The following is a 232,239-nucleotide window of genomic DNA, read 5'->3' on the forward strand; positions in this document are numbered from 1 at the left end:
AGGTCAAGTCATTGTCATTATCTCCTCCTCACACACTCAGTCTGTCTCTCTCTCTTTTTATGTCCCAGATTGCAGATTCGTCTGACTCGGCACTTCCCTCCTCACCTTGTTTCCCCCCATTATTTCCACTCGGCTGATGTTGATAGAGAGTGTATATCAATGATTATTGTGTCGGTGATCAATGAGAAAATAGATAATCTAACAACTGGACGATCATTTATGTAATATACTACATAGACTAATGACTCACCTACAGTGTTTGCCTTATGGAAATGATACATAAAATCACAATATTATGGTGGATATTTATGGAAATTATAGTTATAATGTGGTACTGGCGGTCATGTGACCTGTTGAAAATTGTCCAATTGGTGGCCATGTGACGTGTCACCCTTTGATCACACACACACACCTACACACACACGTATGGATTTTTGATTTTAACTGTGTAGCAGTGAAGCTGCTATGAATGATGTCAAAATGTATAAAAAAAAAGGGTGGGTGGTGACGGCGTCGGTCTTAACTACCCCTTTATGTAATTTGGGGGGTTTATACCAAGGTTTCGCATGTAGACACCCTCACTACCCAGACCTTTTTAGCCCCCCTCCTCCACCCCCACCCCCACCCCTGGCCCCTCTGTTCAACGTGCTCTGTCTAGTCGCCCTTTGCATCGCTATAGTGTTCTCTGCTCCGTGTCACCTCCCTCCGTCTTCCCTCCCAGTGTAAATATATGCAGTACAGAGGCCACGCCGGCGACCACAAGTCGCCTGGCGCCAAACGACACCCCCCACCAGCCTCGACTACGCTCCAGTTTTCCGAAGCAGTGAGAGACTGTCAAGTGACAACAATTATCTTCTGTTTTGAAGCTGCGGCGCCATCCTCTTTGTCGCTTGTTGATAGCATGTACCGGTTAGAGATGTTCCTGTCGTGAGTCCATACTCCCTCCCCTCCCTCCCTGCACTGTGTCTGTTTTACTCTGCAAGGTTACCTGCTTTTACTTTTTTGGTGTTAATAATAGTACAGATGATGATGATGTTAATAAGTATTTGAATAACTATGAATAGTAATTCCATGTGAGAAAAAAAAATGAACAAAATCTGATGGTAATGAGCCGTGCGTGGGAAAAATAATTTTTGTACTTTATTCTGAGAAGTCACACACATTGAACGACTACAATGAAAAAAACAGACAAAAAAAAAGATGTAAAGTTTTCGAAGTGATGTGCTCTATTTTGCCATGACAAGCTTTTTAAAAACGCATTTGAAACAGTCTGAGGGATTATTTCATCCGAGTCCAGAAGCAGTGAATGACAATGTAATTTATAATTTGTAACAGTCTATGTACTGGACTCTTTTTTTTTCTCATGCTGTTAACCACATCACACACACATTTGCAGCATATTTGTCCACTTATCATAGCGTGTCTCTCTCCAACCAGCTAGATAAACGATTTGGATCCATGTCAGTCTCTGGTCGTGGCCGTAAGTCGGTTCTTGTTCAGCCAGACCGCAGGGAGATAAAGATGTAATTAGCCATTACCTGTGGTTTGCTAAGTGAAGGAGCCTGGGCTCCACCTGTCCCTGCTGCCAGCCAGTGATGGCCCCCATAAATCAAGCTCAATCCTGCTACTGACAGGAATCCTCTTCAAGGACAGCCTCGCCTTGGTGCACCAGTACTCCCTCCAATGTGTACCTGTGACATGCAGGCATGGGCACTACAAAACCCCCATGGCACAATTATCCATCCAGTTCCCCTGCACAGCACAAACAGTGGGAGGTAAGCCCATATTTCAATACGGTGGCACTCATTTCTCCACTGAAACACTGTTCCACTCACATGCAGCGACTATATGCAAATTTGCCATAACGAGCCTGCACGGAGAGATGAGTTTTCTCCGGCTGAACCCTGACTACTGCGACCTTAAAGGGGAACAACTCAGTGCTGAATCAAGTGTCTGAATGTGTTTTGTTTGATTTTGTTTCAAACCAGCAATAACCCCTAACTCTACTGTGCAAGAGGTATCAGACATGGTTAAAGCTGTGGTGTAATATCTGAAAAATTTCCATTAACAAGGTATATCAAACGAGTCTGTTGTTGTACTTTTACTGTGTACAGTACTATGAAATGATTGTGAAGCTCTGTTTAAATGGCCCTTAATCTAAAATGCTACATGTCGTACTGAAAAAGTCTTGCCCTCTGCGGTGGAGTCGGGTTGCCCGTGTGACCGGACAAACACTCTTTGTGCATCTTGTTGCTCCAGAAATAATGTCGGATTCCATTTCAAGCACAAGAGCAGGTCATCTGGTCGGCGCTTCTTTTCTCGCTCTCAATCCCTTTTTCATCCTCTCGGTATCTCCATCCTTCACACTGTGGTTTTTTTTTTCTCCTGTTTTTCACTCACACTGTATACTGTTCCATGTCAGCGTCCCACTGGGTTTGTCAGTGGCATATAACATCTGTATGTACATAATCTGTCCTTGATGAAGAAAAAGAACAAAAAAAAACAGAAGAAAACATCCCAAAAAAAAAAAAAAAACATGGACAAAAAAATAACATACTGTCATGTTTCTCAATGTGGGTTTGAAAAAAGCACGTCAATGTTCGTGTGTGGGTGGATTTTGAAAAAAAAAAAAAAAAACAAGCAAACATTGTATGTTGTGTTCAGGTTTATGGGTAAAGGGTCCAGATAGAGGGGAACTCTGGCAACATGACTTGAAATCGTGGAGATGGTGATTGACAAAATGTGGACATTTGTACAAACAAACAGCGAAAGAACATGTTTTTATGAGTCACGATGGATGCAAATGAGTCACACTGCTGGTGCGAGAGTGGAGGACTGGAGAGGGAGTGGGCAAGGAGGCAGCAGATCCCCCGGGTGCACAGTTGGAGGGTAGATGAGGATGCTGTTGAGGGAGCACCCGGTCCGACGGGCCTGTTGGGAGGATACCCTGACAATGCAAATCCAAAAGCTGAGAGCCAGAGGGAGATGGGATGACACTAACCAGACAGTGAACTCTCCATTTAGGGAGGAAGACAGACAGGCGCTCATATTGCATTTCCAAACTTCGGCGCTCCCAGGGGAAGGTGTACCACACACTATTTATGGTTGCACTATGTAATATGAATAGCATTAACATAGCCTTGATCACAAACACAGTCTGGCCTACTTCAAGTGTATAAATAACACCCCAACTGGGGTTCAATGAGTTTACAGTGATATAAACAAGACGTTTGCTCGGCCCCTAATTACATTCGGCGTACCCTGATGAGAAAGTGTTGATTGGCTCCTGCAGCTGAAGGTTATGATGATCTGTTTACAGAATATTTGTTAATAAGGTGCCATGAAGTTCACGTTTAGAGCTCACAGAACTAGCACGTAGTTTACATTACAAAGCATTGTATTGCACTTTAATAGCTGTACTTTTCCTTGGTTTTCTTTTGCATATGGGAAGATTAAATTAGTGGCTTTACACAGGTGATAGAAGGAAAAAGAGGGGAATTTATATAATTGTAAATGCACTTTTTTTTTAAATTCTCCTTAACATATCAGTGCAGTGTTGTGATATGGGTTTTAGGATTAGGGTCTGTAAAATACTTTGAATGCATTTAGCAGTTTTGGAGCACTGTGCCTTTGCTGAGAAGAGTCAGGTAATGAAGCTCTGTAGTTTGAAAGGACAGATACTGCACGTTGTTCCTGAAATGACGACTGATACAGTAAAATTATGGTGCTTTAAAGGAAAGACGGTAGAATAGCAAAACAAGTGTACAGTGAGGTCGGAGAAGGTTTGAATGTACTGCTTTCTTCGCTTTATATGTGGCAGAATCAGGCTGTAGTCTTTCCTGCAACACCCTCCCTACATAGAACAGACTTTCAATTCAGAATGCAATGGTTAATCAATACATTCGACTGAATGGCTTTGGAATAGAGCAATTGCTCCCCGGCCTGCCTTACCAGGTCCCCAGAAGCTGGATTGATCAAGTGTCTATAGACCAGCCTTAGAACAGAGAGCATAATTCATCATGCCTGATACAAGACACCCCTAATTGCGCATCGATTTTAAGCCCCTCTCTGAAACTATTTGGGCAAGCTGTAATGTCAGCCCAGTAAACTATGTGTTCAGAGCTACAGTCCAGATCCAGCGAATGAAGAATTAATCACTTGTTTTTCTTTCCAAGTCAGTCCAGGTTGGTGTTTGTTGTTTGTTTAGCTGCGAAATGTAGTGTTGACCACACACGCTCCCTGGGTCTACAATTCGATGGGTGCTGTAGCGTTATATTAGCAATGATTATATTTTATTGGTAATGACAGAGGTGTAACCTGGATCATTTTGCTGTTGCCAGTGTCAGCAGCAGTTGACACTGTGCATCTACAGGCTTATGTCTGGGTGTAAAAGTACGCAAAGATAAGGTGTGAGTGTGCAGTACAATGTTATATGAAATTATATGTAACAGATTAAAATTGAATAGCTTGAGATCCAGATGTTGTGGCCATAGAGTCAGTATACCAAGAGGATATGCGACACAGAGTGACAATTATATATGAATGATTATCATTGTTCTAAATCCCCTGCTCACGTCCTTTACAGCAAAGCACGCCTAATTCCCATATATTATCCTAATTATCCATTGTTTACCAACTATCTACAGGCTCATTCAGTTCTCTTGGGCAAAGTCAATGTTGCAAGTCTATTAAGGCCCAATAGTTTCCCATTACCACAGCTAATGAGTGCATTAGTATACAGCATGCTGGACAGGATTGTGACGAGGAAAGTCCTCATAACAGTGAGCGCGAGCAGGCTTCAGGTGTTTGAAATGGCGTGAAATGTTGACTGAAAAGTCACCTGACAGTTGCAAGGTGTAGTGTGCGTGTAGGTCTAGATCAAGAGTAGTGTTCATGAATTGCTGTCATTAGATAGATAGATAGATAGATAGATAGATAGATAGATAGATAGATAGATAGATAGATAGATAGATAGATAGATAGATAGATAGATAGATAGATAGATAGATAGATAGATAGATAGATAGATAGATAGATAGATAGATAGATAGATAGATAGATAATGCTGTGTTTAGTGTTAGTAATTAGCTAAAAGTAGTTAAATAAATTCCTTATGCACATCATTCAGTTCAGGTGTCGTGTTTATATTTAAAACCTCAGCTTGCAGCAAAGATGTTGGGCCACAGAGTCGCCAGCCTCGGCCTCTCCCTCGCTGCGACCACAGATGGCGCCTTGTCAATCACTCACCTCTCCAAGAGACGGAGCGTCTGGCTAATTAACAGCGTGCTGCACTCCACCAGTTGAGCAACGGCAACGGACCGGGCGACACAATGGAGGCATCTCGCCCACCACGTCTCCCCTAGTCATTAAGTCGCCCACCTCACATCTTCAACATAGAATGAGTCCCATTACTTGGCCTCTCTGAATCACCAGCCCACGCCTGGCATTTTCCTTGTCAATCAACCAAAGGGTAAATATTGGTTGTGGTGTTGAGAACTGACAGGAGAAACTTGGATTTCTTTCACAAGTGACAGCGCCAACTGGTGTTTTTGCGCTGATTTATGCAGCAGTCATGAGACGGCAGGGGCGCCGGGCTGCAGCGGAGTCGCAGATGTAGGATACAAGTGTCTCATGACCGCGTACGGTGCGCTGGAGGCTGGGATACATGACAGGCTGTATGATAGGGGCTGGTCATGTGATGTGCGCCTCAAGAGGGCAATAAGAGCAAACAGGCTGCAGGAACCGCCGCTGCAGACTAATGGAAAATGTCTCATTTGGAAACTAATAACAAATTTTACCAGAAGAGAACCCACCGTGTATAATTGAGGGAATGAGTTGGCTTAGGTTAGTGTCGAATGTGGAACCCATCTCTCTCCCTCTCCCTCTTCTTCTTTCTCTCTTGCTCTGTCCCTCCCTTCTCTCTCTCTCTCCCTCTCTCCCTCTCTCTCTCTCTTCACACACACACACACACACACACTAGTTTCCATCATTCTTCCTGTCCTCCATTTCTTTTTGTGTGGAGAAAAAAATTCTGCCCTCCCACCCCTCAGTACCCCTAGGTTTGCCCACTCTGCCACTGCTGATATAAATGGTGTGTGTGCATGTGTATGTGTGTGTATGTGTGTGTGTTCGTGCAAGTGTGTTTTGAGCTCCACAGTGAGCATGAGTAATTCAAGGGGCTTCACATTCTAGCATTCAACAGCATCTCTGTGTGTGTGTGTGTGTGTGTGTGTGTGTGTGTGTGTGTGTTGCCTGAGCTGCACAGGGCAGGCATGTTTTGGGTCGTTCAGAACAAAGACATGAATTACAGGTGATTGCTACATTTCTCTAGATCTAATCAATGTAAACACACACGATGAAGAACCCCCCCCCCCAAGAAAGGACCGGAACGTTCGTCCCCCACCCTGACAGAAGCTCAGTGCTGTGAAGCGATGATTGTACTTCTTTTCTGATCTGTTTCGTTGCTGAACTTGTCTTCTCTGACTTTCACTTCAGAGTGTGTCTTTTTCTTTTCTTTTCTTTTTTTTTTTTCAAAATCCATTAAGTGGAGTTAAAAATCATATCAAGTGGAGGGAGACAAAAAATAAAAGTCAGTTTTGTTTTTAACAGAGCTCACTGTGTGTGGTTTGTTGCTGGAAGCGGGGCTCCTCATTGGCCCCTGTGGTTGGAGTGGCGGCGAGGTCGGCCGAGTCGCCTCAGCGTGCTTTTTGCCTCCTGCTGAGTAAAGACACTCGCGCCTTTGTTGTGTTTGCAGGTTTGTCTCAGAGGTTATTTTTTATTAAGACGTCTGAATGTTTGGTTGATGAGACCCTGTCGGAGTAAATGGCTCATATCAAATCACTCGCTAACAAACGATATAAATGTTATCAGTGGGTGATAACTTCATAATAGAAATTATCTGCAGTCGTTACCGATCATTTATGTGAAAATTTGTCATTTTTAACTAGTTTGTCAGGGTTCATTTTTGATTCATCTCTAGCTGTGTTGTAGCTAGAAATTAAGAGACTAGAGAAGGGATCACCAACACAGTGCCTACGGGCACCAAGTTGCCCCTAAGGACCACATGAGTCGCCCGCCTGCCTGTTCTGAAAAAAAGCTCAATTAGCACCACTTAGCAGTAATTTTTTTTTAGTTGCTATTCTTGTTTAAATCGCACTTACATGTAAACTGGAAATGACAATAGATTAAAAAAAAGAAAATCTTTATTATAAATGAATTATGACCTAGTATAGTTCAAAGGTCAGTATTGTGCGCATGAGCAAAACGTAGTATGTGATGGAGATCATACATACAAATGTTGGAAACAAGCTAGCAGGCGTAGCAAAAATGAGGAGATGGCTGACCCCCCAAAAGATCTTCACAGCGATAAATATTATTAATTATTAATAAAAACAAATAGTTAAAGGGAAATTGAGCAAATGACTAACATCTGTGTCTTCTCATCCTCAGGTTCATCACAGCTTCACATGTTAAGTTGTTCGTTGTCAAATAATGGATTTTACTTTGTGATAACCAAACTGTATTCCATTTGTTTAAATCTGTGCGGAGAGGATGAAGTTATTTAGTCTAGATAGGAAAAACAGGTTGTTGTCTATTCCAATTTGTGTGAAACAACACAAATAAATTAAATAATAGCAAGAACCCCAAAATAAGCAATTGGGGAATAACATTAATATTAGATAGTTAAACGACACTTTAGGCTTTGGGTTCAATCACCACTAGGCTTTGCATTAGCCTGTGCAGGTGCTTTAAATGTCTTACTTAATAAGTACATAAGGCTGCTAGACAACAGAGGGGAGTGTATTTACCAAGATTTGAAAGGGTGACACTGACCTTTACTAACACCGTGACCAAAAAATAAAGACTTATGGCCATTTTATTGGACAATGTGAAACTGGAAAGCAAAAGGTTGCTGTAACGTAATGATCACTTCACCAAGGTCTGACATTTTGGGCTCTCCTACGTGCCACAAACAAAAACAAAAATCAAACTGACTTCATCATTTAAAGTTGGGTCACATCTGCCTTTTTTAAAGCTGCGTGAATGTCAAAAAGCAGAGTAATGATTACGCAGTGCCCCTTTAAGTCTTTGCAATCAGTGTTTTACAGAGTTTTCGGTTCAGAGTGACAAGTTCCAGGCAGACTTTTTCACCTCAAGCTGAACTTTTTAGACTTGTGCGTCTCTTTGTATTTATTTAAATGTTAAGAAATGTAATATTTTACATGAATATTCACTTCACAAACCTTCAGTGGCTTAAGGCTCTGTGCAAAAACATTGCATTCACTTCTTTAGTAATATGCAATTATTTAAAATGGAAATACGAATGTTACAAATCATCAACTGTTCTGACTTGATTGAAACCTGTGGATGAATGGCAGCAGCGCTGGCTCACTGTTGCACTGTGGCTTCTGTCAGCATGCAGACAGACTGCCTTTTTGTCTACCAAGACACTGACACATGTAGTTTCTTCACCCCAACAGTCTCTGAGATTCAGGTTTCTGTTGAGGAACAACCTATTAATGAACCATCACCTCTAACCGTAGAGTGCAACAAAGAGAAGAAGCTGACACCGTCACATTTTAAAGCACAGCAAGCTTCAGATTTAAGAGCGTCTGAGAAATGATTTCACCACTCGAGCTTGGAGTGGGGAACAACAGCAGCATGGCGAAACCGCCTCAACTCGGTTTGCTTCTTTTGTTTGCAGGCCAGCCAGGTCAGTCTGAATCTGACAGCATCCATTTCAAATGTCTGATATGTCATTTTAGAATGAAACTATATTTTCATATATATATACACTACACAAGTCATTATTAATCCTCGCTTCCAAGGATGAAAAAGTGTTTTAATTAGTGCAAAAGCATTGTTTCCTCTCCTTCCTTTATTGTTGAAGGTAGAGAGATGCAACCTGCTGGTGGACCAGAATTTGTTGTGTCTGCCGGCCTTCTTCATCATCTGCACCCCGATCGTGCTCGGCCGAGTGTTTTCCTTATCTCATCTGCAGCGTTTCATCATCACACTTAATAATCGCTTCATCACACTTAGCCAGACGGGCAGCAGCTAAAATCAAACAGCGATTCCAAAGCTTTTTGAAATCTTTTGTGCTCGTGCATGTCTGGATTAGTGTTTGCAGCGTTTTTAAAAACAGCACTTGTTGTGCGGTGAAGTTAATCACACTGGGAGAGATTCAATAAAGGTTTGGTGCATTGTAAAATTATATTAAATCGATTTTCCAATTATGTTCTTCTGGTTTTTTGAGTTTTCTGTCTGATCGTCTTTGTCTGGTAAGCCCTGCTCCCAGCCGACACCCGGGCATACTAAACACACGTTTAAAGTATCTGTAGCCGATCCGCAGGTCTGCTCTGCACTTTTTGAAAGTTACTTGTTTGACACATCGTATTAATGGCTCTGTCTTTAGCCCTGACAGCGACCCCGGAGGGACTGAGGGTGAGACAGTGCCCTCCCTCTCTCAATGTGATGCGGGGTGAAACGGCAACCCTCTGCTGTCATTTCAAAGTTGAATCCCTGAAGTGTGGGGTTCAGTGGTTCAAAATTAAGTCGGAAAAGCAGCTCATCCCAAAGTCATCCAGGCAGAACGCTGAGGAGAAGAATCAAACCTCGTCCCTGGCGATCGCCGAGGTAGCACAGGAGGATTCTGGGTGGTATTACCGCGAGGTGAACGTCCTGCACAAAGACCCAGGGTGGGGCAACGGCACCGAGCTGGTGGCCTCAGGTGAGAGACAAATTGCTTGTTTCTGAAATTCATGCTCGGGTGATTTTGCCATGCTTGTAATTATGTCTCATTTGTATCTTTTGTGCACCACAGCCACAGCATTTAGTGCGAGGCGGCTCGATACAGGCAGCGGCGTGGACCATGCATCACCATAAAAGAAAGGGCCAGGACCAATCTATAAAAATTCAAGTCATGTGAAATTCCCTCAGAGTTCATCTTTTTGCCTGAACAGTTTCATGACAGATCTAGAAATAATCACCCCGGCACCATGCGCACTGCCTTGTATCGATCCTGCCCAGGGAATTGAAACTCACCAGAAAACAAGGCAGGGAGGGATGGCCAAATTATTATGTGGAAATCTTTCATGCGGAAGAAAAGCTTCCTTTTGATTTTCTCTGGATGCAAAGTTGCCTCCACAAAATAGCAATTGATATTGCATGTTTTTACCCAACTGTTTCATTCCAGATTTGCTCTTTTTTTTCCTACCGTTTTAATTATTTATGTACAAATGATGTTATTTCTTTATTTGCTGTGGGCAAAACTTTTTGGAACGTTTGTCTTAAATGATACTCAGTGCAAATGGTAATTATAGATATTAGTAACAGGAGGAGAAGCAGGAGGAGAAAAACTAGCAGTGATTGCATGATAATTCAGACTAGCAATTTAGGAAAAGATGCATCAGTTATGCAGCTTTGTTGGTGCACCACACGTACTTCGATTTGTGTATTCTCATGCTTTTTATTAACATTTCCTCTTAATTTGTCCACGGTTGCATTATGATGATCATCATCACCACGACCACCAGATTGTCCATGTTGTTTATTATCTTTTGCTGCTGCAGTGACCCAGTTTAGTCTGAATTGTCTCATCTGATGTGTTTGTTTCAAACTCTTTTTCCACTGCAGGCACCACCTGCACTCCCAAACTTTACCTCCAGACTCCCCCGGACCCACAGACCGGTCAGTGGGCTTTCCTCTGTCTCACCGGGGGATTCCACCCCCGCGAGCTAACCATCACCTGGACCTACCAGGGCACAGCATCCAATATCGATCACCTGTCAGTCACCAATTGCACCCTTCCCGCAATCAGCCCTCACCGTAACCTTTCCGAACACCCATCTGAGGAAGCCCTGCTGTCGTCAGATTGGTTGGTGAATTCCATGCCTCCAAGCCAGCCAAAGCCTTTCCAGGTGATGGACAACCACAGCAAGGACGCATGCCTCTTCAGCGTGTTCGTACTCCCACTGAAACAGTCTTCGCACACAGCAATCACTTTCACATGAGGGGTGCAGGACCACCCTGCCATGAGCACAGCTCTGACTGCCTCCTTCACTTGGGGTAAATAAATACTGGGATTCAATTCCTTTTCCAAACATTATGATTTTATAGAAATTTGTCTTGGAGGCACCAGAGCCACTGGTTAGGGAATTTTTTTTTTTTCAATTTCCCATTTGGAAGTTTGCTTTTAATCATCCTCTAGATGTTCCTCATCATGAAAAATGGACTTAATACTATACCCGGCAGTTTTAATTATTTAACTTTGCTTCTGAGAAATCGTGTTTTTTCCTCAGTCAGTTGGGTATGACAGATGGCTTTAAATATTATGATACCCACTGTTTGCTTTGCAGAAGGAGCCTGTCAGAGGTATAAATCACCGCGGTGATAAATGTGCAGCACGTGTCGTTGCAACTCGGAGAAAAAAAACAACACTGCACTTGGTTGCTGAATTCATGAGACACTGACCCAGAATCTGAAAACGCACTGAATGTATGCGATTTTATCACGTTTTTATCACACAGGCAGATTGTATTATGTCTCTATTAATGAGCATGGCTGATATAGATGGTGTATAAACTGGTCAAATTTGGCTGTGAGATTAAAGACCAGGTTTCTGCTTATGGTTGAAGGGCTTCACTACAACCTGTACCACATGGACAGGTAGTTGTTTTTTGCTGAAAACAGCTGCATGCCAAAGTCTGGTAAATGAAAACCGCAGAGTTTTTGATAATTCTGTGTGGGTTTGTCCTTACAAGCGACTCCTCTCACATTACACAGTCATTTGGTTCATTATTAATCAAAAATATATTGATCAGAGAAGCACAGGCTTGTACCTTTGACTTTTTATCAAACAGTCTAATATTTCTAATGCAGTGGCTCAACTCTTGCACTGATGATTCAACCAGCAGATTTTCATCTCTAAGCCTTGGAAGTGCACCAAGTCCAATGCACCTGACCTTGTTTATGCAGAAAATTCTGGACACCTAAAACAACTTCTTTACTCCGTGCTAGCCTAAAAGAAACTTATTTCCAAATATTACCATCTGTACTGACAGAGTTCAGGGACAACAGGGCCTCACATACCACTAGCCTCTTGTTCGGTGTTTGCCCTACTTGACTGTTAATGTGGGTCAGACATCGATCATTCCGAGGCAACAGATTGCCTGCAATACTGCATACTTGAACAAATTAATGATTTTCCACAATCAATGTTTAAACACCTCTCCTCCCAGGAAGGAGGCGAATGTCCATCAACCAAAGCCAGTTCAACCTTCCTGATTTAATTCTGTCGTGCTCAATAACATGATAAGTCAGTGCTAATCAGTGTTTGCCTAATTTTTCCCAGATGCCTCCCCTAACGAGCTGATTGTGCACTCGAATATTCTCGAGATGTGTTTTCTCTCTGCAGTGACAGTCGTGTTTTTATTGGAAGGTGAGTGAGTAAACCTCTTAGAATTACAGGAAGCTGTTAAAAAAAAGATATTTAATTCATGTGATCTTGCACTCCTGCAGCAGTCAAACATTTCTGCCTGCAGGGAAAATGATGTCAGCCATGTGAGTACATTATTTTCCTCTTCCTTTGACAAACACATCATGTACACACACACACACAGGGCTGTTTTTCTTATTGCCTTATCCTTGTAACTTATCGCGCGTTGTTAGTAAAAAGTCAACACTGACGCAGCAACCAATTATTGTCTTCCAGGAAACACAGAATGAAATAGGAGAGAAAACAAAAAAAGGACCGGCGGGTGTTCAGTGTGGCTCAAAAGACCAACCTTTGACAAGCAACATCACATAAATCGAGACAGTCGCTGCTGAAAAATGAGAATTCACTCCGACTTAACAGTTGATTTTGCACTGAGTGAATGTATAACTCCCTCTACCTCTCACATGTCTGATATTTGAAAGTTTCTGCCATTTTTAAACCTCTTGCTCCACATTCTGCTTGGCTTTCACCTGCCGTGGATCCTCTGAACATCGATGCAGTGCCGATCTCTCTCTGCACATCAAAGCTGTTTATCTCTCTAACTCTTTATCGCTGTGGCGTGCTGACGAGCGTGTTTTTTGGATTTGCTCATTGTGTCGGTGGCTGGTAGTCCGCACATCTTAGTCATTCACTCAGGCCCGCGTGTCAGAATGAATGCTTCATGCATGATCCACCTGTCAAACAGATACAGTGATCATCTCAACCTCCGCGCAGGCCTAATCCTCACAAAACAGGATTACCGCCGGTGCCAGCGCTCGCTTGTGTGATAGCTTTGCCTCTGTGTGCAGTGTGTGGGCTGAGATCTTGATTCACGTGTTGGAGGAAGTGCATTTTAAATTTAGGCCTGCCCACACTGCAAAGAGTGCCAAATGCTGCCGGTAATAATGACCATTAAATTTAGAGCAAGATGATGAATCTACAGTATAACCAGATTAGTGATGTCAAAAACCTGCTCAATAAACTTGCTGTTGCTCACACTTAATCCGCATTTTTATTTTAAATGAATGCTTACCTACATACATACACATACGGTACAAATTTCACATGATCTGGTGATCTCATCTAAATGCATGTAACACATTCATCAGTCTCTTTCAAAAACAAAGTCTTAGTCCTTATCTCTCCTCTTTGACACACACACACACAATCACCTTCTACCTGAATGCTGATAATACAACGCAGTGTTTGAGTCATAAATGACGTAAATGTATTATTACATGATTTGCGTATCAGGGTCACTCTCTTTCCTTCCTCTCTCATGTATGCTCACACGTGTGTGGGCGCAAACGCACACACACACACATTTCATATTTTGCTTATGTAAGGGCAATATTTTTATACTCTTGTGTATAAGATGTACACAGCCTCTGTAGTTCATTTTATTTTGCATGTTTTTATTGTCTATTTCTATTAGACTTTGATATTTATATCTTATCTTGCACACACACAAACAAAATTACCTTATACCTGACCTTCCGTCTTCTATAGTTGCAACCCCTGTCATACAGCCTTTTCACATGTATTTTATGCATTATACATACATTCATACATATATGCTACTTTAGTACCATGTACAGCATGTATAAGTAAATGCTACTAATGAAAAAATAATGAGTAAACAATTGTGCAAACTAGAATCTGCATGAGAATGGTCGTAGCCGTGCGAGGGAAAAATACAAGATACAAGTGCATGAAAGCAAACTGTTTAGTAAGGGCGTACAAAGCCCAACACAAGGTCATTTCAACACACTTGAACATAATTGCATATCTCACACTTCAGTTTTTTTGTTGTTGTTTTTTTATCACAATATGTGACAACAAATCAGCATGTTGGTACAAACATCCTGTTTAAGCTGGCTGGAAAACTTCACCTCTTACTGGTTAGCGGTGACGTCTGATGCTGTTGCTTCGATATTTATTTTTTTCCCCGCGGCTGCATTAATGGAGATCTTATGAAATCCTTTTTTAATCTTTTAATTTGCATGTGACAGTTCAAAGTACCGCGTCTCTTTGGCGTCGCACGTTACACTGCATAAAAACTGCGGCCTGCTCAGACATACCGAGGTTTTCCTATCTTGTCTCGTTTCCGGAGAGGAGGTCCATCAGAGTCAAACAGACACACGCTGCACCGTGTACAGTAAGTCATTCTCCTGCGTGTAAAAACACAAACATGTCATTAATTTCCTGCTTCCAGGGATGAAGAAATAAATTAGTCAGAGCAGCTGCTCACAGCTTCCTTTCCGTCAGCTTAGATAGCATTGATCTCCTCTTGTTTGGGTTCCTTATCTTTTGCTGTCTTGTTAATTCCCCACAAGGCCCCGAACATGTGACAGGACATGCACCTGTTTAGGCGACTCTTAACCCCTTCCATCACACGACCCACGGTCCCTCTCACAGCAGCGGAGGAGAAGTAGAAAATCAGAGGGTCGAGACAAGCATTGAAGGTGCTGCAGAGCAGAGCCTTGTCTCTCCAGTCAGGACTCTTCCACGTAATAAAGCCGATGATGTGCGAGACGTTATAGGGGCCAAAACAGAAAGCGAACACCAGAAGTGTTCCCAAAGCCATGCCAATAGCCCGCAGGCGTCTGCGTCGGTCAATGTGCTGCAGCTTGGACAGGATCCTGATGAAGTTGATGTAGCAGAAACAGCAAATCAGGAAAGGGATGCAGAAAAGTACCACGCAGAGCTCCAGACGCACAGGCAGGAGGATTTTCAGCTGAGCCTCGGTGAAATTCTCATAGCACACCTCCGCATGGTCGCCAGTGGCAGAGCTGGCTGAAGCGTTGTGGCCAGAAGTGGTGTTCGGAGAGTTTTCATGGTTAAAGAAGGGCATGATGAACACAATGCTCAGGTTGATGAAGGAGAAAATCCAGAAGAAGATGCTGGCGGCGACAGCGTACACAGGCCGCCGCTTCAGGCTGTGCTGGATGGGATAAGCCACGCCCAGGTAGCGCTCTACGCTGACCGCAGTGAGGAAGAAGGTGCTGTTGTAGATGGTCATGTAGAAGATGAAGCCAGACAGAGGGCACAGGGGGTAGGGCATGTCCCAGAGCATGTCGTTCATCACCTCCTGCATCTTGAAGGGCAGGAAGAGGAGGAAGAGGAGGTCGGAGATGGTCAGGTTCAGGAGCAGGATGTCTATCGGCGTGGGTTTCTGCCTCACCTTCTTGCAGAACGTGTAGAAGGCGAGGACGTTGGCGGGGAAGCCCAGCACGAAGGTGATGACGTAGACAGACAGACACAGCCGGGTGTGGCACTCCTGCATGGTGGCCTCGGTATGTCAGTCACTCAGTCAGGGATCGAGATGTGTCGCATTATGTCCTTGACTCTGGAGGGAATGAATACACGGAGACGACGGCTTCTTATTGGGTCACAAACCCGGTGAGACGGCGCTGTTTTACTGTCCCCACCGATAGACCAACGTTCAGGGCTTTGAGCTCTGCTGATAAGAGAGAATGGAAAGAGATTACCACACTGCACAGCGCAGTACTTCGACCTAGTGTCCATTTGACACTTGGTTTAAGCGTGCACTGCTTTACTTTTTCTACAATAAATTTTAGCCTACAAGCTAAAAGACGACTGGAAGGCGCCAAAGATAAACTCTCATTCCTTTTTTCTATATTCCCTCTTAATTTCTTTCTATATTCCTACTTCAAAGTTTATGGTGGAGCTGAATTATCTCTAAATGAGAAGCCACTGTTGTGGTCTGGCACATGGTTTTATATACAAACCATAATACTGTGTTATTGCTCCTTCCTGCGTGTCATAAATACGGTACAGTGATGCTTTTATCATTAACTCGCAGCCCGTGCTCTTAGTCCGTGCACAAATACTGGACATGTTGTGAAAATGATGACCCTCATAAACATAATGACTTAACTACACCAGGGGAAATGACTCTCAGAGCTTCAGCCGGCAAAGCTTCACAACACGCTCTGGTCATCAAAACAATGTCTCTATCTAATTCCTGCATCTTATTATGAAGGAAATGCAAAATAAAGACTGGGGGAAATTGGTAGAATGTAAAAGAGCAGCTACAAAGAGGAAATCATTTTTTGCCTTACCCCGCACGCCATGAGCTGCATCGCATAAAAAGTAAACGGGTGTGACAGAAGCTCGACTCTTATAGTGCGGCGACAGAGCAGGGGGGACTTTCTTCTTTTACTACCCTGCAGAGGAATGTGACGAAACTCAAGAAGTGCTACCAGTTTAAGCAACTTGAAGACTTCCTCCTTGTCTGCGGCGGTGGTTTTGTCAGCTCACAAGTTTCCTATTTTAACATTTTAGAAAAGAAACTAGCTGTAAAAAAAAAAAAAAAGGAATAATTGTGGCTTACCTTGTTCCACTGCGTGTTCCTTGGCACACCCACATGTGGTGATTGCTCAACTGTTTTATTTGGTCTCCTCTATTCACCAGCCCTTCAGCTCCTACCTGCTGCCGCCTGGCACGTCCCCCTATTTACATGATAATCTAAACATCCAGCGCGGATAATGGAAATTATTATTAAGGAGATACTGCCGCAATTTATCTCCCACGCTTCCCAAACATGGTTTCTGTGGTAACAGCTGGCTGTTTTGCAATATGAGTGGCTGCAAGCCCGTCTGATTGTAGGTTATTAAATTGTATTTATTTATCCATGTCCACTGCATTTACATGGACGCCTCTTTATTATGAGAGGCAAAGAAAAGGCATTTGGCACAAAATAGATGACCCCCTGTCAAAGCAGCCCCTCCCTATCACAACATGTGAGGGCAGCAGGGCCACTTATATGGTTATCCAAACAGAGGCCTTTTGTTTGGAAAGGTATATACTGTGCGAAATAATAAAAAAAAACATGACATGTGCTTTATTCAGAGAAGATTGACGACAGGTCCCACATCATTCTGTACTGCTGCATCCCAGAGACGTGAGAGGTCAGCGCTCGTTTTGTAGATGACGCCTCATGTCGAGTTTCACTTCAACAGGCGAAACGGGTGAAAGTGCAGGTAGTCCTGGTTAATTTCACAAGCGAGCAAGTGAGAGAAACAAGCTTTTGAAGTAATAATGACTCAGAGGTGCACAGAAAGTCCTTTTGATGTCGCTTAATGTATGTAAATCACTCTGAGGCACTTTCACTTGAGCTTAGTGCTCCAACACTTGAATCTGGTGTGTCAGTTTTGGATATTTTGTTATCGCTGACATAACTTTATTAGATATTTGTCCCTTTCAGCATGTCAGTCACTTCTCACCGCTGCTGTTGATCTGATTTACAAACCTTCTTTCATGGCTCTGCAGCCCAGACTGGCGACCAAAGAGAAACTGTTTCAGGCATGTGCACGTGTCTGAAATCACCACTCTTGCTTTCCATGCGTACATTTTGGACGATCGCATCGTGTTAAGCAAGCTGGTTTGTTCCACTGTGACAGCAGGGATTTTCTAAGATGCTGTTTGAGCACAAACTTTACTGGAACGCTCTAAGATATTTCATCACTGCTGGACAACCCGCTTCAGTAATTAGCCAGAGACAATTCAACCTCTTGGCAAGACACGGAGGAGCAAATGAAAAGAGAAATGCAGACAGGGTCCCATTTTGCACTTTCACATTCCATATTTAACTTTTTCTTATCTGCTGAAATGATAGCAGAGGCAGAATATTATTTTTCACATTAGTCTATTAAAGTTGTCTCCACTGACAAAGTAAAATCTTTTACATGGGGCTGAATGTAAGTGTAAGGTTGGAACACTGAACATTAAGTTAATCACTTTAACTGCAAAAATTAGCAGTGCAAGGAAGGAAGGAAGAGGTGGAGCAGGGCTTTTGAAATATTAAAGTCCCCCCAACATGCAACCCAGAGCAAATTTGTAGTTTTGTACTGTTCAGTTACAGTTCCACTGGTGTGGAGGTGTACATCAAGGGGCAACCCCTGGAGCTTTAAATGAAGCGAAGACAGAAGGGCCAAAAACTGCAGTTCCTTGAATGGCCATTTGAGTCTGGCTCCAAATCCCCATAGACCTCCATATTAAAATGCCCAGATTTACAGCAGAAACACACATGTTCACAGCCTGGTACAAAAAACAGTTTTGGTCTTTATAGCTAATTTCTCTGTTCGTGACAACTGTATGTGGGTGGTGTAGAGTGGGGAAGCCTGACCAGAGCAGCTAGGAAGGCTGTAGGAGACAGACTCAAGAAACTATGGCCAGGTGCAACACATGGTGGTTTATTTACAAGAGAAAAGTGACACCGTGAGACAAACATGACGATACAGATGCAGTTAACTCAGTTTAACTAAACAAAACTCAATTCAACATCCAACCCCCGTAAAAGCCAACTGCTTAACTAGTCCCTCCCCCCTTCTGCAGGAGCCAATATGGGGTGCATCTCAATTATCCTAATTGTCGTGTCCTTGCTACTAGTATTTGTGGTCGTCCCAAAGCTCTTATTTCTGCTCCGAGGAGCGAGGAGGGATCTCGGAGTGAGCGAGGATACATGAGTGCATCCTTTCAACTGAACGGTATTAAGACTCAGCCCCCACACCAGGCACATTTGAACGAGATGGCGGAGAAACTGTTTAAGTGTAAGTATCCTGCAATGAATGGCTGCAATTCAGACATGCCTAACTTAACATTACGTTCTCCCCTCATGTTTCAGTCAAATTTAGTTAATTCACAACCTGTTTACAGTCTCCGAGAATGCGTGGAACATATTTGATTATATAGACAACAGCATTCTGTTATTAATCAAACTTCACGTGTCGGAAACTTTGACGTTATGATAACAAGCCTTCACGTGGCCACTTTATGTTTACAGAAGTGTCACTAATATATAAACCATATCAGCGAGGCTGATAAAGTTCACGTCAGAAAATGACCACCTGTTTACCAGAAGGAAGCATCAGGCCAAGAATAAACTCATTAATTCTCATTTGCGTTAATAAAAGTGTTACATACCTATTTGCTTGTGCTGGAGACGTTTTTCTAATATTGTAAATATAAGTGAATGTGTCTAAGCGGAGTATTAAGGGCGGGGGGTGGTGGGGTTGTGAATATAATGGTAAATGCAGCAGATCCATCTGTGCCGCGTCATCAGAAACAGACGTCGCTTCAACATATTCCCTCGTGTCTTCTCTCCTTGCGTGGTTTCCTTGCATCCTAGTCATTCCCTCTGGGGATGCATGGAGAGACGCAAGGAAAAGACGCAAGTGAGGGAAATGTGGATGCATTTAAGAGAATTGTAGCCAATGATTAACTTATTGAACACACAAGTGAACTAATAAACCATAAATGATCTTAACAATACTTCGTGCGTCATTTTCACCAGAAATGATGGCATGTCAACTGGAACCAAACATAATGCAAAACCCGGGATTGTATGCGTCTACAAATTACAGATGGAACCATGACGAAACAATTAACAAACACGGTTAAATTTAGAAGCAACATGGCAATAATGGTGAAAACTGAGGCAAACCCACCTAATCCCAACAAGGATGTATTTTCATAAACCTCACTTGTTTATATTAAGGCTTAAAGTTATGCGTATTTATGGGCAAGGCGTCTTTGATTGACAGCTAGCCGCTAGGTTTCTGCAACCAGGCTTCATTTGGCCCACCTCAGCTCCACCTACTCTCCACCTCTCCCATTGTTGGATTAGCTGAGAGTTTGGTGGAGTCAGGCTAAAAGTAGTCAAATGAAAATGTGAAATATCCACCATAATTCACTATCTTTTACATTTTATATAGAACATGTTCTCCCCCAGGTTGCTAAAACATCTATGATCTTAGTGTCCTCTGTGATTCGTACTACCCTGAGGAAGAGTAATAGGAGACGCCTCCCAAGAAAGGTTACAGTACTTTCATTTATTTTTTATTTTAATCTAGCTTTGACTTTTAGATTTAGTTTAGGCTTGGTTTAAGCATATATAAAGTACATATAACCCTCCTCCCAAGACAAACAACCGCATTTGTATGAGCAAATGGCCCGAAACATTTGTTTCCACTGAAGTGACAAAGCCCTCCAGCAGCTGTAATTATGGCAGGAGAAAAGGAGCAAGGGGACATCAACAACACATCAGACTGATGACCACAATCACCCACTAACTTTTCACAAAGCTGTCATTATTTTAACCATGATAATGAAGGCCCCCCAACCTAAACAAACTATTCATTTGAACCCAAACCGTGATCTCCCCCCTAAACCTACACACGCTGCCTTTGCACCTAAAGTAGTCGCAGTAGTAATAGTAGCAGAACACTGCAGGGGGCTCTTGAGGCAACAAACATGGCTAATTCATTCCTCCCTGTTATGTGCTTATGAATGCACAAAGGAGACAAAGATGGCGGTTCAAGGCAGGTGTTGTAGGTATGTCTGGAAAAGGGGATTTTCCCAGCAGCGCTAGACAGCATGAGTGGTGTGAAAACAGGTTGTGAATGGCAGCAACAGACCCACAACCTCGAGGCGCTTTTCAGAGTTTGGGACACGGGGAATGAAATCAGACACAGCTGATGCAACAGGATGATATTTGTGAAAGAGCACACAAAATAGAACAAGGACACGGCTCAGATGCACAGCGTTGAAGTGCAGAGAGAAGCCCGCAGAGCAGCCGCCTGTGTGGTTACAGCAGGAATAGAAGCAGACATTATAAGCGTGGAGTAGAAAGATTTATTGGCGTGCCAATGTATCAAACCCCAAATATCAGAAACCAAATTATGCCGGTTCCTCCCTCCACGTAGAAACAATCCATACAAGCATTGACAATTTTTTTTTAGTTAGTAATCTTTATTTTATTGTTTTTACAAAAAATATAAATCGTTTTTGTGTTTTTATTGCTCTCACTAACTCCTGTTAAGTATCCCAAAGGCTAAATAGAGATGGTGGGCAATAATGCTTAATGGAGCTGCTAAGTATTAACGAATTACATTAGTGAGTATTTTAAAGGAGTGTTGTGGTGTTCTGTGGAGTCTCTGTATATTTCAGCATGAATAAAATATGTGGGAAGCAGCTACTTGTTCTTGTATTAATTAACAACAAACTAATACTATTAATTAAAAACTATAAAAATGGACGTCAGCCTTCATAAACCTGCTTGAACCCTGACGCGAGCCGCCGCAGCCTCCTGCAGCGTGATACTACGGGGAAAATAAACTGGCCGTCGCCGCGTCCTTCTGCTTTGTGCTCGCTGGGAAAGGCCACTTTGAAGTTCAATTGACACGGCTGTTATGAACAAAGTGTCAGAGTGCTTGTGTTGTCAGGGAGCACAAACATGGGCAGCGGCGACAAGAGCTGCTCTGAATGTTGTCAACAGCCTTTTGAAGAGCAGGTATGGAGAGAAAGAGGAGGATGCAGATGATGGAGAGGCAGAATAAGTGGACATGACTGTGTGCTTTCCCTTCTTGATTTATCTTAAATGGCGTGAACACAAGTAAGTCTGAGGTTTTATGAGAAAGAGGAAGGAATTAAAAAGTTTCTGTTGAGGTAACTGACAACATACGCAACACCGTGCGCACCTCTTTTCTCTGAAGGAACAGACACTAAAGACACTTAAAAACACTCATTCTGCAGAGAATAATGTCTCATGTAACTGATATATGGTTATGTATTATATTATTAGCTTGTTAATGCTGATGCATCAGTGTGTAAGCAGTATTTTACTGTTGTAGCTGCTCGGGTGGAGCTAATTTTAACTTATGTAACAGTGAGGCGGTTTAATGCAGCAGTACCCAACCTCGGGGTCAGGCCCGCTCAGGGCCACAACGTAAATCTGATGATTAATGGGAGAGGAGAAACAGGGGGGGAAGTTCTGGAAGGCAAATTTGTATTCAGGTTTTCATGTTTACTTCTTTGGGCCTCAAACAGTTGAAGCCACCTGAGAAGTTTAGAGGAAAAATCTCTATTTTGTGGCATTGCTAACAAGTCATAGACATCTGAAACATGACTATTAAAAGGCCCGGGTTGACAGTTTTTATTAGAGGTCTGAAATCAAAAAGATTGGAAACCACTGATTTAATCTTTAACAAAGCGTTGTAATTTCTAAGAATATCAAATGTTTTTTTATGTAATATCTTCATCCAAAAAGGAACATTTGCCGCCAACTAGTTGTGGAGTAGAAGTACAGTAGGATAAATGGGAATACTCAGGTAAAGTACAAGCACACAGTATATTTCGCTTGTTGTCTTACTATTGCATTCAATTGATCTGAGGTCTAATGGGCTGTATCAATTACAGCATGTTGTTGACAATCAACTGTACACAAGCCACTCTATTTTCATTTAGTTGGACACGGTGGAAACAGAGAGCCTTGCTAGCTCATACAGTTAATTTGTCCAATTTCACAGTTTATCTGTGCGGCATCTTGCGGCGGCAGACTCAGCGGCCTGTTATCAGCACATTTGTTTTGGTCCACAACAGAAGAGACCAACCATTGTGCTCAGCCACAACAGGTTAGATGCGACGCATAAGAAATGATGCCACTGAAATCCGCCACCATCTCGCCTCTATAAGACCTCAGTGCATTTGAAATAAATAGTTAATTGTGTTACATCAAGTAGATATCTCAACAATGAGGAGATTGCGGCTCTGTGCTTCACGGACTTGAGCATCCCAGAAGCCTCCTCGCTAATCCCTCTGTTAATACCCAGAGCATGAACCTATAAGCTTCCTTATATTTGTGGCAGGGGGAAAAAAAATAACAACATAATTCTCCCGTCCCGACAGAAGAGTTCAGCGGCTGCTAAGCCACCATATTGCTATTTGAAGAGTGACTTTGCTTCCAACGCAGCTGGACTCATATTATTCCCAGTGACACATTCATAAAACAAAGCTTGCTATGTTGAAAAGATAATCTTGTACATTTGGCTGGCAGCCTTATCAAGTATGACCTGAGTCCAAAGAACTGTTAGAGGACAGAAATCTGTGAGAAAAATAGATGACAGTGTGAAAGCCACGGAGGCAAAATAGATTTTCAGGCCCTGGCTCCCCGCCCATACCGACTAATCAGTTTTATAATGATCACATCAATTCCTTTTATAGAGGCGTAGCAAAAAAGAAACTTTCCTGTATTCCCATTTCAAAGTGCTGTGCAGTTTACTCTCATTGCCAATATGTGAAATTAATATTTCAGCCAATGTGTGGTGATGCCCTGCTTTGTGCGAGTCTTGTAAACACGGAAATCAAGATTAATTTTCAGTGTTCAAAGCAATCTCCAGAGTAAATGTTGGCACTGTACGTTTCTGCAAGCCACGAATATGTTGAAACTTTATATTTCTTCACGTTTCAATTCCATGTTGTGCCAACGCTGCGGTTAAGGTCTGGTTAGGTTAAGGCACAAAAAAACCTTGGTTAGATTCGGTGTTAGGGTAAAGGTTTGGAGTTTGAGTTTGAGGGTTAGGTGTCAAAATTAGGGATTAGGGATTAGGGATTAGGAAAAGATCATGTTTTGATTTGAAATACCTGGCTTTGTCACCACACCCACGGCTGGAAAAAGTCGTCTTGTCTTGTTCTCCTCCTGATGAAAAACTCATAAACATGCATCAGTAATCTGAGCTGCATCACTTTGATAGCTGTTGCAGAAAATGCTGATAGGACACGTATAAAACATACAAATTTAACATGTTCATGGTTTGCATAAACATGCAATGCCAACCTTCTATTCTGGCATCTGTAGTGGTAACCTCATAAACTCGTGATCCATGTGCACATTTCTCAGACTTCTCCCACTACTGGGAACCGGGCCAAGTCACACACCTATACAATGAATTCCAGTCATGGGTGTTTACAGGGTTATCTGTTGTTGCTGGGAAGTCACAAAGTGGTTGTAAAAGAAGAGCTGATATCAAGGCTGCTGGATGTATGGAGATCACAGTCGCATGCAGCGTTCATGTTTAAGGTTCCGAAGCAATAATACTCTCGCGTCACCTGCTCTTGATTATGGGCCTGGAACTGATGAATATGCACAACAGGAAACGGCTTGTTGATTGTTTACAGGGCTTGTTGAACTGCGCTCTGCACTCACCCATCTATTATGTTGCCTTTATTTGAAAACCGGTGTCCGTTATTTGCTTGCTTTTCATTTACAGTACAATTAGATCCTTGATTACCAATATTTTCAGTTCTGGCTTTCACACAAAAACTGCCTCAGTTAATCAGCTATGATTCAAGCCCTTGAATACAAAATGCTTTTAGTCAGTTCAGAGCCAATAAAGAGAGTTTAGTTTTCATTATTCATCAGTACGAGTGCAGGGAACGATAAATACGCTGAACTGAACTGATAGGAAGCCTAGATGTTGAAAAGCTGCTGATCCTCAGACCAGGAGCTTGGATCATGGAGATAAAAATGTCTCGAAAGATCAAAAAGGAGAGTACTTAAAATGCATCTCATAATAGCGGCAAAAGAGAGTTGAATCAATGGTTTTGTCAAACAGTGGGTGATTGGTGAGATAAAAGGAGCCGCCGATTGGACTGGAGCCACGAGACGGAGGCGTCACACTCATTCTTGGAGGTCGATGAAACTTGAAAGTCACTACTCTTCTGATTAGAGTGTAAAATTGCTCAATGGATGTACAAAATGCACCTCTTTAATATCTTAGCAGTGTAATGGGAAAGAGAGCGGGGAAGCAGCTAGGCTTCCGTATTGAGGTGAGATGAAATTTTAATGATCGCCATGGGGAACATTTGCTAACGTTTGGGAGCATTCAGCTGCTGATGACCTCACATCAACACTCTCCTGTTAAATAAGTAGCTCTAATGCCAACAATTTCTCTTACAGACTTCATTTCGTACAAGAAATTACAAAAAGGTGAAAGTATAGGAAAAAGTCTTCATTACAGAATTTAGTGCATCGTTAGAATGAATGAAAGGAAAGCCTTCCTCACTTTCATTGTAGTGGCCCCACCTTAAACCGGGTCGATATGTTAGAATAATCAGAATCATAGTGTGTGTTTTGTTTACTCGAATGCAAATTTGTGCATAAACCACTTGCAAAAATCCATTCAAAATGTCAGAGGGAGAGATGTTGTTTTAGTGAAGCTGTAAGCATTCATTTTCATGGCAAACTTTGTTCTGTATATGAATGCTTCACCACTGAGTTACCGCCACTTTATCTTGCTTATTATTGCACTTTAATCTTGCAATAAACTGCAAGGCTGATATCAGTAAGATAAAAACAGCACTGGATTACGCAGGTATTTTATCCTGTGAATCCCCTTTTTTGTTTGAATCCAGCAGGGGGCTGGTGGAGTCCGCCACTAACAATGAAAACTATTATATTAAAAGGTAATTACAGAATTCAAATACTTTGAACAGCCATTGATTTGAGCAAAAAACAGGTTTGATTTGAGTTTTTTGATTATTATTAGTTTAAAGCCTCTGAAAACCTGGTTTCAAATTCCATGTATTACTTTAAAGCTATAGGCCAGGTAATGTACTTTAGAAGCATTTTTGTTTTAGTTGTTGAAATTCTCTTTACATCTCTTCATGAGTTTCCACATCAGGGTTTCCGTCATCTCTATGAATTATTCCAGACAAACTGTAGAAGTTTTACGTTGTCTGTTGTTAGCAGCTCCACAGCAGCAACAAGGCCCAACTTTACAAATTCTCCTTCTGAGTGAGGTTTCAACTTCTTAGCTATTAGCTCGCTCAGCACAAAGCTTACCTGCGTAAGACCTTCTCTGTCAGGATGTGGTCTTGTGAAAGCTGCTTGTTGGGCATCCAAACTCTGCTGAAGAGCGTTAGCTTTACCCAAGCGCACTTGTCCTCGCAGCTCATGCAGTTTGACATGTTCAGAGCCGTAATGATTCTTGAGATTAGCCTTTTTCATCACTGTGAGCTCGTTCCCGCGAACTAACATAGCCACAGTGGTTTGTCTTTTACTTCAACAAAAAAATAATGCTTTAACTATTTATTTTGTTAAGTGCATCACTCCACTCTGCTTATGTTGTGTTCATGTACAACTCGGGAGGATTGTTAATGTACTATTTCATGTTATTTTCTTTTATCGTTGAAAGTATATGATACATTTTGGGGAGTGTGGGGGGTGGGGGGTGGGTTATGAATTGGCTCGCAGGCCAGATCAAACGGTCTAGTGGGTCATAATTGGTCCGGCAGGCAGATGTTCCCCACCCCTGCTATCGTGCCTATAAAGATTCCAGCTTTGAGTCTTCTATTTTTAAGCTTTTAAATCCTTGCCACTGCAGAATATAAAGACTAATAAAAAATAATGTGTTTTACATTGAGTCAGGCTTTGAAGTGCTTTGCTTACTCAGCTTATTCTGTGAAGGCACGTTAAAGGCTGATAGGACAAACAGCACCTTTTTGGGTCAGCAGAAATGTCGCTTCCTGAACACCTTCAATGTCCTTTAGAAAATATTGTCCTTATCAAAAGCTATTCAAAAATATATGATAGTGAGCAATTTTAGATGGGTGAACCCTGCCAAAAAATGTTGTAAATGTCACCGTTAACTCCCCCAAAGGCATGCTTAATGTGAGGTCACATGGTACAGCAGTGGCATTTTGAAGGGCACAGATATTTGAAGGCTCTCTGGGCCACATTTTGCAACATAAAGTAAAATGTAAGCAGAAACATGTCGTCACTCAAAAGGTCTGCAACCAACCTTTGTTTTCATTATCAGTTTTTTTTTTTTTTTTGATTAATCATTGTTTTTGGCATTAAATCCCAAAAACAAATTAAAGCCCATCACAGAATGGCAGAGCCTAAAGTCATGTTAATAAATGACTTAGTGTGGAAATAAACTAATTAAGAATTTTGCAAATGAAATGAAAACCAGCAAAGGCTCGGTGGTCGTTTTTATGTGTGACTAAGCAGTGAATAGATGCTCAAAATTGAGCTTTTCAGCTTGTCAAGTAAAAATTTTCAACTACCACCGCCCCGCCTGAACTCGCAAATGTTTTATCGTACATTTTCGGGGACAATTTCAAAAGCAGCTCCCCTTTATAAGATGTGCTCATGGTGCATGATGCTGCAGCGACAAAGTGCCTCTGGATCCCACTGGGGTATAAATAAAGGTATAAATGTGCTCAAAACTGTCCTTCATCAGCGGATGGAGCTGTTTTCATGAAGAGTGAATACATGAATGAATTAATACTTCATTAATGAGACAAAAGTGTTTCTGTCCAGAAATATACATATAATTCAATGTACGTTTTCAATCATGGCGGGACACGTCAGTGTTTATACACAGCTTGTAAATGCTAAAACAGTGTCACCCTCTTGTTTTGTTTTTATGTTTTTTGAGGATATAACTTTGGAGAGTGTCATAATTAACATATATATATATTTCAATCCATTGTTTTTAAAGCTTTAAGTTTTTTCAGACTATAACTGAGACAATGCAAATAAATTTGAATATACTTGATAATGCAATCAGAAATGTTTAATGAGTTGCTAAAACGGAGATAAATTCATTACGGTTGACAAATCTTTCAATTAAATCCATTCTCAATTGTTCCTGTGGGTGTGAGAGATATATTTAGAATTTGAAAGTAGTCTGCTGAGCCCCAATAAGTAGGGCAACGCATCGGTATCAAAAAACACACATTCACACACACAGGCCAGACTGTATTTAACGAGGGTGCGGCGACGTACACGAGACGCTGACCAATATTATTAGCTGATAATGCGTTACTGGTTAATGTGTTGACATGGATGAGGGCTGAAAATGCACAGAGCACATGGTGCAGGAAGGGCACGAGGCAATAATAAAACAGTGGCATCGCTGTTTTTTATTAGACCCCGTAGTTTATAGTTCTCTGCAGCACGTGAGCTGGCAGAGCAGCATATCAGCAGCTGCAGCTGTGCAGATGGTTGTGCTATAAAACGCCCTGCCTTCAGTATATACGCTATATCTTTGTCATGACGCTTTGATAAGCAAATCCGAGGCATGCCTGCTCTTTCTGCATTGTCCGGGCTTTAACACACCTGCAGAGTGACAGGTTTTCCAAATGTATCCTTAATCTTGCATCTGGATTAGAGTGAAGAAGTTGAATGTGTGCGCTAAACCAGTCAAAGGGAATGAAATCTGTCCAGCGGTGTTACGTCAAATGCAAGTCAGGCTAATAGCAGAGAGTAGCCTGCGTCCTGCAGGGTATTTAAAGAACCGCTGATGGACTTGGGATAAAAGGCATGTGGTCCTCGCTGCAGGCGTGGACAGAAAGCAGTCTAGTCGGGGTCCTCCTGCCTCACCCTGACACTGATAGATAAGGCAACCTCAGTTCAGCCCCTCTCATAATTGCCTGCACAACTAACAGCACACATGACAGTTGATGGTCACTCATCTGAGCTGGTTGTACTTCTCCTGCGGCTGGTTCGCTACCCGATTCATCCGTTGACCTCTGTCACCTCTGGTTGGTATGTTGGGATATTTGAATCTGTTGTTCTTTCAGGTGTGTGGGTTGGTGAACTGGCCTGCAGTGATGTTTGGTGTAATGCAGAGTCTGGCCAAGGCTATGCAGTATACTGGAGTATGTTTTTTATTGCATGCAGAACTATTACTATAGATGAAATAACACTCTCGTCTTCTTACATATGAAAAATTGAATGCAGGAATCAGAAATAGAACACACTCTCAGGGGTTTTGCTGTTACAGCCTCACTTGGACCAGAGTGGTCACTATCTCATGTCAGCAGTCACACTGTTAGTGTTAGCAAACTCACTTCAGACTCAGTTCATTTACTTTACATCAGTATGTTTTAGCATTTACCTTTGCCAGGTAAAAGTCACTTATGGTGGCTGATAATTAGCAAAAGTTACATACAGATAGTCTCACTTTAGATGAAGATCAAACAGAAGTCTAACATCCATCACCCTGTTTTGAGACAGGAGTCTTCTATGTCCTCAGAGAATTGTTAAATGTCTTTATTGAATCTTCATAAGAGTCTGAGGAAGCAGGTGGATGGACAGAGCTGTGAGGACACAATCAGTAGACATAAAAACCCTAAATGCAGCATGAGATTTACCAACGGAAATGATGTACAACAAAAGTCATGAACCCCATTTTGTTAAGTATCCCTCCTCTGACTGTGAGGCTTTCTGTTCTGTTCTTGGCTCACATATATTTTTAATGACTCGTGCATCTGCTCCGTTTTGTACGATCATCTTTCTTTTTTCCTGCTGACTTTGGATTTCTGCTGTAACACACTGGCGTAATTATGAGAACTATCTGCAATGCAGTTCCGAAGACACAGCTCTTTCTTTGGACTTTTAACAGCAGATGTCTGTGCACTCATCTTCTGGCCACTTCTCGTCTGTGGCGTCTACGAACTTCTGTTTACTCTACAGTACTTTGTAGGTGTGAAGTTTAGCGTCGGTGTGACGTCTGTTGGTGCTGCGGTTTCATTTTCAGCCCTTTCACTGCAGTGCATTGTGTTCCTACACTACAGAATCAACGACAAATAGATTTTTTCATTGTTGAATTTTAATACCACAGGGGATATCAAAGATCTCTTGAAAAAGCAGAAAAGGCTTCTCAGGTTTGTATCTGATTTATTTTACTGAGGAATATCAGTGAAGGAGCCCGTCTTTATTTGAAAGAGAAAGCATGCTGGTGATGTGAAACACATCATGATACGCTCAATTGAATCAACAAACGATTACGATAAAACACAAAACTCTTTGAAGTTATTGTGTTTGATATGTATCCCCGAGGGCAGCAGTTCACCTTTAAGCATCTAAAAACAAGCCTGTGACAACTGAGGATTTCCTTGTTGCTGCACACGACTGTGTTTTTTTTTTTTTTCTGTCCTTCCTTTTTGTGTGCTGGTATACAGAGAGGAGTAACTTTGCCTATGGCTTGTTTTTTAATTTCAGCACTCACCATCAAAGTTGCACAGATGGCGAAGGCCTTGAGGAGGAAAAAATGGTGGAAAGTGATCAATAGATAACGTCAACAATGCTCTCACACGGCTCCCCCTTGTGGGACGACGAGGAACGGAGACCATGGCTGCCACAGCTTGAGTGCATGATTTACATTTGAGACACTCCCATGCAGAGCGATTTACAGTTAGTGAACTGTTGGGGATTCACTGTCCTGCTCAAGGACATTTCCTGGATAGATGGCTGTGGCACAGACTGGAGCTATAAATTCAGGGTCGTGCTGTCACGCTCCAAAATGTTGCGTATTTTTGCAGCTGCCCTGGTGTGCAAAGTTTAATCATAAAATTGTTTCATTTCATGTTCCTCTGAGACTCATATTCATGTGACATTTCACTAAAGGGGGTCAGTGCACGGTGGCAGTGGGTCCGTGTCTTGCTCAAGGACACTTTGACAAGGATGGACACATGGCTCTCAAAGGACTTACCGCTTCATTTTTAGTGATGATATAGACTCATGAGGACTATCATCCCTGACCTCTTTCTTTTCCCTGGTGACAGGGCAAAATCGCCATCACTTCCGTGAACAAAAGAAAGGCGGCATCATGACTTTTCATTCACTTGGAGGTGTTGGGTAATTGGACTCAATTCTGCCTGGGACTTATGGTTCCTCCTATGTTATTTCAAACTATAAAATGTCATCAAATCTGCAGAAATATGTGCGCCTGCTGAGCTAGACTGAATTAAAATTAAAATTGGATTAGGATTATATTGGCCATCTTGTGGTATTACGTTTTCCTGTGCAAATCTACCGCAGCCTCCTGAGTAAAATCAACACCGGCTCTCTACACCCTTGAGTCAGGAAAGCTCTCTGCTGCTGTTTGACACACACCAAAACGAGCATTCATCAATACAAAAAATGCCCTATTTGCACACACTGCACTTGAGTTATGTTTGCCTGTAATTTATGCCTCCAAAGGGATGCGTAAACAATTACAATTACTTGCGGCAGTCACAGTAAATCACGGTAAATCAGTGTACTAAAACAACACGAGCAGATTTACATGCAAATTGGCCCAGGGAAGGTGGCCACATCAGCGTTTGAGGTTTACTGTGTTGTGTGTTTCAAGACTACAGAGTGTCTTGTAATTCAGTTGTTTAGGCCATAAACAACACACTTCACTCCAAAGACAGCAGGGACAGTATAGTATACAAAGTACTGCATTTGTAAAAGTGCTCCAAACTTTTCATAAATCAAAGCTTTCATCTGGATCCGGTAGGCAATGCCGTAACCTTTTCTAGTAGCAGGTACTCAAATGCACTCCATCTCCACTCATTACAGTGCTAGACTACCGTGAAGTGTCTCCAATAGTGAGCAGCAGGACTGTTCATCAGAGGTGACGTACAAGTGGGAGCAGGGGATTGGGAGACTGATGAAGCTGTGATCCAAACACACGCTCCGCACCTCCACAACAAGCCGAAGGAACAGATTCATCTGAGGAGAATCAACAACAGTGCTCGGTGTACCCAGGCGCCATGCATAATTAGCACTATAGACACAGTGAGCAGAAATATGCTCACACTGCAAACGGCTCTGTGATCCAGAGGAACACCAGAGGAAACAGGTGCTTTTGTGGTCTGACTTACTGTCAACAGGCACGAGGAGCTATTTTGTACTGAAAATAAAAAGATCCTCCTCCTTTGAAAGTAGAGGCAAAATAAAGCCGTGATTGTGCGTTCTGCTGTGAATAGACTAGACAAGTGACTTCCACTGCGATGGAAACGAGACAAACAATGAGCAGAATTTGAAAGTTCTTTTGGTTTTGTTCAACAGTAGACTTCACCCAGGTTTTATGCAAACACACATAATGACAAAAAAAAAAACCTTTATTATTATTCACAAAGTAAGATCTTGGAACAATTCATAAACCACAAACAATGTACAAATTCTTCCTGAGGAGCAAAGATTAATACTGTGCTTGCAGCATCTCGTATATTCAACATCTGTATGAACTATTTACAAGCATTAATTTTCCCAAAACAACAACTATTTTTTAGTAAAGTAAATCTCTTTACTCCAGATGTTTGGTTGGAGCCAGAAGATCTGCTGTGAAATTTTTCAAGTTAATGTATTTTGAGATTGAGGAATAAGGTTTGTTCTTCTTAATGTCAGCAAGTGAAAAGACAAAAAAACGTGTCTCCATCGCTGAGCTGTTTGTGGTTCTCAGCCAGTTTCGACTGAAGCCATAAACCTTTAAAAACAGGTCGCAAATATATAGTTTCGTGTCAAACGAAGGTTAAGTAATTTCCTGCAACAGCTGGACACTGCAGCGTTTACCAAGTGTTACTCACGCAGAAATAAATAGTGCATTTGTCGGGGACTGTTTTCAGTGGGGGATTAACACACATTTGGGGCTCTAGTAAGAATTTACAGCAGCACAATAAATGTAAAGTAGACACCAATAAACTATAGTGCCCATGTTTGATATCAGTTGGTGCAACAAATAATCAATTTTACAAGCACTCCCCTGAGTTTAAAAAAGGACATTCTAAATCAATAAATACGTAATAACACATAAAAGTAATAATGACATCCCATTGTTTTTAATGTGCTGTCCATGACCCAGTGCCGACAGTGAATTGTTTCAGTGTGCCTTTTCAGCAGAAAGCGCGGCAGCTCGGGTCTTTGTGCTGACCTCGTTCGTGCACGGGTGTGATTATTTTCCGACTCATTTAAGTCGCATAAAATCATTTAATTAATAAGCGCCCACCCATTCGTGGGATCCCCTTCATAGTTAGCTGAGCATTACTTCTGAGCGCCACTGAGGCGAATCCCCTTAATTGAGAGGTGTCATGAGAGGCATCTGTAAACAGAAGACGCAAAATAAATAGTTCCTCGTACATCGACACCACCCCTACGGCTAATTTCGTCTTTCATAAATGTCACTGTTCCCGGGGGACAGGTCCGTCTTGTGCAGAGTCCCTTCTCATTTACTGTCTGTCACTATTAGATCTTTTAAAGTGTCAGATACCCACAGGCAGCCATGCAGGCACCTCAAAAGCATTTTGGCAAGGTGGCGTTGTTTAGTTTTGATGATGAATGGATGAGGGGATGTGAGCTTGGTCAAGAGCTATGGATCACTGAACCTGTCTACTCTGAGCAACCTCTTGGCAAAGCTTGATGCATGACCGGTGCTTCAGAAGTCAAAATAGTACAATACATGTGGGTGATGGTATCAGTGTGTGTGTGTGTGTGTGTGTGTGTGTGTGTGAGAGAGAGAGAGAGAGAGAGAGAGAGAGTGAGAGAGAGAGATGGAGTTGAATGAGGAGCATTTCATATAAAAATCCTTCAGTATAATTTAGCTTATCTAATTTAGTAAAATCTAAAAAGGGGCAGATCAAATCTCCTTCTTTGTGATAACATGTCGTTTCTTTCTAGGAAAGCAGGACTGTATTCTAAAAAGTTAAATTTCAACATCCCCATGGGAGACATGTTCATTTCCTTTATAAAAAAAAACTGATTTTAGGACTGAGAAACCGGGGTATGACAGCTTTTTTGAGTGCAGAACCTTGTGCAGTCAGTCTTGCTTGGTGGTATATTGGATCACATCTGTCAGCTGTTTGTTTGTGTCAGCGGATGCGGGACATTGTGGAGTGTAGTCTGCTGACATCTGTCATCATCTTGGTCTCCCTCTGTGAGCCTGTTGCTGGAAAGACACAACAAGCCCTTCATTGCCAACATGTCATGCAGAAGAAGAGGCAGAACCTCTGACACGCGATGCTACTTCTGAAAACTGCCACAGTGTCACAAACACTCAAGACTAAATACATTTTCATGGCACTGAGAAGGCTGTCAATCGTAAAAATCCAAGTGCTGTCAAGCACCCATCAAGAAGCCCGTACTACAGACAGAAGCACAAACTGTTGGGGAGACAGTGCAGGTAGAGGCAGGTCTATAATACTGCACACATGCAAGTGAACAGGAAGTGCGACATGATGTGACAGCTGTAATGTGCTGGAAATCTGTGATACCAATGAACATATGGCATCTGCTGGCTGCAGTTTCAAACTGTCATGCTGTGTCTCACTCACCTGCCGTGGGTGGGTGAAGTGGGCAGGTTGCCCGTGGCCGCGGGCGTGGGCCTGAGCATGCCTGTGTGCACTGACATGCATGTGGCCATTCCCAGGATGGTGAAGACGGTTGCCGGGCATCGTGGCAGGGTGGTGCTGCACGTTGGAACGCTGTTGCACTTGTAGGCGTCGTTGAGCCACCGGTATGTTAACAGGAGGCCTGGGCGGCTGAGGACCTCTAGTTGGGGATTTGTGCTGGGTTTCCTTCTTGGGGAGGGTCTGGAACTGTGCGAGGGGGATAACAGGAGGAGGAGTCGGTCGGTGCTGAGCCCCAGCAGCGGGAGCTTGCGCCTGCGGTCCGGGGTGGAGCAGGGCAGCACGGGTCTGTTGTTTCCGATTCTGAAATGTTTGAGCCCCCTCGGTGTGGGCTTTAAGTGCAGCCTGGGTTAGGTGACTGGGATTAGGCTGGGCAGAAGAGTTCGGGACTGGAGCAGAGCCTCCTTGGCGAGGTTGACTGGCACCCTGTATGACAGGCTGTGTCTGTGTGCCCGGACCTAGCGGTGGTTTTTGGATCGGTGCTGCTCTATGTTGCTGGGCCATGTGTGCCTGTGGAAGGTGATTAGGATCAGCCAAAGCTCTTGTATCTGCTCCCTGCAGAGCAGTCACTTCCTGTTGTGTCAGGGGTCCTTGTGACACAGCAGAGCGGCCTGCAGAGGCCTGCTGGCTCATGAGAGGCCTTGCCCGGGGGTTATTGCTGTGTGTGGTTTCCTGCCTGGGGGCGGTCTGGCTGACAGGCGAGCCTCTGATGTCTCGCTGAGCCCTCTCCCTTTGTGTGCGGGGGCTTCTCTGTGTGTGGTGTGTAGCCGCAAGCTGTGTTACATCGCCAGTGTTTGGGACTCGAAGATCAGCCGAACGACTCCGCGTCTGTCTGTCCACTGATGGTGCATCTTGCCTGGGTGGAGCTCTGCCTCGCGAAGCGGTTTGGCTCTGATGTGGAGGCCGAGATCTGTCTCGTGCTCTTTCCCCTCGCAGGGGGGGATGGGTAGTGTAGTCTGTAGAGTCAGAGGTGTACTCAGGTAATGTCTGTCCTCTTTGAAGCGTGCCCACAGGATACGCCGGCGTCCCTCTGAGGCGATCCCACGGCATCTGTCGACGGGAGGAGCTGACAGCGGTATCACGTCCACCTGAGTTTCTGTCAGACCTGCTACGAGGGTCTGGCTCCTGCTGGTACGTCTGCGTGTTGGCGTTTCGCTGAGAAGCGTTATTACTGTTATAGTGCGTGTGTCCAGTCGGGATAAGTGCAGGTTGATCTCGTTGACCTGCTTCCGTGTGACCGTTCAGCCGGGGGTCACTACGATAGGACTGCCCACTTTGCATTCTGGGATTTGAGTCCCCTGTGTGTACCAAGTCTTGTTGGGTTTGTGAGCCGTTATTATTGGCTGTATTAATAAGAGGAAATGAGCTGTGTTGCTGAGTCTGTTGGCCATTGGTCGCGTATGAGTTAAGGTTGACGTGAATGGTGGGCATTTGCGCATTGTTGTTTTGCTGGGCAGTCTGTGGCAGCGCGTTGAGGCTGAGGTGGACCGCCGGCGGCTGGGCGCCGCCCTGGGCAGTGCCGGCCTGTATGAGAATGTCCGGATTTCGCTGCTGTGTGTTTGGGAGCGTGTTTGCATTCTGTGCATCAGTGTGTGTGAAGGCCGGGTTGTCAATGCCATTGTGTGGGTATGAATTGGCGTTCTGAATAGAATTATGTAGGAGTCTATTTGTGTGGGCACGACCATTGTGCTGGTGTGTGTCGGAGTTATGCGGGCCGTTCGGCGGCAGTGTCTGTGGGTTGTCATGGTTTTCACGCGGGGCTGTGTATAAGCGGTCAGGGTGGCGCGTGTGTGTGTTCAAGTGATAGAGGGGGGGATGGGGACCTTGGCCCAAATCCCTTGGACCATTAGGTTGTGGATCTGGAGGCTTAATGGGAGCAGATGAAAAATGAGGGAAGGGAGAGAAGAGACAGCAAAAGAAAGATGGAATGAGGAGCTTAATTTGTGAAAAGCCCTTTAGCACCATCACATGGACAAGATAAACACAAAATCAATAGTGAATCGTATGTAAACTTGACTGTGGCTTACTATAGGCCTGGGATTTGGGTTGGTCTTCGGCACAGTATCCCTTTGTCTCTGCTGTGCTGTAATAATAGAATATATATATATATATCACTTGAGTGCAAGAAAACTATTGTTGCCTCAGCGATTGTATAGTACACACTGACATAAAGATCATGTCACAGTGTGTTTGTGTCAGTATTATACACAATGAAAAGTGGACAAACACAATGTCTATGATCGCACACACAGACTTACCCCTCCTCCTTCGCGTAAGGAAGACAATGAGCAAGATGAGGAGCACGATTATTATGATCAGCAGCAAACAGCCAATCACAATCCCCACCACTTCCCCTACATTAAGACACGTGTCTGAAACGGAAAGAATGGTGTCAAAGGGGGAGAATTAATAAAGATAATGAGTCTGGAGCTCAGACGGACAAGAGGAGGGAGCGAGGGGAAGAGGAGAGGAGGGGAAGGCTCTAAAAAAGGATGATGAAGTAATAGCAGGGAGAGAGAGACAGGGAGAGAAAGAAATGAAAATAAAGGGAGGAGGAAGTATGTGTGAAAGTCACTGAATGACTTTGACCACATTCTCACCAGATCAATCTCCCAGGATACTTTCTGTCCCTCTCCTGTCGCGAAGACAGATACAGGGACGGAGTCCAAAACCAACCGTCATCATTATCAGTCTCGGAGAGGTCAGCGTCCACCATAACTCACCTACGATGGCCAAGTCTGTCCCCTGCTCCGACGTGCCTCCAGTAATGCTGTTTCTGGCCGTGCAGACGTAGCGGCCGCTCTCATTGGTTGAGAAGGTCTGGAGGCTGAGCACCCCGCTGTCCGGCTGTCCGGATGCGACCGGCTGTCCGTCACGTTGCCATGAGAAGAGGGCAGGGGGCAGTGAGTCAGACATGCAGGTGAGACGCACCGTCTGTCCCACCAACACATCCCCTCCCCCGACACACTCTTTCGGGGCGTCCTTGGTCAGCACGGGGGTGTCAGGGCCATCTGGTTTGGTGATGATCAGAGGACATCGTTATCAGCATCAAAAACATTTGGTTCACAAGTAAAACAAGGAAAGAAGCTGACTCAAATGCACAGATTATATATTCTGCTTATAGGCTTATCGTTTTACCAGGTTTGGGTTTAAGTCCTCCTCTGGCTAGAACATTTTGATGAGCCCTCTTTGGCCTTGTTAGCATATTATTCAGCTAATGAAGGAGCTGTGCACTTTCTGCTTGGATGTTAAATCTGAAATCACGACGGCTGTCACCTCCCGAATCAACATGTCTCTCAACAAATCCCGTTCACAGTAGAATCTGATTGGCAGGCGAGGGGCATTGTGCATCTAAAATCCTGCACAGAGGCTGAAGACAGTCCTGCAGAATGAGGAGATGCTTCCCAGATAAGACTGCAGCCTGCAGCTCAACACAGTCTGGTGTTAAGTAACCATTGGACAAAGCCAAGCTAAATGTATGCCCCCACGCCCAGTCTTTATGCTAAGCTAAGATAACTGTCTGCAAGTTTCAGCTTCATATTTATATTTTTAGATATTTAATTATTCATTCAATTAATTTATTAAGCAAAAAGGCCAAGTATTTGCTGATTCTAGCTTCTCAGGTGCAGCTTTTTTCCATTTAAATCAAATGTCACCTTAGCCTCCGGGATAGTGTGAGGGGTACACTTCACTGTTTTCTGATCACATAGGCTGAGCAATTAATTGAAAAAAATATCTAAGAAATGAATCAATAATGAAAATAACTGTCAGTTGCACCTCCAGTTTTATGAGCCTCAATCAGAATGCAGGACTGCAACAGCCTCTGCGATTGTGTTATCACAGTCTTCACACTATATGAACAAATTAGAGTCTGGGACGAACACTTCTGTGGCCACAGGAAGTGGTGGCTGAAAATGAACAGGCCTTACATTTTTGGTATGCACAGCCCCCGTCTGATTATAACACCCATAATCTGATGTTTTTCATCTGGGTAAAGAAGCCTCTGTTTGATGTTGGAGGACAACGAGTCATTTTAGTATGCTGCTGGGATGATCCGGGGTGTTGCAATATTACTGCGAGACTGTCACAGAAATAAGGATATGATCAAGACAAAGCTAGATGCAGTGCAATAAGCTTACGGGTGAACGTCCTGCGCAATCCAAGTGCAATTCAGCACACTGTATGCAGCGCAGTGTGGATAACAGATAAGCCACAGCATATTAACTGCCATTTGTCTTGGTCATCGCAAACTCACAGTAGACGGTGAGCTTCTGTGTGGCTGTTTGGGCGCTGACGGGGTTGCTGACGGTACACGTGTACTCCCCGGCATCCCCCCGTCTGGCTGGGTTGATGACCAGAGAGCCACCGGAGATGGTGATCCTGGAGTCGGCGGTGATGGTTGCGCCTCCTTTGCCCCACTGGACTGTAATCTCTGTCCCAGCAGTCCACGTACACCTCAGAGACACATTTTTCCCCTCCATCGCTATCGTGGGAACAAACAGACTCACCCCGGCCACCGCATCTACGGGGAGAGAAAAATATATTTTACAACAGAGCTGCAAAAGCAAAATGACCCAGGAAAGGTTTCTAAAAGGCGCTATTACTATAGGTATGGAGCATTAGAGTACGAGAGAGCTCACTTCAAAAGTTGAAGTGACAGAACAATAGAGGGCAGTTTTATGTTTCTGTCGAGGATAATTTGCTGTAATCAAAGCAAGTGAGAGCTGAGAAGGGACAGGATTCAGACAGAGGCACAGATGGTGAATAAGGGGGCAGACGGTATGAGTGGTAGCCTAGATGCCTCTTGGCGGGCAGCCTAAGTTAAATAATTGGAGAGGGAAAAGAGGGGGCGTTCGGACTGAGGAGGTTGTGACTAAGAGAGAACCAGAGCAGCGGCAGCAAACAAACAAAAACATTCAGGCGACTACCAAACAGCTCTAATCACTTGCATTTTTGCACACTTTCCACTCGCCTGTGACTCAGGAGAAGCATTTTGTGCTTTTGGGGGGATTTTTAGCTGCCTCTCGTTTCCACAGTAAGCTATGCGAGAAAGTAGGAGGGTGTGAGTCGCCCTCAAGGACGCGAGATGTTCCCTGACATGAACGAGCTGTTGTGAGTTTGGCGGATGTGACCTTTCAGCAATGACAGACTAGCGCTTCTACCAGCTTGGTGACCCCACCACCCCATTAGCGCCGATGGTAGGAGGGGCGGGGAAGACGTCATCCCTCCGGCGTGGGCTGATGACTGAAAATAAAGAGAGACACTCAGCTGTTCAGGCTCCATTACTGTACTGAATATAAATGAATGCAAATGCTGTATGTGCTGTATGTAACAGTGACGCTACATTTAGACTGCTACAATATCAAACATCTAAGAGCATGAGCACTGCATATCAAATGAGTTTTAATTAGCATAAAGCCCTCAGCCACCAGCGCCATCCCCTCCTCCTTTTTCATTAATTTTACCTCGCCTACTACGGGTCACTAATTTCATTATACCTCCCAGACTAATTCTCTTACTCCCAAAATCCTCCCTCTTCTCTCTTAACTCCCTTCTGTTCCTCCTTAACATTATCGCTTCCCTCAAAAACCTCCCTCTCCTGCACACTTCACCACCCCTCCCACCTTCACTTCCCTACTCTTCTTCTTCCTTAAGTGAACTCACAGGTGCGCCTCTTTATCTCTTACCGAACACCCTCAGCTGTATTGATCTGGAGTTAGGGTCGAGGCCTGTTGTAGCCAGGGGGGTCACTTCCACCGTGTAGTTCCCCGCATCCCGGAGCTGGGCGCCCCCGATTCGGAGCTGGGTCGCAGAGATGGTGACCCTGCCCTGGAACTGGGGCAGCGGGTTAATCACTGGTGCTCCTCCGACCCACAGACCCAGAGTGGCTCCTTTGTACTGCCATGTCATGGACAGGACCTGGGACACCGTCAGCACCGTGAACACTATCTCGGTTCCAGTTTGAACCAGCACCGGGTCTGTCTGGAACTGGATCTGCACCTGGTCCTGAGCCAGCACACTGGCAGAGAGCAGGACTAAACAGAAAATAAAAGGAGAGTACATTTACTCAAGTGCAATTTGTAAAAGTACAATGTTGAGCCACTTGTATTTCCATTTTTTGTTTATACTTCTTCTTCACTTCAATTCAGAGGGAAATATTGCATTTTCTACTCTTCTTTGCAGTCAGGATTATTACTTATACTTTGAAGATTAAGATCTTACATTAAAAAAGTGATAAGTGTATAGTTATTGATGGTGGAAGGAGGGTCAAGGAAAAATATTTGTAGCTCTGGCGAGGGCCAAGGCACAGAAACGTCACAAAAGTGCAATTTCCCCTTTAAACTTCTCAGATTTTTCATTGAAATAACGATTCAAGGCCCAAAAGGTAAAATTAGCAGCTACTCCATAACAATATTATGAGTCTGCAGCAATGCTAGCAGTTCATTGGCTGTTTGAGCTAAATGTTAATATCAGCATGCTAACATACTCAAAGTGAAAATGCTAGCATGCTGGAAGGAAGTAGGCATAATGTTTACCACATTTTGTATGTAGATTGTATGAGATTGTGGCCCTCGCTAAAAAGCTAAGAGTACACTGAAGTGATCAGAAATGCAATCCATCCAACAGATGTTGAAATCCGTATTTCAGTCTGCACCAAAGTGGTGGACAAACCCAACGACCAACAGACCAGCAGTGCCATCACAAGAGAGATGCTGCCAGCATGGCCAAAAACATGTGATGAGCTTATGAAGTATGATATACTGTTAAAGATCAAACTCGTTCCCAACCTTTTTAGATGGTGGCCCCTCACAAAAAGCAGTGGCAAGCTGGGGCTGTGTTTGACATTTCTCTGCTAAATCAGATGGTTGCATATAAATAACTGAGACCCAGAGAGATCAAATTCCCTCATTTCACACGAGGAAGTGTACAAATTGGTGTATTAATTAATGATTTTGCAATCAATACATGCATGATCACAACACCCAGATTTATTTTGTGACCTGTTGGAGGGGGACTTGCAAATGTATATAAAGCAGTTAAAAGTGGCTACACATGGCTAAAACTCAGTTCTTTTTTACGATTTAAGTACATTTTGCTGATAATACAATTTTATAATAATAGTACACACATACATTTTAAAACTAATGTATTTGTACTTTAACTTAAGCAAAAGATGTGATCACCTCTTACACCACTGCAGAGAACAAAATCTATAGATACACACAGGCTGGGCTCGGGGGGGTAAAAACCCATTAGCAAGGTACACACTCTTTTCTCCCTCATAGATTTCACGCCATGTTTTTTGGATTGTAAGTGATCCTAAGCTAAACATCTATTTTGTGTTTTTGTTAGCCTGACTTAACGTAAGCCCAAAGTCAAAATCATATTTGCTGTCTCTCTTCTCAAGAATCAGTGGTGCATGGGCAATTTTTCAAAAAACAACGTTGTAAAGAAGCATTGATTTTACACATTCAGGCGTTTAAGCGTTGTAGGCCGTTTGTTCATTTGTGAGTGAGGATGGAAAAAAGTCTGTGTTTTTGTGTGTGGCTGCCGGTCCTCCCTCTTGTTTGTGTTCATACTACAGACTCAGACAGGGAAACTCAGGCTGAATTTCCAATGCCCTTTTACTGGCATATAAAGCTACCACGCAAGAGCGATCTGGCCAATGAATTATGGTGAATCAAATCAATATGGTCTTGATCAGTCTCGCTGGACTGCCTTTACATGGTTTTCAAAGGGGAGCAGAGCATAAAACGACAGGAGCCAACAGCGAGCTGGATCCCAGGTTCCCACACTTTATTCTTAAAGACAACAAAAGTGCTTCAGTGCCCGATTAAAATTATCAGTGGCCGTGTTGTACTTTTTTTAGTTGCTTTTTCAGTAGAGACGGAAAGATAAAGAGTTATGAGTCAGAGGTGAGAAACACCCATGAGTGACGCAGCACAGTATCGATGATGGGTTGTGTTTACAAGGCAAGAACACAAGAGCAGTTCAAATAAGTATGACAGAGTCGTATTTAACCATTTAACTAATATGAAACTATGAAAGTGATTTAGTTGCTGAGACAATAAATGGCAGAGAGCCCAGAGGTCGTGCCAACAACCACAGACATTAACTGGCAGCCAGAAAAGTTTTTACTGTCTGTTGCTCAGCTTTGTGGGTCTATCACTGTTCTAGCAATCTATTTCTTCAATTTCTAACCACTGTTTCTGGAAATGTAAAATGAACCACTCCCTTTGCACACATCCACCAAACCGCAGGCATTAAAATAGAGAATGAAAAAGCTTTTATAAACTGTGTAGGTTGAATCGCTAATTCTTTATATCAATTGCCGATAGATAGCAGCAAAATTAATCTCTAATTACACGAGAGCGTCGCTGATTATTACTTTAATTATTATCTTTCATGCATGAACAACAACCCTTAGTGAACGAATTAAAATATCATTTACATTCTTCATGCTAATTTTCTGTGTTCACGTTGCTGCAGCAGCACAAATACCTAAAGTGGATCTTTTCTGCTTCATCTTATTCATTTTCACGCATCCAACACCGTGTTATACCAGGGCAAAGACGAACGACCGGTAAACCTGGGTGGGAAAGTTGATACCACACAGAGGCACAGAGGAAAAAGCCACATCAGGCTTTAGAGAACAGACAGCAGCTGCTGGTAGGATCAAATCATAGCTAGTTTTGGTCTTTTCATGGAATTTGTTGACAATAATGAAAATGTTGATTATTATCAGACTAATTTTGAGAACTGTGCATGATATACCTATTAGAAGATCAATTTTTATAGAATTATGAGGCCTGTTACACAAAAATCAAAGTGTAAAAACTTGTGTTATTATCTTGTTTGTATATTTATGTCATTTTGTTCATTTTCATCCTTTTATTACAAAGTTGTTATAGGTGAGCCCGGTGATTTTTGTCACTAAAAGCAGGCTAAACCAGGGTAAACAGTAACAATTCTTTTAAAGTCACACTTTCATGAACAACAGTTAAGCATCTGTATTGACAGTCAGGCAAAACAACCACGTAGCTTATATTGTATTCAAAAAAGAGCAGAATACGAAATAGCATAGCCTATAGAAACAATAACCTCCCAGTGACTATGAATCAGCTGGAGCTCAGATGTAGGAGCCTGGGAGGGGGGCCGTGAATGCACCACGTCACTCTGTCGTCAGGGCGCAGACGGAATGCAGCCGCGCAGGTTTAAGAGCAGTTATGGCGAACTTTCTGCTTGAAATGCAATTGTTTCATATACGTGCTTGGAATACCACACCTTCTCTGTCCTGACCTGGATTTTTTCCACACAATACAACTACCGATACTCTGTTTTCAGAGACATTTGTGAGCTGTTTGGACGGTACGTTGGAACAGGTGGAGAACTGTTTTACCTGCCAGCGACAGCCTGATAAGGAGCAAAGGTTGTCTCATGTCGTCAGTCAGGCCGCTCTGCAGAGAGATTACAGTCTTTAGTATTCAAAATTACTTTTGTATGACGCCTTTTAACATTTTTCACCATTTTTTAAACAGAATTTCTCCAATAAAGGCTGCGCATGAGCCCAGTTATTATTAAAAGTGCTGATTCAATTCAGATTATTCTGGACAAACACAAACATTCCGTCCTGAGCGGCGATAAGAGGAATTAGCTTTCTGAAACTCACCAAAGTACTTTCCCCTTGTTCTCATGTTCATTTTTGTGCTGGAATAAAGTTCCGTTTCGGTGTGTTTGCTATCAACTGAGTATACTTCCTGTTTCTCCTCTGTTACCTGTCAAGGACGCACCTGTTTTCTTAAAGAGCCCGCAGTCATTTATCCGCAGCAGACCAAACCAGTGGAGGAAAGTAACTAAGATCCACTCCAAGAAAGATTTGAGGTACATTTCAGAGGAAAATATTATGTTTTATTCCACTGCTTTCACTTATTTTACAAGTTGCTACAACAGTAAAATGCTGCTTACGCACTGATGCATCAGCCTAAAAATGTGATCTATATCAATATAGATGATAATACAAATGTAGGCTAATATATATCGGTCACAGGGCTCGTTTTTGTGCAGAGGGAGTACTATTACTTTGTTACTTCAGGTTGTATTTGCTGATATACTTTTACTGAATAAGGTTTTGAATGCAAGACTTTTACCTGTAATGGAGTATTTTTACATTATTGTGCTGGTACTTTTCCTCAAGTAAAGGCTCTGAATACTTATAATGCTAATACTTTACATAGTGTTGGTATTTTCATCAATAAAAGTACATCACATCACAAGATGATAATGTGGTTTGCATGATTTTTCATTTATGTGTAGAAATGTTGCTGAGTGAAAAGTATAAATAGTAAAGTAAAACCAAATAAAGTAGTAAAAGTACCTCAAAGCTGTATGTAAGCACAGTGCAGCACTTGAATAAATGTGCTTTGTTTCTTTCCACTGTTGTTTAATGATGACATCAAGTATTGAGGAGCAAATGCCAAAAAGTAAAGTATTAGATAATTTTACACTCCACATACTACAAAGACACGTTCAAAGAGCATCAGAGAATATAAAGGTTGTGCATTTTAACTTGCTTTTTCCTTTATATTTTTCAAAGGGCAGTGCTGGTAGTTAAGTAGACACCATATCACATTTCAGATGATATAATTATTTGGTTTTCTCAACCTGGTAATTGTTTTCCTTTTAACATTCATGACTGAAGGTCATTTTTATTTGTCCTGATTGCAGTATCACACGGCAGCTGAGATCTGAAGTGTTTGATGAAATTATACGAGGTAGCAACGTCTTTGTGCGTTCAATTCTTTGCTTAATTATGCAATGACATGGATTAATGTGAAGCAAAACCAGACATAAATGATTTTGCACATGGAACCGGAGGCATGGGACGACGTCTGCTGCAGAAAACGAGGCTGAAGCGAGGGCAAAGTGTTGCTGGTTTTCAGCTGATGTATCAGTGCCACCCACTGGTTAATTCCAGCTAACAGCACTATTCTGTAGACAAAGAACTGAGTGGGAGCCACAGCTGTGATTCCCATGATTATTCATAAACTCTCTGCAAATACAAATGGATTTATAATCAGTTTAAAATCACTCGTTAAATCTGTGCCCCAGGATGCATTTCATGAAGTGAGGAACTGCAGCGCTAAACCCTGAATAAGTGATGTCATTATGTTTCATTGCTCTAGTAGTGTAAAAGATGTGCGTAGCTGACAAAACAAGCTCATCTCGAGGTCTATTTAGTAGCTTTTCTGGAGCTTTTGATCAAACTACTGCGTCTAGCTTGTTTCAGAGAATTCTTACAACCAGCTGAGGTTTAAATTCTCATTTATATGTGTGAGAAAAGGCCAGAATACGACCTTAATTTTAATGTGACTCCACTAAATCTGCAACCGGTTTATTGTCTGTGAAGTCTGAATGTAAGGTTTTTTCCTCCAATTTCACAGACACTGCTGAACTTTCCCAGGGGAACGAGAAGAAAACCGCCGGCATTCCCCTTTATGTGCTGGAAGGTGTTTGTCAGTTGCATGTGGGAGGAAATTATTGAAAAAATAAATAAATAAGAATGGAGTAATTCATGTATTACCTCCTCTTTACAATGCAAAGCCAAGACAATGTATTGTGTCTGCAGGGCAAATAGTGTTTATGCTGGATAAGAAGCCTGCAGTACAAAGCCTATTTCATAAGACTGAGTTCCAACATTGTCACTGAGTTTCCCTTCAAAAGAATACCACCGCATTTTATCTGTGTTTGCAAACAGTGGCGTGAACATCCAAATCGAACATGTTTTGTTGTAGTGCAAGCGTGTCTTTTGTCACATGCCAGAGGAGGAGGGGGGGCGCTGGCAATAAGACAGGGTGCCTTTACAATGGAAAGTTCACTTATTTAAAGCACAATGTAGAGAGAAGTCTTTAGTGTACAGGAAAGAGGGGGAGTCAGGGGGAGGAAGCTGCTTGAAAACAAGGTGACGCCTACAGTACGTGATTCACTGACTGGACCTGACAAGCAGAGAAAAGGGAAAAGAAACGTTTAGCTTCTCATCCGTTTGACGGCGTTTGCAGAAACAGCTGTAGATCTAGGAACTGTCGTCTTTAAACAGAGTCATGCTCAGAATGAAATGGCAACTGCTTTGAAGATATTGTTTTATTCTGGGCCGTAAATCTGCTCGCAGAGTGCATTGCGCTGCACCTTAACCCCTGAGAAAGTGAACAGAAGCGTGGCTCGACTGCATTGTTTGTCTCAACTTTGGACAGGTAGGTGAATGCTACTCAAGGGGAGGGGGTGGGGGGGTGTTTGATGTGGGTAAAGTCGAGGTAAAAAGTGAGCTAATGGGGATTCCAGGTTATATTTAATGCATGCAGGTTGGGCTGTGTTGTTGCACTGCTATCAGCGTTTCCTCTCTGTGCTTTTGTTGTAGCAGCTGTGCTTGAGGGGGTTCATTTTTAGTTTTGGCATTAGACCCGACCCTGTTTTGTTCCAAGTTCTGAGTCTAGTGCAGTCTGCGGTGCCAATGCTGCTGTTCTTTGGATACTTCACAATTAAATCGAGAAAAAAAAGAATACCCTAAACATTTGGATTGCTTTTTTTTTTTTTTTAATAGAGGGACATGTTTCTTTAATTGGTTTTGCTCTCATTTTAATTTCACACATCCAGAGGTGGTGTTATTATTCTTGCTGTAGTGGCACCCCTGCTGCATAAGTGCAGAGGAAATGGTGTTCTGCTGCTGAGGTCACGGACAAATTCCCCTCTCTGCTCTCTGTCTGTATCAGCAGGTGTTATGGATCTCCACTGTTTCCCGTGCTGGGGAGTTGCCCTGCTGCTTCTTTCGAGTAAGGCTTTTTTTGTTGTTTTTTTTTGTTGTCACCACCATCCGAATGATTTCTGTTTAAAAACCGGCTTGAACATGCGGAAAGAAAACAAACAAGACGTCCTTATGTTTCCCTGTGTGCAAGATAAGACAGCACCGTTCTTTTATTCTCAGAGAACACAAAGAAAGATCACAGCAGCCGTTCGCTGCTCATCCCGACACAAACGCAAAAGAACGCTTGTAAACTGACTTTTGCATTAATGCCCACACTTGCATTATTTTCATCTCCTCCTTCCTTTGCCTATCAAGCTAAGAGGCATGATTAATACTCCTTGTGGTGAATGCATGGAGGCTTACCAGGTCCACTTCAGCTTTGACACAGATTTTAGGATACTGATGTGGTTTGATGGATATCACATTAGGCATGGCTGTCACGTGCCATAAATCATTGCTTGACATTGTTTGACAGGAAGCAGCTATACATATTCATAAAATACAGGCTGAGGATGGAGGTGAAGTATTATGTCATTGTTTGTTTCATTAGCTTCCCGTTCTGCCCAAACAATGCAAACCGTCCAAGAGCCAAGAGGTCAGCACTGATGAATATGAAACACTGCAGGTCATACTGGTCATCTGAATATGAATACAAACTATATGAGGCAAGTCGAAGTTGAAGCACCATTCTGATGAGCATGCACTAACAAATGGTCCAATCTCTCCCCAGTGCCATGCGGGCACCAGTGTTTGTCAGTGCACATCCTCAACATGGAGCCCGTGTACGTAATCCCCGGATCCAGCCTGGTTCTGAAAGCTCGGATCGAGCAGGGACCCCTGGAGGAGGTCTCCATGATAACCTGGGAACGGGAGTCCGAGACCGGAGTTGATCCTGAGAGAGTGACGCTGGCCACGTGCGTCGGCACGGGCCTCAAGTGCACCGGTGCGAGGCCGAATGTCCGCGTGAATGCGGAGCAGCCGGGGACGACCCTTCAGATTAATGAATACAGCACCGCCGACAGCGGCGTGTACGCTGTGACTCTGACGGATCACACAGGGGCCGAGACCACTGCACACTGCATCGTCAGGATATATGGTACAGTATGATATGTTAAATCTTTAGTTACAAATTGCTGGAACAATTGGTTGATCAATGGATTAAATAGCAGAGAATGTACTACACTCTCAGTCGATCCCGGGGCCGCTGTGTAGCGCCAACCCTGCCCGAGAAATTATGTTTATATACGACTCATTTGCATTTACAATTAGGTTGTGCTGACAAACAAAATCACTGCCTGGATTATATTCAGACTCAACGTTCGTCCGAGTGAATGAAGCTTTCTCTGACATTAATCAAGTGCTATCAGTGAATAAACATAACCATAAAAACTTGAATAATGCTGTAGTCACTACAAGCGGATAGAGATTTGCAAGTTTGCCTGTTCTGGCAGAGGACAAATGAAATGCACCGTCAGTAAATACACAGCATCAACATTTTTGCAACTTCCCCAGAAAGTTAATTAACAACATTTTCTCATTATGTTAATACAAAATGTAATTCAGTTGGCAATAGAAACTACTTTTCTGTTTCCAGTAATTCTGTCCTCTAGGCCCTAAAAAAACCTGCACAAATCCAAATCTAGAACCCCATTCCAAAAACAGTTGGGATGCTGCGTAAACTATATACTTTATACTCAATTGAAAATAGCACAAATACAATATATTTAATGTTTTCTTCATCAGCTTCATTGATTTTTGTAAATATCTCCTTATTCTGAATTTGATGCAGCAACACGTTTCAAACATGTTGGGACAGGAGCAACAAAAGACTGGGAAAATTGTGGAACGCTCCAAAAACACCTGTTTGGAACATTCCACAGGTAAACAGGTTGATTGGTAACAGGTGAAAGTATCATGATTGGGTATGAAAGGAGCATCCTGGATCGGCTCAGTCGCTCACAAGCGAGGATGGAGCGAGGTTCTCCACTTTGTGAACACATGATGGGATAAAGGATGTTACAACATGGACTTAGGAACACTTTGTAAATACAGTTTGTTTACAAATGATTCTGCCATTGACATTTTCCTCAGCTGGAGTTTACCCAGATGTTGTGGAATTGCAGATCTTCAATTTTCTGTTGTTCAGTTAAGATTCAGCGTTAATTTTTAACACTGGAAACAAGATCTATCAAATGCCTTGAATAGCTGTTTGACTTTTTTCAAAGTAACACTGAAGTGAGCTCAGTGAAATCAGTGATTTACATTTGTGCTTTTTCTCTGATAGGCTAAACAACTGAATAGTTGCAAAAAATAAGATGGTTGCGGGTAAAGGCTAATACAAATAACCATTAGTTGCAGCCCTGATAATAAATAATCATGTCTCCTAAATCTATAGGCAAGAAAAAGGTCACAAGGTTAGAAAGATCAGTGGATGTTTATGGCTGTTAGAGGCTTCCAGTGTGGAGACGTGAACATAACATTTTCTCACAGAGGCAGTTTATGTCGACATTTGGTCTTATATAAATCTCAGAGCAACGATATGAAAGCGAAATATTTCTGTGTCCTGGCCTTTCTAGTGTTAAGTCCAACAGCTCCCAACAGTGCAGCCTAATGAATGTGTTTTAATTTCACGCCAGTGTGCATTGTTTCTTCCTGATAGCGGATGTCTCATTTTAACAAAACGCTTTAAATTAAAATTTGCCTCGAGGCTTTGCTATCTGGGTCTCCCCTTTTGTTTTCAGCTCCTCTCCGGATGATTCCGGTCTCGTCGTAGCTTTCTGGTTTTGTGTCAAAGCTTCTTTGCGTTTTACTCTCATCCGTCTGCTCTAACAGTATCAATTCATCAGCTCCACTCTGCTCTACATCTGCTCTCGCGGCTTCCAGGGTTTTCCATCATCCCATTCCCCGACATTATGCCTCACTCGCCGGCCTCATTATTGTCTCTGAAACTGAGCCAGTTTCTCCTGACAGCATTAAACGTCTCATGATTCTTTGTGTTAGACCCTCTTGGACGGCCGTGTGCCATTATTCTTATTTTACAACAGATAGACGCCCACGGCTGAGCACCTCACGTCTCCTCCTTTCTATCCAGCTCCGAGCTTTCACCTCCATCCTTATCGCCGCTTCTCATTCGTATCCTCACAGAGGCGGTGCACCACGTCTCAGTCAGCATCAACGTGTCTCACTCCTCGCTGGTGTGTGGGGAGGCCTGGGGGACAGACCCACACTTCAGCTGGCTCTATGAGAGAGTCGCCATCACCAAGACTGTGGGAAGTGTCTCCAAAGACGGGACGACGTTGCTTGTGACCATGACTCCATTCTGTGGCCACTTCACCTGCGTGGTCAGCAACAAGCTGGGCTACAGTTCCGCCACCTACACCGCAGGTGCCTCGTCCTTCTATACCAAACGAATAACACTGTTCTTAGAGTACAGTTTGCAGTAATAAAGTAGATTTATTTGCCTTATTCAAAGCTGCACTAATCAGTGTTTTTATGCATATTTCAGCACATTGTTTTGGTTTTACAGCCCACACCTTCACTGTTTTGCTTTACTCTCACAGTTTCATAATCGTGTTGTTTGCAGCAGCAGGCAACACATTGTACGCTACCTTGCCAACACCAAACACCGACACAAAACGTTAGCGGCTAGCTGGTGAACACAGTGGAGCATTTAGCAGCTGAACAGCCACAGATTTCCCTCAGGAGCTGGTGGAGAACAAAACAGAGCTAGTTCACGTTCGCCAGGTGGCCAAAGATACGACTCTAAATGGATGCTGATGTTGCTCCGTGTTTGCTGGATGTGTGACAGCTTCTTCTATGTGAAAATCTTTTTGTTCTCATCTTGTATTCCAGAGTTAAATCTAGTGACAGTTTTTCCATACAAAAACATGATCAACCTACAAAATGCATGCAAGTCACATGTTGTTATGGATTAAACTAACCAACCACCCTTTGAAAGGGGACGTTCTGCAGTCATGCCTAATGAGATGGTAGATAGATAGAAGACATTCTTGACTTCAGTTAACAAATGCAAGCCTTTGACCTGTGAAGTCTCTCGCACTGCTCTGTTGCTATGTTTACTTACATAAAAAAAAGACCCGAATGCTTCCTTCACCAAGGAGAGATCATGAGACCATCTTAATGTTTAATCTTTACTGGTCTAATCTCGCTGTGCCTATTAACGTTTTATTTAAGCTCAGCTCACTGTGTCGTGTCATGGATATCCAGAAATCAGGCTCCCGTATACGGTGCCCTGTGTCTGTCGTGAGCTGTGTCCTGATTGCACTTTGTTCTGTGTATTGTATCACTGGTGGTGTTTCAGTGATAAAGGATTTTCCACAGTGCGATCAATAAATCACTACCGCCACTACTGCTACTGCTGCAGCTAAACAGGCGAGACAAATGTAATTCTTCGTATCTGCCAGGCGGCGTGATGATCCGAAGACAGGCAGGGTATTTTAGGATTCCTCCTGTTAGCTCTTGCTGTTCCAGTCCGTTTAGCAACTGCACAGATGTATTGCAGGGGACCTTTTTGGCCTTTTAGGGCAGCCATGTCAGATGACGTGTGTTTTTTTCCCCTCATTGGGTGTCTTTTTCCTCGTTGACAGCACCATGTGAGAAAGAGGGCAGAGGGACAACAGCTGCTGTGGTGTGTCTCGTCCTCCTCCTGCTGCTGTTTGGGGGAGTGCTGGCATTTCTGCTGTGGAGGTACAGTAATGCACATACACACTGGCAGGCGCAGGCACAAATCTCATTTCAGGCTATGCTCTGGTGATAAAGCCATAGACACTGGTAGTAGCTGCTTTAAAAGGACAAAAAAAGGGAACAAAATGAAAACAACAAAATGCAACGTAGTTAGTGTCCTCCCACATGAGAAGTGACGCACACAAGGCATGACAGGCCGGTGTGTGTCTGCTGACAACACAATTGTCACGTTAAGTCGAGCCAGTGCACGGTTTGTCGCTGCTGTTTGATCTGAGTTGGACACTTGGCTCTCTTTCCAGGAGACACAGGCACAGCAGCAGAGGAGAGAGGCTGCACGAACATTTGGATGACACCATCTAAAAAAGGTCTCAGATACACTTCTATTACTCAGAGGTCTCAGAGAGGAGAACAGGAAATGGACTGGAACTTCCTGTCCTGTGAGCAGTATGACCTTACGCTGCATTGGAACAATGTGAAGAGCGAACTGCTTGCTGGCGAAGAAAAATATATCTAAAAATGGATATACAGCCTGAAGTGCCAGCAATGTTTTACACTTCCTCCTGCTGGGCTGCACTTTACACTGTGTATTCAATAGAGTAATCGGTTTGTATCAGCTGTGTATTGTATGAAATGTAATGTACTGCCTTCATAATAAAAATACTCCACTGAATGTGACAAGACTCAGCGATTCAGCACTTTTGAAAGACAGTTTCAGTTTGAAAACTGTTTTGACAACGTGTTCATTTTTCATCAGGATTGTAATCCCGAATATCCTTTTTCTCATCTACTACCAGATGTTGGATTAGTCCGATGCGTCGCTATGAAACACTTTCGATAAATGCTGAAGTGGGAGTTTCGAATAGCAAATTCAACGGCACGGATGAGAAATCAGAAGAAGATGAAATGTGAGCGAGCTGGAGCATATTGCAAAAATGAATTAGTATAAAAATATAGAGCAGCTTTCAAACCAGTCGCGTTGTCCCTCATAATAGGAATATCCATGCATTCTTATAACATAGGAAGTACTAGTACTAGTAGTAGTTCACAGTACTTAGATGATTGTAGCAGGAACACATGAGCCTCAGACAGCTTGTATAATAACTGCCAGCTTTGTTAGCACTTAACTCTCAAGAAAACAGCTATAATAAAGAGAACCTATAGAATTTCAAAAAGGGCATCAGGAAATCAGAAAGGTGTCACAACTAGTCGTTGTTTCGTCACAGATCTGATGAAACTGTGGATTTACCAATTTCAGTTCAAAACCCTCCCTGCTTCTGTGTGTGTACAGCTTCCATTTATCAGCCACTCAAAGCTTCTCCAGGGCTTCAAGCTGCACATTTTCTTTTTCAGAATAACCGAGACTATTTTAAAATACTTGCATTAAAGATTTAGGGATTATATAAACATGTAGAATTTAGGGTCAACTGAAATGACAGAAACTACGAGGTTACAAAATCCTCACAACAACCGCAAACTGGTGAGTTGCCACTCACCAGTTTGACGCCACAGGAGTCGAGGGTCGACTCCTACAATGTCATTTATTCGCAAAAGCATCATAGCTAATAAATAGTTATTGAGTGAGCTCTTTACAGCCTCTTCTACCATTAAGTAGAATGAGACACAACAGAAAGTTGATGATCCCAATTTGATGCTATTACAGCACACAAGAATGGCTTACAGGCAGGCATGATGGCTCATTCTGCTTAGAAGGAGCAGGACTATTGATACATTGACAGTGAGAGGGACCAAATCGGTTTGTGTGCTAGTCTCACTTCGACAGTGAGCGGCATGCAGGCGTGGTGCTTTGTCCGTAGCGGTTGCTACTAGCAACTGAATGTTCAGATGAAACCAGCTACTCAGCAGAATAATTTTTTCATTACCTTTCCCCCCAAGGCATATTTATAATGTGTGAGTAGACATGTTAAATCCAACTGATGCAGTCCATGACACAATCTTTGACATTGCAAGTAATTTGCTATTACAGATCTTGATTTAGAGGGTGTTGTGTTATGGACTGTATGTTAAAAGGTCAGGGTTTATACCATATTTGTTGACTTGACAAGAGATCAAAGTGGCTAAACACGTCAATTCTCATAGAAATGTTCAGAAAAATAGCATTTCTTTTAATTTTCTGTATTTCTTTTTGTCTCTCTTGGGATGCCAGTGAACGTAACCAAGTCTGCATAATTCAGTAATGGACAAAAAATGCATATGGCACATAAAAGTATACATAACACCTACAAGAGCTGAAATTTAAAACTAAAATTATTTACTGGAGAACATTTCTTAATGTTTAGGTCTTTCATACACTATCATAATACTTTTGGTGAACTCAGGTGTCTGTTTGCATTGATCAGATGTGCCTAAAAATGAGCCTTGATATGTTCTGGTATAAGTTCATATGGTCCTGAATCACTGTGGAAGCAGCTTTGGTGATTTCAGGACCACATTTGATCTTCTGTTTTAATATCGGTTTTGTTTTGTTTGGGGTTTTTTTTCCCTTATTGTTGAAGTTTGTGTTAATCCAAAAAACTGCAAACTGTGTGAAAGATGAAAACTCTGGATGCATAATCGTTTATATTGGCGATGTTAACTTTCACAGTACACCCATCACGCTACATAGGAAATGAACCCTGTAACCCCCTGCAGTGTTACAGCTGTGCCCCATAGAGCTGCATGGGACCACATGGAGGAAACGGGACCTGAGAGCTAGAGGCCAAATGCAGGAGCAGTCATAGCGGGTGTGGGAGGAAAAAGCAAGTGACCATCTGTCATGAAAGTTTAGGTTTGTCTCTGGGAGTTGTAGCCAAAGATCGTTGCTGCTTTCTATGCCTTTAATTCAAAAAACATGAGGAAAAGAGGCTCCATTAGCAGCTAAAAATTCTTCAATATTGCCAGACCTTAAAACTGATACAAGAACAGAAAATACAGCTCCCTGAGGCTACATATATCCTGAGGTGGGAAAGACAATGATGAAATATTATGAAAATGGAATGAGAACTACAGTGATGGGCGTGGAATAAAAATCAGCCACTACTGAAGTCAGACTTTTCTACGTTTCTTTGCACCTTCTAAAGCTTTCCCAGCTTTGTGCGAGTTTGTAAAGCTGCAAATGTAGGAAATACATAAAATACACATCACCGTGTGGAGATTATCCCTCTCAAGAGCACTTTTGACAATACAAGCATAAAAAGGAGGGCAGAACATTCTCAAATGGCTTCCTCAAACAGGTTTGTGCCACAATCCCCCCACTGCTCCCGCTATATTGTTAGTCTGCCCTGTGGTACCTTTCATTCATGTGCCTCCCATCAGACTACAGAGGACAAGGGGGTGCAGAAGAGGCACATCCATCATGCTGAGCTGGACCTGCAAGCCACAGAGCCAACAACCAAACCAAACCAAGTACAAATAAAAGAAGGCAGTAGAACAGTCAAATACACAGTCACTGAGTAAAAATTAACAAATAACACAGCATTAAGTAGATAAAATTAGTAAGAAAAAGCCAAACTGTAAAGTAGGTCTTGGGAGATGATTTAAAAGAGGGAAGTGAATTTCCTAGTCTCAGTTCTTCAGATAAGCTACTGCAAAGGGTTCGAGGCCCCATCACCCCTGGTCTTCATTATTGACTGAGGAGCAGCTAACAAGGCCTTATCAGAGGACCTCATGCTGCGGGCTGGTGAGTAATGGTTTAGAAGCTCAGCCACGTAGCTCAGTGCCACACTATGCAAAGCCTTAAAAGTCAAGATTAAAAGTTTTGAAATCAGTTCTAAAAAGGGCAGACAGCCAGTGACGGGAAGCTAAAATAGGGGAGATATGATCATGCTTTGGTGATTTGGTTGAAAGTCTGGTAGCTGCGTTTTGGACACCCTGAAGCTGTGTAGTCATGTTTTGCCCAAGGCAGGTAAACACAGCATACCAGTAATCCAAACGAGAGGTGATAAAAGCATGAATAATTCTTTGAAGATTATTGAAAGTAAGAAAAGATTTTATTCTGGAGATATTTCTCAAGTGGAAAAAACATGACTGAACTGGCCTTTTAACGTCGGACCAGTGGGTACAACATGATGAGCTAGAGTGTCAAGAGCAGGCAGGACCTGGCCATTAGTGTGCTCAGGGCCATTATATGGATTTCCATTTTGGATGAGTTAAGATGAAAATTTTCTGCCATCCAATCTGTAACCGCAATTAAGCAACTAGACAGGGAGGATGGCTTAGCTAATTCAGAAGGCAAGCACAGCTGAATATCTGCATAGCAATGAAAAGAAATATCATGCTGTTTGATTATGTGGCCCAGGGGTAGTAAATAAATAGAAAATAAAATTGGTTCTAGAATGGAGCCCTGCGGTACACCATAATTATATAAAGCTTGAGGGGAGCTAAAGCCATCAACAAACACAGCAAATCTTCTGTTACAAAAATATGAAGAGAACCACTGGAGGGCAATCCCAGAGATACCAACCTATGTTCTCTACCTTTCATTAAAAATGCTGTGATCTACCATTTCAAAAGCAGCGCTAAGATCAAGCTGAACCAGGTCTGAGCATTCACCAGTATCAGCTTTCATCAAAATATAATTTTTGCTCTTATGAGGGTGGCCTCAGTGCTATGCTGCTGTCGGATACCTGATCTTAAATATCTCAACAATGCTATTCCTGATGAAGACTTCCAGCAATTGATTTAAACCAATCTCTGGATCTTTGAGACAAAGGTAAGCTTAGAGGTTGGTCTGTAATTGCTAAGATCAGAGGGATCAGAAACAGGATTTTTGAGAAGTAACTTGACTCTCAGTCTTGAAATCAATGAACCATCCAGAGGATAAAGTGCTATTGATGATTGAAACCAGGCAAGGAGCTATGCTATCCAGAACCTCTCATCACAATTTGGTAGGTATTATGTCCACTGGACTGGAAGACGGTGTCATGAGTGAGATAGCTTCTTCTTCTTAAAAATATGCAGAGTATCCATCTGAGGACAAGATACACCAGGTAAAGAAGTGGAGGAGTGAATCTTCGATCAAATGTCCTCAGTTTTGTCCATAAAAAGGCTGAAAACCTTTCACAGTCTGTGTTCGAGGCAATAAGGGTTTTTAGCAAATTAGAGCTGACTGAGCTCTGTAAAATATTTTGTTGTAGCATCTTTAATTTCACTGTTAATAATTTTTTTTCACATGCTCATAGTATACTGAGAGCTTTGATTTTTTCCCACAATCCCTCAGCCTTCCTTCACTCCTCTTTCATGCCACAGATTCTTTCAGTAAAAAGGTGATGTAGCACATTAATTGGATTTGGATCTATGTTTTCATGGGGCAACATAACCCGAAGCAGTTGTGCACATATCAATAAAGCAGTTCACAAAATCATTAGTGTTTGAAAACAGATCCAAGGATTCACCATACTTCACAAATAAAGTGGAAAACGCATTAAATATGCATGACCAAATTTCCCATTTATTAGGTTTTCTGTTCACATAAAGCACAGAGTTAAAAACGAGGCACGGATGGTCAAAGATAAAATTGTCTCTTGAAACCAAAGATGATAAATCCAGACCCAAAGTAAAAATCTTACAGCTCCCCCAAAGGGCATAGATCTAAAGGACCCAAAGGAGTGAAAGACATTATTTTAAAGGCTAAATCTGGTGATATTCTTTATTTGTATTAATGTCTACACATCCAAAGACATGACCAAAGCCAGCAATGAACTGATCCTACTAACAAGTATTGCCTGTGTAGCTACGGCCTGATATATCTTATTCTTCTTTGCTAAAACCACATTGATGAGTCACATCGTTGCACCGGGCAACATGTTCCTTCATTGTGAGGTCATTTATGATTGCACTTTATTTTGAGTCAATCCATCAGACACCACTCTGATGTCATGAAACAGAGCAAATATCTGCCTGAGAATTGAGTGTTAACTCCTGTTTGATGAGCAAAGCTAAAAAACCACTGTGACCAGCTCTTTCAGATAATCACAGTATATTCATGACCCATTTTTGAAGATTTTCATCTTCAATAAGAGCCAAGGGGCTCGGGGCTGAGTGCCACAGAGAGGGACGCCTGAAAGCATAGAGACAGACTCGTTTTTGGTCTGCACATGGGATTTGTTGGCAAAAACAAAAAATATAAGAACACAGACAGAAATGAAGAAGTTAAAGTCTACAATTGAGCTGTGCTTCTAAAAAAGGTTTGGTCAGTAGTTCCCCAAAAGTGGCTGAATTATTTTTTCTCTATAACAGATTGGAAAATAGTGACCCAGACAAGCTGTCTGCAGAGAAAAGATGAAGAATGTAGAACATCTCTGAAACTGAGAAATCACTCCATCAGTCTGTTGTTGTAAAATCAAGAAACTGCCACGTTAGCAGCTCCGCGAGGCTGCACTGAGACACAGTGGTGCTTTGAGCGAAATGCTAACAGCAGCGTGCTAACACGTTCACAGTGACAATACCAACATGCTAATGTTTAGCAGCTAATGTTTACCATGTTCACCATCTTAGTTTAGCACATTAGCACGTTAACATTGGCTAATTAGCCCTAAACACAAAGTACAGCTGAGGCTGGCGGGAATGTTGTTAATGTTCGTAGTTTTTCATCGTAAACTAAAGAATCAGACAGACTAAAGTTCTGACCTGATGGTGATTCATTCTCTGGACTTCATGAATGTCTGTATAAAATTTGATAGAAATCCAATCAATACTTCAGTCTGGATCAAAGACTGCCTATCAGACTGGTATTAGCCACGATGCTGGCATGGCTAAAAATAGTCATAATGTGATATTAGCTGACTGTCCTGGTTGAGAAAAGGCTGGAGTGGGCACATTCTATTCTGTTTTTATTATTATATATTAAATAATCTGTAAATAATCAGATTCATTATAGATACATAGCCAGACTCTGAGGACTGACAAGTGTACAATAACTGAAGAATGGCTGGCCACTAAGTGTTGGAATGGTCCGTCATAATTCATGCAGTCCATAAAACAGAAAAGACTGCCTGCTGATCCCTGACAGCTCAATATTATCTTATCACTGTGTCTGCTTCAGCGGCACACGCACACACTCAGGCACACACACACGTGTTGCCATCACTTATGAGGACATTACATAGACTTACAGTCATTTCCTGGAGACTTGCCAGAACAATAACACTACTTGCCTGACCCTAACCCTTAACCTCACCTTACCCGAACCGAAACCCAAGTCTTCACTCTAAAAATTAATGATTTATGTTATGAGGACTTGCTTTTGTCCCCATAAGGAAGGCAAGTCCCCACAATGTGACTGTGTAAGCAGACTGATGTCCCGCAATGTGAGTAATACACGTCCACACACACAATAGCTGAGTCATAGATTCAGGCTCTTGTTTGTGGCATGCACTGTTTTCTGGAGCTGCATGGAAAGAGCAGTGCACTGATTCATTAGAAGACGTCCATGAGAAACATCAGCGACCAGTTTTCCCTCAGTTGACCCCCAATTATTCAACGTCTCTCAGTGCATTCCATGCTTGTCTTATCACAGCTGGATTTCCTTCCCAGAACTATATGTATTCATGTTTATAGAGATGGGGACCAGTGAAGGTCTAACAAAAGGAGGAGAATGGGTGGTCTGGTGTGATTAGAGAAAAACGTGACCAGCTATTTATAGTCAGGGCCTCAGAGTTGCTAATTTCATAGCCTAAGCTTGTTATGAGCTTCTTGGCACTTTGCACAATGACATTTTGGGAAATGTGCTTATTTGCCAAGTTAGATTAGAAGATTGGTATCAATCTCATACCTATCTATATGGTTAACATGAAACTACAGCCAGTAGACAGCTAGCTTAGCATAGTATAGCATAGCATAGTGGCTGGCAATGGGGAAACAGCTAACCTGGCTCTGCACACAAGTCCATATAAAGCCACAGCTTGCTACATCATTCTTGTTTTTGTACAGATTAACACGTCAGATATGTTTTGTTGATTACCAGGATTTAGAGGTGCTGGAAGAGATGTATTTTGCTGCCTTCTCGACAGTTCCAGTCATTTTCTAGAACCCTTTAAAAGAGCCAAATATTCACTCAGCAGACAGTCAATCACAGAGTATGCTTACATGCATAAAGATTGTGATAGTACTAATTCAATATTTGCTGCTGACTGTGCCCAGCAGACGCCAAGTCCTGTGCTGGGATGGCCTTCTGGAGCTGGCGGATCCTCTTTTACAGGTTGACATCTGTGATAATTCCCTTTTGCTATGTAATTTCTCATCTATGGGACAGAAGAGATAGTGGTGTGCAGCCTGTGAGTCAAGTTGTTTTCCCTGTATATCATCATCCACCCTCCTGTCACAGCGGAGGTTAAAGTTAAAAAAAAAAACAAAAAAAACGCTCGCTCAAGATACAGCACTACTTTGGGAATCGTGCCATCAATCCTAATCTATGCCATAAGTCTCCATCTAACATGTCGACACATCCTTCCATTCTTCTGGTGCTGTAATATTTCCAATGCAGGCCTCTGTGTGACTGATCTCTGCTACCTGACCTCTGGCTTCACCTCCCAAAACACAGACACACCCTTCACATCTCACACGTGAGCCCTTTCACACAGCACACATTCCTTCCTCATCAGGCCATGCTTTTTCTTAGTGAACTGCTCCTTCTCCTGGTGAGAAGTGGAACTGCAGAGGATATGTTAACACAGGCCATAACTCAGAGTCAAGGAGACAGGCATTACTGCTAAAAAGTACAATCTGAAATGTAGTGGAGTAGAAGTAGAAGTAGAAGTAGCATAAATACGTTTAAATACTCAAGTGCAGGTACCTCAAAAATGCACTTAAGTAAATGTAAATTTCCACCACTGATTGTATAGTAGGTCTATATCTAAATTGTTTTCAGGTCTCTCTTGTAACTCTTGATCTCAATGAGATGTCATTGCATAATCAGACTGTGTTACTGGGTCCTCAGAGCCTTTTTGATAAATCCTCTTCACTGAATTCTGGTTTTCAGGTTCTGGTTTTGAAGCTTCAACATGTCACTCAAAGAGTTTTAAATGTTGGCAGCTGCTGCATTTAAAACTCTTTTTTTACCCAGACAATTACACAGATCATCGTGATGTTACAAGCTTCTGGAACACCTGTGAAGAGCAGATCTTGAGCTAATTTTGTCACTCATCCTGTTAAGCTGCAGCTTAGTTTCAGCTGAAATTTGTCTCATTGTGACGGAGCAACCAGGTCCAGGTGAGAAAGCAGCTCCATTCTACCCCCCTGCAAGTTCCAGTTTAGCTGACCCTGTTCTAAACCACAGGTGATGTACTGCTAGACATAATTTGTGTGCAATGGCTAATCTTTTTAAGATCATTTTGCCAAAGTATACATCATGTGTATCTTTATTTAAAACATGAACATCCTTGATGTTTTAAAAAACAGAAATCTCCAACAAAACTGCAGCAGCTAAGAAAGACACGCTCTCTTGAGCAGGGAGCTCCTACTCTTTTGCTCCAAATTCTTCCTTTTATAGCCACCAGGTCAAAGTGTTACACAGATAATCATCGTTAGCTAATCAGGGACACCTGCAGAGTTGACAGCAAGAAGCACGTGAGGAAGAGAACAAAGAGAGCAAATGAGGGCAGAAGGAACATTGTTTCTATTCATTTCAAAATGAAAGTTTTCAGGCAAAACAGTCTTTAATGAGATGTAAGATAAAATAGCAGATGGAAAGAATATGTAGCTGGAGCAGTGGCTATCAGACCTATTTGTACATTCAGATGCCTTGTAAACTCATTTATAAAAAGGATGATTCAGAGCTGTATTAAAGCTGACACACATTCAGTGGATATTTATTTTAATTAGAATCATTTATGTAGCTGCTGTGGAAATTATGATAAAGTGTTGGCTGCCTGAATTGCCAGTGCATCAGTAGTTGACTTTCCAAAATGATGTAATGTGGCGAGGGAGAAATTCTCAAAGCAACATGACAGATCCCACCTACACCGACTGAAAGACTTTTAAAGGGCTCTGCCAAACAATTCAACGAGCCTCAGAAATGACGAATTAACACATCTGACAGTCTCAAAATTAATAATGATAATAATTTCTGTCACAAAACAGCAGGGCTTGGCTGCGATTTTTATTTTCCTCGTCGTTTGGTGACTGTGGTTGATAATTTCCAGCCTGACTTTGTATCTTGTGTTGTTTTATAAGATAAAATGTTTGTGCAAGTTGTCAGAATCTGCCAAGAGAGACAGAACCAAATATTTACTGCCATTTTACTTAAAATCACTAATGTCCAACAGTGTTAAAGCTGCACTAAGCATGTTTTCCACATTACCAATGAAAGAAATTAGTGTGAGAAATGTGAAAGGGGCCTCACGTAGTGACGAATCCTCATAGAATTAACACCCGACTCTGCAGTTCCCCTCAGCTCTCAGGAGCATTTTAGCATCTTTCAGCTCTTTTTTTGCTTTGTAACCTGCACCCTAACGTTTTTGGTTCATTCCCTCCATTAAAAAGTTCTAAAAATCACCCGCACGCTACCCATCCAGCCCCAAATGGCAGACTAAGTTAGCAACTAGCTGGTGAACATGGTGGAGCATGTCGGTGGATGATTCTTGCTGTCTTCGTAGGGATAATTTGCACATGAAATGCACCCAAAAAAAACATTTGATTCAAAGAAGGCAGCAAACGAGAAAAGTGTTAACCCTAATTCTATTTGCAGTTTGTTAAAACTGTCTGAGGATAAGATCCAGTTGCATTTATAGGTTGTGCCTTCACTTACCTGGGGGGATAGAAGATGATTTTGGGCGTTTTTAGAAGATGGCAACCGTAGAGAAACCGTTACCTGGTGATGCAGCTGGATTCACGAGATCAAACCATCAAACGGGCCAGAGAGCCGAAGCCTTCAAAGAGGACAAGGTCTATTAAAAAAGTGTGTCCCAAACCAACAAACTATTGCAAACAGTACCTGGTTCAATGCAGGGCTGCTGTTGCTTTTCAAATGTCATCTGTGTTAACTTGACGATCCTGTGTAATCTGGGGACATCGCATGATCTCATGATCTCGCAAATCCATCTACCTTACAAGGTAAGGATAACAGCTGAAGAAGAACTTTTTTACTTTTCTCTTATGGTTTGCATGAGAAACGCTATGTAGCTGAAGTGCTGAAGTGATAACAAAGCTAAAAGGAGGGTGGATGTTGACATGCATTCACCAGGTAGAAATACTACACCAAATAAATGCTCATGCTGCTCAGTGTCTGCAGGATATGCAAATAGGCAACAGTTTTCACACGTTCACCATATTAACTTTTCAAGGTGACAATACGAAAGTTTTCCTTTTATAGCTTTGACCTAATCAAATGTCCGGCCTTGGTTCGTGTGTGTGCAACTTCTTGCTTTTTATTGGACAAAAATCTGAGTGCAGAACCTGATTTGACGGCAGTTAAGGCCAGGAGTGCAACATGTTTGCAATTACAGAGCTGCTTCGGTTTTACTTTTCTGTTCCATGTGATTAAGTGTTGATTGAACGGGGGTTCGGTCACAGTGCTACTGTACCAACATGAGCGAGAAACCGTGGCAGCTGTATTTAGGCCCACAGAGGGACGCCTGTTTGACTAAACAGTGGCTCTCAATGATGTACGGAAATTAACACCATCATTTTGTCAGTTGGACGTTGTTGGGCGCAGGGGGACCGAGCTGTTTATGACAGTTAGGATGTGAACATAATCAGTGTTGAGTCCCACCCTGCAGAGCATCTGGTTTCTCACGGAGCATCCATCTCTCTGTGTTTTTAATGATGGGAAGTGTTGCCGCTCAGCAGTTGGTTACGATTCTCTCATTACGCTGTGCTGCAGCTTAATGCATCCCTAGTTTCTTGCAAATTTCCAGAAACATGAAGAAACATTTTCACAAAAAAACAGAAACAAGACATAAAACAGGTTTAATTCAATTTAGACAATCAGTAAACATATACAATACAATACAATACGATATACATTCTTCTGCAAAGGAGTTGCTCAGTGTCCAGTGCCTGATGTCTGTGGAAATATATAAATAAGAGCACGTCTTAAAATGTTAAAGACCTATAAAATTACAGGACTGAGCCTTCCTCAAAGTGTGAATTTCAGAATTAGCATGGCACGAGGTCTATTCTTCCATCTTGATGGGAAACCTACTGTGAAATCAGGAAAAGAGCTTTTTTTGTACGGCCTCCATGTTAACACCGCAGGGCTGCGATTTCCTAAGCCTTTAACATTAACGTTAAGATTTTGCTCATAAAACCTGTGCACATACTAAATGGCATTCAATTATTTAAACGTTACTATTATTCGAGATTCCTCTCAAGGCAACTGCACACTTTAAAAGCCTCACTCGGCCACACGGGTGTTCTCGATTATCCTGGTTGATTAAAGCTCTGCTCACGCTGGCGTCGTGTGGAGATACGTTGGGAACTAAGTGAAATCCAACTTCATGCACTGGCAAAAATACTACAGATATAATTCATCCTAACACAGGTACCAACACATACAAAGAGGTCGAATCAGGCAAGATAAGCTGAAAAGCCTGTGGAAGTTAGAGAGGCTTTAAGAGCGATACAGCTAATAATTGCCTCTCACTACTTCTACTAACCCTGCTGACGTCTGCCTCACACCTGGAAACACTCTGGCTCGTCAGTGGAAACAGCTCTGCAGTGTCTGTTTGGTTGTTTTCAGGTGTTGATGAACCGTCGCAGACTACACTGGTTGCTTGCTTGGATGTGGTCTCCACTCTCACTTTTTGCATGCTGTGTGTGTGTGTGTGTGCGCACGTTAGTGTTAGTACAGTGAAACCTCCTCTGAAATTAAGACCTCTACACGTTCACTCAGTAAATTTTGAACCTTCTTGTTTCTTAGCTTCAGCTCAGTTATTCAGGGATTTAATAGACAAATGCAAGTTTCATATTTTCATCATTGTGCTCTTCATGTGGCTTTCTTTGGTTGTTAGCCTCGCTAGCAGCGGGGATGAAGGGATGGTAAGGTGAGTCGTGACCCAGACTTTTCCTCTAGCACTCCCGTGAGGTCCATTTTATTTAAATTAATGACCAAATTACCTGCAAAGCTAATGGCATTCCCATCAGATGTAAACTAAGATGATGCACATGGTCGCTGTGTCCCAAATCCATTCTACATACTGATTCTAAGCAGGTTTTATGTAGTGTGTTCACACTGGAAACCTGACAAAATGTAGTGTCCTCATGCATGCTAAACACTCCCACACTGCAATGCATAAAGGAAATGCAGGATCTGCTCACAGCTGTGGAAGAAAAATAAATGATGTGGTGGTGAAGTAGCTTGGGACACAGCGTATACCTGCTAAGCATCAGTGTGTTATTGCCATTGTGAGCTTGTTAGTATGCTGATGTTAGCATTTAGTTTAAAAACACAGCTGTGCCTAAGTGCAGCCTCGCAGAGCTGCTGTAGTGTGGGCTCAAAGAATGAGGTCAGATGAAAATTTAAGTTAGCAGAGTTGAAAATGTGCTTGTTATTGTGACAGAGCTGCATGTTCCTGCTGCTACTGAGTGCACTCCTACATATTTGGTTCCTCTATAACCTGAAATACTCCCAATTTCACTTTATACATACGAAATAGCATTTTACACTCCAAACACTTTCTCACCAACACAAGCAAAGGTAAAGCAAAGCATTTTATTGCAAGTATTAGTCAAAGATACACTTCAAACTGAAGCAAAGCAACACTAAAAGGCCAACAACCTATAAGAGAGTTACAAAAGAAAGACATTTAAAACTGAAAGGAATAGAGCTGTTGGTACAACAGAGCCTTTGCAACATACAGAGAGACTTGAGACATGGATCATCTGGTGGTGAAGGTTCACTGTTCAACGTGTACGTCCGTTTGCTGGTGCCTCCCTCAGAGGTATCGGAGCCCGAGATCGTTAGTTTGAAATAAAACTGACACAAGAGTGAGATGCTACATTGAAAAAAACAAATTATGACAATCTGAACAATCAGCGTACACAGAAAAAGTTTGAAATCCTTGGCCACTGTCAAATATCTGTCTTCAAAACCATCATGTGTATACAAGGGAAAAACAGCATCAGGAGCCTAATCTCTTGTGCAATATTTGGTTCAAAGTCATTATTGGAATGCTAATGGGATGAAAACAGGTTAAACTTCTGATAGCCGTGGGAGTAAACATTACAGTAAACATTTCTGAAACCAAAATGAGGGCCCATTTACTTTGGAACAGGATTGACAACACTCAAAAGCTCCATGTCTCTGATCCTCCGATGGGGTGAGGGACAACCAACGAAAACAGAAACAGAAAAAGTAGAAAGAAAAGAACAGCAATTCGTCACAACACAACTCATCCTTGGTTCATTGTACAGGCACAGGTCTCTGTAATCCAGCACTCTGGGGAACGTCCTGGTTCCTGTCGGGCCTGGGTCAAACTGCGCCTGAAAGCACCGTTCTCTGGATTTGCCATCAACAATGATAACCAGCAAGTTAGCACAAAGACAGGGAAGTGTATCAACGTCAAATTAGCAAATGATTTCATGTCATTCAGAATTTCTATGAAACCATGACTGTGCAGTACATATGGAGGATGGATGGATGGATGGATGGATGGGCGGGCTTTCTGAATTGTCCTGAGGCAGTAAGCACTGCTCATCTGGTTAAAACAAAATGCCAAGAACCGTTTCCAGACGCCGTTTGACCCAGACATTTCTGTTCAGACATCGGTACAAATGGGACAGAGCAATCTTTGAAAGCTTACACTTGTTCGTACATCAGAGTTCACTAAGTTCTGTAGAAATGTTAGTGGTTTACGTGAGAGATGAGAAGAGACGAGGATGCCGGTTGGGGAATCGGGGCAGATCAAGTACGTAGGCTTGTTTTCTTGGTAGGCCACCCAACACAGGCATTGCAAAGTCACATAGAAATCTGACGATTATGTAAAAACGCACTTAAGGCTGAGGCATGTCTTTTCTTGTGGAATGAGACCTGTTCCTGCTGTAAAATCTTCTGGCACAAGGAAAAAAAAAACTGACAGGAGAGGAGAAAAGCAACAGCTATGCTAAAATTTTCACCGCGATCCGAAGAATTCTGCCTTTCCGACATCTTTCCTTCCTTCCCCCCGCCGCTTTTTATCTTTACACTCTCACACCTGCCCTTCCCTGGCTGGCTCGGGGAATTTACGTGGATGACGTACCAATTAGCAGCTTGGGATGAACAAAAAAAAAAAAAAGTCAGCTATTCAACACTCAAGTCAGTGTGGTTCAGAAATGGTTCCCTTCGTCAGAGATGAGCTGCAACATGTGGGGGTTGACATTTGGCCTTCTCAGGTGGTAAAAGAAGAGTGGAGGGTAAAAAATATTAAGAAAAGGAGGAGGGAGTGTTGACCTGTAAGAATCAACCGGAGCCCGATACCCGGCTCTGTCTCGCCAGCTCAAATCCACCTCCTCTCTTTCCTCCACCTCGCACCCCCCTCCATATTGTTGTGCTTGCGTGTCGGAGAATAAGGCGTCAACATGGAGGGGGAGGGGCTAAAGGCCTCATCCTCCTGGCTCCGCCCCCACCATGCTGCAATATGATGCGGAGACTCCAGCCGCTTGAACGCACTCTCAATAAATACACCATAAAATATTCCGCATATATATATTTCATATATAAATTTAAAGAACGACACATTTAAATAGGACAACAAAATAAAAGTCGGCTCAAGAACAATTTTTCAAAATCGGATAAGTGTTTAGACAAAACAGAGAATATTTTTTACAGTTATACTTATTTTGACTCTAAAATAGTTACTGTATAAGAATATCGCAATCAGGCATTACTCAAGCATTATATGTCATAATAAAAGCAATTTGCAGTTTTCTTTCATGTAGTTTAACATATGCAGCATACCAAGGTAAGTGAGGTGCAGTGTTTTTAGAGATCTCTTGTAATAGAAAGATTTCACCCCCTGGACTGAAAAGGTACCCACAGAACGACAGACCACCCTTGGTTTTCAGTCCACACCCTACCGGCTCAAGACAGGGATGCTGCTGGGCACATATTCCCTCCATCGGGGACAAGACACATGGCAGGGCATTGCACTAAGATGAAAGAATACCGTGGGCTGCTACTAGGGCTGGGCATCGTGAGAAAAGCTTCAATACTGACACTGGTTCTGTTGACTGCATCTCTATACCTGCTGTAAAATGACACTCGATTGCTAGTATACTTCACTATGCAACAGACTACATTACTTTCTGTCAGTCATGCATTTTTCTGCCTTTTCGAGAACTTTTACATCCTACTTATGTTACTTTCCTTGGTAAAAAAAAAATGCCCTTCAAGAAGAAAAAACTTGATTTGCTTGAGTGCGAGAATCCACTATTGTAAAACCTTTTTGGGGATGCTTCAAAATTCTGATCTGGTAGGTACTGATATCGTGGTTTGACACCCAGCCCTAGCTGTAACAAAGTGTCGAGTGGCAGTTCCAGGAGGAAAACCACCACCCGAGGGCAGAGCCGCCAACAAAGTCACGAGAGCATGAGGCACACTTTTAATGACCGACTGCTTTGTTTGGTAACGCGCGTCCCTTCGACTCCTCGTTTACGCTGAGGTTTGGATCCTCTCCTCCTCCCTTCAGGAGGCAGAAGGGGACTGGAGGGACAGAGATCGAAACCTCTTGGCTATGTGTCTGAGTGAGAGTGGCAGTCTCTAAAGTGCTGTGCTATGTTTGTCATTCGTGGGCTGGGCTGTGTCACACCACGCTAGTGTCAGCTACGACGCCCCCCCCCGGCCACCCCACCGCCCCACCACCCTCCCACCCGAACGCACATTCCACTGTACCAACGACACCATTGGTCCAAGACACTAAATGCACTAGGAAGCGAAAGCTCAACCACAACCATATACTTGGCATATATTCTATTTCTATGTAGGCTTAATATCTAAATACATGAAACACAACTTTGCATTTGCTGTCTCTAAAAAACAAACGTGTACAGTGAGTGTGTGTAAATGCAGCCATTCCTGCGCTGCAATGTGTTCTTGAAAAGGAGATTCTGCTTGTTTGATTTTACATTTCATCTTTCAGTTGACAGCACCATCAAGAGGAAAGGCACTTTCTGTGGACTTTTTCTCACTCCGTTGCTACCTTCCACTGCAAATAGAGAGCAACCAAAATCAGGGATATTGATCGATTACTCGAAATGGAATACGCCTTTACTTCCATCTACAAAAGGGAGACACTGACCTTTTCTAAGTTAATTTGGCTGTTTCTCTTCACCAGACAGTTGTCACTTTGTGGGTAAGATGTTTGTTCTTCAGCTTCCATAAAGATTTGTTTGCATTGTTAGGCCATCTTAATTGAGGGCCAAAGGCCACAACTAGCTGCAAGCTGTGAGCTGAGTGTGCCCTTTAATTTCAGTCAAGTCAAACAAATCATTTTAATAGAACTGGAAGAGCAAACAAGGGCGACCCTGCTGTGCAATATGGATGTCTGCTGAGGAAAAATTGACCAAATAAATAACATCTTCGTATCCCGTCAAGCGTTCACTTCCACAGGCCCCAAATGGTCTTGCTCATGTTAGGTCACTTCTCTACTAGCTAATATTTGCAAAGCAGAGCTGATGACATTTCAGTTGTAAGCGAGGCAAACACATCTGCTATGTAAACATGTGTTCAACTGCCCTCAAGAGCGTAGTTTATACACGAACCGAACATCCATTACAGACAGCAGACATAGTGAGTTATAAATGGATTCTCGCCATCAACCTCCAGACTTGTTCAACTTCCAGCATGACCCGCCGCATAAAGTTAGCGTTGATCAGCTTTGACTCCTCCCGATTCACACATGCTTGAATGAATGACAGAGCCCACTGTATCTTACTGCCCAGACCCCACCTATTGTCCTTCAGCTCTAATCTTTCTTAGGCCTCCCAGGAGGATCGGGTGGGATTGTACGGCCATGGAACACAGTCCTCTGGCACAGGGGAGTAAACTGCCGGGAGCAAAGGGAAAAGAGGGCGACAATAAGATTACAGGCTTTGTCACACCGCAGATTTACCGGGAGGCTAACCCTTTGTATTCGTGAACACATGAAGTGGCTCGGGTAAGGAGGGGAGGCTGAGGAAAGCAACAGAGGTTGCAATCCGACGTAAACCCTCTGAGGCTTTAACACAAAGGGTTGGAGAGCTTCTACCCCTTTTCACAATATTATGTGATCACACATGTCCTTGAAATAGGTCGACAACACTCTCAAAACCACTTGCCCATTCCTTTTCGCTCTCCCTCTTCACAGGGAGCACGCATCAGCACCAGCTGAAGAAAACGATCGAGAGCAATACATCAACCGGCTCGTCTTCCATTCAACCGTTTGTCGTCCCAACGAGGATATACTGTCTAAATACAAAGCCTGTCGCAGCACAGTATGTAACATCCTCTCTCTGATTCTGTCAGCGACCAACCTCTGACTGTAGGAGCATCTACAAAAAAAGGAGAGAAATAAGCATTCAACATCTTGCAGCTTTTTTTCCAAACATCAATGCAAGAGACGGTTTAAGTCCACATCCCTATCAATAACAGTATGACAGTCCAAACACACGTCACTAGTTTTAACAACCCCACCACTGTTCACACATACACTATACGCAATAGTGACACACGAACAAGTCAACAGTCTATTGCAATAATAAAACTTTGTTATTTTCTTTTTAACCATTAATTATCATGATACATTTGTTACTAAGATTAATAATTAGACTACATTATTTTTCTGTTAGCAAAAATAAGTGGTGTGCATTACATAATTTAAAATGTACAAATATACTTTCGATCTGGCTTTTAAAAAGGCTTTCGGACATGAGTGAAATCATGAAGGCTCAAACCCACTGGCTTCCACACTGGAAGGCTAGCCTATGAAAGGCAGTCAAAAGCAACAGCGGATGCAGGACCCTACATTACACCTCACTGTCCAAGGGAACGTCTGCCATTGTACCGTTTCACAGGTTCTCAATGCTGATCACAACTACCGAGTGAAATCTAGAGCTCCCTGCACCTGCCACAGCAGTGGGACCTTCTCCTGTCCTAAGTGAGTGAGGTTGACCTTTTTTTCTTCTACCCTTCCCACCTGCCCATCGACAGTCTCATATAGAGGTTCAGCTTCAGCTTCTAATTCAGACAGAGTAGCACCACGCCTGTGTTCAGTCCCGAAACACAGCTTCTTTTAGTGCAGATAACTTTTTAAAAAACACCACCTGGACAAGCTTCAGGTCACAGAGGAGCTAAGCGGTGACTACCATCCAGATACACGTTTCATATCGACAGTCAGCAAACAGCTCACTAACTTAACTCCTCAGCATTGTTTTGAAGCCAGTCGCAACTTTGGGCCGGTTACACGGACAGGAAGTAAAACCTAGCACTGGACTCAGATTTCAACCGTAAGGAGCAGTTTATTGAAAGAATTAAGTTTATGATGAGGTTGACTCCATGCCCATGACCCCGGCCCTTTAGGTACAAACACACTGTAGCAGCTGGATCCATGTCTGGTGAAGATTAAGCAAAAAGACAACTCTGCTGCTCCGGAGCAAAGCCAACAGCTAACACTGCTGTATACGCAAACACAATTAATGTATTGTTCTTAGGATGATTTGAATGAGATGTATAGAAAAGTCAGTAGACAGTTGTTGAGAAGAATAAGAGGCATCGGGTGAAACTTTCTTGCTTTAAACCATCTTATGCTGTCCATTTGTTGGAATATGCCTTTTAATTTTTTACCCCAATGAAATGGGATCCTCATCATGAGTTATGCAGCTTTTGACCATTTAACACTGAACTTCCACCAGGCACTTGAATACTACCTCTTTATGGCCTTTATACTCCACTTGGCTGCGGTCAGGTGAAAAGCTTTATTAATCTTAGGAATTAAGAAAATCAGCCTCATTAGCAAACTGACGATCAGGAATTCTGGAATTATGCCCATTGACGATAAAGTATTCTCAAACCACAGAGGCGCACAACATCCTTCAATTCAAGTAAAAACATGAAAATCACCAAAACTGCAGTTGCACCATTTTTGCCCAACAGCAAGGGCAAACTCATAAAGCATGCTGATCAATCGTCTCACAGAGGAGCAATACATGAAAGTGCCAAGTAAGTGGCAAACTTTTCTCTTTTGAAGGACACTCACTTTCAAATGAAATGTGAAACTGTTCTTTTGAGTCATTTAAGTCCCCTAAAATCATCTTCCCTTCGCTTCAACTGATTATTGCACTAGAGGAAACCATCGACGTGATCTCTGTTTACCCCCCATCTCAAACTCAAGAGAGGAAATGTGAGATAAAGCACTGAGGGAAATGAATGCACAACGACTATTAAGATTAAAAACATAAGCGTACATGATTTAAATGATTTAAAAAAGTCAGAATCATAAAATGCTTCACATAATGTAGAAGAAAACTAACAACCAGAATTAAATAACAGTGTTATACTTTAAATGAAATCCATAGATGGCTGCAGTTGAGCAATTGATATATCAGCCAATATAAACTGCCCCTGTTTAAATGTGACAGCTGACTGCTAAAGATAAATATAAGCTGATCTGAAACCTATGAAGTCAACAACTCCTTGTTGTGGCTTTAAGGGGGCATTTATACCTCGTCGCCAACAGGTGGCAGTGTGCTCAAAAGAACATGTTGCTCCATGCAAGTAACTAGTGATTTCACCCACTAGTAAAAAGTGACAGAACAGAGGAAACAAGAGGAAAAAGGAAAAATAAAAGTGGCAAATGGGAGGACCTCTAGTCCCATTAAATAATTATGTTCCAAAATAAATCACCACTCCAGAGTCTGACCCTTCCTTATCTGCTCCCCCTTTTCCAACACTGGGGAGAATCAACAACAAACTACAGTAAAACTGACAGAATGTAAAAGTGCTGCTGCTCAAATTGACTTGAGGTACTGCAGGTGGCAAAGGAGCAGATTAGTAGACTATAAAGAGTGACTGTGCCAAAGGAAGGGGAAAAAAACAAAAACACCCACTAGGCCACAAGTAAAGGAGACAAACAGGGAAGAACAGATAGGAGGGGCAATGAAAAGGGGGCCTGATAAGGGTGAAGATAAACTAGTTGGCTGGTTTAATATTGCATAATAGTGCTGAGTTTCTCTCTTGTTTGTTTTTAAAGCAGCGTTGGCATCCTCAGTCCAGTGTGGGGGTGCCTCCTCCCCTCCCTCCTCCCTGCTTTCCTCTGCACAGTGTCAGGTCCGGATTGACTAGGCGTGTGGGGGGGGGGACTTGCACATATGAGGACTCCTTGACTGGCGAGCCAGGTGTGCATGGTTGTGTCTGTGTGTGTTTCTGTGTGTGTGTTAAGGGTGGCGATGGTTGGGGAGGGTTTGTGTAGCTCAGGCGAAGTACATGGTCCTCAGGGTGTCGTGGTGAATCTGAACAGCTTTGGCCAGCGCCTGGGGGTCCCGACCGTTACTCTGACCAGACACATGGCTGCCCTCAGCGCTGCAGAGTGGAGAGAAGAAGACCAGTTTTGATAGATAACAAACAATAATGACACGCATGCAGGAAAATTGGGTGCATTCTGCAAGTAATACAAGACAGCTGCGATCAAAACACACACTGAGTTCAGGACCTTTACATCCAGAGTCAAACAAGAAGAACCTCTTGTTTGACTCTCTCACTTCCTCACCTGTCATGTTCTTTGTCCACCAGATGGTAGCGGGCACGGAAGGCCACCAGGTGGGCGTAGTAGGCTGGCGCAGGGATGGAGACTGAGCGGGTACAGCGCACATAGGTGTGGCACAACTGGTAGGTGAGCAGCTGGAACTCGTCAGCAGTAAAACAATTGTCGTCCCACAGTACATGGTAGTGGGAGGGCCGACTGGTGCCCTGGGAGAAGGGAATTAAATGACACACTTTTATTATTATTATTATTATTGTAATCATCATCACAAACAATTAAACCTCACAATAAAAAAGAGAATAAATAAATACAACATGAGCTTGCATAGGGATGTTATCAGCACCACAAATCAACTATGATGTGTATCGCTACATACCATTACAGTGTCTTACAGACAAGAAGGACAATAATAGGAGTTAAAGCAAACAGGATCTTGGTAAGCGCTGTTGCAGTTCTCATGCTTTTCAATCATTTAAAAGAAGAGAGGAAGTTTAAAAAGATGATAAGCTTGAAGACAGGGGTCTTGTAGAATCTTACATCCCTTTTTTCTGCAGCCTAGTGGTGCAAATTTCAGATTTTTGATGCAGTTTGTACAACTCTGTCCATCCGTTTACCGTAGGTGGTGCCACTCCACCCAATTATCTTCTTGAAACGAAACTTGTCTTTTTAAGACAACTCCTTGGGGTGGGGGTGCAGTATTTCCTCTTTTCTCTTCTGGCCAATTAATTTAGGAATCCCCTTTGCTATCTATTTGCAACAATGTATCATCTTCAGATGTTAAGATTTGTAGTGAAGGACAGTGTGATTAAACGCTGCTGAAAAAGGCAGCAGGCTGGGCAAAGAAGACAAGAGTTCGGTCTCACCTGTATTCCAGCGTGACTGCAGAGGTAAAAGTCAAACTCGTAGGGATGCGTGATGTCCGTGTCCACGGTAGTACCAGCAGGAATGTTTCCACTGCGTCCAACCTGACAAAAGCAAAAACAATGTTGGTTAGTCCCTGCTAATGCTGTTTGCTTTTTTTTACCATGTTCCACCATGAAAGCAAAAACAACTAGAACAGAAATGGAAGATGCAGGAAAAGAGCAGCAGAAAACAAAGCTTTTAAGGCACTAAATGAAAAAAGAACTAGCTGATGGATCGTCGCAGGCAAATGTCTATCAAGAGCTTCCCAATCAACCAATTAAAAGCCTAATGCTCTGGAGAGCCTAATGCTCTGTATGGGAGTGACTGCACTGAAAATAAGGTTGTTACTCGCTGAGTCTTACGGTTGGGGCCTTGAGTGCCACTCCAGAGCGCTCAGTTTGCACTGAACCCTAATGCTTTAATCGAAGGTAATTACAGGGGTTAGGAGGGTGAACAGTCCAATTGACAACAAAAGGTAATTAAGGAGACCCATTTTGAGTACTTAACGTGCTGGCACAGAGGTTAAAAAAGAATATGGACTAGCACATAACACACTGTACTGACTTAATGGGTACCATCACCATGTTACACTCAAAAAGAGCATGTGTGTGCTTGTGTTTGTGTGTGAGTGGTGGGGACTCACTCTCTCGTTGCGGTCGGCACAGAAGAGGCGTGTATGGTGGCGTTTTTGCACAACAATGTAGGTGATGCCTGGCTGGTACTCCTTCTCCAGGCTTATACAGGCCTCACGAATGGCCAGCAGCTCATAATACAGCACCTGAGGACAAAGAAGAAGAAGAAAAAAAGGTTAAAATTGTTTATTAAAACCACCACTGAAGAAAACCCTGTCAAATATCTTCTTCATACATTCTACAATATACATCTTAACTCTCTGCAGGCCAACTGTGCAACCAATCATAATATTAACTTCTGAAATTGTTTCTCATTAAATCATCTGTGAGTGTTTTGGAATATGTTCATAAATTTTGATTTGAAGTAAACTACCAGTCCAAGCAAACACATCCTGACCAGTATCAGCTACAGAGCCAAAAACTCCCCAAACTCTCCCAATCCAACACATCTAAATTATGGCCCATAAAACAGAGAAAACAAAATGATGAAAGCCAAACTCAACAGAATTTTGGCTGGAGTCTGGTGTTCAACTAACACCCTGCCTCCGACCAATTGTTTTGCGAAAGAAAATGGGAGCTGACCTGTCTGAACTGGCCTTCTGAAACTCCATCCCTGTAGAAAATGATCCTGGTGGGCTTGTAGCGGGTCGACTTATAGAACTGTATGAGCAATTCCCGCACCATGGAGGCCAGGTCCTGGATGACCTCCTGCCTGGGCCTCTGGACTCGCACAGTGGCACAGTACCTGCTGGGGTGGGCGTCCATACTGCCTACCACCTGGAAGAGAGACAGGAGGACCGGAAGGGACATGAGAAGGGACATGAGTGAGGAGGGGATGATGATAGATTGCAAGGGGAGAGGAAGGAGTGCAGGAGACAGAAAGAGGAGACTCACTGCTGCAATCGAAGGCTTCTTCCCATCTCCAGCTGGTGGATGTGTTACATCTGCTCCCAAGAAGATAACTGGCTGCTGAAACACTGATGGTCTATTGATTTAGATACATAACAAAGACATTAATTTCCTCGCAAGGTACTATGTTTGTTACTATATGCATTTGTTTTCTTTGTTTACGTCAAACTTCTGTACATGTGACAAACTGAAAACAATCGTTGAACAGTTAGGGGAAGCCATTTAAAACCATCATCACTCGGGTAGAGCATCACCACATGTAGAAAAAGGAGGGGACTGACCGTTGGTGAGGCACCAGAATGTTGTTGATGCCTCCCAGCTTCACATTGATCTTGAGGCAGAGGTTAGAGAGGGTCTGAGGTGACGTCTTCACCACATTCTTCACCTGGACACACTGCGTGGCCATGCCCAAGAGGGTGTCTCCCACACGCTTCACCTCCGCTACGGGCGATTACCAAAAACGAAGCATAAAAAACAAAGGTTAACAGCTGTATCCTTTTTTCTAAATTTGTCATGCTCACAAAAGCATTATAATGTTGAAATCAGTTCTCAGAATTGCTCAAAATTATTTAGGGGAATGCCATGCCACTCATGATCAGTAGTCTAATTCAAAGCTCAATTTGAAGAAAAGAAATTCAAACGTAGTTAAGTATCAAAGCCACAACAGAGCAGTTATACATGGGATACTTTAGGATAAAAACAAAAACAAAAAACAGGCAGTCTGTATATTTCTCGTAAAGATAAAAAATATAGAATACAATAGAAAGAATATTCTGTGATTATACATTCTCCTCAACATGTTTTTTTCATTAACACACATTTGGGAAGTGGATGAGGAGAGAATACTGCACCAGCACTTAACCACAAGCATATCTCTGGACTCTACTATAATATTTAGTTTGAAGCAGTCTAACCATAGACAGGAGTCTTTCCCGGCAGGATGACGATGATGAGCTGCAGTCCGGCGTAGGTGTTCTTCAGGTGTCTGAACATGGGCTCCACGCTGTCCGCTCCCTGGGCGTATTTACAGAAACATGGCTGGCCCTGGATGGGCATCCCAGCATCCTTAGAGATCTTACGCAGCTGATCTGTGAAACCCCTATATATGGAAAGGGGCGGAGGGAAGGATGAAGAGTCATTAGAATGATTATGGTGATGATGATGATGGGAATTACAAGGAACCTGTAAAGATAGTGTTCCTTGTATTCCAAAAAAAATATGTGTTGACATTAATCTGTTATTTTAAGTAAATGATTCAGATTTTATGTTTGTTTAACCATGTTTTTATTATCTTACAAAGCCAATAATCAAATTTAACTGCATCATTGCATGCAGTTGTCAGAATTTTTCTTTTTGGTATGTCTGGAATGCATAATGCAGTTAGCAGTTTTTAAGGGTATGTTTTCTGGCCAGGCAACAGATGTAAAGTAGCCTTTCTTCTACCTTTGACATACTTAATCTTATTTTCTACGAATGTGCATTGTTCCTCTTGTATTAGCAAGTAAACAAAAAAATACAATTAAATCAAATTTTCAGGCTTGCTGTAGAAACACCATGGCCATCTGCAAACTGCTAAAATAAGAGATGCTACCCTTCTTTTAGTAAGCAATTCAAACAGAAATTATTAATTCATGCCAGATTACTATTAATGAAGACAGAAATCCACAAATAAAATCATTTCTAACATTGATACAGATAAACGATAAAGGCGAAATAGATAAGTGACTCGAATAATAAACATGTCTTTTAAACTATCATGACTATATTTATAACTTTACAGGAATAAAACATTTGTAAATAATCATACTTTAGGATTTCTTCCCGACACTGCCTCTGTGTGGCGAAGCAGGCGATGGCCCACATCTTGATCTCCACCCCGGTGTGGAACTGCTTCCCCCTCATGTCCCACACCCCGTGGCTGGGCGTGGCTACAGTGCGGTTCTGAAACAACATTGCAGTCTCACCACATGTACTCATGATCATGTGGGCAAACACTCGCATTCATACTGTTCACACAGACTCACGCTTGAGCAGCCGGGAACATAAGTGTGCACGCACTCGCATACGTACACACAAACACACGCACTTACTTTCTGAAAACCCATAGAATCCACACACACTTTTCATCCATACCAAAATGTATTAACACTAATTCTTGGACATAAATTCACACTCTAAAAAAAGTCAGGCAAAGAAACAAGCATTTGCACAAGAGAAACACTTAACTTTTAAATTGAATAACAACTGAACCCTAAATTTTATTGCAGAAGTAGTGCGATGCACTGTGATGGAATGGATAGTATTAAGATGCAATTTGGTGCATGTAACACACATAATGTGCACAATGATATCACAGTCCTCAGTAATAAACATCAAATGTACAACAGTAAAAGCATGCCTCCTCAGAGAAGGTAAAGAGACAGATGTTAATCGGCACTGTGGTTCAGTCTCAGTAAATTGCTTCTTTATCCAATTTTTGCATACATGTTCAACCCACCTCTTCTTGACTTTGCCAAAAAATTAACATTAGGCAAATGCTGGCAAAGTTTTTGGCAGTCATGATTTGGGTATTCCTTTGTTCAATCAAAAGGACCCTTCCGGCAGATGGAAAAAAAATGTTTGCTAACGTTTGCACTACTGAGACTCGACCACAAGAACATAAGCCGAAAAGACAGACACCATGAAGTACAAACAGAAGCCAGTGAGTTAGTTCCCCTTAAAGACAAGTGCAATTAAGGCTGAGGAAGGGGAGAGCGTGTCAGACAAACAGAGAGAATGGGCGTGATTTAAAGGAAGGGTACCATAAAGTGCTCTGTGCTCACCCTGCCGCCGTACTGCAGCATGGGGGCGGGTAGCACTCGCCCCGTCACATGGGCCATCTCGTCGCGCACTTTGAACTGGAACTCCTGCACAAAAGGGTCCGCCTCGTAGTTGGCACTGCGCACCTGCGTGAAAACAGGGTAGAAGAATTTGACACAGGGTCAGGGCACGGTAGATAATGACAGGATCATGTACAGACCACTACAGTGCTGAAATGTTATAGCATGCAGTCATGTTTTCTACTAAAACATGTTTTTTCACTTTGGTTGAAACAAACAAGAATTGACGTGCTATTTAGTGAACATTAGCAGGTGCTGACAGTCAGATTTTGTTACATTTGGACAAAACCAGGCTAGCTGTTTCCCTGTTTCCAGTCTGTATATTAGGCTAAGCTAACCAGCTGCTAGCTGTAAACTCATATTAACGGACAGCTATTAGAGTTGTGTTGTCCTTCACATGTAAATTTCCAAAGCAAATAAGCTTATTTCCCAATTTCCCCAAAACTATTCCATTAAGAGCATCAGATAAATTTAGAAGGGGCAGAGAACAACTACTTCTCGGATGTTGTACAGTAGAACAAAATTAGTGTATTAGGAGACAACTCTGATTCCTCTTACAAATGAAACCAAAATGCAGCAATAGTTCAGTTGGAATTATAAAGTTGAAAAATGTGATGTCAACAGTGCTTGCCTCTGTGTCAAGTGCCTGTGCCACCATTGTTTTAGATAGACCTTATACCTATGCTTGTGACCCTAATAATGGGATTGCTGCTGCACGAGCTGGCATACTGTATATTTGGGTATTAGTTTTTCCTTTATGCATTTTCTCTTTTACAGTTCTCATTTATATTGTTTTCATTCTTTTATAAGATGCTGGTGGATAGAAAAAATGGTGCAATGCCAAGAGATGTCAGGTGCTAGCACCCTAATCAAAAATGACTGCAAGCACAGTGTACAGTACATGATCAGTCCAGCTGGCACGATATCCAAATTTATTATGTAGCTCTGACAGACACAGCTTATCTGCTTGTTTCGGCCTTTTCTGTCTCTCAACCTCTGCTACTCCACCCACACAATCAGTTTCAAGCAACTGTGCATCTAAATGAAAACGCCACCACAGTGATGTCTACAGTGATTTCCTGTAAGCAAGTCCAGTCATTTTGCTCCTGAGTGAAGAGATAGGGACACATGGTTTAATAAAGCAACAACAGGTACTAAATGTTCATTGCTAATCTGATGGTGGCCAGAGGCAGTGCACAGTCTGTCAATCTTTCCATAAACAATATGCTGCAGACACTGTAGCAGCCTCACACACACATTAAAGCCATTATGACTCTGGCATTTTGTTGACCCTGGGTAGGCCAAATGCAACGGACAAGCATGCTGACATGCCTCTGTTAACAATATAAAATGAGAATCTGGGAGAGGTGACTACAAAACAAGCAATTTAATATCAAAATGAGCAGCATGGCAACCAAGCGCTCACAAGCTTAGCAACGGGGGCATTTCACGAAGCCATTGTATAAATCCAAATGGAACATGGTGAAATCATAAAATGCTGAAGGCTAAAATATTCTATACAATGAATCAGTGATTTTCGCATAGACCTCTCTAGGTACAGAGACTTTCTGTCCCTGAATTCAGCCATCCAGGCACCGATTTGTCTTTGGCTGTGTCCAGATGAACCCCTTTTCAAGTTACAGCCCCAACAATGGCTCTAACGTTCATGTACAGTGTAACCTAAACTGAACAACATGAATGACGGTACCTGCTTAGGGCAACAACACAACAAGATGTTCTGCCGACTAGACACATTTCAGTGCACAAGTACTATTTATTGTTGTTTTCTGTTCCTCCACCTTTCAGTGAGAAAATACATTACACTATGGTAATAATGTCAACCATTCTATTCAGCAGGCGGTCCCAACTCACCAGCCTGCTGATCTCCTCCTGCCTGTCAGGTGCAGAGCGAGCTGTGGCTTTGATCATAGTGGAGGTCTGATTATCTGTCAGCTTCTTGATGCACCGTTGACCAGCTACAATGTTACACACCTGCAAGAAAAAGAAAAGTCTGAACAAAGGTTGGAACATCTTTAATCTTTTTAGTTATCATTTTGCCAGTAAAAAAAAGTTTTGGGCATACTGCAGGTGCCCTGCTTCTTATTTATACAGTTGATACACAGGCACACCTGGGAGCTGCCTAGTATACCATACACTGCAGATTTCATCATACTTGCAGTTATGTTTAAACAGAAACCCAATTCAAATAAGAGGAACAGTAACTTATGTTCTCTCACCTCCAGGGGCAGATAGGTGTGCTTTTGCTCCTGGCCCACCTGTAGACAGGGCAAATGTGGGTACTTCAGCTGCAGGTTGTACTTCTCCCTGAAGTACTGGGCTACAGTACGCTCTACAGTCTGACCATTTTCCAGCTGTAGAGGGAACCTGCGAAAAAGAGAAATGTTAAAAACTAGCCACAGCATGCATTAAGAATGCTTAAAAAGTGTGAAGCCACCTTCCGTTAAACCTCACAATCATTTATCATTAAACAGCTTAACTGTTAGTATTGTGGCAGCATACTGCAAATGGACCATTGTCTTATATACGGACCATCCTTTCTGATGGCCATATGGTGATGTAAATGCCATGTAAACAATAACACACACTAAGGTTTCTGCTATGGATCCCAAACACTGAGTATCAGCAGCTGCACACAACGGCCACTTCACTAACGGATGACTAATGTTGACCGCATGGTTGTCAGATGAGTCAGCCATTATCTGGTTTGTTTGGTGGTGAATTGGTGATTGCATCCTCTGCACTCCATGTTCCCCACCCCCATCCTATCCACACACTCCGCCCAAAGTCTCCTCTTCCCTCGCCCGCCCAGAGGCTGACTCACGTTTGATGGCTGGCAGGCCGACGGGTCACGTTGCAGACGCGGTACTTCCTCCGCATGGTTCCACAGTGCGTCACCTCCACCTTCAAACCTGGTGAATAATATAAAGTGTCGGAGTGGCATTGAGAATGTGTCTGTGTGTGAATGGCCGCGACATGCGCTCTCCCTGCTCCTGCTCAAACTCTCTCTCTCACCCACGCACATAATGCACTTTTACTCATCTGATTTAGCTCTCTTTCTCACATGCGAGCACACATTACACTCCTGTCTTCACCTTTGATTTCTTTGGTGAATTTGACCCGGTGTGAGTCTGTGAGAGGGCGAGGCTGCTCGTCTATGTTGTGGATGTCCAGCACTTCACACATGAACTGGATGACTGGCTGGGCCTTGTAGAAGGCTGTGGCAGACACTGCAAGATAAAGCAAAGACAAGAGTCATTTCAAACGTAACGATGGCATAATATACTATCACATAACACTGAATGACAACAGCTTGATTCTGAAATCCACTGGCTGCAGCTACATCATAATTTGAATTGGATGGTATACATGTTGAGTGCCTGTCTGAAAAGAAAATACTGACCAGAAATATTTATGCAGTAAAAAAAATTCTGTCTGACATTGTAGGTTAGTGGACGCTTTGTTTGGCACTGCACAACACTCAGACTGTAGGGGGGAATTAAGGGCTGTCCGAATAACTCCTGTAATACTCCAGTAATACTTTTCGCCAACTCCTTCAGAAGACCCTATGTTCAAAATGGTATCTCAGTGACACTGGCTGAGGCACTGAGAAATTTAAAATATGATAGATTACATGGCAGAGCAAGACATGCAACATCAGAGAGAATTTAAAATCTAGGGCAAACAAGACCAGGTATGACAGAACACAAAGGGAGATAAAAAGAAATCCAAAAATGGACATAGAGAGATTTGAAAAGAGCTTGGTGTGAAGTGATGTAAGAAATCTCTCTCTGACGGTGCGTTGGATGAAAGCTCTGCAGGCGGCCATCCATGAGCGATGCCTAACGAGACTGCAGATGACTGCACTGTACACACACTCTCTTACACCTCTGGTTTGCCTTGTGAGACATGACAGCCTTTCACCAGTGCCATCACTCCTAACTGTCCTCTCCACGCATTTGATGTAATTTCTGTGTGGTCGGAAGGGTTTCTGAGTCATTAATGCGAAGGTAAAATTGAGCAGTCTTATTTGTCTGTGATTACAATTATTTGGTATATTTATTTCGGATCATTCATGAAACTGAAACAGTTTTGTTTGCCTTCATGCACATGCATTCAAATAGGCTTAATAGTTTGCTTTGTCAATAAATTATACCATACAGAGGAGTTTTAGTTTGTTTTGTTTGGAGAACAGACAAGAGACTTGAGCCGACCAATTGATTTCCAAGGACGAGAAGGCGGGAAAACGAGACAAAGAGAGAGAGAGAGAATCAGAGAGTAGAGTGGGAAAGGTTCAAATGCAGATAGAGGCTTCAAGCACTTGGAGCAAAACAAAGGCTGTCTCAAGGAATTGCTCCACACAGCTACCCTCCTGACCCCAGCAACACCCACCAGTCTCACTCGTGCGCACGCGCACGCGCACGCACACACACACACACACACACACACACACACACACACACACACACACACACACACACAAGCTGCCTTCTGTCTCCACAGCAACCAACTAGTCAGTTCCCATCCAGCCAAGAGCCCACCTTCCTCCAAGTTCCTTGGTCTCTCTCATCTCTCCAACAACCTCCTGCAGTGTGCATATGGCAAAACACATTCTCCACCACCTTCTCTGCCTCTTATTTTCCACAAATAATAACAAACTATTCCAGGCAGTCAAACAGAGCTTTTCTATGGACAAGGGAGCAGAGCTGAAGCCAATTATCAAACTACATCCTGAACCATTCCATTCATTTTCTGAGAAACTGGTTCACAGCCAAAAAAAACAAACAAGAGAAATTGGTGGACAACTCAATAACGAGTAATGTCATGTGAGTAGGAGTTATGTCACAGTGTAAAGCTTAATTCATTCAACAGCCGTTACAAGTAATGCAAGCAGCAAGTAGAGTTTCAAGTTTGATTTGATGAAAAATAACCAAATTAAAAAGAAACTGTGGAAGTTTCATTATCGAGCACATGGAAGGTGTGCTGCTCATAAAAAAAATGATTTGGTTCACCGGCACCGTTCACTTCAGCCTTCAAACTCCACAATGATGAAAAAGCCTTCAGAGTATCTTACAGACCTCATTCAACTCCAGTGAAATAGCTTTCTTGCGAGCGCAACACTGCAAGTTACATATATGGTAAATACAACATAAAATCACCGAAGGAAAACTGATCATGCAAAATAAATATCTAAAAAAAGCCAGTATCATGAAGGCTCCATGTCATACTAATCTATCTGTTCAATTATTAAAAATTAATTTCCCCCTGCTGGTAAAGAGGAACAGAAGACTTCTGTGTTGTTGTTTTTTTTAAATCAAGGATTGAAAACATTGTGAATCTTGCACATACTTGAAGATTTTGAAAAACGGCTGTATTAGCAAACATAGTTCTCACTGTGTTGGAGGCAGCAAGCAATAAAAAAAGCTTTTGCATTTATATTGTTGTAGCTAGAATGGATGCAGAAAGTAGGGGTGCTGATGATGGGATATTTCAAATATCCTCTATGAAATATCAGTATCCGGTGTTCAAGTTTGCTGTCTACTGAAGTGTAAAATATTCTCAAATTGTTGTAAATTGTTAAAAACTAATAGACATAATTTATCCTGGCTATTCAAATTAATAAGAGCTTCTCTTAGCACCCCCAACTGACTGACTGACCTCCAGCGTCCCTGGCTGTGAGGCCATATTGTAGCCCTGAGATGCCATCGCAGCAAAACAAATGCAAGGTAGCGCTTGGCTCTCACCATCAATGTTAAGCATCATCTTCCACATGGCAGGGCGCACAGATTGATGGAAACCGAACCAAACCTCTCTTCCACCTCCCAGGGGATGGTCGTAGCCCTCTGGAGCCGAGAAGAAGGATCGACCCACTGGAGTGTACCTAAATGGACGAAAAAACATTGCAATTATGAAAAGACCAAAGCGACTGAAAGAATGAAAGCTAATGCAGAGGTAAACACGATCAAAGGCTGTGAAAAAAAGGACAAGGTGAAAAGGAAAGGGCACACGAGATGACAGGAAGTGTAAGATAAGTTCACACGACCTGCATTGAGAATGTGGGTTAATATGTGTTTATATGGTGTCACATTCAGCTGCTCTCCAATTTGGCCTGAAACTACATCAGTGAAATGAGAGGGTGGTGACACTGCCTGGACCCATCAACCTCATATTACCCTGCCCAGGAGACACTCGGTGACTCCTGGACTGACAATGTGTCATGATGCCACTGCAATACCAGCCCCCCGGTGGCTGCAAACAGAGCTAAATGAAAAGTGTCGATATAACCACTTTTTAATAATGCTTTGAAAGAGATTTTCATTAAAGCAGCGGTGATATTGTACTCAACTGTGCTCTTGCTGGGGCTTAGGAAATAGATATGGAGTGGAAGATCGTATGAGGTCAAGCAGGGCTCTCCATGAGCCCACATAAGCTGTGTTTGATTTCCGGTGGGATCAGAGTGCTGATGTTGGTGCCACTATGACAAGACAAATATATAATATTTGCTATAAGTATCAGAGGGGTTATGTGTTCTCTATCTTTTGACTTTGTTTGCTGAATGAAGAGGACTGAGGCAGGTAATTAGGTAAGGATAAATGAACTGTTTCCTTAAAACTGGATCCGCTGTTCAAGGATCTTAAAGATCATTCTTTAACATTATCTCCCAAGTATCTAATAACAGCAATAAATGATCTATTTAGACATCCAGTTGCCATTTAAAGACTGAACACAGGAGTCTTTAACGTTTTTGAAATAACAGGCAACATAAAAACATCAGCAGCTCACTTCATGGAGGGCAGGTGTCGCAGCACCACATCCACTGCGTGGACGGGGTTGGTGCTGATGGGTTTGTCCAGCTCCAGGGGCTCAGGCATGCTGCGGCCGGTCAGCACCTCGTGGAGCATGTGCCAGCTGACCAGGGACACGAACTTAATGGAAACTTTGAAGGGGCGATCTTTCCCTCCCTCACCTGGTAGAGTGACATCCAGGTCCACCTGAGGGGGGAAAAGAAAGGAGGAAGGCGAGAAGGACAAACAAGTTCACATCAAAGCAGACTGCATTTGGTGAGGGTACGTTTCAAGTGGTAGTTGTCAAGATTGAGTGTATGTATGTATGCATGGGCGGTGTGTGATATACTGGAGGTATACAGAATGTCTTGCTTCAGGTAATGGTGAGTTGTTGAGATTGGGCGCCTGCATGTTATCCAGGTTACACTGAAGAGAAATGTTTGTGTGAATTTTAGTATGTGCCTTTGTCTTTTTTCCAGCTCACCCCTGTGGGTGCCACAGGCAGTGGGTTAGCAGTGTACAGGCTCTTCTTTCCATCATAGACTGGCCTGCGATCCCCGAAGATTGTCACCTTAAAGTGCTGCACCATTGAGTCAACCACCTCCCTGCACAACACACAAACAGATTTCAGTTACACCGTAGAAAGCATGTTTAAGACTCTGCAACGCGTACTCGTACACTTCCTCTCTGCAAGATGCCCTACAATAGATATCATGTTAAATGCCTATTTCTAAATGTAAGAGGTCAGTTTTAAAGATACTATTCAGATGGTCCAGCCTACCTGTTGACTCGCCGTGGGCACTTGTCAGGCTTGATATCCACCTCGTAGAGGTAGACATCCATCTTGGGGATCTCCACCTGGAAGCAGTTGGCCAGCAGCTTGATGGGCTTCCCCATGGTGCCATAGCCAGGCCGCCGAGGCATGGAGAACAGGGACTGGGCCCCAACGGCTCCTAAGACAAGAAAAAGGAGGGGAGGATAAATGTTCAATAACTTAGTCTACTGATCTGATTTAGGCGTGTTATATAAAATCAAAAACAGTAAAGCTCAGCTGATCCATCAGCATGCTGACATGGTCAGATACAGGTTTACCACAGACACTGTAATGGTCTGTGTGTTACTTTAAAAGTGCCTGATTTGAGGTAATATCTCGCCTCTGTAAATATCTTTGTCACATATCTAATATCTTTGCATATCTTATTTGTTTATGTAGGCAATGAACATGTGAATATTGAAAAACATATATTTGTTGGGGTGTAGAGACAAAAAAGGTAAACTATGAAAAGGTTAGAACGAAACAAAGCCAGCTGATTTAAAAGGTACTTTACTATTTCTGTCTTTAAAATACCCGGTCCACGGTTTGTCATACCAGCTGGCAAAAACACACCCTGTAACAAGGTAACGGAAAAAAAACATTAACAGTGAATTTCCAAATGTCGAGATAAGGAAGGGTGTAGGGGAAACACCAAAAATAAACACATCTCACTTCAACATGTTAAACATTATACAACACAAACGCACACCCACCCACTACACTCCCAATAAAACCATACTGTCCCACTTTAAATCTTATCTGACCTACAGAGAAACAGAGATGATATAGATGCATCAGTGGAATAAAACTACTTTCAAAATGAACAACACACGTCCACGACGAAAAAAAAACCACAGGATGGTAAACACTCGCCTGACACGTGCACGAGTGTGTCATGGGGCACCAACTCTAAAGCAAACAACGGCGCACGGGCCTTACACATGGACCGACATGTACACTGAAAACACACACGTGACTCGGGTGCAATGACCATATATGCAGAATCTAAACCAGGAAGTCCACTGATGAAGCACATTTCATGGGTTAAAAGAAATTCATGATGCAGGACAGATGCTCGCAATGTGGCCATATAGCAAAGCTGCCTTTTATATATATAAAAAAAAAACTACAAGGGCTGAATAATGCAACTTTGTCGGAAAGGATTTCCATTAAAACTATTTAATTAAGTTTTAAAAAATGTGGCTTTCTACGGTGACAGATGTGAAAATGACTCACATTTCAGATGATGTAACATCTTCAACTGTGTGTTGTATTTTATTTAGAATTTTTCACAATAAGATGTTACTACTAGCAGGCAAAAATCAATGCATAAAGATTAAACTAGAAAATAAACTGCTTCACACTTGCCCTTGGAATTGGTCTACAATAGACCAATACAGGGCAACATAAATGACTGTAGTGCTACTCACAACAGAGCATGTGTTTGACTTACTGGGTTACAGCTTTCACATATGTTCACACAGAGACCATGAGATGTCTCAGACATGAGTCACTTTGATCCAGAAACAGCGAGTTCTGCTCAACTTAATGTGCCACACTCATGTTAGTGCTATTTTTGGGTCTGCTGAGGCTTGCCTTCCACATCACACTTGACAAAACAAAAGGCTTTGCTGACGTGCCAGTGTAATGTTTGGGTTAAAGTTCTGTTATCATATGTTTTGTCATGCAATAGCCATTTTTACACTAAAACTCAGATGAGAGTCCTCCATTTGCCTGGCAAGTGTTACTTTGTTTATACCATCCTCCACCCCCATGGCCTTTTTTTTTTTTCAATGGCTGCCTCATTGTGTCTCCACAGCACTCTCCAATTTCTACCCAAAAAAAAAACCTGCCCCAAATGTGTCATTGATAAATGAGAGTCATAGCTGAGTGTGATTCATCACCGATTTGACTCATAGGCTCACATCTGTGGGTTGAGGGCCCTGCTGAGGGGAAGTTCATAAAAACCTCCCAACACCAGAACAGAAACCTTCTGTGAGGTAACAGCAGACAACATGAGCAACCTTGTTTGTTTACAGTCGGGCTTTGGAAGTATGCGCCTTGTGCCCGGCTCTCTTACTCTGTTTCTCCTTTGGTGGACTGCAGAGTTGGGGCTAACAGGGTTGACGGAGGGTGAAGGCCTGTTTGAAATAGCCTGCTGGGCTAAAATGATGAAAGGGAAGAAAGTCTGGAATTCCTGCCACGGCTGTCCCTCTCACACTAAACTATGTGCACACAAACTTTTGTCATGGTAATTCCCTTGGAGCCCTCAGTATTACTTGTGAGGTAAGTCCAATTTCACACACAAGCGTGACAAATAGAGAGAAGACATATATTCCAGTAAATCTTCATTAACGCTACATAAATTATCTACTAGGGCTGGATGAAAAAATAAAATAAAATAAAAATCGATTCACATTAGAATCTCAATTCTTTTCTCCTAAGATCTGGAACTGACTCACAAATGCCAAAAATTGATTTCCTTAATCTTAGTTAATAAGGTGATGTTAGATTACCCAGCACCTCAGTCCATTTAACCTCAAAAACTCTGTGACCGCTGTACAGAACAGGGGCTGCTCTCCACTGCCGGAGATGTAACGTAAATAACAGAGCATATTCACAAACAGGCAGGAGACTGTAAGATGCTGTCAGATTAATTAATCATTTAATGCTGTTAACTATCCTAAATGGAAAGTCTGTGGATCATTTATCTGCATTGCCAGTTATGTTTTATATTGTATTTCAGTGGACTACGGACACCAATGAATGGTTTGGTACACACTATACTGCAGGAAGAGGCTGAAGCTAGGTCTCCCTTTTCCATTCATTCAATCAAGAATTGGTTTTGGATCAAATTCAACACACAAGAATTTTAACCGAATGCAACTGTGATATTCCCAAAGATTCACACCCTGTCTAGCACAGATTGAGATCTGTCCTAATTCCATTTCAGGACAGACCTCATTCACGAAGTCCTTCATACAAACTTCAGGAGGGTTTTCTGTAACAGAGAGCACTTTTTTTCTGTCCTGCGATGGTCCTGGTGAAGTAGGCAAGTAGGAGGAGGATAGCAGGGAGTGGCAGGCTTAGAGAGTGGGCAGGGTTGGTGTTTTCCGGCTTTCATCTGCCTCTCGGAACTGGCTTCCATTCAGTATGAGTCACAGAGCCACCACAGGCAGAGAAACACACAGTGGAGCATCCTTGAATCCATGCTTCTGGATTCAGCAGTGGATGAACTATAGTAGCAATGACAGGGTCTTATGGTGAGAAATAAAAAAAAATTGAAGCAAACAAAAAACAAACCACACAGGCTTAAGTTTTGGTATTCCACCCACTTGCACACACACACACAAACGCATGCAGCCAGTTGGTTTAGTTTCAGTATGAAACCCACACACAGACGCACAGTAAGTAGCTGTGGTTTTGCACAGACACACTCATAGAATGGGTTTATATTTCCCATATTACATTGAGAGTTTTTGCACAATCCCTGATGGTTTTCCAAACAGATGCACAGACATTGACAAACTGCTATAAATTCTCACATTCACACAAATTATTCCTGACACAGCGCAATCGCCAAGGCCAAACCTCCAAAAAAAAAAAAAAGTGTCAGATCACACAGACTAACCCACCACCCACAGTCATGACTTGTGTTTGACTGGCGGTAATCTGACAAGATGCAAACAGGCATCAAAACAAACAAGTTGTGTGGGTCTAATCAAAAGCCTGGCCCCATCACCGCAATATTTGGCTGGCCTGCCTCTGCATTCTTCGGCTTCCTGTGATCATGACAGACCTCTGGGTGATTCTATCCTTTGCAGAAATGCTTTCAGAAATTCAGATGTTTTATATTTAGGTTCTCTCTGCAAGCAAAGAAACTGTTCATATTTCAAGGGCAAATGTATTTCCATGTGGTGAAACGTTATAGAAATGTAATTGGTTAAAATTGACTAATATGCGCCTTGTGCTTTCTTTACTGGTAAAAAACAGACCCAAACTTCCTGTGCGGGTTTGGAGGATTTTTTGTTTCATGTAGTACAGTTTGGCTCTCTTTATTAGTCCAGCATATAGCAACCAGTGGAGCAACCTGTTGTTAAAGAAAATTCATAATGGCCTCAGGATTCATCTGCGATGATTACTGCTGGCTGTGAACACAGATGGGACCTTACAACATCACGCACATGGCAGGCAACATGTTGTGATGTTAAAAAATCAATGACGCATGTCTTTTTGCAGGATTTTTTTCAATAGTCAACCTTATCCTGATCATTCAGCAACACATCAGATACCTCCCTCCTATCTGCCCTTCTTGGAAACTGTGTGTCTCTGTTCCCTCCACAAACAGACATAACAAACGTGCTTGTCCAGAACTGCAGCGAGGGGGTCAGAGAGGGAGGTTTAACTGAACAGAGTACTTCAGTCTCAAGCTTCAACAGATTTAAGTAGGTCTGTCCAATAGTTACCAACTGCCACCAGTAATAAAAGTGGTTCAAAGGCAACTTGAGTAGTAATTCTTGAAAACTGAATGTTCAGCAGTGTTATTGTTATGCAACTGAAACCTTGACTGTCAAAACGGCCGTTCTCGGGGGTTGGTAGAAATGCTGGAAGCTGTACAACCCCTAACACACAAATACGCTTGCATGAGTTTACCGGAACACCCAAATTCTGCACGACTAAATACAGAATACTAATCAAGAACACGTCAAGAATACAATGACCTCCGCTGTTGGAAGGTGACATGTTATATTTGGCAATGACAAATAGTGAAAACCACAAATCTACACAGACACATCAAAGGCTTTTCGGATCTTTGTACGCTGAGTGTAAGGGTTCAAGGAAACCGTACTGAGTGTGTGTGTGAGCTTTCAGATAATTACAGGAAGGACATGCTTTAACAAACAGAGATTTTATCCTCCCCTTGTCTATCAGTATGATTCTCATTTCCTGAGCATGTACATACAGATGATGAGCAATGACAAAGGAGGGCAAACCCTTCTTGAACATGAATAAAATAAGTGCGTTTTAGTGAAATTGCAAAAATTCGGTGTCATCGTGTGAATGGAAATTGCCACTCAAGCTCTGGGCCTATTGGATCCCGCTGAAACAGTATCTTAACCGTCCTTATTATCCTTTATTGTGGAAGCAGCAAGCCATTCATTCGATAACCCAAGTCTGGTGCTGGCTTATCATTATACACGCTGTTTTAATGAAGACATTCATTAGCATTTTAAGATTCTGTCAACAAGATACCCTTCAGAGGTTCTTTCTTTAAATGAACATTATGTATTCATAGTTCTTTTGACTTACTCCAACTGAAAAACAAACTTAGTAAAATAAATCTCACGCCTAAAAGCAGTGTGGGGTTTGCATTTAGACAGGATTATCACTTAATATGAGGGATGCACAATCACAGGTGAAGTAATCCATGTAAATCTGCATGAAACTGTGTTAGTTATGTTCTTTATTTAGTATTTAGCAGGATTAGAAGAATTTGGAAGCAGATAGTCATAATGTGATAAAATGAAATATCTTACTGCTACCAATATTCTACAAACTTTAAAGGGATGTGCCAACTAAAAAGCTTCGATATGTTTAAAGCCTGCAGGCTTGAAAGGGGGCTGTTAAACACTGGTGGTTTCCTCTTTCAGAGAACAGCTGCTACGTCAGCTTGATTTTATGTCACACACACCACTCCAATAGTAACATAGTTTCATAGCAGAAAAACAGTATCAAAACATTGATAGGAACGTCTCAAATTACTCCTACAAGTCCTGCAACATAATCTATTTTCCCACTGTCCAACAGCATGCCCAATATGCTCCAAACACAAGATTAGCAGGCAACCCTACTTATGTTACATTTTGTTGCCAGATAGGGTTTTACACAAGTCAACTGGCTAGGTGAAGAGTTGCTAGTGTCTTTTTCAGTTTAAGCAAGCCTCAAACCAAACATACACACACACATAACATACTTTTCAAGGTTGGAAATGCTTTTTTTGGCGGCGTTCTAACTCTGGCAATTTGTTCATTTTGATACACGTGTGGCTCTGATGTAACTTTCTAAACGCTAATATTAAAAGCAGTTGGAAAGTCTCATTCTCTTCCCTAAGATTGATATATTCCTCATTGTTCATATCAGGACCAAACAGTCACATAATTGACATGCAAATCCATCCTATGTGGAGCCAGTAACATTAGATAAGTTGCATTGGTGGTCTTTGTATCAATGGAACATGTGTGGCGAGCACAAGGGTTTAATTTAGTCAATTAATTGTAACCACAGCTGAGTGACACCATTCAGCAAGTGAGGCACCAGTGCTCCAATGCAATAGTGCACATGGAATAAATAAACCAACCACTATGTAAACACACCAATAATTGTAATGCCTTTCTTATCATGTGAATATTTTGAAGAAACATCTCAGAAAAAGTGAACTCATTCCACTCTCTAGTGAGAAGCTAGGCTGACATACAGTCCCTGCTAACCCCCTCCGCCACGTCCCTCCAGTATACAAACGCACACGCTGCCAAAGAGTGCACGTCCACACATATACAGGCCCGCTCACCAACACACACATACACACACAATACAGCTGTTGTGTTTCTAATCCAGAGAGGCCTGAGCTGTGGGAACAGGGCGAGTGCTCAGTGGCGAGGCACAATGGCGTCAGTCACAGCAGGCAGAACCTAGAAACACGCACGTGCGCACACACATGCACACTAACACACGCACACACACAGAAAGGCTGATCGCTGGCGAGGAAGGACTGATGCACATCACACACAGGCAGACTCCTCCCTCCTGTTCCCCGTCATCAGCCTCAAGAGTGTTGCATCTGGCACCCGTGGAACTCAATGCCGCTCTCTGCCACAGATAAACACCAACAGGCAGCCACACACTGACAGGCTGACGAGGGCAAAAGATGTTCAAATCCCCCTCACGACAAACCTGAGGCACAGTGATAGAGTGCATGTGTGAGAATGAAGAGAGTGAAGAAAAGTACATGGCAGAGAAATATTTTCAGAGAGCAGGAGTGAAGCGAGTGCGGGTTACGAATCAGCTGTAGTGAGATGCAAGTTATGACTCAAAGGCATGATGGAAGGCTTACCAGTCTTACTGACACAAGTAGGTGATGGATGGACACACACGTATATATTCACACACACAAAGTACCGGCTCTGTTAAACTGGCCGGGAGATTCTACTCGAGCAGGTTAAATGGAGCCCTCTGTCCTCACAGTCCTGCTAGTCCGGCCTGAGTGGAACAGTGGACAGGGGCCAGGGGTTGTTGACTTTTTATGTTGACTTGGGCAGGATGACTGCTCTGTTGCTCTGAGAGTTTACATGCGCCCTCATAAATTAATTACAACCAAAAACAAGTAATACTCAGATTATTGCAACTGTCATGTGAACGTCTTAACAGGACTATCTTACTTGCATTACCTTGCCCAAATCAGAAAAGGTGGAAATTAGCAATGACGATATATTTGCAGAGGCTTTGCTGACCTCTCTGTCGCCACCCTGATGCGATGGAGGCACCTTTTCATTTGTGATGCTCATAATACTGAAAATGAGCAGCAACACGTCTTTCCAGAGACAATGACCCTGTTTAGCTGGACAGTCCTCATCCCTGGCTGCATACAGTTTAATTGGGACAGAGGTCGACACAGTGCTGTGTAAAGCAAACTTACTTAAAACTTCATGGAAGTATGGTAGTAACTTCGTCTTTAGGTTAAACGGTTGATGGTCTTGACAAAATCAAGGTGTGTGCTCAGTGCTTAGTGAAGTGCACCTGTTTATTGGCAGCCTCTCATTTTGTCTGAGTAACGTATTGGTAGATGGATGGAGGGAAGACAATTGCTAGACCCTTAAATATTTTCCTTCTGTTTTTTTTGTTTGCTGCTGTTTAAACTTAACACAGGAGTAAAAATAGGGCGACACTTTTAACTACAATCAGAACACTTAAGTCAAACTATCTACAAACACACCTTTAATTCATCTGGTAGAAAAATGCTGATTGTCTCTTTTAAATGTGAGAAAATGTAGTTGCTATTGACTTCTCTTAACAATGCTCATTTCAAGACTGTACAGAATTATTAAGTAGCAATCAAGCAATATTTCTTTAGGACTGAATAACAGACAGACTTTTGTCTGTTCTCTAGTGAGCCCCCCAACAAAACACACAGACATCTCCTTCCAATTCTCTTTCTTCCTGTCCATAACCTCCCCCTAAAATGAGCCCCTTGCAGTTCCCCCAAAAAACAGATCTCAGGAAGGGGAAAAGCAGGAAGAGCAGGAGGAGGAGGAGGAGGAGGAGGAGGAGGAGGAGGAGGTGGTAGTGGTGGAAAAGAAGTGTGGTCTGGCTGCTCTGGCTTCTAATCTCTGTGACACATCACAACCTTCAGCCCTCCTACTCCTCCTCACACTCCCCCCACCACCACCACCACTACCACCTCCATACACACACTCCATCCCTTGATTTTCCCCTCTGTCTACCCAGCCCACTTGCAGGAGTTTGCTGTCTACCCCACACTCTAACAACAGCATGTGTCAGCCCGAAGAGTTGCCTCTCAGTCTACTTTACCAACACATGATTAAGACTTTCTAGTGAACATGAGAAAAACAAAAACATGCTACAAGGGGCCAGAGGATTCTAAAATCACAGAAAATGCATTTAGACAGCAAATTTGAAGCATGTACTTGTTGGTATTTTGAACCACTAGCCTGAAAGTACTGAGCTGAAACAATGCTTTTTCTTTTTATTTAGGTCAGAACGCAGAAAAAACAAGACTAATGATACATCAGTGTAGATTTAATGTCAAGCAGCACCTGCCCAGGTTAAATTCTGGCACCATTCTGCTTTTCAAATAAAAAAAGCAAACAAAAGGAAGCTTGATTATCTAAGCCATTTGTAAAGGCTGTCATAGCAAAGTCACATTTTGTGGTACAACTAGCAGATCTAGCTCAAAATCAGATGAACTGAGGATGGCAAACACAAGCACCCTGCTACTTTCTGCCCAAGAAAGTCTCTAATTATTCAGAAATGCATACAATTAAATACTTGAAGAAACACTGTCTTTGCTGTTCATCTTATGATACTGAATATCACGGGCAGTATTGTTGCATTGCAGCATTGTTCAACAAAAGTAAAAAAAAATGACCAAAATGTACAAAACACACCGTGTCATGTTGGAGAAGTGTTATACTTACAATAATAGCCTATGATTTACGCGATGCAGAAAACACAGGGGTGAACGGGGAATTTGATAATGAAAAGGGAATAAACTGTGAAGCACAGAATTTTGTGGAAACTGCCACACACAGTCATGTCGAGAAGAGCTTCTGAGAGAGAGAGAGATGCAGAGCTCATCATTTCGACACTCTCAGAAGTGCAACCACATCGGCAGACGCGAGACATGACCTTGTTGAAGACACTGTGGCTGCATGCACAGCGTCAGATATTCTGCAGGAAAACATCCATTTATGGTCAAGCATTGTAAACAAGGAGCAGCGTCGCCCGAACCTGAGAGTAGCCTCCGTCAGACCCACTTACTCCTTTGTTTGTTTGAGCTGCATATGGAGGCTAACCTGCAGAAGATCATAGTGATAAAAAAATAGTGCAATGTTGTGTTACATCAAATTAATTGATATTCATTACATTTTGAATATTTGTCTTATTGAATTATTGGAATATTATTTTTTTTAAACACAGAAATATTGGAAGAAATATTGGAAGAAATCATCAAAATTTGGAAAAAAAAATTAGAACGGGCCTACTTAAAATGATTGCAAATTGAGACTTGAGTATTGTATCAGCAGCCCCCCGTAGCTTCTGGTCCCTCATATTTTTGATTGATAAACTATAATAATAATAAACTATATTAAACATGAAAATCTAAACAATTATACACATGAAAAAATTCTAAATAGGAAGGGTTTTTAATTTTCTTACGTAAAATAAAAGCAAGGGTAAATCTTTCTAATACAATGTGCCTCAAGAGCAACGGAAAACTGCATTCTCCATAGAAACCTACAACAATATACCAATGGTTAGCCTTATGGGTGGCTGGGGTTGCGAATGGGGGTTGTCTATTGTCAGCGGGTTGCTTGAATGAACTGAGCATTATGGGGAGAGACTGCAAATCAAGCAAGCCCTCCCTCAAAGCCAACCCCACTGTCTGTACAAAATCCACAGAGAACCAACCTACAAGGAGAATGACAGGGAAGGCAGAGTTTCCCACTGAGGCACAGAGAGGGAAACAGAAGCAGTAACCAAGGAAGGGGGGGGGCTGTGTGACTGTCTGTGAATCAAAAAAGAGCGGGAAATACAGGAGTGTGAGAAAGAATGGGGGTATGAAAGAGAGGGGGACCGGCTAAAGAACATGAGTAAGACATCAACAGGACAAACAACAGAAAATAAGCTAATTTCAGATGTTCTCAAAAAAAAACCCACAGAGACTTAGACTTAGACTCAGTTTAACCAGCAGCAGTGTTGTGTTAGGCCTTCCATTCATACCAAGCTGAGTCATCTCTAGCCAACTCATATCCCACCTGGTTACAAAGTGTAGCATGACAGGTGGAGGGTAGGGGAAGACCCCCTGCTGTATTCTATCTGCCATCTCATTGTCTTCCAGTAAGCTGCATCTCTCAATATGCAAAACACAGCTCAGAACAGTCTGGACAGTTTCAATCATGATAAAAGAAAGAAAAATAGTTTGACAACTGCACATCGTGTTGCTTTCTTTCCAAGAGTTAGGTGAGAGGATCAACATCATTCTTTTGTCTGTGAGAATAAGAAGCTACAGCCAGCTGGTGGTCAGCTTATTGTATCATACAGAGTGGAGACAGGGGGAAACAGCAATTTTCAATATGATTTCAATCTGCTGATTTAATGACGTCACACCGTTACGCACAGCAACAACAAGCATGGCTGAGAGTTCTGGTAACATTAGCTAGCAGTTCCATGGCGGAGGAGTTAGTTCCCTTGGTTACGAGAGATCAGGGCCCGTATTCACAAGCATTCTGAGAATACTCTCACAGAGCTCCTAACTTAGCCTAAAAATTTCTGGCAAGGAGTCCTAGCTTAGGAGTGATTTAGGAAAATTCTTAGAGCAACTCTGAGCAAGGAAGGGACGGGTACTTAGTGAGGAGGTGTGGTTGACCCCATTGCTAAGTATGATGACACATTCTTTCAAAACGTGTGATTGGTTGATAAATGAAAATCCACCCTTAGTGATAATGGGCATAGAATGGGCAATGAACATCTCTATTGAATGAATTGCGAGCCGTCCTTTACAAGCAGCCAACAAAATGTTTGAAACACAGGCCTACTTGCACAGTAACCTATTCACAAACTGATAGTTGTTATATTTATTTGTTTATGTTCACTTGCAATGCTGTTAATTTTACTACTTAATCTATTTAATAGGCCGAGAAACAGTGAAAAAGTGGCTCAGCTTTCATCAGTTTCCACGAATGCTGGTGTTATAGCGTCACTCCGTTGGGTTGGAGATATGAGCGCATCACTAATCAAATCGACCACAAACATTATCACTGCACAATCTAATCTGTAGCATTTCATTAACTCACTGCCATTCAGCGTTTGGAGAATATTTCTCCGATCTCTTTGTCTTTCTGCCATTTTCTCCTCTGCTTCAGTAAATCTTAAGCCTCTTAAAAGTCCTCCTCCCAGCAGTTTTTCACCTTAAGAGCTCTCCAGAGGGCTAAGATGGTTTGTAGATAAATGTTGTCTTTGCCAGGATCTAGTCATAACCATAAGGGGAAATTCTTAGATAATCTCATATTTCTATCAATTTTCTTTGTACTAGGAAGCTTAATGAATACAGCCCCCGATGTACAACAAACCACGGTAAAATGTAATGAGTGCACGAAGACTGTATCAACAGAAGGGGCAAATACAATTAACTTATTTCACCACCTCAAGCAGAAGCACTGGGCTAAGTAAGAGGGAAGCCAAAAATCCCACAAGGAGTGCTCAACAAAGCAGAGGAACTACACTGGCTCAGCATGGCATCAACCAATCATTGTAAAGTTCTAGCCCCTCACCCTGTATTTTGTCATATAGTCAAGAGTACCATTATCAAAGAAATACACTGAAATATCAAGATATTATTTTGGGACTATATCACCCACCCCTACTCCAGAGGTAACAAAATCTTCTTACCGGCAGCTCAAAAACGTACTAATTAACATGTTATATCTTGTTTATCATCACCTTGAGATTGCCAGATACTGGCAGAGACTCTGGCCAAGCAATAGTGCACCACATAACCCCGCCTTAAAACCACAACTTGACATTTTCATATATTTGTACAGATTAAAGAAACAACCTATAAAATGTTAATTATTGAACATTAGAGGTGCCAGATTCTTTTACCTATAGTCAGAATCAGGCAAGCTGCTTTCCCCATTTTCAGTCTTTATGATAAGCTACGACAACTGGCTGCTGGTTTAATCTTAATACTAAACGGACAGATTTAAGAGCGATCGATCTTCTCATTTAACCTGCGGCAACAAAACAAATAAGCATATTTGTTTTGTCAAAGATTCCTTTAAAGGCTGGCCTGCCACTGAAACCAGCATTTTTTTATACATGTTAAAAATGTTATGTAGAATATTTATCTCTCCATTTGTGGTTATGTTTAATTACAAGGCCTCCAGTACAATTAACTAGGTTAAACCAATAATTTGACATTCCTGACTAGTTCTTGCTTTGCAACTCAGCCATAACGCAACATCACATCAATATCAAGTGACAGGCTGTTTGTGGGCATACCTCGGGGTTAGCACATCAAAATGGATTTGATTTGCTTAAGGCTCGAAAGCCTTGCACTCATTATATCCCAAGCGCTAAGCCCGCCAAAGCCATGGTTTCCATGCCACATGCTGATGCTTAGACTACTACCAGAGAGAAGGGTGAGTCAGTTTCTAAGTACGCTCTCCGGGCCACTGACTGACCGATGGAGAGCCCCCTTTTAATCACTCACCCAGGCATAGGACTCACTGGTTGGCCTGTAGTGGTTAGTGATATGTGACTGTGAACCAATATACACAATATCAAGAGCCTGCGGCAACCTACATGGACAAGCCACAAAATGAAACATTAAAATGTGCCTCTGTCTGACTATATTCATGTGTTAATGTCTTCCAAACTGAAAGCATCAACCACGCTCCTTAGCACACTCAATGCAGGGCTAGCTCGAAGTACATTCTGCATGAAACTGCATTTGCTGTGCTCTCAGCCTGCTGTGGAATACTGTGCTGCAAAGCAAACACCATTAAACTCATGGCAAGTCCCAAGGTCTGTTTTCTATGGTCAGTGCGTACTGAGGAGCTTATGGCAAAAGCAGACACAACTCATGTCCCTTGAAAGAAGTAGTAAACACAGAATTGCCAGAAAGCTAGAATACTGTAGCTATAGATGTAAAATCAACATAACTGATTGAATCTAATCCAGCCAGAGTGTTGGAGGGTCAGCAAACAAAGCTATGCCAAATGTTTGAGTTTCAGACATCTTTTTCACACTTGGAAATCGCAAACTTTGTCATTCTGTCTGAAAACACACCAAATTTAATGTTCATTCGATACTGGAAACTAAACTCACACACCTGCCCCAACTACAACACATAACTGTTTTAGTCTGTTTGACGTTACTCTGGGTGCTTGGTTCCTGGGAAAATACCTTGTGTTCCCTTATGATACCGAAGCTGGGAAGTGTCCCACCTGAGAGGAGCAGAGAGGCTAATGAGACAGTAGGCAGCAGAGAGGCATCTCCTCTTGAGAAGGAGGGGGTGGGTTAAGAACCAACTGCTGTATCGTGTGTCACGGGCTGATCAGGAGTACCTGGCATTCAGTTTATGGTCACATAAGTGGAAAGCTTCCGTTACAGCTGAGACAAAGCCAGGCAGTCCAGACAGTTTAACTGCCACTATGACCAAGAAAGAAGCAGTTTACTGGCCCTGGCCTAGGCTGACAATTTGTATCACCAAGACAAGACAGCAGTTTACAAGGTTACATGAGGTTACTGCTGGGGAAAAACATGCTCACAAGCAAGGTTTCACAGTTTTGTTTTTAACATAGACTGTGTGTAGGTGGAAAAACAAACATGTATGCTAAACGGTTAAACAGCTAAATTTATTCCAAAAACAACCAAATACCCTGTAAATGTTCTGCCTACCTCTGCCCGCCCCAAGGGAATTAGAAAACAGCATGGGCTAAATTTTCCATTCACATAGCATGTGCAGGGCAAAACTGGTTAAATCTCCAACTGGACATGCCACAGGAGAAGGCCATTGCTAAATATGTTAAGGTCAGTTTGGGGTCAGTGGGTGACCATGACCTGGGGGCCTCCAAAGGACAGAATATACCCACTGTCATAAGTTCTCAGGTGACTGGCCATGCAGGGTTTGAGTTGAACACATCTCACCCTGCACCATGACCACTAAAACCATGTAATAACTTAATATTGTGGGAACCTCACTGACAACGCAGTGGAATACCAAGCTCAACCTGAGCACCTGTTCGGTGAAGCCCACACACACCTGGCTGATGATGCTACCCAGTTTACAGTGAGTGGGACTGAACTAAATGCTCAATATCCTTGGAGGATGATTTATAAAATGATTACAACAGCCAAATACTTTACTTTTGAGTTCAAAGAAGTTTAATTCAGTCTCACATGACCGGGGTTAGTAATTGAAACTATTTCAGCTGGCACTAATGGCAAAATAACAGCAGAGGCTGCGAGACTGCCTGGTTACAGATAAACACCTTCAAGCTTAACCCGCGGCTCTCCCTCATCATCCCGGTGTTTCATCTCACTAGCTAATGCAATCCTCCAGGAATTACAACGTTAACTTCCACTGACACTTGTACTATAAGACGGTCAACAACTTGGTAAAGAGACGATAAGGAATGATTTACCTGTAGTTCCGATTTCCATTCATGAGGTCCCTGCCCGGTTCACTTCCCGGATCACAGTTGTCAAACGTTTGGACTCTTCCTCCGTTCAATCCGGTGTCTCCTTCAGCAGTGCACCGCCTCTGCAGCGCGGAATGGCCAAGTACCCTGGTCTCTGCTAGCTCCTCTCCCTGCGGACTGTCAAAGGGGCCCTTCGGTACGGTTGTGTCGCCGGCCGGGGGTCTCCGGCGTCCGCGCACACAGTCAACGTATCCAATAAGGTTTCACCAAAACGGCGAAAACTACTGGTTGCTCAACGCGACCCTGTGGCAGTGAAAACCTGCTAGTTAGCCAAGTTAGCTCGCTAGCCGGGCTTAGGAAAGTGGCTGGAACGGATGAGAGGAGCTGTCAGGATATCATCACAGCGGGGTCACCGAGTCCAAATGAATTCCTACCGATAGCTGAATATTAACAAAGACGACATAAAGTCGTATCTACGGCACAGCGAGCGTCGGGGTAGCCACAGTAATTAGCTAGCTGGCTAGCTCGTCTGTTGGATAGTTGGAATTCTGACAGACGACGACTACTTTTATCGCGTTAAAAACAGCCGCTGACACGGCCCCCGTTCCCAAGCGCCATATCCCCACGACGTCGTCTTCTGTAGTTTGTATCCCGGTGCTAAAATAAAGCTGTCATCGCCGGGCGGCATTCGCCGAGAAGTGTCAAGATTTTCAGCCTGCTTGACAGATCAACTCTGCGGGGCTTCGGCAAGCCAGCTAAATATGGTGAAGTTGCCGTTCTGACACCGACAGGAAGAGGTGGGCTCTGTGTCACCAGACGTCAGAAGAACCAACTCCGCCTTCACCCAAAGGTAACCTTACGTTCACAATACTATGAATAAATTAATGAATGAATTATGTATTTTTTAAGCCTGTCGTACATTAGATTATATGAATATTTGCCAACATGTGTGTTAAGACTGATCGCTCAGGCCTGGTACATGTTGCAATGTAAAAATGTGCAAAAGAAAAAGCTTCATTTTATCTTCTGCTCTGAGCTGATCAGTATAGTATCTAAGTGTAGATTAAACTAAAATCCATTCCAAGTAGGCAGTGCAGTATTACACACACACAAAGAATAAACAACAGGCATAATAAAAAACAATTTTATTTTCTTTAAAAAATAACCCGCCCCAACAGAGTTCCCATACTATCACATACAGAGCCAAAATAATATGCTTCCATGTCCTTTCATTCAAATCTATTGGGAAGTGCTATGACAAGGACTGTTCTTGATCAGTGGCTTCAATATTGCTTAGTCAGACAGTGAGGCTGTGTGGAGAGGAGTGAACTCTCCGGTGTCCACATGATGCATTTCCAGGGTGACTGCCATTTCGTCTCCCCCCTTTGCAAGGTGCTTTGTGGCTTCAGTGAGTGAAGAACTGCATCTGGTTTCAGTGGTGCCCCAAAATGCCCCCAGACTGATTTTTTTTTTGTTTGTTTGTTTTTGTTCTTTTTTTTTTTTTTTTGATGCACAGAATGAGGGATAGAACACTGACCCCAACTGTGAAAGGCCCGGCAACTGGTGAGCCAAAATACCTAACAGGTTAATATTATATATTTATATATACAAATCACCTTGGACACAATGAAGGATCAGTAAAACGGTGTACAAAGGCATACTGATTATGCAAGTTAATAAACATGATTTAAAAATCAAGCTCATCTGATCTCTTATCTTTTGATCCCTTTCAGTTCAAAGGGGCTCTGACCATCAGACAAGATTTGAGGCGCTTAAAGGGCAACTGAGGTGGAATTTTGAGACAGTCTCTACAGTGCCCTCTTGAGGATACACTCTGACACTAGTCACAATATTCATAATAATAATGACAAAGGAAAAAGCAGTCTTTATAACCATTACACAATCGAGGCAAAACGACTGACAGGCAGTGGTGAGCGCAAGGCTCCTACCGCTAAGGAAACCAAAATAAGGTGGCTCAGAATATCCAGTCATAAAAAATAATTACATGCATTTTTTTCATAAATCCAGAAAGTGACTAGATGTAAAGGCAGGGCATGTTTAGTAGAAGTAATAGTGGCCCACCCTGTCCAATGTAGCAATCCCCTATCTGTGCCGCCCATGCACACAGAGCACCAATGGGGATTGGCTAACACAAGCTAGGGGACTGGGGCAGGGGATGCTGCAGGTATGTGACATTAAAAGTGAGACAGCAAGGGTAGAAGGTGATGATGGAAAGGGTAATGTGTGACAGTTCGGCTTTGAGGGAAATAAGGGGACAAGTGCATTTGAAAAAGTTGGTCTCTGCATGCTAAGAAAGAGACTGAGAGGGCAGAGATGTGTGTGCTTCTGCTATCCAGGCTGAGTTGTAAATGCCTGCAGAGGGAAGAGCTTTGTGTAAAAATGGGGTTAGGTGTGTATAGGTACGCAAAGAAGTGCGTGGGTGGAAGTTAGAGTGCACTGTGTGGCGTCAACTCCACTGATACATGTTGGAATGTGCAGAACGATTGGAGCAAGGTCAATTGCTGAATGAGAGTTCAGCTTTGCAGCACTTGAGTGATCACAGACTTTATATTTGCCTGCATTCAAATCTACAGAGGAGTGTTGACCTTGCCTATTGCCTTAGTTACTTCTTGTTCTGAAAGCTATGTGAGTGCGGATGTGAAAACTTCAAAGTGGTCTGTGTCAAGCCTCAGGACAGACAAGTCTCACCATTCTGAAGTAAAATAAATCAATAAGTAAATAAAATAAAAAAGTGCCTCATATATCCTAAAAGAGCAATACAGAAATAAAAGATTATCTTCCTGTTTAAGTGCCCCTTTTCCATTGGTTGGCATCACTTTTGGCTGGTTAATAATGCTGGTTTAGGTGCATGGGGTGCAAGTATATTTGATACACTCTATGCAAATGGTCCCTCTATTGTTATGCTAAGCTTGCCTCTATAGGCTAAATCTCTAAGGGACTGGCCAACCAGCACAGAGAGTGCGGCAGGGCTTCTCTCCTGTATCTACGATATGCTACACCTGCTCTTCTGTCTGCTAATATAAAGACCAGAGGGCTAGCCTCATAAGTACTAACAAACTCTTATGTGCAGGACTGGTGGCACCTACATGCTATCACTAAGTGCTAATGTACCATACCTCAGACTCCTCAATGCTGTTTAGAAAAATAACATCATTCAAAAACATTAAAAACATGAATGTCGTTCATGACAACGTTAAAATGATACATGTAAGTGTGCGTGCCCAGTACCACCCCTCTGGAGGGTCCCCATACTAAGGGGCTTTGAACACTGGCATCCGGCATTCGGATGGGTAAAGAGGCAGCATCGTGGTGGCAGTTAAAAAAGTTTTTTGTGATTTTTTTTTCTTTTTATCGCCTATTTTCTTCCCATCCGTATTGCATACTTACATACACAGGAGTGTGAAGGTAGCGTACAATACAATAACATAATAATACCCAAGTTTTAAAAATTCAACATAAAAAGAGCAATAGTCCTGGTAAAGTAAAAACAATAACATGACAATAATAATAATAATATTCATAACCTTTTGAGTGCATGAGGCTGTAGAGTCTGCCTGTATTTTACAGGTGAAGGGCCTTATGTTTCTTGGATTTGGGTGAATGACTGGCAGGTCTGTGGCGTATGTGTGGTGGGCAGTCATTGGGAATAAGGGATGGGGATGAGGTGGTAGTGGTGGGCCGTGTGCCCACTCAGGTAGAAATGAGGTGGGAGGGATCGATGGTGGTGATGGTTGGTGTAGCTCAGGCGAAGTACATGGTCCTCAGGGTGTCATGGTGAATCTGAACAGCTTTAGCCAGTGCCTGGGGGTCCCGACCGTTACTCTGACCAGACACATGGCTGCCCTCTCCACTGCAGCGAGACGAAAGGGAGAGGAGTTGCAGAACAATGATCAGTGACACATCGTGTGTTATCATTACAATAAAGTCACAAATAAATAAAGAGTCATAAAGTCATAAAGTCATGAATAAAGACTGATGTACTTTATGTCCGATATATTTATAAAAAGGAAAATAAATGTGTTTTAAATATTTCACACCTTCTAAAAACAGAATTAAGAAGAAGGCCTAGGCCACACATAAATTTACGTTAGAAAAGAACATTTTCCAATTGCTGTGCTGGCAGTCCTAAGAGTCATGAACTATCAAAGTTTGAGTAACCCTGTATTAAATCTTTCATAACTACACTAACCTGTCATGTTCTTTGTCCACCAGATGGTAGCGGGCACGGAAGGCCACAAGACGAGCATAATAGGCTGGCGCAGGGATGGAGACTGAGCGGGTACAACGCACATAAGTGTGGCACAACTGGTAAGTTAGAATCTGCAACTCATCAGCCGTGAAACGATTGTCGTCCCACAAGACGTAGTAATGAGACGGTCGGCTGGTACCCTGGAGACACAGAGAAGGCGAAAACAACAAGATGAAACATGTGCGCAAAAAAAAAGACAATGTAAAACAACCAGATGCGATATGCAGGGTTTTGGGCTCAAAGGTATTCAATCAATAACTGAATTATAAACAAATTGTGTTGCTGTTATTATCACCTGTATGCCTGCATGGCTGCACAGGTAGAAGTCAAACTCAAAGGGATGAGTGATGCTGGTGTCCACTGTAGTCCCTGCAGGAATATTCCCACTCTTCCCAATCTGTGGAAAGAAAACACAAGATGATAATCATCAAACATATGAAAACAAGTAAGAATGAAAAGAGAACTTTAAAAAAACGTGTCAGAAAATAGAAAGCTCACCCTTTCAGACTTGTCAGCACAGAACAGGCGTGTGTGGTGGCGTTTCTGCACCACAATATAGGTGATGCCTGGCTGATAGTCTTTCTCCAACTTGATGCATGCATCTCTGATGGCCAGGAGCTCGTAGTGGAGAATCTACACACAAGAACAGTCTATATTAGCACACAAGCTGACAGTTTTTGTTTTACAGAAAAATGCTAAAATGCCAACATCACATCATTATGCAAATAAAGTAATGAGAAATAATTCATTTTTACATTATTTTGAACAATCCAGTGGAGTCTAGTATATCTACCATCAAAGAACTCCCATCATTTTCAACCACTATGACGCCATCTTACCTGCGGCAACTGTCCCTCAGGAACACCATCTCTGTAGAAAATTATCCTGGTGGGCTTGAACCGGGTCGATTTGTAGAACTGAATCAGCAGTTCGCGCACCATGTAAGACAAATCTTCAATGATCTCCTGTCTGGGCCTCTGGACTCGCACTGTGGCACAGTATCTGCTGGGATGAGCATCCATACTGCCTACCACCTGGAAGGCAGGGGAGGAAGAGAGTGACAGAGTTGAACAGGTGATTTGATTCCCACTGGCAACACATATGCAGACAAAAGTGTGTCACTGGGTATGATACTTTGCATATTGCATGTGTGATGGAGAAACAAAGAAAATCATGTTAATAGACTACATCTCAATCTACTTAGTGTCACAGTGGTTGTTAGTAGGGCTTCAAAAGGACTTTTCACTTGCTTGAAAATCTATGCACTAGATGTAGCGTTGTCTAATCAGACAAACTGAGCGATCCTTCAAAAAGTTCTGTTCTGTATGATTATTCTAAATGCAGCAAATGAACAATCAGTTTGCACAGACTGAAGAACATGAAAAGAGGCATAAGAAACAACAAAACATGCTGGAGAGAAAAAAATATAAAAATGCAAAATACTTATCTATTGTGCAATAACAGCATTCATAGTGCAACAGCTTCTTTGCCCACCACTGTTATCAGTGGTTTGTCCCAATGTGCATATTTGTACACACTATCCACACGGGCAGCCTCTAGAAGATGCCTCTAGCATCCCCTACAGGCTGCTACTGGGAATTGTGGGAGGCTCAACATCCACCTTTTATTTTCTCTTGCCTCAAATCTTTACCCTTCAATACAATCACAATTTTTCACCAGTTTTCTCCTCATTCAGGAAGATCAAGACAGACCCACTCTCCTCTCCCACCCTCTGTGTGTGTGTATGTGACTCAAGCGTTTGTCATAATTGCCAGGCAACACCGCAGCCAACCACAGCCGAGCTGAGGTCAAGGGCGGACGAGAGTTGACGTCATTTCCTGTTTGAGCGTGAGTCAGTGATGAGCCATTTGTTTCCCTTCATACCTCACTAACTCCTCTCTTACTACTCTTTTCTTTGTTCAGCCTCATTTAGTGTGTATCCGAGTCAAAAAGTCAGACTGACTGCAGACGTTTCTCATACAACTGACTTCGTGTAGGTGAAATGTTCTGATCACCCAAGACATCGCCAAAGTTCTTTAGATTAAATTGCTTGATAAGTGTTATGATTGGTCTGACAGTACGCAATACTTACTAAAGCCGTAAACAATCGTTGCAACTAATGATGGTTTTAATGGAAATGCCAGAATGAATTATAAATGCCTACCCCAAGTTACCAGAGCCCAAAGTGATAAATACATCTCATCTATCCAACAGAATTAATAGTCCAACATAAATAATTAAACATAAATAATACAGCATGTCATAATTTACTGATCCTTTTTGTCATATACTCAATTATAAACTAGACAAAGGGAATATACTTAATGTCTGACCTGATCAACTCCGGTGATTTTGGTAAACATCTTCTTTTTCTGAATTTAACGCCAGCAACATGTTTCAAACAAGTTGGGACAGGAGCAACCAAAGACTGGGAAAGTTGTGGAATGCTCCAAAAACACCTGTTTGGAACATTCCACAGGTAAACAGGTTGATTGGTAACAGGTGATAGCATCATGATTGGGTATAAAAAGGAGCATCCTGGAAAGGCTCAGCCATTCACAAGTAAGGATGGAGCGAGGTTCACCACTTTGTGAACACATGATTGTATAAAGGATGTTACCGCCTGAGCTCAGAAACACACTGTAAAACACAGTCTGTTTATTGCATGAACCCAATGTAATGACATGTGGTCTAAGGTGTTTTGATTCACGTTTTGCCTGTGTTAAAGATTAAAGATGTTAAAGTGCTTCTGCCTTAAACATACTATTTGTGGAGGGTGGATTCTTCTCTTACCAGCCTTGCTGTACGCAGTGACCCAGTGATGCTGTCGCCAAGAAACCGTGACCATGTGGCGTTTGCTTTTCTATGACATCTTGAGGTCATTCACAATATTTACATGCCCCTGTTGTTTTTGATCTGCCTATAAAAAGGAGCTCTCCTGCCAACTTAGCATCTGGACAACCACCGGAGAAGCCACACTATCACTGTGACAATTGAACTGCTTTCATATAACAAGCTAACAAAAAGTTTTTATGGCTTTCAAAGGGACTGAAAAAGAGAAACCTAGGTTGAAATGCCTGTGTAGGCCACCATCTGTTATTTTTTAAGGCGACCAGTCCCCAGATGTAGGTTTGATCCACTTTTAGCCATCTGTGCATCGGAGCTGACACAGAGCTGCTGTATTTGGTGCTGCTGTAGCCAACACAAACAACAGCAGTGAACAGAACCTGCCTTACATTCATGCTGATCAGTTCTGTGAACTGTATAACTGCATTGTTCTGTCTTGACATGGTACATCTGCTATATTTACTAAGCCAATTGCCTTTAGTTGCTGTTCCTCTACCAATGATCACTACTATAGATGATGATTTTAAGCAAACCCTGACTGTGTTGAAGTCAAAGAAAAATACTTCTCTTTTGAGCAATGTAATAAGAAATAACAAGAATTTAGGGTCTTAAAAGCTGATTTCTCTTCTTTTGATCTGTTTCTTGGTGGTAGATTTACAGTTATACTAAAACATAACAAGAAGTATGTCTGAAAATGTTTCTCTTAGACCAGGCATGGGCAAACTACGGCCCGGGGGCCATATGCGGCCCGTTACAAGTTTTAATCCGGCCCGCCGAACTTGGAAGAAATTATATCAATAAACCTTGTTAATGTTTTATTTTCCCTGCAATTCTGCCTTTTCCCCAATAGATGGCGCACTCTAGATACATTGAGCTGTGTTGAGGTGTGGCGTATTACTCCACGTTTGCGCTTTACTCTTCGACCCTCAGCCCTTCTGCAAAGATGAGCGCAACTAAGAAAAGAAAAGTGGACAGAGAATGTCCAGTTCTTAATAAGGAGTGGACAACTAAAAATTTTTACTGAACACAGATCAGCTGCTGTCTGCCCGACATGCCAAGAGACTGTGGCGGTGTTTAAAGACGATGATACAGCAAGAAAACTGACTCCAGGCTTTGATGCGCCGGATAAAAAGGGAGACCAACAACACTGTTCCCCCTGAAATTAAAAGGACGATTCTCTGTTGTGTTATGTAAAAAATGCATCTGAAAATAATTTCTTCAATCAGCCTGACATGTTACATGTCTGTCTGTTAAGGGATGCACATATGTGGCGCTCAGGTGTACGTGCACAAAACCAAGTGCGCAAATATAACGTGATCAAATATAACGCGCTCCACATACTGGCGTGTTGTCCCTGTTCGTCCTCGCGCTGCTCGTTGTTGAGTTTTGGCTTTAGGGATGATTGAATAGAAGGAGAGGACAGTTTGTTAAATAAAGACAGTCAGGAGGAGACTGATGAACTTTCAGTGCTTTAAAATAATGAAAAATATTTTATTCATTTAATTTTCAGTGTTTTAAGAGTCATTTCAATAAATCGCTCAGTTCTGTGGGACTTCAAAGACAGATATTTAGTTGTAATGCTTTTGTTCATTTATTTTCTCTTATGAGGTGGATTACCAAAACCCTCCATCCATCTGCTCCTGGTCCGGCCCCCCAGTCAAATTTTAGAACCCTTTGTGGCCCACAAGTGAAAAAGTTTGCCCACCCCTGTCTTAGACCAATTCTTAATTTTGTGGCAACCAGAAAACCAAACCCAGCCTTCAGAAGCATCCCTTCAGAAACCTCCAGGTACTGTCAACCCTGTTGTTTTTCTACAGCCTGTGATCTTTAAACAATGAATATGACAAGCAGCTAGACGGTTATGTACATACTCATAGAACTGGAGTTACATCCGCTTTCTGCTATATTCCTATTTTGCTGGTCAGCTTGTTGAATTTCATGTTAGCATGTTTAGTAGCAAGTTGGATGTGGGGAAGTCTTTTCAAGTTGCTTTTGTGCCTCAATACTGCCACGCAAGCTCAGCTGGTTTTTGCTGTTACAAGAAAGCCCCCTCTGCTGCATGCTGCATCAGGGTGTGTGTCTGTTGCTACTATATGCAAATATACTTGATAGACATGCCCCATAGTACACTGACTGTTGTATTCATATAATATACTTTGTTTTTTCTGCCAAATAAATGCTGTTGAGTTGCCTATTCCTACCCCTTGTCTAACTCTGAGAATGAATCACAATACATTCACTAATTAACCTACATTATAGGGATGCTGCTCCTTTCATGTGGATATAGGCCATTACCATTCCTATTTAGAGCTAATAAACACATCTTTTTTAAAATCTTTCTTAAGATATGTTCCCTTACTTTGCTAATAGAGTGAAAAGAGGTAGAATTGTGTTTCCATTATATATTTTTAATACTGATATAAACAATACTTTTTAAACCTAAGTTTGAGGCCATATCGTCAGTCCCTGTTTTTGATTAATAACCATTTGGTCTCTAAATAGCAAGTAACAATGAGAAATGCCCTTCACAATTCACCAGAGCCAAAAGCACTTTGTGTGACTCATAGCAGTTGTACATTCCCTTCCTTTTCCTGAGACTGTGGTCAAGGTCAACAAGTGTTGTCTAATGAAGGCGTTATTTTTGAGACTTACAGCAGTAATGGAGGGCTTCTTGCCATCTCCAGCAGGGGGGTGCGTGACATCTGCTCCCAGGAAGATAACCGGCTGCTGAAACACTGCTGACCTAAGAGAGCGAATGGAGGAGGAGATGCAAATTACACTTGCTCATAAAGGAAGAGCAAGTTTTAGGAGCTGTATCATTACAGGCTGAGGTGGGTCAATATACAGTATGTAATCCTGCAGGACTCAGCCGATTCATTAATACAATATGGAGGGTATAATTCCATGGTTTAACAGGGACATATATGGAAAAGTTGCAGTACCAAGTCTTTTATGGACAGCACTGTCTGGCATGAATGGGTTGCACAAGGATCAAACCCGTTTATATGTGACAGTGTTATTATTAAAACTCTTACTGTTGTCCTCCAAAATTGTGTACAACTAATTCAAAAGCAGCCCAAACAAAAGCTCACCGTTGGTGAGGCACCAGAATGTTGTTGATGCCTCCCAGCTTCACATTGATCTTGAGGCAGAGGTTAGAGAGGGTCTGAGGTGACGTCTTCACCACGTTCTTCACCTGGACACACTGCGTGGCCATGCCCAAGAGGGTGTCTCCCACACGCTTTACCTCCGCTACAGGAGACAGTTTGGAAATAGGACTTGAAGAACACCATGATGCTGAAGAACTGAGGTGGTATTTTGAGAAGCTTTTCACCTATTTTGATGCTTCTGGACGATGATGCTTTAACAGCAGAATATGTCTTTTTTTGGTTTTGTGGTTTGAAGACTATTGAAGATACTTTTTTTTCCTATTTATTTGTCTGTGCAAAAACAATAACAGACTTCCATCATGACTTCAATATGGCCTACCATAGACAGGAGTCTTTCCTGGCAGGATGACGATGATGAGCTGCAGTCCAGAGTAGGTGTTCTTCAGGTGTCTGAACATGGGCTCCACGCTGTCCGCTCCCTGGGCGTATTTACAGAAACATGGCTGGCCCTGGATGGGCATCCCAGCATCCTTAGAGATTTTGCGCAGTTGGTCTGTGAAATTCCTGCGAGAAAACCAGAGTAGCTGAGACAAGATTCAGCAGATTTCTCATACTTCATTGCTGTCTTGCACTGTATCCCTGCCCTGTCATTAAGAAATATTATTGATTCTATCGTAAAGAATGTAATCACTGGTTTTGAGACAGCAAATGTAGGCTAAATATGGCGTTGTGGTTGTACATTTTTCTCTTGCCAGCAGCTACATTAAAAGTGGATCTAATGACTTACCAATATAAAATGTGCAGCAGCCAAAGAGTGTTATGGGAAAATGATTTAATTCCCTGCAAAAACTACTCATTAGTACTTACTTGAGAACCTCTTCTCTGCACTGTTTCTGGGGGGCAAAGCAGGCAATCGCCCACACTTTGATCTCAATGCCGTTATAGAACTGCTTCCCTCTCATGTCCCACACTCCCTGGTTCGGAGTAGCTATGGCGCGGTTCTGTGGAAGAGAGGACCAGAGAAGATTGAACCAAATCAGGTCAGAAGTACAGCAAAAATGTGTACACTACTGAGCATGTTGGGAGTGTCCCTACTCATTAAAAAAAAATGTGTTACCCGTCCTCCATACTGCAGGATAGGGGCTGGAAGCACCCTGCCCGTCACCTCAGCCATGTCATCTTTCACCTTGATCCCAAACTCCTGAATGTACGGGTCCAGGTTGAAGTTAGCGTTCTTCATCTGTGGAGAGTAAAGAAATTTCCTCCTTTAGAAAAGACAATTCCTGTACACTGTTGCTCCATCAGTTGCATGGCCTCCACCCACCAGTTGTCTGCACAACTCACCAGCCGGCTGATCTCCTCTTGTCTGTCGGGTGCGGAGCGAGCTGTGGCTTTGATCATAGTGGAGGTCTGATTATCAGTCAGTTTCTTGATGCATCGTTGCCCTGCTACAATGTTACACACCTGGAATGAGCAAACCCAGAGTCATTAGGTCGTAAACATCGGTTATTCACATTCACAAATCCTGAACATTTATCAAAAAATAGTCAGTGTTCATGGTGCTGTGACATATGAACACTAATTTATCTTTAAACGGCAAACTGAGTTATAGTACCGCATTTAAATTATCCTTGAACCCTTCCTCACCTCCAGAGGCAGGTAGGTGTGCTTCTGCTCCTGCCCCACCTGTAGACAGGGTAGGTGGGGGTATTTTAGCTGCAGGTTGTACTTCTGCTTGAAGTACTGGGCCACTGTACATTCTACTGTCTGCCCACTTTCGAGCTGGAGGGGAAACCTGATTTAAAAGAAAAAAGACAACAAACGTGAACTATTACATGATCTGGTGAACTGTAGAAAGAGGCATTCTGTTTTCTTCTGAGTTCTCACTACCCTTTTCTCTCTGCATGTCTCCCTTTTATTTATTCATCCAATGATCAGAATCATGCAACAGTGATTCCGTGTTGTTTTTTCGTCAAAAAGAGGGACCAAGTGTGCGCACATCCTGGTAAAAATATTCAGGTGCGAAACAAAAAGACAACTGTAGGCACAAAGGACAAAGGTCTGGACACTCCAAATAAATAATTCATCTGTCTTTCAGAGACAGGTAATGTTTCGATCTGTAAGATTTTCCTCTGGCCTGTGTGCGTCTGTACAGCCTTAGAGATCATAACATTACCAGAGAGTACAGCACCTGTCTCTGAAAGAGAAAAAAATTATTTATTTGAAGCCTAACAGTGTCTGGATCTTTCTCCTGGGTGTCCTTGTGTGTGCTAAATGCATTTAAAATGCCACAATAGTTTTTTTAATCCAGACTGTTGTAATTGGTCTTATCTTCATGGTTCTTCAGACAGTGGAAATGCAAACAGTGCAAAGAGGGATTTCAAGTTCGCAGTTTAGTTCCTGAAATTAGTTTCAGTGGCTTCTTGTTATCTGGCACTATTTGGTTGAAACCAAATGACAACGACACACACTCAGTGGAAAGCGTAAATCATTCAGTTCCATACAGCCAATTTGGGGATCCGAATACTTGTAACAGGTATGAACAAAGATAAAAACTGAGTGTATTTGATCTCGTCAAAAGCAATCATTAATGTGTTTGTCTGCTCATTGTAAGTCGCTGACAAAAGCAGCTGCCAAATGATCATAATATTATGGAATTTACTGCTGTCTGCATACTTACGTCTGGTGGCTGGCAGGTCGTCGGGTGACATTGCATACACGATACTTCCTCTTCATTTGGCCACAGTGGGTCACCTCCACCTTCAGGCCTGGTTAACACAAACAGACACAGCAAGACAGACATGGTCATTAAAAGCAAAGTCATTAATAAATAACAAAACACAGTAAAAGTTAAAACGGAAATGTCTCTGATAACAAATGGCAGTAACTTATGTATAAGGTCCAGGAAGACTTTTGAAATGCATCTGCCTGGTGTACGTGAGCAAAGAATCTTTAGACAGGTGTGTTGTGGCGTGTTTGGAGAGCACTTTCCCACTGGCCAGTAGCCCACCTTTAATCTCCTTGGTGAAGCGGACCCTTTGCGAGTCAGTAAGAGTCTTGGGCTGCTCATCAATATTGCGAATGTCCAAAACCTCACACATGAACTCAATTACAGGCTGGGCTTTGTAGAAGGCCGTGGCGGACACTAGAGGGAGACAGAGAGCAGCAGTGAGTCCATGAGAGACAGAGAGGGGCAACGTAACAAAAGGCACATGGAAGGCCAACAACTTTTACGAGCCTGACACCATTTAAAGCATTTATCAGAGCTAAATTAATGTTAGAATAAAAGGTCAAATTAAAGCAGCCAACAGAAAGGACAGCAGCAGCCTACATTTATGATATCATGATTATAAATCACATAGACGGTGGTTCAAATCCTCTTTGAGCAAATTTTACTTTTCACCTTTTCTGTCTCATTGTTTTTGCCAAGTCATGCAATGTCGGTAAAAAACACTGAGCTCACTGACTGACTACACACTCTCTGGTGGGCATGTCTTCAGTGACTCACCGTCAATGTTAAGCATCATCTTCCACATGGCGGGGCGCACAGACTGGTGGAAGCCAAACCAGACTTCCCTCCCCCCACCCAGCGGGTGGTAGTATCCTTCAGGTGGGGAGAAAAATGAACGGCCCACTGGAGTGTACCTAATCACAGGAGGTGGGAAGACGAAAATGATGAATGTGCAAAATGACTTCACTGAACACAAAGCATGAACTCAGCATGACTTCATGTCCAGTAAAGTTGTCGTCTCATGTACGAGGTTTCAGAGTGACTCTGTTGCATGGACCTGAGTGGAAAAACACCTAAATGGGAGTTATGAGGAACAGTGCTGAGCTTTTTATCTAGAACAGACACAAAATGGGGAAAACATTATCACTGAACTGACTGCTTTTCCGCAAACATCTCTGGCTTAAAGACTTCCTTTTGGACCATTTTCAGGTCAAGTCCTCAAGCCAGTTATCATTATTCCCCTGCTCAGCATTGTTCAGTAGACACTTTCACACAGGTCTCAGCTAACAAGCATCTTTTGTTTAGTGACTCTGACCCCTGGAGCTATGGATGGCCTGGTGTAAGTGAACAGAACAACCTATTTAACCTTGCTAGGCTGCAGTTATAATGTCAGTAAGAATGAACCTGACTTTAAATCTGCTTTTAAGATGTAAACACATATAACTCTGATTATTTAACCAAACAGACAATTCAAAAGGAATGAGTGTGCTTCAGTATGTGTATGTATATGTCTTTTGGTCTCTACTGGCTAACAGAGAAAAGTTTCCTATGGTGTACCTCATAGAGGCCAGGTGGCGCATGGCCACGTCCAGGGCTTGAACCGAGTCGAGGGGGACCTGCAGCCGGCCGCTGACCAGAGTCTCCTGCAGCAGGCGCCATGACACTTTGGCCAGCCAACGGATGGACACCTTAAAGATTCGGTCCTTACCCTCACCTGGGATAGTTACCTCAAAATCCACCTGGAGAAAGAGAGCAGAAAGGACAGAAATGGAGAGGAGAGGTAAAGAACAAGGCTGCAGCAGAAGGAGAGCAATAACCAGAAGTTGAATGAAGATGGACCATTAGCAAGAAAAGCTAATTATCAGGTTGTACAGCATACGAGAAACCCTCCGTACAGGATTCATTATTAAGAAGGTATTTCACATTACAGATAGCAGCACCTTCTCGACTAAACGTAACTCGCAAGATGCTCGTTTATAGCCTGATTACTTGTAGATGACATTACAACAGCCTGGGAGTTTGCACAGTTTGGCTTTCCTAATGTTTTTGTTTGCATTGCTGTATGGGCCCCATACATGACAGTATGGAAGCAAATGGGTCTGAATCCTTAAAGAAAATGTTTAAAAACCACTGCAAACATCTACCTTCTCACTCCCAATCGGAAGTGCTAGCACCGTGTAGATGTTCTTCTTGCCGTCGTACACTGGCTTCCTGTCACCGAAGAGCTGGGGCTTGAAGTGTTGCACCATGTATTCCACCACCTCCCTGTAGGTAGTGACACAATATGGGATTAACATGCACCAGAAACGGAAAGAGACTCTGTTCTGCCAATTAAACGCATCGCCTCATCAGGATGCTCCACTGTGATCAGGAGGGGGAAGCAGGTCTCAAGATGATAGAATATTGATCAAGCAGGATACAGCTGGTGGGTGCAATATTTCATGGTCACAGTGTGAGAGGCAAGGACAAAAAGAGTGAGGGGGTGTTTTGGGGGGGCACCTTTCAATGCCTTGGCCTTCATATATGTGTGGGGGATGAGGATTTGTTCTGAAAAGAAAAGGTCAAAGGGCTTGGCCTTTGCATGCCTTCTTGGAACCTTTGTCTGAAACCCTAAAAGCAAAAGAGACTGATGCTCAAAGACCCTCTCTGGACGTTAGAGGCGGTGCGACGTACACACGCAATTTTCAAGGATTCTCCTTTAGAATTTCAAGTTTTCTGAGTAAACAGCTCTGTGTAATTACAATTAGATTGTGCTCATTTGCTTCTGTTTCTGTTCACATCCTTGGTAATTAGGAAGACAACAAAAAAGCTCAAGTACTGGAGTGGAGTGTTCCATGGATAACCTTCATCTTTCTGCTGAGGTCTTCCAGGATTTTAACAAAAGATTGTTTGTTTAATCAGAAACAGAATGCTGTGTGAGGACACTAGTATTGGGTCAGGGCTGTTTTAATAGACAAAAATCATGTTATTCCTTTTAGTTTAAGGGAACAGTAATTCATTGGTGTTGTGGAAACATGCAAAATTATAATTCATTAAAGCTGCACAAGTCCAATTAAAATTGTCAATAATAATGGCTACCTAATCATTGTATAGCAATTTTTGCAATTATAGGCATTTTTGTCCAGAAAAACAGAATATATATCATGGTTTTATGGATTGAAAAACAGATTCTCACCATTTTACACCCATATTTCTAAATGATTATTGACAATGACCCAAAGGCACACTGTTAGTACAACACGCTGGGACAGTGACACAGATTGGGCTCCTGCCAAGAAACTGCCAAAAAGTTAGCTTATATATATTGTATTACTGCTTCTAGCCTGTCCCTGACACATGACTCCACACAAAGGACAACTGTGCAACATGATAGCCAATCATATCGTCTTGTCACAGTCACAAGTGTGATGCTAAAATTTTATTCAGGAATTGGAAGCAGAGGAAGCTGAGTGAAAGAGAAACTGACATTCATGCCTTCATAGAAGGATAAATTCTCCTGGATCAAACATGACGAGACATATATTGTGTGGCGTGTTGCCATCTCCCCTCAAAGACAGACAAGACAGTCTTTTTTTCTTTTAAAGAAACTGGCTCTCTGAAGTGACATGACAAAGGTCGGCAAGGCAGACAGACAGCACATTTCCCCCCTGAATTTTGTAATTTATGTTTATGTGCTGTTTGCTGTTTGGATTAAAGTAATAAACATGACAAATCACAGTTGTGGCGGCTCTTTTTGTTTCTTATTTGTTACAGCTGAAAAGAATGTTTGGAGGGGGCCACGAAAAACTGTCTACAGACTAAAAGCTCCATTAAAAAAGTTGATATTGAATGAAGTTCATAGAAACCAACACAGCAATCCATGCTAACCTGTATGAATACTGAATGAACCAAAAGAAATCTTTTCACTCTCTTCACCATAAATAGAAAACTACTGATCAATGGGAGATTTTCAATATCTCGTCTGAAAACATAAGGGTTTTTTTTGTTGAACAAACAGTATTATAATTTCACAAAATATTATTTTTAATGGCTCTTTAATAACACTAATATATTGTAGAATCCAATACCACAGATAACCAACTGTACATAGCATGATAACTGTCAATTTTCATAGCACAACCAGTATACCCCTGCAACCCTACTGATCAATTACCTTTGCCGCACTAAACCTCTTTTTAATACAGGGAACAGATGCCTAATTCTGCTCCTGGGTTATATCACAAGGTTGCTTCATTATTATGTGATAATATTCTCAGGCTCCTCCCTCATATTAGTGACTTCATCTAGATTTTAAAAATTATTCGCATTTAACCTGAATTATACAGCCAGCGGTTCAAGTATCCAATGAAAGGGCTTCTTCAAGCATGCATAAACACCAGCCAAGGTGAAAGGGTTAGTTAAGTTAGATTCACTTTTGACTCCACCATCTGTCCGGTCTGGTCTCTCTGGCACAGCTACTGCAGGGAGAGAAGGCTTCCTACTGCTTAATGTGACCTGAATGTGTTTCATTTTTGCCTAATTCTGCACAGACGCAGGGACTTTTCTCAAATTGCTTTTTGCTCTTCAAGGCCTCATGAGGAGTCAGACTAGGTATGATTTTCACAGAGGCATTGCCTTCCATATAAAGCAAAGCAATAATTTAATCTTAGTTTGGGAAATGTGTTTCCTTTGCTGACAATATCAGAAGCAGGTCATAAGGTTGAGGATTTTTTGCACGCCATTTATGACTGAATATCTATTTATACTGCACCATACTCAAATATTCTTTCTCCTAGAGTGCATGGTGCAAACATAAAGCATGTTTAAGCTACCAAGACCAACCTAGGTAAGACATAACAGAGTTGAAGAGCTCTGCTTTAGCTACAAAAGATTGTTTTATTATTTTCCCCACTCTAAAACATGGTAATCAGCATGTTAAAATAAATAAATAGTTGTTACAAAGAACTACATTGAAATCTCAGTTGCATTGTTCATGTTGAAAGTAGCTCTTTTTGCTGCCTCCTGAAAGACTGACAACATAGTGATTACGAGTGACTGTTGGGCTTTCATTATCCAATTTCAAATGGTTCCACACTGCAGGCCTTTCAGCTGCTTGTTGACTTCTTAAAATGCACGCTGCCACAAATTTTTAACCGCTTATGACAAATTACAACTGACAAGTACAGACAGTACTTGCAGATTAGTGTGGGACATCACAGACAAGAACAATAAGAAACACTGACTGTGATCAGATGAAGGTGTAACCACAGTCTTCACATGTCTTACTACCTGTTGACTCTTCGTGGGCACTTGTCGGGCTTAATGTCCACCTCATAGTGATAGACATCCATCTTTGGGATCTCCACCTCGAAGTAGTTGGCCAGCAGCTTGATGGGCTTGCCCACTGTACCCATGCCTGGCCGGCGGGGGGCATGGAACACCTGCTGAAGGGGTGGGGGGAAGACCCCCATGGGCACTGGACAGACAAGGGGTAAGGAGCCATTGACGGGGACAGGTAACAGAGGGGAGGAGATTCGGAGCAAAGAGAGTAGGAATGAGGAAAGTGGATGTGCGCAAAACAACAGCGAGAACAGAAGAAGAACAAGTCAAAGCAAAGGAAGGGCATAAGCAAAGCAGGCAGACAAGAGATAAAGAACGGTCAAGTGAGGAGGAGGCAAAGGAAGCGTTTGTGAGCAGCAGGGTGAAGAGGGCAAGAAATGTGGCATAAGGCGGGAAGGAAGCGTAGGCAGAGGCCAAAAGGATATGATAGGTGGAAACCAGAGTGAGGGGCAGTAACAGGAAGACGGGAAAGGGGAAGATAGGAAAACAGGGAAACAATGAGAATGGAACAGTTAAGCGGCAAAATGTGCATTTGTGGGCAGGGAAAGGGAGGAAGGTATGTTATATAAGTGTTAAGACAAAGGACGATGGAGGAGGATATTGACAAGGCATAAAGAAGAGCAGGAGGAACAACCAGATTAGGTCAAATGAGGTGGGACAAGGGAGAGAAGGGGGAGGACAACAGAAAGAGAAATTATGGAGGAGGAAGAAAAAAATGCTTGTTTATTGAGCAAAGTGTGATTTTTTTCATAATTCAGCTCCATTTATTTATCACATGAACTTCTGTTTCGTTGTGCTTCCTTTCTGATCACACGCCTGCTACACAGATTTCTAACAACTACGGCAATCGATTGATTGTTGAAGCTATTTATCAACAAATCAACGAAAATGGCAAATGTCTGCTGGTTCCAGCTTATGAAATTCGAGGATGTTGCTGATCTGACAAAACAATTACTTTCAGGACGTCACAGATGGCTCTTGGATCATATGATGACGATTTCTTTCATCAGTTCACATTTTGTAGAACAACTGATCTACCAATTAATTGACAAAATAATTTACAGATTATGTTGATAATAAAAACAATCATAAGTTGCAGCCCTCAACACATTTTACACTTTCAAAATGAGTCGAACATCTGATCTTATTCCATCCAACATGCACTTCATACGTCAGTCATTACATCACATCAGTAGGCCACAGAAAACAACTGAAATCTCACTGATTAGTGACTATCTGTGTGCACACTAGCATCATGTCTTAAAAACAAGTCTGAGCCAGTCAGGATGTCTAATATAGAGGGGGTCCACGCCTGGGTGCTAGATGTGAGGCTAGCTGTGACTCCTGCCTGAGAGGGGCCCAGTGCCTTAACCTCTTGGTCCCCAGAGACCAGCCCTCCTCCACCACAACAAAGACCCCAGCTGCCCTGCTCCTCCGTCTCACACTCACACACAAATACACGGGTGTATGACAGAGGGAGCGCCCTTGCTACAGCGAACACACACACACACACACACACACACACACACACACACACACACACACACACACACACACACACACACAGGGGGCCCCCTCTACATTCCCAGCCTCACCATGGAGACACCACGGCAACACAGCATTGTCATGGATATCAGGGGACCAGTGTGTGTGTGTGTGCGTGTGTCAGGCTGTCGGAGAAGATGGGAGGAGGCAGGGTGCTTCTGTGGTCATGCCGAAGAGACCTTGGCCTTTTTGGTCCTGCACTGAGCATGTTCCCACATCGGGCCAAGGCGCCCGTGTATCCCAAACTGGAAAAGCCCTGCTTTAAATAGCTGCTGTGGAAATCCTTAGGTCAAACAAACCACTCGATCATATGTTCACTAAGCCTTCAGAAGATGCCAAACTGACAGGAAGAGTAACATTACCCATAAAACACACAAAAAGATGCTCTGCTCACAGTGCGTATTGTGTGTGTGTGTATCAATGTTTGAATCACACTTCACTACAACACATCTGACAAACACCATAAACACAGACATCAGACATGTGTTGACCGCACATACTCCATGTGCAAGAAAGCATGCATGTTTGTGAATATGCGGGCGTCTAGAGTGCGTTGCGATCGCTGCACACTCACACAATGACACACACTTCGCCCTTGTGCCAGTAAAGGCAGATGGTGAGAAGCGGAGCCAGCGCTCTCACATATCCCAAGACAATAGCAGTCTTTCCTGGGCGGTAAGACTTAAAGCAGAGCTTTGGTGCTGCATCACAACATGAAGACGCTCACTACTTACTGTCTTTACAATGACGTAACAAGCAATAAGCCCAAGTCACATGGGAATGACTACTTTAAAGTTATATCTAGGAGGACAAACATTTTGTACACACTTTTGGTTGATTAATGGCCTTGGTCATGGCCTAAATGCAAGCCTTTAAAATCTCAAAACAAGGAACAGTAGTGGATGTTTACTAGGAGACCCCTTCCCTCGTCAGGAGATCACATGAATGAGAAGGATCAGCCAATTACGCATCAATTGTTTTGGCCAAACTAGTTGGCTCTCTGAATAATTGGCTGTTGACCACGAGCTAAACATGGCAATCAGCTCAATCTTGGAAAATAGCACATTGAATAATCACACTTCAAACACAAAAGCAGACTTTGAGATGAGGGGCCCCAGGGGCCTTTCACCCATACTAAAAAAAAATCATATTCAACTGAATTCAAGGTTCAGTATCTAGACTGACAAGGTAACTTCAAATCTCAGGCCTACTTGTGCAAACAGCCTGAATATATCCAAAGATGATTAAGAAGTAGTTAACTGGGTGTATGAGTTCACAACCCCACCACCCTAAAAAAGACAGCATTCAATATATAAACCCTGGCTTCCACACGTACAGATTCAAGGTTGTTTATCAAAGCCAGGGTGCAAAATTTTCCGCAATAAGTGGACTTCAGACCCGGGCATAAAGTTAAACACCACCCAGTTTGTGTTCTAATTGGCTGCCTCTACACCTCAGTGTCATGCAAGAACACTGCCAAATAAAGATCATCACTGGCACTGATTAGCACACGCTGTAAATCTGAAGTGAAGCATGCAGAGCAAAAAAAAAAACAAAAAAAAAAACCCACATACAAATGCAATGCACTGCATATGCTCCTCACTCATTCCAAACCTGAAACAGATTCTGTCAACTCTAACTGCAGATTAGCAGATATCACAATCGAGGATTATTTTTGGCACCATGATAAATAATTCATCTGCAGATGTTAGGCCTGTGCCCGTCATGTGCGCATGTAACGTATTGGTGTTAAACACTCCTCAGACACCCTGAGCAGTGGGAGCAACCGTAACCTGTCAGTGAAAAGGGAGGCTTGTCTCTGTGTGGGGTGCAGCCAGCTGCTGTGCCGCTGCTGCTGCTGCTGCTAGAAGGCGGGCTTCACCTCGTCCCTCCTCACCGAGATTCCCACGACCTCCCTGCCCCCGCGCATGGTTGAAGATATTGTCAGCGCTCCAAACGACTTGTCTCTACCTATAAATCTGGATAAATACTAATGTTCTCTGCGAAGTGTTGTGGATGCAGACTGCAAGAGAGCCCCGTCCAGCTCCCACTCCCTCTTCTGTAAACGTTGCGATGCAACAGACGGGGTTGTCACCAAGCCTCCTTGTACATCCCCCTTACGCTAAGGCCAGGCTACGGTGCCCCGTTTCTGCAACTGCGGTCTATATCTGCAACCCACGACTCGGGTATCCGGACTGATAGCATGATAAACCACTATCGTTAAAGTAAAAATAAACCTACCAGCGCCAGACGGTCCCGGCTCCATCCCATTCACTTAGCCGCGCGGGTACAAGCTAGCTAGTCCGGGGTGCTGTGGCCAAACCGCCGGCCCCTTCAGGCTGGAAGCGTCTCAGACTTCCAGCCCCCTCCTCTCGGCGTGTAGTCTTCTCCTTTCTCGGTGTACCCCCGCCCCCTGCCCCTACCAGAACCCCCCAGACCCACAGAGGAGTTGAGGCTAACGGCGATAGCTGCCAGTTGCCTGTCTGCCCGTTGACCCTGGAGCTGGTAACGGCAGAGCTGGAGGGAGATAGCGTCTTATTTCTAGACACTCTTCCTTCGCGGGGCAGTGTGGTCCCTCCCGGCGCCGTGATCTCGCCGATTGTCCGCGGCGCTGTGATTTCTTGTCGGTCTGTTGTGTTCAAGCAGGATTCTCCAGCGGAACAAAAAAGGCCAGCCCCTCACCCCCGAAAAATCTGAAACTTCTTCTCTGCCATTAAAAAGTGCAAAAGGAAGTGTTGATGAACTTGCTGTCACACCCCAGAGGTTGAAGGCGGAACTACATTGCAGATATGCAAATATGGACAACTGTCAGGACAGGCTCATTGTCACGACCCTGTGTGTTCAAAACGTGATAAAGAAACAAGAGAATATGTAAGCATACGAAACAATTTAGAATATTTAAAAACTAGTTTAATAATATAATATTTAACTCATGTTTGTTGTTTATACAATTATTTAATGATGTTTCAGAATTATTTTATCGTTGTCTCCACGTTGATAAAATCAAATTTTAGTTGTTGTTGTTTTATTTCTCTTTTTGGTCAGATTTTAGATGACAACATTTCTTTATTTGTATGTTTTGTGGGGAAATTCTCACTAGCACAGTCCTTAGATCCTTTATTGCATAACATTTTTTCTGTTTTACTTGTGCAAATAAATAACTTATTAGTAGTAGTTATTTATTTACTTTTCATCCATGCGTGTTGTTCACTTTTGTGAAATCACAAAAGAAAACAAGCACATTCAAAATTAATTTGGAAAAAATAACATTGTGAAATAAATGCAAAAAACTATTTTATTGTAAAAAACAAAAACAAAAAACATGCAGAATGAAAAAGTAATTTATAATGATGAGCTGGCTTTTCTAAACATATTGGATTGTTTCACAATTTTATGGTTATGTTATTTATATCCTATATTCATATTTCTTTAGCTATTAATGATGTGATTATTTTCTGGATTAATCTATCCGTTGTTTGGCCTATGAAATGTCAGAGAACAGTAAAAAATATATATTTGATTAATCAAGTAATCATCTCAGTACTAGTTCAAATCATTTTTTATTTCATAATGTCTAATTTATTGAGTTAGTTTTGAACACTTTAAGTCACCATAGACTGTCAGTACTTACACTTTAAATCCATCTGCACACTTTACTCATATATAAACGTTATCCACCCATTAAAACCTCATGATATCCATCCATGAAAGCCATCCAAGTAGTTTAAAAAGTAATCTGCAGACCTAGTAGGGTATAGATATAGTAAATAGTATGGTAGTGGAAGTACATTTACTGAACCATTGTATATAAGTACATTTGTTAAAGTAGCATTTCTATTTTTATGCTACTTTACACTTCAACTTACATATCAGAGGTAAATATTGTACCTTTTTTTACATGGCCAGGTATGGCCAGTAGTCGGTTTACTGATTAAAAAACTAGACAAAAAAAACATATAATCACTTCTAAAATATGATTTGTTTTAATACATGACACTACCCAGCTAAATAGAAAGTTTAAATTGCTTCAACCTCAGCTAGCTAACAGCAAAATGTCACTTGCTTATTAGTGCATCAGTAATAATAATTCAATAATACCGAATGATATAACATTCACAGGAGTTTTTCTCACCATCAGCACTTTTACTTTCGATACTTGAAGTACATTTTGCTGATAATACTTCTTTTACTTAAGTAGGATTTTAAATTCAGCACTTTGACAGTAAGATGACATTTTCTTTAGGGCGTCAGTGTCGTTTTTGGTCAAATAACTGAAATCCATCTAGGTCGCGCCCATCCACGTGCTTTAAAAATCTGCCGACCTCTGACAGGAAGTCGTCACCACGCTGCTACGTCACTTTACCCAATGCGGAAGAGATCGTCATCGTAAGAGCTGTGAGTTGGAAGGTCTGTGAGATGTGATAAGATTACAGTGATTTTGACGTGTGGGTCAATATTTTGAATGAGTGAAGCAGTTTCCATTAGCAGTAGGTGTTTTCTGGTCATGTGTGAGTAGATCTGTGCTTTTATAGCCTCGTAGCAGTTGAGTTCAGTGCATGTCTCGTGAGCCAGGCTGGCAGTTATCGGAGAAATCAATCACTTGCTGCATGGAAGATGAAATATTTCTTTAAATAACACATTAGATAAAACACTCAGATAATTCTCACGCCGTATAAGCAATAATGTGGTCATTCTCTTCTGTCTAGTGTAGGGTGGGTAAAGTTGACAGTCATAAACCTATTCACAGTCATTGAATCGCTCATTTTTAGACGGGTTTAAGTCCGAACATGTCGTGGATAAGGGAAGGTGAATTAAACCTGCTTGAAAAGATTTCAGCCAATATCCTGAAGGTAAGCCTAAAACTGCATATTCTTCTATAGCAGCTACCTGTTTGTCGAGGCACAGTTAGTGCCTCTCATGTGTTTCCATGTCATTTGAGTCACAGAGCTATGAATCAGTTTTCCGACAAAGAAATACACAGTAATGTCTGAAAGAAACAGATGGTCATTGAACATCTCTAACCGCAGTTATAGAGGCTTTTCAAAGAATTCTCAAAGAATCTTCTAACCATGTAGATGACAAAATATTCATTTCAACGCATAATGATAGCGATTTCTCAATTATTCAAATATCAGTGCGCCCTGAAAAAAAGTAAAATGCTCTTATTTCAGTTATATTTCTCTATACTAATGTTCCAATGTATTATTTTAGGTTTTCATGTAAAATAATGTGTTTATATTTTTTATGTGTCATGCCAATGAGTACTGCTGGCTATCTGCATAGGAAAATTGGGTTCATATTTTGTGTCTTCAATTATAGAGCAAATATTTTTTATCCAAATGGTCAGATGGGATTGAGGATGCTGAAAGTACCTCCAGAGCAGCGTTAAGTGTTTAACTTTTCAAAGTTGACTAGCTATTTAGTTTTCACAATTACGCATACTGAGCTCTGTGACTTGAACATAACGGTCATATAAGAGGCACAAACTTGGGCTAGCTTCTGTCACAAGACACAACTTCTGTCTAAAAGTAATCAGCACCACTGAAGGGCTGCAACTAAGGGTTATTAACATTAGTCATTATTTCATCTGCCGATCATGTTCTCGATTAATCAATGAATTATTTCCTCTCTAAAATGCTAGAACATGGTGCAAAATGTCCAAAGAGTCAGAGTTGATATTTTTGAGTAGCTTATTTTGTTTAGGAAAAAAACAGTCAAACGTTTTCCCCCAGTTTTTCATCTGCATTCACAGTCTTCATTAGCAGATTGAGGTCATCTCATCTGCTGATGAAACTGCAGTTGAAAGCCCTGAAAAAGCTTGCAAGTGGACCTTGAGTCAAGATTTTTTTTCAAAATACTAATTTTTAATGTCAAGAATAAAATCTAACAACCAAGATAACAAGATAACAAAGAAACTCAGTGTCCTATTGTGGAAGACATTTTCAGAAGCTAGAACCAGAGATTATTTGGCATTTTTTCCTGAAAAATTGATTAAAAGATGGATTACCAGAATCTTGCCATATTAAATTTCTCTTTAGCTACTAATCTTTTCAGCTCTGAACTGTATTATTAAAATGACTTAATGTCTCTGTCAGTACAACCCAAGCCTCTCCTGACATATTGTGTCTCCCAGGCTGGACCCATGCCTAAACATGTGGCCTTCATCATGGATGGTAACCGTCGCTTTGCACGTAAGAAAAGCATGGAGCGGCAGGAAGGGCATATGCAGGGCTTCAACAAGCTGGCCGAGGTGAGGTTGTGTTGGGATTAAAGTCTTCTCACATACACTTGCCATCTGCCATAAAATGCATTTCGCTCATGTATATGTGTAACCTTTGTCCCTTCCACACCAGACATTACGATGGTGCAAGCATCTGAACATCCAGGAGGTTACAGTGTACGCCTTCAGCATCGAGAACTTCAAGCGCACTAAAGACGAGGTGGATGGGCTGATGGAGCTGGCCAAGCAGAAATTTGAGAAGCTGTTGGAGGAACGGTGAGTTTCAAGTTGAGGATTCTGAAGGTCTGAAATAGCTTTTCACTTTGCTGTTGCTTGTTGGCCACTTTTTATACATCATGTGAGTCACAGCTTCCTTAAAGTAAAGTGGAGAGGAACAAAATGCAGTGCTCAAGCACTGCTGTGTACTTACAGTAAGTCCAACCTTCATGTTTCAGTTTCAAGCTTTGCAAATACGAACTGAAATGAACTGAAATGGGTAATAAGTAGCCAATTGTAACAAGAGCTTTTTCAAACAACCTGTTAACGGCTTTTAAATCAACAGATTTCACGGTTGCATTTCAAAGTATCCACACAGTGGAAGTATTGGAATTTTTTTGCTGCAGCAGTAATGACACCCCTGACACAGAAACACCAACCATTGCATTGGCCATTGAGTAAGCTACACTGTGGACTGATGCCAGAAAGGCCAAGAGGAACAAAGACTGACTTATAAGTAGGAGTGCACAATATATCAGTTATTTCCATTGCTATTTTGGCGGATGCTGACTTTTTCAATGCAATATGCCAGAATATCTGGTTTATAACTGTAGATGTTGCCTCCAATCATACTATACAGTGGCATACAAAGGTTTGGGCACCCCTGGTAAAAAATAATTTATGCTTTTTGAATAGCTAAGCAAGTAAAAAAAAAATGGCCTGATTTCCAAACGACGCAGAGTTAAAGATGACACATTTCTTTAAGATTTCAAGCAAGATTACTTTTGTATGTCGATCTTTTAGTTATAAAATAACAAAGAAGAAAAAGGCCCTGAAGCAAAGGTTTGGGCACCCTGCATGGTCAGTACTCAGTAACACCCCCTTTGATATCACAGCTTGTAAAGGCTTTTTGTAGCCAGCTCGAAGTCTTTCAGGTCTTGTTTGCTGGATTTTCTGGCATTTTTCCTTTCACAAGGCTTCTAGTTCTGTGAGATGTTGGGCCGTCTTGCATGCGCTGCTCTTTTGAGGTCTATCCACAGATGTTTGATGATGTTTAGGTCAGAGGACTGTGAGGGCCACTGCAAAACCTTCAGTTTGCGCCTCTTGAGGTAGTCCATTGTGGATTTTGAGATGTGTTTAGGATCATTATCCTGTTGTAGAAGCCATCCTCTTTTCATCTCCAGCTTTTAAACAGACAGTGTGATTTTTGCTTCCAGAATTTGTTGGTATTTAATTAAATCCATTCTTACTTCTACCCATGAAAAGTTCCCCATGCCACCAACTGCAGCACAAACCCAAAGCATGATCAATCCACCATCCACAGGTGTAGAGGTGTTTTTTTCATGAAATACTGCACCCCTTTTCCTCCAAACATAAATTTTCTCATTTTTGGCCAAAAATACCTATTTTAACTTCATCACTCTACAGGATTTATTAACAAATTGCAACAGGCTTGTTTAGATGTTCCTTTGCAAACTTCTGACGGTGAATTTTGAGGCGAGGATGCGGGAAAGGTTTCTTCTTATGTCTCTTCCATGAAGATCATATTTGTGCAGGTGTTGCTGAACAGTAGAACAGTGCAATGTGACAATGTGACAGTCCCAATGGTGATTGTGTACAAGCCATGACCCTATCAAGCTAATTAAGTTTAGAGACCTTTCCTTTTTTCACTCTAAAATTGTACAAAACAAAAATAATGCACTGATTTTGCTTAAAATTTTAAAGAGAATGTGCATCTTCTTCTTACTTAACTATTCACAGTAACATAAATTTTGACCAGGGGTGCTCAGAAACATTTATTCCAACTAATCACTTAACTATAACAGTGAAAGTTTAAGCTAATTTGGAGGCACATTAATCTGTTTTTCCACAAATGGCCACTGGAAGTTGGCCCAAGACAAATGGAATCTTGCATCACCAGACCTTTTTTTATGTTGCTCCACAATGGAGCATATTTGCTTGAATGACGGGTTTAACTTGTCACACTCGGCTTTGGTGCTTGCCACTTATTCGCCCCACCTCAACTCTGTTCTTCAGTAGTTACCAAAATCACATTTTTCCCTGCAGCAGTAACACTGTAGAAAGTGTGGTTGGTTAGTGCCTGTTAATCACCTTTACACAAGACAGTGGACTGCAAACGGCTTCAGGGGGTCTGTCCTCACTGGCTGCTCGGTGGAATTTCCAATGTGTAGGCACCTTTGTGTATCCCTTGGTGGGGAAATGCTGATGGACACGCTTCAGCAGCCTTGTAAACTAGTCTTCTTGTTCTTCCTGTTCCTCTTTAAGCTTAAGATTTTTCTCCTCCTCCACGCACCCCTTTTGTCAATCCCCTTCTTTAGGGACAACCTGGAGAAACATGGCGTGTGTATCCGCGTGCTGGGCGACTTGACTATGCTGCCGCTCGACCTCCAGCAACTTATTGCCAAAGCTGTGGTCACAACCAGGGCGCACAATAAGTATGTGTTTTATTAATTTACTCCTCTGCTTTTATGACCCCAACTCAACTTAACCGCCATACCAGCCATATAACAGATTTTATGTCATACATTATAAATGACCACGACTGAACAAATGCTTGTTTTGCAGATGTTTCCTGAATGTGTGTTTTGCCTACACGTCACGATATGAAATCACCAACGCGGTCAGAGAAATGGCTTGGGGAGTGGAGCAGGGCCTGATCAAAGCAAGGTAAACAACAACAACAACAGCAGCAAAGACCAGACTGAGCTGATGTTGATGTTGACATCATACCAGCGTCCATAATGCAACAGAGAATGTGAGAATGTTGAACCGGGGAGCTGTTGCTCTAACAAGCTGTGTTTGTGTTGTTCTGTCGTGCTCAGTGATGTTTCAGAGACGTTGCTCAGCGAGTGTTTGTACAGCAATAATTCTCCCAATCCTGATCTGCTCATCCGCACCTCTGGAGAGGTGCGCCTCAGCGACTTCCTTCTTTGGCAGGTGAGAATGAGAACGAGTGCATGGAAAAACGACAGCAATTGAAGATGAGAGTTGTCGTCTTTAATAAGCCCCTTGAGAGATCTCACTCAAGCTTAGAAAACCGCCAAAGTAAGATAGGAGATATGAGTTCCCAAGCTTGTTTGAGGGTTTAGTGGTCATTGCAAGTTTTTTTTCTGAACTGGCACCCTGGCAGTTAGGCTTGTATTTCAGGTTATGTTGCTCAAAGCATTCACCTCAAAACATGATTTTAAACAAGGCTTTCAGCTCATGTGGACGTTGCCCAACATTTGTCTTTGACGCCAACAAAAATATCTGCCAAATACGAGTTGGATGCAGCTTTTAAAGCAAAGCAGACATGATACAAGTCTGCTTTTTGTTTTCCGGTAGGACTTTGTGCTGATCTTCATGATTCAAGAGTTCGGGTAGAGTCACATTCTGCGTCTCGTTGGCTTCTTCTGTAATGTGGCAGCCATCAGAGACGAGACATGACACGTGGAGTTTACCAATAAAAATGTGATTTTAGATAAAGGATTATTTTATGATGCGTGCTTGCTACAGTACTGACTGACAGCCACACATGTTTAGGTCATAAGACACAGACTGTTTGTTTCTTCATATGATTTTTTTTTATAATAGCTTTTATGCCTGTAACAACAAACTATTATCCACCAAATTAAGAGTTCAATCCACAATAGACAGTATTAACCAAACATCCAAAGCTTTATAGCTTCTCTTATGAGACTTTTATTGATTGTCTGTTTATCTTCCGTTCTGCAGACTTCCCACTCCTGTATAGTGTTTCAGTCAGTCCTGTGGCCAGAGTACTCATTCTGGAACCTGTGTGAAGCCATCCTCCAATACCAATTAAATTACAAATCCATTCAGGTAAGGCTTATATTGAGACAGAGTTTTGTTGCTGTCACCAATATGGGACTCTATGGGACTGAAAAGGCTCATTGATTGGGTGTCATTGACTTATAAAGCTAATACTCTCACTGGTGTCTTTTCCGTCAGTGCAGGTGAGCATCTGTGTGTGACTTCAGCTGCCTGTTGCCAGTGCAGTGAGTCTATCGGCACTTTAGTGGGCTGCTATATTTTGATTTGAAAAATGACCAATGAAAACGGTCACTGTCAGATCTCCATTAAAATGGAACCACACTCCTGATTGGTATTAAATGGATTAGGACTCAGTTGTGTAGCAACCCATTGTAATAATGACTATGTGGGTATTGGCTGTGTGATCTGTTGGTTCATGACTTGAAAACTCTCACAAAATGAAGCAATAAGGTAGAGAGATAAGGTGATCAATCACTGCATGTCCATTACTCTGGTGCAAAACATGCATTATAAAAATGACATTAAAAGCTGTTGCATGTGTTGTCAGAAAGCAGCAAAGGCTGTGATACAGAAAATTTGTTACAAATAATATCAAAGACAGAGGAAATTTCTTGGGCCAGTGTTAGAGAAAAGCAGTCTGTGTTGCCTACCATCTGCCACATAATGTGCACTGTCTGATGTGCATGTCATGAGTATTGTGATTTTAATACTGTACATCTACATTATTGTCACCGAAACAAACAAGCACATACATTATTTGTCCTACTTGACATGACTGATTTGTATTTTAATGTTGTATTTTAGAAAGCCAGAGACCTCCATCGAGAGCATCAGGCCTTGCAGCAGCTAGAGGCGGATCGTGCCTGTGTAGCAGAGCACCTGCAGCATCATGGGAATGGAAAGCCTACAGACGCCCGGAGAAGACACGAGGCACTGCTGCAGTACGCCACCTGCCGGGAAGAACGGATTCAGGACTTCCTAGGAACACTGAAGCACAAGAGAGACTCTTACTTTAATGACTTACATGACAACGCTGTCTTGGCCTAAGAAGGCTCTGAAGAGCAAACCCCATGTTGAAGTGGGGGATTAAGCCTCTCCTGTCCTCTTCCCAAAAGGGCTTCTGTGGAAAAGGGAAGAGTGACCAGTATCCAGGAATGGTTTCATTGTTTTACTAGTTTGTACAAGTTGAGAGGGCAATTTTACCCCTATGGGGCTGTAGAATAAATGATATTTATGATTGTAGATTTAACAAAAAGTCTAATATGTAGAAATGTCTGGTCAAGATGTAGTTAAATAATTGTGTAAACTGTCTGTCAAATGCATGCCATTGGGAGATTAAGTTCTGTGAGTGCAAGCCAGGGGTCCTGTGTTTTGAAAATGTTTCTGAAGCAGCCATCCAGATTAATATAAATCAGTCCAGTTTTGCATTTTTGTTGAGAAGACAGTGTCATTTGATGTTTGTGATTAATGGCATAACTAGATTTTGACCAGCTTTCTAAAACAGAATAAAGTGATTGCTGTATGTCAGTTATGATTAAATGATGTGTGATTGACTTCTTTGTACTGAGATATCACATGTTAATGTTATGGCTGTCTTTGAGCAGTTGCTCAAGTTCTGGCCTCCTTCTGGTTTTTATACCACTTTTGTAAGGTATAATCTATAGTATCTCGAATACTTGGGCCTTCCTACAACTGGAAAGCTTTCAGCCCATACGGTCATATTAACTAAACATTAGCTTTCTACTCCTAGCTGCACCAAAAGAGAAGTAAATTGAACTATTTTATACTATTTACCTTGTACTTTTGGATAGTTTAATCTACCACATTGCATAATAATATAAGCTGATCACCTGTTGTGTGCGAAAAACGTTTTTTGTTTGGTTTTTTTTTGGGGGGGAAAAGCAACCATATAACTATCTGTGATTTAGTGGAATAAAAGTGAATTATCTTCCTCAGAAGGCACAATTCGTCAGCTCAAAATGTAGTTAACTGTACGAAGCGATGGATTGATCTGGATCGACTGTTCTATGCTCAGGTGCCTTTTTCCGATCACACCCCTAATCAGTCAGAGACCTTCGGCACAGCGCCTCCTCGCGCCATTGGTCAGTATCGTTCCAGGCTGCTTCCTGCCTCTTTAATAAATGGGTGGTGCCTGGAATCACGTGACATATTCTCATCCAATGACAGACATCGAAATACAAAACTGGTTCTAACCGGTTTCGTTCTTATATTTCGGCGTATAAACTACAAAAACATTCTTTTGCATTATACATTCGCCATTTTACTCGGTGAGTGGTCGGTTGTCGTCTGTTATCTCTCCGAAATAAAAGCCCGTTTTGCGCTTACATTTTTGTAAGCTTTCTGGTCATTTCCTGTCAACAACATGGGTAAAGCAAAGGTAAGATATTTATTATATTTTTTTATTTTTAACTCAGTGCATTAGGTTCTTGTTTTTAACTTGAGGTTACCGTTAGGCTGCGTTTTATATTTCTGCATCAGAGGAACGTCGTCATCCCGAACCAACAGTAACGTTACAGCCATGGTGGTCCGGCAGGAGAGACCTGCTCGGGCATCCTCCCATTCGTCGTAAATAAAAGTTTGTACTGGAGGTAGCAACGTAAAATAATCGCCTAATCAGTTTCACACGACGGATAACCGACGCAAATATATTTTCACGTCCTGCGCCAAAGCTCTGATTAGTGCAGCCGTTGACATTGCGTTTTGCAAAATGTCTGGCTGTTGGGCTTTTCCCTCTTTGACAGTGGGGTTGGAGGGGGGGTCTTGACAGGTTAAACGCAACAAACTTTTGATACGCGCTGCAAATGCGTAGCTATCAGGTCGACATGAATGCATAACTTGTGATCTAAATTAGGAGTGTTTATGTACCGAGCAATCGAAGTAAGTTCAAGCGCAACCTGTAAAATTGAGGAAGGAGTTGGGGGAGGGGAGGTGCCTTTTTTTTTCTCCGTGTGTTTTGAATAAGAAAAGTCAGGCTCGTTCATGCAGGTTGATTCAAATCAGGTTTAATATTTCGTCAGACAATTTAAATTTAATCAACAATGGCCGTAAAATGTCCAACTCTGTTGGCGTTACTGTAATTGACACCAGTGCGTAACGTTATTAGTAAATGTGGGGAAAAAAAATCAGCGATGTGAATTAATTAACTGTTAATATGGTGTCCTGTCTCGTGATGAGTGTTTGATTTCATTAGCACTAACGTTAATTTTGCGTGTTGCGATTACACATCCTGTTGGAATTTGTAACGTTATTATATAAAAAATACCTCTTTCGGGGGGAATTTTTTTATGTATATATAAACTAATTCTTAATGAAGTTTCACCTGGAATGTGATTTTGATTAGTTGTAATCTCTGCACGCTTGCGTTCGGCTGCATTTATTATGCGGAGGTAGCTACAGATTAGTGAAGGAGTAATCTTATCAGTTTCACAACAGCTGTGTGTCGGCGCGCACTGATACAAAACAAAGGAAGCTGTCAGGGCGCCAAGGCGCTGTCATGGTGACAGCACAGCCCGAGTTTGAATTCAAATATGGGCGGGAATACATTCAAAAAAATAAAGTTTCTGAATTTGGCTTTTGGTCTTGTGGTTATTTTCTGTCAGTACAAGATCATATTTCCAGAAATGTTGATACTCCGTCATCTTGTTTGAGTTGATATGAGATGAGATGTCCTGTATTATACTGTCATTCAAATTGTAATGTGTTTTTTTTTCTTTCTCTCTTTCAGAAAACCGCCGTCCCCACTGAGGTTTGTAAAAACAAATATTGATCCTCTGTTACACTGGCACATTCTCAGAAAGCGATTTAAATTGTTTTGGTTTTTTTTTTTTTTTTTCAGTTTAATAGTTGAAAATTGTGGTCAAATGCTGCTTTTAATTTCATTTTGCTTAGATGTGAGTTTTCTTTTTGAAGTTATTTTGACAAGACAAACTGTCTGATTCCCACTTAGGCCTGTGAGTATCATGCTGAGTTAGGTCCATGTGTTAAAATCAGGCAAACTAGTTACCTCTGCATTTATCTTCCTCCTGTCACAATAGGAAAGAAGAATTTCCCAGCGACTGAAAAAGGTGAGCTTCTTAGAAACGCAGTCAGTCAGTCCATTGAAAAGCACTGCTATCTTTGCTTTGTGGTTATTCTTGTTCTTTGTTTCTTGTTCATCCAAAACTTAAACTTTCCTAACAACAGCTTCCTGCAATGATTGACTTGAAATTGAAAAGTACATAAACCCATCAGCTGTCTATTTATATAGATGCATGCTTTATTAAAGTGTCGTACTTCTTTTTCTATTATCTTTTGTCATTACAACATAAAATGGGGATTATTTTGAGCAGTGGTCATAAGACTAACATGCTCAGCGTCACCTGCCGTTATTGCTCACTTTCCCCCCATCACCCATGCTCTTCTGTTATGTATCTTACTGTTACATACCATTTGAAATCTCTTTCTTTTTTTGCAGAAAATTAGCGAACTACCAGTGGAGAAGAAAAAGGTTGCTGCAAAAGTATGAAACTGACACAACACAACACTTCACAAGCTGAACTCACAGAACATCTCTATGTTGTATGTTGCATGAGAAACTGATTCATGGCCTTGAGTTCCTTCAAGGGAAATTAAGTTTGCCCTAGTTCCAGGGCAAATGGGAAAATACATTTGAGAAGCAGTTTAGATGTTTTGGTACACTTGATTTTGTTCATTATTCTGAAGCGTGTGATTATTATGTGATGACCAGAGAGCTCTAATCTGTTAGTAATCACATATTATGTCATTTGTAGAAGGCACCCAAAGCAAAGAAGCCCAAACAAGCTGAAAATGGGAGCGCCAAGGCTGAGGTTTGTATCTGTTATGAGAAAGCACCTCCACAATAAATCTTACACAACAATCGTTTGGCGGTAGTTTGTGTTAAATAATTCATGTGCGCAAATTAGCAGAAGACACTTTTTAATTTATGTAATTTATTTACCTATCTCAAGAGTGTGAAGGGGATGAGAACAAATGTTATGATTGCGATAAACTAACACATTCATGTGAAGAAATTGAGTCATGGAGTATTTGGAGGCTCTTCAATACCAAAACACAGCTGCAATTTTTAGATCATGGGCATCTGTATATGAATGTGATTAGAAAAACTCAGTCTTGTGAGCAGGACTTATAATTGTAAACTAAAAATACACACCGCCAATCAAAGGAAAACTCTGGAAAATGAAGTTGTGGGTTGTTGGTGCACATATCGTTTGTCAGTAAATGCAGTCCTGTCTCTGATGGCAGTTTGCCATGATTTTTATAACTTGTAATAACTAAGTTGGTAAATTGTTTTCCATTTTATTTGGTTTTGAAAGGATCTGAAAAGGCTGTGTCTGATAGGATGAAACTTGCAGGCACCCAGCAATATACTAAATACAATAAAGTGAACTAAATCACGTGATGATGATCACAGTAGAGGGGGATGTACTGTCCTGCTGCCAAAGTAAGCAACGTATATAATGTGCTGCTTTCTTACTTTCTGTCCCCAGGAGCCAAAGGCCGAAGCCGCCGAAGCCAAATGAATAACGGTTCATGTGCTCACTCTGTGTACTTGGTGATTGTACAGTTTTAAATAAGTATTTTTTACCAAGTTTTATATTACAAATGTCATTTATAGGTTTGTTTTGGGCTTGCACTTGATGTAACCGAAGTTTGTTGTCACATTCATATCCATTTAAAAATGAAAACCATCCATATTCTGTTTGTTTTTAAACTGCTGAGTAATAGATATTTTCAACAAGTTGGATTTTGAATCTAATTTTAAAAGTGATAAGGCAGCTAAAGCATATTGTTAAAATTTGAGGGAGAATAGGAATTTTGCCTTTCATCCCCTCGTATTTTAATGTTGAACTAATAAAAAATTGCTTACCAAATGCTTTGAAACACTGTATGTTGACATGAGATCCAGTCATTGAAAAGGCCACAGAAGAATACTGTTATTAGGTCAAAAGTTTCATACATCCCAAAAAGGTATGATGTGAACCTGGTCATCTGATGAAAAGTTAAATTATGTTTCTGTTTGGGGGAAAGGAAGCTTTTCTGACTTCAATGGTTGATCTAAATGTTCTTGAATAAAAATTTTCAAAATGTCTTCTCTGGCACTTTGTTGTGACACAAAAACCTCATCAGAGAATGTGGAAAAATGAAAGTAGCCTTGTTTCATCTAGATACACAGTGACTGTCCAGTGTCCCGTCGTGTTGTGGTACTGTCGTCCCCAAAACAACTCATTTGATAAGTGGTTCAGCTTTTATTTTCAACCTGCTGATGTGGAAATGTCATATTTTGATATGATTTTTGTCCTAAGTGGATTTCTTCTACACAAATACATATAAATGTACTGTAAGCTGGTTGGCTTGAAATGAAAAACCAAAGCTTCCTTCGAAAAGATAAAAATCCTTCATCTGTATAAAAGTAAGAAGGTCCTGCATCTGAAAGATCACTTTGGTAAAACTAAAGTGGGAACTAAGCAACAAACTAATGATGTTAAAAAATCAATTTTTTTGTCTTCTATTTTTGTATTTTCTGATGCTGCAAGAGGAGGTGAATTTTTAGCAGGTGTAAATATCTCCACAGTATTAACACAAGAGTTACTCCCGGCTTCACCTACATGACTACAATGGGACCCTCTCTCTTCATAGTCTCCATTGGACTCAATTTGCACACAAATAAATATAGTTTCTATTGTATGTTGTATAATATATTTTAATAACATTAGTATTCATTATTTGTTACACAGTGCTCCTACTAAACCCAGTTCTGTTAGAGCTTTACTAGTGTACTTTCATTATGTGAATGTGTAATCATATAATATTCTGGTGTACGCTGTTAGAGCTGACAGTGTCATATTCTCCTTATATATCTCACCTCTATGTGACTTCGCATGTAATGGTATTGCTGTATTAGTTCAAGCACAACACTAGTTGTGGGTAATGTACAGTATGTGTTGTGCTATTGCCTGCAAGTTTTATTGCAGCCGTATCGTTCCTATTTTTTTCTGTTCTTCCTTTATATTTTATATGCTTGTAATTATTTTTTAAGTTTCTATTTCTATATCTATCTGTATTTATTCTTATATAACACCCGAACTGCCCTTCTGGGGGGGCAATAAATGGTTATGTTATCTCGTTGGCTTCCCAGCTGTTGCAAACCCTCAGTGTCTTTGCTCGGTAGTACCAGTAGAGGGCAGTGCCACATCACTGCAGACAGGTCGGGTAGGTTATCTTTATTCCAGCGGGGGTCTCCCTCTCCTTTAACATGCCTCAGCCTGTGAAAGTAGGTCAAATATGACACGTTTTGTTTTGAAAAGCTTAATCAGAGTTTTTGCTCACATCATTGATCATGCTGATGTTTAGATGTGTATTTAACATCCCCATTAAGAATCAGCAAATATATGTTAAAATATGGGTGAAATGCACCTTTATTGTCTACTTTTAACCACGGTTTGCTTATTATGTATATTTTTAACATATGGACCTGGTATTAAATTCCCCTCTTTCTGTTTTAACTAATTAATCTGTTATTGGTTTTGTTAATAAAGTTGTAGATAAATATTGTAAACACATATATGTAGATATATTCTATTCTTCTCTATTTCTAGGTAAGTTTCAAGTTTGGAAATATTTGTTGTTGACAAAAACATCACCGCATGATCCCCTCAGTGGCTGTTCTGGAGCTTTTGATCAAATCACAAGATCTTCTTCATCAGCTGGCGTTCGTCCAGTTGTCATGGAAATGTAGATACAGATTTTCAGTCTGAATTTACATGGATGAGAGGTCCTTAAAGTGCTCATTCATTGACAACTGGGCAAACTCCATCTGCTGAGGAAGACGGTGTGATTTGGTTGAAAGCTCCAGAACAGCTGACACTAACTTATTGAACACTTCTTTCAATGGAAGTTCCCACTGTAGAAGAGCTTGGTGAGTTTGTGTACTTTATGTCAAATAGGTAAACTACTGAAAAATAAGGTTCTGATGCTGTCGCTTCGGAATCGGAATTAGATGACATATAATATCAAGGCTAAATTATCTGTCAAGGAGACTGCAACACCCTCCGTCCTGCTGGGTGGGGTCAGTCATGTGCATTCCTAAACTAGAAAAGGTATGAAGCACACGTAGGCCTACCGTGGACTGAAAACATACTTTAAATGAGTTCACTGTCGCTCCATGTGCCGAAGCCAGGGGGAAAATGACACCAGGCAGGAACAGGCAGGAAGGGGGCTGCAAGGCAATGTAGCTAAGACATATAGGTCTATTAATATGTAGGAAAATGCGGGGATAAATACCTGAGACTCCATTAACGCATTAGATTGATAGTTAACTCTCCACATGGTGCACTCACTAGTTGCTCTGAAGCTTTCCATCATTTCTCAAAAGTTGGGATTGAAAGAGAGCCAACATGGATGAGAAGCCCTCCTAGCCGCATGTTTCCCCCCTTGGATGAACCACATGTGGAGGGACAGAGCAGCTAACTGATTTAAACTCTGTGTTTACTCTAAGTATGTGTACCTGCAGTGTGGAGGACACCGCCCTTTTTCTCCCAGGTTAGGAATGCAAACCCTGAGCTCCCATGAGCCTAGTCTAAAGGATGGAGGGTGTTTCTACAGTCACCTTTAGCCTTTTAGTGCTGCGACTTGGATTGAGGTTGTACATGGACTGCATTTATGTAGCGTTTGGGTGTTTCCCCCAAAGTGCTTTACTTTTGTCTCCTATTCACCTGGTCACACACACACACACAGACTGATGACAGCGGACTGAGAGTGATATGGTTCAGTGTGTGCTTCGACGTGTGGACAGAATGTTCCGGCGTCCGAGAGATAAGCCTCAGCGACCCCACAGTTTGTCACCTGCCTTTGATTCAATCATCTGTCTCCAGTGGTTTAATGTGACATTCATTTCCATATATCCAAGACAGCATATTAACAGCATTTAGCAGACAGTTTCTGAGCCATGATGGATGGAAAGTCCTTAAGGTGCCCATAAAAAATGGAAATTTGAGCATCTATAGTTCCATGACAACCGGCTAATATCATGAGGTCGATGAAGGTTGTGATATGATCAAAAGCACTGAGTGGACCGTGTGGTGAGTTTTTGTCAACTGTTTTTTTCAAGGTCAAGAACGACCTGCCAATCCTTTGCATTTCCTTTGATCACTTTAATTGTATTAGCTCGAAAGATGAGACTGAAATTAGGTGCTTTTGAGCCATGGTGGACAAGAAGACCTTGTAGTGATCAGGCAGCTTCATCTGCGGAGGAAGATGGTGTGAACATCTCCAAAATGCATCCCGGTTTCAAGGGTTTTTGGCAACAACTGTTGGCAAGGTCAAGTACGACTTTTAGTCTAAATTGATGCAAATATATTATGGAATCTGGGAGTTTCCCTCTTGCAAGCTGTGGACAATAAACGCTTCTGTGCATGTGCAATTACTGCCTGCATCAGTTTCCTCGAGCCATGCAGTTTTTAGTCCAACAGCATGTCATGGTGAGCAGCCAAGCAATGCAAACACAAATATTTCCATAGCGCACACATGATGTCTATCAAAACGTAGGAATTTCACGACATTTGAAAGAGAAGAAAACAAAGAAGGAGACAAAATGTTCCTGCTCGCAGCACACGTGAGCAAATGTCTGGACGAGCTCATTCCTCCCGGTTGTGGGGGTCCATGTATTTCACATCCACACTCACATACCGTGTGTGCGCTGAGTGCCCCGCCCCCTGCACGTATACAACATGCCCCGGCTTCCTATAAAGACTTTACATCGAGAGCGCAGCAGACTATCCATCCAAGCACAGAAGCCCAGGCCAACTAACCAGAAGCCGGTGCAGCTGCAGGTAAGAGTTCCGCTTTTCACTTTAATGAGAAATAAGTCAATGAAGTGATGAGCCTGCGCCTGCGGCCGGTTTTTCAACAGTTTGCGGCCCTTTCAAAAAGCAGGACAATGCGCTACTGTCCGTGTATGTGTGGGTCGATGTGGCCTGTTTCTCACCTTTACTTTTTCATTTTAAAACTTGAATCAAACGCATCTAGAGTTTGACCACGTGTTCACAAATGCAGGATATTCCTACGTTTTTTTGTGTGTTGCGCCTGGTTTACATCGTTGGTTTTGGGAAAGATCTTTTTAGGCTTGCGGAGGTTGAAAAACGAATAAAAAATAAGAAAATAATCAAAAATTGAACAACTTGTTGCCTCATGCTTTTGAATTTAAAGGGCAAAACGAACTTAAAGTGAAAAGCTGCGCTTAAGAGGTTTGTCTTTGACTAACTGATAAATTGGACTAATTAACATTTACAGAAGTAAACAGTGTATGGATGGGTTTGTTTCTGCATGTTTTGCGGCTGACTGGGACCAAATCAAGATTTGCATCGTACTTTTTTCTTCAGTTTTCTTGAACCAGTTGTTGGTGTAGAGATATAAGTTCCCACAGGTTAAAACAGGTTTTTATTCTTATTAGTCGACAGGTTGGCTGCTGCATTTTGGTTTTGTAATTTTAATACTTTCATCTTTAATGAATATTGCAAGTTTGAGCTAAACTTCTAAAAAATGTTTGCTTTTTGCATCAAACAATCTTGCAAATATTAAAACTGGCCTCATCTTGAAGTGCTTTGCTGTTTGGAGTCAGTTCGTCTGTGCTGCCAGTTTGACCTTATCTGACTTGTCTTTTTGTGTTGAGGACTTGTGCAGATTGTAGGTCATCTGTACATAATGTACTCTGGCAGCATGCCGACTACTGAACACTGCCCCTCTTCTTTAATGGGGGTTTCTTGAAAGTGCATCCAGTTTGAGTTTCTATCAATCTGCTGCGGATGAAGATTTTTGCTCTTTGAATGAAATGAAGACATTTTTAATGTCACAGAATAATGCCATTAAAGCCAACAGCATTTCCCCTTCTGCTTTTTTTGCTTGCACATTTTGGTTCGCTGTTATCATCGCAGTCACTGGTTGGATCAGGTTTCAGACTTTTGGGTCACTTTCCCTCCTTGATTAGATTAACACTCCTGTGTGAGCTTAGTGGGGGGGCTTTCTAACAGTAGGTGGGCAAGCAATGCTAATCAATAAGATTGAGATTTGGCTCATTTAACTGACAAAGCTTCATTCATCCATCTGTTACTCTGCCAGATTCAAATTCTTTGTTCCTGACATGTTGGGGGGCCAAAATGGAGGCTGTGTCTTGTTTCATTGTCATGTGCATCTTGACGAGGCGTTCAAAGGATTTGCATGAACTTGTTAAAGTCTGACCTTCCCTTAAATGTCCAGTAAGTGGCAGGAAGAATGCATGGATTCCTTTTCAACATGGCTGCTCCGCAGTGGAAACATGACTTGAGCATCATTTCTAGAGCTGAAGTGATAAGATCAAAAGTGAAGCAATCAAGGTAGCAGGGTTCATTATTTTACACAGGGTTGCACAATGAAATGTCGGTTTTCAGCTATTTCGATAACTGATAAACCGTCTAGGGTTTTTAGCGCAAGTAAGAACTTGTGATGGGCGTTTTCACTATTTTTTTTCTTTTTTGATGTTTTGCTGACAGAACAATTTATTGCAAAATAATCAACCAATAATCGATAATGGAAAAAGAATCATTAGTTGCTGCCCAAATTATTTTGTTCCAAATTTCTATGGAGTTCTGCTTTGCTGTTTGCCGTCTTCAGATCAGTTTGTGTTGGTGTGAACCGTGGTCTTTGCTTTAATATTAATTGAAAAACATAGGCCTCTGTTCAGAAGCTGCTAGTTACATCATCACATCATAAACGCTTGAGCGTACAGAACAGCAAGACCCCCCCCTCCCGGTGACACGGAGAAGCCATGGCAGCAGTCGTGGACAGGCCATCGTCATGGATGTGGAGTGTGGAGGACTCCCAGACGGCGGAGTGGAGCGATTGCACAGCGAGTCTGCCCGTCAGGTTGATGATGTAATCCTGAGCCGAGGTTTCTACTTTGTGGGCAGTTTCGCCGCAGCTGCCGATGCCTCCGTCTTTCACGCGGCTTTTGTCCACGCTCACTCACAGGAGATGCCCTGCTGCAGGCAGGCGGATGAGCTGAAGAGAGGAGTAAAAATGACACGAGAAGGAGGGACCAAGAGAGGGGGGGAAAGGAGTGCCGATGGTTTCCCATTGGCTGCTTGGAGTAAAGTACACAGTGTACTCGAAGGCTTAGTGGCCTTGTGCATTCTGATGCTGATTGCATCTTTCTGTTTTTTAACAAAGAGATGGAGAAAATTAACTCTCTTTGTGTTTTGACAGCCTCTTTCACAGTGTGGCATTTTTCTGCCATTACTGCATTTGCCTTCTACAAATCAGCTGAAGATCAGAAACTGGAATATTATAATCTTTCGCATTTTAAGACAAGTAGGAAGTCGTTTTGCCAGAAAGCAAATGTCACACCTAGATGTTGAAGCGTACAGGCCACCTGTTTGCATTGACTCATTGAGCGTTTGTATGCAGCTGGTATTTTGAAATGTGGTCACAAGTGATGCAGAAATGTGGAAACGCCCTCGTGCTTTCATGTCGGGCCTCAGATAGACCTAAATAGTTTGCAGGTGATTCACCTGGACTCCTGCCGAAGCATGTAGTGAACCACTCCTAAACACCGAATCAGCTGCTGAATCAGCTACCAGTGAGGATCTTCTGCATTCAGACCTGGTGACTTGCGATGCTTGACCCTTGCTGTATACACATGAGGATTAAGATGATCACGGCGCAGCCCAGTATCAGGGCAGTCTGCGAAACAGTCACAAAACTGAAACCATTAGATTTGTTTTCATGACAGCACGACTTTCGAAGTAATAAGACCAAATGCAGTAAAAGAGCGAGAGTCTGCACAAGGAGGTGAATGAATGGGCCAATCACACGACGTTCCCACAGGAAGTCTCCTGTTGAAACCAATAGACATATTTGAGTGTTTTAAGAGAATAATTGTTTTAACCCAAACCACGATCTTTTCCAAAGCCTAAACAAGAAGTTTTGCTGCCTGAACCAAAGTGTTGCCTAAAAAGTGTCTCAGCAAGCTTTATTTTGAAAGTCAGACCAGACGTTGCATATTTAAAGTTGCTAGCTTGAGCAGATGACAGCAGATGAGGTGCAGGCATTAAATATGCTCCCATTTATATGTCACAGAAAATGTAAAAAATAAACAAATCCTATAGATTCAATTTCATGACTATTTAAAGATCTGCTGGGAGACTGCCTTGCTTGGCGCGACCATCTACAAACCTTTGAGACGGGTAGCTGTACATTTTATGTGAAAACATGTAAAAAGTTCATGTAAAAAGCACCAGCGTTATTTTGGCCACATCTGCCATCATGTAAACAAAGGGAATATCTTCTCGATCCCCACAGTGGAAGTCAGCCTTCTTTTTGTATGTGTGCACTGAGCATAAACACCAGCAGCCAAGTGATTTTCAATGCTAGCGAAACAGCATTCCCAGAGACGTCCCTTTCATATGGCAATTTGGCTGGCAATGAGCCCGCATCAACCTGTACAGTCATCAGAATATCATCAGATTGCCAGCTCATCACTGGGAAATGGTTTTAAGAGAGCCTCAGATAACCACTGTTAGCCAGTTTATCTTTGATCTCCTAATGTGGCTCCACAAACACAGAAATGCAGGTTAAACCTTTGCACACATCATGTCTTCTTTACTTGTGGTATAAAACCACCTAAAAGCGACTTATGTCGGATTATTGTGTCCGCTGTAGACTGGCTTTGGGTCGTATATCAAGTTTTGACTCACTCTAATCTCTTAATCATGCTGCTGTAAAGACTTCCAAGCATGAGCCTACATTGTGGCACCTGTCGGACAATCGGTAGCCTCAGATAACTCCTTATTGGTGTGGATCAGATGCCAATTTGGAGCCAAATTTTTGAGGTTCAGCCACATTCTTGTCATGTTTGTTCAAGGTGTGACTTGTATCTGTGTGTGTGTGTACCAGGCTCTTCACTGGAAGAAGCCCAGATATCCTGATAACACCGTATGTGATGCTGTACTTCGTTTGCATCACTCCAACAAAGAACCCTTCAGGAAGCATGGGTTTTTGGCAAAACACGGAGAACTGAAATTGCATGACATAAAACACTGGCTCAGATCTACGGAGAGCAACTGCAACTCTTTGTTCGGTTAAGTGGAAACAGATTATGTAACACAGGCAGCTTGTAATATAAAATGATTGTAATCTGGAGGTTTGTCAGTTTCCTGATGGACAGTCCTGACGTCTGGCGGTTAATTTCTGCTCCGGTTTGAGACGCTGTTTGTATAACTTTACACTTTAACACGCACGCTGCTTTAAGAGCCGCCCGAAATGAGCAAATCACACCCAACGCTTCTGAAAGGGGTTTTCTTGTATTGGAAGGAGTGGAAAGGGGTGTGTTTGGGAAGGCGACCCACTGAAAGTAATGCATTTCGACAGTGTTGTGTATGTGTTTGAGGGTGGGTGTGTGTGTGTTGTAGGCAATCCTGCAGTTCTGGTTGGGTGAGAGCAGGGTGTATAAAAAGGCGGAGCACAGCGCAGAAGCTCTCTCAGTAGTTCGTCACTCTGTTTGGCATCGGTTAGGATTTTCAGCGTGGCTGGGAGTCACAGGGTCCCACGCATCGGTTTCAGGCTTCTTTTTGCCGTCACGGGGCCTCTGGAAGGTGAGGAATAACAAGCTTTTGGTTTTCACAAACAAGACCGACTTGTCACACAAGGATCAACTTTGAAAGCTTGGATTTTTTTTTTTCTCAAAAGGGGGTTTAACTCCAACCAGGTTGGCACATTAATACTTACCTGCCCCTCAGCCCCCCTCCTCACCATCCCTGGAAGCTTCATCACAAATGCAGGGGTCAGTCCCAGCAGAAAGTGACTTTCCTAGTTGTAGCTGTTTATGACGCTAACACCAAAGGGGTTGTGTCCTAAATGCACAACCTCCTCTTCCGCTTCTGGTCTTTCTGGGATGCCTTTTGAGATGATCTTTTTCCCAACTTTGCACCAGTAAAGACAATCCAGCTTGAAAATGTTACATTTTGGTTTCTCCCTGTTGGGTACTTTTTGTTCTTTGCCATGCTCAGATGGACCTCCATCCATCAATCCCTCCATCCGCATGCTTGTCTTAAGTGTTCTTCCTCAATAATTAGTGTCCAGCAGTTACATGAAACGCCACATTCTTCATCAGTTATTCATGGGATTGCCCATGTGTGAATGAATGAACAGTTTCATTTCTTTGCTGCGTCACTTATTGACGCAACATAAATGGACGCTCTGTTGCTTTGGTTGCAAGTTTTGTACTTTGGGGCATTCTGGGTAGAAATGGTGCCAAGTAGGTCAGGTCTGAACGGATTCCAGATGTGATCTGATACCGGCACTAATATGTCGGGTCTCTCTGCATGGGGTTCATTTTGGATCTGCACGGAAGTTCAGTGCCACGGCTGCAGGCGAGAGATGTTCCGTCCTCGTGCATTGATCAGATGGTTTTGGTTTATTTGCAAGCCAGCAGCAATGTTCTCTTCCTCATGTGGCAACAACGCTCATTGAAAGTTTACAGGAACAGTCGATCGTATCTTAATTAGAAGCTGACGTCTTCCTGGATCCAGCTGCCCCAAGGCACGACGAGAAATACTAGACTTATTTTAGTACTTTTCATGTTTTCTGAGACGCAACTCCCGCTCACTCCTGGTGTTTTTCTGTTGGATTGCTGCGCAGTTACTAAGTGAATTCTCCTTTCTCCCTCCTTTATTGCAGGTCTTGCGAGCCACCCCAGCTCTTCCTCCGTTTCGCCCCACCTCACACCACATCAATAGACATGATCATCAGACTGGGCAGGCTGACTCCTGGATATTTTCGCCTCCTCCAGGTATGTGTTGCTCCCCCACAGTTTATGTATAAACTTAGCAAAAACGTGGTTTTCTATTTCGTATTTAATGTCAGCGTGTCCATCTGTGTTATGATTTGCTTGTATGGGCACTAACAATGGCTCTAATGGCAGAGCTGTTCTGTGACCCACAATCCGCTTTGATCGCCAGTATAATGAGGGGTGACACTAATCATTGTGATATCATTTCCTCTCTTTCTATTGTTCCTCCTGCTGTCATAATAATCCACTCCTCAGTAGTGACCCTCCATATGTCTCGACTGCTGTACAAAGTTTTTGTTCGCGTATTAACGCTAATTTGGAAACAAAGGCTGTCTCCTGTATGGCTTCACACCGACTCAAAAACTCAACAGACCGGAGAAAATCAACTGACTGTTACATAAGATTTGACACACTGGCGCAACAGTAGATTTTCATTATTAATGCCGAGTAGTTACTGTCTATTGTGAATTTTACTATGAAGGACTACTTTTCAGGGGATTTTAACTATGTGTGTAAAGACAGATGCACTTTAACATATAGTTTGACTTTGTATGCCTTTAAAGGAGATGAACGCTTCATAAACTTCTGCAAAAAACTGTGAGAATGTTAAAAAGTGTGTTTTAAAATTCTAAGAAACTTGCTGGAAATGTTTCCAATATCATAAAGAATAAAATCATGATCACAAAGCATTCAAAAATTACCTTTTTAATGTCTGCAAACCTACCTCTGGCTCTGAAGACACTAATGTTTAATCATGGGTTCCACTGGCATTTTTCTAAGTGTATCTCTTTCCACCAACATGGCTGCGTCACGTCTTATCTGGTGTGGGGTGTATGGACACTTTCTTTAAATTTAAAAGGGGTGTTTTGGAGTGTAGGCAGCTGTCTCAAGTGCCTGAGCTTTTAAAATGCTGACATTCCTATCTCACCGCTTCGGGCTCTAAATGTGTCACAGAGCAAGGAGGAGCTGCCCTCTTACAAACCACATACAGTGGGCATGATTTGATATAGCTCATTCTATACAATACAAGCTGTTGAGTTCTGGCCACAGCTTACATTCTACTCTGTGTACAGAACATTGTGTTCCCGTTCTGCTGAGGTCGCTCCCCCTCCTAAATGTTTAATAACGGTTGTTGCCAAAGGTTTGGGGAGGGATGTTGAACTAAAGTCTGCAGATGGTAGATGTTTTAAGGAAGAAGCCTCTTAGGATAAAGTATTTGGTGAATGTTTGCTTTTTTTTACAGGTTTGGTCAGTCAGGCTTCAGCGTCTTTGCTGACAAACAGATTTTGAAAGGCATTCATTGTTTCCACAGACAGCTGACCTCTGACCTTTTGTCCTTTGTGTTTTTGCCTCTGCAGAGGCAAGTTGCCGGTGAGGTGCAGACGCAGCCACAAGACCGTGCCGTCAACCAGATCGCCATGATGCTGGCCATCATGGGCCTGAGTTTGTCCTACTACAGTGCCAAACAGATGACAGAGAAGGTCCAGGCCCAGCCTGCGCCCTGAAGGGACTTGACCTCTGATGCTGGAGATAATGGATGAGCCAATGAGAAGTGAAGGCGGGTGGAGCATGGAGGCAGAAGTGGAGAACATGTCTTCCAGGACTGCACTTTTCTCACCTCACAGTCATAGTCACACTCAGACACTGAATTTCTAGGATCCCGCTCTCACCACGCACAGATTTCAGGGCTGATGTTAAGTGTTTTCTATACTTTGTGTCATCGGGACCTTGAGGGGTTTGTCGGGGTGGCTCACTTGGGGTCATGGGTGGGCCTGGTTTTACGGACTGGTTTGGGTGGGTAATGAGATCCAGCTTCTGCCAACAGGGTCTGACCATTAGTCGTTACAAAGGTACATGCATGCAAGATGCTGTCAATACTGTTCTGATCTACGAAAAGGGGGAAAAACTCTAAAATAACTGTGAATTTTGCCATTTCTCAAAGCTTTTCCAAACATGGTTGATTATATGAACAGTAATGCTTTATAAGGGAAGGCTGACTGCAATTGAGATGTACCTTGTAACGAAGTGACGGCAGGCCCAGAGCGTAGTTAAAAGTGGAGGAAAAGTTAGCACAACCCTTTAAGGTATTCTGTTTTTTTTTTCCCTCACAAGATAATATTGCAGAGCTTTGTGAACACATTACGAGCTACAATCACAAGCGGCGTGTTTATATACTTCTGAAATGTACCTGTCAGGTGTCGCAGATTCACTGAATATTTGCACAGAAGTGCAGAAACGTTTTTAAATACTACTATGGATCTGCAAAGGGACTTAAAACTACTCACCACCTTTTTTATGGTGTTTTTTCGTCTTTGAGTTCAGACTGTTTTAACATGAACCTATGAAGTCCTGTTAATAAGACAAGTGAATCCCTGATGAACACCCTGGTTAAGAACCCTTCCTGCAGTTCCTACTACATCTTAACGCAAACATTTAACTTTACTGAACATTGCATGGGTGTGCAGACTTTTAATCAAAGCAAAATTCATGAGTCTGTCTTGTTTTTATTGATGAATGAATGTATGACTTTGTTTTGTAATGATTTAATAAAGCTGTGAATATTTTGAATGAGACACTGAGCAGATGTTTAGTGATATGGTTTAAAATACTGAAAGCTGACATCGTCAGCTGGCACTGGAAGCTGCAGAGTATTTCCTGCATCAGAATCTGGGCCGAGATCTGCCCGCAACAGGAAGTGGTCAGGCCGATGCACACGTTATGTCTATTAGTGAGGAAAGTTTCTTTTCTCCCAGCTGGTAGTATGCCCTCTGCACACGCAAGCCTAAACTGATAGTGACTTTGCAAATGTGTGGTAGTGCAGGGATGGCTCTTCTTGTGCGTCAGAGTTGGAAAAGCTGTGCAATAAACAACAAACATAAGTCGGCAGGGTCGGTCTTCCACATTAAGCCTTGATTATTAAGTGGCAGCCGTTTTCATCACGTCACAGAATATTCATGGAGCATTCTTGGTGTTCTACAGATTTACATTTCCTCCATCATGACATTAGATACATCAGTAAGTGCAAGGACGTTTTCACATCTTCCTGTCCTACACTGGCAGGTTTGAGGCAGATTGGCGGCTGCTGTTCCGCACGTCCTCCCTTTCTCTTGCAGGGCGTGGAGTTTAGGAAGTGCGCATGCCTGCTCGCTGTCTGATGTGATGCCATGTGACAGGCTGAGACCTCGTTGGGCGCCACGTGCCCCTCTGCCCACGCCACAGGCTCCTCCCCTTCGCCCTCCCCCCTCGCACATCGCTGGGCAAAAATCTCACTTTGCCGTCTCAGTGATGCTAGGCCCAGGACACAACCCTTAACGAAGGGCGGCCATTGGCTAACCGTTGATGCGTCACCAAAATCGGCCTGGTTCTGAGCCACAGAGACAAAGGGATGGGGATAAGGTCATTGGTGGGGAATGTGGGAGAGGAGGATCATTGTGTGGGATGGGAGTCGGGGCTTTATTCCCCTCATTTTATTTTGTTTAAACATCTGACCAATTCTCACAAAGAGGCATCCGATTAGACAGAGAGGTCGCCTCAACAGTCAAAACCAACTAAAGTTCTGTAGACGACACTTGTGCAGCTTCAAAGGTGTTTGTGAAAGCCTTCAGCAAAAAACAATTATTCAGGAATTAGTGGAATTTGGAGCCGCAGGTTTGAACAAGAGCCCCAAAAAGGACTGAAGCTTATTCTCATACGACTGTCACCTTTAATTTTAACAGTCACTGAGTTCATTATGAGAAATGGCGTAGATCTTTGAGTTGTACGGCAGTGAGACAGTTTGTTCTTCCTGCATGTATCATCTCGCACAGTAAATCTGACCTTTTTCTTGACAGGCCGTATAACAATGGAGACCTTTTGTTTTGGATATTTGAACTGATTCAACTGAAAATGAAGCATACTGGCACTTGTTTCTGTCAAAAAGTACTGCCTGTACCACAGTCATGGGCATGAAGTGTTTGAGCCTCACAAGTCCCACCCTTCTGCATATGAACATATCAATGTTTTGTTGCTGCGGAGATAAGATATAGTATTTGAGATGTGTATTTTTTTTGTGTATTAACACCCTCCACCGGAGGTATTCAGCATGTAGCCATGAGCATTTGATGTCCCTTTTTGATTCAAAACAAAACCTTTCATGACGGAGACTAAAATGTTTTATCGGCATGTTTCTTAAACCACAAAAAGCCCTGCACAGCACAGTCGCAGTGTGAAGTAGCTGGATGTGAACGTGAGGCTGTCAGTTTTAGAAAGGCAGATCACGGTCCTGTCCTGTTTGTGTGCTCAGACCACATGAGGTCACGTCTCAGCATCCCTGGCAGAGTCGGGCTGGGGAGACGGCAGGGTGCACGTGCCCTGCCGGAGCATGTGCTGGGTGGAGGTTCACTCTGGGGTGGCCTCTGCCCGGCGAGTCCATGTTGTGACTGGCGTCCAATGTGCAGACATGCAGAGAACACAATGTCTGTTAGATCCCCCTGGGGGGGGGTCTGCAGCGCAATCAGCAGCATCCGCTTTTCTCTGCTACCACATCAAGGTCTTAAAAAAGACATGTTTACTTATTAAAAGCCCTTCTAATGATTAAAAGACTATTTTTTCAGGGATTCTTAAATTTCTCTTGTTTTCACTTTTATGGGCCTTGGGAAAATGGGAAGAATGCAAATGAGTAAGATGGATATGATTAAAAAATAAGTAAAATGCTTCATAAATTAATCTGATAACTGTAAAGTTGTAGTTTGCTACAGCTGTTAGTTCTTCTACATCTCAGCCCTTTAACCTGCCAGGTCAGTGATGTAGGACGCCATGTTCTGTCTCCTAATCTCACTCGCATTTTTTTTTTCTATCTCCCCATGGCTTCATTTTCATTAGGATTTGCTGAAAAGCGGCTTATCTCTGAACTCGAAGGCTGTTTGTTTCTCTATTTATGGCCTCAAAGGTTTTTTTCCCACAGGGTTTGTGATCGCGTGGTTGATGTCATCCATTCGGAATGAACAGAGAAAGGAAAACGCACAGCGATATGCATCAGACAAAACTGATTTTGATTGATTATTCATCTTTTTTATGTATTTGTAAGCATGTTAGCATGATGACATGAGCATCAAGCTCAACACACAGCTCGTGAATGAGCAGCCTACACCTCACAGAGCCGTGAGCGTGGCTGTAGACTCATCTGCTTGTTTAAACCTTATTAACAGGGTGTTGTTTTTTTTTAATTTATGAAATCTTATGACCATCCCTGCTCTGTCACACAACCTGAAACACACACCAACAAACACATAGAGGGAATCATTTGCAGAACCTGTTGCAAAACTTCACTGGAAATCACTGAAAGAGGAAGTCGTGACTTGGCAAACCACGACTATCTGACGCTGTCACGCAAAGTGCCGGTACTGTCATGAAAAAAATCTGATGCAAGAATCTACATAGTATATATATATATCTCCAAACCACATTTCATTTCAGTGCACATGTTGTGTGTTTTCATCGTTCAGCCTTGATGGTAAGAGACCACAAACGGGAAGCAGTGGCATACAATGCATATGCAACACAATAAATAAAAAGATTATGATGTGAACATTAAAGTTTTTAAAAGTTTTTGGTCTTGAATTCAGTCTGAAAATGTTATTTTTCTCACAAGAAGTGAACAAACTTTGCTGATTGGGTGAGACACTGTGAGTAATTTCCAATGTAATTCATCTTATTTAAAGGATTCACAACTTAAGCTGTTTTGAAAGCAGTTACAAGTGCTATACTGGTGGACACTCTATCCCACTGCATCAAAATAAGACTCTTACTTATTTTAGCAAAAAAAAGACAAAACTGTCACAGCATTTCTGCATTAAATTATCCCTTGTTAAAGGCATTCAATCTGAGTTGGGATCGTTACTTTTACTGCTGAAAATCCACAGCCTGAGAGTGTTGTTTCAACAGCCCACAGGGTTTTGATGGGCACATTTTTCTGCTGAGCTGCTGCATGAGAGGAGCAGAGACAGTGAGCTGCTGATTTCCTGTCTGTATCGGTGGGGAATGTTTGTGAGAATACCAGCGGCTGTGGGCACCAGACCTGGGAACAGACCCTCAGTTTTACATTGTTTCACCGTTGTTGCCCTTGCAGAGCTTTTTGCTGTCATGAGATGATTGTTCTGATAATGGACAGATTTCCAGTCATAGAGCTCCATGCTTCAGTCAGTTTGACAGCTTTGAGTGTTGACATGTAATGTATTTTTGCAAACAAAGTGTGCATGGGAGGTTTTCTGTTCTGAGTGTTCTCTCCTGAGTGTTCACATACTTTTCACCTGTTTCTCCACAGCAGTGCATTCCTCTGAACTAGCTCGGTTAGAAGACATCCGACCCAAACATTTGTCATTCTGAGCTAAGCGGAGCCTTGTTAGGAACAGATCACCTTTCACAGCTACATGTTATTGTCAGGCCTTGACATACAGTAGTGTGTGCCTGTGGGCCATGTGGCCTACTTCTCAGCAGTAAATGGGGTCTTACGTAAGTTGTGACATGATACAGTGCTCACTTGCGTACTATTTCTATTGTGTGCCTGTTGACTGCGAATGACACAGTCTTCAATATGCATCTCTATTAAATGGAACAGGTTTGTCTTAATTTAAGAAAATAAATTTGCCTTCAGCAAGTCAAACCCACCTGATCAATTCAGGTTAAAATCTAGAACGAACTAAAATCTCTTTAATCTTATCACAAACACAAAACATATCACTTCTTCTGGCAAAAGCTCTGTGAATAAGACACGCTAAGATACTAAAGGCTCCTGCAAGCTGTCTTCTGAACCACTGATTAGTTAATAATTGAGACATTACTATCGTTATTTTATTTTGTGAGTAATTCCTTGGTTATGTAGTATTGGATGTTTATCACAAGCTGCCAAAAAACATGCGAGAAACATTTGCTGGCAACATTTTGCGGCCACAGTGTTCATGCAGTTTCCCTGTGGGAGCAGCTCTGTGGTTAAATGTCTTGCTCAGTGACATTTTGGGATTACTCACTAGTTCTCAGTCACAGCTCAGATTTTTCCCACCAGGTTGAGGAATTTAAACCAGCAACGTTACTTTGTGTAAACTTTGGTATTTTTTGGAGCTCCAGACTCCCTTTAGATTTTCACTGATTTTCTTCAGTCATACATTCCTGGGCCTCGACCTGCCTGCTGGAAGATTCAGGCCCTGAATTCACTGCACTGCTTCTAATGTATGCCGTCCCTGTGTCAGCATGGTGTGCTTATTCCTGCATCTTTATGGGCTTTTTTCATTGGGCTTGCATGCTGGAGTGTGTATTTGGTGTACATAGCAAATTAAAAAACAAGTTGTAACTTGGCTTACATTAAAAATGCTTTGTTTGCTGCTGCTGCACACGTTGTGTCCAAATGAAACACCCGCTGCTCTCTTTACTTCTATCTATCATTCTCTTTCTGTCACTGCTGTACCTCCACCTCATCCAGCACCTGATCAAGGTCCACTTACACCAGAAGGTGTTCCAGAGCTCCACACCCAAGACTGTTTTAAAGTGACTGCAGACTGAATGATAGTCTGAACTATCTAATCCTCTCACCTTATCCCTCTGTCCACCCCGAATCCCTTCATCTAATCTTCCTCTGGCAGTCGCCCTTTCTCTTCGTCACTGACATGAATCTGGTCTGTGCTGGATAATTTTGGAGAGAACATTTGAAGACAGGTGTGGATGGATATCTGAGAGACTCGGTCTTGCAAGAGATGCTGCTGAGGCTCGTGGTGCTTCATATGGACTCATGTAAACTTAGCGACTGCATCCAGTTGCAACCGCCAGGACTCTCAGCATCATAACATTCACAGCCACGCTTGTAAACTTTGTCCTCGACCAAAGAGGCTCCTGGTTGGTTCTTTCAATGATGGATTTACGGTAGGTCAAAGCTTTAGGGTTAACGAGGATGAGAGGGGGCAGTTGTACGTGCTCAATATGGAAGTAACAGTTGATGCTATAATGCAGGATGGGAGGTTGTGATTGGACGTTGCTGTGGTCATTTGCCTCTGTTGCATGACATGATTCACGGCTCTGCCATGTGCGCTGTCCATGTTAGGTCGCTAACATGCTCACACATGACACACACATGTTCATGAACACGAGCACAGATACATGCATGAATTGCATGACGCAGAGTGCGCTCATGGCTTTATTAACACACATATATGGAGTATGTACTCTCGTATCAGCTTAATGTCATCTGTTCAACAGGATGGCTTTAAACTCTTCTCTGTGTGCTTTTTTGTGTGTGTGTTTTCTTCTTGGCTGTGAACTTTAAATTCCTGTCAAATGAAACAGCAAGCCTGCTGTTGGGGAACCGCCTCCAGCCATACAATAAAAACCTCTCGTAACCGCTTCTCAGCTGGTTTGAACAGGCTGTATCCTGAAAAAAAAAAAGAAATGCACAGACGAGCACACAACCACATGTGCAGTTTAAGGAAGGAGCTGGGATTTGAAGGGGCACCTCCCTAAAAAGAGCTCCTCTGTATCCTCACTAATGCGCCACTCTGCAATTATACAAACTAGCAAGCACACAAACGCATGTGAATGCAAATGCTTATTTATGTCTAAACAGTTCTGCTTTGGATCCCGACATGTAAACACTGACAGCATGCTGCTTTCTGCTCTCTGATATAACTTAGTCAATAATCCTGGAAAGCAAGCGGGCATTCCCTCTTGACTCTACAGCCACGGTAGCGGCTCTGTGAGGCCGTACTGAGGCAGCAGGACAACATTATCACAGTGACAATGCGAACATGCTTATTTTTAGCAGGTAGGCTAAAGTTAGGTTCCCACGTTCCCGTCTTAGTTTAGCTTTTTAGCATGCCATCATTTGCAAATTAGCACTAGACCGCACGTAATCTTGTGTGGGACATGAATGTGTGCACCAAATGTCGCGGCAATCCATCCAATAGCTGTTGGGATATTTCAGTCTGTTGAACTTGACCCCCCCATCCCTGCAGTCACATTGCAAGCATAGCTAAAAACCTGCACTGAGAAGAACTCACGCTGCTCTTGACAGTCAACCGTTTTTCATTTTTCACCCTACTGTACTACATTTAATATCCAGTCATAACTTTTTACGACTGTGCAAATGAATGGATGCCAATGGCCCCTTCAACATTATGAAACATGATACATGATTTATATTTCATGGACTTAGACGTGCAAAACCAATGTGAAAGTCCTTGAAGTAGACCACTGCATGCCTGGTTATGGTAACAGTATGAACCCATATGAACTCTCTCTCAGCATGTCATGTCAGTGAGCTTAACACCTCTCGACACCTGCAGGTCTGTGCATATTTATGCTACCATCAGGCCCAGTAAACTGTAGGTTCACCTGCCGTTCCCTGGGGCCCTTCCACACACCTTCAAGGAGGTTCTTGTGTTGTAACTTTATGTACACTATCAATATTATTATAGTGCAAAAGTTAGTTTATTTGAGGTGGTTGTTCAGCCTCGGGAAAAATCTGCACAGTCGAGGAGATTCATGGTAAGATTGTGTATTTTTTGCGCTTTTCTTTACTTGCTCATCTCAAGAGCATCCTTAGGGGATGTTAACGAAACACGTCGAAACAAGCTCTTGTCCTGCTGTCAAGACTGACTATAACATTCTGAAGAAAAGCAAGAAGGTTTGATGAATTCCAGTGTTTAACCATCTTATCAAAGCACAACAGGTTTGCTTGAGCTGATTTGAACTGGACAGTGGACTTTCTCCTGTCTCTGCTGTTGAACGAGTGATTTAATCATCTATCTCAGACCTCCATGTCTCCAGTCATTCACTGGGACGCTTCACTATTGAGAGATCAAGCCTTAGTCAGGGCCTGTTTTGGAGGGATAACCTGTTTTGTTTGTGTGTGAGCAGCTCAGAGGTCAGGACTTAGGCAACTCTATAAACCTGCGGCTCATAACAAAGACTTGAGTGATGCTGGTGGATGAACTGGGCTGATCGAGTACTTCACAGCAGCTGTGAATAATGTGTGACTGTAGCAGTACACAAATAACAGCTTGGTTCCTTTGTGTGTGTTTTAGATTGTCATGAATGATAATAAAAAAAAGCATATGGAGTCTTCAGATGAGCAGTATTTCCCCTTAAAACCATGATCTTATCAGAGCGCAGTTGAGGAAATCATACAAAAGGTGCACTGGTACCCAAGACAATGAGATGTGTGATAAAACGAGTATATAGTCCTGTCTGGAGGCGTAGGAAATCCTCCCAGCATGCATTGAGACAATAGATTTAAGGACACAAGCGTAGTTTTTAATTATTTTCCTGCATTGTTGTTGGTGTTATTGTGTTCCCATACTCCAATGCATTTGAGTGAACCTGCGAACCTAATTCAAAATTTCCATTGAAAACCACGTCTCAAGAACTCACAGAATGACATGACAACATCCGTGTGCTTTGTCTTGAGGAATGTACTTTGTCTATTAAACTGCTTGCACATTGTAGTGCATGACGAGATGATGACCACAGCAAACTGGAAGAGGACTAATAACCTTGAGAGGTCTTACGTAAAGCCAGTCCGAAGCCAAGATGCCGATGGGAACATAAGAACTGTAAAATCTTGTTTTGGGAGGCAAGAGGAGCTGAGAGTGGGCATTTTATTGAGCGTTACACAACTGCTGGCATGACAGGAAGCGCCAGAGCCGAAACTCACGCATCTGCAGGGCCTCGTAAAACATGAGGAGAACACAGACGGATGTGTGCCGCGTGCAAGTTGAGGTGTTTATGCAACGTGCAAGGCGTCTCATTATCTAACACATGCATACTGTATCCACAAGTGATCGCACATACACACTAACCCAAATGTACCCGTGATGTCCACTAGACTGCTACTATACTAGAATTATCAAGCTGTTTCCATCACAAATCCACATGTTTAATTTGTTTCTGTGACTGCGGATAAGAAATGTTTTAGCAAGTCTGTGGTGATTTAATACTTGGTTCTTTGCTATTCAGACTGACGCAGTTTGACTTAAACAACAAACCATGTGACACATTTACATTTAGGCCGTGACTTTATTTGCATTAACAAAACTGCACGTGGTTCAACTTTCACCTGAGTCATTTGAAGACATGACATCTATTCAATAAACACAAATCAAAAGGTGTTTTTGTTTGTTCGTTGATAGATGAGCTGAGATTTTGAGGAGAAATATTGGTGGTTTCACTCAGGTTGACGCAGATTAAGACCTGAATATTTCTCAGGATTCGCAGGATTCCTCCAATACGTCATTTACTTACAAACATCCACTGTATCAAATAACCGAGGGAGGGAAAATAAGATTGAGGAATCAAAACATAAGTAAAAGGACTAAGAAGAGGAAAAACATTGTTAAGCTATTATTCAGTATATATACAAGGCTACAGCTAGCATCCAGTTAGCTGACTTTATCTAAACTACTGGAAACAAGTGAAATCAGCTAATCTGGGTCTGTCCAGTGAGACAAAATCCACCTGCCGTCACCCCCAGAGCTCACTAACTAACATGTTATATCTTGTGTGTTAGGTTGTTGTTTTACTGGGGGATGCGTGCATATCCTGGCATGGTGCCAACTTACCTTTGGACAGAGTATGGCAAACTGTTTTTGTTAAATGTGAAGCTGCAGTCAGCAGCCGGGCCTGGAAACAGGTGCTAAGATAAACTAAGAAACAGGTCAAAGCAGGTAGACTGGCTCCATCCAAAGGTAACAAAATACACATGCATAACCACTCATAAGACTTTGTACACGTCAGGTTTTAAACAAATGAGATTTAACACTGTTTATTTATTACAATCAGCTGAATACTGCTTGCACTTTACTGTCTTTGCACTTGCACTGAAAAAACGCTCTTTGTAGGGCCAGGCTAGCAATTCCCCCCGTTTCCAGTCTTTATGCTAAGCTAAGCTAACTGGCGGTAGCTCCATATTTACAGTACAATACAAACATTAGAGTGGTATTGATCTTCTTATCTATCAAGGATAAGCATTATTTCTATAATGTCAAACTATTCATACAGTCTTCTGATTACATGAGCTGACTGAACATGTCCAGGCCGAGCAGCTCCCCTACGGTCTGACCTACAGACCTACTACAAACTGAAGTTTCAGTGCGTCAACAGACAGATTGATTTATATCTGAAAGTGGATGTCAGACGTTTTAAACTTGACTTTGATTTAAATTTAAATGTTGAGTCACTCAAGTTATATCTGACTCTATACAGCAGAGTAAATAGAGCAAAGTTCAGCAGGCTCCATGTTTTAAACCCTTTCACCCTTTGAACACATGGGTCAGACTGTATTTGAAAACCAGCCAGTTTTCATCTTTCCAGGGCTCTGTCTTTACATTCAGCTCTATTTTGGAAACATGCTGCCTGGTGATGTGTTTACACATGTATCAGCTTTATAAAGTCCAGACACACACACGCACTCACACACACACCGATGGGATTTCACTGCGCAGTCCAAGTCACCGCAGGTGGTTGAACAACAGGCTCTTAAATGGACGAGCATTACGTGGACCCCGGTGGACATGAGCGGGTGGGAGGGGGGTGACGAGATGCTGCAGGTGGGGAGCTGAGAGGGATGAACACAGATCAGTCGGTGTTTGCTGCAAAGGTCCTCGATTCCAAATTAGCAACATGGAAAAATGGCTCAGTTCGCCTTCCTTACTTCTGAGTGTTTCTAGACTTCCTGTAGTGCGTGTACACATCTCACAGATTATGGTTTATTGGTGTCTGCTCATTAACATTAATACGTTTATGGAAGCAATAGGGAGTGGTGGAATGTACCTACATATGCACTTTTAGCTAAAGCATCAGGTAAAATTACTAAACCTTGACCACCTACATTGAAATACTTCTTGCACTTATCTATTTGTGGAAAGAACTTAAGTATATTTACTCAAGTACTGTAATTAGGTAAAATATTCATGCACTTGCACTTTACTTGAGTGTTTCCATTTTCATTAAAAGTTTGAACTACAAGTATATAGTTTAATCCATAACAACCTCGACCAGCTACAGCAGTAGAATGCTACTTGAATATGAATGCGTCAGTATTAATGCCTGGAAGAGCAGCTGTGTCTGCTGGGCAGGCTGTGTGTCCAGCGTGTATGCATGGTGGTGGTGCAACATGCAGGCTCCAAAACACCAGAGGTGTAAAATGTCCAAGTGAAAATTCCAGTGAAAGAATCTGCCAACACTAAAGTGACCGTCGTGAACGTTGTCCCTCACGGAGACAAAGGTAGGCAGTGGATGTACAGTTTCTAACAGAGCGGTCAGTAAAAGAGGTTTTTCAAAAACTGTGACTCACTGCAACCACAAGAGGTCTGTGAGCGTACAGTCATGCACGTGCAGAAATAGTGAGGTTGATGGGTTCAGTAGTGTGTAAGACAGAGCTACACACATGCACACCACCAAACGTGATCCTCTCCAGGCTTACACCTCATGGAGATATTAATAAAATACACAATAAGACTCAAAAGGGTAAATTTTTTGACATAATGAGTACTTTTACTTTTTATACTTTGAGCACCTTTTTCTGATAATATTTCTTACTGTACTTGTAATTAAGAACTATTTTAAATGTAGGACTTTTTATGTGTAACAAAGTACGTTTGCACTGTTGTGCTGTTACAGGATGATGTTGCTGTACTGTTTTTTTTCAAATGCATTTTTGATGCTTTGAGCAACACAAAGTGGCATCTTGTTCTATCGAGGCAGACGTCTCTACAGTCACACCAGAACAATCTAGATGGATGAATATCACTACAGGTAAGAAGAAAAAAATGTGGTATTGATTTTGGAGTGAACTGCCCATATGAAGCATGTTTTGATGAGAATTTCCATCCTTTTACTGGGTTCAGGTGTTTGCTTTCTAAATACCTCTGACAACAGGTTCTGATTTTCAGATTTCACGGAGAGGAGATTCTTCCTGCCATGTTGGAGGTCAGCAAAGAATGCCCTCATTGTGCCTCACCCTTCTTGCGTGGGTCACTTTCCTTTTGTCACCAGGATTAGCATTCTGTCGGGAGTGATGTTACTCTACGTTTAAAACCACACAGCTTTCACATTACTGTATGCTTTTACATTCAAACAGTCTGACAGAAACACTCCTCAGAGAAGAGTCAGCTGTTGTTGACCCTGTTGCTTTGAATAGGTCTTTATATTGACACTATGGCACGTGCGCATGTGTGTTAAAGATATTGGAGTTAGTACACTGTGTTCTGTACATTTTGTTCCATACCTCACAAGCACAACACTGGAGCAACTCATTCACCCCACCCCCTAGTGGTCAAGAAAAGTAGGCATGGGTGATAACATGACACTAAAAATGGATGCACACACATGTAACAGTCATGCAGAAGAAGCTCTGTGAATCAGCCTGTATATCAAATGCAATCAAAAAATCCTCCACAGCTAATAGCACTGGAGCAGGGTCCCTCAATGTGTGCAGCCTCTATTCCTCACCCCGGACAGTTTCTGGTGCAAAAAGTAAATAAATATGCAGGTAATGAAGGAAAACACAGGACACAGGCTGCTGTGGGACAAATGTATTGACCCTTTAGACTGTTTTCTGCCCATAATGAATTTGTTGTTATTAATGATCTAAATTATGAACTAGTTCCCTCATTACTGTATGTCAACATTGGCAGATTGCTATATGATGATATAATAATACTAATAATCACTCCACATTTGAAATATTATAAATAACTGCCGCAGATGTTCATCACTGTGCAGGACTCTTGAGCCATCTAGTGGTAATCTAAGGCTACAGCCTCTACCAGGATGTGCAACATGTTTCTCTTCACTATTTGCTTTTCATCTGGAAAACATCCAGTCAGTATTTAATAAGCAAATACCAGTGTAAGTGAAAGTAAGAGGCAATTGAAACAGGATTCAGGATATTAGAGGATTTATTGAGAATTCACTGTTGTTTATTTAAGTGTTGACACTGCTGAGGTCACATTGCAGCACGCTGTTGTCGGTATCCCATCCAGATCATATCAGTCACCATCAGCAGGGATTTTAAGATAAATCAAATGAATTAATTATTAATTCAAATGAGCATAACGGGAATCATAAAATAAACAAAGAGGTGGTGGCAGCCTCGAGGTTAGAGAAGGCCGGCGGTTTGAATGCAGGGAATGCACAGTGTGTACTACCCAACACATAACAACCGTTCAGCAGTGTATTAGTATCACTGACACACTGAAAGTAAGTATAATCAAGTACTGTATGTAAATACAAATCTGATATGTTTGTACTTCACATCGCTACATCACTATTTAAATTTCCTGCCTCTTCATACTTTTACATTTCAGAGGGAGATGTTAGCCGAAGTTATTTTAAACATTGCATTTCTAAATACTGAACAATACTGAACATCTTATAAAATGATGCATTCCAACAACTGAAACAACCACAAGTTTGTTGAATTAAAATGATCTCCACCTCAACTGGCAACAACATGAACACGAACATGCTCCATACACGTGAATGCACCATGCCACGTACTTTTGTTGGTTTAAGTGCATTTTACTGCAAATATTTCTGGACTATTACCAAAGAAGAAGATATGAATAGTACATCCAGCAGGCTCGACTGTGACCAGTAGTGAGAGGTGAGATCATAATATGCAAATACTTCTGCGCCCTTTAAATACAGAATGAGTGAGACCATGATGTGATATTCATATCCTGCTTCCAGATGTTTATTCTGTATCTAATGTCTTACTATTGCCTTTACTTGTACTTACACCTGGACTATATATTTTGCCTGCACTATCTCTCATACTTTATGTATCTTAGTACATTCATATCTACCCTTTAGTGTCTATTCATAATTTTATCACCATGCATATGTACATTACTCTGTGCTTTACTGCTTTTTGCACTTACGGTGAGATAATAAACTGCGTGTTGTTGTCTCAGTGCTTGTACTTTGTGCAATGACAGTAAAGTTAAATTCAATTTAATCTAATGTGTCAGCCTCATCTGACTGTGGACTTGTTGACTATTTCTAGATCTTTTTGATGCAAAAGCATGATACTCAAAAACATCACTGTTGTGCATGTTTGCTTGAGTAATAAAACCTTCATTTGGCATATGTCTGCTGTTATTTAGGTTTTATGATATGATTCTTTGTGTTTTTAGAATTAGACATACGTATGTAGGTCATGAAAGAAGCCCTGCTGCCTCCATAGCGATCCACTGCCTTGGTGTGGTGTGCTAAATACTTGGGTGTGTCCTTTCCAGTCTGAAACATGAGCTGCTCCGGGCCACAACCAAACTCTTCAAATAACCAGCATCCATCAGTCTGTTTGCATGGAAGTGTCGTCCATAGAACTGCATTCATAATTCATGCTAATCTTATAGAGCTTCCCGGCCTTACAGCTTCCTTACTGTCCAACTCTGTGTGGTAATCAAAACCTATGGGACAAGTTAGATCAAATGTCTCTGGTGTATAATCAAGATTTAGAAAAATGCAAGTAGAAAAATGCTACATCACTATTGTCTTAGACAGAGTTTCTGCAGTGTAAGAATTATTGCATTGCAAGAGATATTTCGAGTTGTTTCTTAGATGTTAGCATAAGTGTTTGAGTGAATAAGCAAAACAGCGTGTATCTCTGTAGTCAGCTGTATTGTTGTGGGTGGCTAGTGAAACCCAATCAGTCATCAAAGCTTTATACGTCTCTCTTTATCTACACGACACTCGCCGGCGCTCTCAGGTTGCCAAGCGACCAGTCTCAAAAAACCTTGCGGTGCACACCTGACTCTGATTGGTCTTTGACTGATATGCTGGAGCGGCCAATGAGAGCAGAGAGGGAAGTGGCCAGGTAACAGTGGAAGATAAGTGGGATGTTTGGTGAGATAAACGTCCATAAATAAACTGCAGGTGTGGAGTTAATTCACTGGGAATTACAGACCAGGTTGCAAGTGATTAATGCTTGTTTTTAATAAAAGAGCCCCCTGCCTTTTAATTATCTGTCTGCTGAGGCGCATTAGGAAAAGTTAAGAGTCAACTTTGATGGCAACGAATCTGGAAGGAGGGTTTTATGTTCAGTTATGAGAGAACAAGGCACTGAGCTGCCTTGAACACATTTTCCATCTAAACACCAGCATGTCAATACTGTGTGTGTGTGTGTGTGTGCCTGTGCATCAGGTTTACAGGAGCCAGTCTACCAACACTGGCTGACAATGGACCGCAGGCTCTGGGAAAGAGACCCTCTGAAATATGCATGAGGAAATCTACACCTGTTTCCAGGTAACCGAGGCAGGGATTCTGAACCGTGACGCTGAATTTAGTGTGTGTGTGTGTGTGTGTGTGTGTGGGAGTGTGCACGGTTGTCCGTGTATGTACACCTGCGCGGGCGCATGCACGAACAGCACAGCTTCCTAGCTTTACCTGTTCAGACACTCTGCGGGGATGAAAGCAGCTGTCAACCCCGCTAGTTTGACAAACATAATCTGACCAGGAGGAACGCCATGAAGCAGCGTGGCCCTCGCTGCTGAAAAGGTTCCCAGCACCACGAAGACACTGAGCACTTTCCGCATGGAAGCAGGTCAAAGTTGGCCCAACTGAGACGAGCCTGAAGCTGGACGTGGAGACTTGGTGGAGGGTGGACCAGACAGGCAAAAAGAGGTCTCCACAGGTCTTGCTCTGAGTGTTGAGTAGCTATTTGTGCAACTATGAATCCAATGTGGAAGGTCTATAAGAGCAAAGTGCTGAAGACCCTTAACCCTGAGTATGAGGAGGACGCTGCTGAGGAGGTACAGAATATGCATCTTTGTTCCTTTTGCTGAAACATTTGCATATATCAAAGTGTCAGAAATATGACCTGGTTGTTGGTATTAAAGTCAGAAAGTCACCAGGTTTTGTTTGCTGATCATTTTTTATTCATCACAGCGTCAGATGAGCTTGCTAAGCTGCTAAGCAAAAGAAACTTTAAGGGAGAAGTTAGGCCTAAACTAGCAATAACAATACTTCCTTGTGTGTACTTCGGCAATTTCAAAGTATTAACTGTTAAAACTGGATGCAGTAATCAAGGATCAAGGTGTATTCACAGCAATAAAGCAGCTTGTAACTGAACTGCTGCACATCAAGGCAACGTTACAAAGCATGCTCAGTGTTTTCATTAACCTGAGAGAAACTGGCTACAAGTTTTAATGAAGAACTTTTACAGGTACTTGTACTTTACTTGAGTATTTCCATTTTATGCTGCTTTATACTTCTGCTCCACTACAAAAGTGGTGAAATGGAAATATGGTGCTTTTTCCTTCATTGCTTTTATGCAAACACCATTATTACAAGTTTCTTTTCAGAATAAGATTTTACGATGATAAGTCTATAAAACACGGCAGATTGATAAAGATTACACCACTGGTCCACAAACTTTTTGCCTGGAGATCCCTTCACAGACATTTCCTCTTGTAACCTCGCCAGATGGATTCATCTGAATAGTTATTTGAGGCCCAAATAGGTAAAAATGTCCATTATTTCACCAAAAAAGAAAAAAATACTAAGAGAACAGTCCAATAAATTCATTTGTGCAGCCGAAGTTTTTTTCTCCTTATCAAACCACGGCAGATTTACCTTTAACCAATGGAATAAACCACAAAATTGTATATAAAGTAATAAAAACTAGCTCCACCTCCACCAGAGCATTTTATAATGTGGTGTTGGTACTTTAATTTGAGTATCTGACCGCTTCTTCCACCACTGCTTTTCATGGCCTCATTGCGATTGCGACACCTGTACTCCATCCAGGGTTTGATACCAACGAAACAAACATAGTCCTGCGTTGACCCAGATCTCTGGAGGGCCGAGAAACCCGATCCTGCATGGGAGCTTAACAAACGGATTAGTTGGCATTCCACTGACTGACTGACATGGGGGGCATGACAGATAGCCAGGACCTGGGGGTGTACTCACACCAAACTGCAATGCCAGAGCAGCGACAGGGACAACAGGGGTTACTGTATGTTCAGAGAGATAGTTTCCATTTAGATGGATGTGCACAGAGTTGCTATTTGAGTCGACATTGCTCCACACAAACTTGAAACAGGAGACACCTAAAGTGTATGAACCCATATCACACACGTTAACGTGGAAAACATCAAGTCATTGCATAAACCAAAAACAAGTTCAGAGAATTTTTTTTTTCATGTATGTTGTTGAGTTTCCTGCAGGTTGCAGTATCCACAGTATGCACTAGATGGGGACTAACGTGCACAAATCCTGTGCAGCTGTATTAACCTCAGACAGTATGTTGCACATAAATTCAGGACATGGCTGCATCCACTGTGTCTTATTTTCTGCTGTTGCAGGTCACAGAGGTGGAGAATGACATGATGAGTCCAGTGCAGGAGGATGAGGGACCCAACGCTGTATCCCAGCTGGCCAGGAAAGTATGTCATTGACAGCTCTTACGTAATCTTTTACATTTTATGTTCCAAAAAAGCATTAGCGCTAACCCCAGAAGACATATGCAGATTATAAAGTGGTCTCACAACTACTAGCCTATCCCACAGCTTCAGTGTTGTGAGGAATATCATAATAAGTTTTTGTAAAATCAATAAAGTCCCCATCGTTCCACTGATCCTCTGAACCTACCTAAATGTGAACCTTCTTTGACCTTTGACCCCGTGTGTGTGGTTGTGTCCAGATGCAGGGGGCCGGGACTAAGAGCTGGAACAGGCTATCAGCCATCTTCAACAAAGATGATGAACACCAGCTTCTCGAGGAGACCGAGAGCCCGCCAGTCGCCGACCAGTGAGTGGAAACCTTTCTCCTCCTGGTCGGGTGTCATTCTCGCAGCTTCTGTGGGGTTTGTGTGGCTAAAATAAGGCTTGTTCCAGGAAATACAGGGTGTTTTTATAGCTTCTGTGTGGTATGTATTCAGATCACAATTGTATTGAACTCTGGCAGATCGAAGCCTAAATATTGCTGCAGATTCAGTTAAACTTCTTAAGCTTAACTTAAGGTTAAGCTTTGATTTGGTGCAAAACTTGGTCAAGTTTGTTAACAACATTGACTGTAAATGACTTAATTTAAAGCAGTTGTTTGACATTTTGGGAAACATTTTCTCTTCTGTCCTCAGATGAGAAAATCGACATCGCCTTAGCTCAGCTTAGCTTAGCATAAAGACTGGAAACAGGGGCAAACAGCTAGCATGGCTGTAACCAAAATCAACTGAATACCAGCACTTCTAATGCTCAGCATAACTGAAATAATAACTGAAATGTTGAAGCGAGACTTATGTGTTAAACTAGGCGTCTAAAACTTTTTATCTCAAAATGAGTCCAGTTTTAACTCAACCTGGACTTGATGCCAGATGCTGCTAAGGTTGGTTGAATATTTTGGCATTAACTGCGTTGCCAGTACGACTGTCTCTCTTCTAAAGCCACTTACCCCTTTCCACTGCATGGAAACCTTAATTTTATTCAGACTGTCCACCATCTTTGTTGTTTCTATCTTCAGAGCAGTTCTGTTGGATTTAAACTGCAACCTGCTGACTATCAGTCAGGATAATTAATGAGTAGAGAAGCAGAATTAAATCTAAAATCACCAACAATTTTCAATTCCAAACCAAAACACACACCTGTATTTGACTGGCTCCTTAAATGAACCCCACCACTTTGTCAGTCCACTTGCAGTAAAGCCGGAGGAGCCCCCTCGACCCACCAGGCGCTCGGGATTCTGGGATAGCTTTGCAACCAACTGGGCCGCCAAGAAGCAGGCGGAAGCCGCAGCCGCTGCCGCTGCAGCCAACGAGGCGGCGGCAGGGCAGGGTGAGGAGGGGGTGACGGGGGCCGTAGGAGAGGAGAGCCAGGATGGGCAGATCACTGAGGGAGAGGAGAGTGAAGGAGGAGGAGGAGGAGGAGGAGGACGGGGCAGCAACAACAGCTTCTCCAAATACATCTCGCTGGGAGGAGGGAGCGGGGACGCGTCCTTCAAGTGGAACTTTGTCACCAGCAAGCTGGCAGATCTGAAGACCAAGACCAACTAGCTGCCAGTGATGAAGCAATCTGGAGACACTGTGATGAAGGGGTTGGATGCAGGAGTGTGGAGGAAGTTTAGGAGGAGGGTATATTTTACACAGGATGTCCTGAACTACACAGCTATTGTAGAAGTCCCCTTTAGCACATTGTGAACTATTAAAGCATGCAGCATCTCCCATAAACGTCTTTACTAAAGCACATCACAATGAGCACAACAAGTTATAATAAACTTTTTTTTTTACCTTTACTTCCTCATGACTCTATTTCAGACCCCAATATTCTCAGGACACGAATACAGAATAGTCTTTAAATATGCTTTTGCATTAAATCTGCAGAGCGAGGAGGGACTAGCCTATTAAACCTCTCATGTCCCTGTGTGCACATCTGCAGATGCACATAAATCCAGTACATGCTACTGCTTGAGTTTACGTCACAAAGGGGACTTCTAAAATGGCTTGTTCTAAAAGAGATCTGTTTTAACTGATAAAATTCTTTATTATTCCATGGAGATTAGGAGGCTGTAATTTTCATATCTGCCTACAGAGATAACAGTGTAACAGGTGATACAAATTCAACAGATTTATTACTTTATCCGGTGTTTAAACCTGGTGTGCTGCTTTGTGGAGGCTGCATGATGATATCTTCTTTCTCAAAGGGCCTTTTAAAGCACAAAAAGGGGCCTTCACACCTGTCGGCAAACGTGATCTAATCTGGAGTTTAACAAAAACTGTATTAAGAGATTAAAGGGTGTGATAGCTGGATTAGTCGAGGATTATGTCACTTAACCTGTTCGGAGGGCAGCGGATTTCAGTTAGGAGATTTGGCCGTGCAACACTACGGTTGCATAACATAAACATTTCTAAACCACTTTTTCTCTCCTCAGACATCAGGAAGGGGAAATGTGCTGCACAGTTACATGAAACATGAATGTGTGTGTGTGTGTGTGTGTGTGTGGTGGGATAATGTCAGGTGCACCGACATGATGACTTCACTGACTTGACTTTTCTGCTTGTGACTGAGACTGACATGTGCAAAGTGTGGCTTTTTAAACGTTCCTTTTTTTTGCAACATGAAAGAAACGCAGCTTTGGTTGTCATTTTATCTCCGCTTTCGGTTTTGTCTTGTTGTTTGTTTTATTCTGTCGTCTTGTTTTCTGGTATGATATAATAAAGGCTGCTGCACTGAAACAAAGCCGGAGCATGAATGAACTAATCATCACTCTCCTGCCAAACAGGATGAAAACCAAATCAAGCTTTACTCTGTAATTTCTTTTACAACAGATGCTTAGTCAATTGGATCTGTGAGTGATGCAGATTAAGGGACATCTACCTTATATTGATCTCAAACTTCATCCCATCAGCATGTGTCATCTTCTTCCAAACACCAGGTTGGTTGATTCAGGTTAAAACGAACCCTTCATGCTTTCTCAAATTATCAGGAAAGCTTAAAAGGAACAGAAGCATCCCTGTTTAACCAACGTGAGGGACTTTTCTTGTCCAGAGTGTTATAAACACACAGAAAAGTTTAGTATTAGTTCATTTAATCAATAAGGGTGCTGATATAATGGAAGGAGTTGGTGGTGCAGGGAATGTACGGATGAATGTGTTATAGACATGTGCTACATGTGGAAAGCTAAGATACAAAAGACATGGAGGCCATGAGGAGATGCTGATGGCCAGCGGGAGAGAGCTTCACCTGGGAGAGCAGCCCTGTGGTCACTGCCACCTCAAAAGATGCACAGGAAGCCAAGAAAACTGCTCCGAGATCAGGGCGTAGCAAAACCAAGTTCACTTAATGAGTATGAAGGAAAAGCTCTGTTATGGCTGCTAACGTGTGGCCTTTTCAGTGCAACAAATAGTCTCAGTCACACAGCATCAACAGAGAAGTCCCACATTTCTTTACAGCAAAGAATACTGACGCAGTTCCTGCATTTTAAAGGTTTTATTTTGAAATGTGTCCTTTGATTCTTGACATTTAGCACAAAATACATATGTAATACATAGACATTTTAAATAATTTACACCGGAAAAATACACACGTACATGTTACCCTGTGCTGTTAGCTTCAGGTTTCTAGTTTTTGGCTTTACGTCCCTGCAGCCTCTAATGGACAAACAGGGCGCGCCTGAGCTGATTGACTCTTCAGGCTTTTAAGGAGGAAAGGTGGAGCGTGAAATCAGCTTCCTGTAAGCACCAAGTCCTTTTTGTTACTTTGAGGCTACTTTATTTTGATTTGCTTGGAGGTTGCTGGCAGATCTACGTTTAGGTTTTGTCTGGGGGAAGCTTTGTCCAGTGGGTCCTTCCCTTTGCTTTTCCTGAGTTTGCTGTTTTCACTTTTGTCTGAAGTCTAATTTGGCTTTTTAATGCAAAATTTAAATTGTGCCAAAATCAACAGAAATACCAGTGTGATTATAATCTGTACTTCCTTTAACCAGCAGGGGGCTCCCTTCACCTTTCGACTGGAAATTGTCTCCTCTCGTCTCATCTTGTTTTACTGCCCTTCTCTCCATCACACACACACTAAAGCCATCACTTATAATGGAGTCAAAACTCTTGTCATATTCCCTCTGAATGATATTTAATGTTCCCTCTTTTCCTTCACCTCTTTTATTTCCTGTTTTTTCCCTGATCTACACCCATTTCCTCTGGTCCTGTGCCATGTTTCCTCATATACAATACTGTTTCCTTTTTAATTCAGGAGCCTTTGTTGACATTTCCATTTGAATTTGACAATACACCCTAATAAAAGGTGAAGATTACGTGAGCAAACGTACCCTGAGCTCGGGTTAATGCTTTTTTTAGCTGACCAGCCTCCATTATTTCCATGTGTTTCAGTCAGATTTTAGGCTGTCATCCTGGATCCTGTGAAAGTCAGTGAGTCTCAGTAGTTTTGTCCAGACCTCCACAGCTGTCAGTCTCAGTTTGAGTCAGAACAGATCTTTCCCTTCTCACAACTCAGGGACATGTTCAGCTTTTAGGACATATTTATGTAACTCACCCAGATTCTGTGTCAGAGACCATGAAACAAGCTTTGGAGGTAAATTTATTCCAAAAAAAGCAGATTTTTTCAGGAGGGGTCGCGAGAGTGGCTTGTCTGAGTGAAAGCTGGTGAATGCTGCTGACTATTTGATGCTTGTGTGCAGCGCTAAGGTCCACATTGCAGTTTTATGACACCAAGTGAGCAACGCTCAGTGGAAATGGGGTTTGTAGAGCATGAAAGCATCAGAAACTGAACAGTTATGGTTGGGCAGTTTGTGCAGGGGGAGAGTGTGGTGGGAGAGCTGAGAGATAAAACTGGAGGGATGAGAAGACTCATGTTTGGGGGCAGTTTACAAACTACTGGAATATTACCACCTTAAGCCGGGCACACAGACTGTATAAAACATAGTTGTTGTCTCTGTTACGTCATCCAGAGATTTCTGAAGAGCCGTTGTGAAGCTCAGTGACAGCGACCCCAGCAGTCGCCATCTTGGCAGGGCCTGAGAGTGAACCAGACACAGGTTTATGGGTCATGGAGGGGAAGTGAAGCCCTTTGTGGCTCCAGCAAGAGCTGCGTGAAGTCTGGTTGAAGCTAAATTAGCCACTGCTAGCATAAGACACCCGAATCTCTGACTGATCTGCCGGTGGTCGAGTTGCATTGTGGGTAATGTAGGGCTAAGTTGTCACAAGGAGGAAGAATATGTGGATCTTTATGATAGATCTTTATTCTTTTTTTCCTTGTTATCCATCGTGAGTCCACCAGTGTCCTCCTGTGCTGTGGAGCTGGATGATTATTCTCTGTAGGTTCATCACTTTTCACATATGATCCATTATTAGCATGAAATTATCATTATCATTAAGTGCAGCTTTCACATTTGCACATTTCACTTCCATATTTTATTGTTTATTGTTTAGTATATTTTATTGCCTTAGTATATTTTCATTCTGTTATATTTTTAATTGCTTTTACAAATATTTTTACTGCATGTTTAATTTTATTGTAGTTATCTTAATTTTATTCTTTCTAATCTTCTTATCTTTCTTACTATCTGTTCCTAACATGGGGGTTGCAATGAAAATTTCATTGACATGCTCAATGACAATAAAGACTCTTGAATCTTTAAGGAGCAGCTCTAGCATGTTGATGATCAGTGAATCAAATGGCTTTCTGGATGGAGGTTAACGTTCATATTTTATGGATCTGGTCTGGAAGCCTCATAACTCAGAATAAATGTTACACAGAGCAGTCTTCAAAGAGCTTCACCAGCGTGTTAAAACTCACTCCTCAGGGTGAAAATTGGGTTCAAATCAGCTTTTATTTTGTGTTACATATCGTCAGTAGCTGCGTTTCCATTACAGTTGTTCGCAAAATAAAAGCGATATTTCTGAAATTTCGGCAAAGTTCAAATGCTACTTGCAGTGGTTTCCATTGAACAGTGTTTTGCGAACCAGCCGAAATTCTCATAAATTCTCAGACGTCCCGCGAGATTTCGTTTTGAGATAGATGGCCGAAAGTGTTATGTGTCCATTACACTTTCAGGATACACTTTTATATCGACATGTCTGAAAAACCACCTCATGAGAACATAAAAATGTTTTAGCGATATTTGAGAGGATTTTCGAAATATAGGTGTTTCCATTACCAGTTTTTCATTGTGATATTTAGGATTTGCGCATTTCTAGGGGCAATGGAAATGCAGCTACCGTCTCCTCTTCTTAAATGCCTTCAGTCCACCCCCACAGGTGTTTTCAGTTGATCTTCCTGATTAGATCTCATCTCAGCTGTGTAAAGCCGTGCTTGATTGGGATCACCCTCACAGGGCAGCTTTACTGAAATCCCCCAATTGTTCATAGAAATTAAACAAAAACGAATGTTGTTCTTATACGTTGCATTAATTTGGCAGACGCAAAAGAATGAAGGGACGTAATGAATAATAAATACATCCAACTCTCTTGTGCACACGTGCCCAAAGTATCCAACTGTTTAACAACACAAGTCTTTCCAAACAGGTGTGTACCTCACCCTGCCTCTCTGATCTACTGGCCTTTGCCATTTTGGCTGACTTTTGGCTCTCAGTGCAACACAAACATCCCCCCGCCCCATCCTACATGAAACGCATCATTCAGACTCAGTGCTTTCTCTTTTCTGCCGTTGAACAACGATGACTGCACTGCTTCACACCTTACTCTGGGCTCGGTTCCACACGCTGTAATTACTTCAAACAAAAGCAGCCCACAAAGTTGTGTGAGCCTGCTTTAATTGTTGCACGCAGCCCACAATGCTTTTCCTTCCCTCTGCTGGCTCATCTGGACAGGAGTCGGTTAGAGAAGATAACAAGTTAAATCTGTTTATATCCATGATTGTCTTCTGCGGTGGGATTACTTTTGTAATTATGGTGATGCATGACAATAATAAATGGTAATTATGGAAACAGGTTAATGCTGCAAAGACGTAGTGGCTCTGATTAGAGCTTTTATATCACATTTTTCAAGTTAAGTGCAAGCTTAAGATAAGTTTAGACAAGCTGAAATAGGCAAGAAAATTAAAATTAGATTTGTATTATACATAGATGCTTTCTTAATCCGTGGAGGGAAATTTGGTTATCCACAAAACTCATTTCTTTGTCAATTGGTGTGCTGAAAAAAGAAAGAAAAAACATCACATGAGGTCAGTGGGACCATTTTAGAGACATAGTGCAGTTTGATGAATTTGGATCAAACTACCATATGATTATGTTGTAAGCTGATGTTGCATTTCCAGCGTCTGTCTCTTTGTGACTCCTATTGGCCAACAAAGGACATAAATTATGCAGCCAAATTGAGCAGACTGTGCCAGGTTCGGGGGAAGCTAGTCTTCAAGATTACAAGTCGAGGTCTCGCAGTTGTTAAGCTTGTGAAATAGCATCAGTCAGGGAGAAACGTGCATAAAAACGTGGCCCTGAGGTGTCGTCTGTCTGTCCGTCGTCAGAACCCCGGCTTGTTTTGTCTGTAAAATCTGAGATCAGAAGTCAGCCGGGGAGAAGATTTACAGGTGAAATTACGGAACAAGGGCTGCAAAAGCAAACAGGAAAGGTGATATTTGGCTTTAAACCTCACACACACATTTCTTACATGAAAGCCAGACAGACATGTCTGGTAGCGCTCAGGTATGACGACGCTGCGGCGAGCGTCTCAACAGACACGGTGACTCACGCACTCCAGCAGCCTTCCCATCTGGAAACCGACCTGCGGGTGCAAAGATGTACACAAAAACACACAGTCTGAGGCTTTCCAGACGGCACTGCTGCCACACCTGCTTGAAGCAAGGATGTGGCAACTAGTCTGAGGAAAACACAACTACAGCACAGACAGTGACACACTTTCCCAGCGTTCTGTCCCCCCTCCAGCACAGCTGAATTGAAATGTCCATGAAGGCGGAAAGACACGACTTTTAATAAACGTATGCACAGACAGCGAACCAGCAAAGTGATTCTAGAAAAACAAATAATATAGCCAAGCAGTTTTGTTTTTAACTCACCAAGTAGGTCAGCTGACCTCAAATCAGCTGAGCTTGTGTTTCACCTGCTGAAGCAGGAAGTGAAGATGGCAGCAGTGCAGGGCTAGCAGAGCACAAGCACTGAAGTTTGACACCAAATATTCAGTAACAGTATTGCATTTATACATATACAATATGTCACCCTAAACTGAGAGATTATGTAAAAAAAGGCTGCAGTTCCTACACTGATGTGGAAACAAACAAATGAAAGGCGACAGCCAGGAGACAAACAACAAATCACGTCACCGTCGTCCTCCTAAAAGACTCAACCTGTGCAAAAATATTGTGTCATGTGAGGGTCTGTGCCCACATACCCTCTCGCAGCAGATATACAGTCAGTCTAAGACACAACTGAAATGCTATATGTGATATATCCAAGATTTACCTTTACCTGTAGAGTTTTTGATCATTATTAGGTCTTTGGAGCAATGATTTTAGGAGAAGGTCCATTTTGTTCGTGGGGAAATGTAGCAATGCACCAGCATAGGCAAAGCAATCGGCTTTGCAAATGCCTTATGAGGAAAGAAATGCATTCAGCACGTGTACTCGACCTTAAGGATGCACGCAGCGTGCTTTGTGAGTAACAGGGTAACTTTTCCACAGGGCTCGTTTACATGGCCTCTTGACTAATCTTGCAAAATTCTTATCTCTGATTTTCATTCAAAGATTAAGCTCAACGTTATTAACACTTGCCGCATTTTAAAGCAAGGCCCATTTGTGTTGTAAACTATTATTTATAGTAAATTTAACCTGAAATTCAACCCAGGGGCATTCAATATGAAATATCGTCAGAGGCTGCTAATCTCTTCTCTAATGGCGCCTCTTGTTTACAGTAATTATACTAACGTCCTGAGAGTAATGTGGTCGTATTTAACCGATTGGACATTTCAGACCTGCACGGAGGTCATCTTCCAGCAGAAGAGTGGGCGAGATTAGCTGTAACTTTGCACCAGACAACACTCTGATAGTTTTATCAGCTAAAAGCAGGAGAGCCCCCAAACAAACATGTAGCCAAAGCAGTCGCAGTGTTAATCTGCAGTATGTCTGCAGAGATAAGAAAGGAGACAACCTGATTTTTTAAGTAACTCTCCACTGGGTTAGCATGACCTCTGTCTTGCAACCTGTAGCCTTGTTAATCCTCAAGTGAAAATGTGCGGATCCCTGTGAAAGTTTGGTTTGATTCAGAAAGCAGAGTGCTTGTCACTTAATATTCAGAAACAGAATAAATCCTCAAAAATGCCACTATTTTGAAGTTATGTATCTTTAAATTGTTCTTAAAGGCAGCTTGCAATGATGTGGCTCATTTTGAAGTTAAAATAATTTGGATTTACTACATTTACAACATCTGAGAGAATATACAGCAAAATATCAATAAAATCAGCCTCGTTATCTTTTTAATTGGAGGAATGGTAGTAATTGTTTAACTGGCCTGTCACTGTGTAGCCTCTCTGAATGGTTTTATAGTGTTTAAGAGGAGGAGAATGGAGGCAGGGAGGTGAGACCCACAATCCTCAGTCCCTAACCTCTCGTTAAAGAGGTTCTCACAGGACGTTTCATCCCTCTAATCTACAGGCTCAATCTCATTTCTGTAATCCCGTGGCTCTTTAGGAACAGATTTGGGCGCCCCCAGGAAAAGAAAACCTGCCTCCTGTGCCCCCCTCTAGTTCCCAGCAGAGGTGTAATCTCTTGGCTAAGCCACCCCCCTCCGGTCACATCCCAATCCACCAAAAACACAAATACACACAGGCACAGGCACGCAAACACAGAAACACACACCCTGCCACCCATCAGCCGTCTCCATCTCTGTTGAAATATGACCGCCCATCTCTAAATGTAGGTCCCTCTGCTGTAAATAGGTCGATTTTTCTACAGCTACTCTCTAACAAGAGCTCAGGGCTTAAAAGGATTGTCCCGTGACCACAGGTCAATAAGTTTTCAGTCAATATGTGTGTCTTTTTTCTCCATTCATGTTTGTATTTGATGCTTGCACTGATTATTTCCACATTACAGGGGGCCACCTACCAAGAGGACCGCTGAGCCTGTCGAACATGAGCCTTGGTATTCCCATACATGACACAGAAAATATAACTGAGCAGCTGAGATGTTTCTGACTCCAAAATTATAGTTTGTAGAGTTATTTTTAAGGGAGCGATATGCCAGAGGGTTACAGTTCTTCATAAATCATACATTCAGTTGTTGTTCTGGACCGCTGGTTCTTGTGGTCGCTCAGACAATAAAAGTGGTGGTGTGTGTGATATCTTTAGGTTGTATATTTGGGCATTGTGGTTGCTGGAATGCTCATCGATTCTTTGGCCTTCCACGGAGTCCCTGTCAGGCTCAAGTTACTGTTGCTACAGCTGTTTAGGGTTGTTGTTCTTTGCTTTTGCGCCCGACCTGCAGCTACAACCTCTAAGCCTAAACACACACACACAGAAACACACACATACACTCACAGAGCTCACCGTGAGAACTCCAGCAAGACACTTAGAAGGTATTCAAGAAATGTGTGTGTAAAAAACGTCTTTTTTGAGGATGATGGATTTTAATTGAATGGAATTAAATTGATCAAAGTGCTTTAATGAGTTTTAAAATCCCAAAAGTATAGTCAAGTCAAAGGTAACTGGGTTTGCTGCTTTATTCATGCAGACGTTTTGCAATCTGAGATACTTAATTGTTATTTTTCTCTGGTTGATTTCAATCTAAAGCCTTAGAATACTTGTGTGAGGCAAAATGCTTCAGCAGCATCAATTTTTGTCATTTTAACTCAATAATGAAACCCACTTTGCGCAACGACACACCTCAACTTGTTTTCACACTGTATGGATTAAACCAAATTAATGCTGCAACAGTTCATTGATTAATCAATTAATCACAAACTATTTTGATAATCAATTAATCTGCTTGAGTATTTTTTTTAAGAAAAAAACCCTCTCTATGACAGTAAACTGCGTATCTTTGGGTTGTGGACAAAATGAGACGTCATCTTGAGCTTTGAGAAACTCTGATGGACATTTTTCACCACTTTCTGACATTTCATAGATCGAACTAACAGCTAAGCTAACAGCTAAGCTAACAAATTTGCACAGTTTCCAAGATATCAAAGTAACTAATCAAACTAACTAATTAATCAGTAATGAAAACAATGGTCATTTGCAGCTCCACAACCAGATATAATGTGCTATTTTGTGAGCTTTAGAGGTGCTGGTGGGTGGATTTTGCTACCTTTAGGCAGAGCCAAGCTAGCCGTATGCCCCCTTTTCCAGTCTTCATGCCAAGATAACAGCTAAGATAGTACAGTTTCCAAGATATCAAACAACTCCTTTATGATTCCAGACTTTTCTCTGTCACTTGTCTTTTTTTTGTACATTTGAGTGCAACACCATGAGCGTCGAGGAGAAATGGTCTGAAAGATTGGGCTCTTAGACATTTAGAACAAGTATTAACATGTTTACCTGAAAATGTGGTCTGATGTCAGGTCACACAACCTAGTTCTTTTCAAGCATAGTGAACCCTTTACTGTTGTACTTATAAATAAAATCCCAAAGCCTGTAAAATCAGTTAAAATTTTAATTCCACACATATAAAGGAAGAGGAGAAATGGTATTTGCAGGGTTTTCCCACCACACCAGCAACAGCCTTCGTACACCGCAGAGCAATCATGCATCCGTGCCCAGCAAATCGAGCCTGGAGGAAGCAGTGGCCCGTAACATAACAAGCCAAGTCGGAAATTACACATTGATGCACAGCTGGAGACTTCACTGCTTCTGTTCCTCCTCATGTGCGATCAGTGCAGGTATGAAGACATGCAGGGCTGGAGCGTAACGGAGCACACGTCTATTCACAGCTATACAAGCCCATATGGCTCGTCTTACACCCTTCCCTTCCTCTGCTCCTGCAGGAGCCGTGCATACTCCCATCCAGCCTGTCATCAGGATGTCATTAAAGCCCCTCCGTCTCTCCTTCGCCAGGTCATTCTTTTGCTTTTCACCCCCACAGGAATTCCTGCGTTCCTTTGCATGCTGCCTCTCTTCGGAGTCGTCGTCCTGCTGTCCATCTCTATTTCTGACATGGGGATCTGGGGTGTCACAGTCTGTCTGGCTGCGGAGGTGGTGGGTGAGGAGATGTGGTGGAGGAGACAGTGTCACTTGATAAGGAGCTGACGGAGGCTGTCAGGAGGCAGAGCTATTGTGGGTATGTGGTCGTAAAAGAACAACAAAACTGCTATCTGATTATTTCCTATTGCAAGATCATGTGAAAGTATCTGCTTAATTTATTAAAAAAGAAAAAAAAAACTCCATACAAGATCAACTCAACAAAACAAAAACACAGTCTTGCAGCAGGTGTGACCGAAACACACACACATGCATGCACATCCACACACATTTCAGCATTTGTATTTATTTCACAGTAAAGGTATTTTCTTGTAAGAAGCAGCGAACTGGATAAATTACACAAACTGACAACACATTCACGACTTAAGCTTTATTTATTCAGAATCCTATCAATCAAACGATCAATCAAGTGCAACCATCTTGTATTTGGGTCAGTGTGATCCATGAATTATGGATGGAATTAATTATTGATTATCCATGAATAAATATGAAAAACAGAAGCTTCTCCTCTGAAGTGGAAAGAGTTTCATATGTAATCTGAACAATGTTTGCTTCCCCTTTAAAAAATCTACTTGTAACTCATCACAGGTTTAACCTTTAATCCGTCTGGCATCATGTCTGGTGCGTCTGCACAGGTGAAGAAACTTGCTGGAGAATCACAGCAGGCCTAATCCTTTCATTCAGCTCCTCTGGAAATCACCTTTAATGGAGTGACTAATCGCTCCTTTCAAGGACCTTTACACCTGCGTGAGTGACACGCTAATTGGCTGACACCTGGATCACTCACGCCTCCCCTGCAGGAGACCCGCTGTCAGAGGGCACGACCCAGTCCCATAGCTGGGTGTCAGATACAAGCACCGTATCGTGTTTTAGACAATTTAATTCAGCTTCAGCTGTGGCCTTCACTCTTTCACAGAGCTTCATGCGTTGCTGTGCTCTGTTAAGGCAGTTTAGGGCCAAATGCTTTACAAACACAGAGCCTTCAGACTTCTGGCCTATTTGAGCCAAACGAGCAGATGAATTCACACAACTTTGAATAAAACAGTAATTTTGAATGCACCACTGCACCATCATTTGTATGATTCACACGTTTGTTAATGAGTGAGTCTCAAGAAAGGCTTCAGTGTAGAAAAAACATGGCTTATCCATAAATATGCCGACATGGCTGCAGAGTTTGCTTCACCTTTTCTGCCTATAGCGAATAATAAACCACAAAACTGAAAAATGTCTTTACATAACTCTCATATCCTGCAGTATGTACGTCATAGAGCTGCATTCCTCACTGGACTGTGCACAGTAATTCAGGATCTTGGCACTAAGTCATGAGAGCTCATGCTGATGGACCGAAGAAAGTAATTAGAGGAAACAGACTGTATTAGATCCCATTAGACTTCACAGGGTCAACAGGCAGTTCACATGTAATTTGTTGACAGATAATTTGTTTTTAAGTTTCTTATCTGTCGGCTGTGATCAGCATTGTGGATACTTACCTTCGGGAGTAATTACTTCACTGGGTTTATTCTTGCATTTAATATTCCTTGCATATTTCCAAAAACTTGTGGAAGCAGTTTTGCAAAATGCTGATTGCTGCAGGTCACTTTTAAAAAATGTAATAGAAGCTGTTGCTTTGCTCCTACATCAAGTCATTTGGAACTATCTTTGTTGCTAGTGTTTTCTCAAATAGCAGAGGATACATAAGATGCCACTTTTGTTTTTCCATGTTCAGTGCTTTCAATGCTACGGGCAAGAAATAATGCAAGCAATGATTGTGTCAGTGTCATAAAAAAAAATTCAACAATCCATGATGTGATAATAACAGAAAAAACAAGGAAAAATTAGCAAAAGTATCTAAAAACTAATGTGTTGAATCCAAACACCACTTATGACTGACAGGTGTGCTCCTGTACGATACAATTAGATCCCTCAAAGGATGATGTGTCAGGTGGGGATCCTCTGTGGGTTTTGAGGGCTTTCATTGGCCGAATCCTCAGGGGAGGGCCTGCCCAGCGTGGCGCCATGGAGATGGGCCTTCCCTCGCCCTTGCAACCAGACTGGGGTTAAATTAGGAAAGGCTAACCCCAGAGCTGTGGTGGAGACGAGGGCGAGGTCAAACGCTCTGGTCTGCTTTGATGATGGTGGAGGTTGGAGAGAGCAGCAGACAGACGCTCTTCATCTGGAGCCTGACAGCCACCGAGGGGACGGATCAAGTGCTGCCGATCGCTAATGCTGCTCCTGTTGTGTACATGCATGTGCAGATCAAGCTAATTCGTGTGCATGTAGCCGAGAGGGACACATCTGTCCAAGGTCATCATTCAATCCCACGTGTCCTCTGCAAATGATCCGCAGCATTTTCTAGCTGTTTGACCTGCGCTTGGTGAGAATAAGTGGGTAGGGTCACCATATGTTCAAGCCCCTGAATCAGGACACTTAAGTGTACCGCAAGTTCAGACGCGCACACATGTATGTGTTTATACACAATACATCAAATGCATGTATAAATGTCAGGATGGGGGCCAATTACAGTGCTTGGCACAATTACCGCGCAGACCTCGCAACACCAAGGACACAATGAACCTTCATTGCTGGGTAGTGTAGCAAGAAGTGAGCTCTTTAGAAAATGTCTTTCTTACTTTAGCATAAGTGTATGTGTAAGCAAAAGCATTAGGATGACTTATACAATGTGTTCACGTAATATAAGGTACAAACGTTAGCTTGCCGTGCTAACTGGCTTTCCACAGTTGTAACACATGACCGTCAAATCATTAGCTAACACATTGATTACTCTTCGTTACAGTTTTGGGGTTTGACTCGAAAAGCCAAGCTCTGACAGAGTATACAGGAGTAAGTAAAACAGTTTAATGAATGTTCAACAAGTAAACCAGCAACAACACCAATGGTGAACCAGGTTCATTAATACTGAGCCCTGGGAGCTACTGGTCCTGGAGCTTATATACTGTGTAGGCAGGTGGGACTTGATTACTTCATTGAGCACACCTGTGCTCAATCAGCGAGAAGGCTGGCCAGACCTGTTGGCCCCGCCCTGCAGTGATGTCAGTCAACTAGACAAACAGGGGGAGGTAAAAAACACAGGAGCACAAAAGGGAAAAGGAGGGGATACTGCAGATCTCCACACTCTGCCACCCAAAAACCCTTTCTATTAGCCCACATAAGTGAAACATATTGCTTGCAAAAGTCCAGTCTTGCTGCTTTTCGAAACCCCTGTATATATATATATATATATATATATATATATACATAGAGAGAGAGAGAGAGAGAGAGAGAGATAGATAAATATATACACACTTAAAAAAAAAAAAGATCTTTTACATGCTCTTGTTTTTAAACCAGTCAGCTACAAACATTGAAAAGTCACCTGGAGACACAGTTTTCAGTCAACTAACGGAGTTAGCATTGATTAGCTAGTTAGCTAGCTGCAGCTGATAAAATCTGCCAGCGATCATTGCAAAATGCACGCGTGCTGTGCGAGAATGGAAAGCCTGACAGTAACTGAGAAAATACTGAGTTGTAGCATAGACAGAGGCATGCAGAGGATGTCCTTCCCCTCTTGGCGTTAGCCACCACTGAGGCTGTAGAGCTTCCTTTTCTCTGTCTCTACAGCCTGAAGGTTACAGTCTAAGCCTGGGCTCAGTCTGTCTACAGTGCAGCTGAACATTTATCTGTGCTGCAAAAAAGCATTTCACACATATGCTTGAGGCACACATGTTTTTATCTACAAAAAAACACAAACAGCAAAAGGAAATTAATTTCATTAACAATTAGGGATGTTGGAACATTTGTAGTGAACGTCCATCTGTGAAATATTTCCTCTTTCGCCTCCTGAACATGTCTTAAAGATGCTATTGTTGCCTTTAAAAATTAGTACATTATGTTTATCTTGGCCTTCTTATTATTTAGTGGTGTAAAATAATGCCACTGACATCCTGCATGTGCTTCCAATGCTTGTAAACATATTGTGTCAAAATATCAGTGGCACATTTCTATAATGTGCAGACCTGCAGTTTTAATTAGAAATTATAGTGTTTTTTCATGTAGTCCACCAATTTTCATGGACAAAGTAACTAGATAAGTTAAAATTAGTCATATTTAATATTTGGTAGCAAATCTGGATGAATTCTACCCACCACAAACAGGAGCAAACCCATATCTGCTGTAACATGAGTACATTTACTCATTCATTTATTTCCATTTTCTTCTACTTTCTACTACTATTTTTCACAAATATTGCATTTCCTACCCCACTACATTTATTTGACGGATATAGTTGCTTCTACTGTTATAGTTACATCTTGTCTGACTGAGGAGCCTTGCAACCAAAAGAGAAAAAAATATCCAATGTTTCACAAAAAAGACTAAAAAAATGAATTCAAACTTGTGCAGCAGATTTTTGCTTTTACTTCTTTCTTCTCCTACTGATCATCTCACAACCTTATCTTGTGTCCCTTTAAGGGGGGCTGACCCACAGTTTGGGAACCACTGCACCAATCTATCATGTTACCTACTGCAAAGTCCATGAAAACAGTTTCTCTGTCGGAGCTTTGTTAGAAGTCTGAGGAAATATACTTCACTTTAGTTGAGAAACAACTTATCTTTAACGGGATGCTTCTGTTTCAAATTGGGAATGTCGACTTTGAAAGATGTTGACATCTTACAAAAGATGCAATCAGATTGCATTGTGGGAGTTGTAAGAATTTGAGTGTTTTCAGAGCTTGACCTACTATGATTGTACCAGTCACTGTTAAAGTGAAGTATACCTGCATATTTCATAAAGTACTGCTGCCTCCTCTGCAAACCTCTATGCCGTTGACCTCAAGATAACTGCATCCAGTCGCTGACGGCTTGTGCGAGGAGGAGGAGGAGGAGGTGCTGAGGACTATTTGAAGATGCGGATGAGTTGTCTTTCTAAATGTATATTTTCCCAAACAAATTTAAGTGGCTGGGGAACACATCAAAGCTGCCATCGAAAAAGGAACAGGCCTGTCATTGCCCGTACCAGGACATGTTGTGAACATATGGTCCCAGGAAACGCTTTTACCGTGTTTGGTTAAAACATCAAGAAATGAAAGTGAAAGAGAGTAAACGAAAACCATAGGGGTGCAATAAAGTGACCAATAAAGAGACTGTATGGTGGAGTTTAGGTTCTGAACTCTGTGCCCTCGCGGGAGTCGAATGTCAGGCTTGGAGAAGTGTAGATGAATGTTTTCATGGATACAGACGGGGAGCGAGCGCCAGCTGTCGACCTGATGTTTTCTTGTTCCCACATGACGGCGAATAGATCTGACTGTATGATTAGGCTGATTTCTCACTACCCAGCGACCTTTCACAGCGAAGAACACATGCCAGAGTATTTCTGTAAACTTTCTAAGATATATTTGGATATAAAACATTGTGAAATTACAATGATTTTTTAGCTTTATTCTCTGACATGAGTAGAAGACACTCATTTTTGAAAATATGCACACACCCATGTTTTTGGACTGTCTCGGGATGGCATGTCGGGGTGGTAATCATAGAGTCTGTCTGCTCTGCAGCAGCAACTTCTCAAGCTTGAATCTTCAACAGTTATTTGCCATCGTCAGCTGTTTGGTGATCAAGCCTTGCTGTCAGACAGTGCTTGCACCACATGTATTTAAATCAATGGGTAATTTGCGGGGAATATGTAATGACATTGGACTTTTTCTTTGTTTTATGAAGATCAAGATTTTCAAAAAGTTTTAGATAAGTTTTTACAATTACTGACAGTAATGGGAGGATGCCAGCACACCTCAGAATTAAATGTGGTGTGTTGGAGCTCTGTCACTTTGGTCGCTGTATGCCGCCCTGTTCACCAACACCAGCATCTAGCTGGTGAAAGCTGTCATGTGGCTGACTGCAGAGTTTTGATTTACCTCCAGAGTTTTATTATAAACCTGTTTACTTCTTGTTTTGAGGAACATCTGCTCTCAGAGCCAAAGTGACTTCTCCAGCCTCCTGGATGACTTTTAATTAATAAACCTGGAATCAGTGTACAAGCATTCACAAACTGCTCTTCAGACTTGATGCATTTATTAAAACCTCCTATGAAATTGATTATCAGCAAACTGGCAAAAACACATAACAATCATCTTCAAAATGATGCTCATGAAAGTCACAGATTATTGTGCGTCTTCTCTAACATTCCTTTATAACAGAACCAAGCTGTTCACCACAAGCTCTTCACTCATGTGTTTGTTAAATTCTCATCATTCTTGTTCACCAAATGGGAAGAGTACAGCACGTAGAAAGCCGCAGTGTTTGTGTTTGGATTTAATGTACTTTTCGGTGAGAATTTTCCTCTTCCTCATAGCAAAACGTGCAGTAAACCCGGCTAATCTGCGCTGCTAGCAGGCGAAAACAAACACTGGGGATTATTTGCAGGTAGTATTTGGCCCAGCTCTGCTGAACTCTCGACCACACAGACACAATCTCGACTATCCAAAACACGACACTTGTCACAACAAAGAACATTAATTTCTCTCTTTCCTGTCACAACAAATAAGTGTTCGGGTAGTCACGTTAGCGTGCTGTACAGCATTGTTTCTCAAGCCTGCTCCTGGAGTACCACTGCCCTGCATGTTTCAGATGTATCCCTGCTCCAGCACACCAGATTCAAATGAATGGCTTGTTATCAGGCCTCAGCAGAGCCCAGTAATGAGCTGAGCATTTGAATCAGGTGTGTTGGAGCACGGAAACATCTAAAACATGCAGGGCAGTGGTACTCCAGGAGCAGGATTGAGAAACACTGCTGTACAATAATGGCTGTCCAACTGTATGTTAATGGATTTTATGGCTATAATAAGGAAGGACCTCTGCACTGACATATAATCCCACTCACATTTCTTCTGCTGTATCAGTGAGAGTGCAAACAGCAGTATAAAAACAGGGGATTGGTCAGAATCTGGTGGCACTTATGTGACATGTTTAGTGATAAACGTCCAGCATACTAATGTGGTGATGTTAACTTTCACTAATGCCATTAGTTGATTCCACAGATTTTAGTTATTTCACAGCTGGCATGTCTAAGTGTTTATTACAGAGATGAACATTGTGTTTAAGACACTCATTATAAAGGAATTATATTCCAGAAGAAAGCTCAGTATGCACAGAGTGAATTCACTCTGTGTGTTCTCAATCTAAATACCTCTTTTGGGTTAAAAATTGGTTAAAATTGCCCTGCGACTCTGATATTCCTGCAGCAGGCACACATGTTCACACATGTTCACACATGTTCACACATGTTTAGTGAGTACAGCATTCACAGCAAAGTTGGGAATACATTAAATATATTTCCAGACAATAAATCGCTTTTCTGGTTCGAACATCAGCGATTTTAACGTTAGAACACACACAAAAGAGTCGTAACAACTTCTCTCAGATACGCAGCATGTGGTTATTTATGTACAATATGTACATGTGTAATGAACAGAGAGAAATATGGAAAAAATATGTCAAAATATGGGGTGTGGCAAGGATAACCATGTGTGTTGATAATGATTAAAGCAATCTAAATCTAGATTTGACCATAACTAAAGATATCTATGACGGTTCAGGGATTCCTGGCAGTCCAATCAATTTTTTTATCATTATTTTCTGAGGAAAAAAAGTACTAGAAAGAGCTGAGAATTTTTTTTTTTTTCTCCTGACATGTAATGCAGCTTGTTAGACATTGCAAAGATTAGCTGGCTGTTAGTAACTGAAGTATCTCACAGTGCTGATTCAACAAGAGAGGAGAAAGCTGGCAGCGCTCTGATAACTGTGTCAGTCTGTGTGGAAACCATAAAAGCACAGTCTGTTTATTGGTGTTCATACACATGGCAGCAAAGGTTAAGGTGACTATTCAACTGATACAACACCTACACCAGGAAACTTTCATTAGCTGGAACGCTCCCCGAATGAAAACAGAGTGATAACTGTCCAATATTCAGTTTTGGTTGAGCCCAGCTGCAGTCAGTCCTTCCCCTCGCTCTACAATGAGGGTCAGCTGACCTCGGTGGACGCTTAAAAGGAAACACATAAAACTCTTGTCTCCTCTTCCTGTAAGTTTCAGCCGGGCTCAACTCAGAGCGCCTCCGGCTGTCCTGCTGTTGTTCTGCTGCGGCCTCTCCTGACGTCAGATAGTTATTTGAAGAGGGTCCGTGGCTCCTGGTCAGGTTTCCCACATGCCCCAGGCTCAGCCCATCTCCCTGACCCCCCCCCCAGAGGCAGAGGTCACGCATGGGAGAGGAGAATGAAAAGGGCCACTCCTCTGATTTATGACCCGACGTAGCTATAGGATACCTCCAGCTCAGGGATGGTTTTTGTTACAGAGGCGGGGAGCTGATTCCCGCAGCACCTCCTGCCAGCCTTGGTTTGAGATTTCAGCCATTTCAGCAGAGAAGCCTGGCATTCAAAGGGGCAGTAGCCGAAACGATGAAGCTGGATTTTGAAAGCGCTTTGTGGTGTGTTCGGACGATAAGCAGGTCCAACACAGTTGCCGTCCTCTGGACTGATTCTCGGGGAGGTTGCATTCCCAGATGTAGGCCAGCTGCTGGATCTTGGAACAACAGTACATAACTGATTCAACCGCTGCTGTTTTGTTTTTTAATCATTCCAGTCGTTCCTTGGAATTGGTTATTAGGATTTTATTTTTGTTTCTCAGTTGTGAGTCAATCTGCATCAGATCAAACTGTGGGGTCCTGGTCTGGTGTCCCCTCCCACTCCTGATTAAGACCTCAGCTGCTTCTCAAGGTCTCAAACTACTTATCAGGGCTGTCATTAAAAAAAAAAAAGCTTTACTTTGTCAACATGGTGTTGAATCCAAAATTCCTCCACACGTTCCCTCTCTCATTGTTTGGTGTCATGATTTTCCCCTTAGTGCGACTTGCTAGTTTTCTCCATTTTGCATTAGAAAATAAAACAACATGGTAACAACAATGGGACAGACTGTATATTAATTACACTTTAGGAGGCACAGCTTGTTGCTTTCATACACAACGAACAGATCTAACAGGTCATTGCAAACCAAATATTTAATTTTTTCCCCACATTCAAATGGTAGGTGGTTGAAACTACAACCCATTGCAGCTAATCTAAGGAAAATGCTGTTTTTGATGTAGTATTTAAGCAGTGAACTTATGAAATAACTTTTTGTACAAACAAATAACGCACGACACATTGCAGCAGATATCAGTCAAACTAAGAAAAAACTTTCTGTTGCCTTCTCTTGGTCGTTCTTAATTTTTCCTGCTCTGATTGGGTCATCATTTGGGGGCAGCCGTGGCCTAGAGGTTGGAGAAGCGGCTTGTGACCGGAGGGTCGCCAGTTCGATCCCCCCCCCACCGGACTGGCAGAGAAACTTGGGTGTGGTGGAGTATTCACTTCCCCCCTCCATTGGCTGATGTGCCCTTGAGCAAGGCACTTAACCCCCCAATATGCCCCCCCCCCCAATATGCTCCCCATCCCTGATGCGGCAGCCCACTGCTCCTGTGTGTCCCACTGCATGTTGCATGTGCATGTGCATGTGTGTGTTTCAGTAAATGGCTGAAATGCATGGGTGATGGGTGAAATGCAGAGACTAATTTCCCAGTTTGGGATTACTAGAGTGAATAAAAAAATAAATAAAATCATGTCTCTGTTTTGTACTGCATGGCGGGACAAAATCAAGCAAATTTCCTTTGCATACTGACATCATTAATATATATATATGAAATATATGTCCCGTCACCAGCCAGTGTGCAGGCTGAGACCCACGGGCAGGGACCTGCAGACTGAAGGAGGCCACAGCGTTTGCTACTCGGCTCAGGAACTCCAGCGTTCTGCATCAGTAACTTCTTTTAAATCACTTCTGAAGACGTATTTTTATCGAGAGGCCTTCTTACAATTTTTGCTTTTAATCTTTAGATTTATTTTTATTCTTAACTTTTGAGTTACACTGCATTTAATTCTGATGTTGCACTTACATCTTGCACTGTTCCATTTTAATTCAGCTGCTGTTTTTACTTTTTATCCTCAGTGTTTTATGTATGGTTTGTTTTAAGTTTTATTCCTCCTTTGTCCTTTATGTTAGCCTGTACATCTATGTTATCGTGCATTTTATTGCTGTGTTTATGTGTTTGTTGTAAAGCACTTCGTAACGCTGGTTCTCTACAAATAAACTTTATTATTATTAAAACTACTTCATTTTTCCAGAGCTGAGGGGCTCCATACTGAAAATCTAGTCAGAATTGGTGTGAACAGTAGAAACTGGGACACTTGTCCTCACCAGTATCTTCTGTAACAGCCCACCACTGCTTCTACAAAGCCCCCCCCCCGTGCTTGTAGCCCTTTGATGTATGTGGCACATGACCGATGAAGCTCTGGCCTGTAACTGCTGCTAATTGGCTAAGGTGTATTACTCCTGTCCTGGCAGATCGTACAGACCTGTGTGCTAGTTTTGTGCGTGTTCAGCCTCTCTGTCCCTGAGTCATGAACTGAGCTTCTCTCAAGCGTAGACATCCACAGTCTGCTGAAGCTGCTGGCGCAGAAGAACTAGGCCAGATTTGACACACTTCACAACCCATGCTAACCCTGACACACATTATTGTTTCTCAGAGCAGAGAGGGAAAAGTCCCAGCTACAAATGCATCGCGGTTTGAGGCCAGTCGGACATAAAATGCTAGTATTTGACCCGAGTTCTTATCAGCAGCTGGACTGGAGGTTTTTGTCCCGAAAGAAGCTCATGTTCTGCCTGCCTGTGTGATGTGACACTTCTAAAATCTTGTTGTGACAGTTGCCAGAAGCGTTCAAGACCGCAATGAGTTTAAAACTCCAGGCGACGAGGGCATCAGATTTTCATTTGTTGGCCCAGAAATAAGTCTGTCATGCTTTTGTGGCAGTAAGGGCCTTTAAGCAAGGCTCTTACAAAATGAACAAAGTAAACCCACAGCTGCTTGTATGGATTATAAACTGTTTGATTTTGTGCATTTGTGGGTTATTAAATTGCTAAGAATATCTGTGTGAGCTTTCAAGAAATGCTTTGTTGAGTTAAAACTGCAAACCAGTTTGTCAGGTCATAAATGGGTCAGAACTTTGCAGGACAGGATTGGCTGGTGGGCAAAAGTGTGAAGCAGGAGGTCTTTGGACCCCCTGTGGTGTATTTTAATGTGAGTGAAAAACCACATCAGCAGCATCAAAGCCTGGAGTGGTGGATCCCTGCCGGTTTATCGTCCACTTCTCAAACTAACAGGCATTTTTGCAAGCACAGTAAAGTCTTAAACAGGTACACCAGCTCCAACATAAACCCTGTCATTCCTGTAAAAGTAAGATCTGAATTGTCCTCTACTGTGCCAGCTGTTGTCTGTTTATTCCCAGGCAGACTGAAGAAGAAAGGCCCAACCCAAAACATGACCATATGTCCTATGAACCCAAAACAGGATGTCACAGCAGGCCCTCCGGTCAGAGTAACTGACATAGACACAGGCACACAGGAGGGCTATTGTTTTGTTCTGCTTTTGGAGAGACAGACTGAGGGAAAGGGAAGTGTGGTAGGGATAGAGAGATTGGATGTGTGTAGTTACACTGTGTGTGTTGCTGTTTGAGACTTAAAGACTTTAGGGCTTTCTGAAGAAACAACCACCCAGCAAAATTTTCTTCAGTGTCTGCATATCGGAGCCCAGGGACCGTGTCAGACACTCGTATCCTCAAATGTCCATAAACCGCTTTGGGCTCCTTTAAAAAGAAAAGTCCTTCATCGTTATTATTAAAATCGCATATTTTTCCCTTTGTGAATTTTAAGTCTCTCCTCGAGCTGAGCAGCTGATGAGGTCATCTGCAGACAAACCCTGGAGCTGCTCCATAGACAGTGAATACTGGAGCAACGTCGCCGGACAGCAGACATGGTGATTTTATTGGGATGTGGAGACTGTCTGTAATTCACATCTGTAAGACCTGGAACGAGTAAATACAGCTCATTTGGATATCTTCAAGGAATAGTTTGGGATGTTGGGAAGTAAATTATTCACTTTCCGACAGATGAGAAGATTGATGCCGTTCTCATGTCTGCATAGTAAGTATGTAGCTGAAGAGAAGTTAGCCATTAGCTTAGCTTGAGGACTGCAGAGGGTAACAAAACACGCCTACCAGCAGCTCTAAGGTAATCTATACACAAAATAGAGACATTTTATGAAGATTTATCTGACTATTTCCTGGCTGTAACCTGGAGTTTCCACTGGTTTTCTAGCAACAAATGCCAAATTGTAATTTTTACACTTCAATTTTGGAAAGATTAAACAAACCAGAAATTAAAAGTTGAAAGAGAGTCAGAGCCAAGAAAGCCCTGTTTCCAGTCTTTGTGCTATGCTAAGCTAACCAGCTGCTGGCTGTAGCTACACATTTACCGTGTAGACGTGAAAGTAAGTAGTGAGGTATTGATTTCGTCTTCTAACTCTGAGCTAGAAAGCTTTCAAGTATAAACCTGGAGCCAGCGATTAGCCTAGCGTGGCACCATTGGAAGCGGGGAAGCAGCTAGCCTCTCCAAAGTACAAAAATCTGCCGTTCAGCACCTTGACCGCTCAAAAGTTAATGCATTATAGCCTGTTTCTTGAATCTGTTCAAAAAATGTGAATCTAATAATCATCAAGGTAGCTGTTTCCCCTGCTTTCAGTCTTTATGCATGCTAAGTTAATCACCTGCTGACATGAGAGCGGTATCAGTTTGCCCATCTAACTTTTCATCACCAATTTACTGACATTTCCAAAAAGTGTCACCTGATATTTTCACTTCACCTCACCCCACCATTACCTTCAGCTCGGGGATAAAATAAAACTAGTTTTACATTTTTTTCCCCTAAGATTTAAACAGTTTGCGAGCTGATGCATGTGGAAACTAAAGCTGACTCACGTCTAAAACGGAGAGAAAAGACAAAGGGTGTCAGGAGGAGTCTGCAGACGGGGTGGAGGGTCTGCTCTCGGATGGAGCAGACATAGCATCAGGCCACACAGAGGCCTCCTTGTCTGTAAACACAACCTGTTGCAACTCACTCAAGAGCATGCTATGCAGGGAATGCTAAAAGGATTAGCGTGTAGCCACTTGAGATAATGTGAAAAATGAGATGAAATGTGGTGGAGGGAGACACCAAAGAGTCAAGGCCAAGGCAGCGTCACAACACTCGACCATTAACCTCTAAGAAGATTATAGAACAACTTAGTCAAAGCGTTTTCTGTATGTTTTTATATTGATTAAAAACAAAACATTGCTCTATTTTTTTTAATTTAATGAAATATTAATGAATTGATAATTACCATGTATGCATCAGAACTCTCTGACTGCAACATGTATTATAACAAACTACTAATTTAGTGAAATCACTCAAACACACAACAAATAAACAATCTTCACACAAACATTTCTTTCTTTGTGTTTATTTTCTGTGTACATTATACACAAACTTCTTTGGAATAAAAATTAAATCTCTCATATATATCAAATAATGAAGAGATTCAGAATTTCATGGAGCCACTTTGCAAACATGCAACCAAATTTGACAGGGAGATATAAAACAAAACCAAAAACGAACAGTCCAGTTGAAGGAGTTTCAGGAGTGTTCCATGCTGATGATAAATACAGAAAAAAAACCACATCATAGCTGCAAGTAGTTGTGCTAATTTATCACATGTACAAATTTTCTTGCCCTTGGGTCCAGTAATACTCAGTCCAGAATGCCTCCCAGTCTAACCTCTACATACCTCGGCAGACCCCCAGTTCATATTTCAGTGGCTCCATCCAGGCCAAGTGATGGAAATGACCTTTCATGGAGATAAAGAGAGAATCACTGAAGGATGGATGAAGTGAGGTAGGATCTCTGGTTATCAGAGGAAGGAGGGCGGTTTCAGCCTCCCTTGGCTTGTTTTGATGGGAAACCGGCTGACTGAGCCAGCTGGGAAGGTTAAACATCTGTAAACTGCCAGATGGTAAAAGTGACATCCTAAAAATATTCACAGCAAAGGTCTGACAAATTGAGCTCTTTACTTTTCGAGGTGAATCTATTGTTTTATGAAATTTTCTTCATTTTTTTAAAACATGTTTTGAGAGAAATGGTCATATATTCAGTCCAGTTTTGCTCCCACCAGAATCTTTCCCTATTCATCATCTCTATAGCTTGCACAGCTGTGAGCTGTGAACGTGCATGAAGCATAAGCAGTAATGGTGATCAATAACTGTGTCGAACGTGATTATTGGTCAGTGTATTCTGTGTGAGTCTTTAGGGTTTGTAAAATGAGATGAAAGTGATGTAAATTACTTGCCAAGGCCTGGCTGCTTGTCTTCCACCGTGCAGGTGCTCCTTTGAATCTAGCTCAGTGTTACATGTTACATGAGATGAATCTCTGCAAAGAGTAAAAGCTATATCACTATCTTTCATTTCCTCTCTCTCTGTCCAGTTCAGTGCATTAACAACCCCACAGGGGCGCCTCGCATGTTTGTTCCAACGCCTGCGTTTAAGGAGTAAAAAAAAAAAAAAGCAACACACAAACTAAACTGGGACAGATCCGAATGAGGTACTCATGGTTCACTTCACACTCACACAACAGTTTTCCAGTTTAGAAAAAAACATAGCTTAGTGGTTTTCCATTTTAATTTAGTCATTGAGGGCGAGTGTAAACTGTGTCCACTGCGTCATGACTAACACACACTTATGTGCCTTGTGAGGGGTCACAGGAGCTGATTTCTGATCAGTTTTAAATCCAGTTCAGTCAATAACTGAAAAGAAGCTACAAATGGAGAGGACAGCAGAGTCCACAGCCAGACGCACACAAACACACACACACACACATACTAAAGGGAGAATAGTTCCATTCACCAGTAAGGTCTGTCTATACCCACAATACTTCCATAGGATCTATAAATACAATATATCAATTTGACAGGAGATAACGAGTAGCAGTTGTTGTCCGCTCATTCGAAGAAACAGTTTCTTTGGAGTCAGGGAAAGCAAGGGACTAAAGGTGATCATGTGCCATGGAAAGCTAACCCTACACACAGACATTAGCAGCTGAAGCAAACCCCAAGTCTGTCAATGACAATCATTCAAAAATTAAAAGAAAAATCATATTTTGCTATCAGATTTTCATTTTGTCTTGTTTTATCTTAGTTTGTAAGTCCGTGATGATTCAGTGCTTTGAGTTTTGGGTAAAGGTCTGCACAACCAAATGGTACACAAGGTGATTTCACTGTTCCTTCGCTCTGGGTAAGGACATACGAATCCCCTGGTTGTTACTATCATTAAAGAAACCTTCAGACTCTCTGCACTCCATGGCACATGGTTCTTTGTCCCTATGTTAAACAGTAGACTCTTTGGGTCCCTCTCGAGCAGCATTCTTACACCCATAAAGCCACTTGATGACCCGAGCGTTTCTCTCAATGATTGACACACCAGTAGGAAGCTGCTCAGCCAGCTCCTCCTGAAACAGCCCATCTCCTGAGTGCCGGGAGAACTCGCTGGGCTCTGAGCCGCCACAGCCGTCCCCGCCTACACTGCGGAGGGCCAATGACAGTGTGTCTATGGAGCTGGCGCCAGAGAGGAAATTCTCTCGACCCAGACGCTCTATCATGTCCATGTCCAGCCCGCAGAAGTCAAAGAAATGCTCCTGCTCTGATAATGCTATTGAGCAGCGCAGACGCAAGTCTGACTTAGAGCGCTGCAACTCCCCAAACCGCCTTCTGGGTGCTGATGGGGGTGACGCCCGCTTCCATGGGTCATTCTCATCCTCATGGTTACTTGATTGGTTGCCATTGGTGATACCATTGTTAACTTCGTCATTGGTACCATCTGTAAATCCATTCTTAGTCCTTTCAAGTGTACAGTTTAACCCAGGACTGGGGATAGACCCTGGGCTGCGTTCCTGGTCAGTTTTACTAGACCTCCTGCTCGCTGGTCCACCATCCATAGTGTCTTTGTCATTGGTCCAAGACATGCGGGAGTCTCCATCCCTTGATGGCGCTTTTTCTTCACCGATCACCATCTTCTGGATTCTGCCTTCACCTCCGCTACTCTTCTCCCTCATGGAGCCCTGGAAGAGGCGGCGGACAAAGCTGTAGCCCTTCACCTCCATGTTGTTGTTCTCTCCCACGGCTGCACCACTGGGGCTCTTGCACTCTTTCTTCTGCCTGTAAATGATGAGGGAGTCCGGCCTCAGCATGCGTTTGCCTGTGCTTCTTCTGAGTACAGGGGCACTGTGTGGTGCCACCAAGCTGCTATTTCCAGGAGTCCTGGGGTTGGGAGGCATTACATTGTTCACATTGCTCCTGTTATGCGCCTCAACGTCAACAGAAGTCCGTCTGTTCTCCTTCCGGGAGTCGTCATTTTCATTTTCATCTCTTGAGGTGAAGGAGCCAGAGAGTGTAGAGAAGGGAGTGTTGGATGAACGCCGTGGGGGAAGGTGAGGCGTCAGGCTACCGGGGGTGGAAACAGCTCGCCGGGGCCGTGGGGGTGGAGTAGCACAGGGCACCAGTACAGGCTCCTGTTTGGTGTTGATCACCTGCTGGCTCTTAACATATTTGGCTTTGTCTGCCTCAAGCCTCTCCACAGCACTGATTGAGCGACCATGACCTCCACCATCTATCTGCCTGCGTAGGTAGTCTGGACCCTTGTTGAGGAGCCTCAGCGGCGAGGGGGACCCAGCTGGCGTAAGGGGCTTCATGTTGATTCACTGAGCCGGGAAAGACATCAAAACTGCAGCCCCCAAATGACTGACAGCTTCCGGTGTCCCCCAGAGAGCAAATGTTGGCCCTGTGAAGATTTCAAACCTAGAGAGAGTGTCTGCAAAAGTTCCTAAGTGTAGGAAACTGAGGAGGCTCTCATTCCTGGTCTCTTGAATCCTCCTTGAAGGGTAATCGAAAGGTAGCAATTCACGAGACCACAGAGTCCGAGTTTGTTGTCGCGCTTTCTATAGATAGCTCACAGTCTCTTTGTTGGGCGTTGTTAGAGCCCAAACGAAGTGATATCTCTATCCAGTATTTATACAGGCATTTGGATAGGCAGGCAGGGCAGAGGGAAGTCCTTTTCTTGTCAGCCAAGAGCACTCCCAAATGAGACGCTCCCTGCCCACAGCACAGCAGAAATAGCAGGCAGGGTGCAGTTTGAAAGGGTTACTTTTTCCTCCCCCACTTTTTCTTCTCTCTTTCTGTCTCCCAATAACACCCTTCACTGTTGATCTTTTCAGTGACGGCTGCCTGGAGAAATTAGATATAATGGCCTCAAATATTTGCTTTGTGCAGGATGTCTGAGCGACGCCGGGTCAGGACTTTTATTGTTTGGCGCCCGTTGTGGTTGAGGTGACCTGAGGGTGGCCGGCACCAAGGCACTCAGGTCGTTGATGGAGGGATGGGGCAGATGCAGATCTTGCCCTTGTCCTCACCTCACCTGCTTGGACCCCTGGGAGACACAGAGAGAGAAGGAGTGGGTTTTAGTTGGAAGAGTTATTCTCCAGTGCAAGCAGCAGAGACCAGATGGCAGGAAAGACTGTGGTCCCATCAGCTCAGATTGTGCTTATTTAAAGCTGGAGGGAGTTACATGTCTGTTGCTGGCAGCTATGCAGAGCTGACACATGTAAACATTTCATGACCATCTGCCTTACACATTAAATACCATTAAGCATACTACTTTTAGACAAGTAGGTGACACTTCAATCTTAGTCACTGGTAAATAAAGGTTCATCTACAGGCTACGCTAACATGCTGCTACTGAGACGCAGAAGATATGTGAACACAAATATCACACATTTGAATTTACACACACATTCAGTTAATGTTTCCTGTGCAAGTATTTCCTTAACTTTTATCAGTAATCTATATTTTAAAATAACTGATGACACTATTGTGGTGTGTTCAGGCAAGTGGTGACAAAACAAGAGGCTACAAGTCATTTTTAAAGGAAGCAAACAAACAAACCGACACCAGACACTTGACGCACTACAACTCAAAGCTGAGCTCGCTTCAACTTTTCTCAGCACTCCAATGACTCGTCAACCATCTTTTCTGATCTAATCATCTCTTCCCCATAATTCCTGTTCTGTTCCGCCTGAAAAATTGAAGAAAGTTCTTCGCCAGTTCCCAGGCATATTTAACCCCAACCTTTTGTTTTTTTTATTATTAACAAAAAAAAATGCAGCCTGGCAGAGGGGGGCAGCTATTGCAGGAGTACCAGGTATGTAACGGACATTTTTAAATGCACAACGGCTATAAAGGATGGCAGTCTCCTTAAATGCTCTCAACTGATCACACAAGCCTGTGACGACAGAACTACGTCAGTGAGCAACAGATGGTGTTTTGTAGCTTCGTCGCTCGTAGTGTGAAAGCACAGTTACAGCATCCTGTAAGTGTTGGCTGAGAGATGAATGGATGCAACAAAGTCTGTTGTCCAAGCGCACGCTGATGTCTGCAAAAATCAGCTTTATGGACAGGAAGTGAATCAATTCTGTGTGGATTTTATTTTTTTTAAACCAATGTGGTGTCTATTCAACTCCTTTCTTCTATATTGTAGCACTGCTATGAACAAACTGTCTTGGCACCAGTTATTGTGTCTGTCACACTAATTCAAGGGGCGGAAATCTGTCAGAAAAATGCAATTTCTTCGATGGAGCAGTGTATCTGACCACTTTTAAGTTTAAAACAAACATCTGTACTGAAAACTAAACTGACACTGTTGCAATTTAAACACCATAAAGTGCCGCTTAGTTAAACCAATACACTTCTGAAGTAATAACTCTTTCATAGTCACAGTTAAACAGCTTGTTCTTCAAATTAACAAGCCACTAAAACAAGTTAAATGACACTTTAAACCGAACATAAGGCATGACTCTGTGAATTGGTGCCACTTTTAGTATTTATGATGTGTTCTGTGAAGAGAGACATTCCGTATATTTCATGTTTTCTTGCTCTATGAGGATTTGGGAGCGGGAAGTTGGGGGTAGGAGGCTGCACGTGTCTATAATGGGAATAGGCTCTACCCGAGGAGTATTTATAGTATGAAAACATCCCAGCACTGTTATCATGTGTCTATGTATGTATGCATGTATATGAGCATGCGGTCGTGGTTATATTTGTGTATATGCTCTAGATCTGCGCCTGAGCGTAAAAGCGTGTGTGTGTGTGTCAGCGCGAGGCAATAAGAGGTTTCCCTGTAAATGAAAGAGGGCTGTATGCTTGTAGCGGGGCTGCAGATATTAAAGCCTTTCTCTCACGCTGCACCTTTTCCATGTCCACAAAAAGAAGCAGTGACTTTGCACTGTGCAAACTGGGAAGACAAAGAACACATCTTGAGGCACAGGTGGAGCCTGTTTTTCATTCACCGCTCTTAAAAATGTATTAGGAGTCCATCTGGAGAGATAAATGCTCCTTGTGCTGTGCTAGACAGCAGGAGGGTGTTATATCGTTGTGCTTATTGTTCCCACACGTCCGCCTCAAGTGTTATCAAATGCTATTTTAACTTTTTCCTTCACATGAGGTAAAACAAAGAACAACCTCCTCTGGCAGGAAATAGGAGCCGTGTCTCAAGACAAACCATGTGACACCACTGATAGTGGCTTAACCCCAGCATTCCTGTCTCACATTAAAAAGCATTTTTGATTGTACGATAGTAATGCAAATAATAGTGTGACAGACTGACATGCGACAGAGGTCATGAGCCACATTCAAACTTAAAGACAACATGACTGTATGAACTTTACTGACACTTAAATCACATAAAACAGCTTGATATAGGTAAGACAAAAACGCTGGATTTAGTCTCTTGGTCACATTGCAAGACATATTTCCTTAAAACCATGAATATTCTGTCATTTAGGTGACACCATTTCACTCAGGCACCCTCAAATTTACGTTTAAGTGTAAGAATTAGAAGAATAACTTTCTCTTGCTTTAAGAAAATAAAGTTTAGGACACAATAACAAATTAAATCAATGGTTAAAAAGGAGAGCATGTAGTTTTTGCAGTAAAGTGTGCTACTATGAAGCTTAAGAAAAGTTATAAACCAAAAAATTCAAACTCATTTGTCGATAACAGCAGTGGGTTATTGAACATTAATTCCCTATCTTATTTGGCCCATTAATATTAAACAAATATTAATTACAAAACTAAACAGTTGCTACATTTTTCTTCTGGGTTTAATATGACTCTCTAGTCTGCAGCTACATGCTAAACTGAATTACTACCGACACATTAGAAGGTGACACATCACATTCATGTAACTCTCTACCTCGTTCAGTCCCCTCACAGAGGAGCTCTGGTCTGTCAAATGGTATGCCACTATAAATTCACTGAGGGAGGGGGGGGCAACAGCCAGATAGCTGTTTTTTCCAGATGTCGGGCTGTCAGAGGTCAGGAAAGTCCACCATTGTTGAGGTAGAATTCCGGGAAAAATGTCTCACAACAGGTGTGGAAGGGGAATAAAGGGTTTGTGTTGGGCATGAAAAAAGAAAAATGGGTAGAAAAATGCGGAGGAAGTGAGAAAGGTAGTCATGGTGTACGGGTATTTATTAGAACAACTTTCTTCCGGACCAATCTGCTTCCCATCTGAGGTTCAAAATGCTAATGCTATTGAAGCATTAAAGGGGATTATCACCACAGGAGCCGAAACAAAGTCATCCATCCTGATGTTGGCTTTCCATTGGGGGGGTGGGGAAAAGAATAGACAATTATATGAAGAATACAAGGGGCAATACCTATGGATACAGCAACTGTTAATCCCTACTGACCCAGCAGTCATAATACACAAGAATATGGGCGATATCTGTATTTGTCCTACGTCTAATGTGTTTGCTCGGCTCTGCTCTTCATGGTAGTGAGCATTCATTGAATCCGACATCCAGAGCTTGAAGGAAACCAGCTACTTTCAGAGGTTATCTCTTGCTCCAAGTGCTGTCTCGGGCGTCATATGACTAAATCTGAGTCACAGTGCTAAGCGACGGTTGTTTGGGACACAATGTCTTCGCGGGAAATGGTGCTAAAAATGGACAACAACTGACGAATTCCTCTAAACGTAAATTAATGATAGGCTAAAATAGGGCGAAGAAATGTGCATGATGAGAAGGTTTGAAAACACACTCGGCTGGGAACTGCAGGAGACCAACAGCCACCATTAGGTCCATTGACCATAATGAGCCAAATTAGTACCCAGTGTCTTCTCCCGTGATGGCCAGGTTTGTGAAAAGCGTGAGATGAATCTTTCTCCTGTTACGTGACCTCCTTCCTCTCTCGCTGTAGGTTGTCATTAACCTCTAAACTCTTTCTCATCTCCATAGTGACCCCTCCCCAACCTCCTGCCTCCTAATGCTACCTTACCTTGTGTCTTTCATTCCTGCACTCCTTCCCACTCTTCATCTCTCTACATCTCCTGTATATGCCACAGGGCCTCCAAACCCTCTCATTTCCCTCCCTACTCTCTCTTCCTGTATACACCCTGTGTATCTACTATGTCTCTGAATCTCTGTCTTTCTCCAAGGACAGAAAAAGAATGACAATTCTGCCTCAGAAACTGTATTTTTTTCAGAATTTTCTAAAATCTTTGCTTATTTCTTGAGAAATACTTCTTACCTCATCTGGACTCTAAACAATTCAAATGAAACCATCTGAAAAGAGAATTGGTGAAGCTGGTTGCAGTTTAGAGACTCAAGCAACCCGTGACAAAGGGCTGGGAGTTCGGCTATAAAAACCAAGCCATTAGTCCAGAATCTTATTGATCCTTCAAAAGAAACATCCTCTGTCATGCACAATTTTGTTTTTTAACCAATCAGCTAGTTACAATAAAAAAAAAGTTTATTTTCTTCTGTTTCCCCACATGCAAAAGTGTTGAGTGTGCTTTAAAAAAAACAGTTCCTACAAAGTGTTGCCGGAACATCTGAAGGCAACATCTTTAGAGTAGCTGCACTCAAACTCAGCCTTCGTGGCGAGGAGTGAGACACACGCAGTCGTTCAAAATGGGAAAACAGTGCAAACTGTCTGACACTCTCCCCTCAGCGACATTCATGTTGTTGCGCTTGGTTGTGCAAACCACCAAAGAGGTTCACCAGAGACGTCCTCACCTCTGCACACCGGGGCTATTTCTTTCTGTGAAGCCTATTGGTCTCCTCATACTTTCATGTGTATTACATGAGCCTTATTACAGGAAGTGTGCATGGTCAGTCTCTGGCTATTGTACATAACACGTAATAGACTGTACATGACCAAATGGATAGCTAGCAGATGTAGCCTACATGAATGAACAAAGAAACTAGTAAAACCTTCAGGTAAAGTGTTCTCTGGGACATGAATTGCCAACGATATGACCATGTCAGCATGTGACCCCTCTCTTACGCCTTCTCTCTCACTGTTCTTTAATAAAGGTCCTCTGTCAGTCTGTCTGTCTGCTTGCCCTCTCCCATCCTTTCCTGCCTCCCCCGTGTCCTCTCTGTGATGGCCCGGCCTGCAGGGGAGGCTTAACCAGGCGCCCCCATGCAGCTAAAGAGGAACCAGATGTTCTGTGTCATGCTACACCAAGATGCTCGGATAGCCCTGACACAGACCTGTCATGGGAAGGGACCCTGCACTTCAGTCTTCCCTTTTAATCAACAGCATTGTTTAGGCTACTTGCATTTGCACCACTGAGAAAAAGGTCATGTTTAGGTTTTGTTATCGATTATCCTGTCACATACACACATTTGACAGTGAAAAAGTGAAGTTCTGCTTATTTTCGTGATGTGAAAGCGGTACCCCAGAAATAAACACCAAAAAAATCCAGGAAGTGTTTGTTTGCTTCCAGAGAGCCCACAGGAGAACAACTTCATCTGGGCTCTCTGGGCGGATCCAAAGAAAAACCAGCTGGCCTGGGATCAGAGGGTTAAAGGAAGTTCCGCTGTGAAATATGTATTCAGTGAGGTAAACACAATATAAGAGGTTAATAAATTCACAAGGACCACCTTTGAAGCTCTTGGGAAATGAATTCAGCACGCTTACCTGTCAAATTAATCTTTGGACAGATGAGAGGCATCTGCTGCTGACAAGGAACCAACTGGCCATCTCTAATGTCCTTCCTCTGTTTCTGCGTCGTCTTGCATTTTTCACTTTCTTTATCCTAACACCTGGCACTGCTCTTTGGGATGACACAGACTAACGATCGTCACTAATGGACTGAAAAGTCTGAATGTTCAAACGTTAACCGAAACTCATTCAAAGAAGCCTTTATGTCATGACGCGGCATCTGTGCACACCGACTCTCTACAGTGTGAATATAAATAGGTGCGTGGCCGCTAATGAGCCACGATTCATGATGTCGTCTGGTTCGGTCATTAACCAGCGCTACAGACGCAGACCTGAAGAAGTCTGTGATGAGGCAGGGCAAAGACAAGGAGGCGTCGTCTTCTATTATCCACACAAAGGGACATACCGGCTCTTCTTTGCATTACTAATGAACCAAAACAATGGTTCTCCTCCAGGTCTTCAGATGCATGTTGACCTGGTCGCCCTGCCTCATTAGTCAGAGAGGGAAAGGGACAAATAACAACATGGTGACAATAAAATGTAAGAGATGGGGCCAGGGGACACATTGGCTACTGTCCCCTAAAAGACAAAGCCTGGTAGCCAATTGTAAATCCTATCACCATTGTGAGGCCTTGAGCGCTATTAGCTGCTTGATCTACGGTCAGAGGCAACCAAGGGGCTTTCTCCACATTCATGTGGAACAGCAGTAGGCCACCTGGGACGAGTTTAGGAACCCCCAACCTGAATAGACCTCCTCCCAAACCGTAAAATGGACAAGATGGGCCCTTAACTCAGTGATGATTTGCTTTAAATGACAAAGGAGCTGCAGCACTGAGACAGCTGAGCTGTGAAGCCACAAACCAAAGAAGGCAGGTCTGCAGACTCTGAGATGCCAGTGATATACACTATATATACTACGTTTTAAATAATTTTCCAAAAATAAATAATAATAATTAAAACAATTATCACCATCATATTTCATGGACAGCTTTAACATGTGATACAGTCACCGTATGAAAGCCATTACACTGTAAGTCAGGCCTTTATGAACACTGTAACACCCATGCAGAGCTAACACAGATAACGTCTGCTGAGATAACGTGTTCACGTTTATTCTTGCTTCCATCAACGGATTGGGTAAGTTCCCTCTTAGCTGAGGGGCCTGGAAGACTGCTGAGACTGTTGATAATTAAACAGCTCTGACCTGTAAAGTTTTATGAGTCACTATTTAGTTTTTCATGGTCGACTGTACTCAAGCTTTGCTCATGAAAGTCTGGACAAAATCTGCCCATAATTTCACTTGAAAATGTATCTTAAATTCAGACTTAGATAATGAGCCTAATGAGCAGACTCATTATCATGGGAAGTTTCAGCTCAACGCTGAATTAATTGACCTAAAAGTCACCCAGATCATCTCTACACCAGATGCAGCATGCCAGGAAACTTAATAATCCACACTACAGCACAGAGACACCTGAACCTGCCTCCCAGTTCAGGAATGTAAGGCCCAGCTGCGATGCCTCACTGTCGATGAGGGCGAACTCGTGCGCTTACAAGGAGATGACGTAAACCTGGATCCTCACGTAAAAACTGCACAGAAAATGTATTGAAACACCAAACACCCGGACAATGCAGCCAAGGATTCACAAAGACACTGGGGGAAGATAACTTGTATGTGTGTGTTTGTTTGTGCAGTGGCGCTTACATCTGCCATTTTGCTGATTGGTTAATATTGGTGCAGTATAAATAAAGTGCATTATTCTTATCTTAATCTTATTAGACTAATATTGAGCAACATGCCTTAATAAGGTCTGAGTTTTTGAAGATGCACTGATCCGTGAGCTTGAATCTATCAAACAATAAAGAAATGTGTCCTCACGGCAGCTCGCAAAGCTGCTGACTCAACAAATATGCCAAAAAGGTTTCTAGTCAGGTGACTACACCAAACACACATTAGTGTCTCTTCTGGATGAGCATGGCTGACTACTCACACACATAAATGACACAAAAACAATGTTTTGATGGAGTTTATTTGATTGACAGACAGAATAGAAATGATAATAATCGTGTGAATCGTGTGAAAAATGTAATTTTTGGTGCCAAAAATGAACAGGTTCTGACTTCTCAAGTGTGAATTTTTGTTTTTCTCAGTCCTCTATTGGTTACTGTTGGTCGGACATAATAAGCCATGTGGAGACGTCGACTCAGGCCCATTTTTCACTAGTTTATGACATTTTAAAGACCAAACAGCTGATTAGTTCATCAAGAAAAAAAATAATCTCAGTCATTGTAGCCCTACGGTACATTCCCCTAACCCTAACCCATAACCCTTTTAAAGTTTTAGACCTGATGCCTCTTGCTCTTTTTTTGAACTCATGTGCTTCACAGGTGCTTCTTTGTCATGTCACATGACCTGCAATTCCAACAGTGGCCACTTGGGAAAAAAAACCTACAGCGCTGTTCCTTAAGCTTGATAAAAGACAATAACAGTAAAACAAATTGAGTTTTTCAGTTAAATTGATGAATTGATCGGCCAAAAAAAAAAAAACTTTGGTTGAGTGCAACCAAAGTGTGCGCTGTGTCATGACTGTTTGTGTGGGAGAAGAGTAACAGAGGGTGTGTGCAGGAGAGAGTGGAGTTTGTATACCAAGCACTCAGATCTGGGCTACATTAAGTAGACATCCCAGCTCTGGACAGCACTGTTTAGTTAATTATGACCACCGCTGCTGCTCCCTCCACATGCCAGCCTGGCTTATGTGGCCAGCAGTACAAACCGCCGTGACCTACTGTGTGCAGCACAGCCCTGGACTGGGAATGCACTTTGCAACTCAGGGTAACACAGATCTCCCCAAAAAAGCCTGCCCTCAGGATGTTTGTACTGTACGGTGCATAGGCAGAAATCTGGGCACATCCCTCAGTCTCCCAGAGTCTTAAATTATGAAGGCCCGTTCCCACACTGTGAACCCTCATTAAGCTCTCAGCTGGTGAGACGGCACTGAAAGACAGCACTGTCTGGCGAGCTGCCAGATGTTTTATTTCACCAAGTCGGCACATTTTTCACTCTGCCAGGCATATGTCTGCTTCAACAATGCTGTAAAAGACGCTTCGGTGGATGGTGGCTGTTAGAGTTGCAAAGAGCAACTAAAATGTCAAAAGATGGTTAGCGCTGGTGTTAAATCACACACCTGTGTACCTGCTTTTGAGCTGACTGAAACGTCTTAACACCAATAGCAATAAAAAGCCACCCTACAGTGCTGGATAGAAGAAATGCATACACGTGGAGAGGAGACTTGGGTGATACTCAGCACTTAGAAAGCAGGTGAGCAGAAAACAACTCAATGCACAACTCCCAGAAAGACTAAAAAGAAATGAGCGCAACATCTGCGTAACCCCACCCACTTTTCACACAGACACACCGGGTTGCCAAAAGGACATTCACACAACATTTGCAGAATTATTCTAAACACATGTTGCTGATGCTAGCAGTAAAAGCTTAGCACCAACTTGCGAGGACTGTGACAGGGCTGTTTGGGGTGGGTTCGGGCTTAAAGCTGCTCCAGCTGTGCTGTGTCCCCAAACACTGGGTCATCTGTGACTGCAGTGCCAGACCCCATCCAACCCCTCCCCTCCGGTGTTACTCCATGAGCTCCACCACTTTAAATGTGCCGGCATTGATTTGCTATCTGCACAGCTGAACACTGTTTGACCAGGTTCATAGAGTGCAACTCCTGATGAGAAAAAATGCTCCACTAACATATGCAAATGCAGGATGCATCATCCAATCCTGTTTTTCGAGCACACCTCATTAATTTTATTGAAAGTTGTAAGATAAAGTAATAAATTCTGATTGGAGCAGAAAAAGAAATCAGTGATACCTTTTCTTTGTCGACTTCAAACATGTTCATGTAGGATCCCACTGGTCATAGTGAAAGCTGATTCAGAAAGTCGGCTGTCAGGGCCTTAAATCCAACATTAATCCTGCGCAGCCTCCCCAAAACAAAACCTCAAACAAGCATGACTCCTCCAACAGGAACAGAATCACCACCGGTCTCTCACACAAAGACCCTCAACTGAGCTCTTCTGTTTTTCCTCGCTGCCATCTACGCTTAGCTGTTAACCTCCGCTGAACCTGCCAGCTGTCCTCTCTCATTACTGATCGACCGACCTGCTTCCCAGCAAACAGCCCCCCGAGTGCCACGGAAAAAGACCCCTTCGTCTGCGTCTCCTCCCTCGCTCCTGTCAGAATCAGAAAACATCTGGAGGAGCCGGAAGAGTCTGTGGGAGCGCCGTCGATGGTCCCCTCCTGCGTCGGAGGGAGCGTCCAGGCCTGTGTCGTCTTCCTCATGGATGAGCGGACGCGGCGCGGCACAGTTGAGCGTGATGGGATGTGGCAGAGCTACAGAGGCGCCCGGTCGGACTGTGAACAATTACGGGGATGTGAGAGCGACGGAGAGAAGGGCTGCTCTCACAGCTGTCACCCACACACAGGGGACCGTCAGGAGATGGAGATCTGTCAGATCACGTTTCACCATTTCGCTGCTTACAATTAATTATGGATTGAGTTATGAGCCCACAGAGACGGGAGTGATGTAAGAGCCGAAACTTCAGGCCTGAGAGAATTTCAAGACTGATTATGATAACGATCATATCAGCTGTGGTGCCAAAGTTGGATGCAAACATTTGGTGCAAATTTAGATTCCTGCTTGCAAGCTCAAACACACTCAAAGACATTCCTCGAGAGTGCAGCATCATAAATCTTTACGAGACAGGCCAACAAGTAAAGGTTTCGCTCCAAAAAACTACACGTGTAGGCGCATCCATTTAGAAAAATATGCCTGCTCATGAAATTATCACTTCAATGAGTATGATTCTACTCTGGTGTTTACAAAGCAGGAGAAATTCTAGCTTGGAACATAGATGGTAGGTTTTACTTCTGGTTTCACCCAGCAATCCTTTGCACGAGTGGGTATTACTCTATCATAAGGTGCCTGCCTGAAAGTGTTGTTCTTTTTTTTCTGCTGGATGTAACTGAGGAGCTGTGACTTTTTCAACGACTTCTTCCTCTTTTTGAAACAGTTCTTCCTGAAAACGGCAGACGAGGAAGTTCCCAGAGACCGTTGGCACAATGGGCCGAACAAAGCAACAAGGAGCGATAAAGCTAAATTATAAGCGGTTTGTTTGAAGTCTCACACACCGTTGAGAACGTCAAATGTCTAAAACCAGCTGCTGTTCAGCGACACATACACACACACACACTCCTTTAAAAACAGCGCCGGGGGGGAAGATGATGTCATTAGCAGGGTACGTTTTCCCCTCTAATTAGAAACTCGAGCTTGCCGCCATAACTTGGGGGTCTTTACATGCAACCACGCGACAACGCGGGGATTAAACAGCGCAAATGTTTGACATCCCTCTTAAAATGTGACGTTTTCAAGGCTGCGCTCTGCAGAGAGGAAAGCCATGCCTTGAATGTGGCTGTGGGTAGGGCTGAACTTTAAGTGATAAGAAACACATGAGCGACCCATTGTGAACTAAAACCATGAAATACCCTGCGGCTTCCGCTCGTTCTCCGCAGTCAGCACTGATGTGGTTCAAGCCAATCAGATTATACACTTGTAAGGCCTCAAGAAAAAGAAAAATCCTGGTGTGCCCTTATACCTCATTATATGTTCAACTGTTTGACCTGTGCAAGATCATGCCGAGCTTCTGCTTCGAAGGCTGTAATGTGGTGAGCATGTGAATATTTACTATATGTGTGACTTTTCTCCAAAGTCATGAAGTCAACACGATTCTGCAGGCTTTCTCAAGTGTTGCACCACCAGCGCCATCATCATCAATATCCCTGCCGGTGCTATGAGCGGAGCTGAATTACATTTCATTTAGTCACATTAATGATGTCAGACCTCCTGTCAACACCCCAGACGGAGACTGCAACGAGCAGCTCTGCGCCCGCTGCCCGAGGGCTCTCTGCTCTGCAAGGGGAGGAAGTCTTCTCGTCTGCTCCGCTGGGATCAGCATCAAACACAGATGCAGCCGTATTACAGCTGGAAAATTAGCGCACTGCCACATGAATCGGGGGAGAAAAACGGAGACGGTTTACGACCGCTCCACGCGGTAATTTTGCAGGTAGGTGTTCAGCCAGAGAGTTGTTTGTATCCTGCGTTTAAAGTATGAAAGATTGATGTCGACTGGAGGTGTTTATGATCTATGAGTCATTTGTAGCTCTCAGACAGCGATGCCCGCCAGGTCGGAGCACAAGCTTAAACTTTCTAGAAAAACAAAAGCTGAACCATGGACAGGTAGGGAGGAGCCTGAACTCACCTCCTACGAATCCATGATACGTCATGTGCGACCTGAGTTCATTTTTAACATGTGGCTTGAGGGTGATTACACACAAACTATGACGAAATCAATTATCTGATCTTAGATCAGTTCATTTTTAAGCCAAAAGGAACAAGAACTGCTTAAAGTGCAGAGAAAAATATGAATTTGAGCCACTGAATGCACTTTTATTTTATCAGTCACATTTATTTTGATTATCATCGTCCCGTGCAGGGAACTGAAAGATCATCCTCTCCCTCTGGAAAGGTAAGCTTCATCGCTGCCAGCTCACGATCTGCATCAAAGCGCATGAATTAAACCTCCTGCTGCTGCGCACGCGGGCCAAACCAGCACATGCTCACCTATGAATCTCAGGGTGTCGCTGTTTAGAGGAACTGTGTGGTCTGTTTAGTCTGGCTCCTACGTTGTTTATGCTCCTGACCCCACACTGATCAAACCAACTCAGGACGCCTGAGCCTTAAACATACCAGCAGAGAGTGAGGTAAGGGGTTGCAGGGGGGAGAGGTGGGTCAAGGTGGGGCTGACCCTGAGGCCATGTGATTGTCTCCTCAGAGGAGACAGTCTTTACAGTTTTAGAGTGGGTGTGTTGCATAATGACCCCTCAGGTGCCCAGCTTACTTTTGTTCTTTTGTAAGTTCTCAGGTGACGCTGTTTCAGACTTCATAATGAGTACAACTGAGTACAAAACGAGATGTGTGTTTTTCCTAAATTAACTCATTGGTAGGAAAATGCTTAATTTAGTTTAAGATCACAAAACTTTTCCTCCCTGATTAGATGTTTGGAAGCCAGAGCCTCATTTGAGCCGTTCCCCTGATTTCATCCAGATGTAAATATTTAGCGCAGAGCCGAGTTAAGATGGAATAAACCTGCTGCGCCGGGTCAGCTGTGTCTGCTTTAATCAGAGCGCAGTGGTCAGTCATCTCTCTCTCTCTAACCCTCTCCATACCATGCAGCTATTACTGACTGGACTTCAAGGCTGAGTTAAACCAGGGAGTCCACGTATAGGTTTACATGGCAGACGATGAATTGCTGCACTTCTCAAAAATAATACTGAAAACTGTTTCAGGTGGATCCATAAACCTTGACTGCTGTTTGTAGATTATCCAGCCACAAAAAGCCTTACATCCATCACAGCCCTGCTGCTAGGGAGAATTTGCCTCATAGGGCATCGGCCATAAACACACCATAAAGATCTCAGGCATGACTGTTAAGAAGACAAACTGAAGTGATCCTGTAGTAAATTTTAAAAGAGCAGACACGTGTGCTTATGTTACGGTGGTCCAGTTTCGGATTTAACTCGTTTTTAATAACAGTAATGTGATTTTAAATCAGGTTGTGTGGTAAAAAAAAAAAAAAAAAAAAATCACCGGTTAGTGCCTCAGTGCATTATGTGATCTTTTTTAGTTGCCAGGCTGCTGATTATTTGTCAAGAAGGACGAAAAAATTCAACCACACAAGTCAGACAAGATTCAGTTAATGCGCAATCAGTCGAAGCCAATCTCACACTCATGTAGCTAAAAATAGTGCTGCCACACACTGAAAACATTGTGGAAGGAGAAGTGAAAAAGATGCATGCGGGATCACCGATCAGAAGAATCGATTCATACCCGAATCCACCCTGATCGGTACCGGAAAACTTCACAAAATAAACCCACTCCACTCACGCATCTGCTCATTAAACATGAAAATCAGCTCCTGGCTCACCTCGTCCGCTCAGTTTATCCACTCTTGCTGTGTTTGAAATCCTGGGGAGGTGCGGAGGTCCTCTCTGTGACACACGGTCTGCTTCAGCGTGGCGCTGCGCTCTGCGCTCTGCGCGGACTGCTGGCACACTGACGGACCGCTGCACGGCAGCAGCGCGATAAAGAGGGAGTCCCGAGCTCCCCGCCGCGGAGGGGGGCGGGCAGGTATGAGGCGGTGTAAGCTGACTCCTGTGTACCCTGCAGGGAGCTGAGTGGAGCGCTGAGGGGGCTGGGGATTTGGTGGGGGGGGGCTATAGTGTCCGATACAACATCATAATAAGTGAGTTAGCTCCATAAACATTGTTACAGTAGCTGGATTACTTATGGAAGTTCAATCAAAACAAGTATCATATATCTTAAATTAGTCTATATTGAAATGTGTGATTAAAGTAGACATTTCCCACCTATTGGCTGAATTAATATCAATATTAATAAATACGTTATTAATTCATTTTAGGACATATAATCCATTATAAGTGTAGCTTTTGGGTTTCCAGGTTTAATTCTATATATCCTACTTAAATTCATTAGGAAGACCTCTCCAATGATACCACTTATTTTCTGGGGGGGAGGGTCTGAAGAACACCTGGTGCAAAATCTCTTTATTAACAAGTTATTATCTCCTAAAGTCTTTTTAAACTTTCCCTGTTTGTCGACCAGTAAGTTTACTTGCACTGAAAACAAGACTAGGAGTCTGCAGCCTAGCAGGTATCATGTTACCATGTTCACCATATATTAGTTTAGCCTGTTAGCATGATCGCATTTGCTTACTGGCAGCTAACACAAAGTACAGCTGGTGCACGGATTTTGGCCATAACCCAAAGTATTGGACAAACACTCATCAAACCGGCTGATTACTTCACTTATTTCATTAATTTTATTGTATTTTGAAATCAATTACCACACTAATTGGTTGTTAATCCGACACAGAGCAGTCTGCAAGTCATTTTATATCATGGTGATTGGTTGTACAGCTTGTTAACTGTCAGTCCAGCATGTGATTGATTGATTGATTGATTGTGCTTCAATCAGTATTGTTCTCCTGCCGTTGATTGAAGGAATCTTAACAGTGCACTTCACACATTATCTTATCTGACTCCAAGCTTTAATAGCCTCACAAGTACCACATCTCATACATGATCTGGGCAGCTGTAGATGTTCCACCGTTTGATGTTGTTAAAGTCACATGTGATGCAGTTAGATTAAGATAACACCAGAATGTTTCTTATACAGTATATTCTTATTCCCAAGCATTAAGATGTCCATTCACATGACATTAAATTTTAATTTTAACTTTTTGTGCTACTTTTATGTTCTCTACTTACTTCAGCCTTCCTGAGTGAAAATGATTTGTTGATTAGCTGTGGGTAATTGTTGGTGAAGTAACACCATGATGTCACCATGCTCTTGTCCTCAACTTGCGACTGAAAGTGCAGAATAAACAGCAAATATTGCAGCTGCGTGTTGCTCATTCTCAGGGATCATCCTCTCCCCTTCTGTGTTTTCTCTGCTCGCCCTCCTCCCTTTGTGCCCTTCGTCATAAAACACAGCTCAGCACGACTGGCACAGAGAGGTCGGGAGAGGGGGGGAGAGTGAGAGTGAGAGAGATAAAGGAGTGATCCACACATTTCACACACACCTGTTTTTCATTCCCAAGCTCATCACTCTTGACGGGGCAGACAGGCGAGTGAGGAAGCCCAGCACACACAGAGCCACTGGAAATATTTGACTGAGAATATAAACACACTCCAAAACAGAGCCATGCTAAGGTTCATATGGTCCATACATAGTGCAAACATCACACACACACACAAACACACACACACACACACACACACACACACACACACACACACACACACTCCTTTCCTCTTCTTCTGAGGTGCCCCTGAGGAGCATTTCACACTGTTCCTGTGAAGCAGCTCTGTAGCTCACAGGAAAAGTGTCAAACTGATGTTCCAAGTTCGGAAAGTGTCTAAATGTAAGCTTAAAAATAGCAAGCATGCTCAGCAGAGGATTGAAAGAATGGAGGTTTTAAACAGAGAGATCAATACACTCCTGTGTCGTAGAGGAATGGCATTTCTCAAAATAGAAGTTCCTGTTTCTGCAGAACCAAGCAGGCAGTCACGCTACATTTGGGGCACCTCCAGACTGGAGCCAGGGCCGTCCTCTGCCACATCTGGGTGCAGTAACACGATCTGCTGATCCCATTCCCTGACCTTTGCCCTCAAAGCCACGACTCAAGGAAGCCATGCTTCCTGCTGAGCGCTGTGAGCGAGGTGGCGAGCGACCTCAGCCTTGTTTGACGCCATATATGCCCACAGGAGGACGCTTCCTGTGCAGAGACTTGTCTCTCTGCTGCTATGTGCTTGTGGATGTAGCAGGTGGCTAAGTCCTAGCACGATTCCTGGTGCCAGTCAGCTGTTTAAAACCCTGTTAACACGTGGCGATAATCCTGTAAAGGCTGTGAAAGATCACGTACTGAGAGGGCGAGAGAGACAACAGGGTTACACCCCCCCCGTCATTACATTTTAGCCCCAGCACCTCCGCCAAGTCTTTTTTTGATGAGCAGTATCTTTATGTATGTAACCCTAACCCTAACCCTAACCCTAGGAAGAATAAAACACGAAAATCATGAAAAGCAAATGTATTTATATTAGCATAACAGCTTGAAGAAAGCAATACATGTGAGGCTCAGTCAATTTTTTACAGTGTGCATCAACCTTCCTCATATTTACTGAAATGTTAATATCAGTGTGATGTGACTCACACAAGCAGTTCACCACGTGGTATTAAGCAACATACGTGAACGACACTCCTCAAGTATCTCTCTCTGACACATTTTAAGGGATTGATGCCCATTTTAAATACTTTTTACATCTTCTTATTCAAATACCTCAGCATTTTCCCGTAAGCCATGTTTGAACCACTTTCCTCAGGGACAGGGATGAAGGCCCCTCCACGCAGCTCCTGTTTACACGAGTTATCTAACACGAGGAAACTGGATACCCACAAAAAATCAGTGTAATATTAGAAGTGAGGTTGTGAGAGTTTTTATGTACTTTCTGTCTGTCCGTGATGCGGAAAAGCCTTTCGCCTATGAGCTTCATGGTTGAACACACATTTGCTCTAATGTGAATGCTCTTGAACAACCTCTGTGAGGTGTTTGCTGTTTGAGAGTTAAAGGGTCGGCTTTAATTGGGACTTTTCCTCATTAGAAATTAGTTAAACTGAAAAGCTGGGTGGTGCCAAAAATCTAAGAAACAAATATCTCAAAACCTGAACATAATGAAATATCTCTGTGGATTTGGGTAAACCAACCTTTTGAATGACAAGTCTTGTGATGTTCTATATATTTCTAATTGTCAGCAAATCCAATGAGAAGACTCAAACCAGCAATGAATCCCTTCTTCTCATAAGTTTCGTATATATCACTGAGCCAAACTGTTAAACTGAAGGACATTGTGCTTCACTGGCATGAACATGGACACTGTAGTTTATGTGGAGTTGATCCTGTAAACATAGTCCAGCTGCTGTACAACTGCTGTGCACAGTGCACCAAATTTGTATTGATCCACCACTGAAAATAGTCCCCTGTTTACTCCTGTGTGAGTAACTTTTGCTTTAGGGGATTGGTGAGGATTTTTTAAATTACATATTTGATAGCCAATTTTAATCATTTATTTTCAGTAGGAACCAATGTGCTTCTTGGGGCCGAGTGCCACAGATGGAGTAGGAAAGTTTCAGAAGTTGGACAAAGACATCATTAGTTTTGGTCTTTTCATGAGATTTAAAGATTTAAACTCAAATTGGTCCTCACAAAAATATATGCACAAGAGCGCTCACACACACACACACACACACACACACACACACACACACACAGCTTGAGGATTAATGACACTTCAAAGAGAGGAAGCCGTAGCGTGGCCAGCTTCCTGCCCCGGCCCATCTTGGACCATTTGCTGGCATCTCTGCTGCTGATGACGGCCTTGTGAGCCATGTGGTGGCTATTTGGAGGCAAGGAGGTAATCGTCGAGGTATCCTCTGATGTAGTAACACTTTGTAGTAGCTCTATAGGTTAAGTGTAACAATAGGGAGCCTGCGGCATCTTAACCTGTTATGGTATCGCTCAAACTTTAGGAGCCCACTTGTCTTGGAATGAAAAATGCTTCTCTGGTTTGACTGTGAATGGAGTGAAATGACAAGGTTGTGGAGGGATTATTTCATGTCTTTTTCCTCTATATGCATCATTGGCTCTCCCTGGCACTGACTTTTCTTGTCAGGATATTGTCCTTGGTCCTTCCTGCTAACATCTGTCTCCTTGCTTTGGAGTTAGTTGCAGCTGTTGCCTGTATTAGATTCACTGGCAAAGTTTCTTTATGATCCAGGAAGTGAAATCTATTTATGAAGTCAAAGGAGAAGGAGGTTCGGTGGATGCTTCCGGGTACAGGGACTCTGACATCATCAGGTTTAGGCTATAGAATCACTTGGTTAAAACTGCACTTATCAACATGTTCATAGATCTGATGATTAACATGATGAAACTCAGAGAGGAAACCGAACTCTGCAGCTCTCTCAGCTTTTTGGAGAGTTTTAGCATCTTTCAGCTGATTGTTTTGGTTTTATGGCCCACAACTTTACCATTCTGGTTCACCATATAAACAAACATTTAAAGCCCACAGGACGCCACATGCCCAACACCAAATGGCAGGGAGACACAGTTCAGCATTTAGCAGCTAAAGAGATACACATTTCCCTGAGGGGATGGAGACCAAAACAGAGCTAAAAGGAGAGTGTACATTTATTAAAAAAGCCAGAACCATGACTCCTGAACATAATCTTAACAACATCCACCATGTTTTACTTGTCATGGGCAGATATTTTATTGATTTTTCTGCAGCCGTGTCCTCTTCAGTGCTACAAGTGGGTCCGGAGGCTTTTATCCACTACAAGATCTCTCGCAGTGATCGTTTTCTCTCCTCCTCCTCTCGTCTCTGCATGAGTGCAGTGACTTAAGGCTCAGACCGGGTGGTTGACCTCAACATGCTCGCACCGCTGTGTCCTCCTCTGTTTATTTTGCCCTTTGCGCTGACCCTTACCCCTCTCCCCACCACACTCCTGCCAGTTACGGCGCCTTTTGTTTGCAGTTTACATCTGGTGGAGGAAAAGCATGCCCCTACGTTGTTTTGCTTCAGTGCTCACAATCTTACCAAAACAAAAAAGAGAGGGAGATGTTCGCCTGTTCCTGAATTGTACATCAGGATTGTTGACCCATTGCCACGGTTGTTTGGACGTACATGAAGCATTGTTTTGTTTTAGCTCCAGCAAGCCACAGCTCTGATAGACGCCTGGGTTGAAGTCAAATCCGAGTGAGGTGTGAAGTGCTGTGTTGTGGATCGGAGCCATCTGCTGACATGTCTCTGGACAGCTCTCATTGTTAGTCAAAGAAAATATGATCTGAATTCAAAGTGTACGATGAGAATGGCAGGAATGCAGTGTGTAATATTTCCTAATATTAAAGATCAATATTTGTGTGAGTACAAAGGCAAGCAGCTCACACATAGGGAGACATTCTCCGGGTATTTCAACTTGGCTCAGGGATTCATAGCCTTTGGCAGAACAACTTTCCTGTGGCGAAACAATACCAGACGTCGGAGGGCCTTGCCAGAGAGGGAACTGGCATTATGAAAAGCACGCTGCAGACAGACTTAGAGGTCAATCAGCCAATAGGTCTCCACATAAACAACCCAAACCAACACATTCAGGGTTTCTATGAAAACAAGCACTGGAAAGTAGGGGATTAGTTTTTGTATGTGGGTCAGTGTCTGTCAGCTGGGTGGCTGGAGAGGTTGTCATGTCTAGATGGCACCTGCAATAATATTGAACACTGTAAAAGTTGGACCATTTCTTGGAACAAGCCAAATATCAGGACGTTGTGGATCTGGTGTTAGAACCCTTTTATGTTGTCATATTAAAGTCTGAATATTAAAGTGATACTCCACCCAAAATCAAACATGTGTCTATCAAATACCCGCCTCATGTAGGCCTGAAAGGTGGCTTTAAACGGGTTTTGTAGTTTGATCCATCGCAAATAGCAGCACCTGTGGTCAGGTTGAACTTTCAACTTCATTGTACTGAGGAGAAATTTGCCAGGTAAAACAAGGAACACAGACTCGAACAAACTTGTGGTAATATTATAATTCATGTTAATTAAGGAATCCATAGTTTTCACAAGTCAGTTTTATTCATATAGCTGAAAATCACAACAATTAAAATGTCTTCAGACTCTGCAGCATAATAAGAAAACATTCCTTGTTTCACCAGAATATATATGCGTCTTTCAGTGGTGATAGTGTGACACAGAGGTAGTTTATTAACCCAAGTAAGAGTAAGAGATTTCTATAGATGGTCCATGGGTGTGAAAATTTGTCAGTAATTCAATTTAATGTAAGAAACATATAGAATTCAAGCTGAACATTTTTCTTATTATTCTCTATTTTTTCATTCGTGCAACTACACTCTTTTTTTTACACTTTTTCAACCTTTAGACTTTTGGACAGCATTTTGAGGGTTGTTTTTTGTTTTTTTGGCTTCTTTTGCCATTAAAATACTAAGCCGTGTAATAGAGAATGAATCTGGACAGTCAGCGCTTACTGGAAGCAAGACAGACTTCAAAGGTCTTGATCACAGAAGGAGAGCCCTCCCATACAAACGGAGAATCTGGTAAACAGCTGGCACAGAACAGATGTGGATCTCAATCCAGGCTAATCGCCTCAGTCTGCGAAACATGCGACCGTCCTCTCAAGACACAGCAGCTAAAGCCTATAAACCAGAGCCTACTCTACATCTACACCACCAATTAGCATCATTATGGAGCACTCCGCATACTGAACAGGCCACTTCCGCTTCAACTGTACCCCTGCAGCAAAAGGACCAGGTGAAATCAAAATGGTTTCCACATGTATTCTGGTTGCCTGGTGATGTATGGCTCCTGTATGCTAGCTAATGAGCTACACCAGGCAATGGGGTCATCTTGGAGAGATGGTTGGCAGATTGAGCCTAAATCCCACAATTAGCAGACAAGCTAAACAAAGCCTCATCCCAGGAGAGTCATGCTCCAACAGCTTTTCCTGTTCGCCCTCGGATGAAGTCGACTGAAAGAGGATGTCGTCCATCCCTCTGTGGTCCGCTAGCCGTCTCTGATTTATTCTCATCCCCTGCAGGAAGATGCAAGCCTCATCACCTGTCGTGTGGCAGAGGTGTTGAGCAGGGTAAGTGGCCCTGTGACAGGCACTATTGTCCCCTCAGGGGTGGAAGTACAGCTTCCCTTTGTGCTTGTCCCTCAACAGGAGACACAGGCCTTTTACCGCGTAGGGGTCCCAGCCTGTGGGAACATGCACATTACCTTTAGTAGCAGCTTTTTGAACAGCGGGGTGGTCGGATGTGAATAAACGGACGCTTATCAACACCTGTTTTGTCCCAAAACACAAGACTAAGTGGACATATCTTGTAGGGACTTAAGGTGTGGTGACGTGGCTCAGTTTGCTCGTCTCTCGTTCCTGATCTTCGTTCACATGAGAAGTTCTTTCATGCAGTTGATTTAAACAGATAATTCAGAGCAGAAGTCTCTGCACACTCATGCTTTTGGTATTGAAGGCTGCGAGCATTATGATATAATCTGAAACGTGTGGTGCAGTTAAACACAGTTCAGATTTTAATTAATGGTGGCTTGCAACTGTTTGGATCGGCCATGTGTTCACCAAACGGTGCTCCGGTTAATGGGGGTTGGAGTGCAGCAGCTTGCCGCCAGTCCAAAGACTTCACACCCAGGTGCTAAAGTGTTCTTTGCCTTTTTGACGAGGACGGTAACAAGCAACCGGCGTCTGTGCCAAGATGTGAGTTGTAATTCAACCAGTGTCCAAATGACCACAAAACCACAAGTCGTGGATCAAAGCCAGGGGTTTGGATATGACGGATATGAAGCTCTTTTATGTTTTGCTCTTGTACTTACTAAGGCTTAATTTGAAACGACAGCCATTTATCAAACACACCATTTGAATTTACGGCTTTTTATTATGTTAATTCTATTGAGAGAATGTCTGTTTGTCTCTAATGAGTTTGTGGCCCCGGGGAAACAAATTTACAGTCGCTTGAAAGATGCGTTCCCACCCGAACAAATGTTTCATGTTAACTTGTTCAGCTCCGACATGTGGGTACGGCTTTTCAGAGTGTGTCCCAGTGGAGCTTTTGCCGGTGCTGTGTGCAACCTTGCAGGATCTCACCACACTCGCAGACCTTTGATTCTGTTCTTTGGCAAATGTCGTTCTGATGCTGGCAGTCTGTGTGATCCCATGTTTCATGGCTGTCAGTCACAGAGGTGGTCTTAGCTTTCAACCCTGTGGCGTTTCAAAGAGAATGGATTTTCCCAGTGCCATCAGCCCTAATCAAAATCACATTGTCTATAACTATTGGCCCGTGGTGAAACTTGGAGGATTATATGAATTTAACTTTGATTAGCCTGGGTCCTTGCATTGATTTGCCTACCGTCCGGCCCTTTGATCTGCTAGGGCTCTCGCAGGAAGCTTTAGTACCCCCTAATCAGCAGTTTGTGGACCAGTCCAAGCTTCCCTGAGGGGTGCATGGAGAAGACTGACCCACAGTGGAAGCATTAAGGGGTGAGACAGGGCCAGATTGGCAGACACACAGTCTGGCTCCAGCCTTAGATAACCTCAGGGTGCTCCCATGCCTAATGTCTCATGGTCATTAAATCAAGGAGCCTCCGATAAACTGGACGCAACTGCTTTCGACGCCAGGGTCTGACACACTGACACCCTTTATGTGACCATTACAGGGGCCATTGCCCAGTGCAGAGTTGTTGACATGGAGGGGGAGTTTGACAATGCCTGGGGGCAGTGGTGAATCCACAGAACACTCAGCTTGACCAGTGGCTTAATTGTGTAGCGTGCTGTGTAAAGTGTCTAATGCAGGGAGTCCTGGTGAGGGATCGACATGGTCAGTTGGTTGAAGGAACAAAGAAAGATTGTAAATGCAAACTTGGTGAAAAAAACAGATGAATCCAGACAGCTACAACTCGGTGATCACTTGTCTTTTATGAAAAATGTACTGTAACATTATCCAGTTGAATCTAATTAATTGCATTAAATAACATCCAATTAAAAATCCATTCAAAAGAGCGCATTTGGAACACCTACAGGGGTACATGGTCTTGTGTTTCCAAGAGTTTGATTCCCACTTGGAGATGTGCATTAAAATCCATGCACACTTAATATTGTAAGCTTCTAGATATATGAAAGCATTCACATGTTTGCTGATACCCAGCAGCCGGTGCGGCTCACAATGAAGCATCCTAAGGAGGTTCACGAGGACCAGACAGATCAGGATAGGCCTTGATTGGAGACCTGAGACCTTTATGACCTCAAAACAATGTCAAATGGAGCTTGACCTGCATCTCTGCCTTTTGCCTCAGACCTCCCACTCGCAGATTGTTTTCAAAGGTCACACAAGTCTGCTTTGGTCAGTATCTTCTGTCATTTTGTGTTGGAGCTTTGCTCTAATTGACCCTTGTTGCATCGTGGGTCACAGAGGAACCTCTTTTTCTTGTATCTGCTCCTGCTGATTGTATTATACATGATTGTCTTTGTACAGCAGTGGAAGTGAATGTGTTTCTTTCTGCTGTACTTCACAAACAACAGGTTACATGTTTTTCTTGACAGACTCATATTTCACTGCTTTTTCGTCGCACCTCACCCCATCAATCTTAAATTGATTCGTTGTGCTGTGAGGTGAAAAGAAGGGCAATCAAACACACGCACACTTTACAAAGCTGTAAAAGGCAAGTAGCACCATGTTTACAGATAGTGCTACAAGATCACCGTTCTGATATCGCTAATCAGAGATTAGCTACAGCGAAAAAACACCATAATAACCTCAAATCTGTTTGTCCTCTTGTTATTCTTAACCCTTCCACTGCTCCTTTTATCAGCTGGAGGCTCCTGTGTTGTCTCCAGGGACAAAGCTTTAACAGCAAAGACGCTATAAACAGGAAACAGAGGCCCTCTCTGGTTTCGTCTTATTGCTCCCAGGAAGAGACAGCCCCGTTTTCAGTGTGACACAAACCAGAACACACACACACACACACACACACACATACACACAAACACAAAGTCCTCACCATCTATCAGCGAGTGTCAGGCTTTGTTTACCTACTTGACACCTTAATCTGCCCTCTTGTCGACACAGTGAGTGGAAATTTACCTCAGATTTTACAGTAAGTGCCCTGAGAACATTGATCCAGCCTGGAAAGGTCCAAGAGTTCATAATCCTGTCCGACAGAGACGGACATGGGCGTGAGACATACTTACCGCAGGCCATGACTTCTTACGGTGATCAGAATTCAGAGAAGACATGTGAAACAGAGGAATTTTCAGTGGATATGTGGTCACTCCATGATGTTGAAAGTAATGCAGTTCTGTTATTACACCACTTCCTTGTTCACTTAAGTTTGTTTTCTTTTGATTCTCTGGACCTGATATTTTGGTAGAAAGACAATAACTAAAGACTGAACAATACCTATGAATCACTGGGAAACTTTGCCTTGATTTACAAGATTTAACACTGGAAAAAACCCCTCATGGAAATGTGCTTCACAGATGCTGATAACACACGTCATACGAATAATTTACTCTTGAAAGTAAACTTTCCACTGAATGATGGCGAATGGCGGATTGAATGGCTGTCACTTTCGAGAGGAATTTGTCTCTCTCTAACAAACCCTACCTCTTCAGCTTCTGTCACGTGGACAAACACACACCCACATCCAGACGAGGAGCGTCAGAGTGGGAGTCCAACCTGACTGACTTGCAGCTGTGCCAGCAGGAGTTGGAAAAATCCAGGAGAGAAAAAAAAAAAACACAAGGGAGAGAAGAGGAGAGAGGGATGAAAGGAGATAAGGGGAGGAGCGGAAAGGAAGAGCGAGTGTTTGTGTTGGCCCGTCTCCTCCTTCAGCCCCTGCAGCTTTATGTGACATATGTGCAAATACGGGTTTGCATGTCATGTGTTAGTGTAAAATGTGTGTTGGTGTATGATTTGGTCATATCCTCTGTGTACCTGCACCATGTTCTTGAGTAAGTGAGTCAGTGTTTGCAGGTTCGTGCTAATGGGGCTGATAACGCTGAATGATGAAGAGCCTCTAACTGACAAATCGCTGAGGGCTGATGTGTGCAGGACTGTCAGGCATCAGTAAACTGCAGAGTGATGACTCATAACTCTTCTGATGGAGTCTGACTGTATGTGAGGGAAAACGTCCCGCGTTGCTCTTTCTACTACTTTCTTTTTTAAACATTTTCATGGAGAAGTAGGTCACCATAAATTACATGGTGCCGTGTAGTTTTAGATGGACTCCGGGGATATTCGAGCCACTGCTTTTCATTCATCTTCACTCTGAAGAGGTTGATGCGTTCATGGTTGTCAGATTGGACATCATGCTTGCATAGCTCGCTGCCCTCTACACATATTCAATATGTGTCTGTAAAGCTGGAAGGCTTCTGCATGGAAAACATGCTGCTTCTATGTGTAAAGTGACACTGTGTCACTTTTGTCAGTTCACAATTTCTGTAGTTTTCATTCAAACAAGATGCTTCCTCAGAAATGTTGACAAAATAAGAGAAAGGCTGTGTTGCTTTATGCAACTCTACTTTTAACAGAAGAAAAAAGAAAAACTTGGCGCCGCAGCCGGCTGGAGGATGCAGACAATAATATGGTCTCCAGCGCAGTCTCAGTCAAAACTACCCTTTTTGCCACAGTATGTAAAATATTACTCCAATAATATTAAAACAAGGTTTCTTTTATAGCCTCCATGTATCAGGAACTGATCAAACCGCAGGAGAGCAGAAAAGATCATCTGACAGTGAGATAGTTGAGCTTTCACATAATTAATCATCGTCACTGTGACGACACATCAAAGAAAAACAGATCCGGCAGAAATTCAGTCGCGTTCTAAAATTGGTCGGGGAACCAATTCTATGTTAAAGTATGACAGAATCGTACAGTGTTCATTCTGTGTAAAACTCCAGCGGTGAAAGACAAGCTGGTAAGAAAAATGAGATGAAAGGAAATATTATCCTTCATCTGATGCAATGATAAAAGCGACAACAACCACATTCTCATCTGAGGTTACCCATAATCATAATAATCAAGATATGGAGGTTACAAAATGAAAATATAAAGCGTGCTGAATGGATCATTTCAAGGCACGCTGTGCTGCACTCCTTCATAGACTCTGCTATTTTCACGCGAAGATGTGGCTCATCAATAATTTTGCAACTGATGGTGGTGATAGACCGAAGCTCTTATTACATACACACAGTGAGTTACAGAAGCAGTGACCCGAGAGCAACAGCTGTCCTCAGATAAACTCTGGAAGGCTCAGTGGAAAACTCGTTTATCATTGAATACAGTAGGTCAAAATTAACATTTTCACACAGTTCATGCGCAGAGCTCACATGGAGCTGGAGCCTCTTCCAAGAAGCATGTTAATTAAATGATCTGATGGACTCGAGTTTCCAGGTTTTATCCCGCTAAAAATCAAAAATATTTTTGTTTACCTTTACTGCAACAGTCTGGATTCATGCAGTGGCAAAAAGAAGCGCTGGCTTAGATAATGATTGTAGTTTGTAGAAGGTTCTGTAAAAACCCTGCAATCTAAAAAGATTCTTTTACTCCCACAGTCCTGCGTATGTAATATTTAAATACTGTATGTTGCATGTTTAGTTAGCATTTTACTGTGCATGCAAGGGTAATGTGCGGCTATGCCTAACCATAAATTAGCCCCTATAAATAAATAATAGTGTAGACAGCTTCAATCTTAGCCTGAGCTCAGCAAAAAACATGCTATATACAGTAATGCAGCGATTTCAAATTGGAGACTAGCTGAGCTGTGTGTCACAGGGTCACGAGGTATAGACATGCATATGTTTTCTGTCTCTGCCGGCCTCTCTGTTATGTAACGCAAACACAGGCCCCTTAAAATGTATAATTGCTGTTTTTTTGTTATAGCTTGCATCATATTTATGTGTAAATGCGTGCAGACATACATAAAGCTGAAGCCCTGTCCCACCCATCCAAGAACACACACATGAACACACCACATCACACAGTCCCCTTACTCACTTCAGTATTAGGGACTGCGGTTCAAGTTCTACCCCAAACGAGCACCGTGACATGTTTCTTTGTTTCTCTGCCCCCCTTTTCCTTATGATCGCTGACATGGAGGGACTCAACAATCACTCACTTTTTTCTCGTCTTCCTAAAACAGTACAATTGTTATTTGTCTTCCTTTTGTTGTTGTTGTCGCTGCGGACCACAGACTCAAGACAAAGGCTCATTCAGAGCAGGCCCTGTGAGTGTATCTTCTTGTACGAGACGTAGACGATGTGGTCAAGACAAAAGAAAGGTTCCTGTGTTGCTGCGGCGCAGATTGAATACATCTGGATGACCTCTTTCCCTCTTTCAAAGGCTTTTTCTTAACTCCATCTAACTGGCTTTTAGTCAGTCTTTTCAGATCACCTTTCCTGTCTGACTTTCACACGCAGTTTGGAGATTAAATACAGCACAAAAGCAGCTTGACTCTGGCTGTTCATGTAACTGATTGTTAATCATCTACTTTTCCTGTGCAGGCTGAGTCAGCTGCAGTGCTCCAGTCACAAGTCTGTTTCTCCTACCTTTAGGCTAACATGTCCTCTGTTTTGCACCAGACTAAGTTCCTGTCAACATTATTGTTTTCCTCGCAGACTTGTGTAGTAGATGACATCTTCATTTGGAATCCATCAGTGGGCAGGGCTGATTACAGAGCAGTGTTTGTCTATTGTATTGCTTCCCCTGGTTGCCAACGTGTCTGGCTTTCCAGTGGGCATTGTTAGTGGCTGTGACTCAAATGAACACTCGACACAATGTTGTTTTAAAAAGCTTTACCGAGCATTACACTTTACAATGCCTGTTGCGGTTAATGGTTAAATGTGCTGCACTTTGGGCTTTGTACTCGTGTTTTGTGGCCTTTTTTGTCTCGTTAGATCATTTTGCTGCCAGATGTGCCTTCAGCATCTCTCTTTTTACCATTTCAGAGGTGGTGAACTCTTTTCCTGTGCCCTACTCTGAGCAATATTAGGTTTAAAATGTTGTTGTATGATGTTGAATTTTTCAGAATCTTTATTCCCTCCACACCCTTGTTTCTGGGTCTGAATATCCTGCACTGATGTTTTTTTCCCTCAGGAATTCTTAGCATCTTCCTGATTTCGATATGCAGATCCTTATCCCTACTCTGCAATCCTGCAGAGTTCAGCTCAGCCCATGCCTGTGTGCTCCCACCCTCGGCCACTCTATATACACTGGGCTTTGTGGCTTTGGGTTTGGTCCAGAATGCAGCTCTGTGGTCAGCCACTACTTAGACAGGCTGAATGAAACAGGAGCTCAGTTTCCCTCTCCTCACAGTAGCACCTAGCTAACATGTCATCACATTTACACAGACAGACAGTCACACGTCAGCAAACTGTGGCTCACACTCAACCGTAGGAAACTCTTTGTAAAACACTGAGGAAGAGCCTGGTCCGAACTCCATCAGCTCCACAGTTATCAGGTCAACTGAGGCAGAGGCTCTGTGGTGCCTTCCCCCAGAATGAGGGTTTAAGACTGGGCTAGAGCTCCACAGACCCTCGGGGGTACAGGGAGACAGCTCCAGTGCTCTGATGCAATATTCAAATCCAGCCTGTGTCTGATGTTGCAGCGTGCCCCACTGCTGTAAAGCTGTCCTGTCTCATCACCGTCCACGCTGAGTCACGCTCCCGTCGCCCCCGCTGCCTCCGCAGCCTCTTGACATTCTCTGCACCGCTCGAGGGCCGCGGGGGTGAACACACATGCAGGAACATGGACAAACACATGTGCACGCATACGTGTGCTTTAAGACAAACGTGAGTGAGCGAGCACACGCTTTGTGCATGCATGGGCTACACACACATGAACACATATGCTTTAAGCTGAACATTTTAATTATGAAAGCATGAATCCTGTTTGACCCACTTACTGAAGATGTACAATAATGGGTTCATATAGCTACACACAGTAATTTCAGTGAAGTGACAGTGCATGTAGACACAGATTCTTCATAATTACACTGACCTTAATATAGAACTGCCCCCATGAAGACTCTTTGGTAGTGGTGGAAAGTATTTTTACTCAAGTACTGCACTTAAGTACAATATTGGGGTACTTGTTGTACTTTACTTAAGACTTCTACTTCACAACATTCATATGGTAAATATCATACTCTTTACAGCCTGACAGTTTTCAGACAGCTATAGATATTTACTGATTAAGATATTATGTAATATCTGTGATCAACTTATGACATACTGATATAAAATAAACTGGTGTCTAGTACAGCACTAGAATTACTCATATGCTAATATGTAGACCAACACTGCATCTATATCTGGAATATATATCTACAGTATATGTGATGCAATAACAAAAAACGTGAATGCAGAAATCCTACAAGAGGTGTAATGTTTGAGGTCAACTTAGAAAAGTTCACAACAAATTTATTTTTTCTGTAAAGTGTAAAATGTCGATATCTTGATCGCAATTCTTTTAAAAATAAAAATTTAAGTGCTGATGTTATGTGTTGAACGTAAAAACAATTGTGCCATCATCAAAAGTGACACTAAAGTGCCACTTAGATGTTAATGCCTCAATCATTATCAGCAGAATTATCACATACGTAATAATACAGCACACGCAAAGGGGCCAGTCTACATGAGTACGTTTGGTACAAAACTGTTGCCCAGCTGGCTGGTATTTTGATACTGAATTAAGATATCTGAATATTTCTTTCAGTGCTGCTTTTTGATCATCCCTAAGTCTCATCTGCATCTGATACCGTTAATTGATTTACCTGTTTTTGTTCCAGTACAGAGGGTTTCTGAACCCTCCTCCCTGCAGCAATTTCATCTGAAATGAGTGAACTGTATGCACTAATGCTCTGTGGCTACTCCCACGGAATTACCAGGGAGGAAGCATAATTCAGATGTACAGTACGGTGGTCAGAGATACAGTGAGAGCCAGGAAGGATGTGGCCTCTCCTGTCCTGTGCTGTGCTGGCTCGCTCTTCCTGCCTCTGTCCATATACTATATACTGTATGTTCACAGGCAGGGGTTCACATTCTCTCTCACTCATAAAACAAGTCATCACTTTGTAACAGTGAGTCTATAAACCAGTTTTAGGCATGCCCCAATAGGTCCCATAGCTCCCCTTGGTATAAACGTGCTGCCTGCCAGAAATAGTGCCCTGCATATTTTATGAGGACCTGTATTTTTGTCGTTCCAGCGCAGAAATTGGGGTGAAGACGAGTTTTGTGGTTCTTACTCTGCAACAGGCTGCTCCTTTTATAGACTCGATGGTCACTGCGTGTCTCTCATGTGGTGTATCCTAAGAGGCACAGTGGCAGTGAACCCTGGAATTGACTCGTCACCCTGTGCTGACACAGTGGCAGCGGTTATGTGACTTAAACTGAGAACTGCTGGACTGATTAAAGAGGGCGGCAGAGCATGGTGACATATTTAGCAAAGCAAAGGTAAATGACAGTTTATTTAAGAGTAACAGGGTTTAGAAAGAAATGTATGGCGTCATGACCTGAGACAGTTTGTGTATGAGTAAACCTCCCATTCAGTCAGAAAAATTCTCATCGCTATGGAAATTACAGCTTTCCTGCCCAATCAGAAAGCAGCTGAAAGAGACTAAATGCCTGTGGGAACAACCAAAGCTTAACATAACCGTTTAATGTTATCATGTGGCAAAATTGCACATAGACACACATGCCTGGTGATATAAACACAAGAAAAAACTTTATAAAATTCACTCTTCTTGTTTACAGGTAGAGCAGGTTGTGCACCAATGGGAGGGATGGTGGTTCGATGCCTGCCTCCTCTAGTCTGCATGTCGAATGTCCTTGAGCAAGATACTGAACCCCAAATCTCTCCCGATGCTGTGTCACCAGTGTGTGAATGGATAAGTATGCAGGTGTTGCAGAGAATAGTAATAGTCGAAGTAGATTAGAAAATATATAAATGTAGTCCATTTAGCATATATATAAACTGAGACCTCCTACTAAACAGTCAGAGCTGTGTGGATGTAATTGCACAGTGAAAACAGTTCCGAATCCAAATGACGGGTTATTCCATTTAATAATACATGAAAGAGGAATTTTTTGCGGTGGTAAATTATACATGAAAAGTGTGGTGGTGAATTACAGAGCCGACATGTCAAGGTACAAGCTGGAACATCTCCTCCTGGCTGGCTGCACCTAGCTGAGAGGATGATTTGTGTTCGCGCTCGTGGATTGTGAGAGCGACGGCTGAGTCAGAACGCCGACAACTTTGTGAGTGGCGTAATGTGTGTGTTTGTGGGTGGAGTGTGGAGCTGTGAAGTATGAAGAGAGCAGCAGATAATGTGTTTGGATATGAGAGAGAGAGAGCTGATGCTCTTTGTTGTTTGACACTCTTTATGTGTGAATTTCTCTTTCTCAGCCTGGTGAGGTACTGATATATGGCTCATATCACTACTGGCCTTGACTAGCGCAGCCTGAGGTAAGCCAATCACTGTCTCCCTCTCATCCTCGGCCTTGAGGATGAAGTCATAACTCCAGCAGATGTTCACTAGCAAACATCACCTTGGAATTAATAGGGCCCTCCACAGGTTAAGTAAAAACTCAGCCTGACAAATTGTGGCATAAACAAACTCACTGAGTAAAATAATCCAGTTAATAATCAGTCTTCTGGTGCAGCCTTCTAAATTCTGCAGGCAGTTAAAATATTCATAGACGGCGACATGTGCCTTACCTCTCAAGTGCTCAGTCCGTGCTGAATATAATGTCATGTGTGTATACAGTGGAATACCTCCAAGCAAATTTTACAGCCTGCTTTGAAGTTCAAAGTGGGCTCCCTTCCCCATCTCGTCTATTCTGGGTGGTGCCAGATGTGACCTGGGCAGAATCGCTGAGCGAGCGCACCTTTCATGGTAATGAGGTAAGAGTTATGGTTTGCCCCGGAGCCAAAAGGTCTGCCTGGAACACAAAGAGAAGAACACCTTGGAAACCTCGACCTGACAGCGCTGAGCGAGGCCTGGCTCTGCTGCGCTTAATGGCTTTTATTAAAACAGTGTGTCTGTGTGTGTGTGAGGAAAACAACATGTGATGTTTCATTTTGGGTAAGGCCACATGGCTCCCATCTGAATTTGATTTACACCACTCAGATATTTAGTGCGTCTTTGCTCCTGGATTCAAGCCTGTCCTCACTCAAGGAAGGGAAGACATCACTTTATACCACCATGATAGACGATAATGATTATTTCATACAAGTGTGTATTTTGTTGCTGTCTCTGTCATAAACTGTCTCTGGACCCTGCTGACATCTCCTAATAATTTTGTCCATTATAACAATAAATGTTTGTCATCATGATTAACACTATTTTTTTAGCTTCCTCTCATGTATCCTTTGTTAATATGTAAACAGTTTGACCTGTATGCTGTATCATTTTATCTTTCTGGAACGATGGCACCACCTTCAGGCAGAGAGTTGTACATGCACATTTTCACAATGTCAAACAATGACATTTGCTTGGCTTTGAGGGGGGGCGCTGCATCACCAGAAGACAGTTTGAGTGAGTCATGTTTTTTTTTTTTTCGATAAGAATGTCTGTTAATATATTGTGCACACAGGTAGAAAGAAGAGAGCTTGCCAGACCTCTGTGGGAGACAAGTGAGGGAACAGAGGAGGGAGGAAAGAGGAGGGAGGAGAGTGTGCTGTCTAATTAATGAACCTCATGCCGCAGTGGCCAGGCAGCGGGTGTTGATCCATGACAAATTAAGCCCACAAACGATGACATCACATCAAACACGTTAATTCGGTTGATATTGTAACTTCCTTATTTGTTTGCTTAATTTCCTTATTTGTCATCAATTGATTTCCTCATCCAGGAATTTCACAGTGCATTTCTCCACCTTTGAGGTACGCCTTGCAGTTTGAGCCAAGAACAGAAGAAATATAAAGACATACAACACTGTGTAAAGCATAAATAATACAGAATGTGATCATTTGCTAATCTTGTTTGTCATATACTCGACTGAAAACTGTACAAAGACAATATATATATTATTAATATTTAATGTTTTACCTCATCATCTTCATTGATTTTTATAAATATCTGCTTATTCTGAATTTGATGCAGCAACACATTTCAAAAAAGTTGGGACAGGAGCAGCTAAAGACTGGGAAAGTTGTGGAATACTCCAAAAACACCTGTTTGGAACATTTCACAGGTAAACAGGTTGATTGGTAGCAGGTGATAGTATCGTGATTGGGTATGAAAGGAGCATCCTTGAAAGGCTCACACATGGACTCAGGAACACTTAAACAAATAAACACAGTTTATTTGCAAATGATTGCATTCTGTGTTCATTTACATTTTAAACAAAAGCCCAAGTTTTTTGGAATCGGGTTGTAGATTAAAGAGACGAATGAGAACAAGACAATGCAACCCACATTCTAGAGTGATTAAAGAGAACTCCACTGATTTAGACTTGCATTCCTCATTGGTGGATAAAAATCCATGCAACAGATCCAGAGATATCGTCTTTTAATTCTACACATTTTTCTTCCTTGTGCTTACATTACCCACAGTGCACCTTGAGCTCCATAAGTGTGGTCAGAGATTCAGGTGTGTTGTTCTAGCAGCTAATGTTGTTCTAGTAGCAGCTAATGTAGCCTCAAGTTACTAGCCACAAGTCAACACATCTTCATGTCTAAAAGACTGACAGTGACTCTCAAAACAACACATCTCACCACTGGAGAATGTGAGGTATGGGCCGGGATGACAAAGGCGGACTTTAATTGTACAGGACCTTCGTCTCACATGGTGAGACGTTTGCATTTTGCTTAGGTTTAGGCGTGAAAACTATTTGGTCAGCTTTAGGAAAAGATTGTGGGTTAAAATAAGTAGTTACTGTTATGTACATGACGTAACTTAAGAGCAGTATCGACGTTAAAGTAGATCAATGTTGACGTTTTCATGCTGGACACTAACAGGCCTCCTGGGTGAAAGACCTGAGCAGCAACCACAGGGCTGAAAAATGAAGTCAAGTGCCAAAAACTGCAGTTCCTCAAATGGCCACTTGAGGCTGGCTCCAAAAGCAAGTCAATCCCCATAGACCCCCATATTAAAATGCCCAACTTTACAGCAGAAACAAATATGTTTCCAGTCTGCACAAGAGGTGAATTTTCATAAAACTCACTCATTTAAGTGACATTAAAGCTTAAAGTTATGCATAATTGTGAGCATAGCTGCTTTGTTTGCCAGCTAGCCACTTCACGTCCAGGCTCCATCTGGCCCACCTAGGCTCCACCCTTGCTCCATCTCTTCGCCCATTTGCCAATATGGCGATGGCCAAAGCCACTGTTCTTCACAATGGCTCTTCAAAACCCTATGGGTGAAATCACGCAGGCTACGTACATGTTTTATAGAGTCTATGTACGTCACCTGACTTCTCCTCCTTATAGACGGAAATAAGTGTCATAATAACCTTCTTGCAAGGTTGAACTTTAGGGCCATTATCATGGTGGAGGGAGAGGACTGATGAGCTCACTTCTTTCTAACTCCACCCCACTGGATTTATTTTAATTTCAAACTTCAGTTACAACCGCCGACTCAGGTGACATCACTTGAAGACATTTATCAGATTTCTCGCAGCTACCTCTGAAGCCACAAAAGGCTTTACAGCTTTTTCACATATCTTATAATTCTCTCCAAGACCTGTCAACAGAGTTTGATGTGTAAGATCAGTGGTGTTACGCTATGCTACAAAAAAACAATCATTTTATCAAGTAATTTTTACTTAGTGTTACGCTTACAATTGACACAGCGCCACACTGATCTGCACACACCTCCTGCTGTATGTGGCATTTCGCCATGCTCGACATTATGATAATTTTTGGTCATTTAACAATGACTGGCTACAGCATGCTGTCAGCCACAGTAAGCTGCTGAGGACATTCACGTCACTCTGGTAATGTCGACTCTCAGCAGCCACCAGATTACACCAGAGACATTATGTTGATCACTGTCTGACCCTGAGCGTGCCTTGACCACATGGCCATAATTATGAAAATACGCCTTTGCCTTAATCTAAGATGATGGGAATGATACCCTAAGGACACCAGTGGTCTGCAGGAGATATACTTATTAAGCATGATGTGATCTGGCATTAGTTAGAGCAGTGATATTTGAAATGGCTTAGAGTAAATGGGGATGAAGAGGTTTCTACCAAAGGAACCTATAAGAGCGAGAGGCAGAGTGAGCTGGACATCGTCTAGATGCTTCAGCTTCATGTCAGAGGTGACTGTGCGCCCAGCGAATCCTCAAACAACCACCTCCGCCAAGCAGCGTGCGATTAAAACCGTCAAAATATTTTGCTTATGTCTTAGCTGACAGACATGCTGTCAGAGCGCGTCATCGTTTGCAGAGCTTATACGAGGTGGCGTCATGTCACCATTAGTTTTTACAAGTCTCATTCCAAATTCCTGCTGGGGTTTTGTCACAAATCCAGGAGGTGACAGCGCTGGATCCCTGCGGTTAGCCTCTCATGAAAAGCCAAGCTGATACATACAGCCAGCAGCACATCAGTGATGCAGACAGTTTCTGAGCAGGGCATTCAAAGAAGCAATCTGCAGATAAGCTGTAAATTTGGTGTGCGATTTATTGAAATAATCTGACCCTTGCTAAGCAGCATGTGTGTGTCAGGCAGGATTTAGGGTCCCATTTAGCACACTCTACGCGGTTTTAACATAAGAGCCACTTTTTCCAAATGAAACACATAAAGACAAACAAACAAATAAAACGGCTGCAAACCACAAAGCTTGTCAATTGCCTTGTTTTTAAATCCAGTGGAAATAATAAAAATTACAGCCAGCTTTTTCCCTGTAGATTCAAATGCTGCCTGGCAATAATTGACTTGTTTTGCTCCACATTGCGTGTTCTGTGGGAGAAGACACAGTGACTAACT

General features: G+C 42.4%; 8 protein-coding genes and 2 long non-coding RNA genes across 16 annotated transcripts; 5 read left to right on the forward strand and 5 right to left on the reverse strand.

Annotated features, from left to right (window-relative positions):
- Window positions 1–13,484: 13,484 nt before the first annotated feature.
- LOC121610650 (free fatty acid receptor 2) lies at window positions 13,485–16,616 on the reverse strand. Of its 3 annotated transcripts, XM_041942870.1 has the most exons (3): window positions 16,561–16,616; window positions 15,660–15,938; window positions 13,485–15,572 (listed from the first exon to the last, which is right to left on the reverse strand). In XM_041942870.1, the coding sequence occupies exons 2-3, from the start codon at window positions 15,759–15,761 to the stop codon at window positions 14,745–14,747; spliced, it is 930 nt and encodes a 309-aa protein (XP_041798804.1). In that variant the 5' UTR covers window positions 15,762–15,938; window positions 16,561–16,616; the 3' UTR covers window positions 13,485–14,744. The 3 variants fall into 3 exon arrangements, with proteins under 3 accessions (XP_041798804.1, XP_041798802.1, XP_041798803.1); XM_041942868.1 differs by having other exon boundaries at window positions 13,485–15,938; XM_041942869.1 differs by having other exon boundaries at window positions 13,485–15,935; window positions 16,561–16,612.
- A 12,157-nt stretch (window positions 16,617–28,773) lies between these two features.
- si:dkeyp-97a10.2 lies at window positions 28,774–52,621 on the forward strand. Its single transcript, XM_041942721.1, has 6 exons — window positions 28,774–28,828; window positions 47,227–47,283; window positions 47,986–48,351; window positions 50,400–50,639; window positions 51,863–51,962; window positions 52,259–52,621. Exons 2-6 carry the CDS (start codon window positions 47,232–47,234, stop codon window positions 52,317–52,319), a joined length of 819 nt encoding a protein of 272 aa, XP_041798655.1. The 5' UTR covers window positions 28,774–28,828; window positions 47,227–47,231; the 3' UTR covers window positions 52,320–52,621.
- si:dkeyp-97a10.3 lies at window positions 32,159–44,199 on the reverse strand. 2 transcript variants are annotated; one of them, XM_041942719.1, is made up of 9 exons: window positions 44,130–44,199; window positions 43,860–43,917; window positions 40,147–40,494; window positions 38,715–38,981; window positions 37,183–37,470; window positions 36,718–36,831; window positions 36,487–36,542; window positions 34,385–36,325; window positions 32,159–33,999 (listed from the first exon to the last, which is right to left on the reverse strand). In XM_041942719.1, exons 2-9 carry the CDS (start codon window positions 43,897–43,899, stop codon window positions 33,970–33,972), a joined length of 3,084 nt encoding a protein of 1,027 aa, XP_041798653.1. In that variant the 5' UTR covers window positions 43,900–43,917; window positions 44,130–44,199; the 3' UTR covers window positions 32,159–33,969. The 2 variants fall into 2 exon arrangements, with proteins under 2 accessions (XP_041798653.1, XP_041798654.1); XM_041942720.1 differs by lacking the exons at window positions 43,860–43,917; window positions 44,130–44,199 and adding an exon at window positions 39,592–39,703 and having other exon boundaries at window positions 40,147–40,273.
- Window positions 52,622–65,523: 12,902 nt separating the features above from the next.
- On the reverse strand, window positions 65,524–102,208 carry LOC121610206 (protein argonaute-3). 3 transcript variants are annotated; one of them, XM_041942212.1, is made up of 19 exons: window positions 101,489–102,208; window positions 86,511–86,682; window positions 86,214–86,334; window positions 85,728–85,936; window positions 84,689–84,825; window positions 82,040–82,174; window positions 81,769–81,856; window positions 81,164–81,311; window positions 80,799–80,918; window positions 78,870–78,992; window positions 77,855–77,988; window positions 76,962–77,146; window positions 76,329–76,488; window positions 76,033–76,123; window positions 75,721–75,915; window positions 75,150–75,284; window positions 74,467–74,568; window positions 73,610–73,809; window positions 65,524–73,422 (listed from the first exon to the last, which is right to left on the reverse strand). In XM_041942212.1, the coding sequence occupies exons 1-19, from the start codon at window positions 101,505–101,507 to the stop codon at window positions 73,314–73,316; spliced, it is 2,583 nt and encodes an 860-aa protein (XP_041798146.1). In that variant the 5' UTR covers window positions 101,508–102,208; the 3' UTR covers window positions 65,524–73,313. The 3 variants fall into 3 exon arrangements, with proteins under 3 accessions (XP_041798146.1, XP_041798145.1, XP_041798147.1); XM_041942211.1 differs by having other exon boundaries at window positions 78,849–78,992; XM_041942213.1 differs by lacking the exon at window positions 65,524–73,422 and having other exon boundaries at window positions 73,606–73,809; window positions 78,849–78,992.
- A 411-nt stretch (window positions 102,209–102,619) lies between these two features.
- ago1 (argonaute RISC component 1) lies at window positions 102,620–123,685 on the reverse strand. The gene is made up of 19 exons (XM_041942214.1): window positions 123,549–123,685; window positions 119,712–119,898; window positions 116,588–116,708; window positions 116,001–116,182; window positions 115,221–115,357; window positions 114,723–114,857; window positions 114,393–114,480; window positions 113,360–113,507; window positions 113,057–113,176; window positions 112,830–112,952; window positions 112,580–112,713; window positions 112,092–112,276; window positions 111,695–111,854; window positions 111,255–111,345; window positions 106,595–106,789; window positions 106,254–106,388; window positions 106,051–106,152; window positions 105,696–105,895; window positions 102,620–105,356 (listed from the first exon to the last, which is right to left on the reverse strand). The coding sequence occupies exons 1-19, from the start codon at window positions 123,571–123,573 to the stop codon at window positions 105,248–105,250; spliced, it is 2,577 nt and encodes an 858-aa protein (XP_041798148.1). The 5' UTR covers window positions 123,574–123,685; the 3' UTR covers window positions 102,620–105,247.
- A 1,985-nt stretch (window positions 123,686–125,670) lies between these two features.
- dhdds (dehydrodolichyl diphosphate synthase) lies at window positions 125,671–133,363 on the forward strand. Of its 2 annotated transcripts, none has more exons than XM_041942659.1 (9): window positions 125,671–125,714; window positions 126,077–126,157; window positions 127,441–127,557; window positions 127,661–127,803; window positions 130,083–130,199; window positions 130,330–130,431; window positions 130,587–130,701; window positions 131,479–131,586; window positions 132,343–133,362. In XM_041942659.1, exons 2-9 carry the CDS (start codon window positions 126,095–126,097, stop codon window positions 132,583–132,585), a joined length of 1,008 nt encoding a protein of 335 aa, XP_041798593.1. In that variant the 5' UTR covers window positions 125,671–125,714; window positions 126,077–126,094; the 3' UTR covers window positions 132,586–133,362. The 2 variants fall into 2 exon arrangements, with proteins under 2 accessions (XP_041798593.1, XP_041798594.1); XM_041942660.1 differs by having other exon boundaries at window positions 125,684–125,702; window positions 132,343–133,363.
- A 365-nt stretch (window positions 133,364–133,728) lies between these two features.
- On the forward strand, window positions 133,729–137,667 carry LOC121610666. The gene is made up of 6 exons (XR_006007044.1): window positions 133,729–133,936; window positions 135,284–135,304; window positions 135,594–135,623; window positions 136,013–136,057; window positions 136,329–136,385; window positions 137,067–137,667. It is a non-coding gene; the product is annotated as an uncharacterized LOC121610666 (long non-coding RNA).
- Window positions 137,668–146,095: 8,428 nt separating this feature from the next.
- LOC121610943 lies at window positions 146,096–149,968 on the forward strand. Its single transcript, XR_006007057.1, has 3 exons — window positions 146,096–146,201; window positions 147,286–147,397; window positions 148,756–149,968. It is a non-coding gene; the product is annotated as an uncharacterized LOC121610943 (long non-coding RNA).
- A 15,122-nt stretch (window positions 149,969–165,090) lies between these two features.
- Window positions 165,091–168,410, forward strand: LOC121610264 (uncharacterized protein C1orf232). The gene is made up of 5 exons (XM_041942282.1): window positions 165,091–165,171; window positions 166,729–166,809; window positions 167,067–167,173; window positions 168,047–168,261; window positions 168,337–168,410. Exons 1-5 carry the CDS (start codon window positions 165,091–165,093, stop codon window positions 168,408–168,410), a joined length of 558 nt encoding a protein of 185 aa, XP_041798216.1.
- A 25,138-nt stretch (window positions 168,411–193,548) lies between these two features.
- Window positions 193,549–210,196, reverse strand: fam110d (family with sequence similarity 110 member D). The gene is made up of 2 exons (XM_041942964.1): window positions 210,075–210,196; window positions 193,549–196,449 (listed from the first exon to the last, which is right to left on the reverse strand). The coding sequence occupies exon 2, from the start codon at window positions 195,713–195,715 to the stop codon at window positions 194,354–194,356; it is 1,362 nt and encodes a 453-aa protein (XP_041798898.1). The 5' UTR covers window positions 195,716–196,449; window positions 210,075–210,196; the 3' UTR covers window positions 193,549–194,353.
- Window positions 210,197–232,239: the final 22,043 nt, after the last annotated feature.

Source organism: Chelmon rostratus, chromosome 8 (genome assembly GCF_017976325.1).
Source record: "Chelmon rostratus isolate fCheRos1 chromosome 8, fCheRos1.pri, whole genome shotgun sequence".
Lineage (NCBI taxonomy): Eukaryota > Metazoa > Chordata > Actinopteri > Chaetodontiformes > Chaetodontidae > Chelmon > Chelmon rostratus.

Bases quoted from the DNA above. Each gene is read 5' to 3' on its own strand.
- fam110d (XM_041942964.1), bottom strand. From the start codon at position 195,715: ATGAAGCCCCTTACGCCAGCTGGGTCCCCCTCGCCGCTGAGGCTCCTC.
- LOC121610650 (XM_041942868.1), bottom strand. From the start codon at position 15,761: ATGCAGGAGTGCCACACCCGGCTGTGTCTGTCTGTCTACGTCATCACC.
- LOC121610206 (XM_041942211.1), bottom strand. The intron at 81,857-82,039 runs GTGAAGACAGGA...ATTATTCACCAG, and splicing joins ATTCACCAAAGAAATCAAAG to GTTTGAAGGTGGAGGTGACG. The intron at 76,124-76,328 runs GTCAGTCCCCTC...CTAAATCAATAG, and splicing joins ATTCTGGTGCCTCACCAACG to ACCATCAGTGTTTCAGCAGC.
- ago1 (XM_041942214.1), bottom strand. From the start codon at position 123,573: ATGGAGCCGGGACCGTCTGGCGCTG. The intron at 116,709-119,711 runs GTAGTAAGACAT...CACTACCTACAG, and splicing joins TGCCCACGAAGAGTCAACAG to GGAGGTGGTGGAATACATGG. The intron at 112,277-112,579 runs GTAAGTACTAAT...GTTTTCTCGCAG, and splicing joins TGCAGAGAAGAGGTTCTCAA to GAATTTCACAGACCAACTGC.
- LOC121610264 (XM_041942282.1), top strand. From the start codon at position 165,091: ATGAATCCAATGTGGAAGGTCTATAAGAGCAAAGTGCTGAAGACCCTT. The intron at 167,174-168,046 runs GTGAGTGGAAAC...CCACTTTGTCAG, and splicing joins AGCCCGCCAGTCGCCGACCA to TCCACTTGCAGTAAAGCCGG. The intron at 168,262-168,336 runs GTGAAGGAGGAG...CGCTGGGAGGAG, and splicing joins GATCACTGAGGGAGAGGAGA to GGAGCGGGGACGCGTCCTTC.
- dhdds (XM_041942659.1), top strand. From the start codon at position 126,095: ATGTCGTGGATAAGGGAAGGTGAATTAAACCTGCTTGAAAAGATTTCA. The intron at 126,158-127,440 runs GTAAGCCTAAAA...TGTGTCTCCCAG, and splicing joins TTTCAGCCAATATCCTGAAG to GCTGGACCCATGCCTAAACA. The intron at 130,702-131,478 runs GTGAGAATGAGA...TCCGTTCTGCAG, and splicing joins GCGACTTCCTTCTTTGGCAG to ACTTCCCACTCCTGTATAGT.
- si:dkeyp-97a10.2 (XM_041942721.1), top strand. From the start codon at position 47,232: ATGGATCTCCACTGTTTCCCGTGCTGGGGAGTTGCCCTGCTGCTTCTT. The intron at 48,352-50,399 runs GTACAGTATGAT...GTATCCTCACAG, and splicing joins CTGCATCGTCAGGATATATG to AGGCGGTGCACCACGTCTCA. The intron at 51,963-52,258 runs GTACAGTAATGC...CTCTCTTTCCAG, and splicing joins CTGGCATTTCTGCTGTGGAG to GAGACACAGGCACAGCAGCA.
- si:dkeyp-97a10.3 (XM_041942719.1), bottom strand. From the start codon at position 43,899: ATGAGACAACCTTTGCTCCTTATCAGGCTGTCGCTGGCAG. The intron at 38,982-40,146 runs GTAAGAGATAAA...CTCTCCCCGTAG, and splicing joins AATACAGCTGAGGGTGTTCG to ATGCGGTGGCCGGGGTGAGT. The intron at 37,471-38,714 runs GTGAGTTTGCGA...TCACCAAACCAG, and splicing joins ACAGAAGCTCACCGTCTACT to ATGGCCCTGACACCCCCGTG.